The following is a 259,189-nucleotide window of genomic DNA, read 5'->3' as shown; positions in this document are numbered from 1 at the left end:
CACACATTTGGGGTGCGATTCTATAGGTACTGATAAGATGATCTTTGAATGTCCTAAGAGATGGGATCAGGTCTGATGTGAACCGCTGTGGCGTTCTCAGCACCTGGGATTCCCGGCTTCGCTTGTCCATCAATGACCACCGTTCAAAGCTGGAAAGCTTTGTGTTAGCTGGGCATCTCTCAACTATTGTAAATAAACCCACAAACCATAAGCAGTGTTTCAGCCTTCGATCCGCCTTGCAATTCCCTCACGGAGGTGGCACGATGGCAGCGGGGACACAGAGCGATCACTAAGCTGACAATGGGGCAGAGACCGAAGCCCTACCCCACATCCCTCAAGAAATCGGGAAGGATCTGTCCGACAGAAGACTTGCAAGTGTAAGCAATTCAGAAAACAGGAATTCCTAGATGCATGGTTTCAGTACTGATAGAGATTTTCTGTTTCACGCTCCTGACACCATTTGTATTCTCCAATCCTCCCCGATTTAAGGAAGTGCAGAGCAGGACCTTCGGGCTGCCTTTTTCCTGGACGCTGCGGTTCTCAGGCACGGACTCAGGGTGTCACTGTTGGCCAAGGCGGAGGAGATGCTCAGCCGTCGGCTCCTCCCCGGCGCCCGCGTAGCTCTGTTCTAGAGCAGAGAGAAAAGCAGGAACCGCTCGACTCAGCTCGTCCTCCGACCGGCAACAGTGATTTCATATATTTATTTATCTTGGATACCGGTTCAGCTACGCCGAAAACCTAATTTTAAACCGTCCGCAGAATACCCTGCAGGAAAGCAGGGAATGGAGGTCAGATCGGCAGCGCAGGGCTGGGCAGGTGCTGGGCGGGTCGCTTTGCTGGGTGCGGTGCTGCTGTGCGTGTGGTGGCGGGCGGCGGCCGAGCGGGTCCGCTACACCATCGCCGAGGAGCTGGGCAGAGGCTCGCTCGTGGGGCCGCTGGCGCGGGACCTGGGGCTCAGCGCGGACGAGCTGCCGGCGCGCAATCTGCGGCTGAGCGAGGAGAAGCAATACTTCACGGTGAATGAGGAGAACGGGAACCTGTATGTGAACGAGAGGCTGGACCGGGAGGAGATGTGTGGCGAGTCGGCGACCTGTTCTGTCAGCTTCGAGGTGCTGGTGCACAACCCGCTGAACGTTTTCCGCGTCGAGGTGGAGATCCAGGACGTGAATGACAATGCACCGCGCTTTCTGCGAAACAAATTTCAGCTGGAGGTCAACGAATTTACTTCTCCCGGTGCTCGGTTTTACTTAGGCACGGCCGAGGATCCAGACGTGGGCAGTAACTCGCTGCAGGGCTACGCGCTGGAGGCCAACGGGCACTTCACAGTCGAGGTGAAAGAGAGCCAAGATGGCAGCAAATCCGCGGAGTTGGTTTTGCGCCATTCATTGGACCGAGAGAACGAGCCGAGCCTGCAGTTGATACTGACTGCGATGGATGGCGGAAACCCGCCCCGGACCGGCACCGCCCAGCTCTGGATCAACGTCACCGACGCCAATGACAACCCACCCGTGTTCGCGCAGGACCGGTACCACGTCAGCCTGCGCGAGGACGCTGCCCCGGGATCGACGGTGCTGAAGGTCTCTGCCTCCGATGCTGACGCCGGCACCAACGCCCACATCACCTACGGATTCGGGGAAATGCCGGCCAAGGTACTTCAGAAGTTCATGGTGGATGCCCAGAGAGGGACGATAACGCTACAAGAAGCAATGGACTTCGAGGAAACCCGGGCGTTCAGCCTGGCTGTGGAGGCGACGGATGGCGGAGGTTTGGTGGCACACTGCAAGGTGGAGGTGGAGGTGCTGGACGTGAATGACAATCCTCCTGAGATCACAGTTCTGTCGCTCTCGAGCCCGGTGCCCGAGGATGCGCCGGTCGGCACTGTGGTGGCCCTGCTGAAAGTTCGGGACAGAGACTCCGACGAGAACGGTCAGGTGTCATGCGAGCTGTCAGGCGAGGCGCCGCTATCGATCGTGGCGTCGCCGGGCGGCTCGTACAAGGTGGTGACGGCGAGCGCGCTGGACCGCGAGCAGGCGTCCGAGCACCGCGTGACGGTGGTGGCCCGGGACCGGGGCCGGCCGGCACTGTCGAGCAGCACGGAGCTTGTGCTGGAGGTGTCGGACGTGAACGACAACGCGCCGGTGTTCGAGGAGGCGGCGTACAGCGCGTACGTGGCGGAGAACAACGCGGCGGGAGCGCTGGTGCTGCGCGTGCAGGCGCGGGACGCGGACGCGGGCGCCAACGGGCGCGTGAGCTACTGGCTGGCGGGCGGCAGCGCGGGCGCGGCGGGCGCGGCGCCGCTGGTGTCGGTGGAGGCGCGGAGCGGCGCGCTGTACGCGCAGCGCTCCTTGGACTACGAGCAGTGCCGCGAGTTCTCGGTGGAGGTGCGGGCGCAGGACGGCGGCGCGCCGGCGCGCAGCTCCACGGCCACGGTGCGCGTCTTCGTGCTGGACCGCAACGACAACGCGCCGCGGGTGCTGTGGCCGGCGGCGGTGGCGGCGCCGGCAGAGGCTGCGGCAGTGGCGCCGTTCGAGGTGGTGCCGCGCTCGGCCGAGGCCGGCTACCTGGTGGCCAAGGTGGTGGCGGTGGACGCGGACGCGGGGCGCAACGCGTGGCTGTCGTACGAGCTGGTGCAGGCGTCGGAGCCGGCGCTGTTCCGCGTGGGGCTGCACAGCGGCGAGGTGCGCACGGCGCGCGCCGTGTCCGAGCGGGACGCGGCCAAGCAGCGGCTGGTGGCCGTGGTGAAGGACCACGGGCAGCCGGCGCTGTCGGCCACGGCCACGCTGCACGTGGTGCTGGCCGAGAGCTTGCAGGAGGCGCTGCCGGAGCTGAGCGAGCGGGCGGCGCGCGCCGAGGCAGCGGCGGCGGCGGCCGAGCTGCAGTTCTACCTGGTGCTGGCGCTGGCGCTGCTGTCGGCGCTGTTCGTGCTGAGCGTGGCGCTGGCCGTGCTGGCGCGGCTGCGCCGGGCCGGGCCGCCCGCCGTGCTGCGCTGCCTGGGCGCGCAGCGCTTCTCGGTGGCCGGCGCCGCCTTCCCGGCCGACTTCTGCGAGGGCACCTTGCCCTACTCCTACAACCTGTGCGTGGCGGCGCCGGCCCGCGCCGTGCCCGAGGCCGCCTGGCCGCCACCGCCGGTGCCCGTGCTGTCGGCGGAGGAGCTTCTGGGTGCCGATTCCTGCGACAAGTCGAGCTCGAACAGCAGCGCCGTAGAGGGAGAGCCGCCCGCCGACCTGGCCGCATCGCAGGTCCGTAAATCTGATATTCCTTTTGTTCTCCTTGTGCCTTTGTGAGGTATGGTCCCCTTTCTCCTTCGGTTTTTCGGCCTGGTGCTGATCGGTTTGTGTTTCAGTCGTATAAGTTGTGTAGCACTGTATTCGCCTTCCACTTTCAGGAAGCCGCCAGCCGTTGCGTTTGGTTATTTGGTGCTAATACCGGAGAGGAATTGGGCAGAGCTTTTGTTTGAAGTCCTGAACTTGGTAATTTAGTGATCGTGCATTACAAAATCTTAGGGAGATGCTTCGTGTTTGAAATATTTTTCCTAATCCCCTTTTCCCCAAACTCGTGTACTTGGACTCGTTTCACAGCTGAACAAATGCTTGGCCCATGATTTTGTGCTGTTAGAAGTTACACAATCCCTATCAAAACTCTACGGTGTACTGTCCCATGTTTTTCTGGAAAGCTGACGCAGAAATGGTAGCACTAGGCTGTTTTCTTCCATGCATTGTTTCTCTAATGCAAAAGAGCTGGTATCAAATTGCTCCACATTTTAATATTGAACACTAATTCTTATTCTGTATGCGATGATGCGATGATTTTGAATGACAGAATAGGGAAAACGGAATTGATGCTCAGTGCCAGGATTTTTTTGTTTTGATTTTTTTGTTGTTGTTGTTTGTTTGTTTGTTTTATTATTTCCGTGAAGTTCACGACAGGGAAGTTATTGGTCTTTCCTCCCTTCTGAATGAGATGAATGTAGACTATGTTTTAAGATAAGGTGTCTGCAAGAATTGCAGACAACAGAAGACTGGTTAGTTATCCCAGGCAGTCTTTTTAATCTGAAGTGGTTTGGTTGGATTTTTTTTTTGTTTCGTTTGAAGCCACAATAGTGGGATAGAAGCGAATTACTTAAAACAATTCGTATCAAGTGCTTAAGACATTTAAAGCAAATGTGTTAATGAGCCTGGTATCTGTAGTTCTCCGAGGAGGGTCTGAATACCACGTTTCCTACTTCAGAGCCCGTTTCTTTGCTGTGTTAAATAATGGTTGCTCTAAAATTTCGTAATGGAGATTGTACTTACGGAGAAATAACACAAGATTTATAATACCATTCGCGTCATATTATGGAAATGTATTTACTTAAGACATATCCACCTAAGTGATTTTTCCCGAGCGGTAGAAATAGCATAACCACGGGGGATATTTTTCTCTGTGATGATCAATTAAGACTTAGGGATAGCCTGGAGAAAAGCCGAAGCAGGGTCGATGTCTCCGTGGCGAATGTCGCGTCCCGCGAGCTGCCCGTAGGCGAAGGAAGGCCACATTGCTCGGTGCTGCAGTGCTGGGAGGAGGCTGCGGGCGCCGCTGTTGACCAAGAGGAGCGAGAGGAAGATCGGAGCGCTGCAGCCCCGCCCGCTGCGGACCCGCTTGCTCACGCGATCGCTGGATTCACGGGTCGGCAGCCCAGCGGTCTGCGATCGTCCTCACGGCGCGGACGGATGCAGACGGGAGGCAAAAGAGGCTGCGATAGAGGCCGGTGAGAGGAGAGTCCACCGCGAAAATTCAGCAAGCGCTGGTATCTGTGCAGCAGGCGGGGCAGGGCAGCTGCCGCTGCGGAGATGTGCGCGGCGGGGAGGCGCTGGGGCCGGCGGCAGCGAGCTCTGCTCTGGGCCGTCCTGCTGGCGGCGTGGGAGGCGGCGTGGGGGCAGCTGCGCTACTCGGTGCCCGAGGAGATGCCCAAGGGCTCGTTCGTGGGCGACGTGGCCAAGGACCTGGGGCTGCAGCTGCCGACGCTCCGAGACCGAGGAATCCGCATTGTTTCTGAAGGTAGTACTCAGTATTTCGCTCTGCATGGGAAGACGGGACATTTAGTGACGGCGGAGAGGATCGACAGAGAGCAGCTTTGCCGGCTGGTGGAGAAATGCGTGCTGCGCTGTGAGCTAATAGTGGAGGGACAGATGCAGGTTTATCGAATCGAAGTACAGATTACGGACATTAACGACAACACGCCCAGTTTTCGACAGGCAGAAAAAGAATTGAGACTGAGTGAGATGACAGCACCGGGAGCGAGGTTTCCCCTGGCCCAGGCTCACGACCCGGATACGGGCCGAAATTCGCTGCAGAGATACGAGCTGAGCGGTGACGAGCACTTCTCGCTGGCCGTGCAGGCGGGCCCCGGCGGCGATCAGCGTCCCGAGCTGGTGCTGGCCAAGGCGCTGGACCGGGAGGAGGCGGCGTTTCACGAGCTGGTGCTGAGGGCGAGTGACGGCGGCGATCCGGCACGGACAGGCACGGCTCGGATCCGAGTGACGGTGGTGGATGCGAACGACAACGCGCCTGTGTTCAGCCAGGCGGAGTACATGGTGCGTGTGCCCGAGGACGTGCCCGCAGGCTCCACCCTCGTCGCGGTAACGGCGACGGACGACGACGAGGGAGTGAACGGGCAGGTGAAATACAGCTTCCATAAAATTTCGGACCGAGACTCAGAACTTTTTTATCTGGATTCTGAGACAGGGGAAATAACTGTAAAGGACGACTTGGATTTCGAGGAAATCTCTTCCCACGAATTGGAGGTTCAGGCACACGACGGAGGAGAGCTCTCTGACACGGCAAATGTGGTGATCGCCGTGATAGACATCAACGACAATGTGCCCAAGATATCGGTGAGGTCGGCTGTAAACGAGATCTCAGAGGACGCCCCTCCAGAAACTGTTGTAGCCCTGTTGCACATGCAGGACCAGGACTCGGGGGCCAACGGCAAGGTGCACTGCTCTCTCGAAGGGGACGTTCCGTTCCGGTTGGAGAAATCTTTTGAGGACTACTACCGTGTCGTGACAGCCAGAGAGCTGGACCGAGAACAGGTGTCGGAGTACAACGTGACGGTGCGGGCGGCCGACGGCGGGTCGCCGGCACTGCAGAGCAGCGCGGTGCTTTATCTGCGGGTGCTGGACGTGAACGACAACGCGCCGGTGTTCATGGAGGAGCGCTACAGCGCGCGTGTGGCGGAGAACAACGCGGCGGGCGCGCTGGTGCTGACGGTGCGCGCGACGGACGCGGACTGGGGGCAGAACGCGCGCGTGCGGTACCGGCTGGGCGAGGGGCGGGTGCGGGGCGCGCCGCTGTCGTCGTACGTGTCGGTGCAGGCGGAGACGGGCGCGCTGTACGCGCTGCGCTCCTTGGACTACGAGCAGGTGCGCGAGCTGCGGCTGTGGGTGTGTGCGGAGGACGGCGGCGCGCCGGCGCTGAGCAGCAACGTGTCGGTGCTGGTGCAGATCGTGGACGAGAACGACAACGCGCCGCAGGTGCTGTACCCGGCGCCGGCGGCTGCGCTGGGCTCGGGCTCGGGCGGGGCGTGGTCGGGCGTGGAGCTGGCGCCGCGCTGGTCGGAGCCGGGCGCGCTGGTGGCCAAGGTGGTGGCGGTGGACGCGGACGCGGGCCAGAACGCGTGGCTGTCGTACGAGCTGGCCAAGGCGACGGAGCCGGGGCTGTTCCGCGTGGGGCTGCACAGCGGCGAGGTGCGCACGGCGCGCTCGCCGCTGGCCCGCGACGCGGCGCGGCAGAGCCTGGTGGTGGTGGTGAAGGACCACGGGCGGCCGGCGCTGTCGGCCACGGCCACGCTGAGCGTCGTGCTGGCCGAGAGCGTGGCCGAGCTGCTGGCCGAGCTGGGCAGCGCGGCCGACGAGGCGGCGGCGCCGGGCGAGCCGGGTGGGAGCCTGACGCGCTGGCTCGTGCTGGCCGTGGCCGCCGTGTCCTGCCTCTTCCTCGCCTTCCTGCTGCTGCTGCTGGCGCTGCGCCTGCGCCGCTGGCACCGCCAGCAGCTGCTGCCGCCCGCCAGCGGCGCCTTGCGCGGCGTGCCCGTGTCGCACTTCGCGGGCATCGACGGCGTGCGCGCCTTCCTGCAGTCCTACTCGCACGACGTGTCGCTCACGGCCGACTCGCGCAAGAGCCAGCTGCGCTTCTCGGCCAGCGCCAGCTGCTGCGACACCCTCCCGGCCCGGCCACTGCCCGACGAGCCCGCGCCGCTGCTCGGCGACGAGGACCCTGCCGGCGCCATCCCCGTGGATCCCGTCACTCCCTCGGTGAGTTTCTCTGCCTATATTTTCTCCACGGCACTTTCTTCTGATTGTCCTCTTCCCTCTTCCCCGGTCCTGATATTTGGCTTGCATAGGAGCTTTTGCTTAAAAGCCTGGTAAAGTTTCATTCGGTAACATTGTGAAGGCTGATGCCCCTTACTGCCGTTCTGTGAAGGGGTCAGTCCGCGGCCTTGCAGTTAGTAAAGAGGGAGGGAGAAGGCTGCTGTTGGCAAGGTCTTTGTTAGTTCGGAAATTTGGGCATTGCTCAGCTTCCAGGTATTCTTCTTCTATGTCACATGCGCTCTGTAGAATCTGTGTTCCTGTTTGTATTAAATCTTCTGAACTGATGTATCACGTTATTAAGGAATTCACCATTTTATCAGATTCATGTGTCTTCTCAAGAGCACATGTGCTTGAGTAGGTTGAATGTGTCAAACAAAATGCTGATGGCTTAGCGTGGAACTTCTGTGCGCATTGTTCTAGGCCTTTATCCTTCTGCATGATACATAGTGGAGGTCAGCAGGAAAAGTCATTGCGTCATCCATGTTTGATTTTGTCCCCAACAGAGGATTTGGACCAAGTGGTCCTTGATGATGTCTGTGTGCCTGTTTTGAAGATGAGGGATCCTCTTGAAGATGTGACTTTTTGGAAAGCCTCTATGTGGCTGCATGTGGAGGAGAAAATGCTAGAACTGCTTTTTCTTTTTATTGTTTTTAAGGTAGAGCTATGTCAGAGGGAGCTGGATGTGCCTTGTCTATAAAATATTTAGCATGGCAAGAGAATTGCTTGGATGAGGAGAGACTCAGAGTGCAGCAGGGGATATAAGGTGGGATTAATTCCCCCAGTGCAAGTATTCCCTGACTCAGTTTCTCTTGGAAGACTGCTCAGCTTTTCCTTTCAGACCTATGAAATCCCTTCAGAGAATTTCAGGGAGCAGGCAAATGTAGCTTCAATGGTACAGAGATGTAAAAATATCTGTGTGGAATTGGTGGTGGGAAGAAAAATGGTCTGGGAAACTGGGCCTCTGCTGTCACAGGGTTTTGGATGTATGGGTGAAAGAACACCAGGGATGATGTAAAGGGTTGGAAATGTGTCTCCTGTGACCTGTGTGTGAATTTCTGCTGAAAGACTCAAGGAAATGTTTTCCTCCATTCCCTGTCCAGTTCCTATCTTGAGTATGAAGCAATGCGTGGTTTTTCTTCCCAAAGTAATTGTCTAGAAGATATGTATTCCAGCAGCATGGAGCACCCTGGGAGGTTGTTACTAGGTATTTGCATGCCATCATAATTGTGTAACTTAACAGTTTAATTCTGTACTTATGAAAGATGTATTATGGGAAGAGCAAGTTTTGTTTCGAGCGCCTATAAACAACGCTATCAGTCATCTACTCTGAGTTCTACATCCCAGAAGAGTGTTGTGAGCTCTTCAATTCTGCAGATGTGAGCTTTCTGCCTCACTCTTCTGATGATCTCAGTAGGATTCTTTCCTGTTTGTAGGTGAAAAGAGAGAGACTGTCATAGATACGTTTAAAATGTCTCTGTAACAAATGCTTTTTCTTGTCATATCACTAGGGCGAGGAATCAAATATTATCCATGGTAAGGAGATACTGTCTGAGGAGCTTTGCTTTCGGTGGAGTCTCTCTAAATTCTGAAGATCTGGGATAAGCATGTGAGCTGTGAAGAGTTAGGAGAGAGTGTTGGGATTGTGATGTGTGAGGAACTACTGGTGGAGACCTGGCATGTGTTTTGTTGGTCCTCAGGGCTATTGCTGGCCTTATGAAAACGAGTCAGGAGGAGTCTCATGATCTTTGATTTTCTATTGTGTGATTTGGACTCAAATGACCTAGTTTGGGTTCCATATTGTTTTGCATCAAGAGTGGTGGTCACACATCTTGTGAGGAGTCCATATGCTGAAGAATGGGGATGTTGCCTTTGAGCTGATGCTTGGATGGCTGGGTTTTGGACAGAGCTGGTAATAATTTATGTGCTATCAAACATTTTGCACTTGTTGAAATAATGTGGAGGAATAGAATATTCTTAGTTGTGATGCTTGGGATCTGAGAAGCTGCCCACATAGCTTTTCTTCTGATGATGTCTGTATGCAAAATTTGCTTTCCTGTTATGTTTGGACAGAGAGAAGAAGTCTGTGTATGCAGAGGGAGGGCCAGTGCTGGAGTTCACTGTGATACAGCTCTGAATGAATGAATGAATTTTGTCTGTTTGTGCCAGTAGTTAGATGAGGCCCACAGCTGTGGTTCCAAGCTTTTTCTTTATCTTACTGTGCAAGGCAATGACTGTGTAGGGTCTGTGTAGTGAGCTCCTGTGTGTGGCCTCCTATGTATCAGTTATAATCGAGTTTCCTGTGTTGTGTGTACACTGCAGATGGCACAATCTGAAACGTGAGGCCGTGATTGATGCTCTTCTGATGCTTTCCCATTGTTGACTGGGTTGATAATTTTTTTTTTTTTAGGTTTGCTTTTGGTAGGGTTGTTTGCTTCTTTCTTTGCCCGTTTTTTTTGTCGAGGAGTGAAGTTGATCCTCACTGTGCCTGGCAATACTGCAAGCTCCAAAACATGTAATTATCCAGTAGGGAGAAAATCTTTCATCCATGCCTTGAAGCTGTGCATATAGTGATAGAATGATAGAAACACAGAATCTTGGAATGGTTTGTGTTGAAAAGGACCTGATACTTTGAAGACTGGGTCTTTGCTTTGCTGATCACTTCTGCGCTTTACAACATTTTAGATTTGTTCAGAGACATTGGTTGTGTAGGTAATCTCTGCATGCATCCTCGGATCTGAGAAGTCTTGTGTGCAACTCATCTTTTAATGGCTTCTATCTGCCAAGTTTTCCCAATTTGTGATGTCAATACAGGGAGAAGTGTTCTGTCTGTCCAGAAACTGGGTGGGTGGAAGAGATGATTGTGGTACCATTTGAAATGGCTTTAAAAAGCGAGTAAATATTTCATTTGTCCTAGATGTTAAAAGAGGCCTACAATTCAGCTTCCAAGTGTTTTCCTGGTATCATTTTCCAAAGACATCAGTACTGCATTATCCTCTCATGATAAGTTTTTCCAATTAGGAACAATTCATAACGGTCATAATGGACAAATATTTCTTCAGCAATGTATTGTGTGTTAGTGCCACCTGCTCACATTCAGCAGTTGTGAGAGACAGGAGATGTGAGAATTCTGCTGCTTCTCTTCATAATCTTGCTCTGCACGTACACGTAGGTCTGTTATTGGTGTGATCAAACTGCAATGTCCTCCATATAGTTTTCCAAATGATGAGAAGGTCAAAAGTGAATCTGCCACGTCTGTACGTTTGGTGACAGGGTCAGAAGAATCTAGCATTTAACTCAATGGAGAACAATGCAACTTGAGGAGCTTCTGCTCGATAAGATTTACCTAGGAAATGTCATTGCAACTGACCCATACATTTCTGTTGGTTCTAATTCCTATGCTGCTTCTTGTCATGAGCTACCTTGTTTTGTCTGACCTTTTGTGGAAGGTCAGATCTGTTCCAATTGTCCAAGAACAAGTGAAGTTGTCACAGACACCTGCGATATTTAGAGCTGAAAATGTGAAGGGTTTCCTCGGCATATGCGGGCTCACTGAGCCAAATGTTTATAGTGTAAAAATGCAAAACCATCTGCTAATGTACGCCTTTAAACGCAGCCCATAGCACATTGGTGGACTTAATGATTTATGGGCGTCCATTAGCCAACAAGCGGCTTTTAGTTCCAATTAAATCTCAATTTGACTTTGCGATTTGCCATTTCCAACCCTTCAGATATGGAGATGCGAAAGAAGGAAATAATGTGGCTAGAAACAAAAAAGCAAATCTGATTTTTCTCTCTTAGCATAAACCGATAAATCTTTGCTTTAGCTTGACTTATTTGTCAGGTTAACTAGTGGCAGGTAAGTGCACACCAAGCCAGTACTTCTGCCCATTCTGTTCGCAGTCGGGGAGAGCCCCCTGAGCCGGTTCTGGCTCTGAGCCCCGCCCAAAGCCGGGCCCCCTTGAGCGCGGCCATGCGGCGGCTGCAGTGTCGCGGCGGCGCCTCCGGGTGTCGCTGTTGGCCGCCGCCGAGCGGCGCTGGAGCCGCCGCCGCCGCAGCGTCCTGCCCCCGCAGGCTGCTCGCTCGCCCGGCGCCGGCCAGAGCGGCAGCGGCACCGCCAGCAGCAGCAGCAGCGGCGGCGGAAAGAGGCGGTGAGAGGCGGCTCGCTGACCTCACTGAGTTTCAGCGGTATCTGTTCTCTCTGGCGAGAGCGGCTGGAAGGGAAGCAGGACAGCGGCAGGAGGCAGGAGCGCGGCGAGCTGTGTCGGCGGCAGAGAATGGCGGTGAGGCGGCGGCAGAGGCTGGGGCCGGGCGGCGGGCGAGCGCTGCTGGGCGCGGTGCTGCTGTGCGTGTGGTGGCGGGCGGCGGCCGAGCGGGTCCGCTACACCATCGCCGAGGAGCTGGGCAGAGGCTCGCTCGTGGGGCCACTGGCGCGGGACCTGGGGCTGAGCGCGGACGAGCTGCCGGCGCGCAAGCTGCAGGTGGCGTCTGCCGGCAAGAAGCAGCTGAACTACTTCACTGTGAATGAGGAGAACGGGAACCTGTATGTGAACGAGAGGCTAGACCGGGAGGAGATGTGCGGCGCTTCGGCGACCTGCTCGATCAGCTTCGAGGCTTTGGTGCACAACCCGCTGAACATTTTCCGCGTCGAGGTGGCCATCGAGGACGTGAATGACAACTCCCCAGTCTTCAGCAACGCTGCTCTCGAACTTGATATAGGGGAATGGACTCACCCCGGGGCTCGGTTTCCGTTGGAGATGGCCCAAGACGCTGATGTGGGAAAGAATTCGCTGCTAATTTATCGACTCACCAGCAACCCATCTTTCTCTCTGATCACAAAGGAGAGCCCTGACGGAAGTAATCAGCCGGAATTAGTGCTGGAGAGTGCGTTGGACAGGGAGAAGCAGAGCTTTTTTGAGCTGGTTCTAACAGCGATGGATGGCGGGGATCCAGTTAGATCCGGAGCCATCAAGATTCGGGTCACTGTGACAGACGCCAATGACAACCCACCAGTGTTCGGGCAGGACCAGTACCGTGCGAGATTGCGCGAGGACGCTGCCACGGGATCGAGAGTGTTAAACGTCTCCGCCTCCGACGCCGACACTGGCAACAATGCTCGTATCACTTACAGCTTCGGGAAAATGTCTGCCAAGGTACTTCAGAAGTTCATGATGGACGCGGAGAGTGGAATGATTACGCTGAAAGAGGCTTTGGACTTCGAGGACACGAGAGGCTACACATTATTTGTGGAGGCGAGGGATGGTGGCGGTCTTGTGGCGCAGTGCAAGGTGGTGGTGGAGGTAATGGACGTGAATGACAACGCGCCCGAGATCACAATTCTGACACTGTCGAGTCCCGTGTCCGAGGACGCCCCGGCTGGCACTGTGGTAGCTCTGCTAAATGTGAACGATCCAGACTCGGGTGAGAACGGTCAGGTGTCGTGCGAGCTGTCGGACGAGGCGCCGCTGTCGATCGTGGCGTCGCCGGGCGGCTCGTACAAAGTGGTGACGGCGAACGGGCTGGACCGCGAGCAGGCGTCCGAGCACCGCGTGACGGTGGTGGCCCGGGACCGGGGCAGGCCGGCACTGTCGAGCAGCACGGAGCTGGTGCTGGAGGTGTCGGACGTGAACGACAACGCGCCGGTGTTCGAGGAGGCGGCGTACAGCGCGTACGTGGCAGAGAACAACGCGGCGGGCGCGCTGTTGCTGCGCGTGCAGGCGCGGGACGCGGACGCGGGCGCCAACGGGCGCGTGAGCTACTGGCTGGCGGGCGGCAGCGCGGGCGCGGCGGGCGCGGCGCCGCTGGTGTCGGTGGAGGCGCGGAGCGGCGCGCTGTACGCGCAGCGCTCCTTGGACTACGAGCAGTGCCGCGAGTTCTCGGTGGCGGTGCGGGCGCAGGACGGCGGCGCGCCGGCGCGCAGCTCCACGGCCACGGTGCGCGTCTTCGTGCTGGACCGCAACGACAACGCGCCGCGGGTGCTGTGGCCGGCGGCGGTGGCAGCGCCGGCAGAGGCTGCGGCAGTGGCGCCGTTCGAGGTGGTGCCGCGCTCGGCCGAGGCCGGCTACCTGGTGGCCAAGGTGGTGGCGGTGGACGCGGACGCGGGGCGCAACGCGTGGCTGTCGTACGAGCTGGTGCAGGCGTCGGAGCCGGCGCTGTTCCGCGTGGGGCTGCACAGCGGCGAGGTGCGCACGGCGCGCGCCGTGTCCGAGCGGGACGCGGCCAAGCAGCGGCTGGTGGCCGTGGTGAAGGACCACGGGCAGCCGGCGCTGTCGGCCACGGCCACGCTGCACGTGGTGCTGGCCGAGAGCTTGCAAGAGGCGCTGCCGGAGCTGAGCGAGCGGGCGGCGGGCGCCGAGGCAGCGGCGGCGGCGGCCGAGCTGCAGTTCTACCTGGTGCTGGCGCTGGCGCTGCTGTCGGCGCTGTTCGTGCTGAGTGTGGCGCTGGCCGTGCTGGCGCGGCTGCGCCGGGCCGGGCCGCCCGCCGTGCTGCGCTGCCTGGGTGCGCAGCGCTTCTCGGTGGCCGGCGCCGCCTTCCCGGCCGACTTTTGCGAGGGCACCTTGCCCTACTCCTACAACCTGTGCGTGGCGGCGCCGGCCCGCGCCGTGCCCGAGGCCGCTTGGCCGCCACCGCCAGTGCCCGTGCTGTCGGCGGAGGAGCTTCTGGGAGGCGATTCCTGCGAGAAGCCGAACCCGAGTAGCAGTGCCGTGACGGGAGAGGTACCCGCCGACCCCGACGCTCCGCAGGTTTGTAAAGCCGAAAGTTCTTTTTACTCTTCTTCAACATTGCCCCTGGATTTCATGGGGAAGTGTGAGTCGGAAAGGCTGGTCCATGCCTCCAAGAAGGAATTAAAGAACGAGCTGTTTTCTTTTTCTGAGTACTGTCAATTAGCTATAGCACTTGGTTCTGAAGTGGTCATAGTTTTAGATTCATGTAATAGGTTTTAGGTTCATATTCTCAGTTGGCTGAAATCATATTAATTAGGAACTGCGATGGGAAATCATAACTGTGCAGGATATTCGTCGTTTCTTCATGTAGGAGTCGGGAAAATAATGCAGATACTAGCTGTTGCAGATTTTACCCTGGTGATCGGTTTATCCCTAACCTGTATTCTGGGACCTCGTTAAAAGCTGGCCATATATTCCTTGTTTTACGCTTTCTCGGTCTGGGGCTCCAAAAAGACTCCTTTCTCATGGATAGAAAAGCATCTCCTTCCAGAGTAAGAGATGAGACTTGCTCATCTTTTGCGTGAACGCTCTTGTAGAAATGGCAGGAATGGTACTATCAGCGGGACAAGTTAATTCTGCTAATTTCAGTTTTCTGTCCTGGTTGATAGTTCCTTTTTTTTTTTTTTTTTTTTTACCATTCCGAATATTTCTTTCGTACACTGGTGTAGATAAAGACTGAGATCTCAAAAAGGGGGGAAAATCGCATTTTTTGTTCAAGAGCCTTTTTATATTTTTTTAAATAACAAAGGGAGATGTTTGGATCCTGTATAGAGAATTAGTTCTTTCAGATTTGTGGTTTTCTTTTGTTTGTTTGCTTGCTTGCTTGCTTGCTTTCCGGTTGGTTCCCCCTCCCCCGTATTTCTTATAAAACTCTGTTTAAAATTATAAGGTTCTAAGATCCAAATATATTTATGAAATGTGAAGGAGATTCGCCAAAGAATAGTTTAGGCACTTGAATCAGATATACTTGAAATCTTATCAAGGACCACCGGAGTTAAAGGTGTGCAGCTATACTTCCCTTTTCCCACTACCTTGAAGTATTTTGTTGAAAGTGTGCCATAGCTACATGAATAGACAATAATTAGAACAAGGTTTTGTTAACGAGGGCCAGCGATTTACAGCCTAATTTCTGAGAAAAGAAAAGCCTCTTCCTGGCATTATAGAAGTACTTGATTGAATATAACTATCGGTAAACAGGAGAGATTCATTACAGGAGCTTTCCTGCCTCCTGGGCAGTTGTAGATACATTCGGCATAGTGTGATGAAGTTACCTACTGCTGTACATTAAAGACGGTTATCTTTTGCTACGCTTGCGCTGGTCATTCAATCATGACTTCTACAAATACTTGTGATGAAAGTTCTGCTTTTGTACTACTGTGTTAGGACTCGTAATACACGGTCGAACTAAAAAAACTACATTGTATTGCACTGCGTGCAGTGCCGGGAGGAGGCTGCGGGCGCCGCTGTTGACCGAGGGGAGCGAGAGGAAGCTCGGGGCGCTGCAGCCCCGCCCGCTGCGGAACGGCTCTCTCGCTCTCCCGGTGTGTGAGTCGGCGGCGGAGCGGTATGCGATCGTCCCGTAGTGCGGAGACGTGTTGAAGGGCGTCGGAAGAGTCTGGAAACAGCGAACGGGAGCAGAGAGCCGGAGCTGCACCGTGAGCCACATCGGTGAGTCGCAGCGGAGAGCTCCTGAAGGTGTTGCGGTTCCCGGGCTGAGATGTGCGCGGCAGGGAGGCGCTGGGGCCGGCGGCAGCGAGCTCTGCTCTGGGCCATCCTGCTGGCGGCGTGGGAGGCGGCGTGGGGGCAGCTGCGCTACTCGGTGCCCGAGGAGATGCCCAAGGGCTCGTTCGTGGGCGACGTGGCCAAAGACCTGGGGCTGCAGCTGCCAGAGAAGCGCGATAATGCCGCCCGCGTTGTTTCCAAGGGTAGGACACAGTATTTCTCTCTGCACGAGAAGACGGGACATTTAGTGACGGCGCAGAGGATCGACAGAGAGCAACTGTGCGAGCGTGTGCAGCAATGCGTGCTGCGCTGTGAGCTGATAGTGGAGGGAGAAATGAAGTTTTATGAAATCGAAGTGGAAATCACGGACATTAACGACAACGCCCCCACTTTCAGAGAGGTGCAAAAAGAATTGAGAGTGAGCGAGATGACTGCTCCAGGGGCGCGATTTCCCCTCCGAGAAGCACAAGATACAGATTCTGGCCGGAATTCGCTGCAGAGATACGAGCTGAGTGGTGACGAGCACTTCTCGCTGGCCGTGCAGGCGGGCCCCGGTGGCGATCAGCGTCCCGAGCTGGTGCTGGCCAAGGCGCTGGACCGGGAGGAGGCGGCGTTTCACGAGCTGGTGCTGAGGGCGAGTGACGGCGGCGATCCGGCACGGACGGGCACGGCTCGGATCCGCGTGACGGTGGTGGATGCGAACGACAACGCGCCCGTGTTCAGCCAGGCGGAGTACACGGTGCGTGTGCCCGAGGACGTGCCCGTGGGCTCCACCCTCGTCACCGTCACGGCCACTGACGCCGATGAGGGAGTGAACGGGGAGGTGAAATACAGCTTCCATAAAATTTCGGACCGGGCTTCGGAACTTTTCAATCTGAACACAGAGTCAGGGAAAATAACCGTTAAATATGGTTTGGACTTCGAGGAAATCTCATCCCATGAACTTGAAATGCAGGCACATGACGGAGGAGAGCTCTTTGACACGGCAAAAGTTACTGTCATAGTGACAGACGTCAATGACAATGCGCCCGAGATTTCGGTACGATCAGCACTTACTGAAATTTCCGAAGACTCTGTGCCGGGGACTGTAGTGGCCCTATTGTATGTTCAGGATCTGGACTCGGGGGCGAACGGCGAGGTGCGCTGCTCGCTCGAAGGGGACGTCCCTTTCCGGCTGCAGAGCTCCCACGGCAGCTACTACAGCGTGGTAACAGCGCGAGAGCTGGACCGAGAACAGGTGTCGGAGTACAACGTGACTGTGCGGGCGGCCGACGGCGGGTCGCCGGCACTGCAGAGCAGCGCGGTGCTTCGGCTGCGGGTGCTGGACGTGAACGACAACGCGCCGGTGTTCGCGGAGGAGCGCTACAGCGCGCGTGTGGCGGAGAACAACGCGGCGGGCGCGCTGGTGCTGACGGTGCGCGCGACGGACGCGGACTGGGGGCAGAACGCGCGCGTGCGGTACCGGCTGGGCGAGGGGCGGGTGCGGGGCGCGCCGCTGTCGTCGTACGTGTCGGTGCAGGCGGAGACGGGCGCGCTGTACGCGCTGCGCTCCTTGGACTACGAGCAGGTGCGCGAGCTGCGGCTGTGGGTGCTGGCGGAGGACGGCGGCGCGCCGGCGCTGAGCAGCAACGTGTCGGTGCTGGTGCAGATCGTGGACGAGAACGACAACGCGCCGCAGGTGCTGTACCCGGCGCCGGCGGCTGCGCTGGGCTCGGGCTCGGGCGGGGCGTGGTCGGGCGTGGAGCTGGCGCCGCGCTGGTCGGAGCCGGGCGCGCTGGTGGCCAAGGTGGTGGCGGTGGACGCGGACGCGGGCCAGAACGCGTGGCTGTCGTACGAGCTGGCCAAGGCGACGGAGCCGGGGCTGTTCCGCGTGGGGCTGCACAGCGGCGAGGTGCGCACGGCGCGCTCGCCGCTGGCCCGCGACGCGGCGCGGCAGAGCCTGGTGGTGGTGGTGAAGGACCACGGGCGGCCGGCGCTGTCGGCCACGGCCACGCTGAGCGTCGTGCTGGCCGAGAGCGTGGCCGAGCTGCTGGCCGAGCTGGGCAGCGCGGCCGACGAGGCGGCGGCGCCGGGCGAGCCGGGTGGGAGCCTGACGCGCTGGCTCGTGCTGGCCGTGGCCGCCGTGTCCTGCCTCTTCCTCGCCTTCCTGCTGCTGCTGCTGGCGCTGCGCCTGCGCCGCTGGCACCGCCAGCAGCTGCTGCCGCCCGCCAGCGGCGCCTTGCGCGGCGTGCCCGTGTCGCACTTCGCGGGCATCGACGGCGTGCGCGCCTTCCTGCAGTCCTACTCGCACGACGTGTCGCTCACGGCCGACTCGCGCAAGAGCCAGCTGCGCTTCTCGGCCAGCGCCAGCTGCTGCGACACCCTCCCGGCCCGGCCACTGCCCGACGAGCCCGCGCCGCTGCTCGGCGACGAGGACCCTGCCGGCGCCATCCCCGTGGATCACACCACTCCCTCGGTGAGTTTCTCTGACCCGATTTTCTCTACGGCACTTTCCTCTGATTGTTCTCTTCCCTCTTCTCTGGTCCTGATATTTGGCTTGCATAGGACATTTTGCTTAAAAGCCTGGTAAAGTTTCATTCGGTAACGTTGTGAAGGCTGGTGCCCCTTACTGCCGTTCTGTGAAGGGGTCAATCCTCGGCCTTGCAGTTAGTAAAGAAGGTGGGAGAAGGCTGCTGTTGGAAAGGACTTTGTTCGTTCGGAAATTTGGATATTGGTCAGCTTCCAGGTATTCTTTTATGTCACCTGTGCTCTGTAGAGTCTGTGTTCCTGTTTGTATTAAATCTTCTGAACTGATGTATCAGGTTATTAAGCAATTCACCAGTTTAGCAGACTCATGTGTCTTCTCAACAGCACATGTGCTTGAATAGGTTAAATGTGTCAAACAAAATGCTCATGGCTTTGCGTGGAACTTCTGTGCGCATTGTTCTAGGCCTTTATCCTTCTGCATGATACATAGTGGAGGTCAGCAGGAAAAGTCATTGCGTCATCCATGTTTGATTTTGTCCCCAACAGAGGATTTGGACCAAGTGGTCCTTGATGATGTCTATGTCCTGATGTGATGATGAAGGAACCTCCTGAAGATGTGACTCTTTGGACTGCCTGTGGTTGGCTGCATGTGGAGGAGGAAATGGCAGAACTGCTTTTTCTTTTTCTTTTTTTATAGTAGAGCTCTGTTAGAGGGAGCTGGATGAGCCTTGGCTATAAAATATTTAGCATGGCAAGAGAATTGCCTGGATGAGAAGGGAGAGATTCAGGGTGCCGCAGGAGATTTAAGCTGAGCTTAATTCCAGCAGTGCAGGGATTCCCTGACTCAGTTGCTCTTGGAAGCCTGTTGGGATTTTCCTTTTGGACCAATGAAGTTCCTTCAGAGAATTTCAGGGAGCAGGCAAATGTAGCTTCCAATGTACAGAGATGTAAAGATATCTATGTGGAATTGGTGGTGAGAAGAAATATGGTCTGGAGAACTGGAGCTCCACTATCACAAATTTTTAGGACATATGGATGAAGCAACACCATGGATGATGTGAAGGGTTGGAAATGCGAGTCCTGTGAGCTGTGTGTGAATGTCTGCTGAAAGCCTCAAGGGAATGTTTTCCTCCATTCCCTGTCCAGTTCCTATCTTGAGTATGAAGCAATGCGTGGTTTTTCTTCCCAAAGTAATTGTCTAGAAGATAAGTATTCCAGCAGCATGGAGAACCCTGGATGGTTCTTACTAAGTATTTGCATGCCACCATAATTGTGTAACTTAAAAGTTTGATTTTGTACTTATGAATGATGCCATATGGGAAGAGCAGGTGTTGTATTCGGTGCCTATAAAAACGTTATTAATCATCTACTCTGAGTGCTATATCCCAGAAGAGTGTTGTGAGATCTTCAATTCTGCAGATGTGAACTTTCTGCCTCGCTCTTCCGATGATCTGAAGATGGTTCTTTCCTGTTTGTAGGTGAAAAAAGAGAGACTGTCATAGACACGTTTAAAATGTCTCTGTAACAAATGCTTTTTCTTGTCATATCACTAGGGCAAGGAATCAAATATTATCCATGGTAAGGAGATACTGTCTGAGGAGCTTTGCTTTTGGTGGAGTCTCTCTAAATTCTGAAGATCTGGGATAAGAATGTGAGCTGTGAAGAGTTAGGAGAGAGTGTTGGGATTGTGATGTGTGAGGAGCTACTGATGGAGACCTGGCATGTGTTTTGTTGATCCTCTGGGCTATTCCTGGCCTTATCAAGATGAGTCAGGAAGAGTCTCATGATTTTCTATTGTGTGGTATGGACTCAAATGACCTAGTTTGGGTTCCATATTGTTTTGCATCAAGAGTGATGGTCACACATCTTGTGAGGAGTGCTCCATGTGCTGAAGAATGGGGATGTTGCCTTTGAGCTGATGCTTTGCTGGCTGGGTCTGGACCGAGCTGGTAATAATTTATGGCCTATCAATGATTTTGCATTTCTTCGAATAATGGGGAGGAACAGAATAATCTTAGTTGTGATGCTTGGGATCTGAGATGCTGTGCACAGAGCTTTTCTTCTGATGATGTCTGTATGCAAAATTTGCTTTCCTGTTATGTTTGGACAGAGAGAAGAAGTCTGTGTATGCAGAGGGAGGGCCAGTGCTGGAGTTCACTGTGATACAGCTCTGAATGAATGAATGAATTTTGTCTGTTTGTGCCAGTAGTTAGATGAGGCCCACAGCTGTGGTTCCAAGCTTTTTCTTTATCTTACTGTGCAAGGCAATGACTGTGTGGGGTCTGTGTAGTGAGCTTCTGTGTGAGGCCTCCTGTGTATCAGTTACAATCGAGTTTCCTGTGCTGTTTGTACACTGCAGTTGGCACAATCTGAAATGAGGCCATGATTGATACTCTTCTGATGTTTTCCCAGTCTTTGTGGGGTTGAATAACGTTTTTTGGAGATTTTCTTTGGTTTGGGTTGGGTATTTTGTTTGCTATTTTTTTTTTTTTGTTTGTGTGGGGAATGAGAAGAATAGGAAGCAGAAGCCGAGAATCTTGTGTAATTTATCAGAAGATTTAACTTCAGAAATAGGTCGATTAGAAAAAGACGGTTTCATAATTGTGCAGGTTGAGTGGTGAGCAGGCCATGCATTAGAAACAGTTGCTGAGGAGAGGAGTAATTCTTCAAATGAGACCCCCTATTTCATTTTCAGGTGTAAGTCTTAAGGCCTCCTTTGCATCTTGAGACTTTAGTGACTTCCAGGTGTTCTCAGGGATGAATTTTAAGGCCTCAGCTCATGGGCTAGAAGATTTCACTGTGAGCATCTCTGACAACTTGTTCTAATGCTTCCTTGCCTTGTGTGATGCATGTTTTGGGTTTCCTGCAGGTATTTTTTCTGTTTTCTTTTTCTGCCACTTCCTCTGCATGTGAGCATATTTACTATTATCAACTACCTATCATTTTTCAGGTCTTTGTGTTGTATTATTGTCTCTTGTTCCAGTGGGAGTGGAAGGCAGGACATATTGGAGTGACTTTGTGTTCTGTTGCTGGAGAAATAGATGTAAATACGACTTTAGTAGACAGTACTTCTTCGTGGATAAGAGCGTGTGATAAATAGAGGGAGGAGATTCCCATTAAACCGATGATTTGATGAGCTATTCTCTGTTGGATGACTCCTCATCTTTAATATGGTTCTTTAAAATTTGTGTGCTTTAGAATCCTTCAGTTCCTTGTTACAATGGTGGCAAGGAAATGCATCTCCCTTCTCGATGTGTCTGTAGTGCATTATCATCTCATGATAAATGTGACCACTGAGGAGACACTAGTAAAACTTTCCAGTTGCTTGGCGTAGGAGAAAAAGAAGACTGGGGAGCTCTGTGTGTGACGCTGGAGAAGAATTCGGTAATGCAGATGAATTAAATTTAATGAGTCAGAAAAAAAATTAAAAAAGCGTAAATGTTATTCTGCTAAGTTGGGGCTGATTGCATGGCTTTAGGCTGATATATATATCAAATTAATTCAACCTAGATAGTAAAAGGACAATTCAAGACATGGGATAAAGGGCGAGAAAACTCTTGAAGTCTTGCCTTTATTATCGTTTATTGCTGCTGTAGATGTGCAGTGATTTTATGAAGAGCAGCTGAATTCCATTCTCCACTACCCTGCTGTGAATATTTGTGGTTGTTCAATGTGACTCAAAAGACTGACCGAAAAGCATCTTACTGCATATCTTAGACAGAAACGCCTTGGAGTCGAATTAAGCCAGGGCCCTTGCTGTTTGTGGTCGGGGAGAGCCCCCTGAGCCGGTTCTGGCTCTGAGCCCCGCCCAAAGCCGGGCCCCCTTGAGCGCGGCCATGCGGCGGCTGCAGTGTCGCGGCGGCGCCTCCGGGTGTCGCTGTTGGCCGCCGCCGAGCGGCGCTGGAGCCGCCGCCGCCGCAGCGTCCTGCGCCCGCAGGCTGCTCGCTCGCCCGGCGCCGGCCAGAGCGGCAGCGGCACCGCCAGCAGCAGCGAGAGGCGGCGGAAAGAGGCGGTGAGAGGCGGCGAGCCGACCTTGCTGGCTTTCAGCGGTCTCTTTTCTTGCCGGCGAGAGCTGCTGGAAGGGAGGCAAGGCAGCGGCAGGAGGCAGGAGCGCGGCGAGCTGTGGCGGCGGCAGAGAATGGCGGTGAGGCGGCGGCAGAGGCTGGGGCAGGGCGGCGGGCGAGCGCTGCTGGGCGCGGTGCTGCTGTGCGTGTGGTGGCGGGCGGCGGCCGAGCGGGTCCGCTACACCATCGCCGAGGAGCTGGGCAGAGGCTCGCTCGTGGGGCCACTGGCGCGGGACCTGGGGCTGAGCGCGGACGAGCTGCCGGCGCGCAAGCTGCAGGTGGCGTCTGCCGGCAAGAAGCAGCTGAACTACTTCACGGTGAATGAGGAGAACGGGAACCTGTACGTGAACGAGAGGGTGGACCGGGAGGAGATGTGCGGGTCTTCGGCGACCTGCTCGATCAGCTTCGAGGCTTTGGTGCACAACCCGCTGAACATTTTCCACGTCGAGGTGGCGATCGAAGACGTGAACGACAATTCCCCAGTCTTCAGCAAGGCTGTTCTGGACCTCGACATTGGAGAGTGGACGCTTCCCGGTGCTCGTTTTCCCCTGGAGATGGCTCGAGATACCGACATAGGAAGGAATTCGCTACTGTCTTACAAACTCACCAGCGACCCGTCATTTTCACTCTCCATGAAAGAAAAGCCAGGTGGAAAAAAGCAGCCGGAATTAGTGCTAGAGAGAACCTTGGACCGAGAGAAGCAGAGCTCCTTTGAGTTGGTGCTGACAGCAGTGGACGGCGGGGACCCCGCGAGGACCGGGACTGTCCAGGTTCTCATCAACGTGACGGATGCAAATGACAACCCACCCGTGTTCAATAAAGGCGTCTACGAAGCGCGAGTCGCGGAGAATCTTCCTGCAGGGTCCTTGGTGCTGCAGGTGCGGGCCACAGATGCCGACGCGGGTGCCAACGGGCGAGTCTCCTACTCCTTCGGCAATGTCCCAGATGGAGTCCATTCGTTGTTCGCTGTCGACAGCGAGAATGGCGAGATCAGGACTGTAATTGCACTCGATTTCGAGGAGGAAAATAAATACATTTTTGGCTTAGAGGCTACAGACGGCGGCGGGCTCACCGATCACTGCGAAGTGCAGATAGACATCATGGACGAGAATGACAACGCGCCCGAGATCACAATTTTATCCCTGTCAAACCCCGTGCCCGAGGACGCGCCGATGGGCACTGTGGTGGCCCTGTTGAATGTGAACGACCCGGACTCGGGCGAGAATGGTCAGGTGTCGTGCGAGCTGTCGGGCGAGGCGCCGCTGTCGATCGTGGCGTCGCCGGGCGGCTCGTACAAGGTGGTGACGGCGAGCGCGCTGGACCGCGAGCAGGCGTCCGAGCACCGCGTGACGGTGGTGGCCCGGGACCGGGGCAGGCCGGCACTGTCGAGCAGCACGGAGCTGGTGCTGGAGGTGTCGGACGTGAACGACAACGCGCCGGTGTTCGAGGAGGCGGCGTACAGCGCGTACGTGGCGGAGAACAACGCGGCGGGCGCGCTGTTGCTGCGCGTGCAGGCGCGGGACGCGGACGCGGGCGCCAACGGGCGCGTGAGCTACTGGCTGGCGGGCGGCAGCGCGGGCGCGGCGGGCGCGGCGCCGCTGGTGTCGGTGGAGGCGCGGAGCGGCGCGCTGTACGCGCAGCGCTCCTTGGACTACGAGCAGTGCCGCGAGTTCTCGGTGGAGGTGCGGGCGCAGGACGGCGGCGCGCCGGCGCGCAGCTCCACGGCCACGGTGCGCATCTTCGTGCTGGACCGCAACGACAACGCGCCGCGGGTGCTGTGGCCGGCGGCGGTGGCGGCGCCGGCAGAGGCTGCGGCAGTGGCGCCGTTCGAGGTGGTGCCGCGCTCGGCCGAGGCCGGCTACCTGGTGGCCAAGGTGGTGGCGGTGGACGCGGACGCGGGGCGCAACGCGTGGCTGTCGTACGAGCTGGTGCAGGCGTCGGAGCCGGCGCTGTTCCGCGTGGGGCTGCACAGCGGCGAGGTGCGCACGGCGCGCGCCGTGTCCGAGCGGGACGCGGCCAAGCAGCGGCTGGTGGCCGTGGTGAAGGACCACGGGCAGCCGGCGCTGTCGGCCACGGCCACGCTGCACGTGGTGCTGGCCGAGAGCTTGCAGGAGGCGCTGCCGGAGCTGAGCGAGCGGGCGGCGGGCGCCGAGGCAGCGGCGGCGGCCGAGCTGCAGTTCTACCTGGTGCTGGCGCTGGCGCTGCTGTCGGCGCTGTTCGTGCTGAGCGTGGCGCTGGCCGTGCTGGCGCGGCTGCGCCGGGCCGGGCCGCCCGCCGTGCTGCGCTGCCTGGGCGCGCAGCGCTTCTCGGTGGCCGGCGCCGCCTTCCCGGCCGACTTCTGCGAGGGCACCTTGCCCTACTCCTACAACCTGTGCGTGGCGGCGTCGGCCCGCGCCGTGCCCGAGGCCGCTTGGCCGCCGCCGCCGGTGCCCGTGCTGTCGGCGGAGGAGCTTCTGGGCGCCGATTCCTGCGAGAAGACGAACCTGAGTAATAGTGCCGTTGAGGGAGAGCACCCCGGCGACCCCGACGCTTCGCAGGTTTGTAAAGCTTGAGCTCCTTCTATTTCTGCGTCCTTGCGGAAGGTTGTCCCTTCAGCCCCTGTTATCTCTGGTTGGTGTCACTTCGTGTTCTCATCTGTGTCTCCACTTAGCCTCGGCAATTTTTAATTTCGCCATCGTAACTGATTCTGATGAGACGCTTTGAATGTAACTCCTCTTTGAGGTAGTAGCCCTGCTTTTCTAAGTTTCCCGGGGTCTTGTGTTTCAGAGTTTGACTTTTCTGTGTCCGTGGTGGATTGAAGTAATGAGGGGACTGTCCCGCCTACATGTAGGGCTGGATGGACTTGGTCCCTCCTTGGTTGAAAATTCTTATTGAGCAGAGAGTTTTTCTTTTCAACAATTGAGTGTATACCTTAGAGTGTGTTTGCAATATTGAAAGCAGATGCGTATTCTGTGGAGGGACAATGGCTGATTATGCCTGACGGAGTCGAGGGAAAAAAGAGAGGGCACTGATTCTTGGTGTTGGCGCTTTTATCCTTCCTGACTGATTTGTTCAGAAAGGGTGTGCTTGGAACTTGTGAATTGATTCAGGCAAACCTGTTAATTAAACTTTTTTTTGTCCGTGTTAGATTGAGAAAGGAAACGAATGTGGAAAGTTCGGTTCTCCATACTTAGAGAACAAAGAGATTGCTTCCCATTTTGTGGGGTAATACAGTAGTGGGACTAGATGGCGGCCTTCATGCTGGCAGTTCGCTCTGTTTCGCCCTTCATGATCTTTATTTCATAAACTGGTGAGAGTGTTCAATGATCTGCGCTTCAGAGAATTTTTTTCTATTTTCATTACAATGAGTGTTTGGTGCGTTGAGAGATCTCGGGTATATGGAGAACAGCAAATTTTGCCTACTCTGTTTGCTCGGATGGACAACTCAGATACGAAGGGATCACATATCAGGGAGATTGGGCAGACGACGATTTATGCACCGGAATCAAGCTCATTTGTACATTGATTGGTGGTCAGCACAGTTTCGAGAGTGCAGCTGTACTTTAGTTCTAAGGAGCTGTGATTCTTTTATTGGAAACTTATCGTACCATCGCGATTAATAAGTAATTAGGTGAATAGTTTACTTACGATCATCAAAGCTTTACGCATTGATTTAAGAAAAAAGAAGACCTAGAATGATTTGATTAAATGTAAATCTGTCTAAATAAAGAAACACAAGGTTTATCTTACGAAGTGATATTAAATTTAGATTTGGAGCCTTAAACTTTCCTTTTAGAGATTTAGGTGCATCTTTATTTGTACGTGTAATTCAATCCTGTAAAATTAGATTCCTGACTTCAGGAGTCATGCAATTTCTCTCGTAAGGCTTGTCCCCTGGACGTAGCAAGGCAGGGCGGGCAGCGCTCGGTGCTGCAGTGCCGAAAGGAGGCTGCGGGCGCCGCTGTTGACCGAGAGGAGAGAGAGGAAGCTCGTAGAGCTGCAGCCCCGCCCGCTGCGGAACGGCTCGCTCGCTTTATCGCTCCCTATCCGACCCTGCGGCCCGATCGTCCCCGTGGTGCCGATCCATTCTGCAGCAGCCTGGCGGAGGAACCGGCGGCTGAACAGGGTGCAGAAGCTGAGAGAATTGAGTGAGAGTGGGGGTTGGATAGTCGGAGTTGCAGTGCCGGCGGCGCCGCGGCGGGGATGTGCTCGGCAGGGAGGCGCTGGGGCCGGCGGCAGCGAGCTCTGCTCTGGGCCGTCCTGCTGGCGGCGTGGGAGGCGGCGTGGGGGCAGCTGCGCTACTCGGTGCCCGAGGAGATGCCCAAGGGCTCGTTCGTGGGCGACGTGGCCAAGGACCTGGGCCTGCAGCTGCCGGCGCTCCGAGACCACGGTGTTCACATCTTGGACAAAGGTAGGACGCAGTATTTCTCTCTGCATGGGAAGACGGGACATTTAGTGACGGCGGAGAGGATCGACAGAGAGCAGCTGTGCGATCGTGTGCAGCAATGTGTGCTGCGCTGTGAGCTGATAGTGGAGGGACAGATGCAGGTTTACGGAATTCAGGTGGAAATCACGGATATTAATGACAACGCCCCGAGCTTCCGAGAGGCAGAAAAAGAATTGAAAATGAGCGAGACTACAGCCCCAGGGTCTCGGTTCACCCTGGCACAGGCCGAAGACCCGGACTCGGGCCGGAACTCCCTGCAGAGCTACGAGCTGAGCGGTGACGAGCACTTCTCGCTGGCCATGCAGACGGGCCCCGGTGGCGATCAGCGTCCCGAGCTGGTGCTGGCCAAGGCACTGGACCGGGAGGAGGCGGCGTTTCACGAGCTGGTGCTGAGGGCGAGTGACGGCGGCGATCCGGCACGGACGGGCACGGCTCGGATCCGCGTGACGGTGCTGGATGCGAACGACAACGCTCCCGTGTTCACCCAGGCGGAGCACACGGTGAGTGTGCCCGAGGACGTGCCCGTGGGCTCCACTCTCGTCACCGTCACGGCCGTGGACGCAGACGAAGGGTTGTACGGACAGGTGAAATATTCGATTCAGAAAATTACAGGGAAAGCATCGCAGATTTTCGAGTTGCACGGCGACACGGGTGTAATCTCCCTGATACGCAGCCTGGACTACGAGGAAGGGAATTCGTACGAACTGGAGGTGCAGGCACATGATGGGGGAGGCCTTTCTGATACTTCCAAAGTTGTGGTTACCGTAACGGATGTCAACGACAACGTCCCCGAACTCATAGTGTCGTCGGCTCTGACCGAGATCTCTGAGGATGCACCGTCGGGAACTGTCGTGGCCCTGCTGCACGTCCAGGACCGGGACTCGGGAGTAAATGGCGAGGTGCGCTGCTCGCTCGACAGGGAGGTCCCATTCCGGCTGGAGAAGTCCAATGAGGATTACTATCGCCTAATAACTGCGAGAGAGCTGGACCGAGAGCAGGTGTCGGGGTACAACGTGACGGTGCGGGCGGCCGACGGCGGCTCGCCGTCGCTGCAGAGCAGCGCGGTGCTTTGTCTGCGGGTGCTGGACGTGAACGACAACGCACCGGTGTTCGCGGAGGAGCGCTACAGCGCGCGTGTGGCGGAGAACAACGCGGCGGGCGCGCTGGTGCTGACGGTGCGCGCGACGGACGCGGACTGGGGGCAGAACGCGCGCGTGCGGTACCGGCTGGGCGAGGGGCGGGTGCGGGGCGCGCCGCTGTCGTCGTACGTGTCGGTGCAGGCGGAGACGGGCGCGCTGTACGCGCTGCGCTCCTTGGACTACGAGCAGGTGCGCGAGCTGCGGCTGTGGGTGCTGGCGGAGGACGGCGGCGCGCCGGCGCTGAGCAGCAACGTGTCGGTGCTGGTGCAGATCGTGGACGAGAACGACAACGCGCCGCAGGTGCTGTACCCGGCGCCGGCGGCTGCGCTGGGCTCGGGCTCGGGCGGGGCGTGGTCGGGCGTGGAGCTGGCGCCGCGCTGGTCGGAGCCGGGCGCGCTGGTGGCCAAGGTGGTGGCGGTGGACGCAGACGCGGGCCAGAACGCGTGGCTGTCGTACGAGCTGGCCAAGGCGACGGAGCCGGGGCTGTTCCGCGTGGGGCTGCACAGCGGCGAGGTGCGCACGGCGCGCTCGCCGCTGGCCCGCGACGCGGCGCGGCAGAGCCTGGTGGTGGTGGTGAAGGACCACGGGCGGCCGGCGCTGTCGGCCACGGCCACGCTGAGCGTGGTGCTGGCCGAGAGCGTGGCCGAGCTGCTGGCCGAGCTGGGCAGCGCGGCCGACGAGGCGGCGGCGCCGGGCGAGCCGGCCGGGAGCCTGACGCGCTGGCTCGTGCTGGCCGTGGCCGCCGTGTCCTGCCTCTTCCTCGCCTTCCTGCTGCTGCTGCTGGCGCTGCGCCTGCGCCGCTGGCACCGCCAGCAGCTGCTGCCGCCCGCCAGCGGCGCCTTGCGCGGCGTGCCCGTGTCGCAGTTCGTGGGCATCGACGGCGTGCGCGCCTTCCTGCAGTCCTACTCGCACGACGTGTCGCTCACGGCCGATTCGCGCAAGAGCCAGCTGCGCTTCTCGACCAGCGCCAGCTGCTGCGACACCCTCCCGGCCCGGCCACTGCCCGACGAGCCCGCGCCGCTGCTCGGCGACGAGGACCCTGCCGGCGGCATTGCCGTGGATCCCACTGCTCCCTCGGTGAGTTCCTGGGTCCCGATTTTTCTTCACGACTCCTTCTCCTGATACTGCCCTACCCTTTCCCCGCCGTGTTCTCTGGCTTGCATAGGAGATTTTGCTTAAAAGCAATGTAACGTTTCCTTCGGTGACGTTCTGAAGGCTTTTGACCTTTGCTGTCGTTCTCTGATCCTGGGGTCGGTTCTCAGCCATGCAGTTATTGAAGAACGAAAGAGTGAGAAAACTGCTGTTGGCAGGCTCTCCGTTAGGTGGGAAGTTTGGGTATTGATCATGTCTCCGATATTCTTCCCCTATGTCATCTATGCTGTATACAGTCTGTGTTCCTTTTAGTATGAGATCTTCTGATTTGATGTTTTGCGTTGTTAAGGAATTCACCATTTTATCAGTCTCATGTGTCTTTCCAACACACATGTGCTTAAATAGGTTGAGTGTTTCGAACAAAATGCTGATGACTTTGCGTTGAACTTGACCCCACCTTCTTCTCAGCATTTATCGTTCTGCATGATACATAGTGGAGGTCAGCAGGAAAAATCTTTGTGTCTTCAATGCTTTGATCTTTCTCCCCAGCAGAGGATTGACCCAGGACCAAGTGGTCCTTGATAATGTCTGTCTGCCTGTTGTGAAGATGAGGGATCCTCATGAAGTTGCGCCTCTTTGGGAAGCCTGTGAGTGGCTGCACGTGCATGAGGAAATGCTGGAGGAAATAGTAGAACTGCTTTGTATTTTTCTGGTTTTTTGTGGGTTTTTTTGTGGTTTTTTTGTTTTTATTTTTTTTTAATGAAGAGCTCTTTTAGACAGAGCTGGATGAGCCTTGGCTATAAAATATTTAGCATGGGAAGAGAATTGCCTGGATGAGATGGGAGAGATTAAAGATGCAGAGGGAAATATAAATTTGTCTTAATTCCCCCACTACAAATATTCCCTGACTCAGTCTCTCTTGGAAGACTGCTCAGCTGTTCTTTTCAGACCTATGAATTCCCTTCAGAGAATTTCAGTGAGCAGTCAAATGTAGCTTCCAATGTACAGAGATGTAAAAATATCTGTGTGGAATTGGTGGTGGGATGAAAAATGGTCTGGGGAACTGGGCCTCCACTGTCACAAGTACTTAGGATCTATGGGTGAAAGAATACCAGGGATGATGTGAAGGTTTGGAAATGTGAGTCCTGTGAGCTGCGTGTGAATGTCTGCTGACAGCCCCAGGAAAATGTTTTCCTCCATTCCCTGTCCAGTTCCTACCTTTAGTATGAAGCAATGAGATGTTTTTCTTCCTATGTGAGCTGCAAGGGTTTGTGGGGAGTGTTGGGGGTGTGGTGTGTGAGGAGGTAGTGGTGGAGATGTGGCATGTGTTTTGTTGATCCTCGGGGCTATTGCTGGCCTTGTGAAGATTAATTAGGAGAGGTTTCATGATTTAAATTGTGTGGTTTGGACTCAAACGTCCTAGTTTGGGTTCCATATTCTTTTGTGTCAAGAGTGGCAGTCACACATCTTTTGAGGAGTCCATGTGCTGAAGAATGGGGATGTTGCCTTTGAACTGAGGCTTGGATGGCTGGATCTTGGACAGAGCTGGTAATAATTTATGAAAGATTTTGCACTTGTTCAAATAGTGGGGAGGAACAGAATAATAGTAGTTGCGATGCTTGGGATCTGAGAATCTTTACACACAGCTTTTCTTTTAATAATGTCTGTATGCAAAATTTTCTTTCCTGTTATGTTTGGACAGAGAGAAGAAGTCTGTCTATGCAGAGGCAGGGCCTGTGCTGGTGATCACTGTTATACAGCTCTGAATGAATGAATGAATTGTGTCTGTGCCAGTAGTCAGACAAGGCCCACATCTGTGGTTCCAAGCTTGTTCTTTATATTACTGTGCAAGGCAATGACTGTGTGGGGTCTGTGTAGTGAGCTCCTGTGTGAGGCCTCCTGTGTATCAGTTACAATCGAGTGTGCTGAGTTGTGTGTACACCATAGTCAGCACAATCTGCAGTGTGAGGCCATAATTGATATTCTTCTGGTGTTTTCCCATTCTTGACTGGTTTGATTAAGTTTTTTTTTTTTTTTTGAGGTTTCGTTTTGGTTGGGTTGTTCATTTGCTTCTTTGCCTGTTTTTTTGTCATTGAGTGAAGTTGTTTCTCCTATTTCCTGGCAATCCTGCAATCTCCAAAACATGTCATTATCCAGTAGGGAGAGAGTCTCTCATCCATACCTTGAAGCTGTACATGTAGTCATAGAATTATAGCAACACAGAATCATAGAATGGTTTGTGTTGAAAAGGGCCTTAAAGATCATCTCATTTCAATTGCTCTGCCATGGGCAGGGCCATCTTTCACCAGACCAGGTTGCTCAGAGCCCCACCCAGCCTGACTGAATATTTCATTGAAGAAATAGCACGTCATAATATATGAAGGTTTTTTTTTCTCTTTGGCCAACATATAACCACACTTTTGGTATACAGTGATGGTGAAACTACAGTCTGTGAAAGCTGAGTGAGCTGGGTGAGAACTAAATTTTGTGTCAGGAAAGTTGGTGAATCGGCGTGGGTTTGGCTGAGAAATGGTCTGATTTCAAGCTTGGTGCCACAGCCAGTGCGATTTCTGTTCTGTTCTGATCCTGGTTTCTCTGTCATGAAAGACAATGACAGTTCTCCGACAATAACAGTTCTCACAGTAACTGTTCATGTAGAACCACAGTTCTTGTCTAGGAACAGCTAATTAATCCTGTGTGAAACTCCATTATCCATCTGTACCTCCATGCAACATTGTGATGTTGAGTTTCTTCATGGTTGTAATTCCTCTTTCACTGAGGGCTTTGTTTCCAGGAATGTTGCAACTCCTTTTCACAATTCTGGTCAGTATATTTAAATTTGAAACACTGTGGTTTTTCAGGAAATCCTTTTGGATCCACCTGGGAAGAATTGAGTGTGTGGGGAATAGGAAGACTAGGAAGCAGAAGTACTAAGAGAATCTGGTGTGCTTTTTCAGACCATTGATTTATCTTGAGAAAGAGGCCGATGAGCAATTGTTTGAAATGATGGTTTAATAATGGTGTAAGTTCAGAAGGCTAAGCAGATAAAAATGTTGCTGAGCAGAGGAGTAATTCTTCAAATGAGCCCCCTATCCTATTCTCCAGAGTAAATCTTTAGGGCCTCCCTTACAGCTTGAGACCTCAGTGTCTTCCAGGTGTTCTCTGGGATGAATTTTAAGGCCTGAACTCATGGGCTAGAAGACTTCACTGTGAGCATCTGTGACAACTTGTTCTAATGCTTCCTTGGCTTGTCTGCTTCAAGTTCTGGGTTTTTCTGCAGGTATTTTTTCTGTTTTCTTTTTCCTTCACTTACTTTGTATGCGGATATATTTACTATTATCAACAACCTTTTTTCAGCGTAGTTCAGTGGGTTATTATCTCTTGCTCTCGTTCCAGCGGGAGTGGAAGGCAGGAGATATGAGAGTGACTCTGTGTTCTGTTGCTGTTGGAAGAAATAGATGGAAATACGGCTTGAGTAGCCATTGCATCTTTGTGGAAAAGAGCATGTGATGAAGAGAGGGAGTAGATTCCCATTAAGCCAATGGTTTAATGAGCCATTCTCCATTGGATGAGCGCTGATCTTTAGTATGGTTGTTTATCATTTGTGTGCTTTGGAATCCTTCAGTTCCTTGTTATAATGGTGCTGAGCAAATGCACCTCTCTTCTGTGTGTTCCTGTAGTGCATTATCATCTCATGGTAAATGTGTCCAATGAGGAGATACAAGCAGAACTTTCAGGTCGCATGGTGTTGGAGAAAAAGAAGGCTGGGGAGCTCTGTGTGTGAGGCTAGAGAAGAACACGTTCATGCAGATGAAAAAAAGTTTAATAAGTCAGAAACAAAGGACTAAAGGTTATTCTGCTGCGTTGACATAGGGGTTGATTGCATTGCTTTAGGCTTATCTATGTCTCAAATTTATTCATCCCAGATAATAAAAGGACAATTCAAGACATGTGACAAAGTACGAGGAAGCTTTGTAAGTCTTCCCTATATTATCGTTTATTGTTGCTGTAGGTCTGCAGTGATTATGTGAAGAGCAGATGAATTCAGTTCTTCCCTCCCCTGCCATTCAGATTTGCTTGTGACTCTTGACTGTGACTTAAAGGAATGCCTTAAAAGCATCAGACTGCACATCTCCGATAGAAACGCCTTGGAGTCGAATTAATCAAGAGCTTCTGCCTTTGTTGTTTGCAGTCGTGGAGAACCCCTTGAGCCGGTTCTGGCTCTGAGCCCCGCCCAAAGCCGGGCCCCCTTGAGCGCGGCCATGCGGCGGCTGCAGTGTCGCGGCGGCGCCTCCGGGTGTCGCTGTTGGCCGCCGCCGAGCGGCGCTGGAGCCGCCGCCGCCGCAGCGTCCTGCGCCCGCAGGCTGCTCGCTCGCCCGGCGCCGGCCAGAGCGGCAGCGGCACCGCCAGCAGCAGCGGCGGCGGAAAGAGGCGGTGAGAGGCGGAGAGAGGCGGCTCGCCGACCTCGCTGACTTTCAGCGGTCTCTTTTATTCTCGGCGACAGTGGCTGAAAGGGAAGCAGGGTAGCGGCAGGAGGCAGGAGCGCGGCGAGCTGTGTCGGCGGCAGAGAATGGCGGTGAGGCGGCGGCAGAGGCTGGGGCCGGGCGGCGGGCGAGCGCTGCTGGGCGCGGTGCTGCTGTGCGTGTGGTGGCGGGCGGCGGCCGAGCGGGTCCGCTACACCATCGCCGAGGAGCTGGGCAGAGGCTCGCTCGTGGGGCCGCTGGCGCGGGACCTGGGGCTGAGCGCGGACGAGCTGCCGGCGCGCAAGCTGCGGCTGAGCGAGGAGAAGGAATACTTCACGGTGAATGAGGAGAACGGGAACCTGTACGTGAACGAGAGGCTGGACCGGGAGGAGATGTGCGGCGCTTCGGCGACGTGTTCTGTCAGCTTCGAGGTGCTGGTGCAGAACCCGCTGAACATTTTCCACGTCGAAGTGGCCATCGAGGACGTGAATGACAACTCCCCAGTCTTCAGCAAGGCTGTTCTTAACCTCGAGATTGGTGAATGGACAGTTCCCGGTGCTCGTTTTCCCCTGGATATGGCTCGAGATATGGACGTGGGAAGCAACTCCCTTCTGATTTATCGGCTCACAGGCAACCCGTCCTTCACTTTGGCCATGAAGGAGAGCTCGGGGGGCACCAAGCAGCCGGAATTAGTACTTGAGAGAGCCTTGGACCGGGAGAAACAGAGTTCCTTTGATCTTGTGCTGACAGCAGAAGACAGTGGGGAGCCCTCAAGGTCTGGGACTATCCAGGTTCTCATCAATGTGATGGACTTAAATGACAACTCGCCAGTTTTTAGCAAAAGCCTCTACGAGACGCGGGTGGCGGAGAATCTGCCGGTGAGGTCCCTCGTGCTGCAGGTGCGGGCCACAGATGCGGATGCAGGCTCCAACGGGCAGGTCTCCTACTCCTTTGCCAACGTCCCAGAAAGCGTCCGCACGTTTTTCACTATTGATAGTGAGAGTGGCGAAGTCAGGACCGCGAGTCCCCTCGATTACGAGGGACAGAGTAAATACATCTTCCGCCTGGAGGGGAGAGACGGTGGTGGGCTTACCAGTCACTGCGAAGTGCAGATCGACATCACGGACGAGAACGACAATGCACCCGAAATTACGATTCTATCCGTGTCGAGTCCCGTGCCCGAGGACGCGCCGGTCAGTACCGTGGTGGCCCTGCTGAAAGTGCGGGACCGGGACTCGGGCGAGAACGGTCAGGTGTCGTGCGAGCTGTCGGGCGAGGCGCCGCTGTCGATCGTGGCGTCGCCGGGCGGCTCGTACAAGGTGGTGACGGCGAGCGCGCTGGACCGCGAGCAGGCGTCCGAGCACCGCGTGACGGTGGTGGCCCGGGACCGGGGCAGGCCGGCACTGTCGAGCAGCACGGAGCTGGTGCTGGAGGTGTCGGACGTGAACGACAACGCGCCGGTGTTCGAGGAGGCGGCGTACAGCGCGTACGTGGCGGAGAACAACGCGGCGGGCGCGCTGTTGCTGCGCGTGCAGGCGCGGGACGCGGACGCGGGCGCCAACGGGCGCGTGAGCTACTGGCTGGCGGGCGGCAGCGCGGGCGCGGCGGGCGCGGCGCCGCTGGTGTCGGTGGAGGCGCGGAGCGGCGCGCTGTACGCGCAGCGCTCCTTGGACTACGAGCAGTGCCGCGAGTTCTCGGTGGAGGTGCGGGCGCAGGACGGCGGCGCGCCGGCGCGCAGCTCCACGGCCACGGTGCGCGTCTTCGTGCTGGACCGCAACGACAACGCGCCGCGGGTGCTGTGGCCGGCGGCGGTGGCGGCGCCGGGAGAGGCTGGGGCAGTGGCGCCGTTCGAGGTGGTGCCGCGCTCGGCCGAGGCCGGCTACCTGGTGGCCAAGGTGGTGGCGGTGGACGCAGACGCGGGGCGCAACGCGTGGCTGTCGTACGAGCTGGTGCAGGCGTCGGAGCCGGCGCTGTTCCGCGTGGGGCTGCACAGCGGCGAGGTGCGCACGGCGCGCGCCGTGTCCGAGCGGGACGCGGCCAAGCAGCGGCTGGTGGCCGTGGTGAAGGACCACGGGCAGCCGGCGCTGTCGGCCACGGCCACGCTGCACGTGGTGCTGGCCGAGAGCTTGCAGGAGGCGCTGCCGGAGCTGAGCGAGCGGGCGGCGGGCGCCGAGGCGGCGGCGGCGGCGGCCGAGCTGCAGTTCTACCTGGTGCTGGCTCTGGCGCTGCTGTCGGCGCTGTTCGTGCTGAGCGTGGCGCTGGCCGTGCTGGCGCGGCTGCGCCGGGCCGGGCCGCCCGCCGTGCTGCGCTGCCTGGGCGCGCAGCGCTTCTCGGTGGCCGGCGCCGCCTTCCCGGCCGACTTCTGCGAGGGCACCTTGCCCTACTCCTACAACCTGTGCGTGGCGGCGCCGGCCCGCGCCGTGCCCGAGGCCGCTTGGCCGCCGCCGCCGGTGCCCGTGCTGTCGGCGGAGGAGCTTCTGGGCGCCGATTCCTGCGACAAACCGAGCTCGAAGAGCAGCGGCCTGGCGGGTGAAGTGCCCGATGACCCCGGTCCACCGCAGGTCTGTAAAGCATGAGCTCCTTCTGTATTTGCGGCTTTCCGGGTGTTTTACCCTTTAGCCCTGGTTTTCTCAGGGCACTCCTCATCTGTTTTTCCAGTTAGCCACGGAAATTTTTGATTTCTCCTTGGTGAGCCCTTCAATTGAGTTGCTTTGAGTAGATTTTCATTTTGCGATTGTAGCCGTGCTTTTTCCATGTTTCCCGGTGACTTGTGTCTGTGATTTGAACTTTCTTGTCTCTGTGGTAGATGGAAATTAGGAAGCGTCTATCCGGTCTCCATGGAGAGGTGAATAGACTTGGTACCTCATTGGTCATAGGTTTGACTTCTGCAGAGACTTTTTGTCTCATTTGTCTTCAGTTGAACTATATAAAGGTGAATGTTTTCGTAATACTTAAAGCAGATTCGTATTCTGTGGAAGGAGAACGGCTGATTCTGCATGACGGAATCGAGGAGAAAATAGAAATCACTGATGCTTGATGTTGGAGCTTTTTTCCTTACAGACCGATTTGTTCAGAAAATATGTGCTTGGAACTCGTGTATACTTTTATACAAACCCGTTCGTTAAACTTTGTTTCCTTCCTATTAGATTTAGAAAGGAAACGAATGTGGAAAGTTCCGTTCTCCATACTTAGAGAAAATAAGATATTTTTGTGGGATTACAGTAGTGGTACTAGATGGCTTCCTTCATGCGCCCTAGCTGGCAGTTCGCATTATCTTGCTCTTCGTTTCCTTTGTTTTGTACTGTGGTGCGAATGATTTCGGTTTCTGAGATTTTTTTTCTATCCACTTTACGTAGAGAGTTTGGGGAATTTAGAAGGGCTCGAGTATATTGAGAACAGCAAATACTTGCAATTATGTTTGCTCGGATGGAGAACTGAGATAGGAAGGGATCACATGTGTGGGAGACTGGGCAGACGACGATTTATGCGCTCTAATCAAGCCCATTTGCAGATTGATTAGTGGTCAGCACAGTTTCGAGAGAGCAGCTATTCTTTAGTTCTACGTTTCTATAATTATTTTCTTGAAAATTTATCGTACCAACGAGATTAAGAAATACTTCGATGAATATTTCACTAACGAGATTAAGTGCTTTTCACATTGATTCCAGAAAAAAGGAAACCTTGATTAAATGTAAATCTGTATAAACTAAAGAAACACTGGGTTTATCTTAGGAGGTGATAAAAAATAGTTGAAGTCCTGAAACTTTACTCTGAGAGTTTTAGGTGAATCTTTGTGTGTAAATCAATCCTGCAGCAATTAGCTTCCTGACAATTAGACGCATGCAATTGTTCACGTCCCGCTTGTGTTAATGAAGCTGACAGTTCTGTTTTTTCGAGATGCGGTATCTTCCCTTTTTCTCATGGATATCCTCTTGTTGAAGATGGTTTTAAACAAAAAGGATAAGACTAACATTAAAGTATATGGTAAAATACTGCTGCTGAGCCACCCCAGCGAGATGCCCGTGGACACGGCAGTGCTCAGCAGCGCTCGATGCTGCAGTGCCGAAAGGAGGCTGCGGGCGCCGCTGTTGACCGAGAGGAGCGAGAGGAAGCTCGGAGCGCTGCAGCCCCGCCCGCTGCGGAACGGCTCGCTCGCTTTATCGCTCCCTGTCCGACCCTGCGGCCCGATCGTCCCCGCGGTGCTGATCCATTCTGCAGCCAAGCGGAGGGGTCGGGGGCTACGCACGGTACAGAAGCTGAGAGAATTGAGTGGCAGCGGGACTTGAATCGGCGGTGTTGCGGTGCCGGCAGTGTTGCAGTGCCGTCCGTGCCGCGGCGGAGATGTGCGCGGCGGGGAGGCGCTGGGGCCGACGGCAGCGAGCTCTGCTCTGGGCCGTCCTACTGGCGGCGTGGGAGGCGGCGTGGGGGCAGCTGCGCTACTCGGTGCCCGAGGAGATGCCCAAGGGCTCGTTCGTGGGCGACGTGGCCAAGGACCTGGGGCTGCAGCTGCCAGGGTTAGGAGACCGAGGAATACGCATTGTCTCTGGAGGTAGGACGCAGTATTTCTCTCTGCACGGGAAGACGGGACATTTAGTGACGGCGGAGAGGATCGACAGAGAGCAGCTTTGCCGGCTGTTGGAGAAATGCGTGCTACGCTGTGAGCTGATAGTGGAGGGAGAAATGAAGTTTTATGAAATAGAAGTGGAAATCACGGACATAAACGATAACGCCCCCAGCTTCCAAGAGGCAGAAACCGAGCTTAGAATGAGCGAGGCGACAGCTCCAGGGGCGAGATTTCCCCTTGCTGATGCTCACGACCCAGACTCAGGTCGGAATTCCCTGCAGAGCTACGAGCTGAGCGGCGACGAGCACTTCTCTCTGGCCGTGCAGGCGGGCCCCGGTGGCGATCAGCGTCCCGAGCTGGTGCTAACCACTGCGCTGGACCGAGAGGAGTCGGCATTTCACGAGCTGGTGCTGAGGGCGAGTGACGGCGGCGATCCGGCACGGACGGGCACGGCTCGGATCCGCGTGACGGTGCTGGATGCGAACGACAACGCGCCCGTGTTCAGCCAGGCGGAGTACACGGTGCGTGTTCCCGAGGACGTGCCCGTGGGCTCCACCCTCGTCACCGTCACGGCCTCTGACGCGGACGAGGCACTGAACGGGCAGGTGAAATACTCCTTGAAAAAAGTGTCTGACATTTTCCGTCTGAATTATGAGACTGGAGAGATCACGCTATTGAGAAGCCTGGATTTCGAGGAAGGCAACTCTTACGAACTGGAGGTAAAGGCACATGATGGAGGAGCCCTTTTTAATACAACCAAAGTTACGATCTCCGTCAAAGACGTAAACGACAACGTGCCAGAAATTTCGGTGAGGTCGGCGATTAGCGAAATATCCGAGGATGCTCCGTCGGGGACCGTGGTGGCGCTCCTGCACGTGCATGATCGCGATTCGGGGGTCAACGGCGAGGTGCGCTGCTCGCTCGAGGGGGACGTACCGTTCCAGCTGCAGAGCTCCCACGGCAGCTACTACCGTGTGGTGACAGCGAGAGAGCTGGACCGAGAGCAGGTGTCGGAGTACAATGTGACGGTGCGGGCGGCCGACTGCGGGTCACCGGCGCTGCAGAGTAGCGCGCTGCTTTCTCTGCGGGTGCTGGACGTGAACGACAACGCGCCGGTGTTCGCGGAGGAGCGCTACAGCGCGCGTGTGGCGGAGAACAACGCGGCGGGCGCGCTGGTGCTGACGGTGCGCGCGACGGACGCGGACTGGGGGCAGAACGCGCGCGTGCGGTACCGGCTGGGCGAGGGGCGGGTGCGGGGCGCGCCGCTGTCGTCGTACGTGTCGGTGCAGGCGGAGACGGGCGCGCTGTACGCGCTGCGCTCCTTGGACTACGAGCAGGTGCGCGAGCTGCGGCTGTGGGTGCTGGCGGAGGACGGCGGCGCGCCGGCGCTGAGCAGCAACGTGTCGGTGCTGGTGCAGATCGTGGACGAGAACGACAACGCACCGCAGGTGCTGTACCCGGCGCCGGCGGCTGCGCTGGGCTCGGGCTCGGGCGGGGCGTGGTCGGGCGTGGAGCTGGCGCCGCGCTGGTCGGAGCCGGGCGCGCTGGTGGCTAAGGTGGTGGCGGTGGACGCGGACGCGGGCCAGAACGCGTGGCTATCGTACGAGCTGGCCAAGGCGACGGAGCCGGGGCTGTTCCGCGTGGGGCTGCACAGCGGCGAGGTGCGCACGGCGCGCTCGCCGCTGGCCCGCGACGCGGCGCGGCAGAGCCTGGTGGTGGTGGTGAAGGACCACGGGCGGCCGGCGCTGTCGGCCACGGCCACGCTGAGCGTGGTGCTGGCCGAGAGCGTGGCCGAGCTGCTGGCCGAGCTGGGCAGCGCGGCCGACGAGGCGGCGGCGGCGGGCGAGCCGGGCGGGAGCCTGACGCGCTGGCTCGTGCTGGCCGTGGCCGCCGTGTCCTGCCTCTTCCTCGCCTTCCTGCTGCTGCTGCTGGCGCTGCGCCTGCGCCGCTGGCACCGCCAGCAGCTGGTGCCGCCCGCCAGCGGCGCCTTGCGCGGCGTGCCCGTGTCGCACTTCGTGGGCATCGACGGCGTACGCGCCTTCCTGCAGTCCTACTCGCACGACGTGTCGCTCACGGCCGACTCGCGCAAGAGCCAGCTGCGCTTCTCGGCCAGCGCCAGCTGCTGCGACACCCTCCCGGCCCGGCCACTGCCAGACGAGCCCGCGCCGCTGCTCAGCGACGAGCACCCTGCCGATACCATCCCCGTGGATCCCACTGCTCCCTCGGTGAGTTTCTGTGTCCACATTTTCTTCACGACGCTTTGTCTTGATGCTGCCCTGCCGTTTCCCCCCCCGTGTTCTCTGTCTTGCATAGGAGATTTTGCTTGAAAGCAAAAGTTTCCTTCGATGATTTTCTGATGTACTGCTGCCCCTTTCTGTCGTTCTGTAAATATGGGGTCGGTCCTCGCCTTTTCATTTAGTGAAGAAAGAAGGAGGGAAAAGGCTACTCTTGGCAGGCTTTTCCCTTATGTTCGCAGTTTGGGTATTGAGCAGGTTCCAGGTATTTTTCCGGTATTTCATCTGTGCTGTGTAAAATGTGTGTTCCTGTTATTATTAGATCTTTATGCTTGATGTGTCACGTTTTTAAGAAACTCACCATTTTAGCAGCCTCATTTGTCTTCTCTAGAGCACATGGGATTGAATAAGTTGAGTGTCTCAAACAAAATGCTGATGGCTTTGCATGGAACTTCTCTGCACCGTCTTCTCTGCATTTATCTTTCTGCATCATACATAGTGGGGGTCGGCAGGAAAAGTCTATGCGTCATCCATACTTTGATCTTTGTCCCCTAGAGAGGATAATGCCGGGACCAAGTGGTCCTTGATGATGTCTGTGTGACTGTTGTGAAGATGAGTGATCCTCTTGAAGTTGTGGCACTTTAGAAAGCCTCTGAGTGGCTGCATGTGGATGAGGAAATGCAGTAGGAAATAGTAGAACTGCTTTGTTTTTTCGTTCTTTTATGGTAGAGGTATGGGAAATGGAGCTGGATGAGCCTTGACTATAAAATATTTAGCACGGCAAGGGAATCACCTAGATGGGAAGGCGGAGATTGAAGGTGCAGAAGGAGATATACATTGGGCTTAATTCCCCCAGTGCAGATATTCCCTGACTCAGTCTCTCTTGGAAGACTGCTCAGGTTTTTCCTTTCAGACCTATGAAGTCCCTTCAGAGAATTTCAGGGAGCAGGCAAATGTAGCTTCCAATGTACAGAGATTAAAGATATCTGTGTGGAATTGGTGGTGGGAAGAAAAATGGTCTGGGGAACTGGGCCTCCACTGTCACACGTTTTTCGGATATATAGGTGAAAGAACACCAAGGATGGTGTGAAGTGTTGGAAATGTGAGTCCTGTGAGCTGTGTCTGAAGGTCTACTGAAAGCCGCAAGGGAATGTTTTCCTCCATTCCCTGTCCAGTTCTTATCTCTAGTATGAAACAATGTTTTTCTTGTCATGTAGCTGTGAAGGGCTATCGGGGAGTGTTGGGGGTGTGTTGTGTGAGGAGGTGCTGGTGGAGATGTGGCATGTGTTTTGTTGATCCTCGGGGCTATTGTTGGCCTTATGAAGATTAATTAGGAGGTATTTTATGATTTTAAATTGTGTGATTTGGACTCAAATGGCCTAGTTTGGTTCCATATTGTTTCACATCAAGAGTGGCAGTCACACATCTTGTGAGGAGTCCATGTGCTGAAGAATGGGGATGCTGCCTTTGAGCTGAGGCTTGGATGGCCGGATCATGGACTGAGCTGGTAATAACATATGGCCTATCAAACATTTTGCACTTGTTGAAATAATGGGGAGGAACAGAATAATCTTAGTTGTGATGCTTGGGATTTGAGAAACTGTGCTCACCACTTTTCTTCTAATGATGTCAGTATGCAAAATTTTCTTTCCTGTTATGTTTGGACAGAGAGAAGAAGTCTGTCTATGCAGAGGCAGGGCCTGTACTGGAGTTCACAGTGATACAGCTCCAAATGAATGAATGAATTTTGTCTGTTTGTGCCAGTAGTTAGATGAGGCCCACAGCTGTGGTTCCAAGGTTGTTCTTTATCTTACTGTGCAAGGCAATGACTGTGTGGGGTATGTGTAGTGAGCTTCTGTGTGAGGCTTCCTGTGTATCAGTTCCAACTGAGTACACTACAGTTGGCACAGTCTGAAATGTGAGGCCTTGATTGATACTCTTCTGGTGCTTTCCCATTGTTGGCTGTGTTAATTAAGATTTTCTTGGAGGTTTCTGTTTGGTTCGGGTTGGATTTTGTTAGCTTGTTTTTCTTTGTGTGGGGGATAAGAAGAACAGGAAGCAGAAGCAATCAGATAATCTTGTATAATTTATCAGAATATTGAAGTTGAGAAAGAGGCAGATGAGAAGCTGTTTAAAATAGTTCTGCAAGCTGAGCAGGCCCCACAGCAGTAAAAGTTGCTGAGGAGAAGAGTAATTCTTCAAGTGAGCCCCCCAGTCCTATTCTCCAGTGTAAATCTTTAGGGCCACCTCCACAGCTTGAGACCTCAGTGATTTCCAGGTGCTGTCAGGGATGAATTGTAAGGCCTGAAATCAAGGCCTAGAAGATTTCACTGTGAACATCTCTGTCAACTTGTTCTAATGCTTCCTTGCCTTGTCTGATTAATGTTTTTCGGCAGGTTTTTTCTTCTGTTTTGTTTTTCCTTGATTTGCTGTGTATGTGGGTATTATTGCTTATATCAACGACCTATCTTTTTTCAGAAATGTTTGGTGTGCTATTGGCTCTTGTTGTCATTCCAGGGGGAGTGGAAGGCAGGAGATATGAGAGTGACTCTGTGTTCTGTTACTTTAAGAGAAAAAGATTCAAATATGTCTTTAGTAGCCACTGCATCTCTGTGGAAAAGGGCATGGGCTAAAGACAGGGAGGAGATTCCGTTTAAGCCAATGGTTTGACGAGCCATTCTCCATTGGATGAGTGTTCATCTTTCAGTACGGTTGTTTATCATTTGTGTGCTTTAGAATCCTTCATTTCCTTCTCATAATGGTGGTGAGCAAATGCACCTCCCTTGTGGGTGGGTGTGTAGTGCATATTCGTCTCATAGTAAATGTGACCAGGGAGGAGACACAAGCAAGTGTTGCATGCCAATTTCATGGCATAGAAGAAACAGAAGGCAGGGGAGCTCTGTGTGTGGGGCTGGAGAACTCCTTCATTCCCTTGCATGTTATATCTCATGGATAACACAAGCCTGTGCCTGATGGAGTACAGTGTGGGTTGAGTTGCCTCTGTAGAGCAAGTGAGACCTACAGGATGTTATTGCTTCTGTTAATTTCTATCTGTTTCTAACTCTTGCATTGCTTGTTGTCATAAGCTCAAGCTCAGCTTGTCTGATCTTATGTTGAAGGTCTCTTCTGTCCCTATTATCCGAGTGCAGGAGGAGTTCCCACACACCCCTGTGATATTTACAGCTGTAAAGGGGAAGGGTTCATAAGCACATGTGTGCTCACTCTGGAACATTTTGTGTGTAGTGTAATAGTGCAGAAGCATCTCTGCTGAAGTGCTGAAAGTGTAGAGCAGCCACCCAGTCCAGCCAAGGCTTCCATTAACAGATCAGGGTCTAGTGGGAGAAGGTGTGCAAGTGTCCCCCACATCATCGCCCAGAAGAACATTCTGGACAATCATCAGGAGTAACGACTGCAGGAGTTTTGGTCTTCAGGCTTGGAGAATAGATATCCATGTGTAGACTTTTCAAAGGGTTTTTGCTATTTCAATTCACTGATAAGCTTATAGGAAATATGGACAGAACTGTTTTTACCAGGCTGAGGGGTCGTAGAACAGCAGACAAGTGTATTCCACTAAATGAAGGGAGGTTTTGATTAGGAGAATAATTTACAGTGTGGTCTGTGAGAAAATGGGACATATTGCCTTTAGCAGTTTTGGATATGGCTCCAGCGTTCAAGTCTAATAGAAAGTGTTCCTGATTCTGACAGAGTTTTGGATTAAATGATCTTTAAAGAAAAGTTTAAGTTGGAAACTGAAAAGGATGTATAGCTCTATGAAGGAGTCAGCAATGCTGTGAACTTTCCATGGTCAGGAACTCAGTTATGGAGAGGCAGATGAAACAACTTTAATGACTCAGAAACAGAAGAGTAAATGTTATCTGCTATCTTGGCACAGGGGTTTGTTGCATTGCTTTAAGATTATCACTATCCCAAATTAGTTCATCCAGATAATGAAAGGATAATATGATAAAGTGCACAAAAACTCTGGAATTCTTCCCTATATTATAATTTATTGCTGCTGTAGATGTGCAGTGATTTTATAACGAGCAAATGGATTCCATCCTTTACTGCCCTGCCGTATATATATTTGGGTGTGACTGTTAATTGTGACTATAAAGAATGCTCTAAAAGCATCCGACTGCGCATCTCAGATAGAAACGCCTTGGAGTCGAATTAAGCAAGAGCTTCTGCCCTTGCTGTTTGCAGTCGGGGAGAGCCCCCCGATCCGGTTCTAGCTCTGAGCCCCGCCCAAAGCCGGGCCCCCTTGAGCGCGGCCATGCAGCGGCTGCAGTGTCGCGGCGGCGCCTCCGGGTGTCGCTGTTGGCCGCCGCCGAGCGGCGCTGGAGCCGCCGCCGCCGCAGCGTCCTGCCCCCGCAGGCTGCTCGCTCGCCCGGCGCCGGCCAGAGCGGCAGCGGCTCCGCCAGCAGCAGCAGCAGCGCGACGGAAAGAGGCGGTGAGAGGCGGCTCGCCGTCCTCGATCACTTTCAGCGGTCTCTTTCTTCCCGGCGAGAGCGGCTGGAAGGGAGGCAGGGTAGCGGCAAAGGAGGCAGGAGCGCGGCGAGCTGTGTCGGCGGCAGAGATGGCGGTGAGGCAGCGGCAGAGGCTGGGGCCGGGCGGCGGGCGAGCGCTGCTGGGCGCGGTGCTGCTGTGCGTGTGGTGGCGGGCGGCGGCCGAGCGGGTCCGCTACACCATCGCCGAGGAGCTGGCAGAGGCTCGCTCGTGGGGCCGCTGGCGCGGGACCTGGGGCTGAGCGCGACGAGCTGCCGGCGCGCAAGCTGCAGGTGGCGTCTGCCGGCAAGAAAGCAGCTGAAGTACTTCACGGTTAATGAGGAGAACGGGAACCTGTATGTGAATGAGAGGCTGGACCGGGAGGCGATGTGCGGTGCCTCTGCGACCTGTCCTGTCAGCTTCGAGGGTGGTTCACAACCCGCTGAACATTTTCCATGTCGAAGTGTCGATCGAGGATGTGAATGACAACTCCCCGGTCTTCAGCAAGGCTGTTCTGGATCTCGAGATTGGAGAATGGACACTTCCCGGTGCTCATTTTCCGCTGGAGATGGCCCGAGATGAGGACGAAGGAAGCAACTCGCTGCTGACTTACCATCTCACCAGCGACCCGTCATTCACACTGGCCGTGACAGAGAATCCCGACGAAAGCAAGCAGCCGGAATTGGTCCTGGAGAGAGCTTTAGACCGGGAGAAGCAGGGTTCTTTTCAGCTGGTGTTGACGGCAGTGGATGGCGGGGACCCCGCTAGATCTGGGACTGTCCAGGTTCGCATCAACGTTACTGACGCCAACGACAACCCGCCCGTGTTCAGCAAAAAAGTCTACGAGGCGAGAGTAGCGGAGAATCTTCCGGCGGGATCACTGGTACTGGAAGTGCAGACGACAGATGCAGACACAGGCTCCAACGGGCGAGTCTCCTACGCCTTCGGCAACGTCCCAGACGGCATTCACACTTTGTTCACTGTTGACATCAACAGCGGCGAAGTCCGGACGGTCGGTCCCCTCGATTTCGAAGAGAAGAATAAATACATATTCGGTCTGGAAGCAAGGGACGGAGGCGGTCTGGTGGCGCATTGTAAAGTGGAGGTGCAGGTGGTGGACGTTAACGACAAACCCACCAGAGATTATGGTACTGTCATTGTCGAATCCAGTGCCTGAGGACGCGCCGGTGGGAACCGTGCTGGCTCTGCTGAACGTGAACGATCCGGACTCGGGCGAGAACGGTCAGGTGTCGTGCGAGCTGTCAGGCGAGGCGCCGCTGTCGATCGTGGCGTCGCCGGGCGGCTCGTACAAGGTGGTGACGGTGAGCGCGCTGGACCGCGAGCAGGCGTCCGAGCACCGCGTGACGGTGGTGGCCCGGGACCGGGGCCGGCCGGCGCTGTCGAGCAGCACGGAGCTGGTGCTGGAGGTGTCGGACGTGAACGACAACGCGCCGGTGTTCGAGGAGGCGGCGTACAGCGCGTACGTGGCGGAGAACAACGCGGCGGGAGCGCTGTTGCTGCGCGTGCAGGCGCGGGACTCGGACGCGGGCGCCAACGGGCGCGTGAGCTACTGGCTGGCGGGCGGCAGCGCGGGCGCGGCGGGCGCGGCGCCGCTGGTGTCGGTGGAGGCGCGGAGCGGCGCGCTGTACGCGCAGCGCTCCTTGGACTACGAGCAGTGCCGCGAGTTCTCGGTGGAGGTGCGGGCGCAGGACGGCGGCGCGCCGGCGCGCAGCTCCACGGCCACGGTGCGCGTCTTCGTGCTGGACCGCAACGACAACGCGCCGCGGGTGCTGTGGCCGGCGGCGGTGGCGGCCGCGGCAGAGGCTGCGGCAGTGGCGCCGTTCGAGGTGGTGCCGCGCTCGGCCGAGGCCGGCTACCTGGTGGCCAAGGTGGTGGCGGTGGACGCGGACGCGGGGCGCAACGCGTGGCTGTCGTACGAGCTGGTGCAGGCGTCGGAGCCGGCGCTGTTCCGCGTGGGGCTGCACAGCGGCGAGGTGCGCACGGCGCGCGCCGTGTCCGAGCGGGACGCGGCCGAGCAGCGGCTGGTGGCCGTGGTGAAGGACCACGGGCAGCCGGCGCTGTCGGCCACGGCCACGCTGCACGTGGTGCTGGCCGAGAGCTTGCAGGAGGCGCTGCCGGAGCTGAGCGAGCGGGCGGCGGGCGCCGAGGCGGCGGCGGCGGCGGCCGAGCTGCAGTTCTACCTGGTGCTGGCGCTGGCGCTGCTGTCGGCGCTGTTCGTGCTGAGTGTGGCGCTGGCCGTGCTGGCGCGGCTGCGCCGGGCCGGGCCACCCGCCGTGCTGCGCTGCCTGGGCGCTCAGCGCTTCTCGGTGGCCGGCGCCGCCTTCCCGGCCGACTTCTGCGAGGGCACCTTGCCCTACTCCTACAACCTGTGCGTGGCGGCGCCGGCCCGCGCCGTGCCCGAGGCCACTTGGCCGCCACCGCCGGTGCCCGTGCTGTCGGCGGAGGAGCTTCTGGGCGCCGAGTCCTGCGAGAATCCGAGCTCGAAGAGCAGCGCCGTGACCGGAGAGGTGCCTACCAATCCCTCCGACTCGCAGGTCTGTACTTCTGCGCCCTTTTACTCTCTAATGCTTTCCCCAAAGGCGTGGTAGGGGCTGTACGCTCATGAGAGTTTCTTTTTTTTTCCGGGTCTTTGCGCTTTCCATAAACGCATTTTAGAGATCCATCTTCTGTATTTTTGTTTTCTTCTACCCTTTACTAATGGCAGTTGCAGCCAAATCAGCTTTGGGACATGTATGGTCTTTGGGAATTTCTTTCCTTTGTATTTCTGGTGCAGAGAATGTATGTAAAACTTTGAAACTTTTCTCATTCGTCTCGCGTTCTAACTCAGATTTATGACTTCCCGTAGGGATACAATGCTCTTTGAATTGCATTGCGGTAATAAGACGAGGATCCTTATTATGCAGAATGAAATGTAGATGAGGAGCTTGGATTTGAGAGCTTTCCTTCCGGATGTTTTTTCGTAGATCCGTTTTTTGACTTTTAGTTGGTGGAGAAAACTCCGCAGATAATTCTTGTTACGGTGTATGCCTCCCACGGGAAAATTGCATGTGGATCCATGAATATGGAAGTTCCACCTCTGTGTGTTTATTCCCATCTTTTGAGTGATGGCTGCTGTAGAAAAGCTTATTCTTCCGAGTTGGGTGAAATTAGAATCCCAAAAATCCAGTATGACTGAATCGTCAGGGTAAGGTTCTGTGTCGGTTCACCACCGGTACTGTGCAAAGTAAGCTTGTAACGAAACATTCCGAAATCGTAGCCAGACAATGGGAGCAATGTAAACTTTGTTATGTTAGTCGGATGTGAGGGTGCAAAGTAAGGACCTGCAGTGTGGGATTCGGGGAATGCGGCTGTTCATCTGTAGGTTTCCTGGACCGTAACACTGTTTGAGTCGTGGAATGGCTAAGGAAACGGTTCATGAAACACGAGTAGTACAAAAACTTTAGGGGAGAACTTCTGTTTCCGGAGTTATGCAATACAAGTGATGGTTTTACAAACGTAATGTTAAGATAGATTTATTTCTTGGTGATATCGCCAAAATAAAAGCAATTTCCCTTATGCTGGAAATAACGAAATCACGGGCGGCGTATTGCTTCTACCTGCTCGTCATCAGATGGAGGATCAAGCAGTGATCAACAGGAGAAAATCAAAGTGTGTCTGGCTACTGTGCTAACCGACCCAGTTGCCCGTGAACAAGATACCGCCCGGTGCTGCAGTGCCGGGACGAGGCTGCAGGCGCCGCTGTTGACCGAGAGGAGCGAGAGAAAGCTCGGAGAGCTGCAACCCCGCCCGCTGCGGACGGACTCGATCTGCGCGGTGCCTGACAGGATCAGCGGCGGGCAGTCTGCGATCCTAGTCGCTCTGCGGAACCGAACTGAGGGAGGCGGAGGGGACGGCAGAAGCAACTCCGAGCAGGAACTCGGATCGCTAGTTGGTGGTGGGGAGCTGTTCGCGCTGTTGCGGTGCCGCGGCGGAGATGTGCGCGGCGGGGAGGCGCTGGGGCCGGCGGCAGCGAGCTCTGCTCTGGGCCGTCCTGCTGGCGGCGTGGGAGGCGGCGTGGGGGCAGCTGCACTACTCGGTACCCGAGGAGATGCCCAGGGGCTCGTTCGTGGGTGGCGTGGCCAAGGACCTGGGGCTGCAGCTGCCGGAGCTCAGCGATCGCGGTGTCCGTATTGTCTCCGAAGGTAGTACTCAGTACTTCGATCTGCACGGGAAGACGGGCCATTTAGTGACTGCGGAGAGGATCGACAGAGAGCAGCTGTGCGAGCGTGTGCAGCAATGCGTGCTGCGCTGTGAGCTGATAGTGGAGGGAGAAATGAAGTTTTACGAAATCGAAGTGGAAATCACGGACATAAACGACAACGCCCCCAGTTTTAAGGAAATTGAGCTGCAGGAGGGAATAAGCGAGATGACAGCTCCAGGTTCACGTTTTCCCCTGGGTGAAGCTCACGACCCGGATTCGGGCCGGAATTCCCTGCAGAGCTACGAGCTGAGCGGTGACGAGCACTTCTCGCTGGCCGTGCAGGCGGGCCCCGGCGGCGATCAGCGTCCCGAGCTGGTGCTGGCCAAGGCGCTGGACCGGGAGGAGGCGGCGTTTCACGAGCTGGTGCTGAGGGCGAGTGACGGCGGCGATCCGGCACGGACGGGCACGGCTCGGATCCGAGTGACGGTGCTGGATGCGAACGACAACGCGCCCGTGTTCAGCCAGGCGGAGTACACGGTGCGTGTGCCCGAGGACGTGCCCGTGGGCTACACTGTCGTCACCGTCATGGCCACGGACGCTGACGAGGGTCTGAACGGGCAGGTGAAATACTTGTTAAAGAAAATAACACAAAGAGGTTCGAAGATATTCCATCTGGACTCTGATATGGGGGCGATCACTCTACTGCAAAGCTTGGACTTCGAGGAGAGCAGATCTTATCAACTGGAGGTGCAGGCACGGGACGGAGGACAGCTGTTCGACACTGCCAAAGTCACGATCACCATCACAGACATAAATGATAACACACCAATGATTTCCGTGCGGTCAGCGCTGAGTGAGATTTCTGAGGACGCCGCGGCGGGGACTGTGGTGGCCCTGCTGCACGTGCAGGATCGCGACTCGGGGGTCAACGGCGAGGTGAGCTGTTCGCTTGACCGGGATGTCCCGTTCCGGCTGCAGAGCTCCCACGGCAGCTACTACACCGTGGTGACAGCGAGAGAGCTGGACAGAGAGCAAGTGTCGGAGTACAACGTGACGGTGCGGGCGGCCGACGGCGGGTCACCGGTGCTGCAGAGCAGCGCAGTGCTTTGTCTGCGGGTGCTGGACGTGAACGACAACGCGCCGGTGTTCGCGGAGGAGCGCTACAGCGCGCGTGTGGCGGAGAACAACGCGGCGGGCGCGCTGGTGCTGACGGTGCGCGCGACGGACGCGGACTGGGGGCAGAACGCGCGCGTGCGGTACCGGCTGGGCGAGGGGCGGGTGCGGGGCGCGCCGCTGTCGTCGTACGTGTCGGTGCAGGCGGAGACGGGCGCGCTGTACGCGCTGCGCTCCTTGGACTACGAGCAGGTGCGCGAGCTGCGGCTGTGGGTGCTGGCGGAGGACGGCGGCGCGCCGGCGCTGAGCAGCAACGTGTCGGTGCTGGTGCAGATCGTGGACGAGAACGACAACGCGCCGCAGGTGCTGTACCCGGCGCCGGCGGCTGCGCTGGGCTCGGGCTCGGGCGGGGCGTGGTCGGGCGTGGAGCTGGCGCCGCGCTGGTCGGAGCCGGGCGCGCTGGTGGCCAAGGTGGTGGCGGTGGACGCGGACGCGGGCCAGAACGCGTGGCTATCGTACGAGCTGGCCAAGGCGACGGACCCGGGGCTGTTCCGCGTGGGGCTGCACAGCGGCGAGGTGCGCAAGGCGCGCTCGCCGCTGGCCCGCGACGCGGCGCGGCAGAGCCTGGTGGTGGTGGTGAAGGACCACGGGCGGCCGGCGCTGTCGGCCACGGCCACGCTGAGCGTGGTGCTGGCCGAGAGCGTGGCCGAGCTGCTGGCCGAGCTGGGCAGCGCGGCCGACGAGCGGCGCGGCGGGCGAGCCGGCGGGAGCCTGACGCGCTGGCTCGTGCTGGCCGTGGCCGCCGTGTCCTGCCTCTTCCTCGCCTTCCTGCTGCTGCTGCTGGCGCTGCGCCTGCGCCGCTGGCACCGCCAGCAGCTGCTGCCGCCCGCCAGCGGCGCCTTGCGCGGCGTGCCCGTGTCGCACTTCGTGGGCATCGACGGCGTGCGCGCCTTCCTGCAGTCCTACTCGCACGACGTGTCGCTCACGGCCGATTCGCGCAAGAGCCAGCTGCGCTTGTCGGCCAGCGCCAGCTGCTGCGACACCCTCCCGGCCCGCCACTGCCCGACGAGCCCGCGCCGCTGCTCGGCGACGAGGACCCTGCCGCGGCATCCCCGTGGATCCCACTGCCCTCGGTGAGTTTCTGTGTCCACATTTTCTTCACGACGCTTTGTCTTGATGCTGCCCTGCCATTTCTCCACAGTGTTATCTGGCTTGCATTGGAGATTTTGCTTGAAAGCAATGTAAAGTTTCTTCGCTGACGTTCTGAAGACTACTTTCCTTTGCTGTCGTTCTCTGATCCTGGGGTCGATCCTCAACATTCCAGTTATTAAAGAAGGAAGGAGTGTGAAGGCTGCTCTTGGCAGGCTCTCCGTTAGGTCAGCAGTTTGGGTATTGATCAGGTTTCAGGTTCTTCCCATATGTCACCTGTGCTGTGTAGAATCTGTGCTCCTTTTAGTATTAGATCTTCTGATGTGATGTATTGCGTTGTTAAGGAATTCACCATTTTATCAGTCTCATGTGTCTTCCCCACGGCACATGTGCTTAAATAGGTTGAGCGTTTCGAACACAATGCTGATGGCTTTGTGAAGAAATCCTCCGCACTTTCTTTTTCAGCATTTATCGTTCTGCTTGGTACATAGTGGAGGTCACTGGAAAAGTCTTTGTGTCTTCAATACCTTTCTTTTCCCCAGCAGAGGATTGGCCCGGGACCAAGTGGTCCTTGATGATGTCTGTGTGCCTGTTGAGAAGATGAGGGATCCTCTTGAAGTTGCGCCTCTTTGGGAAGCCTGTGAGTGGCTGCATGTGGAGGAGGAAATGCAGGAGGAAATGGCAGAACTGCTTTGTCTTTTTCTGTTTTTTTTAATGGTAGAGCTCTTTTAGACCGAGCTGGATGAGCCTTGGCTATAAAATATTAGCATGGGGCGAGAATTGCCTGGATGAGAGAGATATTCAAGATGCAGAGGGAAATATAAGTTTGGTTTATTCCCTCATTCAGAGATTCCCTCACTCAGTCTCTCTTGGAAGTCTGCTCAGGTTTTCCTTTCAGACTTATGAAATCCCTTCAGAGAATTTCAGGGAGCAGGCAAATGTAGCTTCCAATGTACAGAGATGTAAAAATATATGTGTACCATTGGTGGTGGGATGAAAAATGGCCCCAGTGGAACTGAGCTTCCACTCTCACAGGTGTTTTGGATCTATGGGTGAAAGAACACCAGGAGTGGTGTGAAGGGTTGGAAATGCAAGTCCTATGAGCTTTGTGTGAATGTCAGCTGAAAGCCTGAAGGGAATATTTTCCTCCATCCCCTGTCCAGTTCCTATCTCTAGTATGAAGCAATGTGATGTTTTTCTTCCCATGTGAGCTCTGAAGGGTTGGAGGGAGTGTTGGGGGTAGTGGTGGAGACCTGGCATGTGTTTTGTTGATCCTTTGGGCTATTCTTATGAAGATTAATTAGGAGGAGTTTTATGATTTTAAATTGTGTGGTTTGGACTCAAATGGCCTAGTTTTGTTCCATACTGTTTTGCATCAAGAGTGGCAGTTACACAAGTTGTGAGGAGTCCATGTGCTGAAGAATGGGGATGTTGCCTTTGAGCTGAGGCGTGGCTGGCTGGATCTTGGACAGAGCTGGTAATAATTTATGGCCTATCAAACATTTTGCAGTCCTTGAAATAATGGGGAGGAACAGAGTAGTCATAGTTGTGATGCTTGGGATCTGAGAAACTGTGCACACAGCTTTTCTTCTAATGATGTCAGTATGTAAAATTTGCTTTCCTGTTATGTTTGGACAGAGAGAAGAAGTCTGTGTATGCAGAGGCAGGGCCTGTGCTGGTGTTCACTGTGATACAGCTCCAAATGAATGAATGAATGTGGTCTGTTTATGCCCGTAGTTAGGCAAGGCCCACAGCTGTTGTTCAAAGCTTTTTCTTTATCTTACTGTGCAAGGCAGTGACTGTGTAGCGTCTGTGTAGTGAGCTCCTGTGTGAGGCCTCCCGTATATCAGTTAGAATTGAGTTTCCTGTGTTGTGTGTACACTACAGTTGGCACAATCTGAAAAGTGAGGCCTTGATTGATACTCTTCTGATGTTTTCCCAGGCTTTGCTGTGTTGATTATGGAGGTTTTATTTGAGGGTTTTTTTTTTAGTTTGGGTTGGCCGGCTTTATTTGCCCGATTTTTTGTCAGGGAGTGAAGTTGATCCTCATTGTGCCTGGCAGTCCTGCAAATTCCAAATCATATCATTATCCAGTGGGGAGAGAATCTCTCATCCATGCATTGAAGCTGCACATGTAATCATAGAATCATGGAAACACAGAATCATGGAATGATTTATGTTGAAAAGGACCTTAAAGATCATCTCATTCTGACTGCTCTGCCATGGGCAGAGACATCTTCCACCAAACCAGGTTGCTCAAAGCCCCACCCAGACTGACCTTTAATGTTTCATTCCACAAACACTGCTTCATAAATACATGTTTCCCCAAGGTGTTGTTTTCTGTGTGGCCAATGTATAACCAAACATTTGGTATATATTAATGGTGAAACTAAAGGCTGTGAATGCAGGGGAGGGTGAGAGCTGAGTCCTGTGCCTGGAAAATCGGTGAATCAGTGTGGGTTTGGCTGAGAAATGGTTTGATTCCATGCCTGAGAAAGAGGCTGATGAGAAGCTGTTTAAAACGATGTTTAATAATAGTGCAAGGTGAGCCGGCCACGCAGTAGAAAAGTTACTGAGGAGAAGAGTCATTCTTCAAATGAGCTCCCCTGCACTGTTGTTTAGTGTAAGACATAAGGGTCTTCCTTGGAGCATGAAACCTCAGTGGCTTCCAGGTTCTCTCAGGGATGAATTTACCATGGCAAGAGAATTGCCTGGATGGAAAAGGAGAGATTGAAGGTGCAGGAAGAGATATAAGTTGGGCTTAATTCCCCTAGTGCAGATATTCCCTGACTCAGTCTTTTTTGGAAGACTGCTCAGTTTTTTGTTTCAGACCTATGAAGTCCTTTCACAGAATCTGAGTGAGCAGGCAAATATAGTTTCCAATGTACAGAGATTTAAAGATATCTGTGTGGAATTGGTGGTGGGAAGAAAAATGGTCTGGGGAACTGGGCCTCCACTGTCACATGTTTTTAGGATCTATGGGTGAAAGAACAACATGGATGATGTGAAGGGTTAGAAATGTGATTCCTGTGAGCTGTGTGTGAATGTCTGCTGAAAGCCTCAAGGGAATGTTTTCCTCCATTCCCTGTCCAGTTCCTATCTCTAGTATGAAGCAATGCGATGTTTTTCTTCCCATGTGAGCTCTGAAGGGTTGGGGGGTGTGTTGTGGGTGGAGGTAGTGGTGGAGACCTGGCATGTGTTTTGTTAGTCCTCAGGGCTATTCCTGGCCTTATGAAAACGAACCAGGAGGAGTCTCATGATTTCAAATGGTGGGGTTTGGACTCAAATGGCCTAGTTTGGGTTCCATATTGTTTTGCATCAAGAGTGGCAGTTACACATCTTGTGAGGAATCCATATGCTGAAGAATGGTAATGTTGCCTTTGAGCTGATGCGTGGGTAGCTGGGTCTGGACAGAGCTGGTAATAATTTATGAAACATTTTGCACTTGTTGAAATAATGAGGCGGAACAGAATAATCTTAGTTGAGATGCTTGGGATCTGAGAAGGTGAGCACACAACTTTTCTTTTAATTATATCTCTACGCAAAATTGTCTTTTATGTTATGTTTGGACAGAGAGAAGAAGTCTGTCCATGCAGAGGGAGGGCCAGTGCTGGTGTTCACTGTGATACAGCTCCAAATGAACGAATGAAATGTGTCTGTTTGTGCCAGCAGATGGACGAGGTCCACAGCTGTGGTTCCAAGCGTTTTCTTTATATTACTGTGCAAGGCAATGACTGTGTGGGGTATGTGTACTGAGCTCCTGTGTGAGGCTTCCTGTGTAGTAGTTAGAATTGAGTGTCCTGTGTTGTGTGTACACTACAGTTGGCACAGTCTGAAAAGTGAGGCCATGTTTGATACTCTTCTGGTGTTTTCCTATTCTTGATTGGTTTGATTAAGGTTTTTTTTTAGAGGATTTGTTTTTGTTGGGTTGTTGGTTTGTTTCTTTTCCCGTTTTTTTGTCATGGAGTGAAGTTGTTCCTCCTTTTTCCTGGCAATCTTGCAAACTCCAAAACATGTCATTATCCAGTAGAGAGAGAGTCTCTCATACATACCTTGAAGCTGTGCATGTAATCATAGAATCATAGAAACACAGAATCATGGAATGGTTTGTGTTGAAAAGGGCCTTAAAGTTCATCTCATTCTGATGGCTCTGCATAAACAGTACATCTTCCACCAGACCAGGTTGCTCAGAGCCCCACCCAGACTGACTTTGAATATTTCATTGAAGAAATACCACGTCACAATATATGAAGGGGTTTTTTTTCTCTTTGGCCAACATATAACCCACTTTTGGTATACAGTGATGGTGAAACTACAGTCTGTGAAAGCTGAGTGAGCAGGGTGAGAACTCAATTTTCTTGTCAGGAAAGTCGGTGAATTGATGTGGGTTTGGCTGAGAAATGGTCTGATTTCAAGCTTGATGCCACAGCCAGTGCGATTTTTGTTCTGTTCTGATCCTGGTTACTCTGTCCTGAAAGACAGTGACAGTTCTCCACAGTAACTGTTCATATAGAACCACAGTTCTTGTCTAGGAACAGCTAATTAATCCTGCGTGAAACTCCATTATCCATCTGTACCTCGATGCAACATTGTGATGTAGAGTTTCTTCAGGGTTGTAATTCCTCTTTCACTGAGGTCTTTGTTTCCAGGAACGTTGCAGCTCCTTTTCACTGTTCTGGTCAGTATATTTAAATTTGAAACACTGTGTTTTTTCAGGAAATCCGTTTGGATCCACCTGGGAAGAACTGAGTGTGTAGGGAATAGGAAGACACGGAAGCAGAAGCAATAAGATAATCTGGTGTGATTTATCAGAAGATTGATTTATCTTGAGAAAGAGGCCGATGAGAACTTGTTTGAAATGATGGTTTAATAATGGTGCAAGGTGAGAAGGCTAAGAAGTTAAAAATGTTGCTGAGGAGAGGAGTAATTCTTCAAATGAGCCCCCTATCCTATTCTCCAGAGTAAATCTTTAGGGCCTCCCTTACAGCTTGAGACCTCATTGTCGTCCAGGTGTTCTCTGGGATGAATTTTAAGGCCTGAACTCATGGGCTAGAAGACTTCACTGTGAGCATCTGTGACTAATGCTTCCTTGCCTTGTCTGCTTCAAGTTCTGGGTTTTTCTGCAGGTATTTTTTCTGTTTTCTTTTTCCTTCATTTACTCTGTATGCAGGCATATTTACTATTATCAACAACCCGTCTTATTTCAGCGAAGTTCGGTGTGTTATTGTCTCTTGCTCTCGTTCCAGCGGGAGTGGAAGGCAGGAGATACGAGAGTGACTCTGTGTTCTGTTGCTGTTGGGAGAAATAGATGGAAATACGGCTTGAGTAGCCATTGCATTTTGTGGAAAAGAGCATGTGATGAAGAGAGGGAGTAGATTCCCATTAGCCAATGGTTTAATGAGCCATTCTCCATTGGATGAGCGCTGATCTTTAGTATGGTTGTTTATCATTGTGTGCTTTGGAATCCTTCAGTTCCTTGTTATAATGGTGCTGAGCAAATGCACCTCTTGTGTGTTCCTGTAGTGCATTATCATCTCATGGTAAATGTGACCAGGGAGGAGACACAAGCAAGTGTTGGATGCCACTTGCATGGCATAAAAGAAACAGAAGGCAGGGGAGCTCTGTGTGTGAGGCAGGAGAAGAACTCGTTCACGCAGATGAAACAATTTTAAGGAGTCAGAAACAAAGGAGTAAAGGTATTTCTGCTACGTTGGCATTGGGGTAGATTGCATGGTTTTAGGCTGATCTATATCCCAAATTAATTCACCCCAGGTAATGAAAGGACAATTCAAGACGTCATGAACGGCGAGAAAACTCTTGAAGCATTCCCTATGTTATCGTTTGCTGCTGCTTTAGATGCGCAATAATTTTATAAAGAGCAGTCCAATTCCATTCTTCACTGCCCTGCCCTTCACATTTGCTTGTGATTCTTGATTGTGCCTTAAAAGAATGCCTTAAAAGCATCCGACTGCATATCTCAGATAGAAACGCCTTGGACTCGAATTAAGTAAGAGCTTGTGCCCTTTCTGTTTGCGGTCGGGAGAACCGCTTGAGCCGATGCAGGCTCTGAGCCCCGCCCAAAGCCGGGCCCCCTTGAGCGCGGCCATGCGGCGGCTGCAGTGTCGCGGCGGCGCCTCCGGGTGTCGCTGTTGGCCGCCGCCGAGCGGCGCTGGAGCCGCCGCCGCCGCAGCGTCCTGCCCCCGCAGGCTGCTCGCTCGCCCGGCGCCGGCCAGAGCGGCAGCGGCACCGCCAGCAGCAGCGAGAGGCGGCGGAAAGAGGCGGTGAGAGGCGGCTCACTGACCTCGCTGCTTTCAGCGGTGTCTGTTCTCTCTGGCGAGAGTGGCTGAAAGGGAAGCAGGGCAGCGGCAGGAGCGCGGCGAGCTGTGTCGGCGGCAGAGAATGGCGGTGAGGCGGCGGCAGAGGCTGGGGCCGGGCGGCGGGCGAGCGCTGCTGGGCGCGGTGCTGCTGTGCGTGTGGTGGCGGGCGGCGGCCGAGCGGGTCCGCTACACCATCGCCGAGGAGCTGGGCAGAGGCTCGCTCGTGGGGCCGCTGGCGCGGGACCTGGGGCTGAGCGCGGACGAGCTGCCGGCGCGCAAGCTGCAGGTGGCGTCTGCCGGCAAGAAGCAGCTGAAATACTTCATGGTTAATGAGGAGAACGGGAATCTGTACATTAACGAGAGGCTGGACCGGGAGGAGATGTGTGGCGAGTCGGCGACGTGTTCTGTCAGCTTCGAGGTGCTGGTGCAGAACCCGCTGAACGTTTTCCGCGTCGATGTGTCCATTGAGGACGTGAATGACAACTCCCCGACTTTCAGCAGAGCATTTCTGGACCTCGACATCAGTGAATTAATTCCTCCCGGTGCTCGTTTCCCCTGGAGATGGCACGAGATGCTGACGTAGGAAGGAACTCACTACTGACTTACAACTATCCCGCAACCCGTCTTTCTCACTGTCCATGAAGGAAAAGGCAGGTGGAAAACAGCAGCCGGAATTGGTACTAGAGAGAGTTCTGGATCGAGAGGAGGAGAGCTCCTATGAGTTAGTACTGACGGCAGCTGACGGCGGGGACCCCGTGAGGTCCGGGAGTGTCCAGATTCGGGTCAATGTGACAGACGCAAACGACAACCGCCCGTGTTCAGCAAAAGCGTCTACGAGGCTCGAGTGGCAGAGAATCTGCCTGCAGGTTCGCTGGTGCTGCGGGTGGTGGCCACAGATGAGGATGCAGGCTCCAACGGTCAAGTCTCCTACTCATTCAGCACCGTCCCGGTCTCCATTAAGGCGTTGTTCGCTGTGGACAGTGAGAGCGGGGAGGTCAGGACCGCTGGTCCTCTCGATTTCGAGCAGAAGAATGAATACATCCTCGGCTTGGAGGCAATAGATGGCGGCGGGCTCACCGATCACTGTGAGCTGCATATCGACGTCACGGATGAGAATGACAACGCACCTGAGATCACGATTTTATCCTTGTCGAGTCCCGTGCCCGAGGACTCTCCAGCAGGCACCGTGGTGGCCCTGCTGAACGTGGACGATCCTGATTCGGGCGAGAACGGTCAGGTGTCGTGCGAGCTGTCGGGCGAGGCGCCGCTGTCGATCGTGGCGTCGCCGGGCGGCTCGTACAAGGTGGTGACGACGAGCGCTCTGGACCGCGAGCAGGCGTCCGAGCACCGCGCGACGGTGGTGGCCCGGGACCGGGGCGGCCGGCGCTGTCGAGCAGCACGGAGCTGGTGCTGGAGGTGTCGGACGTGAACGACAACGCGCCGGTGTTCGAGGAGGCGGCGTACAGCGCGTACGTGGCGGAGAACAACGCGGCGGGTGCGCTGTTGCTGCGCGTGCAGGCGCGGGACGCGGACGCGGGCGCCAACGGGCGCGTGAGCTACTTGCTAGCGGGCGGCAGCGCGGGCGCGGCGGGCGCGGCGCCGCTGGTGTCGGTGGAGGCGCGGAGCGGCGCGCTGTACGCGCAGCGCTCCTTGGACTACGAGCAGTGCCGCGAGTTCTCGGTGGAGGTGCGGGCGCAGGACGGCGGCGCGCCGGCGCGCAGCTCCACGGCCACGGTGCGCGTCTTCGTGCTGGACCGCAACGACAACGCGCCGCGGGTGCTGTGGCCGGCGGCGGTGGCGCCGGCAGAGGCTGCGGCAGTGGCGCCGTTCGAGGTGGTGCCGCGCTCGGCCGAGGCCGGCTACCTGGTGGCCAAGGTGGTGGCGGTGGACGCGGACGCGGGGCGCAACGCGTGGCTGTCGTACGAGCTGGTGCAGGCGTCGGAGCCGGCGCTGTTCCGCGTGGGGCTGCACAGCGGCGAGGTGCGCATGGCGCGCGCCGTGTCCGAGCGGGACGCGGCCAAGCAGCGGCTGGTGGCCGTGGTGAAGGACCACGGGCAGCCGGCGCTGTCGCCACGGCCACGCTGCACGTGGTGCTGGCCGAGAGCTTGCAGGAGGCGCTGCCGGAGCTGAGCGAGCGGGCGGCGGGCGCCGAGGCAGCGGCGGCGGCGGCCGAGCTGCAGTTCTACCTGTGCTGGCGCTGGCGCTGCTGTCGGCGCTGTTCGTGCTGAGCGTGGCGCTGGCCGTGCTGGCGCGGCTGCGCCGGGCCGGGCCGCCCGCCGTGCTGCGCTGCCTGGGCGCGCAGCGCTTCTCGGTGGCCGGCGCCGCCTTCCCGGCCGACTTCTGCGAGGGCACCTTGCCTACTCCTACAACCTGTGCGTGGCGGCGCCGGCCCGCGCCGTGCCCGAGGCCGCTTGGCCGCCGCCGCCGGTGCCCGTGCTGTCGGCGGAGGAGCTTCTGGGAGGCGATTCCTGCGACAAGCCGAGCCCCAACAGCAGGGCCCTTCTGGGAGAGCATCCTGCCGACCTGGACGCAGCTCAGGTCTGTAAGTCTGCGCACTTTTACTCTCTGATCCTTTTCGCAAAGGCGTCGTAGAGGGAGTACGCTCATGAGTGTTGCTTTTTATTTCCTGGGTATAATATATTAAATAGAGCCTTCTCTAGTATTTTGTTTTTTCTTCTAACCTTCACAAATCAGCTTTTAAGGCATATATGGTCATTGGGAAGTTCTTTCCTTTCTATTTCTGTTGCATAGAATCTTTGTAGAGCTTTGGAACTTTTCTCATTCAACTCATATTCTGGCTCAGGTTAATGACTTTCCGTAGGGAAACAATGTTCTTTGAATTGCTTTGTGGTACTAATAGTCGGATCCTTATTGTATAGAATGAGACGTAGATGAGGAGCTTGGATTTGAGAGCTTTCCTTCCCCAAAGTTTTTTCGTAGCTGCGTTTTTTACTTTTAGTCGGTGGCGAAAACCCCGCTGGTAAATGTTATGATGTAGGACTACCAAGGGAAAATTGCATGTGGCTCCATGAATATCGAAGTTCCACCTCTGTGTGTTTGTTCTCGTCTTTTGAGTGATGGCTGCCGTAGAAGAGCTTATTCTTCCGTATTCGATAAAATTGGAATCTCCGAAATCCTCTATGCCTGAGTCGTCAGAGTAAGGTTCTGTGCTAAGGAAGGTTATACGGTAAAATTCCGAAATTACAGGCAGACAATGGAGAGCAATGCAAACTTTGTTATGTTAGTCAGATGTACTGGTGCAAAGTAAGGACCTGCAGATTCAGGCATTGTGATTGTTCACATGTAGTTTTCCTAGACCTTAACTGTGTTTGTTCCTCGGATAGGCTAAGGGAAAATTTGATCAAACCTGAGGGGGATTTGTGCTTACGTATTCATGCAATAGAATTGATGGTTTTCCAAACTTACTATTAAAAGAGTTTTATAACGGTGTGATGTCACCACGATAAAAACACTTTCAATTGTGGTGGGAAAAAAAAACCACGGGAGGCATATTGCTTCTGCCTGCTCGTCAACAGCTGTAGGATGAAGTAGTAATCAGCAGAAGAAAAGCAAAGTGTGTCTGGCTACTGAGCCACCCCAGCGAGCTGCCCGTGAACAAGGCAGAGTACTCAGCAGCGCTCGGTGCTGCAGTGCCAGGAGGAGGCTGCGGGCGCCACTGTTGACCGAGAGGAGCGAGAGGAAGCTCGGAGCGCTGCAACCCCGCCCGCTGCGGATTCGTTCGATCGGTCGTGCCCTGTTAGGCTCGGCGGCGGGCGGTCTGCGAGTATCCCCGCGGTGCAAACCGTTATACAACGAGACAGAACGACCGGTGGCAGAAGCCGGGAGCGCGGAGCCGGGACCTGAATTGAAGAAGGAGGTGGATCGGTTAACAGAGGCGGAAAGAACCGGCCGAGGTGTTGTGTCGCAAGGATGTGCGCGGCGGGGGAGACTCTGGGACCGGCGGCAGCGAGCTCTGCTCTGGGCCGTCCTGCTGGCAGCGTGGGAGGCGGCGTGGGGGCAGCTGCGCTACTCGGTGCCCGAGGAGATGCCCAAGGGCTCGTTCGTGGGCGACGTGGCCAAGGACCTGGGGCTGCAGCTGCCAGGGTTAGGAGACCGCGGAGTTCACGTCATAGATAGAGGTAGGACTCAATACTTCTCTCTGCACGGGAAGACGGGACACTTAGTGACGGCGGAGAGGATCGACAGAGAGCAGCTTGCCGGCTAGTAGAGAAATGCGTGCTGCGCTGTGAGCTGATAGTGGAGGGACAGATGCAGGTTTACGGAATCGAAGTGGAAATCACAGACATAAACGACAATGCTCCCAGCTTCAGAGAGGCAGAAATAGAACTAAGAATGAGCGAGACGACAGCTCCAGGGTCACGGTTTCCCTGGCCGACGCTCGCGACCCGGACAAGGGCAGGAATTCCCTGCAGATCTACGAGCTGAGCGGTGACGAGCACTTCTCGCTGGCCGTGCAGGCGGGCCCCGGCGGCGATCAGCGTCCCGAGCTGGTGCTGGCCAAGGCGCTGGACCGGGAGGAGGCGGCGTTTCACGAGCTGGTGCTGAGGGCGAGTGACGGCGGCGATCCGGCACGGACGGGCACGGCTCGGATCCGCGTGACGGTGGTGGATGCGAACGACAACGCTCCCGTGTTCAGCCAGGCGGAGTACACGGTGCGTGTGCCCGAGGACGTGCCCGGGCTCCGTTCTCGTCACCGTCACGGCGAAGGATGCTGACGAGGGCTGTATGGGCTCGTGAAATACTCTATAAAGAAAGCGACCGACATGGCATCGGATATTTTCCATCTGGATACTGAAACTGGAGCGATCAAGCTGATCAGGATCCTGGATTACGAGGAAGGCGACTCTTACGAACTGGAGGTGCAGGCATATGATGGGGGTGGCCTTTTTGACACGACGAAAGTCACCATGTCTGTGACAGACGTGAACGACAATGCGCCCGAACTAACAATATCATCAAAGCTGAACGAGATCTCGGAAGACGCCCAGACGGGAACTGTTGTGGCACTATTGCACGTGCAGGACCGGGACTCGGGGGTCAACAGCGAGGTGCGCTGCTCGCTCGACGGGGGCGTCCCGTTCAGCCTGGAGAAGTCTGTTAACGACTACTATCGTGTAGTGACAGCGAAAGAGCTGGACCGAGAGCAAGTGTCGGAGTACAACGTGACGGTGCGGGCGGCCGACGGCGGGTCGCCGTCGCTGCAGAGCAGCGCGGTGCTTTATCTGCGGGTGCTGGACGTGAACGACAACGCGCCGGTGTTCACGGAGGAGCGCTACAGCGCGCGTGTGGCGGAGAACAACGCGGCGGGCGCGCTGGTGCTGACGGTGCGCGCGACGGACGCGGACTGGGGGCAGAACGCGCGCGTGCGGTACCGGCTGGGCGAGGGGCGGGTGCGGGGCGCGCCGCTGTCGTCGTACGTGTCGGTGCAGGCGGAGACGGGCGCGCTGTACGCGCTGCGCTCCTTGGACTACGAGCAGGTGCGCGAGCTGCGGCTGTGGGTGTGTGCGGAGGACGGCGGCGCCGGCGCTGAGCAGCAACGTGTCGGTGTGGTGCAGATCGTGGACGAGAACGACAACGCGCCGCAGGTGCTGTACCCGGCGCCGGCGGCTGCGCTGGGCTCGGGCGGGGCGTGGTCGGGCGTGGAGCTGGCGCCGCGCTGGTCGGAGCCGGGCGCGCTGGTGGCCAAGGTGGTGGCGGTGGACGCGGACGCGGGCCAGAACGCGTGGCTGTCGTACGAGCTGGCCAAGGCGACGGAGCCGGGGCTGTTCCGCGTGGGGCTGCACAGCGGCGAGGTGCGCACGGCGCGCTCGCCGCTGGCCCGCGACGCGGCGCGGCAGAGCCTGGTGGTGGTGGTGAAGGACCACGGGCGGCCGGCGCTGTCGGCCACGGCCACGCTGAGCGTGGTGCTGGCCGAGAGCGTGGCCGAGCTGCTGGCCGAGCTGGGCAGCGCGGCCGACGAGGCAGCGGCGCGGGCGAGCCGGCGGGAGCCTGACGCGCTGGCTCGTGCTGGCCGTGGCCGCCGTGTCCTGCCTCTTCCTCGCCTTCCTGCTGCTGCTGCTGGCGCTGCGCCTGCGCCGCTGGCACCGCCAGCAGCTGCTGCCGCCCGCCAGCGGCGCCTTGCGCGGCGTGCCCGTGTCGCACTTCGTGGGCATCGACGGCGTGCGCGCCTTCCTGCAGTCCTACTCGCACGACGTGTCGCTCACGGCCGACTCGCGCAAGAGCCAGCTGCGCTTGTCGGCCAGCGCCAGCTGCTGCGACACCCTCCCGGCCCGGCCACTGCCCGACGAGCCCGCGCCGCTGCTCGGCGACGAGGACCCTACCGGCGGCGTTCACGTGGATCCCGCCGCTCCCTTGGTGAGTTCCTCGGAGAGGACAGTCTCCTCAACGTTTCCTTCTTTTGCTCTCCTGCTCTTTTTCGCCGTGTTCTGTGTCCTGTGCAGGGAGTCTTCCTGACAAGTGTAGCAATGCTTCTCTCGTTGACACCTTCTCTTCTTGTGTCTCTTCCTACGGGGAGGTGAAGAAAGGGTCGGTGTTCTTCTTCACGAAACGTTGGGCTGGTAGCAGTAGTGAGGCTGATGGTGGTTAGAAGTTCCTGTGAGTCTTTGTGGTTTCATCAGGCAGCAAGTAGTTTGTGCGTCGTTACATGTGTAATATCCATGACCATTGCAGTACTCTGAATGGATTGGTTGTATAAGTAGAAAGATGTAGTTTTGGATCTTCCCCAGTTTAGGTGTCTTCCCAAGCCTACATGTGCTTGATTGTGGTGAGAGTCTCTATAGTAATCCTGACACCTCTGAGTGTAACTTCGCTGCTCCTGGTTTGTACTCTTCTCAGCTTTTATGTGTAAATGAAGGTATGAAATATCTTTGTCTAACCTTGCAGAAGAATGGGCCTGATATAGCTGCTCCCTTGATGATGTCTGGGGACTGTTAGGAAGGTGAAGGATCCTGTTGAAAGCCACCCACGGGCAGGTGGCTCTATGTGGAGGAGGAAATAATAGAGACAGAGACAGCAGAGGCGCTTTGTTGGTTTCTGTCTTTAAGGCTGAGCTATGTCAAGTTGAGCTGGGTGTGCCTTGGCTGTGAAATACAGGTCATGGCATGAGCCTTGGTGGGACTGAGAAGGGAGGGATTCAAGGTGCAGCGTTGAGCATAAGGAGAGAATGATTGACCCTATACAGACATTCACTGGTCCTGGCTCTCCTGGAGCACGTTCCTCTTTTCCCTTTAGAAGTCTGGGCTTCTTCACAAAAGAGCAGTGAGCAGAGTAATGCTGCTTCCTTTATACAGAGATGTGAAGGTATCTGTGTGAAGTTGATGGTATGAAAAGAAGTTGTCTGGGAAACTGGGCCTTATATGTCATGTGCATGTAAATTAGATGGGTTAGAGACTAACCTGGGCGATGTGAAGGATTGGAGATTTGAGTCCTGTAGTCTACATGAGGATCTGTTGAAGGACAGAAAGGAATGCTTTTCTCGTTGATCTTTTCATTACCCACCATAATATCATTCATTGTGATGTCCTCCTTCCCTGAATATTTGGTAAAAAGACTTGTAATTCATATGAAATGTCCTGGTAATATTTGTGTGTGTTGTGGGTGGTCATTATTGTGTAATTTAATAGATTACTTATGTGCTCATGACCAAGGTGATGTGGGAGCTTTGGGAAGAGCAGTCGGTGCATTCAGTGCTTAGTAAACACCTGTATTGATTACCTACTCTTAGTTACATGATCAAGAAGAGTGTGTCGCAATCTCTTCCTTTCTGTAGCTGTGGTTTCCTTCCTTGCTCTTTGATGATCTGAAGACGGTTTTTTCTCTCTCCAAGTGAGTGGAAGATCGGGTCTGTTGTATTAGCCTGGCTGTTCTATACATGCCTTTCATGTCTGGAGCTGTAAAATGACTATTATAGAATTTTCTTTGACATGTTTCTGTAATAAATGCTCTTGCTTGTGCATGCACCAGCTAAACAGTCAAATATTAGCCAAATATTAGCCAGGTAAGGAGACTTTTAAGTAGCTTTACTTTTGGTGGAGTCTCTCTGCCAGTTTTAACCATGGGGGAATTTCTGGGAGTGCTCTGTGTGAGGAAGTACTGGTGGAAACGTAGCATATGCTCTGCCAATTCCTATGATTTAAACCTGACTTTCAGAAAATAATTCTGGAGGAGAATTTTTTTTTTTTTTTTAACATGGAGTGGTTTGGTCTCAAATGGCCTAGGCGTGGGTACAGCATTATTTTGTATTAAGGGAGATGAAGTCTCACAGCCTTCAGAGAGCTGACGTGTGATGTTTCCTTTGACTGATACTCTGATGTGTGGATCTTTATTAGACTGGTAATAACTTACGGTCTTTATAGCATTTTACATTTCTTTAAAGTACTGAGAGGAACAGAATAGTCTTTGTGGCGATTTGGGATCTGAGAAGTGTGTACAGCTTTTCTTTCAACAGCATTTGTCCCAGATTTAACTTTCCTTTTGTGTGATGTTTGGAGTGGGGAAAGAGATTCATCTGTGCAGAGACAGGGCCTGTGCAGGAGAGCAAAGTGTCTCAAAGAAAGGTGTAAAAGTCCAGTTTGTCCCACTGGAGGGCCACAGGTGTGGCTGTAAGCTCTTTTGTTTTCAAGGTCTAAGATAACTGCATCTGGGTTGTATGGTGTGAGCATCCTCAATACTTCTTACAAACTCATTTCCTTTGTGTACCTCAGACTGCTGCCATGTGAAATGTGAATCTATGGTTCATGCTCTTCTGGTGGTTTCTTGATCTTTTCATCTTCTGTTTGTTTGTTTCTTGTGAAGGAGTAAAACTGGACCTCATCGTGCCTGGCAATCCTGCAACCAAATAAAAGTTGGTGAAGCTTGTGAGGAGAGCAGGAGTTGTTTAGTCTTGAACAAGAGGAGGCTCCGGCAGAATCTCATTGCTCTCTGTAACTTCTCTAATGGAGGTTGGAGTGGAGGTGGGGGTTGGTCTTCTTTCATAGCTAAAGTTAAAGGCCTAAGGGCAATGGCCTTTATTTGTGCCAGGGGAGGTTCAGATCAGATTTGATGATTTTCTCTGAAAGAATGTCAGGCACTGGAGTAACTTGCCAGAGAGGTGGTGGAGTCAGTGTGGAAGTGTTGGAGAGGCTCCGAATATACTCCTTGGAGATTTTGCTCAAGGGTGATTATGGCATTCTGCACTAGATGACTTTGAAGGTCTCTTCCAACTCTGATGATTCTGTGATTGTGTGAAACACAAAACATGCCTTATAATTATCAGGATAGGAGAGCAGTTCTCATCCATTCCTTGAAGGTGGACATCAGCTAAATGTATGTTTCCTTCAAATGGGACTGAATAAAATGGACTTTTCCCTGTGGATGATATGTGGTTAGAAAGCTGGATGTTGTCCACAATGCCAAGCAAAAGCTGTGAATGCAGAGCCAGGAGGCCAAGAAACTGGATTTGAATGAGAAAATCGATGGCTTGGTGTGACTTTGGCTGGAAAAGGGTTTTGTTTCAAGCCTCATGCCAAGGTCAATGCGAACTCTATGCTGTTTTCAGTAATCCTGGTATCCGTGTCCTGAAAGGCAATGCCAGTCCTCCAGCAGTAAAGTATTTTCTGGAAAACTGTGAAGGTAGAGCCATGATGCTTGTGTATAGAATGTCTTATAATTCCCATATAAAAATGTCATTATTCAATGGTGAGTCCCAGGAACATAGTGATGTAATGTGCCTTCATAGCTGCAATTAGACGTTCAGGTCTTGGCCTCATTACCCATTTTTGGTCAGTGCTTCTTTTGAAATTATCACTCTGGTTTGGCAACCAATACCTAATTCAAGCAGCAAGGACAGAAATTAGTGTGAGAGGAATACAAAGGAAAAGGAAAAAAGTGAATCTGTTAGAGTTGCCTAGAAGGCTGAAGTTGAGAAAGAGGCCTCAGATATTTCATGTCTTTGGGAGGTCACGTAATAGAATTGCTGAGAGCTGAGGGCTTCACTTGCCCCTGGTGGCCTCAGTGACTTCCAGGTGTTCACAGAGATGAACTGCAATGCCCACAGTGAAAACCAAGAAGATTTCCTGGTGAATTTCTCTAACTGCTCCTTGGCTTCTAATGCTTCGTTGCCTTGCTTGTTTGATGTATGTTTTGGTTTTTTAAATCTGGGCTTTCTTTCTGTGAAGGTTTCCTTGAAATTATCAGCCTTGCTTCATTCAGCAATGCATCCTGTATTAGTGCCTCTTGTTCGTACTCAACAGGTGTGACAGGCAGGAGAGCTGAGGGTACCTTTGAGTTCTGCTACTGTCTGGGAGAAGGGAGGTAAAGATCACCTAAGCAGTATCTCTATGGAACACTGTGTGTGATAATAGAGGGCAGGAGATTTCCTGTGAGCCTTTATTTAGATAAGGCATTCTCTCTTGGATGACTGCTAATCTTTTAGTTTAGTTGTTTATCATTCCTATATTTTAGAATCCTTCCATTTTTTTCTCAGAATACTGGCAAGCAGATAAATTTATGTCCCGTCTAGATGTGAGAATGGTTATTTATTCCTTATTATAATCTTTCCCAGTGTGTTAAGGGGCAGTAGCAAACAAAGAGCTGTGCAGCAACGGAGAGAGGAGAGGATACCTCTCTATGTGCGAATACAGAACAGATGGTAATTTGCCTTTCTTGTTGTAGGTCATACAGAACATATGCTTGTGCCTGATGGAGTGCCACGCAATTGGAATGCTTTTGCACGAGAAATGAGGCCTAGAAAATGTTGTAGTACCTGATCTGTACATTTCCATACATTTCTAACTCTCGTCCATTCTCATAAGCTCAGTCTCACAGTGTCTGATCTTATGTGGTAATATTCATTGTCCCTCAAAAAGATAACCGCAATCACTAAAGAGCGCACCTAAGATTTAAAAGCATTTGAAATAATGTACAGCCGCTGAGCCCCGCCCAAAGCCGGGCCCCCTTGAGTGCGGCCATGCGGCGGCTGCAGTGTCGCGGCGGCGCCTCCGGGTGTCGCTGTTGGCCGCCGCCGAGCGGCGCTGGAGCCGCCGCCGCCGCAGCGTCCTGCCCCCGCAGGCTGCTCGCTCGCCCGGCGCCGGCCAGAGCGGCAGCGGCACCGCCAGTAGCAGCGAGAGGCGGCGGAAAGAGGCGGTGAGAGGCGGAGAGAGGCGGCTCGCCGACCTCACTGATTTCAGCGTCTCTTTTATTCTCGGCGACTGTGGCTGAAAGGGAAGCAGGGTAGCGACAGGAGGCAGGAGCGCGGCGAGCTGTGTCGGCGGCAGAGAATGGCGGTGAGGCGGCGGCAGAGGCTGGGGCCGGGCGGCGGGCGAGCGCTGCTGGGCGCGGTGTTGCTGTGCGTGTGGTGGCGGGCGGCGGCCGAGCGGGTCCGCTACACCATCGCCGAGGAGCTGGGCAGAGGCTCGCTCGTGGGGCCGCTGGCGCGGGACCTGGGGCTGAGCGCGGACGAGCTGCCGGCGCGCAAGCTGCGGCTGAGCGGGAGAAGCATACTTTCACGGTGAATGAGGAGAACGGGAATCTGTACGTGAACGAGAGGCTGGACCGGGAGGAGATGTGCGGCACATCTGAGATCTGTTCTGTCAGCTTCGAGGTGCTGGTGCACAACCCGCTGAACGTTTTCCATGTCGAAGTGGGCATCCAGGACGTGAACGATAATTCTCCGCGTTTTCGGAGAGATAAATTTGAGCTGGAGGTCAACGAGTTGACTTCTCCCGGGGCCCATTTTTCCGTGGGCATGGCTGACGATGCGGACGTGGGAAGTAACTCACTGCAAGGCTACGAGCTGGAGACCAACAAGTATTTTGTTTTGGACGTGAAGGAGAGCCAAGATGGCAGCAAGTTCGCAGAGCTGGTTTTGCGACACAATCTGGACGAGAGAGCGAGCCGAGCTCCAGCTGCTGCTGACAGCGCTGGACGGTGGAGACCCGCCCCGGTCTGGTACCACGCAGCTCTGGATCAACGTCACCGACGCCAATGACAACCCACCCGTGTTCGCAGAGGACCGGTACCGTGTCAGCCTGCGCGAGGACGCTGCCCCGGGGTCGACGTTGCTGAATGTCTCTGCCTCCGATGCTGACACCGGCACCAACGCCCGCATCACCTATGGCTTCGGGAAATGCCGGCCGAGTTCACCAGAAATTCATTATGGATGCTGAGACTGGGAGGATGTCGCTGAAAGAGTCACTGGATTTCGAAGACACGCGAGGTTACACGCTGTTAGTGGAGGCAAGGGATGGTGGCGGTCTGGTGGCGCATTGCAAGGTGGAGGTACAGGTTCTGGACGTGAACGACAACCCTCCAGAGATTACGGTATTGTCGTTGTCGAACCCAGTGCCTGAGGACGCGCCGATGGGCACCGTGGTGGCCGTGCTGAATGCAAAGGACCCAGACTCGGGCGAGAACGGTCAGGTGTCGTGCGAGCTGTCGGGCGAGGCGCCGCTGTCGATCGTGGCGTCGCCGGGCGGCTCGTACAAGGTGGTGACGGCGCGCGCTGGACCGCGAGCAGGCGTCCGAGCACCGCGTGACGGTGGTGGCCCGGGACCGGGGCGGCCGGTGCTGTCGAGCAGCACGGAGCTGGTGCTGGAGGTGTCGGACGTGAACGACAACGCGCCGGTGTTCGAGGAGGCGGCGTACAGCGCGTACGTGGCGGAGAACAACGCGGCGGGCGCGCTGTTGCTGCGCGTGCAGGCGCGGGACGCGGACGCGGGCGCCAACGGGCGCGTGAGCTACTGGCTGGCGGGCGGCAGCGCGGGCGCGGCGGGCGCGGCGCCGCTGGTGTCGGTGGAGGCGCGGAGCGGCGCGCTGTACGCGCAGCGCTCCTTGGACTACGAGCAGTGCCGCGAGTTCTCGGTGGAGGTGCGGGCGCAGGACGGCGGCGCGCCGGCGCGCAGCTCCACGGCCACGGTGCGCGTCTTCGTGCTGGACCGCAACGACAACGCGCCGCGGGTGCTGTGGCCGGCGGCGGTGGCGGCGCCGGCAGAGGCTGCGGCAGTGGCGCCGTTCGAGGTGGTGCCGCGCTCGGCCGAGGCCGGCTACCTGGTGGCCAAGGTGGTGGCGCGGTGGACGCGGACGCGGGGCGCAACGCGTGGCTGTCGTACGAGCTGGTGCAGGCGTCGGAGCCGGCGCTGTTCCGCGTGGGGCTGCACAGCGGCGAGGTGCGCACGGCGCGCGCCGTGTCCGAGCGGGACGCGGCCAAGCAGCGGTGGTGGCCGTGGTGAAGGACCACGGGCAGCCGGCGCTGTCGGCCACGGCCACGCTGCACGTGGTGCTGGCCGAGAGCTTGCAGGAGGCGCTGCCGGAGCTGAGCGAGCGGGCGGCGGGCGCCGAGGCAGCGGCGGCGGCGGCCGAGCTGCAGTTCTACCTGGTGCTGGCGCTGGCGCTGCTGTCGGCGCTGTTCGTGCTGAGTGTGGCGCTGGCCGTGCTGGCGCGGCTGCGCCGGGCCGGGCCGCCCGCCGTGCTGCGCTGCCTGGGCGCGCAGCGCTTCTCGGTGGCCGGCGCCGCCTTCCCGGCCGACTTCTGCGAGGGCACCTTGCCCTACTCCTACAACCTGTGCGTGACGGCGCCGGCCCGCGCCGTGCCCGAGGCCTCTTGGCCGCCGGTGCCCGTGCTGTCGGCGGAGGAGCTTCTGGGCGCCGATTCCTGCGCGAGGCCGGACCCGAACAGCATCTCCGCAGAGGGAGACGTGCTCGCTGGCCCGGATGCACCGCAGGTCTGTAAAGCGTGACGTCTTTTTCCGGCTTTCCGGAAGGTTGTCCATTTAGCCCTGGTTTATACTTGGTGCTCTCACTCTGGAGTCCTCATCTGTGTCTCTGTGTAGTGGGTTAAATTTTTTGATTTCTGATTGGTCGGAACTTCAGCTGAGTTGCTTTGCGTATAATTTCCTTTTGAGGTAGTAGCCGTGCTTTTTCCATGTTTCCCGGTGTCTGTGTTTGTGAGTGCACTTCCTGTTTTCGTGGTGGATGGAAATGAGGAAAGGTGTATCCTGCCTTCATGAAGAGGTGAATGCACTTGGTTCCTCATTGGTCATAGTTCAACTTCAGCAGAGACGTTTTGTCTTCAACACTTGAATTCTATTAGTTAGATTATGTTTGCAGAATTGGAAGCAGATGGGTACTCTGTGGAAGGAGAACGGCTTATTCTGCATGACGGTGTCGAGCAAAAAAAAGAGGGCACTGATACTTAGTGTTGGACCTTTATCCTTCCTGACTGCTTTTTTCAGAAAGGGTGTGCTTGGAACTCGTGTATAGCTTTACACAAACCCATTCGTTAAACTTCCTTTTGTCCTTATGTAATTGAGTTGGAAATGAATGTGGAAAGTTCCGTTCTCCATACTTAGAGAAGGAAAGATGTTGTTGCCCATGTTTTGGGGCAATAGAGTTGTGGTAGTAAATGGCTTCGTTTATACGTTTTATCTGACAGTTCGCTCTATCTTTGTCTTCATGGCCTTTATTTTTTACGCAAGGGATAGTGGTGAATGACTAGTGTTTGAGAGAATTTTTTTCTATGCTCTTTACATAGAGAATTTGGGGGATTTAGGAGGGCTCGAGTATATCGAGAACAGCAATTTTTTGCAATTCTGTTTACTCGGATGGGCTACTGAGATACGAAGGAATCATATATCAGGGAGATTCGCTAGACGGCGGTTTATGCGCTCGAATCAAGCCCATTTGCAGATTGATTAGTGGTCAGCACAGTTTCGAGAGGGCAGCTGTACTTTAGTTCTACGTTTCTATGAATCTTTTATTCAAAAAATATCTTATCAACCTCATTAAGAAATACGTAGGTGAATAGTTCACTAACAAACTTCAATGCTTTACACATTCCTTTCAGAAAAAACAAGGAAACCTAGAATTACTTGATTGAATGTAAATCTATCCAGTCTAAGGAAACATTAGGTTTATCTTAGGAAGAGCTATCAAAGATTTGGAGCCTAAAAGTTTGAGGGTTTAAGCTGCATCTTTGCACGTGTAATTCAGTCCTGTAACAATTAGCTCCCTTACTTCAATGAGCATGCGATTCTTCTCGTCCCTCTTGCGTTACTGAAGCTAACAGCTCTTTTATCGGGATACGGTATCTTCCCATTTTCTCGGTGCGATCCTGTTCTTGAAGACGGTTTTGAACAAAAAGGAAAAGACTAACAATAAGGTACAGGGTAAAATACGAAAAATGTTTTTTAATTTACATATAATGGCATTAGTTTTCCGTATGGTTAAAGAACCACTCCCAGGGAATGCCTCTGCCTTCCCCTCGATCGCGATGCTCTGGAGGATCAAAATAGAAATGGGCGCTGGACGAGAAGCGACGTCGCCGTGGCGACTTTCCCAGGATATAGCAAGGCAGTGCTAAGCAGCGCTCGTGCTGCAGTGCCGAAAGGAGGCTGCGGGCGCCGCTGTTGACCGAGAAGAGCGAGAGGAAACTCGGAGCGCTGCAGCCCCGCCCGCTGCGGAACGGCTCGCTCGCTTTATCGCTCCTTGTCGGACCCTGCGGCCCGATCGTCCCTGCAGTGCTGATTCATTCTACAAGAGTCTGGCAGAGGGACCGGCGGCTGAAAACGGTGCAGAAGCTGATAGAATTGAGTGGCGGTGGGAGTTGGATTGACGGTGTTGCGGTGCTGCGGCGGAGATGTGCGCGGCTGGGAGGCGCTGGGGCCGGCGGCAGCGAGCTCTGCTCTGGGCCGTCCTGCTGGCGGCGTGGGAGGCGGCGTGGGGGCAGCTGCGCTACTCGGTGCCCGAGGAGATGCCCAAGGGCTCGTTCGTGGGCGACGTGGCCAAGGATCTGGGGCTGCAGCTGCCGGAGCTCAGCGATCACGGCTTTCGCTTAATTGAAAGAGGTAAGACGCAATATTTCGTTCTGCACGAGAAAACGGGACATTTAGTGACGGCGGAGAGGATCGACAGAGAGCAGCTGTGCGAGCGTGTGCAGCAATGCGTGCTGCGCTGTGAGCTGATAGTGGAGGGGGAAATGAAATTGTATGAAATCGAAGTGGAAATCACGGACATTAACGATAATGTGCCCAGATTCCGAGAGACAGATAGAGAGCTCACAATGATCGAGACGGACAGCCCGGGGTCTCGATTCTCCCTGCCCGGCGCTCATGATCCAGATTCTGGACGGAATTCCCTGCAGAGCTACGATGAGCGGTGACGAGCACTTCTCGCTGGCCGTGCAGGCGGGCCCCGGCGGCGATCAGCGTCCCGAGCTGGTGCTGGCCAAGGCACTGGACCGGGAGGAGGCGGCGTTTCACGAGCTGGTGCTGGGGCGAGTGACGGCGGCGATCCGGCACGGACGGGCACGGCTCGGATCCACGTGACGGTGGTGGATGCGAACGACAACGCGCCCGTGTTCAGCCAGGCGGAGTACACGGTGCGTGTGCCCGAGGACGTGCCCGTGGGCTCCACTCTCGTCACCGTCACGGCCGTGGACGCTGATGAGGGCCCGAATGGGCAATTGAAATACTCCTGGAACAAAATAACAGAGAAAGCATCAAAGAAATTCGCTCTAGACTCTGAGACTGCAGCGATCAGTCTGTTACGGAGCCTGGACTTCGAGGAAGGCGACGCCTATGAACTGGAGGTGCAGGCACAGGATGCTGGAACACTTTTCGACACGGCGAAACTTACGATAACTGTGACAGATGTGAACGACAACGCACCTGAACTGACAATATCGTCAGCGCTTACTGAGATCTCTGAGGATGCCCCACCCGGGACCGTGGTAGCCCTGCTTCACGTGCAGGACCGCGATTCGGGAGTGAATGGCGAGGTGCGCTGCTCTCTTGAAGGAGATGTCCCGTTCCGTCTCCAGAGCTCCCACGGCAGCTACTACAGGGTAGTAACAGCGAGAGAGCTGGACCGAGAACAGGTGTCGGAGTACAACGTGACGGCGCGGGCGGCCGACGGCGGGTCACCGGTGCTGCAGAGCAGTGCGGTGCTTTGTCTGCGGGTGCTGGACGTGAACGACAACGCGCCGGTGTTCGCGGAGGAGCGCTACAGCGCGCGTGTGGCGGAGAACAACGCGGCGGGCGCGCTGGTGCTGACGGTGCGCGCGACGGACGCGGACTGGGGGCAGAACGCGCGCGTGCGGTACCGGCTGGGCGAGGGGCGGGTGCGGGGCGCGCCGCTGTCGTCGTACGTGTCGGTGCAGGCGGAGACGGGCGCGCTGTACGCGCTGCGCTCCTTGGACTACGAGCAGGTGCGCGAGCTGCGGCTGTGGGTGCTGGCGGAGGACGGCGGCGCGCCGGCGCTGAGCAGCAACGTGTCGGTGCTGGTGCAGATCGTGGACGAGAACGACAACGCGCCGCAGGTGCTGTACCCGGCGCCGGCGGCTGCGCTGGGCTCGGGCTCGGGCGGGGCGTGGTCGGGCGTGGAGCTGGCGCCGCGCTGGTCGGAGCCGGGCGCGCTGGTGGCCAAGGTGGTGGCGGTGGACGCGGACGCGGGCCAGAACGCGTGGCTGTCGTACGAGCTGGCCAAGGCGACGGAGCCGGGGCTGTTCCGCGTGGGGCTGCACAGCGGCGAGGTGCGCACGGCGCGCTCGCCGCTGGCCCGCGACGCGGCGCGGCAGAGCCTGGTGGTGGTGGTGAAGGACCACGGGCGGCCGGCGCTGTCGGCCACGGCCACGCTGAGCGTGGTGCTGGCCGAGAGCGTGGCCGAGCTGCTGGCCGAGATGGGCAGCGCGGCCGACGAGGCGGCGGCGGCGGGCGAGCCGGCGGGAGCCTGACGCGCTGGCTCGTGCTGGCCGTGGCCGCCGTGTCCTGCCTCTTCCTCGCCTTCCTGCTGCTGCTGCTGGCGCTGCGCCTTCGCCGCTGGCACCGCCAGCAGCTGCTGCCGCCCGCCAGCGGCGCCTTGCGCGGCGTGCCCGTGTCGCACTTCGTGGGCATCGACGGCGTGCGCGCCTTCCTGCAGTCCTACTCGCACGACGTGTCGCTCACGGCCGACTCGCGCAAGAGCCAGCTGCGCTTGTCGGCCAGCGCCAGCTGCTGCGACACCCTCCCGGCCCGGCCACTGCCCGACGAGCCCGCGCCACTGCTTGGAGACGAGGACCCTGCCGGCGGCATTCCCGTGGATCCCACCGCTCCCTCGGTGAGTTCTCAGAGAGGACAGCCTCCGCGACTTTCCCTCCTTTGCTCTCGTTTTCTTTCTCCCCGTGTTCTGTGTCATTTGTAAGGAGGTTTACTGACAGGGTAGCAGCGCTTCGCTTATTGATGCGTTCTGTTATAATGTCTCTGCTGTGGGGAAGTGGAGGAAGGGTCGGAGGTCTTCTTTCCGGGTAGTTGGGCTGGTAGCAGCAGTGAGGCTGATGGTTGTTAGAAGTTCCTGTGAGTCTTTGTGGTTCCATCGTGGACCAGGTATTTTCTGTGTCATTACATGTGTAATACCCACAATCACTTCAGTGTTAGATATTCTGAATGGATTGGTTGCATAAGTATCAGGATGTAGTTTTGGATCTTCCCTGGTTTCAGGTGTCTCCCAAGCCTACATGTGCTTGATTGTGGTGAGAATCTCTGTATAGTAATCCTGAGACATCTGAGTGTAACTTCGCTGCTCCTGGTTTGTACTCTTCTCAGTTTTTATGTGTAAATGAAGGTATGAAATATCTTGCAGGAGAATTGGCCTGATATAGGTGCTCCCTTGATGATGTCTGTGCAACTGTTAGGAAGGTGAAGGATCCTGTTGAAAGCCACCCACGGGCAGGTGGGTGTATGTGGAGGAGGAAATAATAGAGACAGAGACAGCAGAGGCGCTTTGGTGATTTCTGTCTTCAGAGGCTGAGCTATGTCAAGTTGAGCTGGGTGTGCCTTGGCTGTGAAATACAGGTCATGGCATGAGCCTTGGTGGGACTGAGAAGGGAGGGATTCAAGGTGCAGCGTTGAGCATAAGGAAAGAATGATTGACCCTATACAGACATTCACTGGTCCTGGCTCTCTTGGAGCACAGTTCCTCTTTTCCTTTTAGGAGTCTGAGGCTTCTTCACAAAAGAGCAGTGAGCAGAGTAATGCTGCTTCCTTTATACAGAGATGTGAAGGTATCTGTGTGAAGTTGATGGTATGAAAAGAAGTTGTCTGGGAAACTGGGCCTTATATGTCATGTGCATGTAAATTAGATGGGTTAGAGACTAACCTAGGCGATGTGAAGGATTGGAGATTTGAGTCCTGTAGTGCTACATGAGGATCTGTTGAAGGACAGAAAGGAATGCTTTTCTCGTTGATCTTTTCATTACCCACCCATAATATCATTCATTGTGATGTCCTCCTTCCCTGAATATTTGGTAAAAAGACTTGTAATTCATATGAAATGTCCTGGTAATATTTGTGTGTGTTGGTGGGTGGTCATTATTCTGTAATTTAATAGATTACTTATGTGCTCATGACCAAGGTGATGTGGGAGCTTTGGGAAGAGCAGTCGGTGCATTCAGTGCTTAGTAAACACCTGTATTGATTACCTACTCTTAGTTACATGATCAAGAAGAGTGTGTCGCAATCTCTTCCTTTCTGTAGCTGTAGGTTTCCTTCCTTGCTCTTTGATGATCTGAAGACGGTTTTTTCTCTCTCCAAGTGAGTGGAAGATCGGGTCTGTTGTATTAGCCTGGCTGTTCTATACATGCCTTTCATGTCTGGAGCTGTAAAATGACTATTATAGAATTTTCTTTGACATGTTTCTGTAATAAATGCTCTTGCTTGTGCATGCACCAGCTAAACAGTCAAATATTAGCCAAATATTAGCCAGGTAAGGAGACTTTTAAGTAGCTTTACTTTTGGTGGAGTCTCTCTGCCAGTTTTAACCATGGGGGAATTTCTGGGAGTGCTCTGTGTGAGGAAGTACTGGTGGAAACGTAGCATATGCTCTGCCAATTCCTATGATTTAAACCTGGCTTTTTGAAAATAATTCTGAAGGATAGTGTTTTGTTTTTTGGTTTTTTTTAACATGTAGTGGTTTGATCTAAAATGGCCTAGGCGTGGGTACAGCATTATTTTGTATTAAGGGAGATGAAGTCTCACAGCCTTCAGAGAGCTGACGTGTGATGTTTCCTTTGAGCTCATACTCTGATGTGTGGATCTTTATTAGAACTGGTAATAACTTACAGTCTTTATAGCATTTTACATTTCTTTAAAGTACTGAGAGGAACAGAATAGTCTTTGTGGCGATGCTTGGGATCTGAGAAGTGTGTGCAGCTTTTCTTTCAACAGCATTTGTCCACAGATTTAACTTTCCTTTTATGTGATGTTTGGAGTGGGGAAAGAGATTCATCTGTGCAGAGAAAGGGCCTGTGCAGGAGAGCAAAGTGTCTTAAAGAAAGGTGTGAAAGTCCAGTTTGTCCCACTGGAGGGCCACAGGTGTGGCTGTAAGCTCTTTTGTTTTCAAGGTCTAAGATATAACTGCATCTGGGTTGTATGGTGTGAGCATCCTCAATACTTCTTACAAACTCATTTCCTTTGTGTACCTAAGACAGCTGCCACGATCTGACATGTGAATCTATGGTTCATGCTCTTCTGGTGGTTTCTCGATCTTTTCATCTTCTGTTTGTTTGTTTCTGGTGAAGGAGTAAAACTGGACCTCATCGTGCCTGGCAATCCTGCAACCAAATAAAAGTTGGTGAAGCTTGTGAGGAGAGCAGGAGTTGTTTAGTCTTGAACAAGAGGAGGCTCCGGCAGAACCTCATTGCTCTCTGTAACTGCTTTAATGGAGGTTGGAGTGAGGTGGGGGTTGGTCTTCTTTCATAGCTAAAGTTAAAGGCCAAGAGGCAATGGCCTTTATTTATGCCAGGGGAGGTTCAGATCAGATGTTTGAATATTTTTCTCTGAAAGAATGGTCAGGCACTGGAGTAACTTGCCCAGAGAGGTGGTGGAGTCAGTGTGGAAGTGTTGGAGAGGCTCCTGGATGTGCTGCGTGGAGATATCGCTGAAGGGTGATTATGGGAGTCTGCACTAGATGACTTTGAAGGTCTCTTCCAACTCTGATGATTCTGTGATTGTGTGAAACACAAAACATGCCTTATAATTATCAGGATGGGAGAGCAGTTCTCATCCATTCCTTGAAGATGGACATCAGCTAAATGTATATTTCCCTCAAATGGGACTGAATAAAATGGACTTTTCCCTGTGGATGATATGTGGTTAGCAGCTGGATGTTGTCCACAATGAAAAAAAAAATAAAAACCAAAAAAACCCAAACAACTGTGAATGCAGAGCCTGGATGGGTAAGTGTGACTTTGGCTGGAAAAGATTTTGGTTTCAAGCCTCATGCCAAGGTCAATGCGAACTCTACGCTGTTTTCAGTGATCCTGGTGTCCGTGTCCTGAAAGCCAATGCCAGTCCTCCAGCAATAAAGTATTTCCTGTAAAGCTGTGAAGGTAGAGTCATGATGCTTGTGTAGACTGCCCTATAATTCCCATATAAAAATGTCATTATTCAATGGTAACTCCCAGGATAATAGTGTTATAAAGTGCCTTCATAGCCACAATTAGACTTCCAGCTCCTTGGTCTTTTTACCTGTGTCTGGTCAGTGCTTCTTCATTTGAAATTATCACTCTGGTTTGGCAGCAAATACCTAATTCAAGCAGCAAGGACAGAAGTTAGTGTGAGAGGAATAGAAGGAAAAGTAAAAAAAAGTGAATCTGTTGGAGTTGCCTAGAAGGCTGAAGTTGAGAAAGAGGCCTCAGATATTTCATGTCTTTGGGAGGTCACATAATAGAATTGCTGAGAGCTGAGGGCTTCACTTGCCCCTGGTGGCCTCAGTGACTTCCAGGTGTTCACAGAGATGAACTGCAATGCCCACAGTGAAGACCAAGAAGATTTCCTGGTGAATTTCTCTAACTGCTCCTTGGCTTCTAATGCTTCGTTGCCTTGCTTGTTTAATGTATGTTTTGCTTTTTTAAATCTGGGCTTTCTTTCTGTGAAGGTCTCCTTGAAAGTATCAGCCTTCATTCAGCAATGCATCCTGTATTAGTGCCTCTTGTTCGTACTCAACAGGTGTGACAGGCAGGAGAGTTGAGGGTACCTTTGAGTTCTGTTACTGTCTGGGAAAAGGGAGGTAAAAATCACCTAAGCAATATCTCCATGGAACATTGTGTGTGATAATAGAGGGCAGGAGATTTCCTGTGAACCTTTATTTAGATAAGCCATTCTCTCTTGGATGACTGCTAATATTTTAGTTTAGTTGTTTATCATTCATGCATTTTAGAATCCTTCCGTTTTTTCTCAGAATACTGGCAAGCAGATAAATTTATGTCCCGTCTAGATGTGATCATGGTGCTTTATTCCCTTATTATAATCTTTCCCAGTGATGTTAAGGGGCAGTAGCAAACAAAGAGCTGTGCAGCAATGGAGAGAAGAGGGGAGACCTGTGTATGTGAGAGTATAGAACAGATGGTCATTTGCCTTGCTTGTTGTACGTCGTAGAGAACACATGCTTGTGCCTGATGGAGTGCCTCGGAATTGGAATGCTTTTGCTTAAGAATTGTGGGTAGAAAGTGTTGTAGTATCTGATCTGTACATTTCCATACGTTTCTAACTCTCGTCTATTCTCATAAGCTCAATCTCAGAGTGTCTGATCTGTGTGGTAATAGTCATTGTCCCTGAAAAAGATAACCGCAAGTAATTAAACAGCACAGCTAAGATTTAAAAGCATTTGAAATCATGTACAGCCGCTGAGCCCCGCCCAAAGCCGGGCCCCCTTGAGCGCGGCCATGCGGCGGCTGCAGTGTCGCGGCGGCGCCTCCGGGTGTCGCTGTTGGCCGCCGCCGAGCGGCGCTGGAGCCGCCGCCGCCGCAGCGTCCTGCCCCCGCAGGCTGCTCGCTCGCCCGGCGCCGGCCAGAGCGGCAGCGGCACCGCCAGCAGCAGCAGCAGCGGCGGCGGAAAGAGGCGGTGAGAGGAAGAGAGAGGCGTCTCGCTGACTTTCAACGTTCTCTTTTATTCCCGGCGAGAGCTGCTGGAACGGAGGCGGTGCAGCGGCTGGAGACGGGAGCGCGGCGAGCTGCGGCGGCGGCAGAGAATGGCGGTGAGGCGGCGGCAGAGGCTGGGGCCGGGCGGCGGGCGAGCGCTGCTGGGCGCGGTGCTGCTGTGCGTGTGGTGGCGGGCGGCGGCCGAGCGGGTCCGCTACACCATCGCCGAGGAGCTGGGCAGAGGCTCGCTCGTGGGGCCGCTGGCGCGGGACCTGGGGCTGAGCGCGGACGAGCTGCCGGCGCGCAAGCTGCGGCTGAGCGAGGAGAAGCAATACTTCACGGTGAATGAGGAGAACGGGAACCTGTACGTGAACGGGAGACTGGACCGGGAGGAGATGTGTGGCGAGTCGGCGACCTGTTCTGTCAGCTTCGAGGTGCTGGTGCACAACCCGCTGAACGTTTTCCACGTTGAAGTGGCTATTGAGGACGTGAATGACAACTTCCCCGTCTTCAGCAGGCCCTCTCTGAACCTCGAAATTGGAGAATGGATCCCTCCTGGTGCTCGTTTTCCGCTGGAGATGGCTCATGATGCAGACTCAGGAAGCAATTCGCTGCTGACTTACCGACTAACCAGCAACCCGTCCTTCTCACTATCCATGAAGGAAAAGCCGGGTGGAAAGAAGCAGCCCGAATTAGTACTGGAGAGAGTGTTGGACAGGGAGAAGCAGAGCTCCTTTGAGTTAGTGCTGATGGCGGTGGACGGGGGGGACCCCGCGAGGTCCGGGACTGTCCAGGTTCTCATCAACGTGACGGATTTAAATGACAACCCGCCCGTGTTCAGCAAAGGCGTCTACGAGGCGAGAGTGGCAGAGAATCTTCCAGTGGAGTCACTGGTGCTGCAGGTGCGGGCCACGGATGCGGACGCAGGCTCCAACGGGCGAGTTTCCTACTCTTTTGGTAGCGTCCCGGACACCATCAGGGCATTGTTCGCTATCGACAGTGAGAACGGAGAAGTTAGGACAGCGGGACACCTCGATTTCGAGGAAAGGAATAAATACATCTTCGGCCTGGAGGCAACAGACCCTGGTGGGCTCACCGACCACTGCGAAGTGCAGATCGACATCACCGACGAGAATGACAACGCGCCCGAGATCACGATTCTGTCGCTGTCGAGTCCCGTACCCGAGGATGCACCGGTCGGTACTGTGGTGACTGTGCTGAAAGTTCGGGACAGAGACTCGGGCGAGAACGGTCAGGTGTCGTGCGAGCTGTCGGGCGAAGGGCCACTGTCGATCGTGGCGTCGCCGGGCGGCTCGTACAAGGTGGTGACGGTGAGCGCGCTGGACCGCGAGCAGGCGTCCGAGCACCGCGTGACGGTGGTGGCCCGGGACCGGGGTCGGCCGGTGTTGTCGAGCAGCACGGAGATGGTGCTGGAAGTGTCGGACGTGAACGACAACGCGCCGGTGTTCGAGGAGGCGGCGTACAGCGCGTACGTGGCGGAGAACAACGCGGCGGGCGCGCTGTTGCTGCGCGTGCAGGCGCGGGACGCGGACGCGGGCGCCAACGGGCGCGTGAGCTACTGGCTGGCGGGCAGCAGCGCGGGCGCGGCGCCGCTGGTGTCGGTGGAGGCGCGGAGCGGCGCGCTGTACGCGCAGCGCTCCTTGGACTACGAGCAGTGCCGCGAGTTCTCGGTGGAGGTGCGGGCGCAGGACGGCGGCGCGCCGGCGCGCAGCTCCACGGCCACGGTGCGCGTCTTCGTGCTGGACCGCAACGACAACGCGCCGCGGGTGCTGTGGCCGGCGGCGGTGGCGGCGCCGGCAGAGGCTGCGGCAGTGGCGCCGTTCGAGGTGGTGCCGCGCTCGGCCGAGGCCGGCTACCTGGTGGCCAAGGTGGTGGCGGTGGACGCGGACGCGGGGCGCAACGCGTGGCTGTCGTACGAGCTGGTGCAGGCGTCGGAGCCGGCGCTGTTCCGCGTGGGGCTGCACAGCGGCGAGGTGCGCACGGCGCGCGCCGTGTCCGAGCGGGATGCGGCCAAGCAGCGGCTGGTGGCCGTGGTGAAGGACCACGGGCAGCCGGCGCTGTCGGCCACGGCCACGCTGCACGTGGTGCTGGCCGAGAGCTTGCAGGAGGCGCTGCCGGAGCTGAGCGAGCGGGCGGCGGGCGCCGAGGCGGCGGCGGCCGAGCTGCAGTTCTACCTGGTGCTGGCGCTGGCGCTGCTGTCGGCGCTGTTCGTGCTGAGCGTGGCGCTGGCCGTGCTGGCGCGGCTGCGCCGGGCCGGGCCGCCCGCCGTGCTGCGCTGCCTGGGCGCGCAGCGCTTCTCGGTGGCCGGCGCCGCCTTCCCGGCCGACTTCTGCGAGGGCACCTTGCCCTACTCCTACAACCTGTGCGTGGCGGCGCCGGCCCGCGCCGTGCCCGAGGCCGCTTGGCCGCCGCTGCCGGTGCCCGTGCTGTCGGCGGAGGAGCTTCTGGGAGGCGATTCCTGCGACAAGCCGAGTCCGAATAGTAGTGCTGTCGAGGGAGATGTGCCTGCCAATCCCGACGCACTGCAGGTCTGTAAACCTGATATTCCTTTTGTTCTTCTTGTTCTTTTCTGCGGCATGGCCCCCTCTGTCCTTTGGTTTTCTGGTCTGGTTTTGATCGGTTTTTTTATCATTCCTAGGAGGAGTGCATTGTTGTATTCTCTTTCCACTTTCAGGAAGTTGCCAGCCATTGCATTTGGTTATTTGGTGCTAATACTCGAGAGGAACTGGACAGAGACTTCGTTTTGAATCCTGAGCCTTGTAATTTAGTAATCTTCCATTATATAATCTTAGAGAGATGCTTCGTGTTTGAAATATTTTGTTCGAGGTCCCTTTTCCACGAACTCGTGTACTTGGACCTGTTCCACAGCTGAGGAAATGCTGGCCAAACTTTCGTGCTGTTGGAAGTTGCACGATCTTTATCAAAGCTCTACGGAGTGTTGTCTCATGTTTCCTGGATAGCGGACGCAGAAATTTTAGCGATACTGTTTTTTTCCAGACATTGTTTCTCTAATGTAAAAGAGCTGGTTTTGCTGTTTTCCAAAGGAATATTACAGGTTGGTCCTTCCTAGACAATGTTCCCTTGGTCCGCTTTGTGTCTTCCGTTGTTTTGCACAAGGCTGCTACATAGATGGCAGCATTAATAGGATGGATAGTTTTTATTTACACGAATTTTCGTGGCTCTTCAAACAGCTCCTCATTTTAATATTGAACACTAATTCTTATTCTGTATGATCAAATACAATGATTTTGGAATGACAGAATAGGGAAACCGGAATTGATGCTTTTGCTGGATTTTTTTCCCTTCGTAACGTTTACGTGTTCACGACATGGATCTTATTGGTCTTTCCTCCCTTCTGCAAGAGGAGAATGTAGGTCATGCTTTAATATAATGTGTCTGCAGGAGCTGTAGCCCAGAGAAGACTGGTTAGTTGTCGCAGGCATTCTTTTTAATCTCAGTATTTTCGTAGGGTTTTTTAAATTTGGGTTCCCTGGAACCATAAGTGTGGGATATAAACTAAGTACTTAAAGCAATCCCTGTTAAGTGCTTTACGCAAATATGTGTTAACAAGCCTGGTGGTGTAGCTCTCGGGGGTAGGGTCGGAATATCAAGCTTCCTAATTTAGAACACGTTTCTTTGCGGGATTCAATAATGGTTGCTCCAAAAATTCGTGATGGAGATTGTATTTATGGAGTAGTAACATAAGATTGATAATACCATGTGGAACATATTATGGAAATATTTTTCACTTAAGACACATCCACACAATTGATTTTTCCCGAGCGGTAGAAATAGCGTAACCACAGAGGGACTCTACATTTTTCTCTGTGATGGTCAGTGAAATTTCGGGGATCGGGTGGAGAAAAGCCGGAGAAGAATCGATGTCTCTTTGGCGAAAGACCCGTCCCGCGAGCTGCCCGTGGTCAGGGCACGGCCACATTGCTCGGGGCTGCAGTGCCGGGAGGAGGCTGCGGGCGCCGCTGTTGACCGAGAGGAGCGAGAGGAAACTCATAGCGCTGCAGCCCCGCCCGATCACCCGATCGCTGGATTCTTGTCACGGATGCCGAGCGCTCTGCGATCGTTCCGGCGGCGCGGAACCGAGCTACGGACAAGCGGAGGAAGCGGCGGATACGGCTGAAAGTAGAAGGATCACCGGTAATAGGCAGCACCGGGGAGCTGCCGCTGCGGAGATGTGCTCGGCGGGGAGGCGCTGGGGCCGGCGGCAGCGAGCTCTGCTCTGGGCCGTCCTACTGGCGGCGTGGGAGGCGGCGTGGGGGCAGCTGCGCTACTCGGTGCCCGAGGAGATGCCCAAGGGCTCGTTCGTGGGCGACGTGGCCAAGGACCTGGGGCTGCAGCTGCCGGCGCTCCGAGATCCTGGTGTTCGCTTAATAGAAAGAGGTAGGAGGCAGTATTTCTCTCTGCATGAAAAGACGGGCTATTTGGTGACGGCGGAGAGGATCGACAGAGAGCATCTGTGTGAGCGTGTGCAGCAATGCGTGCTGCGTTGTGAGCTGATAGTGGAGGGGGAAATGAAGTTTTATGAAATCGAAGTGGAAATCACGGACACTAACGATAATGAGCCCAGATTCCGAGAGGCAGAAATAGAGCTCCAGATGAGTGAGATGACAGCCCCGGGGTCGCGGATTCCTCTGGCGGAGGCTCACGACCCAGACTCAGGTCGGAATTCCCTGCAGAGCTACGAGCTGAGCGGTGACGAGCACTTCTCGCTGGCCGTGCAGGCGGGCCCCGGCGGCGATCAGCGTCCCGAGTTGGTGCTGGCCAAGGCGCTGGACCGGGAGGAGGCGGCGTTTCACGAGCTGGTGCTGAGGGCGAGTGACGGCGGCGATCCGGCACGGACAGGCACGACTCGGATCCGCGTGACGGTGGTGGATGCGAACGACAACGCTCCCGTGTTCAGCCAGGCGGAGTACACGGTGCGTGTGCCCGAGGACGTACCCGTGGGCTCCACTCTTGTCACCGTCATGGCCACGGACGCTGACGAGGGTCTGAACGGACAGGTGAAATACTCGTTAAAAAAATAACTGAAAAAGTCTCGCAGATATACAACCTGGACGTCAGCAAAGGAGCGATCACACTATTGCGGAACTTGGATTTCGAGGAAGACGACTTCTACGAATTAGAGGTGCAGGCACATGATGCTGGAGCTCTTTTCGACACGGCAAAAATCACCATAACCGTAACAGACGTCAATGACAACGCACCTGAACTGACAGTATCGTCAGCTCTGACTGAGATCTCTGAGGATGCCCCGTCCGGGACGGTGATAGCCCTCCTGCACGTGCTTGACCGGGACTCGGGGTCCAACGGCGAGGTGCGCTGCATGATCGAAGGGGACGTCCCGTTTCGGCTGCAGAGCTCTCACGGCAGTTACTACAGCGTGGTGACAGCGAGAGAGCTGGACCGAGAGGAGGTGTCGGAGTACAACGTGACGGTGCGGGCGGCCGACGGCGGGTCGCCGGCGTTGCAGAGCAGCACGGTGCTTTGTCTGCGGGTGCTGGACGTGAACGACAACGCGCCGGTGTTCGCGGAGGAGCGCTACAGCGCGCGTGTGGCGGAGAACAACGCGGCGGGCGCGCTGGTGCTGACGGTGCGCGCGACGGACGCGGACTGGGGGCAGAACGCGCGCGTTCGGTACCGGCTGGGCGAGGGGCGGGTGCGGGGCGCGCCGCTGTCGTCGTACGTGTCGGTGCAGGCGGAGACGGGCGCGCTGTACGCGCTGCTCCTTGGACTACGAGCAGGTGCGCGAGCTGCGGCTGTGGGTGCTGGCGGAGGACGGCGGCGCGCCGGCGCTGAGCAGCAACGTGTCGGTGCTGGTGCAGATCGTGGACGAGAACGACAACGCGCCGCAGGTGCTGTACCCGGCGCCGGCGGCTGCGCTGGGCTCGGGCTCGGGCGGGGCGTGGTCGGGCGTGGAGCTGGCGCCGCGCTGGTCGGAGCCGGGCGCGCTGGTGGCCAAGGTGGTGGCGGTGGACGCGGACGCGGGCCAGAACGCGTGGCTGTCGTACGAGCTGGCCAAGGCGACGGAGCCGGGGCTGTTCCGCGTGGGGCTGCACAGCGGCGAGGTGCGCACGGCGCGCTCGCCGCAGACCCGCGACGCGGCACGGCAGAGCCTGGTGGTGGTGGTGAAAGACCACGGGCGGCCGGCGCTGTCGGCCACGGCCACGCTGAGCGTGGTGCTGGCCGAGAGCGTGGCCGAGCTGCTGGCCGAGCTGGGCAGCGCGGCCGACGAGGCGGCGGCGCCGGGCGAGCCGGGTGGGAGCCTGACGCGCTGGCTCGTGCTGGCCGTGGCCGCCGTGTCCTGCCTCTTCCTCGCCTTCCTGCTGCTGCTGCTGGCGCTGCGCCTGCGCCGCTGGCACCGCCAGCAGCTGCTGCCGCCCGCCAGCGGCGCCTTGCGCGGCGTGCCCGTGTCGCACTTCGTAGGCATCGACGGCGTGCGCGCCTTCCTGCAGTCCTACTCGCACGACGTGTCGCTCACGGCCGACTCGCGCAAGAGCCAGCTGCGCTTCTCGGCCAGCGCCAGCTGCTGCGACACCCTCCCGGCCCGGCCACTGCCCGACGAGCCCGCGCCGCTGCTCGGCGACGAGGACACTGCCGGCGCCATTCCCGTGGATCCTGTCGCTCCCTCGGTGAGTTTCTGGGTCCATATTTTCTCCACGGCGCTTTCTTCAGATGCTCCTCTTCTCTTTTTCCGGCTATGAACTCTGGCTTGTATAGGAGATTTTGCTTAAAAGCCTGGTAAAGTTTCTTTTGGTGACGTTTTGAAGGCTGATGCCCCTTTCTGTCGTTCTTTGAAAGGTTCGGTCTTCGGCCTTGCAGTTAGTGTAGAAGGAGGGAGAAGTCTGCTGTTGGTAAGGGATTTGTTAGTTCCGAAATTTGGGTATTGCTCAACTTCCCGGTATTCTTCTGTGTCACGTGTGCTGTGTAGAATCTGTATTCCTGTTTTCATTAAATCTTCTGAACTGATGTATCACATTTTTAAGGAATTCACCATTTTAGCAGACTCATGTGTCTTCTCAAGAGCACATGTGCTTGAATAGGTTGAACGTGTGGAACAAAATGCTGATGGCTTTGCGTGGAACTTCTGTGCACGTTGTTCTGAGCCTTTCTGCTTCTGCATGATGCATAGTGGAGGTCAGCAGGAAAAGTCTTTGCGTCATCCATGCTTTGATCTTTGTCACCAAGAGAGGATTGGGCCGGGACCAAGTGGTCCTTGCTGATGTCTGTGTGCCTCTTGTGAAGATGAGGGATCCTCCTGAAGTTGTCACTCTTTGGAAAAGATGTGGTACGCTGCATGTGGAGTATGAAATGGCAGAACTACTTTGTCTTTTTGTTTTTTGTGGTAGAGCTCTTTTAGAGGGAGCTGGATGAGCCTTGGCTATAAAATATATAGCATGGGAAGAGAATTGCCTGGATGAGAAGGGAGAGATTCAGTCTGCCGCAGGAGATTTAAGTTGGGCTTAATTCCCCCAGTGCAGAGATTCCCTGACTCAGTCTCTCTTGGAAGACTGCTTAGCTTTTCCTTTCAGACCTATGAACTCCCTTCACGGAATTTCAGTGAGCAGGCAAATGTAGCTTCCATGGTACAGAGATGTAAAGATATCTGTGTGGAATTGGTGGTGGGATGAAACATGGTCTGGGGATTTGGGCCTCCACTGTAACAGGGTTTTAGGATATATGGGTGAAAGAACACCAGGGATGATATGAGGTGTGGAAATGCAAGTCTTATGAGCTTTGTGTGAATGTCAGCTGAAAGCCTCAAGGGAATGTTTTTCTCCATTCCCTGTCCAGTTCCTATCTCTAGTATCAAGCAATGTGCTGTATTTCTTCCCATGTTAGCTGTGAAGGGTTGCGGGGAGTGTTGAGGGTGTGGTGTGTGAGGAGGTACTGGTGGAGACCTGGCATGTGTTTTGTTGGTCCCCACGGCTGTCGCTGTCCTTATGAAAATGAGTCAGGAGGAGTCTCATGAATTCATATGGTGGGGTTTGGATTCAAATTGCCTAGTTTGGGTTCCATATGCTTTTGTGTCAAGATTGGCAGTCATATATCGTTTGAGGAATCCATGTGCTGAATAATGAGGATGTTGCCTTTGAGCTGATGCTTGGCTAGCTGAGTCTTGCACAGAGGTGGTAATAATTTATGGCCTATCAAACATTTTGACAAGATGTGCACACAGCTTTTCTTTTAATGATTTCTGTATGCAAAATTTGCTTTCCGTTATGTTTGGACAGAGAGAAGAAGTCTGTCAATGTGGAGGCAGGGCCTGTGCTAGAGTTCATTGTGATACAACTCCAAATGAATGAATGAATTGTGTCTGTTTGTGCCAGTAGTTAGATGAGGCCCACAGCTGTGGTTCCAAGCTTTATCTTACTGTGCAAGGCAGTGACTGTGTGAGGTCTGTGTATTGAGCTCCTGTGTGAGGCCTCCTGTGTATCCGTTACAATTGAGTTTCCTGTGTTCACTACCGTTGGCACAATCTGAAATGTGAGGCCATGGTTGATACTCTTCTGGTGTTTTCCTATTTTTGACTGGGTTGATTAGGGGTTTTTTGGAGGTTCTGTTTGGTTCGGGTTTGGTTTTTCATTTGCTTGGTTTTTTTCTATGTGTGGGGAATAAGAAGAATTGGAAGCAGAAGCAATCAGTGTACCTTTGTAATTTATCAGAAGATTGAACTTGAGAAAGAGGCCGATGGAAACTGCTTAAAATTATGATTTAATAGATGTGCAAGGTGAGCAGGCCATACAGCAGAAAAAGTTGCAGTGGAGAAGAGTAATTCTTCATGTGAGCCCTCCAGTCCTATTCTCCACTGTAAATTTTTAGGGCCTCCCTTGCATCATGAGACCTCAGTGACTTCCAGGTGCTGTCAGGGATGAATTGTAAGGCCTGAACACAAGGCCTCAAAGACTTTATCTGTGACAACTTGTTGTAGTTCTTCCTTGCCTTGTCTGATTAATGTTTTTCGGCAGGTTTTTTCTTCTGTTTTGTTTTTCCTTTAGTTACTGTGTATGTGGGTATTATTGCTATTATCAATGACCTATCTTTTTTCAGAAATGTTTGGTGTGCTATGGTCTCTTGCTCTTGTTCCAGCGGGAGTGGAAGGCAGGAGATATGAGAGTGACTCTGTGTTCTATTACTGTTGGGAGAAACAGATGCAAATATATATGTTTAGTAGCCATTGCATCTCTGTGGAAAAGGGCATGTGCTGAAAACAGGGAGGAGGTTCCCTTTAAGCCAATGGTGTGATGAGCCATTCTCCATTGGATGAGTGTTCATCTTTCAGTACGGTTGTTTATCATTTGTGTGCTTTAGAATCCTGAATTTCCTTCTCATAATGGTGGGGAGCAAATACACCTTCCTTCTGAGTGCGTCTGTAGTGCATTTTCATCTCATGCTAAATGTGACCAGGGAGGAGACACAAGCAAGTGTTGCATGCCACTTGCATGGCATAGAAGAAAAAGAAGGCAGGGGAGCTCTGTGTGTGAGGCATGTTATATCTCATGGTTAACACAAGCCTGTGCCTGATGGAGTACAGTGTGGGTTGAGTTGCCTCTGCAGAGCCAGTGAGACCTACAGGATGTTATTGCATCTGTTAATTTCTATCTGTTTCTAACTTGCATTGCTTGTTGTCATGAGCTCAAGCTCAGCTTGTCTGATCTTATGTGGAAAGTCTCTTCTGTCGCTATTATCCGAGTGCAGGAGGAGTTCCCACACACCCCTGTGATGTTTACAGCTGTAAAGAGGAAGGGTTTGTAAGCACATGTGTGCTCACCCTGGAACTTTTTGTGTGTAGTGTAATAGTGCAGAAGCATCTCTGCTGAAGTGCTCAAAGTGCAGAGAGGTCACCCGGACCACCCAAGGTTTCCATGAGCAGATCAGAGTCCAGTGGGAGAAGGTGTGCAAGTGTCCCCCCACGTCATCACCCAGAAGAAGATTCTGGACAATCATCAGGAGGAACGAATGAACGAGTTTCAGTCTTCAAGCATGGAGAAGATATATCCTTGTTTAGACTTTTAAAATTTTTTTTGCTGTTTCAATTCACTAATAAGCTTATAGGAAATATGGACAGAGCTGTTTTTACCAGGGCGAGTGGTCATAGGACAACAGACAAGTGTTTTTGACTAAACGAAGGGAGGTTTTGATTAGGAGAATGCTTTACAGTGTGGGTTGTGAGAAAATGGGACATATTGCCCTGAGCAGTTTTGCATATGCCTCCAACGTTCAAGTCTAGCAGAAAGTCTTCCTACATATGGCAGAGTTGTGGATTAAGGAACCATTAAAGTTAAGTTGGAAGCTGAAAATATTGTTTAGCTGTATGGAGGACTCAGTGTTGCTCTGCACTTTCCATTGTCAGGAACTCAGATATGGAGATGAAAATGAAAAAAGCTACATGAGTCAGGAACAGAAGACTAAATGGTATTCTGTTATGTTGACACAGGGATTTCTGTCATTGCTTTAGGCTTAGCTATATCCCAAATTAATTCACCCCAGATAATGAAAGGACAATTCAAGACATGTGATAAAGTGCGAGAAAACTCTTGAGGTCTTCCCTATATTGTCGTTTATTGCTGTTGTAGATGTGCAGTGATTTTATAAAGAGCAGCAGAATTCCATTCTTTAGTGCAATTCCAGGAATATTTTCTTACGGTTGTTCAATTTGACTCAAAAGAATGCCGACTAAAAGCATCCGACTGCGCATGTCAAATAGAAACGCCTTGGAATCGTATTAAGCCAGGGCTTCTGCCCTTATTGTTTGCAGTTGGGGAGAGCCCCCTGAGCCGATGCAGGCTCTGAGCCCCGCCCAAAGCCGGGCCCCCTTGAGCGCGGCCATGCGGCGGCTGCAGCGTCGCGGCGGCGCCTCCGGGTGTCGCTGTTGGCCGCCGCCGAGCGGCGCTGGAGCCGCCGCCGCCGCAGCGTCCTGCCCCCGCAGGCTGCTCGCTCGCCCGGCGCCGGCCAGAGCGGCAGCGGCACCGCCAGCAGCAGCGAGAGGCGGCGGAAAGAGGCGGTGAGAGGCGGCTCGCTAACCTTGCTGCCTTTCAGCGGTCTCTGTTCTTCCCGGCGAGAGCGGCTGAAAGGGAAGCAGGGTAGCGCAGGAGGCAGGAGCGCGGCGAGCTGTGTCGGCGGCAGAGAATGGGGTGAGGCGGCGGCAGAGGCTGGGGCCGGGTGGCGGGCGAGCGCTGCTGGGCGCGGTGCTGCTGTGCGTGTGGTGGCGGGCGGCGGCCGAGCGGGTCCGCTACACCATCGCCGAGGAGCTGGGCAGAGGCTCGCTCGTGGGGCCGCTGGCGCGGGACCTGGGGCTGAGCGCGGACGAGCTACCGGCGCGCAAGCTGCAGGTGGCGTCTACCGGCAAGAAGCAGCTGAAATACTTCACGGTGAATGAGGAGAACGGGAACCTGTATGTGAACGAGAGGCTAGACCGGGAGGAGATGTGCGGCGCTTCGGCGACCTGCTCGATCAGCTTCGAGGCGCTGGTGCACAACCCGCTGAACATTTTCCGCGTCGAGGTGTCCATCGAAGACGTGAACGACAATTCCCCAGTCTTCAGCAAGGCTATTCTGGACCTGGAGATTGGAGAGTGGACGCTTCCCGGTGCTCATTTTCCCCTGGAGATGGCTCGAGATACCGACATAGGAAGGAATTCGCTGCTGACTTACCAACTCACAAGCGACCCGTCATTTTCACTGTCCATGAAAGAAAAGCCAGGTGGGAAAAAGCAGCCGGAATTAGTGCTAGAGAGAGCCTTGGACCGAGAGAAGCAGAGTTCCTTCGAGTTGGTGCTGACAGCAGTAGACGGCGGGGACCCTGCGAGGTCCGGGACAGTTCAGGTTCACATCAACGTGACGGATTTAAATGACAACCCGCCCCTGTTCAGCAAAGGCGTCTACGAGGCGCGAGTGGGGGAGAATCTGCCGGCGGGGTCGCTGGTGCTGCAGGTGCGGGCCACAGATGCCGACGCAGGCACCAACGGGCGCGTCTCCTACTCCTTCGGCAATGTCCCAGATGGAGTCCGCTTGTTGTTCACTGTCGACAGCGAGAGTGGCGAAGTCAGGACTGTGGGTCCACTGGATTTTGAGGAGGAAAAGAAATACGTCTTTGGCTTAGAGGCTACAGACGGCGGTGGGCTCACCGATCACTGCGAAGTGCAAATCGACATCATGGACGAGAATGACAACGCGCCCGAGATCACAATTTTATCCCTGTCAGGCCCGGTTCCCGAGGACGCGCCTGTGGGCACCGTGGTGGCCCTGTTGAACGTGAACGACCCAGACTCGGGCGAGAACGGTCAGGTGTCGTGCGAGCTGTCGGGCGAGGCGCCACTGTCGATCGTGGCGTCGCCGGGCGGCTCGTACAAGGTGGTGACGGCGAGCGCGCTAGACCGCGAGCAGGCGTCCGAGCACCGCGTGACGGTGGTGGCCCGGGACCGCGGCCGGCCGGTGTTGTCGAGCAGCGCGGAGCTGGTGCTGGAGGTGTCGGACGTGAACGACAACGCGCCGGTGTTCGAGGAGGCGGTGTACAGCGCGTACGTGGCGGAGAACAACGCGGCGGGAGCGCTGTTGCTGCGCGTGCAGGCGCGGGACGCGGACGCGGGCGCCAACGGGCGCGTGAGCTACTGGCTGGCGGGCGGCAGCGCGGGCGCGGCGGGCGCGGCGCCGCTGGTGTCGGTGGAGGCGCGGAGCGGCGCGCTGTACGCGCAGCGCTCCTTGGACTACGAGCAGTGCCGCGAGTTCTCGGTGGAGGTGCGGGCGCAGGACGGCGGCGCGCCGGCGCGCAGCTCCACGGCCACGGTGCGCGTCTTCGTGCTGGACCGCAACGACAACGCGCCGCGGGTGCTGTGGCCGGCGGCGGTGGCGGCGCCGGCAGAGGCTGCGGCAGTGGCGCCGTTCGAGGTGGTGCCGCGCTCGGCCGAGGCCGGCTACCTGGTGGCCAAGGTGGTGGCGGTGGACGCGGACGCGGGGCGCAACGCGTGGTTGTCGTACGAGCTGGTGCAGGCGTCGGAGCCGGCGCTGTTCCGCGTGGGGCTGCACAGCGGCGAGGTGCGCACGGCGCGCGCCGTGTCCGAGCGGGACGCGGCCAAGCAGCGGCTGGTGGCCGTGGTGAAGGACCACGGGCAGCCGGCGCTGTCGGCCACGGCCACGCTGCACGTGGTGCTGGCCGAGAGCTTGCAGGAGGCGCTGCCGGAGCTGAGCGAGCGGGCGGCGGGCGCCGAGGCAGCGGCGGCGGCGGCCGAGCTGCAGTTCTACCTGGTGCTGGCTCTGGCGCTGCTGTCGGCGCTGTTCGTGCTGAGTGTGGCGCTGGCCGTGCTGGCGCGGCTGCGCCGGGCCGGGCCGCCCGCCGTGCTGCGCTGCCTGGGCGCGCAGCGCTTCTCGGTGGCCGGCGCCGCCTTCCCGGCCGACTTCTGCGAGGGCACCTTGCCCTATTCCTACAACCTGTGCGTGGCGGCGCCGGCCCGCGCCGTGCCCGAGGCCGCTTGGCCTCCGCCGCCGGTGCCCGTGCTGTCGGCGGAGGAGCTTCTGGGCGCCGATTCCTGCGAGAAGCCGAGCTCGAACAGCAGCGCAGTTGTGGGAGTAGTGTCCGCAAATCCCGACGCACCGCAGGTCTGTAAAGCCTGAGCTCATTGTCTTTTTGCGGCTTTTCTGAAGGTTGTCCCTTCAGCTGGTATGTCACTTGTTGTCCTCATCTGTGACTCCGCTTAGCCTCGCCATGGCAAAACCTTCTGCTGAGATGGTTTGAATATAACTCCCTTTGAGGTAGTAGCCGTGCTTTTCCTTGTTTCCCTGTGTCTTGTGTTTGTGAGTTTGACTTTCCTGTGTCCATGGTGGATTGAAATGATGAAGGGATTATCTCGCCTCCATGGAGGGCTGGGCGGACTTGGTGCCTCCTTGGTAGAAGGTTCGTCTCTAGCAGAGAGGTTTTCTCTTCAACAATTGAGCTCTATACATTAGGATGTGTTTACAGTATTGAAACCAGATGCGTATTCTGTGGTGGGTGAATAGCTGTTCTTTACGGAGTCGAGGAAAAAAAAGAGGGCACTGAGAATTGGTGTTGGAGCTTTATCCTTCCTGACTGACTTTTCTAGAAGGGTGTGCTTGGAACTCGTGTGTAGCTTTAGTCCCGTTCTTTAAACATTGTTTTGTCCGTATTAGATTGAGAAAGCAAACGAATGTGGAAAGTTCCGTTCTCCATACTTAGAAAAAAAGGAAGAGGTTGTTGCCCATATAGTCTAGTCGGGGAATAGATTCCTGGGACTAGTTCGCTCTCTGTTGCTCTTCATGATCTCTGCTTCGTACACTGGTGACAGTGTTGATTGATTTCTGTTTCACAGACTTTTTTTCTATCCTCTTTACATAGAGAATTTGGGGGATATAGGAGGGCTCGGGTATATCGAGAACAAAAAGGTTTACAATTCTGGTTACTAGGATGGACAACATATGAGGGAGATAGGGAAGACGACGGTTTAGGCACTTCAATCAAGCCCGTTTGCACATTAGTGGGCAGCACGGTTTCGAGAGGGCAGCTGTACTTTACTTCTACGTTATATAATTCTTGTCTTGAAAACTTATTGTACCAGCGCGATTAAGAAATACTTAGATGAATAATTTACTTACGAGCTTAAATGCTTTACACATTGATGTATGAAAAAAGGAAATCTAGAATGACTAGATTAAATGTAAATCTATATGAACTAGGGAAACACCAGGTTTATCTTAGGAAGTGGTATCAAAGATTTACAGCTATAAACTTTCCTTTGAGAGTTTTAGCTGCATCTTTATTTGCACCTGTAATTCAACCCTGTAAGAATTAGGTCCGTGACTTTTAGAGGCACACAATTGGCCCCGTCCCGCTGGTGTTAATGAAGCTGAAAGCTGCATTTTGTCGTGATGAGATATCTTCACGTTTTCTCGCTGAGAGCCTCTTGATGAAGATTGTTTTAGACGAAACGGATAAGACTAACAATAAGGTACGGGGTAGAACACGAAACAAGTGTTTTAATTTACATATAATGATATTTGTAAGTGATTCGTTTCCCGTGTGGTTAAAGAGCCACGGCCACGGAATGCCTTTGCCTTCCACTCGATCGTGAAGCCCTGAAGGATCAAAGCACAGATCGGCTGGAGAAATGAGGAGGCAGGAGAGCGGCGCTGGACGGAAAGCAACGTCTCCTCGCTCGGTGCTGCAGTGCCGGGAGGAGGCTGCGGGCGCCGCTGTTGACCGAGAAGAGCGAGAGGAAGCTCGGAGCGCTGCAGCCCCGCCCGCTGCGGAACGGCTTGCTTGCATTATCGCTCCTTGTCCGACCCTGCGGCCCGATCGTCCCTGCAGTGCTGATTCATTCTACAAGAGTCTGGCAGAGGGACCGGCGGCTGAAAACGGTGCAGAAGCTGAGAGAATTGAGTGGCGGTGGGAGTTGGATTGACGGTGTTGCGGTGCTGCGGCGGAGATGTGCGCGGCTGGGAGGCGCTGGGGCCGGCGGCAGCGAGCTCTGCTCTGGGCCGTCCTGCTGGCGGCGTGGGAGGCGGCGTGGGGGCAGCTGCGCTACTCGGTGCCCGAGGAGATGCCCAAGGGCTCGTTCGTGGGCGACGTGGCCACGGACCTGGGGCTGCAGCTGCCAGCCCTCAGCGATCGCGGTGTCCGCGTTGTCTCTGAAGGTAGGACGCAATATTTCTCTCTGCACGGGAAGACGGGACATTTAGTGACGGCGGAGAGGATCGACAGAGAGCAGCTTTGCCGTCTGGTGGAGAAATGCGTGCTGCGTTGTGAGCTGATAGTGGAGGGAGAAATGAAGGTTTATGGAATCGAAGTGGAAATCACAGACATTAACGACAACACGCCCAGCTTTAAGGACAGTGACGTTGAGGAGAGGATTGGCGAGACGACAGCTCCAGGTTCACGGTTCCCCCTGGCCAGGGCTTACGACTCTGACTCAGGCCGGAATTCCCTGCAGAGCTACGAGCTGAGTGGTGACGAGCACTTCTCGCTGGCCGTGCAGGCGGGCCCCGGCGGCGATCAGCGTCCCGAGCTGGTGCTGGCCAAGGCGCTGGACCGGGAGGAGGCGGCGTTTCACGAGCTGGTGCTGAGGGCGAGTGACGGCGGCGATCCGGCACGGACGGGCACGGCTCGGATCCGCGTGACGGTGCTGGATGCGAACGACAACGCGCCCGTGTTCAGCCAGGCGGAGTACACGGTGCGTGTGCCCGAGGACGTGCCCGTGGGCTCCACCCTCGTCACCGTCACAGCCACGGATGCTGACGATGGGCTGAACGGGGAAATTAAATACTCTTTGAAGAAAGAGGCGGACCCAGGTATTTTCTCTCTGGACTATGAGGCGGGAGCGATCATTCTGTTGCAGAGTCTGGACTTCGAGGAAGGCTACTCCTACGAGCTGGAGGTGCAGGCAAGGGATGGAGGAGGCCTTTTCGACACTGCTAAAGTTGCCATCAGCATCACAGACATCAACGATAACACACCAGTGATTTCTGTGCGGTCTGCGTTAAGTGAGATTTCTGAAGACGCAAAAGCTGGCACGGTAGTGGCTCTGCTGCACGTGCAGGACCGGGACTCGGGGGCCAACGGCGAGGTGCGCTGCTCGATCGAAGGGGACGTCCCGTTCCACCTGGAGAAGTCTTTTAACGATTACTACCGTGTGGTGACAGCGAGAGAGCTGGACCGAGAGCAGGTGGCGGAGTACAACGTGACGGTGCGGGCGGCCGACGGCGGGTCGCCGGCACTGCAGAGCAGCGCGGTGCTTTTGTCTGCGGGTGCTGGACGTGAACGACAACGCGCCGGTGTTCACGGAGGAGCGCTACAGCGCGCGTGTGGCGGAGAACAACGCGGCGGGCGCGCTGGTGCTGACGTGCGCGCGACGGACGCGGACTGGGGTCAGAACGCGCGGGTGCGGTACCGGCTGGGCGAGGGGCGGGTGCGGGGCGCGCCGCTGTCGTCGTACGTGTCGGTGCAGGCGGAGGACGGGCGCGCTGTACGCGCTGCGCTCCTTGGACTACGAGCAGGTGCGCGAGCTGCGGCTGTGGGTGTGTGCGGAGGACGGCGGCGCGCCGGCGCTGAGCAGCAACGTGTCGGTGGTGGTGCAGATCGTGGACGAGAACGACAACGCGCCGCAGGTGCTGTACCCGCGCCGGCGGCTGCGCTGGGCTCGGGCTCGGGCGGGGCGTGGTCGGCGTGGAGCTGGCGCCGCGCGCTGGTCGGAGCCGGGCGCGCTGGTGGCCAAGGTGGTGGCGGTGGACGCGGACGCGGGCCAGAACGCGTGGCTGTCGTACGAGCTGGCCAAGGCGACGGAGCCGGGGCTGTTCCGCGTGGGGCTGCACAGCGGCGAGGTGCGCACGGCGCGCTCGCCGCTGGCCCGCGACGCGGCGCGGCAGAGCCTGGTGGTGGTGGTGAAGGACCACGGGCGGCCGGCGCTGTCGGCCACGGCCACGCTGAGCGTGGTGCTGGCCGAGAGCGTGGCCGAGCTGCTGGCCGAGCTGGGCAGCGCGGCCGACGAGGCAGCGGCGGCGCCGGGCGAGCCGGCCGGGAGCCTGACGCGCTGGCTCGTGCTGGCCGTGGCCGCCGTGTCCTGCCTCTTCCTCGCCTTCCTGCTGCTGCTGCTGGCGCTGCGCCTGCGCCGCTGGCACCGCCAGCAGCTGCTGCCGCCCGCCAGCGGCGCCTTGCGCGGCGTGCCCGTGTCGCACTTCGTGGGCATCGACGGCGTGCGCGCCTTCCTGCAGTCCTACTCGCACGACGTGTCGCTCACGGCCGACTCGCGCAAGAGCCAGCTGCGCTTCTCGGCCAGCGCCAGCTGCTGCGACACCCTCCCGGCCCGGCCACTGCCCGACGAGCCCGCGCCGCTGCTCGGCGACGAGGACCCTGCCGGCGCCATCCCCGTGGATCACACCGCTCCCTCGGTGAGTTCCTGGGTCCCGATTTTTCTCCACGACTCCTCCTCCTGATACTGCCCTACCCTTTCCCCGCCGTGTTCTCAGGCTTGCATAGGAGATTTTGCTTAAAACCAATGTAAAGTTTCCTTCGGTGGCGTTCTGAATGCCATTGTCCTTTGCTGTCGTTCTCTGATCCTGTGGTCGGTCCTCAGCCTTCCAGTTATTGGAGAAGAAAGGAGTGAGAAAGCTTCTCTTAGCAGACTCTCCGTTAGGTGAGAAGTTTGGGTATTGATCATGTTTCAGGTAGTCTTCCCCTATGTCACCTGTGCTGTGTAGAATCCGTGTTCCTTTTAGTTTTAGTTCTTCTGATTTGATGTATTGCGTTGTTAAGGAATTCACCATTTTATCAGTCTCATGTGTCTTCCCGACAGCATATGTGGTTTAATGGGTTGAGCGTTTCGAATAATATGCTGATGGCTTTGCGTGGAACTTTTCCACACCTTCTTCTTAGCATTTATCGTTTTGCCTGATACATAGTGGAGGTCAGCGGGAAAAGTCTTTACGTCATCCATGCTTAAACTTTGTCCCAAGCAGAGGATTGGGCCGGGACCAAGTGGTCCTTGATGATGTCTGTCTGCGTGTTGTAAAGATGAGCTATCCTCCTGAAGTTATGCCGCTTTGGGAAGCCTGTGAGTGGCTGCACGTGGATGAGAAAACGCAGGAGGAAATGGTAGAACTGCTTTTTCTTTTTCTGTTTTTTTTTTTTTTTTTATGGTAGAGCTCTGTTAGAGGGAGCTGGATGAGCCTTGGCTATAAAATATTTAGCGTGGGAAGAGAATTACCTGGATGAGAAGGAGAGATTGAAGATGCAGAGGGAAATATAAGTTCAGCTTAATTCCCTCAATTCAGAGATTCCCTGACTCACTCTCTCTTGGAAGACTGCTCAGGTTTTCCTTTCAGGCTTATGAAGTCCCTTCAGAGAATTTCAGGGAGCAGGCAAATGTAGCTTCCAATGTACACAGATGTAAAATAACTGTTTGGAATTATTGGTGGGATGCAAAATGGTCTGGGGAACTGGGCTTCCACTGTCACCGATTTTTAGGATATATGGGTGCAAGAACACCAAGGATGGTGTGAAGGGTTGGAAATGTGGTTCCTGTGAGCTGTGTGTGAATGTCAGCTGAAAGCCTCAAGGGAATGTTTTCCTCCATTCCCTGTCCAGTTCCTATCTCTAGTATGAAGCAATGCGTGGTTTTTCTTCCCAAAGTAATTGTCTAGAAGATATGTATTCCAGCAGCATGGAGAATCCTGAGAAGTTCTTACTAAGTATTTGCATGCCATCATAATTGTGTAACTTAAAAGTTTAATTTTGTACTTATGAATGATGCCATATGGGAAGAGCAGGTATTGTATTCAGTACCTATAAAAAACGTTATTAATAATCTACTCTGAGTTCTATAGCCCAGAAGAGCTCTTCACTTCTGCAGGTGTGAACTTTCTGCCTCACTCTTCTGATGATCTGAAGATGACTCTTTCCTGTTTAGAGGTTAAAAGAGACTGTTATAGACACGTTTCTTTAAAATACCCAAATAATAAATGCTTTTTCTTGTCTGATAGCTAGGGCAAGATATCGAATATTATCCATGGTAAGGAGATACTGTCTGGGAAACTTTGCCTTTGCTGGAGTCTCTCTAAATTCTGAAGACAATGGGATAACCATGTGAGCTGTGAAGGGTTAGGAGGGGATGTTTATGGTGTGGTTTGTGAGGAGCTACTGGTGGAGACCTGGCATGTGTTTTGTTGTTCCTCAGGGCTATTGCTGGCCTTATGAAAATACATCTGGAAGAGGCTTATTATTTTCTATTGTGTGGTTTGGACTCAAATGGCCTAGTTTGGGTTCCATATTCTTTTGCATCAAGAGTGGCAGTCATACATCTTGTGAGGAGTCCATGTGCTGAAGAATGGGGATGTTGCCTTTGAGCTGAGGTTTGGATGGCTGGGTTTTGGACAGAGCTGGTAATAATTTATGTGCTATCAAACATTTTGCACTTGTTGAAGTAATGGGGAGGAACAGGGTAGTCATAGTTGTAATGCTTGGGATCTGAGAATCTTTACACACAGCTTTTCTTCTGATGATGTCTGTATGCAAAATCTGCTTTCCTGTGTATGTTTGGACAGAGAGAAGAAGTCTCGCTATGCAGAGGCAGGGACAGTGCTGGTGTTCACTGTGTTACAACTCCAAATGAATGAATGAATGGTGTCTGTTTGTGCCAGTAGTTAGATGGGGCCCACAGCTGTGGTTCCAAGCGTTTTCTTTGTCTTTATCTTTATCTTACTGTGCAAGTCAATGACTGTGTGGGGTCTGTGTAATGAGCTCCTGTGTGAGGCCTCCTGTCTATCAGTTGCAATCGAGTGTCCTGTGTTGTGTGTACACTGCAGTTGCACAATCTGCAATATGAGGCCGTGATTGATACTCTTCTGGTGTTTTCCCATTGTTGAGTGGATTGATTAAGGATTTTTTAGATGTTTTGTCTTGTTTCGTTAGGTTGTTTGTTTGGTTGGTTATTTTGTCAAGGAGTAAAGTTGATTGTCACTGTGCCTGGCAATCCTGCAAATTCCAAATCACAATTATCCAGTAGGGTGAGAATCTCTCATTCATGAATTGAAGGTGTACATGCAATCAAAGAATCAGAGAAACACAGAATCATGGAATGGATTGTGTTGAAAAGGTCCTTAAAGATCATCTTTTTCCAACTACTCTGCCGTGGGATTCCCTGTGAGCATCTATGTTGTTCTAATGCTTCTTTGCGCTATCTGATTCATGGTTGATTTTTTTGCCTTTGTTTTGTTTTTCTTTTATTTACTATGTATGTGGGTATATTTGGTATTATCCACGACCTTTTTTTTTTTTTTTCCATTACATGTTGTGTTATTGTCTCTTGCTCTCGTTCCAGCGGGAGTGGAAGGCAGGAGACATGAGAGTGACTCTGTGTTCTGTTACTGTTGGGACAAATAGATGTAAATATTACTTCAGTAGCCCTTGCATCTCTGTGGAAAAGAGCATGTGATAAAGACAAGGAGGAGATTCCCTTTAAGCCAATGTTTTGATGAACCATTCCCTGTTGGATGACTGCTGATCTTTTAGTATGGTTGTTTATCATTTGTGTGTTTTAGAATCCTTCAGTTCTTTATCATGATTGTCGTGAGCAAATGCAGCTTCCTTGTGGTGTGCCTGTAGTGCATTATCATCTCATAGATGTGACCAGGGAGGAGACACAAGCAAATGTTGCATGCCGCTTGCATGGCATAGAAGAAACAGAAGGTAGGGGAGCTCTGTGTGTGGGGCTGGAGAAGAACTCGTTCGTTCCCTTGCATGTTATATCTCATGGATAACACAAGCCTGTGCCTGATGGAGTACAGTGTGGGTTGAGTTGCCTCTGTAGAGCCAGTGAGACCTACAGAATGTTTTTGCTTCTGTTAATTTCTATCTGTTTCTAACTGGTGCATTGCTTGTTGTCATGAGCTCAAGCTCAGCTTGTCTGATCTTATGTTGAAGGTCTCTTCTGTCCCTATTATCCGAGTGCAGGAGGAGTTCCCACACACCCCTGTGATGTTTACAGCTGTAAAGAGGAAGGGTCCATAAGCACATGTGTGCTCACTCCGGAACATTTTGTGTGTAGTGTAATAGTGCAGAAGCATCTCTGCTGCAGAGCTCAAAGTGCAGAACGGCCACCCAGACCAGCCAAGGTTTCCATGGGCAGATCAGGGTCCAGTGGGAGAAGGTGTGCAAGTGTCCCCCACGTCATCACCCAGAAGAACATTCTGGGGAATCATCAGGAGGAACGAATGAAGGAGTTTCAGTCTTCAAGCATGGAGAAGATATATTCGTGTTAAGAGTTTTTAACTTTTTTTTTGCTGTTTCAATTCACTAATAAGCTTATAGGAAATATGGACAGAGCTGTTTTTACCAGGGTGAGTGGTCATAGGACAGCAGACAAGCGTTTTCCGCTAAACAAAGGGAGGTTTTGATTAGGAGACTGCTTTACAGTGTGGGTTGTGAGAAAATCGGATATATTGCCCTGGGCAGTTTTGCCTATGCCTCCAACGTTCAAGTCTAGCAGAAAGTCTTCCTGCATATGGCAGAGTTGTGGATTAAGGAACCATTAAATTTAAGTTGGAAGCTGAAAATATTGTTTAGCTGTATGGAGGACTCAGTGTTGCTTTTCACTTACCGTTGTCAGGAACTCAGATGTGGAGAGGAAAAAGAAATAAGTTACATGAGTCAGAAACAGAAGACTAAATGGTATTCTGTTATGTTGACACAGGCATTTCTATCATTGCTTTAGGATGATCTATTACCAAGATTAATTCACACCAGATAATGAAAGGACAATTCAAGACATGTGATAAAGTGCGAGAAAACTCTTGAGGTCTTCCCTTTATTGTCGTTTATTGCTGCTGTAGATCTGCAGTGATTTTATAAAGAGCAGCAGAATTCCATTCTTTAGTGCAATTCCAGGAATATTTTGTTGCGGTTGTTCAATTTGACTCAAAAGAATGCCGACTAAAAGCATCCGACTGCGCATGTCAAATAGAAACGCCTTGGAATCGTATTAAGCCAGGGCTTCTGCCCTTGTTGTTTGCAGTTGGGGAGAGCCCCCTGATCCGGTTCTGGCTCTGAGCCCCGCCCAAAGCCGGGCCCCCTTGGGGCGCGGCCATGCGGCGGCTGCAGCGTCGCGGCGGCGCCTCCGGGTGTCGCTGTTGGCCGCCGCCGAGCGGCGCTGGAGCCGCCGCCGCCGCAGCGTCCTGCCCCCGCAGGCTGCTCGCTCGCCCGGCGCCGGCCAGAGCGGCAGCGGCACCGCCAGCAGCAGCAGCAGCGGCGGCGGAAAGAGGCGGTGAGAGGCGGCGCGCTGATTTCGCTGCCATTCAGCGGTTTCTGTTCTTCCCGGCGAGAGTGGCTGAAAGGGAAGCAGGGCAGCGGCAGGAGGCAGGAGCGCGGCGAGCTGTGTCGGCGGCAGAGAATGGCGGTGAGGCGGCGGCAGAGGCTGGGGCCGGGTGGCGGGCGAGCGCTGCTGGGCGCGGTGCTGCTGTGCGTGTGGTGGCGGGCGGCGGCCGAGCGGGTCCGCTACACCATCGCCGAGGAGCTGGGCAGAGGCTCGCTCGTGGGGCCGCTGGCGCGGGACCTGGGGCTGAGCGCGGACGAGCTGCCGGCGCGCAAGCTGCAGATGGCGTCTGCCGGCAAGAAGCAGCTAAAATACTTCACGGTGAATGAGGAGAACGGGAACCTGTATGTGAACGAGAGGCTGGACCGGGAGGAGATGTGCGGCGAGTCTGCGACCTGTTCTGTCAGCTTCGAGGTGCTGGTGCATAACCCGCTCAGCGTTTTCTACGTCGAAGTGGCGATCCAGGACGTGAATGACAACGCGCCGCGCTTTCTGCAAAACAAATTTCAGCTGGAGATCAACGAGTTGACTTCTCCCGGTGCCCGGTTTTACTTGGGCATGGCAGAGGATCCGGACGTGGGCAGTAACTCGCTGCAGGGCTACGAGCTGGAGGCCAACGGGCACTTCACAGTGGAGGTGAAAGCGAGCGAAGACGGCAGCAAATCCGCGGAGTTGGTTTTGCGCCACTCATTAGACCGGGAGAATGAACCGAACCTTCAACTGATACTGACGGCACTGGATGGCGGAGACCCGCGCCGGACTGGCACTGCCCAGCTCTGGATCAACGTCACCGACGCCAATGACAACCCACCCGTGTTCGCGCAGGACCGGTACCGCGTCAGCCTGCGCGAGGACGCTGCCCCGGGATCGACGGTGCTGAACGTCTCTGCCTCCGACGCCGATGCCGGCAACAACGCCCACATTACCTACGGCTTCGGGAAAATGCCGGCCAAGGTGTTTAAGAAGTTCACTGTGGATGCCCAGAGAGGGACAATAACACTGCAGGAGGCGCTGGATTTTGAGGAGACTCGCGCGTTCAGCCTGGCTGTGGAGGCGACGGATGGCGGTGGTTTGGTGGCGCACTGCAAAGTGGAGGTGGAGGTCCTGGATGTGAATGATAATCCTCCTGAGATCACAGTCCTGTCGCTCTCGAGCCCCGTGCCCGAGGACGCACCTGCCGGTACTATGGTGGCTCTCTTAAACGTAAATGACCCAGATTCCGGCGAAAACGGTCAGGTGTCGTGCGAGCTGTCAGGCGAGGCTCCGCTGTCGATCGTGGCCGCTCCGGGCGGCTCGTACAAGGTGGTGACGGCGAGCGCGCTGGACCGCGAGCAGGCGTCCGAGCACCGCGTGACGGTGGTGGCCCGGGACCGGGGCCGGCCGGCGCTGTCTAGCAGCGCGGAGCTGGTGCTGGAGGTGTCGGACGTGAACGACAACGCGCCGGTGTTCGAGGAGGCGGCGTACAGCGCGTACGTGGCGGAGAACAACGCGGCGGGAGCGCTGTTGCTGCGCGTGCAGGCGCGGGACGCGGACGCGGGCGCCAACGGGCGCGTGAGCTACTGGCTGGCGGGCGGCAGCGCGGGCGCGGCGGGCGCGGCGCCGCTGGTGTCGGTGGAGGCGCGGAGCGGCGCGCTGTACGCGCAGCGCTCCTTGGACTACGAGCAGTGCCGCGAGTTCTCGGTGGAGGTGCGGGCGCAGGACGGCGGCGCGCCGGCGCGCAGCTCCACGGCCACGGTGCGCGTCTTCGTGCTGGACCGCAACGACAACGCGCCGCGGGTGCTGTGGCCGGCGGCGGTGGCGGCGCCGGCAGAGGCTGCGGCAGTGGCGCCGTTCGAGGTGGTGCCGCGCTCGGCCGAGGCCGGCTACCTGGTGGCCAAGGTGCTGGCGGTGGACGCGGACGCGGGGCGCAACGCGTGGCTGTCGTACGAGCTGGTGCAGGCGTCGGAGCCGGCGCTGTTCCGCGTGGGGCTGCACAGCGGCGAGGTGCGCACGGCGCGCGCCGTGTCCGAGCGGGACGCGGCCAAGCAGCGGCTGGTGGCCGTGGTGAAGGACCACGGGCAGCCGGCGCTGTCGGCCACGGCCACGCTGCACGTGGTGCTGGCCGAGAGCTTGCAGGAGGCGCTGCCGGAGCTGAGCGAGCGGGCGGCGGGCGCCGAGGCGGCGGCGGCCGAGCTGCAGTTCTACCTGGTGCTGGCTCTGGCGCTGCTGTCGGCGCTGTTCGTGCTGAGCGTGGCGCTGGCCGTGTTGGCGCGGCTGCGCCGGGCCGGGCCGCCCGCCGTGCTGCGCTGCCTGGGCGCGCAGCGCTTCTCGGTGGCCGGCGCCGCCTTCCCGGCCGACTTCTGCGAGGGCACCTTGCCCTACTCCTACAACCTGTGCGTGGCGGCGCCGGCCCGCGCCGTGCCCGAGGCCGCTTGGCCGCCGCCGCCGGTGCCTGTGCTGTCGGCGGAGGAGCTTCTAGGTGGCGATTCCTGCGAGAAGCCAAGTCCGAAGAGCATCGCCGTGATGGAAGACGTGTCCGTAAATCACGACGCACCGCAGGTCTTTGAAGCGTTAGCTCCTTCTCTATATTCGGCTGTGCCGGGTTGTTGACCCTTTAGCCCTCATTTGCTCTATCTGGTGTCAATTGGGACTACTCATCTGTGTGTGCACTTAGCCGCGGAAATTTTTGGTTTCTCCTTGGTATGTGCTTCAGCTGAGTTGCTTTGAGTATAACCTCCTTTTGAAGGAGTAGCCGTGCTTTTCCTTGTTTCCCGGTGTGTGGTATTTGAGTTGCACTTTCCTGTCTCTGTGGCGGATGGAAATGAGGAAAGGTGTATCCTGGCTCCATGAAGATGTGAATGGACTTGGTCCCTCATTAGTCATAGGTTCAACTTCAGCAGAGACGTTTTGTCTTAATCGCTTGAGCTCTGTAAAGTAGAATGTGTTTGCAATATTGAAAACAGATTCTTAATTTATGGAAGGAGAACGACTGATTCTGCATTACGCACGGAATCGAGGAGAAAATAGAGTACTGATACTTGATGATGGTGCTTTTTTCCTTCCTGCTTGATTTGTTCAGAAAGGGTGTGCTTGGATCTCGTGTATAGCTTTACTCAAGGCCGTTCGTTAAACTTTGTTTTCTTCCTACTCGATTTAGAAAGCAAACTAATGTGGAAAGTTCCCTTCTCCATACTTAGGGAAGAGATTGTTGCCCATTTTGTGCAGAAGTACTATAGTGACGCTAGATGGCTTCCTTTATGAGCCCTAGCTGGCAGTTTCGCTTTGTCTTGCTCTTAGTTATCTTTATTTTGTAAGGCGGTGACAATGATTTCGGTTTCTGAGATTTTTTTTTGCTGTCCACTTGACATAGAGAGTTTGGCGAATTTAGAAGGGTTCGAGTATATCGAGAACAGCAAAGTTCTGAATTCCGTTTACTAGGATGTGCAACTGAGATATTAAGGCATCACATATCAGGGACATTGGCCAGACGACAATTTAAGCGCTCGAATCAAACCCATTTGCAGATTAGTTAGTGGTCAGCACGGTTTAGAGAGAGCAGTTGTACTTTAGTTCTCCGTTTCTATAATTCTTTTATGGAAATTTATGGTACCAACGCGATTAAGAAATACTTAGATGAATAATTCAGTAATGAGATTCAGTGCTTTACACATTGATTTCACAAAAAAATGAAACCTCGAATTACTTGATGAAATGCAAATCTGTATGAACTAAGGAAACACTGAGTTTATCTTAAGAAAGGATATCAAATATTTGAAGGCCTAAAACTTTCCTTTGAAAGTATTAGGTGCATATTTATTTAAGCGTGTAATCAATCCTGCAACAATTAGCTCCCTGACTCTTAGACGCATGCAATTGTTCTCGTCCCGTTTGTGTTAATAAAGCTGATAGTTCTGTTTTTTCGGGATGCGGTATCTTCCCGTTCTCTCGTAGCGAGCCTCTTGTTGAAGATGATTTTATAGAAAAAGAATGAGAGTATCTACAACGTACGGGGTAAAATACGAAATATTTGTTTTAAATTAAATAGAACGGCCATAGTATGTGATCCATTTTCCGTGTGGTTAAAGAACCACGGCTACGGAAGGCCTGTACCTTCCTCCCGATCGTGATGCCCTGGAGGATCAAAGCACCGATCGGCTGGAGAAATGCGGAGGCAGGAGAGCAGCGCTGGACGGAAAGCGACGTCTCCGTGGCGATTTTCCCCTGGATGTGGCAAGGCAGGACCACAGCGCTCGGTGCTGCAGTGCCGGGCGGAGGCTGCGGGCGCCGCTGTTGACCGAGAGGAGTGAGAGGAAGCTCGGAGCGCTGCAGCCCCGCCCGCTGCAGAACGGCTCGCTCAATTTATCGCTCCCTGTCCGACCCTGCGGCCCGATCGTCCCCGCGGTGCTGATCCATTCTGCAGTCAGGCGGAGGGATCGGCGGCTGCTTCCGCTGCAGAAGCTGAGAGAATTGAGTGGCTGTGTGAGTTGGATTGCGGTGTTGCGGTGCCGGCGGTGCCGCGGCGGAGATGTGCGCGGCGGGGAGGCGCTGGGGCCGGCAGCAGCGAGCTCTGCTCTGGGCCGTCCTGCTGGCGGCGTGGGAGGCGGCGTGGGGGCAGCTGCGCTACTCGGTGCCCGAGGAGATGCCCAAGGGCTCGTTCGTGGGCGACGTGGCCAAGGACCTGGGGCTGCAGCTGCCGGCGCTACGAGACGGAAGAATCCGCATTGTCTCTGAAGGTAGTACGCAGTATTTTGCACTGCAGGGGAAGACGGGACATTTAGTGACGGCGGAGAGGATCGACAGAGAGCAGCTGTGCGAGCGTGTGCAGCAGTGCGTGCTGCGCTGTGAGCTGATAGTGGAGGGGGAAATGAAGGTTTATCGAATCCAGGTGGAAATCACGGACATAAATGACAACGCACCCAGCTTTCGAGAGACAGAAAAAGAATTGAGAATGAGCGAGATGACAGCGCCGGGGTCGCGGTTCCCCCTGGCCCAGGCCCACGACCCTGACTTGGGTCGGAATTCCATATTGAGCTACGAGCTGAGCGGTGACGAGCACTTCTCGCTGGCCGTGCAGGCGGGCCCCGGCGGCGATCAGCGTCCCGAGCTGGTGCTGGCCAAGGCGCTGGACCGAGAGGAGGCGGCGTTTCACGAGCTGGTGCTGAGGGCGAGTGACGGCGGCGATCCGGCACGGACGGGCACGGCTCGGATCCGCGTGACGGTGGTGGATGCGAACGACAACGCGCCCGTGTTCAGCCAGGCGGAGTACACGGTGCATGTGCCCGAGGACGTGGCTGTCGGCTCCACCATCCTCACTGCCACGGCGGAGGACGCTGACGAGGGTCAGAATGGGCAGCTGAAATACAGCTTCCATAAAATTTCTTACCGAGACTCAAAACTTTTTTATCTGGACTCGGACACAGGAGAAATAACTGTTAGAGGAGAGTTGGACTTCGAGAAAATCTCCTCCCACGAACTGGAAGTGCAGGCACATGACGGAGGAGAGCTTTTTGACACGGCGAAAGTTATTATCACAGTGACAGACGTCAACGACAATGTGCCAAAGATTTCAGTGAGGTCGGCTATTAACGAGATCTCGGAGGACACCGCGCTAGATACTGTTGTAGCCCTGTTGCATGTGCAGGACCGGGACTCGGGGGCCAACGGCGAGGTGCACTGCACGATCGAAGGGAACATCCCATTCCGACTGGAGAAATCCCTTGATGATTATTACCGTGTAGTAACAGCGAGAGAGCTGGACCGAGAGCAGGTGTCGGAGTACAACGTGACGGTGCGAGCGGCCGACGGCGGGTCGCCGGCACTGCAGAGCAGAGCCGTGCTTTGTCTGCGGGTGCTGGACGTGAACGACAATGCACCGGTGTTCGCGGAGGAGCGCTACAGCGCGCGTGTGGCGGAGAACAACGCGGCGGGCGCGCTGGTGCTGACGGTGCGCGCGACGGACGCGGACTGGGGGCAGAACGCGCGCGTGCGGTACCGGCTGGGCGAGGGGCGGGTGCGGGGCGCGCCGCTGTCGTCGTACGTGTCGGTGCAGGCGGAGACGGGCGCGCTGTACGCGCTGCGCTCCTTGGACTACGAGCAGGTGCGCGAGCTGCGGCTGTGGGTGTGTGCGGAGGACGGCGGCGCGCCGGCGCTGAGCAGCAACGTGTCGGTGGTGGTGCAGATCGTGGACGAGAACGACAACGCGCCGCAGGTGCTGTACCCGGCGCCGGCGGCTGCGCTGGGCTCGGGCTCGGGCGGGGCGTGGTCGGGCGTGGAGCTGGCGCCGCGCTGGTCGGAGCCGGGCGCGCTGGTGGCCAAGGTGGTGGCGGTGGACGCGGACGCGGGCCAGAACGCGTGGCTGTCGTACGAGCTGGCCAAGGCGACGGAGCCGGGGCTGTTCCGCGTGGGGCTGCACAGCGGCGAGGTGCGCACGGCGCGCTCGCCGCTGGCCCGCGACGCGGCGCGGCAGAGCCTGGTGGTGGTGGTGAAGGACCACGGGCGGCCGGCGCTGTCGGCCACGGCCACGCTGAGCGTGGTGCTGGCCGAGAGCGTGGCCGAGCTGCTGGCCGAGCTGAGCAGCGCGACCGACGAGGCGGCGGAGCCGGGCGAACCAGCCGGGAGCCTGACGCGCTGGCTCGTGCTGGCCGTGGCCGCCGTGTCCTGCCTCTTCCTCGCCTTCCTGCTGCTGCTGCTGGCGCTGCGCCTGCGCCGCTGGCACCGCCAGCAGCTGCTGCCGCCCGCCAGCGGCGCCTTGCGCGGCGTGCCCGTGTCGCACTTCGTGGGCATCGACGGCGTGCGCGCCTTCCTGCAGTCCTACTCGCACGACGTGTCGCTCACGGCTGACTCGCGCAAGAGCCAGCTGCGCTTCTCGGCCAGCGCCAGCTGCTGCGACACCCTCCCTGCCCGGCCACTGCCCGACGAGCCCGCGCCGCTGCTCGGCGACGAGGACCCTGCCGGCGCCCTCCCCGTGGATGCCACCGCACTCTCGGTGAGTTTCTGTCTCCAAATTCTTAGAGCGGCGCTTCCCTTTACTGCTGCCCTCTCATTTCTTCCCTTGGTCCGGTTATTGCGTTGAAAGATTTGCAGAGGTGAAAGGCCAAGCCCTGTTCATCGGCACGCTATGTTCTGATGCTTCTCGCTGCGGGTATGTGGACGTGTGGTCCGTGTTCAGCTTTAGATTTGGTGGTCACCATAGTCCAAGGGAGGCTGCTTTTGGATGGAGGTTGGTTCTTTGTTTTTTTATTAAGTTGCTTTTGATTTCTCATCTTTTTTTTCTCCCCTGAGTCGTGCAATCTCTTGTAGCACTCCATATTCTCACAGGATGTGATGCATTATGTACAAGGGGAATTTCCTTTGTTTGCATGGTCTGCTGTTTCCCTGACAGCACACTTGCATGACCAGATTGAAACTCTTTTGAAACTAACTTAGTGCCCGTGTGTAACGTCAATTTAAAGTTTGAGAATCAACTGCCTACGACGGTAGGCATGTGTTGCATTTGGATGAGCAGTTACTGTGGTGAGTGGGTCCTTGTTAGAGATGTGTATCGCTTATATACTTGGAAATGTTTTATTTTAGTTTCTTGCACTCGCTTCCTTTGGGTATCAGTGACATCTCTCAGGCAGTGCGAGGTTGTGTGTGCTGCTTTTCTCTCAAAGGAGACTGACCGCAGATGTGGCTTTCGTGTTGCATAGTTTTTGGGCAGGGTAAAAAATCTCTTTTTGCAGATACAGGGCACACTAAAAATTTGCTGCGATTTTTTTTTTTTTTTAATTCGAGAAGATGTAAAGGTGGTGTAGATATTCCGATTGTTCTGGTTATTATATGGGACCCGCAGTTCCGGTTCCTAGCATATTTTTCTTTTATGCTGTACAAAAAAATTTCATTGAGGACCCGTGTGCGTGGCTGTTGCTGTGCGTGTTTGTGTGACTGTTTTGTGGGCATTTTACTCCCTTGATACCCTTCTCTCATACCTACTACTGTTGGTTTACTCTGAAATGTCAGGCTATTGAACCCTGCAGAGAAATCGAACTCCCCTTCCCGGTAAATGTACATGGGTTGGTGGTGGTGGATGTTAAAGATATTTTATCTGGGGTTTGCTTACGAGTTCTTGCAGATAATGAGGGTCTGAGAATGCTGTGCAATTGTGCAGAGCTGGAGACAAGAGCTCTGTGGCCTGAGTGTGGAGGTTTGTTGAAACAGGAGATTTGTATTTCTCCTTGTTCAGTGCTCAGTCCTATTCTGTGCAATGTGATTTTCTTCTACCATTATAAGTTTGTCCTAACAGATCTTAGTTCAATTTTGTGGGGAACCCTGGGATCTTCCTCCTGTGTGTTTGCCGGTTATTGTGTTTTTTAAATGAATGGTTTAATTAGGTTCTTATGCAAGTGGATGAGGGAATTTTGGGTGAAGCCAATTCTGTATTCATCATTAAGTACCTGAACTCTGTGCCTGACCTTAGTGCCATCATCACCCAGAGTCTGTGTCGATCCCCTCCTTTCTGCAGATGTGAACCTCTTGCATCGCTCCTTTTAATAGCAGTGGTTTTTAATGTGTTACTGAATGGAATTCTCCTGATTGTCACATACTCGTCTGAGAAGTGAAATATTATCCACGGCAATGGAAGGCTGTGTAGGGAACTTTTGCTTTGGTGGCGCATCTCCACCAAAAGAAGGGATTGAGGAGAGACTTGTTTGTGAGGAGGTAATGTTGGAGACAAGGCCTGTGTTTTTTTGTCTAAAGTTGTCTTCATTTTTTGATAATCCATTGCTTCATCTCAAACCAGTGTGTGCATGCAACATTTCAGTTTTCTGTGAATAGTTATTTTTGGGCACAGATGGAACCCTTGCATTCAGAGCAGGAGAGGGACACACTCTCCAAAGAACCCATACGCTGGAGAAAGATGATGTTACCTTTGAGTGATACTTTGGTGACTGGATAAGGAATTGACTTACCGATGCCTTACAGCCTTTACAACATTTCAGAATAGTTGAAATTATTGTGATGAGCAGAAAATCCGCTGTGCATGAATTCTTGTTGTGATCCTTGGGATGTGAGAAGCTGTGAGAGCAACTCTTAATAGTGACTGTCTCCAAAATTTGCTTTCATGTTGTGTGATGAAAGAGAGAACTCTGGCTATACAGAGATAGGGCCGGTGTAGGAGTTCATCGTGGAATGGTTTGAAATGGATAAAAGAGATATACTAAGTTCCATTTGTTCTGGTATTTAGATGAGGCTCTCACCTGTGGTTCCAAGGAGTTTCCTTTTTTCTTGTCCAAGGAAATGACTATGGCTGGGGTGTGTGCTTTCAGATCATGTGTACTTGGTACACGACAGTTTCCTTTGTTGTGTAGCTACTACAAGTGATAGAATAACAAACATGAATTTATACACTATGGTGGTTTCAGGAGTGTTGTCAAAATACTCAGACCTAGCTGGGTGTGTCTGAAGTCTTGCAGTTCGAGTAAGTTGAGAGACTGGCTTTGATGCAGGAAATGGTATGCCAAAAGGGTTCTGTTTGGAAAATAGTTTGATTGCATCTCTGGGGTCAAGGCCTGTGCCAGTTTTCCCCTGTGATTCCATTGCTGAAAGTACATGTTAGTGATCTAGTAATAATGAACCATGTTGGTAGGATAGAATGTTTTACAATTTCAATGCGAAACATCTTTTATTTGGTTCTGTGGGAAACTCAGAAATGGCTTTGCACACTTTCACTGTAAGGTTCTCAATTATGGATATACAAAAGAAGAAATTTCATTATTCAGAAAAGACAAAGTAAGTACACTTCATTCTTAGCATAGAACTCTAAACTTTGCTTTAAGCTGATCTCTTTCTCAATTTAATCTGTCCCATGTAATGGAAGCAGAATTCAAGATATGTGTCAGAGACGTGAAAGGCCCCAAAGTCATCTCTTTCTATAATATCATAGTACCTGGGTCTCACGGCTATAACACGTTTTTTTAAGTAACAGCTGAGTTCCATTCCTTATTGCTGTACCATAGATTCATAAATCTTAGGATTCAGTGTGACTAAAGGAGATGAACTGAATGCAGCCACAAGCACATCTTACTTTATAACGATTTTAGAGCCGCACCGAGCCAGAGCTTCTGCCCTTGCTGTTTGCAGTCGGGGAGAGCCCCCTGAGCCGGTTCTGGCTCTGAGCCCCACCCAAAGCCGGGCCCCCTTGAGCGCGGCCATGCGGCGGCTGCAGTGTCGCGGCGGCGCCTCCGGGTGTCGCTGTTGGCCGCCGCCGAGCGGCGCTGGAGCCGCCGCCGCCGCCGCAGCGTCCTGCCCCCGCAGGCTGCTCGCTCGCCCGGCGCCGGCCAGAGCGGCAGCGGCTCCGCCAGCAGCAGCAGCGGCGGCGGAAAGAGGCGGTGAGAGGCGGAGAGAGGCGGAGAGAGGCGGCTCGCCGACCTCACTGACTTTCACCGTTCTCTTTTCTTCCCGACGAGAGTGGCTGAAAGGGAAGCAGGGCAGCGGCAGGAGGCAGGAGCGCGGCGAGCTGCGGCACCGGCAGAGAATGGCGGTGAGGCGGCGGCAGAGGCTGGGGCCGGGCGGCGGGCGAGCGCTGCTGGGCGCGGTGCTGCTGTGCGTGTGGTGGCGGGCGGCGGCCGAGCGGGTCCGCTACACCATCGCCGAGGAGCTGGGCAGAGGCTCGCTCGTGGGGCCGCTGGCGCGGGACCTGGGGCTGAGCGCGGACGAGCTGCCGGCGCGCAAGCTGCGGCTGAGCGAGGAGAAGCAATACTTCACGGTGAATGAGGAGAACGGGAACCTGTACGTGAACGAGAGGCTGGACCGGGAGGAGATGTGCGGCGAGTCGGCGACCTGTTCTGTCAGCTTCGAGGTGCTGGTTCACAACCCACTGAATGTTTTCTACGTAGAGGTGGCGATCGAGGACGTGAATGACAATTCCCCAACCTTCAGCAAGGCAGTTCTGGATCTCGAGATCGATGAATGGACGCTTCCCGGTGCTCGTTTTCCACTGGACATGGCCCGAGACTCGGATGCGGGAAGTAACTCCCAGCTGACTTACCAGCTCGCCAGCAATCCGTCCTTCTCTCTCATCTTGGACGAAAACCCAGGTGGAAAGAAGCAGCCAGAATTAGTGCTGGAGAGAGCTTTGGACCGGGAGAAGCAGAGTTCCTTTGAGTTGGTGCTGACAGCAGTGGACGGTGGGGAACCTGCGAGGTCTGGGACTCTGCAGGTTCTCATAAACGTGACAGATGCAAATGATAACAAGCCCGTGTTCAGTAAAAGAGTGTATGAAGCGCGAGTGGCAGAGAATCTGCCGGCGGGGTCGCTGGTGCTGCGGGTGGTGGCCACTGATGCGGACGCGGGCTCCAACGGGCGAGTCTCCTACTCCTTTGGCAACGTCCCAGATGGAGTCCGCTTGATGTTTACTGTCGACAGCGGGAGTGGTGAGGTCAGAACTGTGGGTTCCCTCGATTTCGAAGAGAAGAGTAAGTACAGCTTTAGTCTAGAGGCAAGGGACGGTGGTGGGCTCACCAGTCACTGCGAAGTGCAGATAGACATCACGGATGAGAATGACAATGCGCCCGAAATAACGATTCTTTCTCTATCGAGCCCCGCGCCCGAGGACGCTCCGGTGGGCACCGTGGTGGCCTTACTGAAAGTGCGGGACAGAGACTCCGGCGAGAACGGTCAGGTGTCGTGCGAGCTGACGGGCGAGGCGCCGCTGTCGATCGTGGCGTCGCCGGGCGGCTCGTACAAGGTGGTGACGGCGAGCGCGCTGGACCGCGAGCAGGCGTCCGAGCACCGAGTGACGGTGGTGGCCCGGGACCGGGGCAGGCCGGCGCTATCGAGCAGCGCGGAGCTGGTGCTGGAGGTGTCGGACGTGAACGACAACGCGCCGGTGTTCGAGGAGGCGGCGTACAGCGCGTACGTGGCGGAGAACAACGCGGCGGGCGCGCTGTTGCTGCGCGTGCAGGCGCGGGACGCGGACGCGGGCGCCAACGGGCGCGTGAGCTACTGGCTGGCGGGCGGCAGCGCGGGCGCGGCGGAGAACAACGCGGCGGGCGCGCTGTTGCTGCGCGTGCAGGCGCGGGACGCGGACGCGGGCGCCAACGGGCGCGTGAGCTACTGGCTGGCGGGCGGCAGCGCGGGCGCGGCGGGCGCGGCGCCGCTGGTGTCGGTGGAGGCGCGGAGCGGCGCGCTGTACGCGCAGCGCTCCTTGGACTACGAGCAGTGCCGCGAGTTCTCGGTGGAGGTGCGGGCGCAGGACGGCGGCGCGCCGGCGCGCAGCTCCACGGCCACGGTGCGCGTCTTCGTGCTGGACCGCAACGACAACGCGCCGCGGGTGCTGTGGCCGGCGGCGGTGGCGGTGCCGGCAGAGGCTGCGGCAGTGGCGCCGTTCGAGGTGGTGCCGCGCTCGGCCGAGGCCGGCTACCTGGTGGCCAAGGTGGTGGCGGTGGACGCGGACGCGGGGCGCAACGCGTGGCTGTCGTACGAGCTGGTGCAGGCGTCGGAGCCGGCGCTGTTCCGCGTGGGGCTGCACAGCGGCGAGGTGCGCACGGCGCGCGCCGTGTCCGAGCGGGACGCGGCCAAGCAGCGGCTGGTGGCCGTGGTGAAGGACCACGGGCAGCCGGCGCTGTCGGCCACGGCCACGCTGCACGTGGTGCTGGCCGAGAGCTTGCAGGAGGCGCTGCCGGAGCTGAGCGAGCGGGCGGCGGGCGCCGAGGCAGCGGCGGCGGCCGAGCTGCAGTTCTACCTGGTGCTGGCGCTGGCGCTGCTGTCGGCGCTGTTCGTGCTGAGCGTGGCGCTGGCCGTGCTGGCGCGGCTGCGCCGGGCCGGGCCACCCGCCGTGCTGCGCTGCCTGGGCGCGCAGCGCTTCTCAGTGGCTGGCGCCGCCTTCCCAGCCGACTTTTGCGAGGGCACCTTGCCCTACTCCTACAACCTGTGCGTGGCGGCGCCGGCCCGCGCCGTGCCCGAGGCCGCTTGGCCGCCGCCGCCGGTGCCCGTGCTGTCGGCGGAGGAGCTTCTGGGCGCCGATTCCTGCGAGAAGCCGAGCTCGAACAGCAGCGCCATTACGGGAGATGTGACCAGTGAGCCCGACGCACTGCAGGTCTGTAAGTTTGCGCCCTTTTCCTTTCTTATCTTTTCCCAGTGGCGTGGTAGAGGCAGTACTCTCATGAATTTTACTTTTTTTTCTCTGAGTGTTTAAGTGCCATGTTGCGCTTTCCATAAACACATTAAATAGATCCATCACTGGTATTTTTGTTTTCTTCTTGACTTTACAAATGGCATTTACAGCCACATAGGTTTTTTGACATATGTGGCCATTGGGAAGTTCTTTCTTTTTTATTTCTGTTGCATAGAATATATGTAGTACTTTGAACCTCTTCTCATTCAAATCGTATTCTGGCTCAGTTTACTGACTTTCGTCGGAAACCATGTTCGTTGAATTTCTTTGTGGTATTAAGAGGCCTATCCTTGTTGTGTGACTTGAAACGTAGACGAGGAGCGTGGATTTGAGAGCTTTCCTTCCCGATAGTTTTTTCGTAGCTACGTTGTTTGACTTTTAGTTGGTGGAGAAAACCACGCTGGTAAATCTTATTACAGTGCCTGACTCCCAAGGGAAAATTGCCTGTGGCTCCATGAGTTAGGGCTTTCCACCTCTGTGTGTTTAATCCCGTCTTCTGAGTGATGGCTGCTGTAGAAAAGCTTCTTCTACTGAGTTGGGTGAATTTAGATTCTCAGAAATTTTGTAGGACTGAGTAAGGTTCTGTGTCGGTTCACTGTTGGTTCTGTGCTAAGTAAGTTCGTAACGAAACATTCCGAAATCGTAGCCAGAGAACTGGGAGCAATGCATACTTTTTAATGGTATTTGGATGTGCGGGTGCAAAGTAAAGACCTGCAGTGTGGGATTCGGGGATTGCGGCTGTTCACGTGTAGTTTCCCTAGACCATAACAATGTTTTGATCCTTGGAAAGGCTAAAGAAAGAGTTCATCATACACGAGTAGTATAAAAGCTTTGTGGGGGAATTTGTGTTTCTGGAGCTATGCAATAGAAGTGATAGGTTTCCAAACAAAATTTTAAGAGAGATTTATATCCTGGTGATGTCACCACGATGAAAACACTTCCTGTTGTGGAGGAAATAAAACCACGGTAGGCATATTGCTTCTACCTGTTCGTCATCAGCTGGAGGATCACGCAGTGATGAGCAGGAGAAAAGAAAAGTATATCTGGCTACTGAGCCACCTCAGCGAGCTGCCCGTGGACAAGGCAGTGCTCAGCAGCACTCGGTGCTGCAGTGCCGGGAGGAGGCTGCGGGCGCCGCTGTTGACCGAGAGGAGCGAGAGGAAGCTCGGAGAGCTGCAGCCCCGCCCGCTGCGAACCCGCCCGATCGGTCGTTCCCCGTCAGGCTCGGCGGCGGGGGGTTTGTGAGCATCCGGCGGTGCGAACCCGTTCTACAGCAAGACAGAAGGACCGCCGGCAGAAGCCGGGAGAGCTGATCCCGGACCTGAGTTGAAGAAGGAGGCGGATCGGTAATCGGAAGTGGGAAGAACCGTAAGTGGGGCGGTGTCGTGGCGGAGATGTGTGCGGCGGGGAGGCGCTGGGGCCGGCGGCAGCGAGCTCTGCTCTGGGCCGTCCTGCTGGCGGCGTGGGAAGCGGCGTGGGGGCAGCTGCGCTACTCGGTGCCCGAGGAGATGCCCAAGGGCTCGTTCGTGGGCGACGTGGCCAAGGACCTGGGGCTGCAGCTGCCGGCGCTCCGAGACCGAGGCGTCCGCATTGTCTCCGAAGGTAGCACACAGTATTTCTCTCTGCACGGGAAGACGGGACATTTAGTGACTGCGGAGAGGATCGACAGAGAGCAGCTGTGTGAGAGTGTGCAGCAATGCGTGCTGCGCTGTGAGCTGATAGTGGAAGGACAGATGCAGGTTTACCGAATAGAAGTGGAAATCACAGACATTAACGATAACACACCCAGCTTCAAGGAAGTTGTGATGGAAGAGAGAATAAGCGAGATGACAGCGCCAGGTTCGCGGTTTCCCCTGGCTGAGGCTCACGACCTGGACTCGGGCGGGAATTCCATATTGAGCTACGATCTGAGCGGTGACGAGCACTTCTCGCTGGCCGTGCAGGCGGGCCCCGGCGGCGATCAGCGTCCCGAGCTGGTGCTGGCCAAGGCGCTGGACCGGGAGGAGGCGGCGTTTCACGAGCTGGTGCTGAGGGCGAGTGACGGCGGCGATCCGGCACGGACAGGCACGGCTCGGATCCGCGTGACGGTGGTGGATGCGAACGACAACGCACCCGTGTTCAGCCAGGCGGAGTACACGGTGCGTGTGCCCGAGGACGTGCCCGTGGGCTCCACCCTCGTCACAGTCACTGCCAATGACGCCGATGAGGGAGTGAACGGGCAGGTGAAATACTCTTTGAAGAAAAGCCCAGGAAAAGCATTGAAAATACTCCAGCTGGACTCAGAGACGGGTGAAATCACTCTTTTACAGAGTCTGGACTTCGAGGAAGGCAACTCCTACGAGCTGGAGGTACAGGGACGGGACGGCAGCGGCCTTTCTGACACGACAAAGGTCACGATCTCCGTCACAGATATAAATGACAACGCACCCAAAATTTCGATGCGGTCGGCACTAAGTGAGATTTCTGAGGATGTCCCGTCCGGGACTATTGTCGCCCTCTTGCACGTATATGATCGAGATTCGGGGGCCAACGGCGAGGTGCTCTGCTCGCTGGACGGGGACGTCCCGTTTCGACTGGAGAAATCCCTTGATGATTATTACCGTGTAGTAACAGCGAGAGAGCTGGATCGAGAGCAGGTGTCGGAGTACAACGTGACAGTGCGGGCGGCCGACGGCGGGTCGCCGGCACTGCAGAGCAGCGCGGTGCTTTGTCTGCGGGTGCTGGACGTGAACGACAACGCGCCGGTGTTCGCGGAGGAGGGCTACAGCGCGCGTGTGGCGGAGAACAACGCGGCGGGCGCGCTGGTGCTGACGGTGCGCGCGACGGACGCGGACTGGGGTCAGAACGCGCGCGTGCGGTACCGGCTGGGCGAGGGGCGGGTGCGGGGCGCGCCGCTGTCGTCGTACGTGTCGGTGCAGGCGGAGACGGGCGCGCTGTACGCGCTGCGCTCCTTGGACTACGAGCAGGTGCGCGAGCTGCGGCTGTGGGTGCTGGCGGAGGACGGCGGCGCGCCGGCGCTGAGCAGCAACGTGTCGGTGCTGGTGCAGATCGTGGACGAGAACGACAACGCGCCGCAGGTGCTGTACCCGGCGCCGGCGGCTGCGCTGGGCTCGGGCGGGGCGTGGTCGGGCGTGGAGCTGGCGCCGCGCTGGTCGGAGCCGGGCGCGCTGGTGGCCAAGGTGGTGGCGGTGGACGCGGACGCGGGCCAGAACGCGTGGCTGTCGTACGAGCTGGCCAAGGCGACGGAGCCGGGGCTGTTCCGCGTGGGGCTGCACAGCGGCGAGGTGCGCACGGCGCGCTCGCCGCTGGCCCGCGACGCGGCGCGGCAGAGCCTGGTGGTGGTGGTGAAGGACCACGGGCGGCCGGCGCTGTCGGCCACGGCCACGCTGAGCGTGGTGCTGGCCAAGAGCGTGGCCGAGCTGCTGGCCGAGCTGGGCAGCGCGGCCGACGAGGCAGCGGCGGCGGCGGGCGAGCCGGCCGGGAGCCTGACGCGCTGGCTCGTGCTGGCCGTGGCCGCCGTGTCCTGCCTCTTCCTCGCCTTCCTGCTGCTGCTGCTGGCGCTGCGCCTTCGCCGCTGGCACCGCCAGCAGCTGCTGCCGCCCGCCAGCGGCGCCTTGCGCGGCGTGCCCGTGTCGCACTTCGTGGGCATCGACGGCGTGCGCGCCTTCCTGCAGTCCTACTCGCACGACGTGTCGCTCACGGCCGACTCGCGCAAGAGCCAGCTGCGCTTCTCGGCCAGCGCCAGCTGCTGCGACACCCTCCCGGCCCGGCCACTGCCTGATGAGCCGGCGCCACTACTCGGTGACGAGGACACCGCCGGCGCCATTCCTGGGGATCCTGTCCCTTCCTCGGTGAGTTTCTGGGTCCAAATTCTTTTTGAGAAGCTTCCCTGTTCTTCTGTTCCTGTGTTCTGTGTCTTGCGTAGGAAGATTTGCAGACAAGATGATAAGGCACCGTTCTTTGGCAAGCTGTTTTCTGGTCTTTCTTGGTCTGGGCAGGTGGACTTGTGATCATTGTTCCGCCTTCACTTGGGTGGGTTGGGAGAAGAGAAGTTGCTCTTGGCTGGAGATTAATTATTTGTGATTTTTATCGAGATGATTTTCTTTTCTTCTCCTGACGTGTGCAATTCCTCTTAGCATTCAGTATTCTCCCTGGATATGTTGCATTATATGCAAGGGGAATTTCCATTGTTTTCAGGGTCAGCTGTTTTCCTGACAGCACATGTGCATGGGTAGATTGAAGTTCTTTTGAAACCACACTTAGTGCCCCTGTGTGGAACATCACTTTAGACTTTGAGAATCGTGTACCTTCCAAGCTATCCATGTGCTGAAGTAGGATGGCTAGTTACTGTGACGACTGGGTCCTTGTTAGATATGCATATCGCTTATATGCTTGAGAGTGTTGTATTTTTGTCAGTAGCGCTCATTTCCTTTGGTTACCGGTTATCGTACTCAGACAGTGAGAGGCTGTGTGTACTGATTTGCTCTTTAAGGAGGCTGACTGCAGACGGAGCTTTCGTATTGGGTAATGTTTTGGCAGGGTGAAAAAATCTCTTTTTGCTGGTACAGGGCAGAATAAAGGTTTACTGTGAGTTTTGTCTCATGTGTATTCCCAACAACAAATGTGCTTGAATAAGTGGAGTGTGTCGTACGAGATGCTGATGGCTTTGCTTGGAACTTCTGTGTACGTTGTTCTTAGCCTTTATCCTTTTGCGTGATGCATAGTGGAGTTCAGGAGGAAAAGTCTTTGCGTCATCCATGGTTTTGACTTTGTCCCCAAGAGAGGATTTGGCCGGGCGACAAGTGGTCCTTGATGGTGTGTGTGTGCCTGTTGTGAAGATGAGGGATCCTCTTGAATTTGTGAATCTTTAAAAACCCTGTGGTTACTGCAGATGGAGGAGGAAATGCAGGAGGAAATGATGGAAATTATTTGCTTTTTTTTGTTTGTTTTCCAAGGGCGAGCTATGTCGGAGGAAGCTAGATGAGCCTTGGCTACAAAATATTTAGCATGGGAAGAGAATTTCCTGGATGGGGAGAGACTCAGGGTGCTGTGGGAGATATAAGGTGGGATTAATTCCCCCAGTGCAGCTATTCCGTGACTCAGTCGCTCTTGGAAGCCTGCTGAGCTTTCCCTTCAGACCTATGAAATCACCTTCACAGAATCTCAGTGAGAAGGCAAATGTAGTTTCTATGGTACAGAGATGTAAAGAAATCTGTGTGGAATTGGTGGTGGGAAGAGAAATGGGAACTGGGCCTCGACTGTCACAGGTTTTTAGGATGTATGAGTGAAAGAACAACATGGATGGTGTGAAGGGTTGTAAATGTGAGTCCTGTGAGCTGTGTGTGAAAGTCTACTGAAAGACTCCAGGGAATGTTTTCCTCCATTCTCTGTCCACTTCCTATCTCGAGTAAGAAGCAATGAGAGGTTTTTCTTCCCAAAGTAATTGTCTAGGAGATAAGTATTCCAGCAGGCATGGAGAACCCTGGGAGATTGTTACTGAGTATTTGCATGCCATAATAATTGTGTAACTTCAAATTTTAAATCTGTACTTTTGAAAGATGCCATTTGGGAAGAACAAGTGTTGTATTCAGTGCCTATAAAAAACGTTATTGATCATCTACTCTGAGTTCTATAACCCACAAGATTGTTCTGAGATCTTTAATAACACAGATGTGAACTTCCTCTCTTGCTGTTCTGATGATATGAAGTTGGCTTTTTCCTGTTTGTAGGTGAAAACAGAGAGACTTTCACACACACGTTGTTTTCAAATGTCTCCATAAAAATGATGTTTTCTTGTCCCATTGCTAGGGCGAGGAATGAAATATTATATCCATAAATATGTTGGTAAGGAGATACTGTCTGAGCAACTTTGCTTTTGGTGGAGTCTGTCTAAATTCTTAAGACCTGTGATAACCATGTGAGCGGTGAAGGGTTAGGAGGGAGTGTTGGGGGTGTGGTGAGTGAGGAGGTACTGATGAAGACTTGGCATGTGTTTTGTAGATCCCCAGGGCTATTGCTGACCTTTTGACAATGAGTGAGGAGCAGTGTCCTGATTTTCTATTGTGTGGTTTGGATTCAAATGGCCTAGTTTCGGTTCCATTTTATTTTGTGTCAAGAGTGGCAGTCACACATCTTGTGAGGAGTCCATGTGCTGAAGAATGGGGATGTTGCCTTTGAGCTGATGCTTGAATGGCTGGGTTTTGGACAGAGCTGGTTAATAATTCATGGTCTATCAAACATTTTGAACTTGTTGAAATAATGGGGAAGAACAGAATAATCTTAGTTGTGATGCTTGGGATCTGAGGTGCTGTGCACACAGCTTTTCTTCTAATGATGTCTGTATTCAAAATTTGCTTTCCTGTTATGTTTGGACAGAGAGAAGTCTGTCTATGCAGTGGCAGGGCCAGTGCTGGAGTTCTCTGTGATACAGCTCCAAATGAATGAATGAATTGTGTCTGTTTGTGCCAGTAGTCAGACGAGGCCCACAGCTGTGGTTCCAAGCTTTTTCTTTATCTTACTGTGCAAGGCAATGACTGTGTGAGGTCTGTGTAGTGAGCTCCTGTATGAGGCCTCCTGCATATCAGTTACAATCGAGTGTCCTGTGTTATGTGTACGCTACGGTTGGCACAATCTGCAATGTGAGGCCATGATTGATACTCTTCTGGTTTTCCTGTTCTTGACTGGGTTGATTAAGGTTTTTTTGAGGTTTGCTTTGTTTGGCTTGGGTTGTTTGTTTGCTTCTTTCTTTGTGTGTGTAGAATAGGAAGCAGAAGCAGTCAGAGAATCTGGTGTTTAACTTGTGAAATAAGCCTATGAGAAGCTGCATAAAGTGATGTTTTAATTGTGCAAGGTGGGCAAGCCACACAGTAGAGAAAGTTGCTGAGGAGAGGAGTAATTCTTCGAATGAGCCCTCCTATCCTATTATCCAGTGTAAATCTTTAGAGCCTCCCTTAAGAGCTTGAGACCCCAGCGCCTGCCAGAGGCTGTCAGGAATGAATTTTAAGACCTAAAATCAAGGTCAGAAGACTGCACTGTGAGCATCTCTAACAACTTGTTCTAATGCTTCCTTGGCTTATCTGATTAATGTTTTTGGGTTTTCTGCAGATATTTTCCTTCGTTATGTTTTTCCTTGAATTACTCTGTATGTGAATATTTTTGCTATTATCAACAATCAATCTCTTTCCAACAATATGTGATGTTCTTATTGCAGTGGGAGTGGGAGGCAGGAGATACAAGAGTCACTTTGTGTTCTATTACTCTTGAGAGAAATTCATGTAAATACTACTTGAGTAGCCATTGCATCTTTTTTGAAAAGAGCATGTGATAAAGACAGGGAGGAGATTCCCATTAAGCCAATGGTTTGATGAGCCTTTTTCCGTTGGATGGCTGCTTATCTTTATTATTGTTTTTTTTCGTTGTGTGCTTTAGAATCCTTCAGTTGTTTATCATAGCGGTGGTGAGCAAATGTACCTCCCTTGTGGGTGTGCCTGTAGTGCATTATCATCTCATGGTAAATGTGACCAGTGAGGAGACACAAGTAACACCTTCCAGCTGCATGGCGTAGAAGAAAAAGGATGCAGATGAGCTCTGTGTGTGAGGCTGGAGATGAACTCATTCATGGAGACGAAACAGTTTTAAGGAGTCAGAGACAAAGGAGTAAAGGTTATTCTGCTTTATTGGCGTAGGGGTTCATTGCATCGGTTTAGGCTTATCTATATCCCAAATTAATTCATCCCAGATAATGAAAGGAAAATACAAGAGCTTTGACAAAGTGCGAAAAAGCTCTTGAAGCGTTCCCTATATTATCGTTTATTGCTGCTTTAGATATGCAGTGATTTTTTAAAGAGCAGTTGAATTATATTCTTCACTGTCCTGCTATTCACATTTGCTTTTGGCTATTCAGTGTGACTCAAAAAAAAGCCCTAAAAACATCGACTGCACATATCATATAGAAACGCCATGGATCGAATTAAGCAAGAACTTCTGCCCTTGCTGTTTGCAGTCGGGGAGAGCCCCCTGAGCCGGTTCTGGCTCTGAGCCCCGCCCAAAGCCGGGCCCCCTTGAGCGCGGCCATGCGGCGGCTGCAGTGTCGCGGCGGCGCCTCCGGGTGTCGCTGTTGGCCGCCGCCGAGCGGCGCTGGAGCCGCCGCCGCCGCAGCGTCCTGCCCCCGCAGGCTGCTCGCTCGCCCGGCGCCGGCCAGAGCGGCAGCGGCACCGCCAGCAGCAGCAGCGGCGGCGGCGGTGAGAGGCGGCTCGCCGACCTCACTGACATTCACCGTTCTCTTTTATTCTCGGCGACAGTGGCTGAAAGGGAAGCAGGGTAGCGGCAGGAGGCAGGAGCGCGGCGAGCTGTGGCGGCGGCAGAGAATGGCGGTGAGGCGGCGGCAGAGGCTGGGGCCGGGCGGCGGGCGAGCGCTGCTGGGCGCGGTGCTGCTGTGCGTGTGGTGGCGGGCGGCGGCCGAGCGGGTCCGCTACACCATCGCCGAGGAGCTGGGCAGAGGCTCGCTCGTGGGGCCGCTGGCGCGGGACCTGGGGCTGAGCGCGGACGAGCTGCCGGCGCGCAAGCTGCGGCTGAGCGGGGAGAAGCAATACTTCACGGTGAATGAGGAGAACGGGAACCTGTACGTGAACGAGAGGCTGGACCGGGAGGAGATGTGCGGCGAGTCGGCGACCTGTTCTGTCAGCTTCGAGGTGCTGGTGCAGAACCCCTTGAACATTTTCCACGTGGAAGTGGCCATCGAGGACGTGAATGACAACTCCCCGGCGTTTAGCAAGGCTGCACTGTACCTCGAAATTGGAGAATTAATACCTCCCGGTGCTCATTTTCCACTAGAGATGGCCCGTGATGCAGACGTGGGCAGCAATTCACTACTGACTTACGAACTCACCAGCAACCCGTCCTTCGCTTTGGCCATAAAGGACAGTCCGGACGGAAGCAAACCGGAATTGGTTCTGGAGAGAGCGTTGGACCGAGAGAAGCAGAGCTCCTTTGAGCTGGTGCTGACGGCGGTTGATGCCGGGGACCCCGTGCGGACCGGGACTGTCCAGATTCGGGTCAATGTGACAGACGCCAACGACAACCCACCCGTATTTGCGCAGGACCGCTACCGCGTGAGCCTGCGCGAGGACGCGCCGCCGGGTTCTGAGGTACTAAAACTGTCAGCCTCAGATGCCGACGCCGGAACGAACGCCCGCATCACCTACGGCTTCGGGATAATGCCGTTCAAGGCACTTGAGAAGTTCGCGGTCGATTCAGAGACGGGGTCTATCAAGCTGCAGGAGGCTTTGGACTTTGAGGAGGCGCGAACATTTAGCCTGGATGTGGAGGCGAAAGACGGAGGGGGTTTGGTGGCGCACTGCAAGGTAGAGGTGGAGGTGCTGGATGTGAACGACAACCCACCCGAGATCACGATTCTGTCGCACTGGAACCCAGTGCCCGAGGACACACCCGTGGGCACTGTGGTGGCCCTGCTGAAAGTTCGGGACAGAGACTCGGGCGAGAACGGTCAGGTGTCGTGCGAGCTGTCGGGCGAGGCGCCGCTGTCGATTGTGGCGTCGTCGAGCGGCTCGTACAAGGTGATGACGGCGAGCGCTCTGGACCGCGAGCAGGCGTCCGAGCACCGCGTGACGGTGGTGGCCCGGGACCGGGGCCGGCCGGCGCTGTCGAGCAGCGCGGAGCTTGTGCTGGAGGTGTCGGACGTGAACGACAACGCACCGGTGTTCGAGGAGGCGGCGTACAGCGCGTACGTGGCGGAGAACAACGCGGCGGGCGCGCTGTTGCTGCGCGTGCAGGCGCGGGACGCGGACGCGGGCGCCAACGGGCGCGTGAGCTACTGGCTGGCGGGCGGCAGCGCGGGCGCGGCGGGCGCGGCGCCGCTGGTGTCGGTGGAGGCGCGGAGCGGCGCGCTGTACGCGCAGCGCTCCTTGGACTACGAGCAGTGCCGCGAGTTCTCGGTGGAGGTGCGAGCGCAGGACGGCGGCGCGCCGGCGCGCAGCTCCACGGCCACGGTGCGCGTCTTCGTGCTGGACCGCAACGACAACGCGCCGCGGGTGCTGTGGCCGGCGGCGGTGGCGGCGCCGGCAGAGGCTGCGGCAGTGGCGCCGTTCGAGGTGGTGCCGCGCTCGGCCGAGGCCGGCTACCTGGTGGCCAAGGTGGTGGCGGTGGACGCGGACGCGGGGCGCAACGCGTGGCTGTCGTACGAGCTGGTGCAGGCGTCGGAGCCGGCGCTGTTCCGCGTGGGGCTGCACAGCGGCGAGGTGCGCACGGCGCGCGCCGTGTCCGAGCGGGACGCGGCCAAGCAGCGGCTGGTGGCCGTGGTGAAGGACCACGGGCAGCCGGCGCTGTCGGCCACGGCCACGCTGCACGTGGTGCTGGCCGAGAGCTTGCAGGAGGCGCTGCCGGAGCTGAGCGAGCGGGCGGCGGGCGCCGAGGCAGCGGCGGCGGCCGAGCTGCAGTTCTACCTGGTGCTGGCGCTGGCGCTGCTGTCGGCGCTGTTCGTGCTGAGCGTGGCGCTGGCCGTGCTGGCGCGGCTGCGCCGGGCCGGGCCGCCCGCCGTGCTGCGCTGCCTGGGCGCTCAGCGCTTCTCGGTGGCCGGCGCCGCCTTCCCGGCCGACTTCTGCGAGGGCACCTTGCCCTACTCCTACAACCTGTGCGTGGCGGCGCCGGCCCGCGCCGTGCCCGAGGCCGCTTGGCCGCCGCCGCCGGTGCCCGTGCTGTCGGCGGAGGAGCTTCTGGGCGGCGATTCCTGCGAGAAGGCGAACCTGAGTAGTAGCGCCGTGTCGGGAGCTGTGCCCGCCGATCCCGACGCACTGCAGGTCTGTACAGCGAATTCCTTCCTTCTGCGCATTTAAGTCACGCTGGTGGCACCGAGCTCCTGTGGTTATTCTTCGCTCTCTCTGTTGGTGGTTATATTTTTTTCTATGAAGTGAAATAATCGCTTCTCGTGTGTCTTTTTGCATCGAGTGCTGCGAACGGGGGATTGTTGCCTCATCAGCTGTAAGATTGGTAGGCTCAGTGCGAGGTTTTTACCGTTCAATCACTTTAAAGTATATTTGATTCGTGATGCATTCGGGCTCACCTGAAGGATTTTGTTTTGGAAAATTATGTCTTCCTAATTGTTACTTTTTATTAACAAAAGAGGCGGATTTTTATTGTGCAGGATGTGGTGTAATTGGCAGGCTTGTTGTGGAGAGTTTCCCTTCCCGGTAGTTTTTTGTCGAAGTTATGTATTTGGACTAAACCCTTTCTTTTGGTGAAGGCTGCTGTAGGAATTCTTATACTACTGTCTCGGATTAATTTAGGATTTTAAAAAATACTTTGTGGGAGTTCTAAATTATCAGAGTGAGAACAGTCATGCATATTTTGAGTAAAATTGTAATTTAAAAAATGGGAAGTCGTGATTGGAGAACGGGAGAATGCTAACATAATCAGTGTAGTGTTTGACGTGCAGCTGCAAAATTGCAACGACCGCCCCTGCAGTGCTGGATTCGGTGACCATTGTGAACACGGGGACTGTTCATGAGTAGTTTTTCTGTTCTATTACACTATTTTGATCTGCTGAAAGGATGTTCTTCACGCACGAGTCGTGTAGAAACTGTAACGGGTGGTGGAGCTTGCGCTTTCGGATGTATGCAGTAAAACTCGTGATACCCCAGACGTTATATTGAAAGATGGTTCCATCTCTGTTGTATGTTCATGGTAAAGACATTTTCCCGGACGGTAGAAATAGCATAATCACAGGAGGCGTGTTACCTTTGTCCGCTTGTAATCGGTGTAGGATGAAACCAGAGCTCAGGCGATCCAAAGCCAAAGCGGGAGGTCCGCGCTGGACGAAAAGCGATTTCTTGTTAGCGGTTATGTCCCGTCCCGCGAGCTGCCCGTGGGCGAGGCAGGACCAGAGCGCTCGGTGCTGCAGTGCCGGGAGGAGGCTGCGGGCGCCGCTGTTGACCGAGAGGAGCGAGAGGATGCTCGGAGAGCTGCAGCCCCGCCCTCTGCGGACCCGCTCGATCATTCGCTCGCTCGGTGTCTGGTTCGGCCGCCGGGAGGGCCGCGAGCGTGTCCGCGGTGCGGAGCGGTTCTGTAGCAAGACAGAGGAGCCGCTGAATGAAATAACGTGCGGAAGCTGGGAGCAGATTCGGAGCCGGAGCTGTCTGGGCTGGCGGCGAGGAGCTACAGAGGGAGGAGCGGTGCCGCGGCGGAGATGTGCGGGGCGGGGAGGTGCTGGGGCCGGCGGCAGCGAGCTCTGCTCTGGGCCGTCCTGCTGGCGGCGTGGGAGGCGGCGTGGGGGCAGCTGCGCTACTCGGTGCCCGAGGAGATGCCCAAGGGCTCGTTCGTGGGCGACGTGGCCAAGGACCTGGGGCTGCAGCTGCCGGCGCTCCGAGATCGCGGCGTTCGTGTTGTCTCCGAAGGTAGCACACAGTATTTCTCTCTGCACGAGAAGACGGGACATTTAGTGACGGCAGAGAGGATCGACAGAGAGCAGCTGTGCGAGCGTGTGCACCAATGCGTGATGCGCTGTGAGCTTATAGTGGAGGGGGAAATGCAGGTTTACCGAATCGAAGTGGAAATCATTGACATAAACGACAACGCGCCCAGCTTCAAGGAAATTGAGCTGGAAGAGAGGATGAGCGAGGCGACAGCTCCGGGGGCGCGATTTCCACTGGCCGAGGCTCACGACCGGGACTCGGGCAGGAATTCTATCTTAAGATACGAGCTGAGCGGTGACGAGCACTTCTCACTGGCCGTGCAGGCGGGCCCCGGCGGCGATCAGCGTCCCGAGCTGGTGCTGGCCAAGGCGCTGGACCGAGAGGAGGCGGCGTTTCACGAGCTGGTGCTGAGGGCGAGTGACGGCGGCGATCCAACACAGACGGGCACGGCTCGGATCCGCGTGACGGTGCTGGATGCGAACGACAACGCTCCCGTGTTCAGCCAGGCGGAGTACACGGTGCGTGTGTCCGAGGACGTGCCCGTGGGCTCTACCCTCGTCACCGTCATTGCCACAGACGCCGACGAGGGAGTGAACGGGGAAATTAAATATTCGTTTAAGAAAATAACAGAAAGAGCCTCGGAGATATTCCACCTAGACTCTGAAACGGGTGCAATCACTCTGTTGCAGAGCCTGGACTTCGAGGAAGGTGACTCTTACGAACTGCAGATCCAGACTCGGGACGGCGGCGGCCTTTTCGACACTGCCGAAGTAGCGATCACCATCACGGACATAAACGATAACACACCAGTGATTTCTGTGCGGTCAGCGCTAAGTGAGATTTCTGAAGATGCTAAATCGGGCACGGTAGTGGCTCTGCTCCACGTGCAGGACCGAGACTCGGGTGCCAATAGCGAGGTGCGCTGCTCGCTCGACGGGGACGTCCCGTTCCGGCTGGAGAAATCCCTTGATGGTTATTACTACCGTGTGGTGACAGCAAGAGAACTGGACCGAGAGCAGGTGTCGGAGTACAACGTGACGGTGCGGGCGGCCGACGGCGGCTCGCCGGCGCTGCAGAGCAGCACGGTGCTTTGTCTGCGGGTGCTGGACGTGAACGACAACGCGCCGGTGTTCGCGGAGGAGCGCTACAGCGCGCGTGTGGCGGAGAACAACGCGGCGGGCGCGCTGGTGCTGACGGTGCGCGCGACGGACGCGGACTGGGGGCAGAACGCGCGCGTGCGGTACCGGCTGGGCGAGGGGCGGGTGCGGGGCGCGCCGCTGTCGTCGTACGTGTCGGTGCAGGCGGAGACGGGCGCGCTGTACGCGCTGCGCTCCTTGGACTACGAGCAGGTGCGCGAGCTGCGGCTGTGGGTGCTGGCGGAGGACGGCGGCGCGCCGGCACTGAGCAGCAACGTGTCGGTGGAGGTGCAGATCGTGGACGAGAACGACAACGCGCCGCAGGTGCTGTACCCGGCGCCGGCGGCTGCGCTGGGCTCGGGCTCGGGCGGGGCGTGGTCGGGCGTGGAGCTGGCGCCGCGCTGGTCGGAGCCGGGCGCGCTGGTGGCCAAGGTGGTGGCGGTGGACGCGGACGCGGGCCAGAACGCGTGGCTGTCGTACGAGCTGGCCAAGGCGACGGAGCCGGGGCTGTTCCGCGTGGGGCTGCACAGCGGCGAAGTGCGCACGGCGCGCTCGCCGCTGGCCCGCGACGCGGCGCGGCAGAGCCTGGTGGTGGTGGTGAAGGACCACGGGCGGCCGGCGCTGTCGGCCACGGCCACGCTGAGCGTGGTGCTGGCCGAGAGCGTGGCCGAGCTGCTGGCCGAGCTGAGCAGCGCGGCCGACGAGGCGGCGGCGCCGGGCGAGCCGGCCGGGAGCCTGACGCGCTGGCTCGTGCTGGCCGTGGCCGCCGTGTCCTGCCTCTTCCTCGCCTTCCTGCTGCTGCTGCTGGCGCTGCGCCTTCGCCGCTGGCACCGCCAGCAGCTGCTGCCGCCCGCCAGCGGCGCCTTGCGCGGCGTGCCCGTGTCGCACTTCGTGGGCATCGACGGCGTGCGCGCCTTCCTGCAGTCCTACTCGCACGACGTGTCGCTCACGGCCGACTCGCGCAAGAGCCAGCTGCGCTTCTCGGCCAGCGCCAGCTGCTGCGACACCCTCCCGGCCCGGCCACTGCCCGACGAGCCCGCGCCGCTGCTCGGCGACGAGGACTCTGCCAGCGCCCTTCCGGTGGATCCCGTCGCTCCCTCGGTGAGTTTCTGGGTCCTAATTCTTTTTGAGAAACTTCCCTTTTCTTCTGTTCCTGTGTTCTGTGTCTTGCGTAGGAAGATTTGCAGACAAGATGATAAGGCACCGTTCGTTGGCAAGCTGTTTTCTGGTCTTTCTTGGTCTGGGCAGGCAGACGTGTGAGCGTTGTTCCACCTTTACTTGGTTGTGTTGGGAGAAGGGATGTTACTCTAGACTGGAGATTAGTTTTTTGTGATTTTTGTCGAGATGATTTTCTTTTCTTCTCCTGTCGTGTGCAATTCCTCTTAGCATTCCGTATTCTCAGGGGATATGTTGCATTATATGCAAGGGGAATTTTGATTGTTTGCAGAGTCAGCTGTTTCCCTGACAGCACATGTGCATGGGTAGATTGTAGTTCTTTTGAAACCACACTTAGTTCCCCTGTGTGGATCATCACTTCAAAATTTGAGAATCGTGTACCTTCCAAGCTATCCATGTGCTGAAGTAGGATGGCTAGTTACTGTGACGACTGGGTCCTTGTTAGATATGCATATCGCTTATATGCTTGAGAGTGTTGTATTTTTGTCAGTAGCGCTCATTTCCTTTGGTTACCGGTTATCGTACTCAGACAGTGAGAGGCTGTGTGTACTGATTTGCTCTTTAAGGAGGCTGACTGCAGACGGAGCTTTCGTATTGGGTAATGTTTTGGCAGGGTGAAAAAATCTCCTTTTGCTGGTACAGGGCAGAATAAAGGTTTACTGTGAGTTTTGTCTCATGTGTATTCCCAACAACAAATGTGCTTGAATAAGTGGAGTGTGTCGTACGAAATGCTGATGGCTTTGCTTGGAACTTCTGTGTACGTTGTTCTTAGCCTTTATCCTTTTGCGTGATGCATAGTGGAGTTCAGGAGGAAAAGTCTTTGCATCATCCATGCTTTTGACTTTGTCCCCAAGAGAGGATTGGGCTGGGCGACAAGTGGTCCTTGATGGTGTGTGTGTGCCTGTTGTGAAGATGAGGGATCCTCTTGAACTTGTGAATCTTTGAAAACCCTGTGGTTGCTGCAGATGGAGGAGGAAATGCAGGAGGAAATGATGGAAATTATTTACTTTTTTTTTTTCCAAGGGTGAACTATGTCGGAGGGAGCTGGATGAGCCTTGGCTACAAAATATTTAGCATGGGAAGAGAATTTCCTGGATGGGGAGAGACTCAGGGTGCTGTGGGAGATATAAGGTGGGATTAATTCCCCCAGTGCAGCTATTCCGTGACTCAGTCTCTCTTGGAAGCCTGCTGAGCTTTCCCTTCAGACCTATGAAATCACCTTCACAGAATCTCAATGAGAAGGCAAATGTAGTTTCCATGGTACAGAGATGTAAAGAAATCTGTGTGGAATTGGTGGTGGGAAGAGAAATGGACTGGGGAACTGGGCCTCGACTGTCACAGGTTTTTAGGATGTATGAGTGAAAGAACAACATGGATGGTGTGAAGGGTTGTAAATGTGAGTCCTGTGAGCTGTGTGTGAAAGTCTACTGAAAGACTCCAGGGAATGTTTTCCTCCATTCTCTGTCCACTTCCTATCTCGAGTATGAAGCAATGAGAGGTTTTTCTTCCCAAAGTAATTGTCTAGGAGATAAGTATTCCAGCAGCCATGGAGAACCCTGGGAGATTGTTACTGAGTATTTGCATGCCATAATAATTGTGTAACTTCAAATTTTAAATCTGTACTTCTAAAAGATGCCATTTGGGAAGAACAAGTGTTGTATTCAGTGCCTATAAAAAACGTTATTGATCATCTACTCTGAGTTCTATAACCCACAAGAGTGTTGTGAGATCTTTTAATAACGCAGATGTGAACTTCCTCTCTTGCTCTTCTGATGATATGAAGATGGCTTTTTCCTGTTTGTAGGTGAAAACAGAGAGCCTTTCATAGAGACGTTGCTTTCAAATGTCTCTGAAAAAAATGCTTTTTCTTGTCCCATTACTAGGGCGAGGAATGAAATGTTATATCCATAAATAGGTTTGTAAGGAGATACTGTCTGAGCAACTTTGCTTTTGGTGGAGTCTGTCTAAATTCTGAAAACCTGTGATAACCATGTGAGCTGTGAAGGGTTAGGAGGGAGTGTCGGGGGTGTGGCGTGTGAGGAGGTACTGATGAAGACTTGGCATGTGTTTTGTAGATCCCCAGGGCTATTACTGGCCTTTTGAAAACGAGTCAGGAGGAGTGTCCTGATTTTCTGTTGTGTGGTTTGGACTCAAACGGCCTAGTTCGGGTTCCATTTTATTTTGTGTCAAGAGTGGCAGTCACACATCTTGTGAGGAGTCCATGTGCTGAAGAATGGGGATGTTGCCTTTGAGCTGATGCTTGAATGGCTGGGTTTTGGACAGAGCTGGTTAATAATTCATGGTCTGTCAAACATTTTGCACTTGTTGAAATAATGGGGAAGAACAGAATAATCTTAGTTGTGATGCTTGGGATCTGAGGAGCTGTGCACACAGCTTTTTTTCTAATGATGTCTGTATTCAAAATTTGCTTTCAGGTTATGTTTGTACAGAGAGAAGAAGTTTGTCCATGCAGAGGCAGGGCCTGTGCTGGAGTTCTCTGTGATGCAGCTGCAAATGAATGAATTAATTGTGTCTGTGCCTGTAGATACACGAGGCCCACAGCTGTGGTTCCAAGCTTTTTCTTTATCTTACTGTGCAAGGCAATGACTGTGTGGGGTCTGTGTAGTGAGCTCCTGTGTGAGGCCTCCTGCATATCAGTTACAATCGAGTGTCCTGTGTTGTGTGTACACTGCAGATGGCACAATCTGAAATGTGAGGCCGTGATTGATACTCTTCTGGTTTTCCCATTCTTGACTGGGTTGATTAAGGTTTTTTTGAGGTTTGCTTTGGTTTGGGTTGTTTGTTTGCTTCTTTCTTTGTGTGTGTAGAATAGGAAGCAGAAGCAGTCAGAGAATCTGGTGTTTAACTTGTGAAATAAGCCTATGAGAAGCTGCATAAAGTGATGTTTTAATTGTGCAAGGTGAGCAGGCCACACAGTAGAGAAAGTTGCTGAGGAGAGGAGTAATTCTTTGAATGAGCCCTCCTATCCTATTATCCAGTGTAAATCTTTAGAGCCTCCCTTAAGAGCTTGAGACCCCAGCGCCTGCCAGAGGCTGTCAGGAATGAATTTTCAGACCTAAAATCAAGGCCAGAAGATTGCAGTGTGAGCATCTCTAACAACTAGTTCTAATGCTTCCTTGCTTTATCTGATTAATGTTTTTGGGTTTTCTGCAGATATTTTCCTTCATTATGTTTTTCCTTGATTTTCTCTGTATTTGGATATATTTACTATTATCAACAATCAATCTCTTTCCAACAATATGTGATGTTCTTATTGCAGTGGGAGTGGGAGGCAGGAGATACAAGAGTCACTTTGTGTTCTATTACTCTTGAGAGAAATTCATGTAAATACGACTTTAGTAGCCATCTTTTTTGAAAAGAGTATGTGATAAAGACAGGGAGGAGATTCCCATTAAGCCAATGGTTTGATGAGCGATTCTCCGTTGGATGACTGCTGATCTTTAGTATGGTTGTTTTTCATTGTGTACTTTAGAATCCTTCCGTTGTTTATCATAATGGTGGTGAGCAAATGCACCTCCCTTGTGGGTGTGCCTGTAGTGCATTATCATGTCATGATAAATGTGACCAGTGTGGAGACACGAGTAAAACCTTTAAGCTGCATGGCGTAGAAGAAAAAGGATGCAGGGGAGCTCTGTGTGTGAGGCTGGAGATTAACTCATTCATGGAGACGAAACAGTTTTAAGGAGTCAGAGACAAAGGAGTAAAGGTTATTCTGCTGTATTGGCGTAGGGGTTCATTGCATCGGTTTAGGCTTATCTATATCCCAAATTAATTCATCCCAGATAATGAAAGGAAAATACAAGAGCTTTGACAAAGTGCGAGAAAGCTCTTGAAGCGTTCCCTATATTATCGTTTATTGCTGCTTTAGATGTGCAGTGATTTTTTAAAGAGCAGTTGAATTGTATTCTTCACTGCCCTGCTATTCACATTTGGTTTTGGCTATTCAGTGTGACTCAAAAAAAAGCCCTAAAAGCATCCGACTACACATCTCAGATAGAAACACCATGGACTCGAATTAAGCAAGAGCTTCTGCGCTTGCTGTTTGCAGTCGGGGAGAGCCCCCTGAGCCGGTTCTGGCTCTGAGCCCCGCCCAAAGCCGGGCCCCCTTGAGCGCGGCCATGCGGCGGCTGCAGTGTCGCGGCGGCGCCTCCGGGTGCCGCTGTTGGCCGCCGCCGAGCGGCGCTGGAGCCGCCGCCGCCGCAGCGTCCTGCCCCCGCAGGCTGCTCGCTCGCCCGGCGCCGGCCAGAGCGGCAGCGGCACCGCCAGCAGCAGCAGCGGCGGAAAGAGGCGGTGAGAGGCAGAGAGAGGCGGCGAGAGGCGGCTCACCGACCTCACTGACTTTCACCGTTCTCTTTTCTTCTCGGCGACAGTGGCTGAAAGGGTAGCAGGGTAGCGGCAGGAGGCAGGAGCGCGGCGAGCTGTGGCGGCGGCAGAGAATGGCGGTGAGGCGGCGGCAGAGGCTGGGGCCGGGCGGCGGGCGAGCGCTGCTGGGCGCGGTGCTGCTGTGCGTGTGGTGGCGGGCGGCGGCCGAGCGGGTCCGCTACACCATCGCCGAGGAGCTGGGCAGAGGCTCGCTCGTGGGGCCGCTGGCGCGGGACCTGGGGCTGAGCGCGGACGAGCTGCCGGCGCGCAAGCTGAGGCTGAGCGAGGAGAAGCAATACTTCACGGTGAATGAGGAGAACGGGAACCTGTACGTGAACGAGAGGCTGGACCGGGAGGAGATGTGCGGCGAGTCGGCGACCTGTTCTGTCAGCTTCGAGGTGCTGGTGCACAACCCACTGAACGTTTTCAACGTCGAGGTAGCCATCGAGGACGTGAATGACAACTCCCCGACCTTCAGCAAGTCTGTTTTGGACCTCGACATTGATGAAAGTATCCCTCCTGGTTCTCGTTTTCCTCTGGAGATAGCTCATGATGCTGACGCCGGAAGAAACTCGCTGCTGATTTATCAGCTCACCAACGATCCTTCATTTACACTGGCCGTGACTGAGAACCCCGACGGAAGCAAGCAGCCGGAATTAGTGCTAGAGAGAGCCCTGGACCGAGAGAAGCAGAACTCCTTTGAGTTGGTGCTGATGGCAGTGGATGGCGGGGACCCTGCGAGATCTGGGACTGTCCAGGTTCGCATCAACGTTACTGATGCCAACGACAACCCGCCCGTGTTCAGCAAAAAAGTCTACGAGGCGAGAGTAGCGGAGAATCTTCCGGCGGGATCTCTGGTGCTGGAAGTGCGTGCCACAGATGCCGACACGGGCTCCAACGGGCGAGTCTCCTACGCCTTCGGCAGCATCCCAGAAAGCATTCGCGCTTTGTTCACTGTCGACAGAAACAGCGGCGAAGTCAGAACGGTTGGTCAGCTCGATTTCGAGGAGAAGAATAAGTACATATTCGGTCTGGAGGCGACGGACGGAGGCGGGTTAACGGCTCACTGCAAGGCTCAAATAGATATCACGGACGAGAACGACAACGCACCCGAAATCACCATTCTATCTCTGTCGAGCCCCGTGCCCGAGGATGCCGCGACTGGCACAGTGGTTGCCGTGTTGAAAGTGCGGGACAGAGACTCGGGCGAGAATGGTCAGGTGTCGTGCGAGCTGTCGGGCGAGGCCCCGCTGTCGATCGTGGCGTCGCCGGGCGGCTCGTACAAGGTGGTGACGGCGAGCGCGCTGGACCGCGAGCAGGCGTCCGAGCACCGCGTGACGGTGGTGGCCCGGGACCGGGGCCGGCCGGTGCTGTCGAGCAGCACGGAGCTGGTGCTGGAGGTGTCGGACGTGAACGACAACGCACCGGTGTTCGAGGAGGCGGCGTACAGCGCGTACGTGGCGGAGAACAACGCGGCGGGCGCGCTGTTGCTGCGCGTGCAGGCGCGGGACGCGGACGCGGGCGCCAACGGGCGCGTGAGCTACTGGCTGGCGGGCGGCAGCGCGGGCGCGGCGGGCGCGGCGCCGCTGGTGTCGGTGGAGGCGCGGAGCGGCGCGCTGTACGCGCAGCGCTCCTTGGACTACGAGCAGTGCCGCGAGTTCTCGGTGGAGGTGCGGGCGCAGGACGGCGGCGCGCCGGCGCGCAGCTCCACGGCCACGGTGCGCGTCTTCGTGCTGGACCGCAACGACAACGCGCCGCGGGTGCTGTGGCCGGCGGCGGTGGCGGCGCCGGCAGAGGCTGCGGCAGTGGCGCCGTTCGAGGTGGTGCCGCGCTCGGCCGAGGCCGGCTACCTGGTGGCCAAGGTGGTGGCGGTGGACGCGGACGCGGGGCGCAACGCGTGGCTGTCGTACGAGCTGGTGCAGGCGTCGGAGCCGGCGCTGTTCCGCGTGGGGCTGCACAGCGGCGAGGTGCGCACGGCGCGCGCCGTGTCCGAGCGGGACGCGGCCAAGCAGCGGCTGGTGGCCGTGGTGAAGGACCACGGGCAGCCGGCGCTGTCGGCCACGGCCACGCTGCACGTGGTGCTGGCCGAGAGCTTGCAGGAGGCGCTGCCGGAGCTGAGCGAGCGGGCGGCGGGCGCCGAGGCAGCGGCGGCGGCGGCCGAGCTGCAGTTCTACCTGGTGCTGGCGCTGGCGCTGCTGTCGGCGCTGTTCGTGCTGAGCGTGGCGCTGGCCGTGCTGGCGCGGCTGCGCCGGGCCGGGCCGCCCGCCGTGCTGCGCTGCCTGGGCGCGCAGCGCTTCTCGGTGGCCGGCGCCGCCTTCCCGGCCGACTTCTGCGAGGGCACCTTGCCCTACTCCTACAACCTGTGCGTGGCGGCGCCGGCCCGCGCCGTGCCCGAGGCCGCTTGGCCGCCGGTGCCCGTGCTGTCGGCGGAGGAGCTTTTGGGCTGCGATTCCTGCGACAAGCCGAACCCCAACAGTAGCGCCGTTGTGGGCGTTATGTCCGCAAATCCCGACGCACCGCAGGTCTGTAAAGCGTGAGCTCATTCTCTTTTTGCGACCTTTCGGAAAGTTGTCCCTTCAGCTGGTTGATGTCACTTGTTGTCCTTGTGTGTGTCTCCACTTAGCCTCGGAAATGTTTTACTTTGCCATGGCAAAACCTTCTGCTGAGATGGTTTGAATATAACTCCCTTTGAGGTAGTAGCCGTGCTTTTCCTTGTTTCCCGGTGTCTCGTGTTTTTGAGTTTGACTTTCCTGTGTCCGTGGTGGATTGAAATGATGAAGGGATTATCTCTCCTCCATGGAAGGCTGGATGGACTTGGTGCCTCCTTGGTAGAAGTTTCGTCTCTAGCAGAGAGGTTTTCTCTTCAACAATTGAGCTCTATACATTAGGATGTGTTTACATTATTGAAACCAGATGCGTATTCTATGGTGGGTGAATAGCTGATTGTGCTTTACGGAGTCGAGGAAAAAAAAGAGGGCACTGAGAATTGGTGTTGGAGCTTTATCCTTCTTGACTGACTTTTCCAGAAGGGTGTGCTTGGAACTCGTGTGTAGCTTTAGTCCCGTTCTTTAAACATTGTTTTGTCCGTATTAGATTGAGAAAGGAAACGAATGTGGAAAGTTCCGTTCTCCATACTTAGAAAAAAAGGAAGAGGTTGTTTCCCATATAGTCGGGCAATATATTAGTGAGACTAGATGGCTTCATTTATGCTGGCAGTTCGCTCTCTTTTGCTCTTCATGATCTCTGCTTCATACACTGGTGAGAGTGTTGATTGATTTCTGTTTCAGCGACTTCTTTCTATCCTCTTTACATAGAGAATTTGGCGATTTTAGGAGGGTTCGGGTATATCGAGAACAAAAAGGTTTACAATGCTGGTTACTAGTATGGTCGACATATGAGGGAGATAGGGAACAAGAAGATTTAGGCACTTCAATCAAGCCTATTTGCACATTAGTGGGCAGCACGGTTTCGAGAGGGCAGCTGTACTTTACTTCTACATTATATAATTCTTGTCTTGAAAACTTATCATACCAGCGTGATTAAGAAATATTTAGATGAATAGTTTACTTACGAGCTTAAATGCTTTACACATTGATTTAAGAAAAAAGGATATCTAGAATGATTTGATTAAATGTAAATCCATATGAACTAAGGAAACACCAGGTTTATCTTAGGAGGTGTTTTCAAAGACTTACAGCCTTAAACTTTCCTTTGTGGGTTTTAGCTGCATCCTTATTTGTACGTGTAATTCAATCCTGTAACAACTAGGTCCATGGAGGCACAAAACTGGTCCCGTCCCGCTCGTGTTAATGAAGCTGACAGCTCTGTTTTATCGGGCTGCAATGTCTTCCCGTTTTCTCGCTGAGAGCCTCTTGATGAAGATAGTTTTAAACGGAAAGGAAAGGAAAAGAATAACAATAAGGTACAGGGTAGAACACGAAACAAGTATTTTAATTTACATATATTGACATTTGTAAGTGATTCGTTTCCCGTGTGGTTAAAGAGCCACGGCCACGGAATGTCTCTGCCTTCCGCCCGATCGTGATGCCTTGGAGGATCAAAGCAGAGATCGGCTGGAGAAATGCGGAGGCAGGAGGTCGGCGCTGGACGGAAAGCGACGTCTCCGTGGCGACTTTCCCCTGGCTGTAGCAAGGCAGGACCAGAGCGCTCGGTGTTGCAGTGCCCAAAGGAGGCTGCGGGCGCCGCTGTTGACCGAGAGGAGCGAAAGGAAGCTCGGAGCGCTGCAGCCCCGCCCGCTGCGGAACGGCTCGCTCGGTTTATCGCTCCCTGTCCGACCCTGCGGCCCGATCGTCCCCGCGGTGTAGATCCATTCTGCAGCAGCCTGGCAGAGGGACCAGCGGCTAAACACGGTGCAGAAGCTGAGAGAATTGAGTGGCAGTAGGAGTTGGATCGGCGGTGTTGCGGTGCCGCGGCGGAGATGTGCGCGGCAGGGAGGCGCTGGGGCCGGCGGCAGCGAGCTCTGCTCTGGGCCGTCCTGCTGGCGGCGTGGGAGGCGGCGTGGGGGCAGCTGCGCTACTCGGTGCCCGAGGAGATGCCCAAGGGCTCGTTCGTGGGCGACGTGGCCAAGGACCTGGGGCTGCAGCTGCCGGAGCTCAGTGATCGCGGCGTCCATATTTTGGACAAAGGTAGTACTCAGTATTTTGCATTGCACGGGAAGACGGGACATTTAGTGACGGCAGAGAGGATCGACAGAGAGCAGCTGTGCGAGCGTGTGCAGCAATGTGTGCTGCGCTGTGAGCTGATAGTGGAGGGACAGATGCAGGTTTACGGAATACAAGTGGAAATCACGGACATAAATGACAACGCACCAAGCTTCCGAGAAACAGAAATTGAATTGAGAGTAAGCGAGGTGACTGCTCCAGGGTCACGGTTTCCCCTGGCCGAGGCTCACGACCCGGACTCGGGTCGGAATTCCCTGAAGAGCTACGAGCTGAGCGGTGACGAGCACTTCTCGCTGGCCGTGCAGGCGGGCCCCGGCGGCGATCAGCGTCCCGAGCTGGTGCTGGCCAAGGCGCTGGACCGGGAGGAGGCGGCGTTTCACGAGCTGGTGCTGAGGGCGAGTGACGGCGGCGATCCGGCACGGACGGGCACGGCTCGGATCCGCGTGACAGTGGTGGACGCGAACGACAACGCTCCCGTGTTCAGCCAGACGGAGTACACGGTGCGTGTGCCCGAGGACGTGCCGGTGGGCTCTACCCTCGTCACCGTCACAGCCACGGACGCTGACGACGGTCTGAACGGACAGATGAAATACTCTTTTAAGAAAATCACAGAGAAGGCCTCGCAGATTTTCCACCTGGATGCCGACAAAGGAGCGGTCAGCCTGTTACGTAGCTTGGACTTCGAGGAAGGCACTTCCTACGAAATGGACGTGCAGGCACATGATGGGGGAGGCCTTTCCGATACTGCCAAAGTTGTGGTTACCGTAACAGATGTGAACGACAACGCCCCCGTACTTACAGTGTCATCGGCGCTAAGCGAGATTTCTGAGGACGCCCCGTCAGGGACAGTAGTCGCTCTGTTGCATGCACAGGACCAGGACTCGGGGGCCAACGGGGAGGTGCGCTGCTCACTTGACAAGGACGTCCCATTCCGGCTGGAGAAGTCTTACGAGGACTACTATCGTGTGGTGACAGCGAGAGAGCTGGATCGAGAGCAGGTGTCGGAGTACAACGTGACGGTGCGGGCGGCCGACGGCGGGTCACCGGCGCTGCAGAGCAGCGCGTTGCTTTGTCTGCGGGTGCTGGACGTGAACGACAACGCGCCGGTGTTCGCGGAGGAGCGCTACAGCGCGCGTGTGGCGGAGAACAACGCGGCGGGCGCGCTGGTGCTGACGGTGCGCGCGACGGACGCGGACTGGGGGCAGAACGCGCGCGTGCGGTACCGGCTGGGCGAGGGGCGGGTGCGGGGCGCGCCGCTGTCGTCGTACGTGTCGGTGCAGGCGGAGACGGGCGCGCTGTACGCGCTGCGCTCCTTGGACTACGAGCAGGTGCGCGAGCTGCGGCTGTGGGTGCTGGCGGAGGACGGCGGCGCGCCGGCGCTGAGCAGCAACGTGTCGGTGGAGGTGCAGATCGTGGACGAGAACGACAACGCGCCGCAGGTGCTGTACCCGGCGCCGGCGGCTGCGCTGGGCTCGGGCTCGGGCGGGGCGTGGTCGGGCGTGGAGCTGGCGCCGCGCTGGTCGGAGCCGGGCGCGCTGGTGGCCAAGGTGGTGGCGGTGGACGCGGACGCGGGCCAGAACGCGTGGCTGTCGTACGAGCTGGCCAAGGCGACGGAGCCGGGGCTGTTCCGCGTGGGGCTGCACAGCGGCGAGGTGCGCACGGCGCGCTCGCCGCTGGCCCGCGACGCGGCGCGGCAGAGCCTGGTGGTGGTGGTGAAGGACCACGGGCGGCCGGCGCTGTCGGCCACGGCCACGCTGAGCGTGGTGCTGGCCGAGAGCGTGGCCGAGCTGCTGGCCGAGCTGAGCAGCGCGGCCGACGAGGCGGCGGCGCCGGGCGAGCCGGCCGGGAGCCTGACGCGCTGGCTCGTGCTGGCCGTGGCCGCCGTGTCCTGCCTCTTCCTCGCCTTCCTGCTGCTGCTGCTGGCGCTGCGCCTGCGCCGCTGGCACCGCCAGCAGCTGCTGCCGCCCGCCAGCGGCGCCTTGCGCGGCGTGCCCGTGTCGCACTTCGTGGGCATCGACGGCGTGCGCGCCTTCCTGCAGTCCTACTCGCACGACGTGTCGCTCACGGCCGACTCGCGCAAGAGCCAGCTGCGCTTCTCGGCCAGCGCCAGCTGCTGCGACACCCTCCCGGCCCGGCCACTGCCCGACGAGCCCGCGCCGCTGCTCGGCGACGAGGACCCTGCCGGCGCCGTCCCAGTGGATCCCGTTGCTCCCTCGGTGAGTTTTTGGGACCAATTTTTTTTGTAAGGCTCTTTCTTCTCCTATTCCTTTTGTCTGTATGTTGCGTGTAACATTTGCAGACATTCAAGGCAATGCACTGTTTGTGGGCACGCTCTGTTCCGGTGCTTATTGTTGCGAGTAGGTAGATGCAGGGTCCGCGTTCAGCCTTACGTTGGGAATGGTAGCATAAGGACGGTTGCTCTTGGCTGGAGGTAGGTTCTTTGTGTGTTTATCATGTTGCTTTTAATTTCTTCTCCTGACGTGGGTAATCCTTCTTAGCATTTGGTATTCTCACGGGATGTGTTGCAAGTATATGCAGTGGAATTTCCATTGTTTGCAGGGTCAGGTGTTTCCTCGACAGCACATGTACATGAGCTTATTGGAGTTCTTTTGAAACACCTCGTGGCCCCGTGTAGAAAATCACTTTAAACTTTGAGAATCACCTATCTTTCAAGTTTGCCATGTACAGAAATAGGATGAGTGCTTATTATGGTGACTGGGTGGGTCCTTGTGAGAGACACCTATCTCTTGCGCACTTGAGAGTATTTTATTTTACTTAATAGGGCTCATTTCCTTTGGGTCTCAGTGCTGAGATTGTTCTCAGACAGTGAGAGGTTGTGTGTGCCACTTTTGTTTCACTGGTGACTGGGTGCAGTTCTAGCTGTCTTCTGTATAACGTTGGGGCAGGGTAAAATAAAATTTTTATAGATACACCACTGATAAAAGTCTTCCGTGGTTAAATTCTAAAAGCCAAAAAGATGTAATTACAGTGTAGAAATTGTTTGTCCTGGTTGTTACATGAGACCCACAGCCATGGTTCTTTTCCTTTTCCCTTGTTTACTGTATAAGGAAATTTCATTGAAGAACTGTGGCCATGGGCTTTACTGTGAGCTCTTTTGTGAATTGTGGGGACGTTTTACTCCCCAGAAACCCTTCTTATGTTTCTACTGCCATTGAGAAAATCTTAAACGTCAGGTTATTAAACCTTAGAAGGAAATGCAACACTTCTTCCTAGTAAACGTGCATGGTCTGATGGTGATGGATGTGAAAGATGTTTTGGCCAGGCAGCTGGGGTTTGATTATTTATTCTTGGCAATTAAAAGGGTTAGAGATTAACATGCACGTTTTGAGGGGGAGAGACAAGAGTACTGTGGCCTGAGTGTGGAGGTCTGTTGAAACAGGAGAAACATGATTTGTTCGTTTCACTGTTCAGTGTTCAGCTCTATTGACGTGTAACGTGATTTCCTTCTTCACTGGCAAGTCTGCCGTAATAGGTCTTACTCCAGGCGTGTAGGGAACCCTGGGAGCTTCCGTCTGCGCGTTTGGAGGTCGTTGTTTTTCTTAGGTACATATGGCAAGCGCCGTAAGGGTAATTTTGGGTGGAACCAGCTGTGTATTCATCACCTACTAAGGAGCTGAACTCTGTGCCTGACCTTAGTGCCATCGTCATCAAGAGTCTGTGTTGATCCCCTCTTTTCTGCAGATGTCATCTTATGTCTGGCTCGTTTTAATAAGAAATGGTTTCTAAAGTGTTACTTGAATTCTCATCCTTGTAACGTACACAGGTTGAGAAATGAAATATTTTCCACGGCAATGGTAATCTGTGTGAGGAACTTTTCTTTTGGTGGAGTCTCTTTGGACTAAGGAGAGACTTGTTTGTGAGAAGGTATGTCGGAGACAAAGCCTGTGTGTTTTTGATTCATGGGTTTATTCACGACCTTCTGAAAGATTTCTAAAGGTGTCTTCAATATTTGATATTCCATAAATTGGACTCCAAGGACCAGTTTGTGTGTTCAACATTTCGGTTTTCTGTTTGATGATGTTTTCTATGAATGGTAATTCTCGGGCACAGATGGAAACCTTGCATTCGGAGTAGGAGAGGGACACACTCTTCAAAGAACACATGTGCTGGAGAAAGATGATGTTATCTTTGAGTGATACTTTGATGACTGGTTAAAAGCTGACTGCTGATGTCATTAGCCTTTACAACATTTTAGAATAGGTGAAATTGTTGTGATGAGTGGAAAAATCCGTGTTGTGATCCTTGAGATGTGAGAAGTTGTGAGAAGAACTTTTAATCGTGTCTGTCTCCAAAATTTGCTTTCGTTTTGTGTAATGAGAGAGAGAACTCTGTCTATGGAGCGACAGGGCCAACGACGGAGTTTACTGTGGTATAGTTTGAAACGGATAAAAGAGATGTATAATATTTTTTTTTCCTGGTGGTTAGATGAGGCCTTCACTTGTGTTTTAAAGTTTTCTCCTTTTTTCATGGTCCATAGAACTGACTGTGGCTGGGGTGTGTGGTTTGAAGTTCTGTGTGACCCTCCTGTGTACTCAGTAAAAGACTATTTTATATCTTGTATCTACTACAACTGATAGAATAGCAAATACAGACCTATTCATTGTGGTGGTTTCTAGGAGTGTTTTCTAAAAACCCGACCCAAGCTGAATGCGTCTGAAGCGTTGGAGTGCATTGGGAGTAGGTGGAGAGATTGGCTTTGATCCAGGGAAATGGGTGTGCAAAAGAGGTTTTTTGATAAGTTGTAAGATTTTATGCCTGGTGTCCAGGCCTGTGCCATTTCTCCTCTGTGATCATAGTTTCCCTTTGCTGAAAGTAAATTACCGTCGTCCAGCAATAATGAGCTATACTGCTGGAATAGAGCAGTTTATAATTGCAATGTGAAACATCTCATGACTGGTTCTATGAAAGACACAAAAATGACTTTTCATTTTCCCACTGTCAGGTTCTCCAATATGGAGGCACAAAATAGGGAACGTACATGAATCAGAAAAAAATTATGAGTGTTATTCTGTCTTAGAAGAGAGCTCTAAACATTGCTTTAAGCCGATCCATTTTTCAGATTAATCTATCCCATGTAACGAAAGCAGAATTAGAGACACATGACGATTAAAAGCTTCAGAATAAGTTTTGAATAATACAGTTTATTGCTCTTACATAAGTATTTTAGTAAAAGCAGCTGAGATCCATCCCGTATTGCTCTTCCACGAATACTTAATTATGACTACTCAATGTGATGAAGATCACGACCTAAAATCGCTCGACAGAGAACCTCAGTTAAAAAAGCCTTTGGAATCACAGCAAGTCCCTGCGTCTCCGCTCGCGATTTGGTATCGTGGAGAGCCCCCTGAGCCGGTTCTGGCTCTGAGCCCCGCCCAAAGCCGGGCCCCCTTGAGCGCGGCCATGCGGCGCTGCAGTGTCGCGGCGGCGCCTCCGGGTGTCGCTGTTGGCCGCCGCCGAGCGGCGCTGGAGCCGCCGCCGCCGCAGCGTCCTGCCCCCGCAGGCTGCTCGCTCGCCCGGCGCCGGCCAGAGCGGCAGCGGCACCGCCAGCAGCAGCAGCAGCGGCGGCGGAAAGAGGCGGTGAGAGGCGGCTTGCCGACCTCGCTGAATTTCAGCGGTCTCTTTTATTCTCGGCGACAGTGGCTGAAAGGGAAGCAGGGTAGCGGCAGGAGGCAGGAGCGCGGCGAGCTGTGTCGGCGGCAGAGAATGGCGGTGAGGCGGCGGCAGAGGCTGGGGCCGGGCGGCGGGCGAGCGCTGCTGGGCGCGGTGCTGCTGTGCGTGTGGTGGCGGGCGGCGGCCGAGCGGGTCCGCTACACCATCGCCGAGGAGCTGGGCAGAGGCTCGCTCGTGGGGCCGCTGGCGCGGGACCTGGGGCTGAGCGCGGACGAACTGCCGGCGCGCAAGCTGCGGCTGAGCGAGGAGAAGCAATACTTCACGGTGAATGAGGAGAACGGGAACCTGTACGTGAACGAGAGGCTGGACCGGGAGGAGATGTGCGGGGAGTCGGCGACTTGCTCCGTGAGCTTCGAGGCGCTGGTGCACAATCCCCTGAACGTCTTTCTTGTCACCGTGGCGATCGAGGACGTGAATGACAACGCGCCGCGCTTCCTGCAAGACCAGTTCCAGCTAGAGATCAACGAGTTGACTGCTCCCGGCGCCCGATTTTATTTGGGCATTGCAGAGGACGCGGACGTGGGCAGTAACTCGCTGCAAGGCTATGAGCTGGGGACCAACGAGAACTTCGCGGTGGAGGTGAAGGAGAGTCAGGACGGCAGCAAGTTCGCGGAGCTGGTGTTGCGCCGGGCGTTGGACCGGGAGATAGAGCAGAGTTTTAATCTGGTGCTGACGGCCCTGGATGGCGGAGACCCGCCCCGGACTGGCACCGCCCAGCTCCGGATCAACGTCACCGACGCCAATGATAACCCACCCGTGTTCGCGCAGGACCGGTACCGCGTCAGCCTGCGCGAGGACGCTGCCCCGGGATCGACGGTGCTGAACGTCCTTGCCTCCGATGCTGACGCCGGCACCAACGCCCGCATCACCTATGGCTTCGGGAAAATGCCGGCCAAAGTGATTCAGAAGTTTTTGGTCGACGCAGAGAGGGGAAAAATCACACTGCAGGAGGCTTTGGACTTCGAAGATACACGAACATTCAGCCTCGCTGTGGAGGCGAGGGACGGGGGCGGACTGGTGGCACATTGCAAAGTAGAAGTAGAAGTAGAGGACGTGAATGACAATGCACCAGAGGTGACACTTACATCCGTGTCGAGCCCCCTGCCTGAAGACGCGCCGGTGGGCACTGTGGTGGCTCTCCTGAAAGTTCGGGACAGAGATTCGGGCGAGAACGGTCAGGTGTCGTGCGAGCTGTCGGGCGAGACGCCGCTGTCGATCGTGGCGTTAGCGGGCGGCTCGTACAAGGTGGTGACGGCGAGCGCGCTGGACCGCGAGCAGGCGTCCGAGCACCGCGTGACGGTGGTGGCCCGGGACCGGGGCCGGCCGGTGCTGTCGAGCAGCACGGAGCTGGTGCTGGAGGTGTCGGACGTGAACGACAACGCGCCGGTGTTCGAGGAGGCGGCGTACAGCGCGTACGTGGCGGAGAACAACGCGGCGGGCGCGCTGGTGCTGCGCGTGCAGGCGCGGGACGCGGACGCGGGCGCCAACGGGCGCGTGAGCTACTGGCTGGCGGGCGGCAGCGCGGGCGCGGCGGGCGCGGCGCCGCTGGTGTCGGTGGAGGCGCGGAGCGGCGCGCTGTACGCGCAGCGCTCCTTGGACTACGAGCAGTGCCGCGAGTTCTCGGTGGAGGTGCGGGCGCAGGACGGCGGCGCGCCGGCGCGCAGCTCCACGGCCACGGTGCGCGTCTTCGTGCTGGACCGCAACGACAACGCGCCGCGGGTGCTGTGGCCGGCGGCGGTGGCGGCGCCGGCAGAGGCTGCGGCAGTGGCGCCGTTCGAGGTGGTGCCGCGCTCGGCCGAGGCCGGCTACCTGGTGGCCAAGGTGGTGGCGGTGGACGCGGACGCGGGGCGCAACGCGTGGCTGTCGTACGAGCTGGTGCAGGCGTCGGAGCCGGCGCTGTTCCGCGTGGGGCTGCACAGCGGCGAGGTGCGCACGGCGCGCGCCGTGTCCGAGCGGGACGCGGCCAAGCAGCGGCTGGTGGCCGTGGTGAAGGACCACGGGCAGCCGGCGCTGTCGGCCACGGCCACGCTGCACGTGGTGCTGGCCGAGAGCTTGCAGGAGGCGCTGCCGGAGCTGAGCGAGCGGGCGGCGGGCGCCGAGGCAGCGGCGGCGGCGGCCGAGCTGCAGTTCTACCTGGTGCTGGCGCTGGCGCTGCTGTCGGCGCTGTTCGTGCTGAGCGTGGCGCTGGCCGTGCTGGCGCGGCTGCGCCGGGCCGGGCCGCCCGCCGTGCTGCGCTGCCTGGGCGCGCAGCGCTTCTCGGTGGCCGGCGCCGCCTTCCCGGCCGACTTCTGCGAGGGCACCTTGCCCTACTCCTACAACCTGTGCGTGGCGGCGCCGGCCCGCGCCGTGCCCGAGGCCGCTTGGCCGCCGCCGCCGGTGCCCGTGCTGTCGGCGGAGGAGCTTCTGGGCGCCGATTCCTGCGAGAAGCCGAGTCCGAAGAGCATCGCCGTGATGGAAGACGTGTCCGTAAATCACGACGCACCGCAGGTCTGTGAAGCGTTAGCTCCTTCTCTATATTCGGCTGTGCCGGGTTGTTGACCCTTTAGCCCTCATTTGCTCTATCTGGTGTCAATTGGGACTACTCATCTGTGTGTGCACTTAGCCGCGGTAATTTTTGGTTTCTCCTTGGTATGTGCTTCAGCTGAGTTCCTTTGAGTATAACTTCCTTTTGAAGGAGTAGCCGTGCTTTTCCTTGTTTCCCGGTGTGTGGTAATTGAGTTGCACTTTCCTGTCTCTGTGGCGGATGGAAATGAGGAAAGGTGTATCCTGGCTCCATGAAGATGTGAATGGACTTGGTGCCTCATTAGTCATAGGTTCAACTTCAGCAGAGACGTTTTGTCTTAATCAGTTGAACTCTGTAAAGTAGAATGTGTTTGCAATATTGAAAGCAGATTCTTACTTTAGGGAAGAAGAATGGCTGATTCTGCATTACGCACGGAATTGAGGAGAAAATAGAGAGTACTGATACTTGATGATGGTGCTTTTTTCATTCCAGGTTGATTTGTTCAGAAAGGATGTGCTTGGATCTCTCAAGGCCGTTCGTTAAACTTTGTTTTCTTCCTACTCGATTTAGAAAGCAAACTAATGTGGAAAGTTCCCTTCTCCATACTTAGGGAAGAGATTGTTGCCCATTTTGTGCAGAGGTACTGTAGTGACGCTAGCTGGCTTCCTTTATGAGCCCTAGCTGGCAGTTTCTCTTTGTCTTGCTCTTAGTGATCTTTATTTTGTAAGTCGGTGACAATGATTTCTGTTTTCTGAGATTTTTTTTTCTGTCCACTTGACATAGAGAGTTTGGCGAATTTAGAAGGGTTCGAGTATATCGAGAACAGCAAAGTTTTGCAATTCCGTTTACTAGGATGTGCAACTGAGATACGAAGGGATCACATATCAGGGAGATTGGCCAGACGACGATTTAGGCACTCGAATCAAGTCAGTTTGGACATTAATTTGTGGTCAGCACGGTTTCGAGAGAGCAGCTGTATTATAGTTCTACGGTTCTATAATTCTCTTCTTGAAAACTTATCGTACCATCGCGATTAAGAAATACTTACATTAATATTTCAGTAACGAGATTCAGCGCTTTACACATTGATTTCACCAAAAAATGAAACCTCGAATTACTTGATTAAATGCAAATCTGTATGAACTAAGGAAACACTGAGTTTATCTTAAGAAGGGATATCAAATATTTGAAGGTCTGAAACATTCCTTTGAAAGTATTAGGTGCATCTTTATTTGTTCCTGTAATCAATCCTGCAACAATTAGCCCCCTGAATCTTAGACGCATGCAGTTGTTCTCGTCCCGCTTGTGTAAATGAAGCTGATAGTTCTGTTTTTTCGGGATGCGGTATCTTCACTTTTTCTCGCGTAGAGTCTCTTGTTGGAGATGGTTATAAATAAAAAGGATAAGTACAGGGTAAAATACTTCTACTGTACCACCCCAGCGAGATGCCCATGGACAAGGCATTTCTCAGCACCGCTCGGTGCTGCAGTGCCGAAAGGAGGCTGCGGGCGCCGCTGTTGACCGAGAGGAGCGAGAGGAAGCTCGGAGCGCTGCAGCCCCGCCCGCTGCGGAACGGCTCGATCGGTTTATCGCTCCCTGTCCGACCCTGCGGCCCGATCGTCCCCGCGGTGCTGATCCATTCTTTAGTCAACGGAGGGACCGGCGGCTCCTTCCGCTGCAGAAGCTGAGAGAATTGAGTGGCAGTGGGAGTTGCATCGGCGGTGTTGCGGTGCCGGCGGTGCCGCTGCGGAGATGTGCGCGGCTGGGAGGCGCTGGGGCCGGCGGCAGCGAGCTCTGCTCTGGGCCGTCCTGCTGGCGGCGTGGGAGGCGGCGTGGGGGCAGCTGCGCTACTCGGTGCCCGAGGAGATGCCCAAGGGCTCGTTCGTGGGCGACGTGGCCAAGGACCTGGGCCTGCAGCTGCTGGCGCTACGAGACGGAAGAATCCGCATTGTCTCTGAAGGTAGCACTCAGTATTTCGCTCTGCACGGGAAGACGGGACATTTAGTGACGGCAGAGAGGATCGACAGAGAGCAGCTGTGCGAGCGTGTGCAGCAATGCGTGCTGCGCTGTGAGCTGATAGTGGAAGGACAGATGCAGGTTTACGGAATCCAGGTGGAAATCACAGACATTAACGACAACGCGCCCAGCTTCCGCGAGACTGAAACAAAGGTGAAAATTATCGAAACAACAGCCCCGGGGTCGCGGTTTCCCCTACCAGATGCTCATGACCCTGACTTGGGACGGAATTCCCTGCAGAGCTACGAGCTGAGCGGTGACGAGCACTTCTCGCTGGCCGTGCAGGCGGGCCCCGGCGGCGATCAGCGTCCCGAGCTGGTGCTGGCCAAGGCGCTGGACCGGGAGGAGGCGGCGTTTCACGAGCTGGTGCTGAGGGCGAGTGACGGCGGCGATCCGGCACGGACGGGCACGGCTCGGATCCGCGTGACGGTGCTGGATGCGAACGACAACGCGCCCGTGTTCAGCCAGGCGGAGTACACGGTGCGTCTGCCCGAGGACGTGCCTGTAGGCTCAACTCTTACGACGGTCAGGGCCACGGACGCCGATGAGGGGCTATACGGGGAAATTAAGTATTCATTTAAGAAAATCACGGAGAAATCCTCTCAGACTTTCCGGCTGGACAGCGACACCGGAGCGATCAGTCTATTGCGGAGTCTCGACTTCGAGAAAAGTGACTCTTACGAACTAGAGGTGCAAGCAGATGATGGGGGAGGCCTTTTTCACACAGCGAAAGTTGTGGTCACTGTGACAGACGTCAACGACAACGTGCCAGAAATTTCGGTGAGGTCGGCATTGAGTGAGATCTCGGAAGATGCCCCATCGGGTACTATAGTAGCCCTGCTGCACGTGAGGGACAAGGACTCCGAGCCTAACGGCAAGGTGCGCTGCTCGATCGACGGGGATGTCCCGTTCCGTCTGGAGAAGTCCTATGAAGACTACTACCGTGTGGTGACAGCGAGAGAGCTGGACCGAGAACAGGTGTCGGAGTACAACGTGACAGTACGGGCGGCCGACGGCGGGTCGCCGGCGCTGCAGAGCAGCGCGGTGCTTTGTCTGCGGGTGCTGGACGTGAACGACAACGCGCCGGTGTTCGCGGAGGAGCGCTACAGCGCGCGTGTGGCGGAGAACAACGCGGCGGGCGCGCTGGTGCTGACGGTGCGCGCGACGGACGCGGACTGGGGTCAGAACGCGCGCGTGCGGTACCGGCTGGGCGAGGGGCGGGTGCGGGGCGCGCCGCTGTCGTCGTACGTGTCGGTGCAGGCGGAGACGGGCGCGCTGTACGCGCTGCGCTCCTTGGACTACGAGCAGGTGCGCGAGCTGCGGCTGTGGGTGGTGGCGGAGGACGGCGGCGCGCCGGCGCTGAGCAGCAACGTGTCGGTGGAGGTGCAGATCGTGGACGAGAACGACAACGCGCCGCAGGTGCTGTACCCGGCGCCGGCGGCTGCGCTGGGCTCGGGCTCGGGCGGGGCGTGGTCGGGCGTGGAGCTGGCGCCGCGCTGGTCGGAGCCGGGCGCGCTGGTGGCCAAGGTGGTGGCGGTGGACGCGGACGCGGGCCAGAACGCGTGGCTGTCGTACGAGCTGGCCAAGGCGACGGAGCCGGGGCTGTTCCGCGTGGGGCTGCACAGCGGCGAGGTGCGCACGGCGCGCTCGCCGCTGGCCCGCGACGCGGCGCGGCAGAGCCTGGTGGTGGTGGTGAAGGACCACGGGCGGCCGGCGCTGTCGGCCACGGCCACGCTGAGCGTGGTGCTGGCCGAGAGCGTGGCCGAGCTGCTGGCCGAGATGGGCAGCGCGGCCGACGAGGCAGCGGCGGCGGCGGGCGAGCCGGCCGGGAGCCTGACGCGCTGGCTCGTGCTGGCCGTGGCCGCCGTGTCCTGCCTCTTCCTCGCCTTCCTGCTGCTGCTGCTGGCGCTGCGCCTTCGCCGCTGGCACCGCCAGCAGCTGCTGCCGCCCGCCAGCGGCGCCTTGCGCGGCGTGCCCGTGTCGCACTTCGTGGGCATCGACGGCGTGCGCGCCTTCCTGCAGTCCTACTCGCACGACGTGTCGCTCACGGCCGACTCGCGCAAGAGCCAGCTGCGCTTGTCGGCCAGCGCCAGCTGCTGCGACACCCTCCCGGCCCGGCCACTGCCCGACGAGCCCGCGCCGCTGCTCGGCGACGAGGACCCTGCCGGCGCCAGTCCCGTCGCTCCCACTACTCCCTCGGTGAGTTTCTCCGTCCAGATTTTCTCCACTGCACTTTCTCCTGGTTCTCCTCTTCGCTTTTCTCCGCCGTGATCTCTGACTTGCACAGGAGATTTTCCTTAAAAGCAAGCTTAAGTTTCTTTTGGCGACGTTCTGGAGGGTGCTGCCCCTTTCTGTCGTTCTGTGAAGGGGTCGTTCCTCGGCCTTGTAGTTAGTGAAGAAGGAGGGAGAAGGCTGCTTTTGGGAAGGTCTTTGTTAGTTCGGAAATTTGGGTATCGCTCATCTTCCAGGTAGTCTTCTTCTGTGTCACCTGTGCTGTGTAGAGTCTGTGTTCCTGTTTTTATTAAATCTTGTGAACTGATCTATCAGGTTATTAAGGAATTCACCATTTTAGCAGACTCATGTGTCGTCTCAAGAGCACATGTGCTTGAGTAGGTTGAATGTGTCAAAGAAAATGCTAATGGCTTTGTGTGGAACTTCTGTGCACATTGTTCTGAGCCTTTATCCTTCTGCATGATACATAGTGGTGGTCAGCAGGAAAAGTCATTGCGTCATCCATGCTTTGATCTTTGTCCCCAGGAGATGATTGGGCCGGAACCAAGTGGTCCTTGATGATGTCTGTGTGCCTGTTGTGAAGGTGAGGGATCCTCCTGAAGATGTGACTCTTTGAAAAACCTGTGGTTGTCTGCATGTGGATGAGGAAATGCAGGAAGCAATGGCAGAACTGTTTTTCTTTTTTTTTTTTTTTTTTTTTTTATGGTAGAGCAATATCAGAGGGAGCTGAATGAGCCTTGGCTATAAAATTTTTAGCATGGGAAGAGAATAGCCTGGATGAGAAGGGAGAGATTCAGGGTGCAGCAGGAGATTTAAGTGGCGCTTAGTTCTACCAGTGCCACGATTCCCTGACTCAGTCTCTCTTGGAAGCCTGCTGGGATTTTCCTTTTGGACCTATGAAGTCCCTTCAGAGAATTTCAGGGAACAGGCAAATGTAGCTTCCAGTTTACAGAGAAGTAAAGGTATCTGTGTAGAATTGGTGGTGGGATGAAAAATGATCTGAGGAAGTGGGCCTCCACTGTCACAGGTTTTGTGAATCTATGGGTGAAAGAATACCAGGGATGCTGTGAAGGTTTGGAAATGTGAGTCCTGTGAGTTGTGTGTGAAGGTCTACTGAAAGACTCAGTACGGAAAGACTCCTTCCCCTGTCCAGTTCCTATCTCTAGTATGAAGCAATGTGATGTTCCCAAGTGAGCTGTGAAGGGTTGGGGGGAGTGTTGGGAATGTGGTGTGTGAGGAGGTACTGGTGGAGACCTGGCATGTGTTTTGTTGGTCCTCAGGGCTTTTGCTGGCCTTAGGAAAATGAGTCAGGAGGAGTGTCCTGATTCTTTATTGTGTGGTTTCTCCTCAAATGGCCTAGTTTGGTTCCATATTCATTGCATCAAGAGTGGCAGTCACATATCTTGTGGGAAATCCGTGTACTGAAGAATGGGGATGTTGCCTTTGAGCTGAGGTTTAGATGACTGGGTCTTGGACCGAGCTGGTAATAATTTATGGGTTATCAAACATTTTGCACTTGTTGAAGTAATGGGGAGGAACAGAATAATCTTAGTTGTGATGCTTGGGATCTGAGGAGCTGTGCACACAGCTGTTCTTCTAATCATGTCTGTATGCAAAATTTGCTTTCAGGTTATGTTTGGACAGAGAGAAGTCTGTCTATGCAGAGGGAGGGCCTGTGCTGGAGTTCACTGTGATACAGCTCCGAATGAATGAATGGTGTCTGTTTGTGCCAGTAGTTAGATGAGGCCCACAGCTGTGGTTCCAAGCTTGTTCTTTATCTTACTGTGCAAGGCAATGACTGTGTGGGGTCTGTGTAGTGAACTCCTGTGTATCAATTACAATCGAGTTTTCCGTGTTGTGTGTACACTGCAGTTGCAAAATCTGAAATGTGAGGCCATGATTGATACTCTTCTGATGTTTTCCCAGTCTTGTCTGTGTTGATTATGAGGGTTTTATTTGAGGTTTTTTTTTTTTTTTTTTAAATTTGTTTCGGGTAGCTTTCTTCGCCCGTTTTTTTTGTCGAGGAGTGAAGTTGATCCTCATTGTGCCTGGCAATCCTGCAAATTCCAAATCATATCATTATCCAGGAGGGAGAGAATCTCTCATCCATACCTTGAAGCTGTACATGTAATCATAGAATCATAGAAACACAGAAACATAGAATGATTTGTATTGAAAAGGACCTTAAAGATCATCTCATTCCAATTCCTCTGCCATGGGCAGGGACATCTTCCACCAGACCAGGTTGCTCAGAGCCCCACCCACACTGACCCTGAATTTTTCATTCAACAAATACTATTTCATAAATACATGTTTCCCCAAGGTGTTGTTTTCTGTGTGGCCAATGTATAACCAAACATTTGGTATATGTTAATGGTGAAACTAAAGGCTGTGAATGCAGAGGAGGGTGAGAGCTGAGTTCTGTGCCTGGAAAATCAGTGAATCAGTGTGGGTTTGGCTGAGAAATGGTTTGATTTCATGCTTGAGAAAGAGGCTGATGAGAAGCTGATTAAAACGATGTTTAATAATGGTGCAAGGTGAGCCGGCCACGCAGTAGAAAAGTTGCTGAGGAGGGGAGTCATTCTTCAAATGAGCCCCCCTGTCCTATTCTTTAGTGTAAGACATGAGGCTTCCTTGGAGCATGAGACCTCAGTGACTTCCAGATTCTCTCAGGGATGAATTTTAAGGTCTGAATCAAGGCTTAGAAGACATCACTGCGAGCATCTCTAATGCTTCCTTGCCTTGTCTGATTCATGTGTTGGGTTTTTTGGCAGTTTTTTTCTTTGTTTTCCTTTTCCTTGATTGACTGTGCGTGTGGGTATATTTACTATTATCAACAATCTCTCATTTTCCAGCAATGTCTGGTGGTATTCTCTCTTGTTCCAGTGGGAGTGGAAGGCGGGAGATATGAGAGTGACTCTGTGTTCGGTTGCTGTTGGTAGAAATAGATGGAAATACGACTTCAGCAGATGTTGCATATTTGTGGAAATGAGCCTTTGATAAAGACAGGGAAGAGATTCTCTTTAAGCCAATGGTTTGATGAGCCATTCGCAAGTGGATGACTGCTCATCTTTAGCGTTGTTGTTTATCATTAGTGTGCTTTAGAATCCTTCAGTTCCTTGTTATAATGGTGGTGAGCAAAAGCACCTCACTTGTGGGTGTGGCTGTAGTGCATTATCATCTCATGATAAATGTGACCAATGAGGAGACACAAGCAAAACCTTCCAGTTGCATGACGTAGAAGAAAAAGAAGGCATTGGAGCTCTGTATGTGAGGCTAGAGAAGGACTCGTGCACGCAGCTGAAACAACTTGAATGAGTCAGAAAAGAAAGAGTAGGTTATTTTACTATGTTGGCATAGGGGCTGATTGCATTGCTTTAGGCTTATCTATACCCCAAATTAATTCATCCCAGATAATAAAAGGACAATTCAAGACATGTGACAAAGTACGAGAAAGCTGTGTAAGTCTTCCCTATATTATCGTTTATTGCTGCTGTAGATGTACACTGATTTAGTAAACAGCAGTTAAATTCAATTCTTCAATGCCCTGCCATTGTAATTTGTTTGTGACTCTTGATTGTGCCTTAAAGGAATGCCTTAAAGCATTCGACTGCACATCTCAGATAGAAACACCTTGGAGTCGCATTAAGCCAGGGCTTCTGCCCTCGCTGTTTGCAGTCGGGGAGAGCCCCCTGAGGCGGTGCAGGCGCTGAGCCCCGCCCAAAGCCGGGCCCCCTTGAGCGCGGCCATGCGGCGGCTGCAGTGTCGCGGCGGCGCCTCCGGGTGTCGCTGTTGGCCGCCGCCGAGCGGCGCTGGAGCCGCCGCCGCCGCAGCGTCCTGCCCCCGCAGGCTGCTCGCTCGCCCGGCGCCGGCCAGAGCGGCAGCGGCACCACCAGCAGCAGCAGCGGCGGCGGAAAGAGGCGGTGAGAGGCAGAGAGAGGCGGCTCGCTGACCTCGCTGCCTTTCAGCGGTATCTGTTTTCTCTTGCGAGAGCGGCTGGAAGGGAGGCAGGGCAGCGGCAGGAGGCAGGAGCGCGGCGAGCTGTGTCGGCGGCGGAGAATGGCGGTGAGGCGGCGGCAGAGGCTGGGGCCGGGCGGCGGGCGAGCGCTGCTGGGCGCGGTGCTGCTGTGCGTGTGGTGGCGGGCGGCGGCCGAGCGGGTCCGCTACACCATCGCCGAGGAGCTGGGCAGAGGCTCGCTCGTGGGGCCGCTGGCGCGGGACCTGGGGCTCAGCGCGGACGAGCTGCCGGCGCGCAAGCTGCGACTGAGCGAGGAGAAGCAATACTTCACTGTGAATGAGGAGAACGGGAACCTGTACGTGAACGAGAGGCTGGACCGGGAGGAGATGTGCGGCGCCACTGCGACGTGTTCTGTCAGCTTCGAGGTGCTGGTGCACAACCCACTGAACGTTTTCAACGTCGAGGTAGCCATCGAGGACGTGAATGACAACTCCCCGATCTTTAGGAAGTCCTTTTTGGACCTCGACATTGATGAAATGATCCCTCCTGGTTCTCGTTTCCCTCTGGAGATAGCTCATGATGCTGACGCCGGAAGAAACTCGCTGCTGATTTATCAGCTCACCAACGATCCTTCATTTACACTGGCCGTGACAGAGAACCCCGACGGAAGCAAGCAGCCGGAATTAGTGCTAGAGAGAGCCCTGGACCGAGAGAAGCAGAGCTCCTTTGAGCTGGTGCTGATGGCAGTGGATGGCGGGGACCCCGCGAGATCTGGGACTGTCCAGGTTCGCATTAACGTTACTGATGCCAACGACAACCCGCCCGTGTTCAGCAAAAAAGTCTACGAGGCGAGAGTAGCGGAGAATCTTCCGGCGGGATCTCTGGTGCTGGAAGTGCGTGCCACAGATGCCGACACGGGCTCCAACGGGCGAGTCTCCTACGCCTTCGGCAGCATCCCAGAAAGCATTCGCGCTTTGTTCACTGTCGACAGAAACAGCGGCGAGGTGAGGACGGTTGGTCCGCTCGATTTCGAGGAGAAGAATAAATACGTATTCGGTCTGGAGGCGACGGACGGAGGCGGGTTAACGGCTCACTGCAAGGCTCAAATAGATATCACGGACGAGAACGACAACGTGCCCGAAATTACCATTCTTTCTCTGTCGAGCCCAGTGCCCGAGGATGCCGCGACTGGCACAGTGGTTGCCGTGTTGAAAGTGCGGGACAGAGACTCCGGCGAGAACGGTCAGGTGTCGTGCGAGCTGTCGGGCGAGGCGCCGCTGTCGATTGTGGCGTCGCCGGGCGGCTCGTACAAGGTGGTGACGGCGAGCGCGCTGGACCGCGAGCAGGCGTCCGAGCACCGCGTGACGGTGGTGGCCCGGGACCGGGGCCGGCCGGTGTTGTCGAGCAGCACGGAGCTGGTGCTGGAGGTGTCGGACGTGAACGACAACGCGCCGGTGTTCGAGGAGGCGGCGTACAGCGCGTACGTGGCGGAGAACAACGCGGCGGGCGCGCTGTTGCTGCGCGTGCAGGCGCGGGACGCGGACGCGGGCGCCAACGGGCGCGTGAGCTACTGGCTGGCGGGCGGCAGCGCGGGCGCGGCGGGCGCGGCGCCGCTGGTGTCGGTGGAGGCGCGGAGCGGCGCGCTGTACGCGCAGCGCTCCTTGGACTACGAGCAGTGCCGCGAGTTCTCGGTGGAGGTGCGGGCGCAGGACGGCGGCGCGCCGGCGCGCAGCTCCACGGCCACGGTGCGCGTCTTCGTGCTGGACCGCAACGACAACGCGCCGCGGGTGCTGTGGCCGGCGGCAGTGGCGGCGCCGGGAGAGGCTGCGGCAGTGGCGCCGTTCGAGGTGGTGCCGCGCTCGGCCGAGGCCGGCTACCTGGTGGCCAAGGTGGTGGCGGTGGACGCGGACGCGGGGCGCAACGCGTGGCTGTCGTACGAGCTGGTACAGGCGTCGGAGCCGGCGCTGTTCCGCGTGGGGCTGCACAGCGGCGAGGTGCGCACGGCGCGCGCCGTGTCCGAGCGGGACGCGGCCAAGCAGCGGCTGGTGGCCGTGGTGAAGGACCACGGGCAGCCGGCGCTGTCGGCCACGGCCACGCTGCACGTGGTGCTGGCCGAGAGCTTGCAGGAGGCGCTGCCGGAGCTGAGCGAGCGGGCGGCGGGCGCCGAGGCAGCGGCGGCGGCGGCCGAGCTTCAGTTCTACCTGGTGCTGGCGCTGGCGCTGCTGTCGGCGCTATTCGTGCTGAGCGTGGCGCTGGCCGTGCTGGCGCGTCTGCGCCGGGCCGGGCCACCCGCCGTGCTGCGCTGCCTGGGCGCGCAGCGCTTCTCGGTGGCCGGCGCCGCCTTCCCGGCCGACTTCTGCGAGGGCACCTTGCCCTACTCCTACAACCTGTGCGTGCCGGCGCCGGCCCGCGCCGTGCCCGACGCCGCTTGGCCTCCGCCGCCGGTGCCCGTGCTGTCGGCGGAGGAGCTTCTGGGCGCCGATTCCTGTGAGAAGGCGAACCTGAATACTAGCGCCGTGACGGGAGATGTGCCCGCCGATCCCGACGCACTGCAGGTCTGTAAAGCGAAATCCTTCATTCTGCGCATTTAAGTCACACTGGTGGCACCGAGCTCTTGTGATTTTTCTCTCTCTGTCTGTTGGTAGTTATATTTTTTTGCATGAAGTGAAATATCGCTTCACGTGTGTGTTTTTGCATCAAGTGTTGCGAACGGGCGATTGCTGCCTAATCAGCTGTAAGATTCGTAGGCTCAATGCGAGGTCTTTACCGTTCAACCACTTTATAGTATATTTGATTAATGACAAATTCGGGCTCATCTGAAGGATTTTGTTTTGGAAAATTATGTTTTCCTAATTGTTACTTGCTATTAACGACAGAGGCGGATCTTTATTGTGTAGGATGTGGTGTAATTGGCAGGCTTGGAGAGTTTTCCTTCCCGGTAGTTTTTTATCTAAGGGATGTATTTGGACTAAACACGTTTTTTAGGTGAAGGCTGCTGTAAGAATGCTTAAACTGCTGTCTCGGATTAATTTAGGATTTATAAAAAACACTTTGTGGGAGTTCTAAAGTATCAGAGTGAGTGCAGTTATCCGTATATTGAGTAAAATTGTAATGAAAAAAATGGGAAGTCGTGATTGGAGAACGGGGAGTAATGCAGACATAATCAGAATAGTGTTTAATGTGCAGGTGCAAAATTGCAACGACCGTCCCTGCAGTGCTGGATTCGGTGACCATTGTGAACACGGTGACTGTTCATGAGTAGTTTTTCTATTCTATTACACTATTTTGATCTGCTGAAAGGATGTTCTTCACGCACGAGTCGTGTAGAAACTGTAACGGGTGGTAGAGCTTGTGCTTTCCGACGTAGGCAGTAAAACTCATGATACCCCCGACGAGCTGCCCGTGTGCGAGGCAGGACCAGAGCGCTCGGTGCTGCAGTGCCGGGAGGAGGCTGCAGGCGCCGCTGTTGACCGAGAGGAGCGAGAGGAAGCTCGGAGCGCTGCAGCCCCGCCCGCTGCGGACCCGCTCGATCAATCTCTCGCTCTGTGTCTCGCTCGGCCGCCGGGGGGTCGTGTCCGCGGAGCGGTTCTGTAGCAAGACAGAGGAGCCGGTGGCTGAAATACAGTGCGGAAGCTGGGATCAGAATCGGAACCGGATCTGTCCTGGTAGGCGGCGAGGAGCTGCAAAGGGAGGAGCGGTGCCGCTGCGGAGATGTGCGCGGCAGGGAGGCGCTGGGGCCGGCGGCAGCGAGCTCTGCTCTGGGCCGTCCTGCTGGCGGCGTGGGAGGCGGCGTGCGGGCAGCTGCGCTACTCGGTGCCCGAGGAGATGCCCAAGGGCTCGTTCGTGGGCGACGTGGCCAAGGACCTGGGGCTGCAGCTGCCGGAGCTCAGTGATCGCGGTGTCCGTATTGTCTCTCAAGGTAGGACGCAGTATTTCGCTGTGCACGGGAAGACGGGACATTTAGTGACGGCGGAGAGGATCGACAGAGAGCAGCTGTGCGAGCGTGTGCAGCAATGCGTGCTGCGCTGTGAGCTGATAGTGGAGGGGGAAATGCAGGTTTACCGAATCGAAGTGGAAATCGCGGACGTAAACGACAACGCGCCCAGCTTTAAGGAAATTGAGCTGGAAGAGAGGATGAGCGAGGCGACAGCTCCAGGGGCGCGATTTCCCCTGGCCGAGGCTCACGACCGGGACTCGGGCAGGAATTCTATCTTAAGATACGAGCTGAGCGGTGACGAGCACTTCTCGCTGGCCGTGCAGGCGGGCCCCGGCGGTGATCAGCGTCCCAAGCTGGTGCTGGCCAAGGCGCTGGACCGGGAGGAGGCGGCGTTTCACGAGCTGGTGCTGAGGGCGAGTGACGGCGGCGATCCGGCACGGACAGGCACGGCTCGGATCCGAGTGACGGTGGTGGATGCGAACGACAACGCGCCCGTGTTCAGCCAGGCGGAGTACATGGTGCGTGCGCCCGAGGACGTGCCCGTGGGCTCCACCCTCGTCACCGTCACGGCCACGGACGCCGACGAGGGGGTAAACGGGGAAATTAAGTATGCGTTTAAGAAAATAACAGAAAGAGCCTCGAAGATATTCCACCTAGACTCTGAAACGGGTGCGGTCACTCTGTTGCAGAGCCTGGACTTCGAGGAAGGTGACTCTTACGAACTGCAGATCCAGAGTCGGGACGGCGGCGGCCTTTTCGACACTGCCGAAGTAGCAATCACCATCACAGATATAAACGATAACGCACCAGTGATTTCTGTGCGGTCAGCGTTAAGTGAGATTTCTGAAGACGCTAAATCAGGCACGGTAGTGGCTCTGCTGCAAGTGCAGGACCAGGACTCGGGGCCCAATGGCGAGGTGCGCTGCTCGATCGACGGGGACGTCCCGTTCCGGCTGGAGAAATCTCTTGATGATTACTACCGTGTGGTGACAGCAAGAGAGCTGGACCGAGAACAGGTGTCCGAATACAACGTGACGGTGCGGGCGGCCGACGGCGGGTCGCCGTCGCTGCAGAGCAGCGCGGTGCTTTGTCTGCGGGTGCTGGACGTGAACGACAACGCGCCGGTGTTCGCGGAGGAGCGCTACAGCGCGCGTGTGGCGGAGAACAACGCGGCGGGCGCGCTGGTGCTGACGGTGCGCGCGACGGACGCGGACTGGGGTCAGAACGCGCGCGTGCGGTACCGGCTGGGCGAGGGGCGGGTGCGGGGCGCGCCGCTGTCGTCGTACGTGTCGGTGCAGGCGGAGACGGGCGCGCTTTACGCGCTACGCTCCTTGGACTACGAGCAGGTGCGCGAGCTGCGGCTGTGGGTGGTGGCGGAGGACGGCGGCGCGCCGGCGCTGAGCAGCAACGTGTCGGTGGAGGTGCAGATCGTGGACGAGAACGACAACGCGCCGCAGGTGCTGTACCCGGCGCCGGCGGCTGCGCTGGGCTCGGGCTCGGGCGGGGCGTGGTCGGGCGTGGAGCTGGCGCCGCGCTGGTCGGAGCCGGGCGCGCTGGTGGCCAAGGTGGTGGCGGTGGACGCGGACGCGGGCCAGAACGCGTGGCTGTCGTACGAGCTGGCCAAGGCGACGGAGCCGGCGCTGTTCCGCGTGGGGCTGCACAGCGGCGAGGTGCGCACGGCGCGCTCGCCGCTGGCCCGCGACGCGGCGCGGCAGAGCCTGGTGGTGGTGGTGAAGGACCACGGGCGGCCGGCGCTGTCGGCCACGGCCACGCTGAGCGTGGTGCTGGCCGAGAGCGTGGCCGAGCTGCTGGCCGAGATGGGCAGCGCGGCCGACGAGGCAGCGGCGGCGGCGGGCGAGCCGGCCGGGAGCCTGACGCGCTGGCTCGTGCTGGCCGTGGCCGCCGTGTCCTGCCTCTTCCTCGCCTTCCTGCTGCTGCTGCTGGCGCTGCGCCTGCGCCGCTGGCACCGCCAGCAGCTGCTGCCGCCCGCCAGCGGCGCCTTGCGCGGCGTGCCCGTGTCGCACTTCGTGGGCATCGACGGCGTGCGCGCCTTCCTGCAGTCCTACTCGCACGACGTGTCGCTCACGGCCGACTCGCGCAAGAGCCAGCTGCGCTTCTCGGCCAGCGCCAGCTGCTGCGACACCCTCCCGGCCCGGCCACTGCCCGACGAGCCCGCGCCGCTGCTCGGCGACGAGGACACTGCGGGCAGCATTGCCGTGGATCCCGCAGCTCGCTCGGTGAGTTTCTGTGTCCACATTCTTTTTAAGAATCTTCCCTCTTCTGCTGTTCCTGTCGTCTGTGTATTTCGTAGGAATATTTGTAGAGATGCAAGGCAAGGTCCCGTTCATCGGCACTCTGTTCTCGTGGTTCGTGCTGCGAGGAGGTGGACGTGGGCTCCGTGTTCAGCCTTAACTTGGGCGGGGTAGGAGAATGGAGGTTTCTCTTGGTTGGAGATTAATTCTTTGTGCTTTTTTTCTCAAACTGGTTTTCATTTCTTGTTTACTTCTCCTGTCGCGTGTAGTTCCTCTCAGCGTTACGTATTCTCATTGGAAGTGTTGCATTATATATCAGTGGAATTTCCATTTTTTGCCGGGTCTGCTGTTTCCCTGATAGCACATGTGCATGAGCAGATTGAAGTTCTTTTGGAACAACACTTAGTGGCCCCTTGTGGAACATCATTTTAAAATTTAAGCTTTGAGAATCATGTACCTTCCCATTTAGCCATGTGCTGAATTAGGATGCACAGTTACTGTGGTCACTGAGTTCTATTTGAGATGCATATCGCTTATATACTTGGGAGTATTTTATTTTAGCTAGCGGCGCATATTTCCTTTGGCTATCAGTGATCGTTCCCAGAGAGTGAGAGGTTTTGTGCACCGCTTCTTCTTCACTAAGGACAGACTGTAGATGTGGATTTCGTGTTGTGTAATATTTGGGCAGGATGAAAAATCTCTTGTCGCAGATGCAGGGCAGACTAAAAACTTCCCACCATATTTTGAAAATTCGAAAAGGTGTAAAGGTAGTGTAGAAATTCAGTGTGTCCTGGTTGTTCTATGGGTTCCTCAGTTGTAGTTCCTCGAATTTTCCTTCTTACTCTACGAAGGAATTACACTGATGATCTGTGGGCGGGGCCATTCCTGTGAATTCTTGTCTGAGTGTTTTGTGGGCGTTTAACTCCGTAGATACCCTTGTCTTTTACCTGCTACTGTTGTGATAATCTGGAATGTCAGACTGTTGAACCCTGCAGAGAAATCGAACTCCCCTCCCTGGTAAATGTACACGACCTGATTGTGTGGATGTTCAAGATGTTTTTTCTGGGGTTTGTTTCCATGTTCTTACAGATTATGAGGGTCAGAGAATACCGTGAAATTGTGCAGGGCTGCAGACAAGAGCTCTGTGGCCTGAGGGTGGAGGTCTGTTGAAACAGGAGAGACAGTGTTTGTGCTTTTCCTTGTTCAGTGTTCAGCCCTATTCTGTGCCATGTGATTTTCTCCTACCATGCTAAGTTTATCCTAAGAGATCTTAGTTTAGTTCTGTGGGTAGCCCTGAGAGCTTCCTCCTGTACGTTTAGAAGTTATTGTGATCGTTAAATTAATGGTTTAATTAGGTTCTTATGCAAGCGGATAAGGGAATGTCGGCTGAAGCCAACTCTGTGTTCATCATTAAGTACCTGAACTCTGTGCCTGACCTTAGTGCCATCATCATCCAGAGTCTGTGTTGATCCCGTCCTTTCTGCAGAGGGAAACCTCTCGCCTCGCTCCTTTTAATTGAACTGGTTTATAAAATGTTACTGGAAGAAATTCTCATCCTTGTCACACACACAGACTGAGAAGTGAAATACTATCCGCGGCAATGGGAAGCTGTGTTAGGATCCATTCCTTTTGTGGAGCCTCTTTCGGGTGGGGAAAGACTTGTTTGTGAAAAGGTGATGTTGGTGACAAGGTCTGTGTTTTTTTGATTCATGTATTTATTCGTGACCTTCTGAAGACTGTCTTGAAGTGTCTTCTTTTATTGATATTCCATCGTTTGGTCTCAAAGGGGCAGTTTTTTTCCCCACCATTTCGGATTTCTCTGAATGATGATTCTTGGGCACAGATGGAACCCTTGCATTCAGAGTAGGAGAGGGACACACTCTCCAAAGAACCCATGTGCTGGAGAAAGATGATGTTACCGTTGAGTGATATTTTGGTGACTGGATCAGGAATTGCGTTCCCAATGTCTTTAGCCTTTAACACATTTCATAATAGTTGAAATTATTGTGATGAGCAAAAAAACCGCTGTGCATGAATTCGTGTTGTGATCCTTGGGATGTGAGAAGTTGTGAGAGCAACTTTTAATAGTGTCTGTCTCCAAAATTTGCCTTCGTGTTGTGTGATGAAAGAGAGAACTCTGGCTATGCAGGGACAGGGCCGGTGTAGGAGTTCATTGTGGTATGGTTTGGAATGGATAAAAGAGACGTATAAAGTTCCATTTGTCCTGATATTTAGATGAGGGCGTCCTCTTTGGTTCCCAGAAGTTTCCTTCTTTAATGGTCCAAGGCAATGACTGTGGCTGGGGTGTGTGGTTTGGGGTCCTCTGTACTTGGTACAAGAGAGTTTTATTTGTTGTGTAGCTACGACAAGTGACAGAATAACAAACATGAATTTATACATTGTGGTTTCAGAAGAATTGTCTGAACATGCAGAACAAGTTGGGTGTGTCTGAAGGCTTAGAATGCAATTCGAGTACGATGTGAGACTGGCTTTGATGCAGGAAATTGGTGTGCCAAAAAGGTTTTTTTTGGAAAATCATTAGATTTCATGTCTGGTGTCTAGGCCTCTGCCTTGTGTTCTGTGTGATCCCTTGGCAGAAAGTAAATGACAGTCATCCAGCAATAAGGAAGCACGATGGCCAGATATAATGGTTTATAATTCCAGTGTGAAACATTTTTTTATTTGTTATTGTGAAAGAGTCAGAAATGGCCTTGCACTTTTTGACTGTAACGCTCTTCAGTGTGGAGACACAAAAGAAGAAATTTCATGATTAAGGAAAAAACAGTAAGTGTACTTCATTCCTAGCTTAGAACTCTATATTTTTCTTTAGGCTGATCTATTTCTCAGGTTAATTTTCCCATGTGAGGGAAGGAGAATTCAAGATACATGATGGAGACTGAACGGCTCTCAAAGATATCTCTTTCTATAACATCACAGAACCCTGACTGTAATAGATGTACCACTATTTTTTAAAGAGAAGGTGACTTCCTTTCCGTATTGCTCTGCCACAAATTCGTAAGTTTTAGGATTGAGTGGGATTAAAGTAGATGATCTGAATGCACGCAAAATCTCAGCTCACTTAATAACGTTTCTGCAGTCGCATTAAATATCTGCTTCTGCACTCGCCGTTTGTGACGGAGGAGATCCCCTGATCCGGTTCTGGCTCTGAGCCCCGCCCAAAGCCGGGCCCCCTTGAGCGCGGCCATGCGGCGGCTGCAGTGTCGCGGCGGCGCCTCCGGGTGTCGCTGTTGGCCGCCGCCGAGCGGCGCTGGAGCCGCCGCCGCCGCAGCGTCCTGCCCCCGCAGGCTGCTCGCTCGCCCGGCGCCGGCCAGAGCGGCAGCGGCACCGCCAGCAGCAGCAGCGGCGGCGGCGGAAAGAGGCGGTGAGAGGCGGCTCGCTGACCGTGCTGCCTTTCAGCGGTGTCTGTTTTCGCTGGCGACAGCGGCTGGAAGGGAGGCAGGGCAGCGGCAGGAGGCAGGAGTCCGGCGAGCTGTGTCGGCGGCAGAGAATGGCGGTGAGGCGGCGGCAGAGGCTGGGGCCGGGCGGCGGGCGAGCGCTGCTGGGCGCGGTGCTGCTGTGCGTGTGGTGGCGGGCGGCGGCCGAGCGGGTCCGCTACACCATCGCCGAGGAGCTGGGCAGAGGCTCGCTCGTGGGGCCGCTGGCGCGGGACCTGGGGCTCAGCGCGGACGAGCTGCCGGCGCGCAAGCTGCGGCTGAGCGGGGAGAAGCAATACTTCACGGTGAATGAGGAGAACGGGAACCTGTACGTGAACGAGAGGCTGGACCGGGAGGAGATGTGCGGCGAGTCGGCGACCTGTTCTGTCAGCTTCGAGGCTCTGGTGCACAACCCGCTGAACATTTTCCACGTCACGGTGGCCATCGAGGACGTGAATGACAACTCCCCGACCTTCAGGAAGGCAGTTCTGGATCTCGAGATAGGCGAATTGATCCCTCCTGGTACTCGTTTTCCGTTGGAGACGGCTCATGATGCGGACGAAGGAAGTAACTCCTTCCTGACTTACCACCTCACCAGCAACCCGTCCTTCTCACTATCCATGAAGGAAAAGCCGGGTGGAAAGAAGCACCCCGAATTAGTCTTGGAGAAGGCATTGGACCGAGAGAAGCAGAGTTCATTTGAGCTGGTGCTGACAGCTGTGGATAGTGGAGACCCCGCGAGGTCCGGGACTGCCCAGGTTCGGATCAACGTGACAGATGCCAACGACAACCCGCCCGTGTTTAGCAAAAGCGTCTACGAGGCGAGAGTTGCGGAGAATCTTGCAGTGGAGTCGCTGGTGCTGAGGGTACGAGCGACGGATGCAGATTCAGGCTCGAATGGACGAGTGTCCTACTCCTTTGGCAGCGTCCCGGATGCCATCAGCGCGTTGTTCGCTATCGACAGTGAGAGCGGAGAAGTTAGGACAGCGGGACACCTCGATTTCGAGGAGAAGAGTAAATACATCTTCAGCCTGGAGGCAACCGACGGTGGTGGACTCACCGATCACTGTGAGATACAGATCGACATCACCGACGAGAATGACAACGTGCCCGAGATCACGGTTTTATCCCTGTCGATTCCAGTGCCCGAGGATGTCCCGATCGGCACTGTGGTGGCCCTGCTGAAAGTGAACGATCCGGACTCGGGCGAGAACGGTCAGGTGTCGTGCGAGCTGTCGGGCGAGGCGCCGCTGTCGATTGTGGCGTCGCCGGGCGGCTCGTACAAGGTGGTGACGGCGAGCGCGCTGGACCGCGAGCAGGCGTCCGAGCACCGCGTGACGGTGGTGGCCCGGGACCGGGGCCGGCCGGTGTTGTCGAGCAGCACGGAGCTGGTGCTGGAGGTGTCGGACGTGAACGACAACGCGCCGGTGTTCGAGGAGGCGGTGTACAGCGCGTACGTGGCGGAGAACAACGCGGCGGGCGCGCTGTTGCTGCGCGTGCAGGCGCGGGACGCGGACGCGGGCGCCAACGGGCGCGTGAGCTACTGGCTGGCGGGCGGCAGCGCGGGCGCGGCGGGCGCGGCGCCGCTGGTGTCGGTGGAGGCGCGGAGCGGCGCGCTGTACGCGCAGCGCTCCTTGGACTACGAGCAGTGCCGCGAGTTCTCGGTGGAGGTGCGGGCGCAGGACGGCGGCGCGCCGGCGCGCAGCTCCACGGCCACGGTGCGCGTCTTCGTGCTGGACCGCAACGACAACGTGCCGCGGGTGCTGTGGCCGGCGGCAGTGGCGGCGCCGGGAGAGGCTGCGGCAGTGGCGCCGTTCGAGGTGGTGCCGCGCTCGGCCGAGGCCGGCTACCTGGTGGCCAAGGTGGTGGCGGTGGACGCGGACGCGGGGCGCAACGCGTGGCTGTCGTACGAGCTGGTGCAGGCGTCGGAGCCGGCGCTGTTCCGCGTGGGGCTGCACAGCGGCGAGGTGCGCACGGCGCGCGCCGTGTCCGAGCGGGACGCGGCCAAGCAGCGGCTGGTGGCCGTGGTGAAGGACCATGGGCAGCCGGCGCTGTCGGCCACGGCCACGCTGCACGTGGTGCTGGCCGAGAGCTTGCAGGAGGCGCTGCCGGAGCTGAGCGAGCGGGCGGCGGGCGCCGAGGCGGCGGCGGCGGCCGAGCTGCAGTTCTACCTGGTGCTGGCGCTGGCGCTGCTGTCGGCGCTGTTCGTGCTGAGCGTGGCGCTGGCCGTGCTGGCGCGGCTGCGCCGGGCCGGGCCGCCCGCCGTGCTGCGCTGCCTGGGCGCGCAGCGCTTCTCGGTGGCCGGCGCCGCCTTCCCGGCCGACTTCTGCGAGGGCACCTTGCCCTACTCCTACAACCTGTGCGTGGCGGCGCCGGCCCGCGCCGTGCCCGAGGCCGCTTGGCCGCCACCGCCGGTGCCCGTGCTGTCGGCGGAGGAGCTTCTGGGCGCCGATTCCTGCGAGAGACCGAACCCGAATAGTAGCGCCGTGACTGGGGAGGTGTCCGCCGAGCCAGACGCAGCTCAGGTCTGTGAAGCGAATTCCTTCCTTCTGCGCATTTAAGTCACGCTGGTGATAGCGAGCTTTTACGGTTTTTGCTCTCTCGGTCTGTTGGTCGTTATATTTTTTTCCATGAAGTGAAATATCGCTTCTTCTCGTGTGGCTTTTTGCATCAAGTGTTGCGAACGGGCGATTGCTGCCTCATCAGCTGTAAGATTGGTAGGCTCAGTGCGAGGTTCTTACCGTTCAACCGCTTTGAAGCACATATGATTCGTGACACATTCGGGCTACTCTGAAACATTTTCTTTAGGAAAATTATGTTTTTCAATTTGTTACTTCGTATTAACGAAAGAGTCAGACCTTTTTTGTGTAGTATGAAGTGTACACGACAGGCTTGGTATGGAGGGTTTTCCTTCCGGATAGTTTCGGTCAAAGTTATGTATTTGGACCAAACCCCTTCTTTTTGTTAAAGCTGCTGTAGGAATGCTTATACTACAGACTCGAATTAATTTTGGACTGAAAAAATGTCTTTGTGGGAGTCCTAAGCCATCAGCGTGAGCAATGTCAGGCAAATGTTAAGTACAATTTTAATGAAAAAAAGTGAAGTCGTGATTGGAGAACAGGGTGTAATACAGACATAATCAGAGTAGTGTTTAACGTGCAGGTGCAAAATTGCAATGAACACCCCTGCAGTGCTGGATTCGGGAACCATTGTGAACACGGTGACTTTTAGATTTCCTATTGCAAAACACTATTTTGGTCATGTGAAACGCTGTTCTTCGTGCACAAGTCGTGTGAAAAGTGGAACTGGTGGTGGAGTTTGCGCTTCCGGACCCATGCAGTAAAACTCGTGATACCCCAGACGTTATATTGAAAGACGGTTCCATCCCTGTTACGGATGATGATAGACATTTTCCCGGGCGGTAGAAATAGCATAATGACAGGAGACGTGTTACCTCTCTGTCCGTTCGTAATGGGTGTAGGATGAAACCAGAGCTCAGGTGGTCCAAAGCCAAAGCGGGAGGTCCGCGCTGGACGAAAAGCGATTTCTTGTTAGCGGTTATGTCCCGTCCCGCTAGCTGTCCGTGGGCGAGGCAGGACCAGAGCGCTCGGTGCTGCAGTGCCGGGTGGAGGCTGCAGGCGCCGCTGTTGACCGAGAGGAGCGAGAGGAAGCTCGGAGCGCTGCAGCCCCGCCCGCTGCGGACCCGCTCGATCAATCTCTCGCTCCGTGTCTCGCTCGGCCGCCGGGGGGTCCGCGAGCGTGTCCGCGGTGCGGAGCGGTTCTGTAGCAAGACAGAGGAGCCGGTGGCTGAAATACAGTGCGGAAGCTGGGAGCAGAATCGGAGCCGGATCTGTCTGGGTTGGCGGCGAGGAGCTGCAAAGGGAGGAGCGGTGCCGCTGCGGAGATGTGCGCGGCAGGGAGGCGCTGGGGCCGGCGGCAGCGAGCTCTGCTCTGGGCCGTCCTGCTGGCGGCGTGGGAGGCGGCGTGGGGGCAGCTGCGCTACTCGGTGCCCGAGGAGATGCCCAAGGGCTCGTTCGTGGGCGACGTGGCCAAGGACCTGGGGCTGCAGCTGCTGGAGCTCAGCAATCGCGGTGTCCGTATTGTCTCTCAAGGTAGGACGCAGTATTTCACTCTGCACGGGAAGACGGGACATTTAGTGACGGCGGAGAGGATCGACAGAGAGCAGCTGTGCGAGCGTGTGCAGCAATGCGTGCTGCGCTGTGAGCTGATAGTGGAGGGGCAGATGCAGATTTATCGAATCGAAGTGGAAATCACGGACATTAACGATAACACGCCCAGCTTTAAGGAAAGTGACATAGAGGAGACGATAAGCGAGACGACATCTCCAGGTTCACGATTCCCTCTGGCCAGGGCTCACGACCCGGACTCAGGCCGGAATTCCCTGAAGAGCTACGAGCTGAGCGGTGACGAGCACTTCTCGCTGGCCGTGCAGGCGGGCCCCGGCGGCGATCAGCGTCCCGAGCTGGTGCTGGCCAAGGCGCTGGACCGGGAGGAGGCGGCGTTTCACGAGCTGGTGCTGAGGGCGAGTGACGGCGGCGATCCGGCACGGACGGGCACGGCTCGGATCCGAGTGACGGTGCTGGATGCGAACGACAACGCGCCCGTGTTCAGCCAGGCCGAGTACACAGTGCGTGTCCCCGAGGACGTGCCCGTGGGCTCCACCCTCGTCACCGTCACGGCCACGGATACTGACGATGGGTTGAACGGGAAAATTAAGTACTCGTTGAAGAAAGAGGCGGACACGGCTATTTTCCATCTAGACGCGGAGACTGGAGCGATCACTCTGTTGCGAAGCCTGGATTTCGAGGAGGGTGACTCCTACGAGCTGGAGGTGCAGGCCAGGGATGGCGGAGGTCTTTTCGACACTGCCAAAGTCGCGGCCACCGTGACAGACATAAACGATAATGTACCCGAGATTTCTGTGAGGTCAGCCCTGAGTGAGATTTCTGAGGACACCCCGTCAGGGACTGTGGTCGCCCTGCTCCACGTGCAGGACCGCGACACGGGACCGAACGGTGCCGTGCGCTGCTCGCTAGATGGGAACGTCCCATTCCGCCTGGAGAAATCTTTTAATGATTACTATAGAGTAGTGACAGCGAGAGAACTGGACCGAGAGCAGGTGTCGGAGTACAACGTGACGGTGCGGGCGGCCGACGGCGGGTCGCCGGCGCTGCAGAGCAGCGCGGTGCTTTGTCTGCGGGTGCTGGACGTGAACGACAACGCGCCGGTGTTCGCGGAGGAGCGCTACAGCGCGCGTGTGGCGGAGAACAACGCGGCGGGCGCGCTGGTGCTGACGGTGCGCGCGACGGACGCGGACTGGGGGCAGAACGCGCGCGTGCGGTACCGGCTGGGCGAGGGGCGGGTGCGGGGCGCGCCGCTGTCGTCGTACGTGTCGGTGCAGGCGGAGACGGGCGCGCTGTACGCGCTGCGCTCCTTGGACTACGAGCAGGTGCGCGAGCTGCGGCTGTGGGTGCTGGCGGAGGACGGCGGCGCGCCGGCGCTGAGCAGCAACGTGTCGGTGGAGGTGCAGATCGTGGACGAGAACGACAACGCGCCGCAGGTGCTGTACCCGGCGCCGGCGGCTGCGCTGGGCTCGGGCTCGGGCGGGGCGTGGTCGGGCGTGGAGCTGGCGCCGCGCTGGTCGGAGCCGGGCGCGCTGGTGGCCAAGGTGGTGGCGGTGGACGCGGACGCGGGCCAGAACGCGTGGCTGTCGTACGAGCTGGCCAAGGCGACGGAGCCGGGGCTGTTCCGCGTGGGGCTGCACAGCGGCGAGGTGCGCACGGCGCGCTCGCCGCTGGCCCGCGACGCGGCGCGGCAGAGCCTGGTGGTGGTGGTGAAGGACCACGGGCGGCCGGCGCTGTCGGCCACGGCCACGCTGAGCGTGGTGCTGGCCGAGAGCGTGGCCGAGCTGCTGGCCGAGATGGGCAGCGCGGCCGACGAGGCAGCGGCGGCGGCGGGCGAGCCGGCCGGGAGCCTGACGCGCTGGCTCGTGCTGGCCGTGGCCGCCGTGTCCTGCCTCTTCCTCGCCTTCCTGCTGCTGCTGCTGGCGCTGCGCCTGCGCCGCTGGCACCGCCAGCAGCTGCTGCCGCCCGCCAGCGGCGCCTTGCGCGGCGTGCCCGTGTCGCACTTCGTGGGCATCGACGGCGTGCGCGCCTTCCTGCAGTCCTACTCGCACGACGTGTCGCTCACGGCCGACTCGCGCAAGAGCCAGCTGCGCTTGTCGGCCAGCGCCAGCTGCTGCGACACCCTCCCGGCCCGGCCACTGCCCGACGAGCCCGCGCCGCTGCTCGGCGACGAGGACACTGCCGGCGGCATTGCCGTGGATGCCGCCGCTCCCTCGGTGAGTTTCTGTGTCCAAATTGTTTGTGCGGCGCTTCCCTTTACTTCTTCTCTCTCGTGTATTCCTTTGGTCCGTGTATTACGTAGGAAGATTTGCAGAGATGGAAGGCAAGGCACCGTTCATGTGTACGCTGTGTTCTGGTGCTTCTTACTGCGAGGAGGTGGACGTGGGCTCCATGTTCCGGCTTGGATTTGGTGGTCGCGGTCGAAGAAGTGAGGTTGCGCTTGGGTGGAGATTGGTTCTCTGTGTTTGTATGAAATTGCTTTTCGTTCCTCCTTTTCTTTCACCTGAGATATGCATGTCCTCTTAGCATTCCGTATTCTCACAGGATGTGTTGCATTATATGCCAGTGGAATTTCCATTGTTTGCAGGGTCAACTGTTTCCGTGACAGCACATGTGCTTGAGCAGACTGAAGTTCTTCTGAAACCACACTTAGTGCCCGTGTGTAACTTCAATTTAAAGTCTGATAATCTAGTATTTACGAAGTTGTCCATGTGCTGAAGTAGGATGAGTAGTTACTGTGGTGCCTCGGTCCTTGTTAGAGATGCGTATCGCTTTTACACTTGAGAGTGTTTTGGTTTAATTAGTAGCGCTCATTTCCTTTGGGTATCAGTGATCATTCTCAGACAGCGAGAGGTTGTACATACTGCTTTTCTCTCAAAGGAGACTGATTGCAAATACAGATTTCGTGTTGCATAATGTTTGTTCAGGGTCAAAAATCTTTTTTTTTTGCAGATACAGTGGCGACTAAGATTGTGTTGCAATTTTTTTCTCTCCAAAATTCTAGGAGATATGAAGATGGCGTAGAAATTAAGTTTTTCGTGGTTGATTTTAGATCACTGTTGTGCTTCCAGGCATTTTTTCCTTTTATACTGTACGAAGAAATTTCAGTGACAACGTGTGGGCGTGACCATTGCTATGAGTTCCTATGTGAGATTTGTGTGAGCATTTTTCTCCCCAAATAAATTTCTTTTGTACCGACTACTGTCGGGACAATTCTAATTTTCACGCTATTGAACCTTGCAGAGAAATCGAACTTCCCTTTCTTGTAAATGGAAACGGCCTGATTGTGTGGATGTTAAAGATATTTTATCTGGGGTTTGATTCCATGTTCTTACAGATTATGAGGGTCAGAGAATACCGTGGAATTGTGCAGGGCTGCAGACAAGAGCTCTGTGGCCTGAGTGTGGAGGTTTGTTGAAACAGGAGAGACAGTGTTTGTGCTTTTCCTTGTTCAGTGTTCAGCCCTATTCTGTGCCATGTGATTTTCTCCTACCATGCTAAGTTTATCCTAAGAGATCTTAGTTTAGTTCTGTGGGTAGCCCTGAGAGCTTCCTCCTGTATGTTTAGAGGTTATTGTGATTGTTAAATTAATGGTTTAATTAGGTTCTTATGCAAGCGGATAAGGGAATGTCGGCTGAAGCCAACTCTGTGTTCATCATTAAGTATCTGAACTCTGTGCCTGACCTTAGTGCCATCATCATCCAGAGTCTGTGTTGATCCCGTCCTTTCTGCAGAGGGAAACCTCTCGCCTCGCTCCTTTTAATTGAACTGGTTTATATAATGTTACTGGAAGAAATTCTCATCCTTGTCACATACTCAAACTGAGAAGTGAAATATTATCCGCGGCAATGGGAAACTGAGTTAGGATCCATTCCTTTTGTGGAGCCTCTTTCGGGTGGGGAAAGACTTGTTTGTGAGAAGGTGATGTTGGTGACAAGGTCTGTGTTTTTTTGATTCATGTATTTATTCGTGACCTTCTGAAGACTGTCTGAAGGTTTCTTCTTTTATTGATATTCCATCGTTTGGTCTCAAAGGGGCAGTTTGTTTCCCCACCATTTCGGTTTTCTCTGAATGATGATTCTTGGGCACAGATGGAACCCTTGCATTCAGAGTAGGAGAGGGACACACTCTCCAAAGAACCCAGGTGCTGGAGAAAGATGATGCTACCGTTGAGTGATATTTTGGTGACTGGATCAGAAATTGCGTTCCCAATGTCTTTAGCTTTTAACACATTTCATAATAGTTGAAATTATTGTGATGAGCAAAAAACCCGCTGTGCATGAATTCGTGTTGTGATCCTTGGGATGTGAGAAGTTGTGAGAGCAACTTTTAACGGTGTCTGTCTCCAAAATTTGCTTTCGTGTTGTGTGATGAAAGAGAGAACTCTGGCTATGCAGAGACAGGGCCGGTGTAGGAGTTCATTGTGGTATGGTTTGGAATGGATAAAAGAGACGGATGAAGTTCCATTTGTCCTGATATTTAGATGAGGGCGTCATCTTTGGTTCCAAGAAGTTTCCTTTTTTAACGGTCCAAGGCAATGACTGTGGCTGGGGTGTGTGGTTTGGGGTCCTTTGTACTTGGTACAAGACAGTTTTATTTGTTGTGTAGCTACTACAAGTGACAGAATAGGAAACATGAATTTATACACTGTGGTTTCAGAAGAATTGTCTGAACATCCAGACCAAGTTGGGTGTGTCTGAAGGCTTAGAATGCAATTCGAGTACGATGAGAGACTGGCTTTGATGCAGGAAATTGGTGTGCCAAAAAGGTTTTGTTTGGAAAATCATTAGATTTCATGTCTGGGGTCTAGGCCTCTGCCTTGTGTTCTGTGTGATCCCTTGGCAGAAAGTAAATGACAGTCATCCAGCAATAAGGAAGCATGATGGTCGGATATAATGGTTTATAATTCCAGTGTGAAACATTTTTTATTTGTTACTGTGAAAGAGTCAGAAATGGCCTTGCACTTTTTGACTGTAACGCTCTTCAGTGTGGAGACACAAAAGAAGAAATTTCATGATTAAGGAAAAAACAGTAAGTGTACTTCATTCCTAGCTTAGGGCTCTATATTTTTCTTTAGGCTGATCTATTTCTCAGGTTAATTTTCCCATGAGAGGGAAGCAGAATTCAAGATACATGATGGAGACTGAACGGCTCTCAAAGATATCTCTTTCTATAATATCACAGAACCCTGAATGTAATAGATGTACCACTATTTTTTAAAGAGAAGGTGACTTCCTTTCCGTATTGCTCTGCCACAAATTCGTAAATTTTAGGATTGAGTGGGATTAAAGTAGATGATCTGAATGCACGCAAAATCGCAGCTCACTTAATAACGTTTCTGCAGTCGCATTAAATACCTGCTTCTGCACTCGCCGTTTGTAACGGAGGAGAGCCCCTGATCCGGTTCTGGCTCTGAGCCCCGCCCAAAGCCGGGCCCCCTTGAGCGCGGCCATGCGGCGGCTGCAGTGTCGCGGCGGCGCCTCCGGGTGTCGCTGTTGGCCGCCGCCGAGCGGCGCTGGAGCCGCCGCCGCCGCAGCGTCCTGCCCCCGCAGGCTGCTCGCTCGCCCGGCGCCGGCCAGAGCGGCAGCGGCACCGCCAGCAGCAGCAGCGGCGGCGGAAAGAGGCGGTGAGAGGTGGCTCGCCGACCCTGCTGTCTTTCAGCGGTTTCTGTTCTCGCTGGCGAGAGCGGCTGGGAGGGAGGCAGGGCAGCGGCAGGAGGCAGGAGTCCGGCGAGCTGTGTCGGCGGCAGAGAATGGCGGTGAGGCGGCGGCAGAGGCTGGGGCCGGGCGGCGGGCGAGCGCTGCTGGGCGCGGTGCTGCTGTGCGTGTGGTGGCGGGCGGCGGCCGAGCGGGTCCGCTACACCATCGCCGAGGAGCTGGGCAGAGGCTCGCTCGTGGGGCCGCTGGCGCGGGACCTGGGGCTCAGCGCGGACGAGCTGCCGGCGCGCAAGCTGCGGCTGAGCGAGGAGAAGCAATACTTCACTGTGGATGAGGAGAACGGGAACCTGTACGTGAACGAGAGGCTGGACCGGGAGGAGATGTGCGGGGAGTCGACGACCTGCTCTGTCAGCTTCGAGGTGCTGGTGCACAACCCGCTGAACATTTTCCACGTGGAAGTGGCCATAGAAGACTTGAATGACAACTCCCCGGCGTTTAGCAAGGCTTTTCTGGACATCGAGATAGGTGAATGGACACTTCCTGGTGCGCGTTTTCCGCTGGAGATTGCCCGAGATGAGGACGCAGGAAGCAACTCGCTACTGACTTATAAACTCATCAGCGACCCGTCATTCACACTGGCCGTGACAGAGAACCCCGACGGAAGCAAGCAGCCGGAATTGGTGCTAGAGAGAGCCCTGGACCGAGAGAAGCAGAGCTCCTTTGAGTTGGTGCTGATGGCAGTGGATGGTGGGGATCCCGCGAGATCTGGGACTGTCCAGGTTCGCATCAACGTTACTGACGCCAACGACAACCCGCCTGTGTTCAGCAAAAAAGTCTACGAGGCGAGAGTAGCGGAGAATCTGCCGGCGCGATCGCTGGTACTGCAGGTGCGGGCCACAGATTCGGACACAGGTTCTAACGGGCGGGTTTCGTACTCCTTTGGCAGTGTCCCGGAAAGCATCCGCACTTTGTTCACTGTCGATAGCAACAGCGGCGAGGTCCGAACGGTTGTTCCCCTCGATTTCGAGGAGAAGAATAAGTACGTATTCGGTTTGGAGGCGACGGATGGAGGCGGGTTAACGGCTCACTGCAAGGCTCAAATAGATATCATGGACGAGAATGACAACGCCCCGGAAATCACGGTGCTCTCGCTGTCGAGCCCCGTGCCCGAGGATGCCAACACCGGCACCGTAGTGGCCCTGCTGAAAGTGCGGGACAGAGACTCCGGCGAGAACGGTCAGGTGTCATGCGAGCTGTCAGGCGAGGCGCCGCTGTCGATCGTAGCGTCGCCGGGCGGCTCGTACAAGGTGGTGACAGCCAGCGCGCTGGACCGCGAACAGGCGTCCGAGCACCGCGTGGCGGTGGTGGCCCGGGACCGGGGCCGGCCGGCGCTTTCGAGCAGCGCGGAGCTGGTGCTGGAGGTGTCGGACGTGAACGACAACGCGCCGGTGTTCGAGGAGGCGGTGTACAGCGCGTACGTGGCGGAGAACAACGCGGCGGGCGCGCTGTTGCTGCGCGTGCAGGCGCGGGACGCGGACGCGGGCGCCAACGGGCGCGTGAGCTACTGGCTGGCGGGCGGCAGCGCGGGCGCGGCGGGCGCGGCGCCGCTGGTGTCGGTGGAGGCGCGGAGCGGCGCGCTGTACGCGCAGCGCTCCTTGGACTACGAGCAGTGCCGCGAGTTCTCGGTGGAGGTGCGGGCGCAGGACGGCGGCGCGCCGGCGCGCAGCTCCACGGCCACGGTGCGCGTCTTCGTGCTGGACCGCAACGACAACGCGCCGCGGGTGCTGTGGCCGGCGGCGGTGGCGGCGCCGGCAGAGGCTGCTGCAGTGGCGCCGTTCGAGGTGGTGCCGCGCTCGGCCGAGGCCGGCTACCTGGTGGCCAAGGTGGTGGCGGTGGACGCGGACGCGGGGCGCAACGCGTGGCTGTCGTACGAGCTGGTGCAGGCGTCGGAGCCGGCGCTGTTCCGCGTGGGGCTGCACAGCGGCGAGGTGCGCACGGCGCGCGCCGTGTCCGAGCGAGACGCGGCCAAGCAGCGGCTGGTGGCCGTGGTGAAGGACCACGGGCAGCCGGCGCTGTCGGCCACGGCCACGCTGCACGTGGTGCTGGCCGAGAGCTTGCAGGAGGCGCTGCCGGAGCTGAGCGAGCGGGCGGCGGGCGCCGAGGCAGCGGCGGCGGCGGCCGAGCTGCAGTTCTACCTGGTGCTGGCGCTGGCGCTGCTGTCGGCGCTGTTCGTGCTGAGCGTGGCGCTGGCCGTGCTGGCGCGGCTGCGCCGGGCCGGGCCGCCCGCCGTGCTGCGCTGCCTGGGCGCGCAGCGCTTCTCTGTGGCCGGCGCCGCCTTCCCGGCCGACTTCTGCGAGGGCACCTTGCCCTACTCCTACAACCTGTGCGTGGCGGCGCCGGCCCGCGCCGTGTCCGAGGCGGCTTGGCCGCCGCCGCCGGTGCCCGTGCTGTCGGCGGAGGAGCTTCTGGGCGCCGATTCCTGCGAGAAACCGAACCTGAGTTATGGCGCCGTGACGGGACAGGTTTCTGCCGACCCGGACGCAACTCAGGTCTGTAAAGCGAATTCTTTCCTTCTGCGCATTTAAGTCACGCCGGTGGTAGCGAGCTTTTACGGTTTTTGGTCTCTCAGTCTGTTGGTGGTTATTTTTTTTTTTCCATGAAGTGAAATATCGCTTCTTCTCGTGTGTCTTTTTGCATTAAGTGTGGCGAACGGGCGATTGCTGCCTCATCAGCTGTAAGATTGGTAGGCTCAGTGCGAGGTTCTTACCGTTCAACCGCTTTGAAGCGCATATGATTCGTGACACATTCGGGCTCATCTGAAAGATTTTCTTTAGGAAAAATATATTTTCCGTTTTGTTACTTCGTATTAACGAAAGAGTCAAATCTTTATTGTGTAGGATGAAGTGTACATGACAGGCTTGGTGTGGAGGGTTTTCCTTCCGGATAGTTTTGGTCAAAGTTATGTATTTGAACCAAACCCCTTCCTTTTGTTAAAGCTGCTGTAGGAATGCTTATACTACAGACTCGGATTAATTTTGGACTTAAAAGAGATATGTGTGGGGGTCCTAAGCCATCAGCGTGAGCAATGTCAGGCAAATACTAAGTACAATTTTAATGAAAAATTGAAGTCGTGATTGGAGAACAGCGTGTAATACAGACATAATCAGAGTAGTGTTTGAAGTGCAGGTGCAAAATTGCAATGACCACCCCTGCAGTGCTGGATTCGGTGACCATTGTAAACACGGTGACTTTTAGATTTCCTATTCCATAACAGTATTTTGGTAATGTGAAACGCTGTTCTTCATGCACGAGACGTGTGAAAATTGGAACTGGTGGTGGAGTTTGCGCTTCCGGACCCATGCAGTAAAACTCGTGATACCCCAGACGTTATATTGAAAGACGGTTCCATCCCTGTTACGCGATGATGATAGACATTTTCCCGGGCGGTAGAAATAGCATAATCACAGGAGACGTGTTACCTCTCTGTCCGTTCGTAATGGGTGTAGGATGAAACCAGAGCTTAGATCCAAAACCAAAGCGGGAGGTCCAGGCTGGACGAAAAGCGATTTCTTGTTAGCGGTTACGTCCCGTCCCGCGAGCTGCCCGTGGGCGAGGCAGGACCAGAGCGCTCGGTGCTGCAGTGCCGGGAGAAGGCTGCGGGCGCCGCTGTTGACCGAGAGGAGCGAGAGGAAGCTCGGAGCGCTGCAGCCCCGCCCTCTGCGGACCCGCTCGTTCACTCGCTCGTTCTGTGTCTTGGTTGGCCGCCGGGAGGTCCGCGAGCGTGTCCGCGGTGCGGAGCGGTTCTGTAGCAAGACAGAGGAGCCGGTGGCTGAAATACAGTGCGGACGCTGGGAGCAGAATCGGAGCCGGATCTGTCTGGGTTGGCGGCGAGGAGCTGCAAAGGGAGGAGCGGTGCCGCTGCGGAGATGTGCGCGGCGGGGAGGCGCTGGGGCCGGCGGCAGCGAGCTCTGCTCTGGGCCGTCCTGCTGGCGGCGTGGGAGGCGGCGTGGGGGCAGCTGCGCTACTCGGTGCCCGAGGAGATGCCCAAGGGCTCCTTCGTGGGCGACGTGGCCAAGGACCTGGGGCTGCAGCTGCTGGAGCTCAGTGATCGCGGTGTCCGTGTTGTCTCTCAAGGTAGGACGCAGTATTTCGCTGTGCACGGGAAGACGGGACATTTAGTGACGGCGGAGAGGATCGACAGAGAACAGCTTTGCCGTCTGGCGGAGAAATGCGTGCTGCGTTGTGAGCTGATAGTGGAGGGACAGATGCAGATTTATCGAATCGAAGTGGAAATCACGGATATTAACGACAACGCGCCCAGCTTTAAGGAAATTGAGCTGGAAGAGAGGATGAGCGAGACGACTGCCCCGGGGGCGCGATTTCCACTGGCCGAGGCTCACGACCCAGACTCGGGCCGTAATTCTCTGCAGAGCTACGAGCTGAGCGGTGACGAGCACTTCTCGCTGGCCGTGCAGGCGGGCCCCGGCGGCGATCAGCGTCCCGAGCTGGTGCTGGCCAAGGCGCTGGACCGGGAGGAGGCGGCGTTTCACGAGCTGGTGCTGAGGGCGAGTGACGGCGGCGATCCGGCACGGACGGGCACGGCTCGGATCCGCGTGACGGTGCTGGACGCGAACGACAACGCGCCCGTGTTCAGCCAGGCGGAGTACACGGTGCGTGTGCCCGAGGACGTGCCCGTGGGCTCCACCCTCGTCACCGTCACGGCCACGGACGCTGACGACGGTCTCAACGGACACGTGAAATACTCGTTGAAAAAAGTGTCCGACATGGCATCGGATATATTCCATCTGGACACTGAGACTGGAGACATCAGTCTGTTGCAGAGCCTAGACTTCGAGGAAGGTGGCTCATACGAACTTGAGGTGCAGGCACATGACGGTGGAAGCCTTTTCGACAATGCCAAAGTCAAGATCACTGTTACAGACATAAACGATAACGCGCCAATGATTTCTGTGCGGTCAGCCCTGAATGAGATTTCTGAGGACACCCCGTCAGGGACTGTGGTCGCCCTGCTGCACGTGCAGGACCGCGATTCGGGACCGAACGGTGCCGTGCGCTGCTCGCTCGATGGGAACGTCCCATTCCGCCTGGAGAAATCTTTTGATGATTACTATAGAGTAGTGACAGCGAGAGAGCTGGACCGAGAGCAGGTGTCGGAGTACAACGTGACGGTGCGGGTGGCCGACGGCGGGTCGCCGGCGCTGCAGAGCAGCGCGGTGCTTTATCTGCGGGTGCTGGACGTGAACGACAACGCGCCGGTGTTCGCGGAGGAGGGCTACAGCGCGCGTGTGGCGGAGAACAACGCGGCGGGCGCGCTGGTGCTGACGGTGCGCGCGACGGACGCGGACTGGGGGCAGAACGCGCGCGTGCGGTACCGGCTGGGCGAGGGGCGGGTGCGGGGCGCGCCGCTGTCGTCGTACGTGTCGGTGCAGGCGGAGACGGGCGCGCTGTACGCGCTGCGCTCCTTGGACTACGAGCAGGTGCGCGAGCTGCGGCTGTGGGTGCTGGCGGAGGACGGCGGCGCGCCGGCGCTGAGCAGCAACGTGTCGGTGCTGGTGCAGATCGTGGACGAGAACGACAACGCGCCGCAGGTGCTGTACCCGGCGCCGGCGGCTGCGCTGGGCTCGGGCTCGGGCGGGGCGTGGTCGGGCGTGGAGCTGGCGCCGCGCTGGTCGGAGCCGGGCGCGCTGGTGGCCAAGGTGGTGGCGGTGGACGCGGACGCGGGCCAGAACGCGTGGCTGTCGTACGAGCTGGCCAAGGCGACGGAGCCGGGGCTGTTCCGCGTGGGGCTGCACAGCGGCGAGGTGCGCACGGCGCGCTCGCCGCTGGCCCGCGACGCGGCGCGGCAGAGCCTGGTGGTGGTGGTGAAGGACCACGGGCGGCCGGCGCTGTCGGCCACGGCCACGCTGAGCGTGGTGCTGGCCGAGAGCGTGGCCGAGCTGCTGGCCGAGCTGGGCAGCGCGGCCGACGAGGCGGCGGCGCCGGGCGAGCCGGCCGGGAGCCTGACGCGCTGGCTCGTGCTGGCCGTGGCCGCCGTGTCCTGCCTCTTCCTCGCCTTCCTGCTGCTGCTGCTGGCGCTGCGCCTTCGCCGCTGGCACCGCCAGCAGCTGCTGCCGCCCGCCAGCGGCGCCTTGCGCGGCGTGCCCGTGTCGCACTTCGTGGGCATCGACGGCGTGCGCGCCTTCCTGCAGTCCTACTCGCACGACGTGTCGCTCACGGCCGATTCGCGCAAGAACCAGCTGCGCTTGTCGGCCAGCGCCAGCTGCTGCGACACCCTCCCGGCCCGGCCACTGCCCGACGAGCCCGCGCCGCTGCTCGGCGACGAGGACACTGCCGGCGGCATTCCCGTGGATCACACCGCTCCCTCGGTGAGTTCCTGGGGCATCACTCCATTCGCGGTGCTTTCTTCTTCTGCCTCCCTGTCCTTTTACCCGTTGGTCTCTGTCCTGAGTAGGGAAATATTCTCACACGGAAGGCAAAGGCTCGGTGATCAGTGCGCTTCTGCCTCTTGCTGCAGGAAGGTTGATGTAGGAGTCGGATCTCAGTTTTACGGTGTGTGAGGCCTTTAGCTGAATTCAGGCTCTTCTTTACTGGAGATTCTGTGGTTGAGACTTTGTCCAGGTTGTTTTATTCCGCTTATCTCGCCAGTATGAGGTCTGGTATTCTGTTGTATTTATTGCGTTGTGAAGAAGTGGAATTTTGCGTTCTTACAAGTGTCAGGTGTTGCTCGACAGTACATGTGCTTGAGTTGTGTGACAGAGTATTTGTGTTTCCCCATAGAAATTTTAATTTCGCGGTATTATTTTTAGCTTTGTACACAGTGCTATGGCTTTTTTTTTTTTTTTTCCTTTCAACCCCGTACCGTCGCATCATTATTTGCTCGTGGGTAGAGTGCCTCTTGATTTTATGGTATTTTATTAATTATCGTTGAAAATAGAATATGAAGTACACTGTAGTATGAATTTTTAACATAGGCCCTTTTCTCAAGTCTGTCTTTGGTTTACTTAATTATCACTCTCTCCATATTCCTTCCCTTTAAATATATTTAGGAGAAATGTAAGCCACTGTTTGAAATTGAACGTGGACCCGTGTTTGCCTGCTTTATTTTGGATTTGTTACATTTTTTCTTTGGAAATGCCCTCATCCAGCGTGTTCCTCATCCAGTAGTTCAGCAATGTCAACTTTGTGTAACATTCTGTGTTTTCCCGGAGTGCATTCCCTATCATTCTTCGAGTTTGCGTGCGGGAATTTCTTTGGTTGAGTAAACAGTGAGCGTCACACTCGGGAGTATGTGGTGGAAGAGTAGGGCAATTGATTTTTGCTGATGTTGTTAAATTTATGTGTTAGCACAAGTTTGTCATCTTGGTGGTGCATCATTGCTGTGCTCCTGCAGACAGAGTGAAAGAACTGGGTATTCCCAGTCAGAAGATTCAGATTAGAGAACATACACCTCTTTTTATGCCTTCAAACTATGGGTAATATCTTGAAATGAGATCGCATTGTCGCGATTTCTGCTGAGATTCATTATAGGTGATCCGGCACTCCAAGGAAAGTCGTGATAGACTTTGTATAAAGGGTTGTTAGTTTGTGTTTTTTTCGTCGACTTAAATCTTGTTTTGCATTTTCTCTCACGTAGCAGCGCTCGATCTTTCCATGCCAAGCGTTTAAAATCGATGCAACGCTTGAGGAAGAGAGTAATGTACATTATTAATGCATCGCTGGTTAGAAATGTTGCTTTTCCTTTGCGCTCCTTACCCGCCGCTGAACACAATCCAGAGTTACTGCAAGCACAGTGGTTTTGTCAGAACGACCTGATTGCTCACGAGAAGCCTCTTTGCCAAACAAAAGTTGATTTCTGAAGGACTGTTGGTGTTCTATGCACAATTTTTGTCTATTTTATTCTTCACGATTGTGCCTTTTTCAGAGAGATGTAAATACAGGTGGTGCTGTAGCCGAGGGTGTAGCAACAATAGGTGCTAATGTGCCTAAAGTTCATTTTTCAATGTTCATTTCTGAACACAGCTTTGCTCACCGGTTTGGACTCTTAGACATAGATGGGTGTTTTCATTGTGAACTGTTTATTGATTGACGGTTTTTTCCCAAAGTTAGTAATCCATTTTTGTATTTATCTCGGTTGTCGTACAACACAGAGTTTTCAATTAATTTAATTATTTGATAGCAGTGTCTAATTGATGTACTACAACAAAGGGTGAGAAAGGACGAGCTACTACTTAAATATTTTCTCAGTATTCTCTCTCTGAAGCCAGAGTGGTTGCTCTCACAGCAATGTTGAGGCTGAATGATCGTTTCCTAAAAACTATGAGATAAAAATTCAATCTTGCACTTTCCATTTTTGTTTCTTTCGAGATAGTGGCAAGAGTGGCAGAACTGGGAACCAAGTTATCATTAGGTCCCTGTGAATGAGCACAGTAATAGTTCATGGAGTTATTTCTTGAGGCATAGGAATGTTGGGAAAACCTGCTGTAGCCGTAATTTCGCAAAACCTGTTTTGTGCAGTGCTTGGAATGGTTCAGCTGATCGTAACGTGTCCTGCTCTCTACAAGGTCATGAAACAAGAGCTGTTGGTCTGTGGAGAGTCTTTATTTCGTTATTTCCTTTGGTTGTTGCAGAGAGGTGGATCAAATGTTTTTTTTTTTTTTTTTTTTTTTTTTTTTTTTCATAGACGTTGCTTCCAAGAGTGTTTTATCATTTCTGTTTTCTGACCATCCCGCGCCGGGTTCAGTGTTTTATCGTAGTGAAGGACACGTCAGTGCGCTTGAGCCATGGGTAAACTGCCTTCTCTAGTTGTGCCCTTCTAAGATTCCTTTTTGTGACTTTTTTTGGTCGTCTTTTTATCTCGAAGTGTCTGTCCTGGGAAAGATAGCTGACATTTCATGTATGCCTCGGGCATCACCACAGAGGAATAATAACCTTCTGTGTTTAAAATAGTTAGAGAATTTTTTTATTCTGAAGTATGAGCAGGAACACTTTTTCAGTCTGTGCACATTCTTAGATCTACTTAAGCTTTTTGAAGAAATGCTTGAGGAGGTGATTCTTCCCAGTTCTAGGACAAGAAGCTGTGGTAATCTTCATGATTTGTAAAACTGGGAACATATAAGGACAATCTGTTCTAGAGAATTAGATTTGCCGTTTTCTCTCAGTCACAGTTACTGTGAGAGGGATATAAAATAAAAGGAATATAAACAAGAATCTCTGGAAAGAAAATGTTGCTTCTGGTGCTTCTTTTCTACAAAGGCTTCTCGTCCCAAGTATTTTGTAGACGTTGTTGCACAGAGATGGTAGAAATGAAATAAAAGAGCTGGGTAAAGAGAGCCCACAGCAGTAATAAAAGGGAGAAGAATCTGAAAGGCATTTCATGCACAGTGTAACTGCTTATACTTACTTGTACTCAACTGTGCTCCCATGTACGAAGTCTGCGTGATCCTCCACTCCTCCGCTACACGTTCCCCAGCCAGACTCCGCCTTTCTGCTTCTGAACAGACCTCCTCGAGTCTCCTTTCCGCGGGTTTGAAAAACCTCGCCAAAATGAACTGTGCCTCGCGCTTTTCTGTCCCTGATGGATCTGAGCTGCCAGCCGGGGGAGACCCCGGGGGCGCGGCCATGCAGCGGCTGCAGTGTCGCGGCGGCGCCTCCGGGTGTCGCTGTTGGCCGCCGCCGAGCGGCGCTGGAGCCGCCGCCGCCGCAGCGTCCTGCGCCCGCAGGCTGCTCGCTCGCCCGGCGCCGGCCAGAGCGGCAGCGGCACCGCCAGCAGCAGCGAGAGGCGGCGCGCTGATCTCGCTGCCTTTCAGCGGTGTCTGTTCTCCCTGGTGAGAGCGGCTGAAAGGGAAGCAGGGTAGCGGCAGGAGGCAGGAGCGCGGCGAGCTGTGTCGGCGGCAGAGAATGGCGGTGAGGCGGCGGCAGAGGCTGGGGCCGGGCGGCGGGCGAGCGCTGCTGGGCGCGGTGCTGCTGTGCGTGTGGTGGCGGGCGGCGGCCGAGCGGGTCCGCTACACCATCGCCGAGGAGCTGGGCAGAGGCTCGCTCGTGGGGCCGCTGGCGCGGGACCTGGGGCTGAGCGCGGACGAGCTGCCGGCGCGCAAGCTGCAGGTGGCGTCTGCTGGCAAGAAGCAGCTGAAATACTTCACTGTGAATGAGGAGAACGGAAACCTGTACGTGAACGAGAGGCTGGACCGGGAGGAGATGTGCAGCGAATCGTTGTCCTGCTCTGTCAGCTTCGATGCGCTGGTGCACAACCCGCTGAACATTTTCCACGTCGAGGTGGCGATCGAGGACGTGAATGACAACGCGCCGCGCTTTCCTAAGGAAAATATCCACTTCGAAATCGTTGAGTCTACACCTCCTGGCGCCCGCTTTTCCGTGGATGTGGCCGAAGATCCGGACGTGGGCAGTAACTCGCTGCAGGGCTACGAGCTGGAGGCCAATAGGTACTTCGCTGTGGAGGTGAAGGACAGCCAGGATGGCAGCAAGTTCGTGGAGCTGGTGCTGCGACGCGCGCTGGATCGGGAGAACGAGAGCAGTCTGCGTCTGATGCTGACGGCGCTAGATGGCGGAGATCCGCCCCGGACTGGCACCGCCCAGCTCTGGATCAACGTCACCGACGCCAATGACAACCCGCCCGTGTTCGCGCAGGACCGGTACCGCGTCAGCCTGAGAGAGGACGCTGCCGCGGGATCGACGGTGCTGAACGTCTCTGCCTCCGATGCCGACGTCGGCACCAACGCCCGCATAGCCTATGGCTTCGGGAAGACGCCCGCCAAGGTACGCCAGAAATTTGTGGTGGATGCAGAGACCGGGACGATCAGTCTGCAGGAGCAGCTGGATTTTGAGGACACGCGAGGCTATATGTTGCTGGTGGAGGCGAGAGACGGAGGCGGTTTAGTGGCGCACTGCAAGGTGGAGGTGGAGGTGCTGGACGTGAATGACAACGCGCCCGAGATCACGATTCTGTCGCTCACGAGCCCCGTGCCCGAGGATTCGCCGACCGGGACTGTAGTGGCCCTGCTGAATGTGAACGACCCAGACTCGGGCGAGAACGGTCAGGTGTCGTGCGAGCTGTCGGGCGAGGCGCCGCTGTCGATCGTGGCGTCGCCGGGCGGCTCGTACAAGGTGGTGACGGCGAGCACGCTGGACCGCGAGCAGGCGTCCGAGCACCGCGTGACGGTGGTGGCCCGGGACCGCGGCCGGCCGGTGTTGTCGAGCAGCGCGGAGCTGGTGCTGGAGTTGTCGGACGTGAACGACAACGCGCCGGTGTTCGAGGAGGCGGCGTACAGCGCGTACGTGGCGGAGAACAACGCGGCGGGCGCGCTGTTGCTGCGCGTGCAGGCGCGGGACGCGGACGCGGGCACCAACGGGCGCGTGAGCTACTGGCTGGCGGGCGGCAGCGCGGGCGCGGCGGGCGCGGCGCCGCTGGTGTCGGTGGAGGCGCGGAGCGGCGCGCTGTACGCGCAGCGCTCCTTGGACTACGAGCAGTGCCGCGAGTTCTCGGTGGAGGTGCGGGCGCAGGACGGCGGCGCGCCGGCGCGCAGCTCCACGGCCACGGTGCGCGTCTTCGTGCTGGACCGCAACGACAACGCGCCGCGGGTGCTGTGGCCGGCGGCGGTGGCGGCGCCGGCAGAGGCTGCGGCAGTGGCGCCGTTCGAGGTGGTGCCGCGCTCGGCCGAGGCCGGCTACCTGGTGGCCAAGGTGGTGGCGGTGGACGCGGACGCGGGGCGCAACGCGTGGCTGTCGTACGAACTGGTGCAGGCGTCGGAGCCGGCGCTGTTCCGCGTGGGGCTGCACAGCGGCGAGGTGCGCACGGCGCGCGCCGTGTCGGAGCGGGACGCGGCCAAGCAGCGGCTGGTGGCCGTGGTGAAGGACCACGGGCAGCCGACGCTGTCGGCCACGGCCACACTTCACCTTGTATTGGCCGAGAGCTTGCAGGAGGCGCTGCCGGAGCTGAGCGACAGAGATGCTGTGTCCGAGCTGATGTCTGATCTGAACCTCATTCTTGTTGTGTCGCTCTCCATCGTGTCCTTATTATTCGTTTCCACGGTCATTTTTGTTTTTTTCTTTAAATGTCGACAGTCGAGGAACCCTCCTATTTTTATAACTTCTGATAAGGAACTATATTCCACCTTGGGCTCTAAAGCACCGTACAACTATTGCAGCAGCACGCTGCCTTTGCCCTGTTCCTACGAGGTGTGTTTGGCCTCCGAGTCGGGGCAGAAAGACTTCACATTCCTGAGACCAGGGGCAGCAGCCTTGCCTGCCCGTGTCCCGTCCGCTGATCCCGGCTCAGGCACTCATTCTGTGAAGGACCTTCCTAGCCCCGGGAGCTCGGCACAGGTGAGCTTCTGTCCTACGGTACCTCTCTGTGAGGTTTTGTGAATGTTTTTTTTCCTCCGTTCTGCTGTTGGTGATCAGTGGGGAACCGTCCGGTCTGAACGTGCCGGCGCAATGATTAATAGCTCCGGGGCGTGGGGATGTGAGTGAGTGGGTGTGGATGTGAGATCCCGACTCATCCCTTTGACCTGCCAAGCCTTATCCCTAAATTGCTGATTTTTCCCGAGGAGCGACGCAAATACCGTCAGTATTTCCGTCTGTCCTGGAGAACGACAGACAGGTGCGACTTTCACCGAACTGGAATGGTGAGGTGGACTCGGGGTGGGCCGGGAACTTAACTGTCGTGGAGTCTTGAAGCTGAGACAACCCTTTCACCTTGGTCTAGTGATATCTAATTGTGTGAGCCACATTTAGGCGCTTTCATGTGATAATGATGTGTGAGCTATCCCGACTTTTTTACTCAGCGGGCGCAGCCAGGCTCTAGCTCTCTCCTTTTCTGGCAAGCTCGGTTCTTTAGCGCTCTAAACTCATTTAAAAGGAGTTGTGTACACCCGTAACTCAACTTTTCCCCTCCGTCTGTAGAGCCGGAGCTGGTGCTTCCGCGTAGCTCCAAGCCTGGCAAGGAGAAGAAAGAGCTTTTTTGTTCCCTGCTGCCACCGGCTTCTCTGGAGCCTCAGTGGAGTCGGGGAAAATGCCGAAATGAGCGGCTCGGGCTGGGATTTGGCTTGAATCCGTCCCCGAAGGAATTCCTGGTGTAGGGGAAGGTATCTTTCCCCTTAGGTGTTGAACTTTTCCACTCGTCTCCCTCAAAACGGCGCTTTCAGGCGCTCTGAAGCAATATTCAGGCTTCCCATGAAGGTGGAGATGTAAAGTTCCCAGATTAATCGGGACACGGTAGATGGAGCTGTTCTGTTTCCATGCCTTTCTCGAGATCTCTTTTCCACTCATGTCTCCGTTGCTTGGCCATCCCACTACTGCTGGCATTAAACGGAGAAGGTACTCTGGTACCGATGGTGTGTGCATTCATAGGAAAGGAAATTACTTGAGAAATGCGGTCCCCACTTTCGAGAAATTGTGTGGTAAATGGCGTGTAGGAAAAACCTGAAATGGGCAGTGGCTGGAAAAGGATTCAGAGTATACAGTGATTGGAAAAAGGATTCAAAGTTTATTTCAGATATAAGTCGCTATTTCAAGATTTGGGGGGAAGAGAGCTGTGGATTTTTATAGTGGATTTTATTTTAGATTATATGTAAGAAAGAAAATTGGGGCTTGGTTTTCTGTGCGAAAAGAAGTGCTTTGGGAACGTTAGAAGACTAATATTGGGTTTTATCTATGTGAAACCCTATCCCTTGTGAATGCTATGTGAACTTTTATCACATTCTGTGGACAGGTGATAAGAATGATAAATAGCGCTGATAAAGTTTATGTTTTGACAGCGATTAATTAGGAGAAAAGGAAATAGCTGAGCATGTAGACAGGACAGATTGCGCCGATTCTTTCGATATTGCCGACTCTTCATGTAAGCGCAGAACTGCGTCTCTGGGTGGATCCCGTGTGCTTGCGGCAGCTTTTAGGATTGTGCAGGGCGAGGACACGCAGAGTCGAGATCCCTCTCGTTCTGGCGAATGTCACTGTCCAGCACTGTGCGGGTGGTTTGCAGCCCCTACGAGCTCAGCAACCACGATTTGGGAGTAACAAAAAACCCACCGCAAGTTTCCGAGCTTTGAGAGCCTCCACAAGAGAATGAAGGCGTGGGCGCTGATTTCCAGTCCGGTTTTTGCCGGACATCACCGTCCTTTCCTTATCAGTGTCGGCTGTCGGACGACACCTGGGCGCTGTGTCACAGCTGGATTTTCACAGGGTTCCCGGCGCTCCCTTATCAAGCTTTCTCGTCCTCTTTTCATTATCCCGTGACAGCCGAGCCGTTCTGCGGGTGACGAATGCCGGAATTTTGGTCATTTTATCTTAATGCGTGTGTGAAAAGTCGGAAAACCCGACACAGCACGAGTTGTTGATGGCAGCAACAACCCAAGGGCAGCTTTTCGACCAGGCACTGCTGGTGCTGTGACCTGCCAGGCTGTTGCTGCGCAGGAACAGGATCCGTTCCCACCCCGGTGAACCCGTACCGCAGGTCGCAGAGCGCGATTTCCCTTAGCCTGCCTGGTGGAAAAAAGTATCAGGGAACAACCCTGGAGATGGCGAGAGTAGGAGGGTGTATTAAACCGAGATTTGTCGGGGAAGACGCCTGCTGGGGTAGTGGTGGCGGTGGGGATCCCGCAGGAGGGGCGATGCTCCTGGAAATCTGGCGGCGGGAGCCGCCCCGCGGCGAGACTCTGTGTTGCGGCCGGAGGAGCTGCTCCTAATTCGGCAGCACAGAATCGGTGTCACTTTGCAGGCTACGCTGCTTTGGTAGAGCAGCGTCGTCGTGGCGCCTTGAAAGGGACTTCCCAGGAAGCATTTGGGTAGGAGGACCGACATCCGAAAGGTCCTGAGAAACACGGAGCTGGCGCATCGTGCCGGTGCTGGTTCTCCCTGGCACCCTGCGTACCCCTGAGGATCCTCCCCACTCATCCTCCCGCTCTCTCCACTTTCCCTTCCTATTCCTGCCGCCTCAATCCAGCCAGGTGTTCCCAGGACACGCACCCCAAACACTCCACGTCTCCGTGTCGCCCCTTTTGGCGTCGCTATCTCTGCCAAATTTTACACCTCCTGCCCGCACACGCAGTCTCTATTCCTGATTTACCCTGCCTGTATCAGCGCTCCCCCCTCGCGGCTGTTGTTATATCGGCGGGCTGCGCTCTCCCTTCGGGTTCTGCCCGCTCGAGCCCCGCTGTCCTCGGGCCGAGATGGCCGCGCTCCCTCCGGCGGGGCTCGGTGGCGGCGGGGCTCGGTGGCGCTGCGCTCTGTGCAGTTATTGGACGGGACTCTGTGTGCCGCTGTCGGCCAATGATGGAGCGGGGGGGAACTGGCGGCCCGGCCCCGCTCGGAGCCGGGATGAGGCGCAGACGGTCTCACAGAGACTCTGCGAGTGAGTCACCGCCGAGCCCGCCGAGCAATGCCCGGCTCCCCGCCGCCGCCGCCGCTTCCCGGGGCCGCTGGGCAGCGGAATGACGGGGCGAGCTGAGAGTTTCTAGCCGGGGCGGGGGGGCGAAGCGGAGAGCGCGGCCGTCCTGTGCGATGAACGGCGTTGCTGTAAGGAGCCGCGGGGTGACGACGGGGCAGGTACTGAGCCTCTTGCTTTTGTTCGTCGTTTCCGACTGGGTTTCCGCCGCGATTCGCTATGCGATCCCCGAGGAGGCGCGGAGAGGCTCCGCGGTGGGGAATGTTGTAGCCGACCTGGCGCTGGACCTCGGGCGGCTGCCGGGGCGCCGATTGCGGGTGGTGTCCGGCGGCAACAAGAAGTACTTCGGGGTGGATCTGACGAGCGGGGCGCTGCTGGTGAACGAGAGGATAGACCGGGAGGAGCTTTGCGGCGCGCTCTCTCCCTGCTCCCTGAGTTTTGAGATCGTGGTGGAAAACCCGCTCGAGCTGTATAGCGGCACCGTAGAGATCCAGGACATCAATGACAACGACCCGGTTTTTCCCAGCAGCCAGGCGAGGCTGGAAATCAGTGAGTCGGTGACTGCCGGAGCGCGCTTCCCGCTAGAGAGCGCGCAAGATCCCGATGTGGGAATTAACTCTTTGCAGACCTACCAGCTCAGTGCCAACCCGAACTTTGCACTCGACGTGCAGACGAGGGTGGATGGCAGCAAGTACGCAGAGCTGGTGTTAGAGAAACAGCTGGACAGGGAGGAGCAAAGGGAGCTGAATTTGGTCTTGACTGCGCTGGATGGAGGCAGCCCGCCACGGTCGGCTCACGTGCAGATCCACATTGACGTTGTAGATGCCAACGATAATGCCCCGGTCTTCAACCAATCCACTTATAAGGCGAGGGTGAGGGAGAACACTCCCAGTGGTACTCTGGTCGCCAGGATCAGTGCGTACGATCTGGATGATGGCCCCAATGGAGACATCGTCTACTCCTTCAGCAGCCACACCCCCGCCAAGGTACGAGAACTTTTTTCTCTGGACTCAGCCACAGGGGAGTTGAGGGTCAAGGGACAGCTGGACTATGAAGAAGCAAAGTTGTACGAGATTTACTTACAGGCTAAAGACAAGGGAGTCGTTCCTGGTGTGGCTCATTGCAAAGTGCTGGTGGAAGTCGTGGATGTGAATGACAATGCTCCAGAGGTGACAGTGACTTCTGTGTACAGCCCCGTGCCTGAAGACGCAGCCCCAGGGACAGTCGTAGCTCTGCTGAGTGTAACAGACTTGGACTCCCATGACAACGGCCTGGTGAACTGCTTTATTTCCCCTGGGATCCCGTTCATGCTCAGCTCCTCCCTCAAAAATTACTACACATTGAAAACAGAAGGAACCCTGGACCGGGAAAAGGCAGCAGAGTACAACATCACAATCACAGCCAAGGACTCAGGCTCACCACCCTTGTCTGCAGTGAAACACATCCTGGTGCAGGTGTCAGATGTCAATGACAACGCGCCCAGGTTGTCCCAGGACTCCTACGATGTCTATGTTCCAGAGAACAACGTGCCCGGCATCCCCATCCTGAACGTGAGCGCCACAGATCCAGACCTTGGGCGCAACGCCCACCTCTCCTACACCCTTTTGCAGGGTGACACCACTTTTGGCCACCTCTTCTCCATCAACAGGGAGAATGGCACCCTCTACCTGCTCACCTCCCTGGACCACGAGGACCAGGTGGAGTTCAGCATGATGGTGCAAGTCCAGGACGGCGGCTCTCCGCCTCTGGACACTAACGTCTCAGTCAGTGTGTTTGTCACTGACCTCAATGACAACGCCCCAACGGTGCTGTACCCTCACCCCAACACCACCACCACCACCTACACGGATGTGGTGGCACCAGGTACTCCTGCCGGGCACATGGTCACCAAGGTGGTGGCGGTGGATGCGGATGCAGGGTACAATGCCTGGATCTCCTACACCCTGTTGCAGGCCACTGACCCCAGCCTCTTCTCAGTGGGGCTGCACAACGGGGAGATCTTCACAGCCCGCCAGCTCCGTGAGGATGACGCTCCTGAGCACACCTTAATCATCCTGCTGAAAGACCATGGGGAGCCTGTGCTGTCCACCAGTGCCACCATCTCCATCTCTGTGGCTGAGATGGTCAAGGAGGTGCTCACTGACCTCACTGATGTGGCCCCTGCCAGTGATCCCAGGAGACATGTGACTTTCTATCTCATCCTGGCTGTGATTTTGGTGTCAGCAGCCTTCTTCATCACCATGCTGTCCGTGGGCATCTTCAAGTGCTACAAGTGGAGGAAGTCAAAAGAGCTGTACAACAGCTCCAGGAGTACCACATACAGGACACCAGGGCCCTTCCAGCACATCGATGCCGTGCGGGGCGGCTTCACACCACCCAGCTTCTACCACCAGGTCTATCTCACCACAGACTCTCGCCAGAGTGACCTCCTGTGTAAAAAGCCCTTCACTTCCAGCCCCTTGGGAAGCCGCCAGGGCACCATCAGGAATGGTGAGCCAGGGCTGTACCACCAGATTGTGGGCACTGCCAGCCGGCTCCCCACACCTGCTGAGGTAATGTAGCTCCGTCCTTGGCATGTCCCAGCGCTGGGCAGAGCCACGGTTCGTTCGTGCCGTACGCGTGCGGTTGCGTGTTGGGGTAGGGAGGGGTATCCAGTCGTGCCATGCCCCTGAAGAGTTCAGCTCTAGCTGAACAGGTGTTCTTTGGAGTCAGATGAGCCATCCTGAGAGCTGGTGACTTTTGCACTGTGATGAGCAGGATCAAGTGAGTCAGTTCATGTTGTCAGTGATGCGTCTTTTGGATGCAGTTGTGGGTACGCCTTGCATGAGTAACCGGTGGAGGCTGAGGTCAGCTTGAAACCACTTGTTAATCCTTGGCACAAAGTTTGTTGTTCATGGTATTTCCTTCTCTTAGCAAAAGGAGAGCCCAGGGGAGCACTTGCACTGCGGGGGAACATAATCTCTGTGTGTCGTGACTTGGTGGGGGCTGGAGAGGTGGTGGTGCGGATGGGGCTGGAGCTGGGGATCAGTGTCGCCTCTCACAGTGCAGCACACAAAGCTGAGGATGCTGCTGGTTCCTCTGACAGACAGACCGTGGTCACAGAGCAGTCCCACCCATCTGTGCTGCTCCTGGTGTTTGACTCCTGAATGGTTCTGGTTTTATTTCCATGGAAGTTCTGTGCTGAGGTTCGCTTTGGGGGAGGGGGTGGGATTGCAGACTGCCTCAGTTGCTTGCAGGGCTCTGCTGAGCTGGACTTTGGCTCTGAGCAGGGTGGTGAGTCCTCCACTCTGGTGTTGTTCAAAAACCCTATTACAAGCTCTGCATGATTTGTATTATGCTCTCTGGGTGATGTCTGATGTCCTGACCGAACAAACTGCAGGCTGGAAGGCGTTTGCGCATGGCAGCAGCTTCTGTGCTTCTCCCCCGATGCGAATTGTGCTGCTTAATTTGAAAGCTTTCAATTACAGGAATGCTTCAGTCTTCAGAGGTGAGGGCAGGTAGTGGATCCAGTGGAGGGGGAGCGTGGATCTGGTGGATTTCCAAGGTCATTGGTGCTGCTAATTTGTCCTTCCTGGGAGGCAGTGGGTAGGAGCGACCGGTTCCTCAGAGCAGAAGGAAGTGAGGTGCAGCGGAAACTGTTCATGGTTGTGAGGCTGCGTGTGCTGCCTGCTCAGAGTGGCCAAATCACAGATGGAGGCAGAAACCTCTCAGAATTATTTTATGCTTTTCTTCTTCTTCTTTTTTTTTTTTTCCCCTGCTTGCGTCACTGCTCAGACTCAGCATTTCTGATTTGTGGCAGGTGAGAATGGCTGCAGCAGCTGCGGGAGCAAGTGTTCCTCTGCATCATTGTGTGGGCTGTGCTAAGGCTGGGGACAAGGATGTCCCCTCCACCACAACGTCCTGGCAGGATGTCTCTGGTGGTGAGGGCAATAAATTATTTGAGAGTGGGAGTAGAAGGAGGGCAGCAAGCCTGAGCTCCAGCCATGACTCCCTCCTACTCCCCAGTACTGAACTAGAAAGGTGCTGGCAGTGAGAAAACCGCAGGGCTGGCTCTGGGCACTGGGTTTTCAGTCTTTGTGGTGATAACTGTGTCAAGCCTGCAAAGGCTTTACACCTCCTTGCTCTGCAGGGCACAGCCAGCCCTCACAAGTGGTGCAGTGGGAACGGTGTTGGCCCTGTCTGTAGCAGGTGACACGTCCTGCCATGAAGGATCCTACCCTGCAGGATTTTCAGTGATCCCTGGGTTGTCTGGCTTGGTGCCTTTCCACAGAGTGAGCTCTGACCCTGTGGAATAAGGAACATCTCCATCCTAGACACCCAAAACCCTTCCTGCCTTGTCACGCTGTCCCCATCCCAGGCTCTGACAGACCCAAACAGCAGCAGGATTCCCATGTAAAGCCCTTGCTCCTGCTCCTTGGAGGCTGAGCCATCTCAGGCCACTGAGTGGATTCTCCCAGGCTGTGTGGGCTTTGCAGGGGATTTGTGCTGAGGCACTGCAGCAGCACCAAACCCACTCCCAGGGGTGCAGCACCCTGTAGTGCCAGTGGAAAGCTCTGTCACTCAGCTGTACTGTCCAGGCCTGGCCTAGGATGGGGACAAGGCACATTCCAGAGCCAAGGTTACTGTGACAGTTTCCTGCTGGTGGCACCGTCCGGAGCCCTGGGGGAATGAGTACAAGAAGGAATTTGGTCTCTGTGTCTGAGGAATCCCTTGCCCAGTGTTTTTCTGCATTGTCTCTTTAAGGACGCCTTCTCCCCTCCTCCGGAGCCGGCAGTAGGTGGGACCTGGGCAGTGTTCACACCATTCCTAAGGTTCTTCCCGGTGTCTCTCCCTGACTGGCAGCAGGGTGGTCCCGCCTCACGGCTCTCAGAATAGGCAGCGAGGTGCTGCAGACAGGAGGGAGGACCCTCGACTGCAGCACCTTCGCTATCCCTGTCCTTGCCATAAGGATGCTGTCCCTGTCACCATTCACCGTGCTGGGCATCAGCATCTCTCACCTATCCCCCAGGTCCCTCTGGTGCCCAGGTGGTGGGGACAGGCAGGATCCCAGGCAGGATCCCAGGCTCTGGGTCCCCTGTCTGCCTCACCCCTGCAGCTCCCAGCCCCCAGGGTCTGTGTGCACCCAGGGGAGGGCCAGGGTGGCCTTCAGTGCACCGAGGGGACAGAAAGGGACTTTTTCAACAGCATGTAGTGACGGGAAAAGAGGGAGTGGTTTTAAACTGACAGAAGGTTTAGGTTAGATAACAGATATAAAAATTCTTCCCTGTGAGGGTGGTGAGGCACAGGTTGCCTAGAGAAGCTGTGGCTGCCGCATCCCTGGAAGTGTTCAAGGCTGGGCTGGATTGAGCTCTGAGCAACCTGGTCTAGTGGAAGGGGTCCCTGTCCATGGCAGGAGGTCAGAATGAGGTGATCTATAAGGTGTCTTCTAATCCAGGCCATTCTGTGACTCTGTGACTGCACAAGGCTTCTGCAGGGATGTGAACTGAAGTGAAAGTCTGCAGCTTGCCAGTATCATCTGGGACAGGCAGAGCAGGAAATGATTGTGCTCCCCCCGGGGCGGGTAAGAGCCCTGCTCCTGCCCTCAGGAGCCTGACTGCAAAGCTGGACCTGCCACAGAGTACTGAAGTGTGTGTGTGTGTCTGCCAGGTGGGAGGTTTGGGTTTCCTTCCCTCTGCCATCCTGACCTGGTGGTGTGATCCTGTGGTGATCTAGTGCTCTTATTGTCTGTCTCTGTGTGTTTGCAGTGATTTGGGTACTGTGAAGTCTGACCTCTTTCTCACCCCAGGGTGAGGAAGTGGTTTCCAGTGAGGTGTGCATTGGGAACAATTGTATTTTGGCTTTGAATGGCTCACCTGCTTTTGCTTTTCCACCTTCAGCCTCCCACATCCACGGTGGGCTGGCAGGGGTGGCATTCCTGTGTCAGTGCAAGGTCTCCTGGCCAGTGGTGGTACTGGTGGCAGTGATGCCTCACTCAGAGAGGCAATCATGGGGTGCAGGCAGCAGCCAAAGCAGTAGCTGAGGGGGAGAAGAGGGGTGAGAGAAGAGCCCCTGGCACCTCGGGGCTCTAACAAACACCTTTTCATCGGGCATGAAAAGTCCTTTGGCCTGCGTTCATGACAGCTGCCCTTTGTCTGTGGGCACGATGTGAAGCCACCATTGTGGAGGGGGAGCACACAGGGAGGGCTTGTACCTTGCTTCCAGGCTGCCAGGACGTGCAGTTTCCCTGTGAACGCAAAGCGAGCTGTCGGAGCAAGTGAGTCAGGCTGGCAGAGGGGAGGCCGGGGGTGGCAGCCCCGCTGTTGCCGGCTCAGGCCCCTGCTTCCCGCACCTCCGGAGCCACTGCTGGCCGAGAGGGGATGGAGCTCTCGGCCAATTGGGCGCCGATCTGAAGCGAGGGGGGGAAATCGGCTTCTTCTTTCCCCCCCCCCTCCCACCTCCGCGCTGGGGCTGTGATTCAGTTCCCCTCCCCCAGCCCACCCCCTCTGCTTGGAGGCTGACAGTTGGAGCCGCAGCCTGCCGGAGCCCCGGAGCTGTTTTCTAAGCCGTGGAAGAGAGACCCAGGGATTTATTCGCAGTTCCTCAGTGCCTGCTGTGTCCCGGGCCGGATGCGCACGGACATGGAGAGTGTCAGCCTCCAGCGATCCGCCTGGAAATGGCAAGTACTGAGTTTGTTTTTGCTCTGCGGCTGGGGCTGGGTCTCCGGGCAGATCCACTACTCGGTGGTTGAGGAGTCAGAGTTGGGAACCGTGGTAGGGAACGTGGCCCGGGACCTGGGCTTGAAGGTGGAGGAGCTGCCAGGTCGCAGGCTGCGCCTGGGCTCGGAGGAGAGCTTGCGCTACTTCGCGGTGCGCCTGGACAGCGGCACGCTGGTGGTGAGCCAGCGGCTGGACCGCGAGCGTCTGTGCGGAGCAGCTGCCAGCTGCCTGCTGTCGGTGCAGGTGGTGACAGAGAACCCCCTGCAGCTCTTCCGCCTGGAAGTGGAGATCCTGGATGTGAATGACAACTCCCCGAGCTTCCCCACCGCTCACCGCACCTTGCGCATCGCCGAGTCTGCCACGGTGGCTGCGCGCTTCCCCCTGGAGAGCGCGCAGGACCCCGACGTGGGCAGCAATGCTGTGAGCTCCTACCGGCTGAGCCCCAACTCCCACTTCTCTCTGGACGTCAAGCAGCAGCCGGATGGCAAACTCTTCCCGGAGCTAGTGCTGGAGCGTGCCCTGGACCGGGAAGAGCAGCCAGAAGTGCAGCTGGTGCTGACAGCTGTGGACGGGGGAAGCCCCGCACGCTCGGGCACGGCGCAGATAACGATCCAGGTGCTGGATGTCAATGACAACGCGCCCACCTTTGACCGCACCACATACAAGGTGAAAGTCCCGGAAAACACCCCCGTGGGGGCTGTGCTCCTCCGGGTCAATGCGTCTGACCCCGACGAGGGTCCCAATGGGGAGACACAGTACTCCTTCGGGGTTCACACCTCCGACTCGGTGCGGAGGCTCTTCACCCTGGATCCCCGCTCCGGCGAGGTCCGGGTGAGCGGGGCCCTGGACTTTGAGGAATCGCGTTTCTACGAGATCTACGTGCGAGCCCACGATGGAGGGGTCCCAGAGATGGAGGGCAATTGCGTGCTGCAGGTGCAAGTGGAGGATGCCAATGACAACCCCCCGGAGGTGCTGCTCACCTCCCTGTTGAATCCGGTGCCAGAAGACACCCCACCGGAGACTGTGGTGGGGCTCTTCAATGTACGGGACCGGGACTCAGGGGCCAACGGGGATGTGAGCCTGGAGATCTCCCCCGATGTGCCTTTTGCCATCAGGTCCCTTCAGAACCACTTCTCCCTGGTCACCCAGAAGAGCTTGGACCGAGAGTCTACCTCACAGTACGCAGTGGAGCTGATCGCCCAGGATGGTGGCTCTCCTGCCCTCACCACCACCCTCACGCTGCTCCTCAATATATCTGATGTGAATGACAACCCCCCACGCTTCTCGCAGCCCTCCTACGACGCCTTTCTCCAGGAGAACAACCCGCCTGGCTCCCTGCTGTGCACCGTCTCTGCCTCGGATCCTGACGACGGGGATAATTCCCGGCTTGTTTACTCCATAGAAAGTGGCCAAGTGCAGGATGCCCCCATCTCTTCCTTCGTCCACATCAACCCTGACAATGGTAATCTCTATGCTCAGCGCACCTTCGACTTCGAGCTGCTGCAGGTTCTGCCGGTGTCCGTGGTCGTGAGGGACTCGGGGTCCCCCCCTCTCTATGCCAATGTTACCGTCTACATCTTTGTGCTGGACCAGAATGACCATCCCCCCACCATCCTGCACCCCGCCGGTGACAGCGATGTGCTGGCACCCCAGAGGGTCCCGCTGTCTGCCCCACCGGGCTACCTGGTGGCCAAGGTGACAGCAGTGGATGCAGATGCTGGGCACAACGCCTGGCTCTCGTACCGGCTGTTGCCACAGTCCACTGACCCCTCCTTGTTCCATGTGTCGCTGTACACAGGGGAGGTGAGGACGGCTCGTGCCTTCCAGGACAGCGACATGGCAGTGCAGCAGCTCGTTGTCCTGGTGACGGACAACGGTGACCCCCCGCTCTCTACCACTGCCACCATCACCGTGGCCCTGGAGGAGGCAGCCCTGGAGGAGAGCTTCAAGCCTCAGGATTTCCTGGCTGGTGCCAAGGAGAAGCCGGACCTGACCTTCTACCTGATCATCGCGCTGGCAGCCGTTAGCACGGTGGCACTGGCCACTGTCACCCTCCTGGCCGCCCGGTGCCTCCGGCGCAGGGGCCGCGCCGCCGTCTCACCCTACTGCTGCTGCTGGCTCAGCGAGTCGCCCTCCCGGGACTTCTGCAAACACTCCAGCCCCAAACTGCAGCTCAGCTCCGACGGCACCCTTAAGTACATGGAGGTCACGCTGCGACCCACCGAGTCCCCATCCCAGCGCTACAGCACCTGCTACTCCCCCGGCTCCGTGCGGAGCGACTTCACCTTCCTGCGGCCCTGCCCAACCCCCGCCACGCTGCCCAGGGAGAGCGGGGCTTTCCTGCCCGCCGCCGGCACGCTGCGGGACCGCGGCCAGGTGAGCGGCACAGCCGGGGCGGGGTCCGGCGGCGCGGGCCCCGCGGGGGGCGCGGAGCGGCCGCTCCGGTTCGCGGCGCGCGGCGCCGGTGCGCGGGCCGTGATTGGCGCCGGTGTTGCTGTCCTGGGGAAGGAGCGCGGCGATTGGAGCGGCGCCGCCGCGCCCGCGGCCAATGGCGGCGCGGCTGCGCGGCCGCGCTCCCCCCGCCCCGTCGAGCCGCGTCCGCCCCAAACAATGAATGGGAGCGGCGAGCGCTGAGCGCGGCCCCCGGCGCCGAGGGCATCGCTCCCCGGCCGGCCACCCGGCAAGGATGCCGAGGGTAGGGCAGGCGCGCCGGTCCCTGGGGCTGCCGCGTGTCTTCTCCTTCTGCTTGTTCTTGCACAGCTCATCTGCTCAGATCCGATACAGCATCCCGGAGGAGCTCACACGGGGTGCCTTTGTGGGCAATATCGCCAAGGACCTGGGCACGGATGTTGCTAAACTGGCGGCAGCTAACCTGCAGGTGCTGTCGGATTCGGATTCCCAGTACTTCTCCGTCAATGTGAATACCGGGGTTATTATGGTCAGTGAGAGGATAGACCGGGAGCAGCTCTGCGGGCAGAACCCACGCTGCTTCCTCCACTTGAAACTTGCCATCGAGAACCCAGTGGAGTTTTACCGGATCGAGGTGGAGATCCTGGATATCAATGACAACCCCCCGGAGTTCCCCAGCGATGAGGTTTCCTTGCGCATCTACGAGCTGGCGTCTCTGGGTGCCCGCTTCCCTATCCAGCCAGCCCAGGACCCCGACGTGGGCACCAACACCCTGCAGACCTATCACCTGAGTGCCAATGACAACTTCAACCTCAACGTCAAGGCCCGCACTGATGGTGGGAAGTTCCCTGAGCTGGTGCTGGAGCGGGCTCTGGACCGGGAATTCAGAGCTTTCCACTACTTGGTGCTGACCGCTGAAGATGGGGGCTCTCCCCCACAGTCCAGCAAGATACGCATCACTATCCAGGTCCTGGATGCCAATGACAACCACCCTGTCTTTGACAGACCATCCTATGGAGCACGCTTGGTGGAGAACTCGCCGCTGGGCACCCTCGTGGTGAAGTTAAATGCCACTGATGTGGATGAAGGACCCAATGGAGACATCCGCTACTCCCTCAGCAGCCACAACTCCGCTGCCTTACGCCAGATCTTTGCCATCGATGAGCAAACTGGGGAGATTCGAGTCCAGGGCAACCTGGACTTTGAGGAGGCGACCGTGTATGAGATCGAAGTGGAGGCCAAGGACATGGGGTCGCCCACGATGGAGGAGCACTGCAGCGTGGTGGTGGAAATCACCGACGTCAATGACAACGCCCCCGAGGTCATTCTTACCTCCTTCTCCAGCACCCTGAGTGAGGATGCGCTGCCGGGCACGGTGGTGGCCGTGATACACGTCAGAGACAGGGACTCTGGCGAGCAGGGCAAGGTCCTGTGCCACGTGTCACCAGATCTTCCCTTCCAGCTGCGCAAGGACTACGAACACCAGTACTCGCTGCTCACCAGCACCCGTTTGGACCGGGAGCGTGTTGCCTACTACAATGTCACCGTCTCTGCCTCGGACCTGGGCAATCCCCCACTCTCCCGCCACACCATCTTGCCAATCACCCTGATAGACGTCAATGACAACGCTCCCCAGTTTGAGCAAGCGTCCTATGAAGTGCTGGTGGCAGAAAACAATCCAGTGGGCAGCGTGCTGGTTACGGTCTCTGCTGCCGACCCCGACTCGGAGCAGAATTCCCGCCTGTCCTACTCCATCCTGCGAGCTGGTGGGACAGACCCAGGCCTGGATCCTACTCGCTACCTCTCGATACATCCCACGAATGGGCAGGTCACTGCCAAATTCCCCTTTGACTATGAACAAACCACCTATCTCCAGTTCCACGTGGAGGTCTCTGATGGTGGCTCCCCGGCCCTGAGGAACAGAACACTGGTTCATGTTTTTGTGGTGGACCAGAACGACAACGCCCCACGGGTGCATTTCCCCAGGGCTGGGGAGGACTCTGCTACTCAGTTCCGAATTTCCCCCTCCATCGTCCCTCCTGCCCTCATCACCAAGGTGGTGGCAATAGATGCGGACTCGGGGCGCAATGCCTGGCTGTCCTACCACCTCGTGGAAGCCACAGACCTGGGGCTTTTCAGCGTGGCCCTGCGTTCCGGGGAGGTCCGGATCACGCGGGCTCTGCAGGAGACGGACGCCTCCGAGCACGAACTGCTGGTGGTGGTCCGGGATGCCGGGGAGCCCCCGCTCTCCACAGCGGTCACACTGGTGGTGCTGGTGGAGGAGAAGGGTCCAGAGGCCCTGCAGGGCTCCGAGGCTCGGGCCGCTGATGGTGGGGGCTTGCCCAGTATTACGCTTTATCTGATTGTATCCCTAGTGCTCATCTCCGCCGTCTCGCTGGTGGGACTGGCAGCGCTGGGCATTCGGTGCCTCCGGCGGGGCTCAGCACCTGCCAACCAGGGCTGCTGCGTGGAGAGCGTGAACACGCTGCAGCCTCCTCCCAGCCACATCTTTGGGCACTTGCACTATGAGCCTAAGAAGGGGGACACTGTGATGGGCGTGCAGGTGACAGCAACGGCACCCCCCGCCCCTCGTTACCGCTCCTGCTTTTCGCCTGTCTCGGATATCAGCGAGTTCATGTTTGTGAAACCCTCCGCGGATCCCACCCTGTGCAGCGAGGTGAGCTCGGGAGTGCGGTCTGCAGCCTGATCGCAACGCCGGTGCTCGCGGGGCTCGGCACCGAACCGACCGGCTTTGGGGAGGGGGTGTCCGCCCGGTAGGTGCCCGGTGCCAGCAGCCGGGCGGGGCGGAGCGGGGTTCCCGCTGCCGGGAGTCCCCGGCGCCCTCCCGGCGCTGCGGGGGCGGAGTGGCGGCAGCGGGGGAAGGGGGGGAGCTACGCCGTGCGTATTTTGGGGAAGGCGGTGAGATGGAGAAGGGGAGGAGGAGGGAGAGAAAAAGGAGGAGGAGGAGGAGGAGGGGGCTGTGGAGAGACGTAAAACTGTCACTCGGTCCATCCCCTCCGCTCGCCGACTTTGTGTGTCTTTGCGTATCGAGAAGCGGTTCAGCCGGCCGGGCTGCGCTCGCCCCCTCCCCCGCCTCTTCCATCCCTCCCTGTCCGGCTCCGGCGGCTCCGGCGGCGGCTTCCTCCCTGCACAACCCGCTCGGACCCCCCCGGTTCCCGCAGGGGTTCCGGCTGCCGGGGCCGGCTGCGGGGGCGGGGAGGAGGGGAGGGGGAGGCAGCGCGGAGCCGCCGCCGCTCCTCTCCGCGCTGCTCCGTCCGCACACCCGGCACGGGATGCTGGCGGGACAGAGTTTGCCATGGCAGCTCCCGCTGCTGCTCGTAGCTCTCTCCTGCCTGCCGGCTCCCAGCTGCGCCCAGCTCCACTACTCCGTGCCCGAGGATCGCGAGCCGGGCTTCTCTGTGGGCGACCTGGCCAAGGACTTAGGGGTGGAGGTGCGGAGCCTGGCCGCCCGCAACCTGCGCCTGGTGAGCGAGGGTGGGCAGCGGCACTTCCAGGTGGACCTGGCGGCAGGTGTGCTGCTGCTGGACAGCAGGCTGGACCGGGAGGCACTGTGTGGGCAGAGCCCCACGTGCTCTCTGCACCTCCAGCTCGTCATGGAGAATCCCCTCCAGCTTCACCGTGTTGAGGTGGACGTCCTCGACGTGAACGACAACGCGCCCCAGTTCCCCAAGCCAGAGGTGGTGCTGGAGATCACTGAGGTTGCCAACCCTGGGACTCGGCTGCCCTTGGAGGTAGCAGAAGACCCGGACATGGGCTCCAACTCCATCTCCACCTACGAGCTCAGCCCCAGCAAGCATTTTGCCCTGAGCATCAACGTGAGAGGAGATGGTGTTAAAATGCCTGAGATCGTACTTGAAAAAGCCCTGGATAGAGAGAAAGTGCCTGTTCATCATCTGACACTGACAGCCCTGGATGGAGGGAATCCTGTGAAGTCTGGCACTGCTAGGGTTACCATCCATGTCTTGGATGCAAATGACAACCCTCCTGTGTGTGACCCACCCATATCCAAGGTACTTCTGGAGGAGAATGTGCCAGTGGGCACTCTGGTCACCAAGCTGAATGTCACCGACCTGGATGAAGGTCCCAACGGGGACGTGGAATATTCTTTCAAAACCAGCAATAATGCACCAGGTAAATTCACCAAACTGTTCTCCTTAGATGCCCGTACAGGGGAGATCAGAACCAAAGCCCCTCTGGATTATGAGGAATCCAGTGCTTATGAGATTGCAGTTCGAGCCAGGGACAAGGGGTCCCCAGCCATGGAAGGCCACTGTCACCTGCGAGTGGAATTAATTGATATCAATGATAACAGCCCAGAGATCCTGCTGACCTCTGTCTCCAGCCCAGTGCAGGAGGATGCAGCCCCGGGCACGGTGATCGCCCTCATCGGTGTGAAGGACAGCGATTCCGGTGACAACGGGCAGGTCCGTCTGCAGATAGCCAAAGAGCTCCCGTTCAAACTGGTGTCGTCCTTTAAAGAGCATTTCTCACTGGTCACCAGCGCTCCCCTGGACCGGGAGAAAGCCAGTGGCTACAACATCACAGTGAGGGCTGTGGATTCGGGGTCCCCCCAGAGGGCCACACAAAAAACCTTTTATCTCCGCATCGCTGACGTGAATGATAACGCGCCGAATTTCTCCAGCCCTTTTGATACAGCTCATGTGCAGGAAAACTCCCTCCCTGGAACTTCTGTCTTTTCAGTGTCAGCATCAGACCCCGATGAGGGCAGCAATGCCAAGCTGTCTTACTCCATCCTGGACAATGGGATGCAGGATGTACCCATCTCAACCTACTTCCGAATAGACCAGGACAACGGCACCATCTACACCGTGCGAGCTCTGGATTACGAGCAGGACAAGGTGTTCCAGGTGCCTGTGGAGGTGAAGGATGCTGGATCTCCTGCTCTGAGCAGCACTGCTGTGGTCCATGTGTTTGTCCTGGATGAGAATGACAATGCTCCCAACATTGTCTACCCGTCTGTCCCCAAGGGCTCTGCCTTCCACCAAGCCATCCCAGCCTTGGCAGAGCCTGGCTATCTGGTAACTAAAATTGTAGCAGTTGATGCTGACAGTGGCCACAATGCCTGGCTGTCCTACCAGCTGCAGGAGTCTGCTGAGGCTTTGCCTTTCCAAGTGGAACGCCGCTCTGGAGAGATAAGGCTTGCACAGGCTCTCAGGGAGTCAGAAGATTCCCACAGGCTGGTGGTGGAAGTGAGGGACAATGGCACGCCGTCCCTCTCAGCCTCTGTGGTAATAGTCATTTCTCCGGAGGAAAACAGCGTGCAGGACTTCTCCAAGTCCTTGGACCTCCCCCAGTCTTCTCCTGAGGAAACCAACCTAACTCTTTACCTCATCATCTCCTTGGTGTCCATCTCCCTGGTGTCCTGTGTGATGTTCGGGCTGGCGGCTGCCCGGTGTCTCAAGGCTGGCAGTGCCAGCTGGACCTTGGCGGGTTGCTGCCGAGGGAATGGCCGCAAGCCCGCCTCCCATTTCCGAGGGCAGATGAAGCCAGATGGCTTCATCAAGTACCTGGACGTGGGAGGAGCAGGCTTGACCTCCCAGGCACAGAATTACACCTCTTGTTTCTCACCCATGTCTGAACAGAGCGATTTCCTCTTTGTAAAGCCCTTCAGCCATTCCAGCACTGCAGAGACCATGGCTGCCTATGAGCAGGTGACCAGCACCTTAGCGAGTCCCTGTGATGGGGTAAGAGTTTCTTACTGTCCTCTCTGCTGAGTGCAACAGTTTGTGATATCCAGGCCAGCTGGCTCCTCTCCGTCTGTCCTTCCTCCTAGGATGGTGGCCTCAGGGAACTCGTGTCACTGTCATCTCCTGGGAGGTGGCAGGTGAAAGTTTTGGCTCGGCTTAGTGGAGGTGGGGGAAGGGACTGGCCGGAGCTATGGAATCAAAGACTCTGTGTTTGTAGCAGTGGAGAGCTTTCCCTTCTCCCCGCTCGTACTTGCTTCTGTTTAAAGTGATTCTTCAGGTTTTTTGGGGGTTTAAGTTCTTGGTTCTGTTTAACTCCTTTTTCCTACATGGTACACGAAGAGGTTATCTGGAAGGAAAGTCTGCATGTGTCTCTTTTGCTCAGTTTTGGAGGTGCTTTGTAGAAATGTCTCATTTCTCAAAGCCCAAGTGTTATTAATTACTGACTGTGCCTTGGCAAGGGATCATTTTCAGCTTGATCATGTTGAGTGAGGAGCTGAATTCCATATTCAGCACTAAAATACTGAAATGTCAGGAGTGACATTATTCACAAGGATCCTGGTGACCTTATGTGCCCTTGGGCTTGCAGAAGCTCAGGAGCAGCAAGCTTTGAAAACTTGAGCTGTTTGTACTCAGATGCCTAAATATAGATGTAGGTGACTGTGTTTAGCTGGAGCTTTTATAACTTTGGGATATAAAAAGTAAAGCAATTTTGTGTCACAAATGCGTGCCCTAAATTTGAAAAATGGTAATTACAACAGGAATTCAAAAAATGGAAGGGCTATTCAAAATGTTGGGAAGGGTTTATCTAGTGCAGCATTGTGTGTCAGCGTGTGGAAAAATGCATATCTGAAATCTGGAGGGCAAGTCTTGAAACAGCTTCATTTGCATGCAGCATGGGGACCAGTGGGGCATCTATTTTAGGGGAGTAATTTATTCTAATATCTTCTTTCATGAGCATCATCAAAGCTGCAGAGAAATTAGTGAGAGCACATCGACTAAATAAAAATCTAGGTCAGCTCTACTCGTCTTCACTTTTCCTTAGTAATTGCATGTACAAGCAGAATAATCCTATAAAACTGATGTTCCACTATGAGCTGCTCCTTCCTAAAATAGCTGAGGGAAGTGTTGTCCTTTCCAGGTACTTTGTCACCGCTCTGGAGTTAATTAAGATGATCATGATTTTTCGGAAGTGTGTGTGTTTTCCTGACAGAAACAGTTGTGCTCTTTTAGTGCTTTCCACAAAGGCATGATTCAAACAGGAATATCCAAGCTTGCTCCATGTCCTTCCTTCCTTACAAAATGTGCATTGTCTGCTTGTAAAACAACACGGGGGCTTATTAATGAGCTTCCAAAGAGTGCTGCTGTGGCTGAAGGTTATTGTGTCTCCAAAACAAATGATGCTTTTTCCTCTTGCTGTCGGAAGTTTATTCTTTTCTCTGTGGACAGAAAAAATATTGTAGTGCTCCAAGGCCACAGCAGCTACGAAAAGTCATTCAGCTACAAAGCATGAGAGAACAAGATCTCAGGCAGGCCTTTTTAAGGACAGAAGGAGGAGAGATTAGGAAGATCTGTTACCATTTTACCTTGGAGTGTTAAAAGCATCTTCCTCAGTATCAATTAACTCTGCCACCCCCTCACACCCCCCTTCCTCCTCCAAGCTCATTACTGTGGTACCACTGCTCCTGCTGAATTTGTGCCCTTATCAGTTTATTTCATGCTTCATTTCTTTCACAGCCTGGTTTCCTGAGCTGCTTTTGGAAGATTATTCTCTGAACAGTTTTTGTCATGCTTTTTGGTATTCATGCTGCTTCAGAAATGCTCAAGAAAAAGGGGGAGGGGGGAGCTTTCTCTTTGTTCTAATTGATTTGCTTCACTTGGACAGAACATGCTGATATTCCAGACTGAAATAATCCAGGATCATTTTCAAAGGCAAGAATGGAGGTATTAAAACTCTCCTTTTTCTTTGCAGCAAGCTCAACCTAACACAGATTGGCGCTTCTCTCAGACCCAGAGACCTGGAACAAGTGGGTAAGTGGCTCTTTCTTCATTTATTTGTGGGATGAAGCTTTCTTTTCTTGGTGTGCCACTTTCAGTGCTGGAAAGTCCAAGAGTGGCAGCTCTGGCAGTGTCCTTGTCATTGATGGAGTCAGAAATGGAGTCAGAAATAGAGTCAGAAATAGGGCTGCTCCTGTGTCAGCTGTGTTTGGTGGGGGTGGGACAGCTGCTGTTGGCTGTGGTGTGTCTGGGTTTGGTGTCTGCACCTCAGGAACTGAGGAAAGAACTCCAGGTGAAGTCAGGAGATGGTTGAAGGATTGGGCACTGGGTTTCATAGAGAAAAGCCTCTTTGCTAAAGCAGATTCTGAGTATATAAATTCCTTCCTGAGTCAAAAATCTTAATTCCTCTTCTTTCATGGAGGCCACTGGAAATCAATCCCTTTTTACCAGTCATGGCACCTTGAGCTCTGTGCTGCTGAGGTGACACAGACCCACAGGATGGGTCAGGGAACCTCAGAGCTTCCCCTGGTGCCCCCTCCCTGCTCAGCAGGGTCATCCCAGAGCACCCAGCTGTGTCCAGGTGTTGGATCCCTGAAGCCTGGGAGTTTTGAGCTTTCTGTGCTTTCTGACACTGACCCCCAGGAGAACACTGCTTTACACCTGAGGCCTTGGACAAGGCTCCCAAAATTGAGTGATGGAGTTAGAATTACTGGTGTGTAGTTAGAATAGAGGTGTGTAATATCACATGGTGAAAAGTTTTGAAATTGGGTTTTAGAATATAGTAATAGCCAAGGGAAAAGGTGAAAGTTCTTGGGTGTTGTCTCTTTCTGTCTTCTTCCTTCTTCATGATTTTAGGTAGTTTTTGGTTGGACAGTCAGTGCTGCTCTGTGGGTCACAGGAGTTTGGTTATTGGGTCGAAAACATAAATAGTATAGGTGTTAGCTCTTTATTGGAATGTTTAGCTTTAAAAAACTTTGTAACTAGCTAAATTCGCTTCAATTTTGCCCACTTAGCTGGTGGCCAGAAGTGTTGCAGAACTCTCTGTACTTTAGATAAGATTTAATAAACAACCAAGAAATTAATCTCCTTTATGTTTTTAATCCTGACTCTGAGTAAAGAAAGAAAAACAACAACAAAAACAAGCCACTAATAAGGTGGTGCAGTTAACCCATTTACATCCAGGCAGTTCTGGGATATCCCAGAGGGAGAGGATGTTTGTGAGGGGTGGGTGAGGTCAGACAAGAAGCCCCAGCAGCAGAGCAGAGACCTCCCAAGTGAGTGTCCTGCTCTTGGGACTCTCTTGCCTCTGGCCCACCAAGATTTGCTTGTCTTGGTCCACAGTGAGACAACAGACAACAAAATGTTGTTCTTTGCCTCTCCCGTATTTTCTTGTGAGCAGGGACAGAGATCCCTTTGAAAGAGAGAACTTTCATTGAATTCCACCTTTCTCTGTGGATAGCCCAACCAGAGATTGCTGTGTATGAGGAGACTGGCTCCAGGATAACTTATATGTGAAAAGATTGTATCTTTTTATTCAGGGGTTATACTCCCTGAATAATCAGGAGTAAATTTGGGTGATGTGTTTCCTCATCTGGCTGGCTCAGGCTCTGTATTTCTGTGCTTTGTGATTCCACTTGGGCAGCTCCTGTGGGGGTTAAAATGGTAACATGGGAGTATTGGGTGCTGGATTTTGGTGTCAGAGCTTGCAATTAAACATCTGCAGCAGCTGCCTGTGCCTGACTCTTTCCTTGGGTCTGGCTCAATAATTCATCTTATCAGAAAATTAAGAGATTGCTATGGCCAACTTGTTGAAGTGATCAAACTTCGCTATTCCAGCTGATAAAGCTAAAATGGAGTGGGGGTTTGATGTAATTAGATAAAGTGTTCACAGTAGAAGCTGGCCTTGGACTTTAAAACAAAGCTATAGCTGCAATAGTTTTCTCAGAGGTCGGTTGAGTTCCCCATCCCTGACAACATTTTAATCAAGGAAAATCTTTCTAAGCATTTCCGCTCCAGTTCAAATGACAATTAACAAAGCCCTGCTAATGCAGAAGTGCTCTGCAGCTGCTGGAGTTGTGCTGCTGTGAGGAGGCAGCAAATGAGCCCCATCAGAGCAGGCTCTGCTGCTCCCTCTTCCAGCATCGTGCTGGGGCTCTGCAGGGCACAGAGCTGATGCAGTCCAGACCCCCTCAGCTCAGTGACAGGGACTTTTCCCGGGTCATGGGACAGTGACACTCAGCCCAGCTCCCAGCCACTGCCTGGATCTCTTCACAAACCCCATCCCCTTCCCAGTGCCTGAGACAGCAGCAGCTTGTGGCGTGGGAAGAGAAAGGGCAAGAGGAAAGGCAGCCCCAGCCTGTTTGTGGGGAGCTTGAAGGAGTGTGATATGTTAGATGGGCCATGTCACTGCTGAGGATGTGGGACCTGAGTGCCCAGGACAGCCCCTGGAACAGCTGCTCTTCCATCATAGCATGGTTTGGGTTGGAAGCTCATCCAATTCCACCCCTCTGCAAGGGGCAGGGACACCTTCCCCTGGACCAGGCTGCTCTGAGCCAGGGCTGAGCCCTGACTTTGGGAAGAGACTTTGCCCAAGCTCAGGCTGCTGCTGAAATAACTGGGAAAACTCAGTGGATTTTAATCCCTGCTGGTTTTTCCCACTTGCCCGTGTCCACATTTACAACAAAACGGCTCTTGCAGATTTTTTTCCCTGTTCCTTTCATCCCGTTTTAAGTTAAATGGAGGGGGATGTTTTTAATGCAAACTATTAAAGGATGGAAATAGAAAGTGCTCTCATATGTTCAGTGCCCAGCCCTGACATCTCCCTGCTGATCAAACAGGCAGCTCCTGGAACGCAGCCCACTCCCCATTGTGCTGTTCCCGTGCTCTTCCCAGCGTTTTGATGCCTGGTGTGAGAATTCCCCAGGCACTGCTCGCTAGCACAGGCATTAAAGAGGGGGCAAGAGCAGCTGCCTGAGCCCGGCTCGCTGTTCTCTCCCCGCTGTTCAACCTGTACAAATGTGTCTCCTGCTGGCAGGTGAAGCTCTGCAGCACCACGAGCTCTCTGAACTGCAGGGCTCTGCTTGGTACTAGGGGAGCACAGCCCTCCTTTTAGCTGAAAATAAAAAAAAAGTGCTCAAACGTGGTCAAACTCTGTTTGACCCAAATTAAAGAGTAATAAAGACACAGCAGCTTAGGACAAGTGTTTGGATGGAGCGTGGGGGGAGCCTGGCACTGACCTTAAACCAGAAAAAAGCCCAAACCCATGCTGGGATTTCTTCCTTGCTGTCTCCATGGGAGCTGGGGAAGAAACAATCCTGTCTTTTCTCACATAGCCCAGCCCATCACAACAAATCCCACATGGCTCTGGGCACCTGGAGCCAGGCAGAACAGGGCAGGGAGCAGCTCTTGATCTCATACATCACTGCTGCTCCAGGACAACAAAGGGAATCTGCTCTTTGTTCTGGGAGCTCTGGTGCACATGCTCAGCAGAGAGGAGCTCAGACAATATGCTCTGAAAATGTGGTAGCGAGGCAGACCTGAGCAAAACCAGAATTAATCTTGTTTGGGAGAAATAGGAGGATAGGATGATTAATTCAATGATGTGTTTTGTTTGTCTTATAAAAAATCACCAACAACAAAAACCCCCACACCCATGCTGTCGCTGGGCAAATGTAAATGAACCCAGACTGATTCCGAGCAGCAGATGCCATTCCCAGATAAATCAGATCAGTGGCTGTAGCTGAGATTATGGTGATGAATTGGCCAAAGTGGAGTAAATGAATGGTCCAGCAGCATCTCGGGAGATCCCTGCGGGATCATCCCTGTGGGGTTTCCCTGTGGGAGGAGGCTGGAGGTGTTTGGGAGGAGAGTACAGGGTCTGGAGTTGGAGAAAAGGACCCATCTTGTTGTTCTGGTTTGTTTTATTGTTCCCTGCATCTTCGTGGTGCTGCCTGAGCCTGGCTGCTCTTTGTTTTGGTGTCCGTGTGATGATTTACTCAGGAAAACACCGGGCTGGAGTCAGGAGTTCCTTCCCGGAGGATGGGGAGAGCTCTGTGTTGCTCACAGGTGGGCGTGAGAGGGTGAGACAGGCCCGGGAGGCTTCTCCTGGCAGCACTGAGGACGATTTTGGGCTTTGTGGATGGGCTGGGAGGAGATGGCAGGCAGGAGAAACACCCCAGAGACAGCGGCAGGGGACTCACAGGGATGTAGGAGCAGTGTGAGAATCCATGGCAACTCCAGGGGGGAGGAGCAAAGCACGGAGAGAAGATGCAGAATTTCCATTTCACACCCCCCTCTTCCATTTATTTTCTCCAATCCTAAATCCCCCTTTGTTAATGCTTCCCGAAGCTGTTGCTAGCCAGGTTTCCCCTCCCCGGCTGAGCACAGCCAATGGTGATGTTCACTTTGCTTCCCCTGTTTATCAAACAGCATCACAGCTGCCCTGTGTGGCCCCAGCCTTCATCCCCCCTCCCACAGCACCAGGGGCTTGGGGCTGCCACTGGAGATGCTGCAGCAAGAGACAGCCAGGAAGGAAAAAAGGGATTTTATTTTTTTTCCCCCCATTTCTTGTTTTATTTTCATGCAAGAACTTTGAGAGTTGGGCTATCAACAGGCTGCCTGTGTGTGCTGGGGGCTGGGGAGAGGAATAAAGAACAAGATTTAAGCTCTCAAAGGGTGTTCTTGTGGGTCAAAGCACGCATGTATTACCAAGGAGGGGCTTGTGGTGTGTTTTTGGGGTGCATGACTGTTGGAACCCTGAAATTTTTGAACTTCTGATCCCAAGGGAGTACTACTTTTGGCTTGAGGCCTTGGAGAAGGCTCCCAAAATGGAATAATAGAACTGAGATCACTGGTGTGTGCTTTGAATAGAGGTGTGTGATATCACATGGTGAAGGGTTTGGAGTTTGAGGTTTTAAAATGTAGAGATAGCTATGGGACAAGATGGAGGATTTTTCTTTCTTGTTCTTCCTTTTCTTAGATTTGGGTAGCAGTTTTTAATTGGGTAGAAAATGCCACACTGCAGGTCACAGGTGTTTGGTCACTGGGTCAAAAGTATAAATAATCTAGGTGTTAGCTTTTAATTGGACAATTAGGCCTTAAAAGACCTTGAAACCACTGAAATACATCACCCTTTCCTCCTTTTTAGCTTGTTAGCTAAAAGTGCTCTGGCACTCACTGTACTACAGATAAAAATTAATAAACAACTGAGTCTTAACATGAAAATCCATCTCTCCTGTTTTAATCCCAACTCTGACAGAAGAGGAAAGAAGATGAAAATTAATACAGGACAGTGTGCCAGGACAGTGCCCCAACCTGTGTGGCTGGGGGGGACATTCCAGAGCAGCAGAGAGGGAAACACAAACATTCCTGGGGGTGGATACCAGCAGAAGGACAACTGGCCACAGCTGCAGGCTTTGCCCACATCCTTCCTAAAAATAAATCATGGCAGAGCCAGGAGCCACAGGGGTGTCTGTGGGCGTTGCAAACGCTGAGGAATTTACTCTGTGAGTTTGTGTCGTGTTGTAGTGGATGCAACAGCAGGTGCTAGCAAGCACCAGTGGGGCTGTGCAGATAAACACTGATGGATTCTCTGCTCATCCACGGAAAATGTGGAAATGCCAGGCAGGGCTGCAGCTTCTCACTGACAGGAGCAAGAGGAACAGCATAGGGAAGTGCCACTGTGGGAAGATTAGGAATTAATTACAATTCTCACTCCCACTGCCATCCCAAATGCACCCCAGGGTGAAGCCAGCAGTAGTATTTGCTTTGCCAGGTGTGGCTCCACACTTTTTGCAGGTGAATTATAAAGTTGTAGCAGTCTCTGGGATAAAATTCCTGCTTTTTCTGACTGGGTTGTATTTGTTTGCCTGTTCAGTATTGAGTAGTAGTGAATCCTCCACAACTCCTGCAGCATGTGGAGGGTGGAGCTGATCTCAGCTGCCTCCCCAAGGCCTGGGGAAGGTGTGAGTGGAGTCCTGCAGCCTGAAAAACCACAGCAGCCTCTGGAAATCTATTGGAGGGCATCACTTTGAAGAACAGCCATAATCTAAGTGACAGTGTTCTAAGAGTGGGCTGTGAATCTCTGAGTGCAGGAGGAGTTGTGCCAGTGTTTCTCACAGAATTTCTCCCTGCCAAACCCTGGGGTTAAACAGCTCAAATCCCCAACTTGTGCCATATCCTGGGGAGCCTGGGAGAGATGTTGCCTTTTTGGGGAGTATTTGGGGTGGTTGTTTGTGTCCAGTGATGAACTCCACACCAGTCCCCAGCCTGCTTGTGTGGCTTTGGCTCAGCAAACACCTTGCAGGGAGCCACAGAAGCTCAGCAAGGGCCAGATTGTTTTATCTGTCAGGTTTGACCAGGGGGTTGTGAAACAGAAAAGGTTGAAGACAATTTAGAGCCTCATGGCTTGGAGGGGCTGGAGCATGTCCAGGGAAGGGAACAGAGCTGGGAAGCGACTGGAGCCCCAGGAGAGGCTGAGGGAGCTGGGAAAGGGGCTCAGCCTGGAGAAAAGGAGGATCAGGGGGTGTGGCTCTGCACAACTCCCTGACAGGAGGGGACACCTGGGAGATTTGAGATCTGCTCAGGGAACAGGAACAGGAGGAGGAACAGTCTCAGATTGCACCAGGGAAGGTTTGGATTGAATATTAGGGACAATTTCTTCTCTGAAAGGGTGCTCAGGTGTTGGAACAGACTGCCAGCAGTGATGGAGTCTCTGTCCCTGAAGGGATTTAAAAGTTGTGCAGATGTGGCACCTGGGTCTTGTCTTTGTGCTGCAGTTGTTAGTGCTGGGTTCATGGCTGGACTTGATCTCAGAGGACTTTTCCAACCTAGCAATTCTGTGATTTAATTACTGGGGTTTCCTATCAAGCCTGCAGACAAAACACTGCTTTTAGAGGACTGTGAGGCTGCTCAGAGCTTGGCTTTGCTCTGAGCACAGGCTGCAGCCTCATGGTGTAGTTCTGGAGTGGATTTGGGTTGCTGAGGCAGGCAGGAGCTGTTTTGATGCTGAGAACAGGACTTGTCCCTGGATAACTCCTCTCCCTCTTCCTGCAGAGCTGATCTGATCAAGGGATTGGAAGCTGAAGGTTTTTGTAGAGATGTGTCCTGTCCCAGCCCACCTCCCCTTCCACAGTCAGGGGACCACATCCTTTCAGGGTCCACCCTTTTGTCATAACAGCCCAAATCTCAGCAGATTTTGGGCTTCATTCTACCTCACCCTTTTAAAAACTATTTCCTTCCCTTATGGGCCATTCTGGGCCAATAATCCCTTTATCTGCATTTGTCATGGCCCTTGAAGTCTGAACCCTCCAGATCCTGCCAAGTGGGACAAAAGCTGTAAAAAGAAAAGGAAATATCCAGGTGATGGGATGTGTTTCTTATTGTGGAGAGCCCCCAAGAATATCAGGGGTTTCATCACTGGTTTTATGTATAGAAAAGCTATTTTAGGTAATTTAACAGGTGCTATGTGTATTAGTTTAATTTTTCTCTCTCCATCTGCTTCCTGCACAGCTGAGCACGTGCCATGGCTGGCTGCAGAGATGGATCTGAAAAATAGGCACAACAACCTTTCCAAAGAATTTCTCAAAATATCCTTCCTGGCATGGCTGGGACACCGGTGGTGGCAGGATGGCCTGGGGGAAATAATCACTGGTCTGGGCTCTGTGTCCTTCAGGAGCTCCAGGGAAGGAAACACTGCCCTGACCCCACTTTTAGGAACATTGTGGGTTTTTTTGTTCTGCCTTTTTCCAGCAGAGCAGCAATCCAGCAGCTCCACAGGCTGGGAGTAAAGGCTCTGCAGTGCTTCGGGAGGCTGGGAATCTCCCCCCACTCACACTTCCTCGCTAACATTTCCAATTGAGTCTTTGCAAAGTCACGATCTTCGAGCTGGGCTTCATCCAGGCTCCCTCCAGGCTTCGGAATTGCATTACAGAAGTGGCCGGGAATGTGAGGAGCCGAGGAGGGGCGGGGGAAGGGCGGCAGGGAAATGGTGGCAATTCTGGAGCTGAGCCCGGTTTGGGTTTTTTTGGGAGGCTGGGGGAGGGTGGTGGGAGGCTGGGGGCTGGCGTGGGAAGTAGGACAGAGGGGTGCTCGCCCTGGGATGTGTCCCCAAGGCTCAGGGCTGTGTCCCCAGTCACGGGGCTGTGTCCCCAATCATGGAGCTGTGTCCCCAAGCACGGGGCTGTGTCCCCAAGGCTGGGGGCTGTGTCCCCAAGCACGGGGCTGTGTCCCCAAGGCTGGGGGCTGTGTCCCCAAGCACGGGACTGTGTCCCCAAGGCTGGGGGCTGTGTCCCCAAGCACAGGACTGTGTCCCCAATAATGGAACTGTGTCCCCAGGGCTGGGGGCTGTGTCCCCAGGGCTCGGGGCTGTCCCTAAGCACAGGGCTGTGTCCCCAAGGCTGGGGGTTATGTCCCCAATCACGGGGCTGTGTCCCCAAGCACAGGGATGTGTCCCCAAGGCTGGGGGTTATGTCCCCAATCACGGGGCTGTGTCCCCAAGCACAGGGATGTGTCCCCAAGGCTGGGGGCTGTGACCCCAAGCACACGGCTGTGTCCCCAGGGCTGGGGGCTGTGTCCCCAGTCACGAGGCTGTGTCCCCGCACGCCTCGAGCAGAGCACCGGCAGGGACCGATCTGCTCCCTCCCACTTTGTCACTTCGCCAGCCTGGGAATGTTCGGGCTGAGATTTTGCTGCTGCTGCTGCCTCCGGCTGGAGCCGAGTGTGGGAGGCAGCGGGGGGGATGGGGAGGAAGGAGAAGTGCAGGGGGGAGCCTGAGGGAATGGAGCTGGAGGAATGGGCTTGAAAATGCCCGTTCTGGGTGGGGAGGGAAGGGCTGGGTGATGCCCGGGAAATTGGAACAGCATCCGGAGCTGGCGAGTAAATGGGGGTGAAAAGAGAATTAAATCCCAGTCACATCCCCTTGCCCCGAGTGGGGAAGCCTGGGAGCAGCCAGGGGGCTGCCATAGGAGCCAGAAAGCCCCAAATAAGAGAGGAGAGAGGATGCTGAGGGTGTCTCGGGAAAATCCCCAGCCCGAGCCCTGCCACAGCCCTGCCAGGCGCAGGTCTCGTCTTTGGGCTCTGAGCTGCCCTCTCCATCCCCCGGGGCTCTGACAGCGCTGCTCTGGCACGGATGAACTTCCCCAGCTTGTTGTGGCGCTGCTGTGACTCGTGTTTCCAGCTGCAGAGCAAGGAAAACAATTTTCCAGGAATCCATCGGGCGATTGTGCGAATAAATGTTTGCGAGGCCCTTGGCTGCCATAGCGACGAGCTCCATGGCAACCCCGCAAGGAAATGAATAATTCTGTGCTCGAAGTGGAATAATTTTGTGCTGGAAGTGGAAGATGAGCAGGGACCTGATGGCTGAGTGTGCTGCAAATTAGCTGATGAGCAAAGCAGCCAAGTGCCCCCCCGGTGTGGGTGCTGTGGAAGCGCTCGGTAATGGGGCAGGGTTATATGCAGTGGGGCTGCCAGAAAGGCTTTTTGTCTGGTTATTCCATCATTTCCATGTTTCCAGGTCGTGCAGAGGCTCTACCTGCCTCTCCTGAGCCAGCACCTGGCCTGTGCTCCGTGTCCACCACACCCCAAACATGCTGCACCTCTGGGTTTGTCTCAAATGTGGCTTTGATTCCTTCTCTCCACTTCTAGCTACGCTGGAAGCATTCCCAAAAATGAAAGCCAGCTCTTTTCTGAGCTTTGAAGTGTGGAGTAGAACTGAACAGAGAGAGAGAAAAAAAAAATCTCTCTTATGGGGGATGGGTTTTTAGAAAAACACCCAATTGAATCAACAGGATCTGTATTAAAACCAGCTTGGAGTATTTCCATAGGATCCAACCCTCCCATTCTGGGCAGGCTCGTGCAGCAGCATCCAGAGCTGGGGACGAGTGGGGAGCAGTGGAAGGGGGGTTCAGAGGGATTCAGGGGGTTCAGGGCTGTGCCCACCCCGGGCAGGGAAGGCTGCTCATTGTTGAGTCAGTGATTCAGAGCTGTGACTCACAGCCCCATCCTATGGGCGTGGAAGGCAGCCAGGTCTGGCCATCAGCTGTGAGCATTCTCCGCTGTGAGAAGTTATTTTTGGATGTTTTTAGATTACAGCCCTCGGGTTTTTGGCCTTTTTTTTTTTTTTTTTTTTCCTGTGCCTCTGAATTCTGGATGATTGCGCTGCAAGTAATTGAGACACTTGAATTTCCTGCTTAGAGAAGTGAGTTCAATACCTTTTTTTTTTTTTTTTTTTTGCAATGCTAAGGCATTTCTGAAATAGCTTTTCAACGTGGCATCATGAGGAGCAGGCACGCAGCTTTGTGCAAAATTCGGGAATGCTGGGTGCAGTAAGGATGAAAAAAAGGACATGGGGGGGTCAGGTTGAACATGAATCACCAGTGCACCCCTGCTGTGATGGAGACTGACTGGTTTTACTGGTCAGCTTGTAGCCAGCAGGACAAGAACTTGCCTTCAATTCCTCTGTGGCACTCACAGATCCACACCTGGAGCACTGTGTCCAGTTTTGGGCTCCTCACTGCAATAAAAGCAGGGCCATATGAGAGCCACCAAGGCAAGGTGGGAGAGGCTGAGACAACTCCTTCTGCTTGGGAGTGTGGGGCTTAGGAGCACTGCAGGACCCAGCCCAAACCACTGTAGGATTCCATGATTCATGCCCCTCTTCCAGTCTGATTTTGTCATCTCACAGGGAATTAAGGGTTTTTTGTGCCCCAGACAGTGGGGTCGTGGAGGAGCTGGTGAGGCTCATGCCAGGAGTTCACATGTTCATCCCTCACTAAGACCACAAGGAACAAAAAGGGGCTGAAATTCCACCCAGACCCTTCATCCCTCCCTTTCCAACCCATTCCTGGCCAAGTCTGGTGCCCAGTGGTGCCACCTCTCCTGTCTGTGCCTTCACAGCCCTGGGGCTATTGGGGTGGTGAGGGAGCTTGGTGGGGTCACGAGTCCTGGTTTCCTGAGCACAGGGTGAGGAATTTCCCTCTGTGCATTCCCATTTTCACAGGACACAGAGGCTGTGACAGGAGGTAGAAGAAATTTCTGAAGGAGTTGCCTGAAGGAGTTGCCTGAAGGAGGAAAGAGTCTTTTGGGAGGTGGAAAATGTGATGCTGGCACTGCCACATCAAAAAGGGAGTTGAACCCGAGCCTCTGATTTCAAAACAGAGTTCAAACCACTGGAATATTACAATTTAAAAAAAACACCCAAAATGTCTTGGGCACTTTCTTGTGCTTTCCCTTCCCCCATCTCTGGGTGCCACCATCATGTCAGGGCAGCTCCCAGCGCCAGGATCAGCGGCTGGGAGGCTCGGGGATGTTTCTGAGCAGCTTTCCCGAAGCCCTGAAAAACCTGGGAACCTCATCTTCCAGCTGGGGGTGGGGCAGGAGCTGCTGGGGTTAACGGTGGCTGAACGGGTTGTGGTTTGCAGTGGGGTTTAGGTTCCTAAGTCCTTTATTGGATCTAGCCTGGGGCTCTATTCCCAGCCCTGGCTGTGACATTAACAGGTCACTGGGCTGTCCCCACCTTGTCCTGCCGCGGCACCGAGGAGTGTCGGCACAAACATCGCGGGGGAATCAATCTGGGAGGCGAGCACGCCTCATTTCTGGATTTTTTTGAAGCCGTGCCATCACGGAGGGCGGGCGAGAGGGCTGGAAATAGTGCCCAGGGTGCCCTGGCATGGACAGAATTTCAGTATTTCATTATTTCATTGTTTCAGTATTATTTCAGGATGCTGCCGGCAGGGTCGTGGGGGGCAGCTTCGGCTCCATTCGTGGTTATTTGCATCCTCTAAAGATTAACTGGTGTGAGAGCAGCGCCCTGTGCGCGGCTGGGGATGGAGCAGGCACGGGGACAGAAGGGGAGGGATGGTCCCCTGCTCCTGGATCAGGTCCTGCACGTCTTTGGACAAGTTGGTAAAGACCAGATTTTCTGCAGAGCACCTGGGAATGTCTGCACAGCGTCCTTACAGTCAGATATTGTGTTTCAAAGGGAGTTTGGATGTATGCTCAGAATGGTTCGGGTTGGAAATGATCTCACAGATCATCTCGTTCCACCCCCTGCAATGGGCAGGGACAGGGGCTGAGCAGGAATTCAGGGGCTGAGCAGGAATTCAGGGACTGAGCAGGAATTCTGGGTCTGAGCAGGAATTCAGGGGCTGAGCAGAAATTCAGGGATTGAGCAGGAATTCAGGGGCTGAGCAGGAATTCTGGGTCTGAACAGGGTTTTGGGATCTGAGCAGGGCATCAAGATCTGAGCAGGATGTTGAGGTCTGAGCAGGGTTTGGGGTCTCAGCAGGGTTTTGGGGTCTGAGTGGGTGTTGGGGTCTGAGCAGGGTGTTGGGGTCTGAGCAGGGTGTTGGGGTCTGGCAGCTCCTGGGTTTAAGGGCTGGGACCACACCTCCGTGCCTTGAACACTTTCCTGGGAAATGGGGTAAGGTCTCTTCATGGGAAGGGTTTCCAACCCCTCATCCTCCCCTGTCTCACTTCAGGGGAGCTCCCAGCTGCAAGAACAGCCTCATCCCAAGGGTGAGCACACTGCCAAGGGGTAAATCCTGGAATTCCCATGGATGGAAAGGGCTGTGTGTGGTCAGAGCAGGGACTGGGAGAGGAGACAGCAGTGATCTGAGCAGTGAGGTCATTCAGGGACAGAGCAGAGGGGACCCCAGGATGCTGCTGAGATGTTTAGGAAGTGTGGAGGCTCTGGAGGGGCTCTTGGAGCACAGCCCTGAGCAGTGAGGGGTGGCTGAGCACAGCTGACACCTGGCAGACATGAAAGCAGGGCTTGTTACCCTGCACAGAGTGCTGATTGTAGCCTCGGCCACAAAACCTCCTCAGCCAAAGCCTGTCAGCATCCCCCGAGTTTTCCCAGGCAGATCTGTGGTGCTCAGCACCCCCAGCAGCCAAGGGGGAGATGCCCAGATGCTCCCTGCTCTCCTCTCCCTGCTGCTCCAGCCTCCCCAGGACTGATCTTGGACTCTTTTCAGAGCAAATTAATCCCAAATCTCACCACACCCTGGGGTTTTCTCACCCTCCATCACATGAATGAAGCTGCAGAACGGAGTTGTAAGCTGAAAGGACACAGGATCTGGTGCATCTGCACCTCTGGGGCTTCAGGACTGCAGTTTTTATGATATTACATCATAATGTTGGCAATGCATTACATGATATCCCATGGCAGGGGGTTGGAAATAGATGATCTTCACGTTCTCTTCTGACCCAAACCATTCTGTGACTCCACATTGGTGGGATTTGAGGAGATGAGATGCTTGGCTGTAGCCTCTGAAGGCAGCAGGAGTTGGGAAGGTGCTGCTGGAAGCACCACTGAGTCCCCAAGTGCTTTGGTGGTTTTTCTTCAAGAGCCTGGTGAGGGATGGACACCTCTGAAAGGCTCTTGGCTCCTGAGTGCTGTTTAGGAGGATTTCAAGCATGCACTGGTCCAGCCCACTCCTCCTGACTGAACTGGAGTAACTTATGTTTGTTTTCTTTTCCCACAGCTCCCAGAATGGAGAGGAAGCTGGAGCCTGGCCCAACAACCAGTTTGACACAGAGATGCTCCAAGCCATGATCCTGGCTTCAGCCAATGGTTGGTGTCCATCAGTGCTGGGAAAACCCTGATCCTGCCTCTGGGGCCATCTCGGGGTCGTGCTGATAGGCAGGATGCTGTGGGACTGATTTATCTGGGTTAGCTGGGCTGGCTGCAAAAGTTCTGCTTGCACAGATCCCAGAGCTGGTGGAAAAACACTGAGAGGGGTCAGGAAGGATCCAGGCAGAGGAGACACCTGGTTCCTGTGGGCAGGGACACCTCTTGCACCCAAACTCAGTTTGTTTTGTACTGAAACACCACCTGGCTCTGCTGTGCTTGTGTTACATGAAAGAGCCAGTCTGGACATGATGTTTTATAAACTACTCAGTTCCAGAAAGTCACAGTAAATTGAACTTGCTGGAAGGTGAGGAGGAAGGAAGGCTGGAAGTTTGTGTGTGGCTGGAGGCTGGAGCAGGGGAACAATGAATGCCTGACTCAGTATTCCCAAAAATCCCTGTGTGCAGAGCCCCTCTGCTGGACTCACCAAGGTTTCTCCCACTGGCTGCTGCTGCCTCCCTGCAGTTGTATTTGCAGGAGGGTGGTCTGGGGTCATTTTGGGTTGGTTTGTTCTGGTTTATGGCTGTGCAGAAGCCTGGGGCAGGGAGGGATGTTCCCACACACCCCCAGTCTCGGTGGCTCTGCCTGAAACAAAGACAATTCTCTGTGCTGCACTATGGATAAAGAGCCTGGTTTTCATAGAGCCTTTATTTATAAATACCTCCAAGTCTTTCCCCCCTTGATTTAAAAATAGAAGCACAGCCATAAAACCCCGTGCAAAATGCTTGGGATGTTTCCTTTGAGGAGTCTGAGGGAGGAGGAATGGCTTTGGTGTTGCTTTCTTGGAAAGCTGCTGCAGCTGAACTTTGCTGCTCTGCAGACACCAGGAGACAGCTGCTGGGGAGGGGGACCAAGGTCTGGGCCCAGGGAGTTGTTTACACTCAGAAGAAAGAAACAATGTGAAAATGTGGCTTTGCTCTGCAAAACGACCATGGAAAAACAGCCCTTGGGGTTGCACGTGGTTATCATCACCCAGTGTCTCCAGATCCGGTTCCCTTGCTGGTAAATAAAGCTGTTTTTCTGGCTGCTGCTCCAGCAATCCCCAGGATCAGAGCTAAGAGGGTCCCTTCCAGTTTAAGCACCGACTCTGATGGAGCACCGGGCCCTAGTGCAGCAAATCTGCCCCAATCCCCGAGCCTTGCACCCTCCCAACCCCTCCCAGGAGGGTGATGTAAATCAAATCCCTCCTAGAGATAATGGCTTTCCCTTTTCCATCCTCTTCGGGCCCTTTCTGTGCTGGATGTGTGCATGGGGACACAGCACAAGTTTTTTTTTTCCTTTTTTGTGTCACCCTCACTCTCTGTTCCTGTTTCTGCTCTCTCTTTGAGCCAATAGTGTTGATTGGAGCAGGCTTTGATTAGGGGCAGCGCTAATTGTTCATTAAGCTTTGTGCTGCCCATCCCTGGGTGTGATTTCCTGGCCATTTAAATAATCCTCAGCTTTCACTGTCACCCTCTGAGCTCTGTTTGAGCTCTGGGATGGACACAGTGGCACAGGTGATGCCTTGGGTGCATCCTTACCCTGGGCCAGGGGTTTTCCTTGGCTTCAGCAGGAGGCAGTGCCAGGCCAAGCCTGCACCATCCAGTTCTTTGAGAATTAAATCCTTTTCCCAATGGTTAAATCACCATCGCAAATCAGAATATCTGGGGACCTGATTTTCCACCCAGGGCTACTTTGCTGTAGGGTTCTGTCTCCCTTCCCAGCCTCCCTTCCTCTGGGTCAGCCTTGCAGCTGGCAGCAATATAAAAATCAGTTTGGAGCGATCTGAAAGGGCAGAGGCAGCTGCTGGGACAGCCCAAGGAGCACAGATGCTCCAGGACACCAGACACAAGGGCAGACATCCTGTCCTTAAAATACTCTGGCTCCCAGCGAGAATTTAGAGAGGTGCCACGGGGCGGTGGGAGGCAGCCCGGGGAGGTCCTTGTCCCCCCGGGCAGGGACACTCACGCTATTTTGGGTGCCCTAAAAGCCCCTCCAGCAGCTGCAGCAACACGTGCTCTGGGGCTGCCCCCGACCTCCCCTCTGCCCATGGGGCGATGGAGCCACTCGCTGGTTATTTTTGCCAATGCCCAAATTCTTGTTTTCCTCCTCAGGACCGTTTGGGATAATGACAGGCTGCTGGTAGAGAGAGGCTGAGCTTGACCTTTGTAGCAACAAGAGCTCAAGTGCTTTGCTTGGCAAGAGCACCTCGGTGCCCATTTAGAACCCTCTATTGTTCCTGTTCTCTTTTCTTTTCAGCCTTAATGTCAGTGTTACCTAGAAACAGCCGGGCGCCCTTACCCGGGACTGCCTGCCAGGCTGAGAGCTTCACCAGTGCCTTTTTCTCCTTTTTTTCCCTCCTTTTTCTCCTTTTTCTCCCTGGTGGAAGCTGTGCTGAGACTGCAAATTAATTTATGGGGACTTGGGTGCTGCCCCCATCCCCTCACTGCTCAGAGCCCAGGGCAGCAATACCCAGGGAAGAGAAGGTGCCCAAGTCCACCCAGCCTCTCACTGGGCTGAAGCAATCCAGAAATAACAATTTTCCCGTGGCTGGAGGCTGTAGTCCACCTGTGAGATGTTCCCTGCACATCTCCAGTTTTCCCATCCCATGGGGATAATTTTTAACACCTCCATGGGTGTGGGCTTGGGTTGGTTGCTAATGAAATAAGCTGCTGCTCAGTGGAGTGAGGATTAGCAATAAATATCACCAATTACAGCCACATCTCCCCAGCACAAGGTCCTCCAAAGCCCTGCTAGGTCTGGAACCCATTTCATGGAGACTCTGGAAGAATTCTCCTGTGGTAGATGCTTCCAGAGAGGGAAGTGAAAGGCATTTCCCCACGCTGGGTCGCCGTGTTTGTTCACCCCCACCCCGGTGTTTTTGGCCTCGCTGTGTTTTCCTCCCCTCCCGCTCCAACAGAGCAGCTGCAACTTTTCAAAGCTGCAGTTGCTTCATCCTTCCGACCCCTGCAAAGGAAATGTGCGCACAGCCATAATTCAGGGCGATGGTGGGATGTAGTCCAGCTTTTTGTCCAGATTTCTGGCCGGCTTAGCCACCTCCATCTGCTGAGGGAAAAGCAAAAGCAACACAGAGGCGTGCACAGAGCTGGTCTGGAGTGAGGGGAAAGGCGAGGGGACCCAGCCCACTACGGCTGCTCGGGGTTTTTCTTTGTTCCCCCAATCCCTCTGCCCGTTCAAGGAGGGAGCAGCACCCCTGGGTGTCCCCATCCTCCAGGAGACCCTGAGCAGCTAAAGGCTGAGATGAGAGCCACGGTCTCTCAAACAAAGGCTGAGTTTCAGCAAACCATTTCAGAGCAGGGCTGTGCGAGGATGTCCCAGTCTTTGGGTGTCCCCATCTTTGGGTGTCCCCATCCTCCAGGAGACCCTGAGCAGCTAAAGGCTGAGATGGAAGCCACGGTCTCTCATACAAAGGCTGAGTTTCAGCAAACCATTTCTGAGCAGGGCTGTGCGAGGATCCAGCTGCACTGGAGCAGAGCGAGCTCTTGGCAACAGCATCACTCGAGCCCTGCCATCCCCCCGTGCTCATTTCTCCCCCTGCCTCCCTGCACCCCCCCGTCTCCATCTGCTCTCCAGCACCCAGCAGAGCCCCAGCATTCCGGGGGGAGCCTGTGCCCCTCCTCGCTCCGTGCTGGAGCTTTGCATAGCGACAGGAATGAATTTGCCTTCCCCTCCCCCTGCTCGAGATCTGGACCATCAGACGCGCTCTGGCATTGATTTCCTTCGTGCTCGGCTTCCTAGAGCCATTTTGTGGTATTGCAGGGGAGGAGTTTTTCTTTCTCCTGTGTCCCGCTCCCTGAATAAACCTGGCTGGAGAAAAAAATACCGCGGGCAGGGTTTTAAACGCGGCGGAAAAATTAATAAATATTGGATTTCCTTTAATGCATCACTAATGGTGACTGCACAATATGTTTGGAAAGGGCACTTTGGGGGGAGTCTGTGCAGCACAGCCCTGTGGGGAGCTGAAGGGTGATGGTTTGGGTTTGACACTCTGTGGGGCTGCTGGGGGTCTCTAGCTGCCTTTAACATCCTGCCCTTCTCTTTGCTTTTTTCCCCCCGGCGTTCCCCACAGAAGCTGCTGATGGTAACTCGACCCTGGGCGGTGGCAATGGCACCATGGGGCTGAGTGCCCGCTACGGGCCCCAGTTCACCCTGCAGCACGTCCCCGACTACCGGCAGAACGTCTACATCCCGGGCAGCAACGCCACCCTCACCAACGCCAACGGCAAGCGCGACGCCAAGAACGCCGCCCCCGCCGCGGGCAACAAGAAAAAATCCGGCAAAAAAGAGAAGAAGTAGTGAAGAAGAAAAAGGAGACCTTAGAGCTACAGGGCAGCCGGCTCCAGCACTCCCCCCAAAACCACAGCCCAGGCCGGAGGACGAATGTGAAATTTTTTAATTTTTTTTTTTTTGGTGGTGCAAAAGTAGGAAATGCTGCGAATGTATCTCGTCATCATCAGAGCTGAGAGCAGGGGCTCGCTGCTCTCAGGTCTCGTGATGGAAAGCAATCCGGAATCTAAAGCGAACGCAAACAAGTGCCCTGTGAATAATGTTTTCTACAATCCCTCGGGTATTCCAATATGCAAGGGCGGAAGCTCTTTTGCCGTGTCTTTGGATCTAATTTGCTCCGAGCAAAGGCACGAGGCTTCGCTCGGCTTTGCCCAGTGTAAATAATTTTAATGTGGATCTTTTAATTTATAGCCCTTCAGCTATTTTTTGGAAAGGGAAAGGAAGTTCTTAGCTTAGAGCCCACGCTCCAGTTCTTTACTCTTAAATTTTCCATTCGTAAAATTCACCCCCAGTCAATGCTAGCGATGGATTTTGGAATTTGGAAGTTGGTAGGGAGTGCTTCAGTTCCTGCTTACCTGTCATCTGGGAAAAACAAAATTGTTTATATTGCATGAGTCAAAGGGAATATGGCAAAGCTGCATCCTAAACATTTCTTTTTTTAAAAATTTTGTTTGTTTTTTTCAAGTGTAACCACTAATGGCCTGAAATAAGATAAGGAAAAAGCCCTCCTGCTGTGTGAGGGGCAGGGAATTCCATGAGGAGCACGCCGAGGTGCGCGGCAGCTGCCCCGGCGGTTCTAGGGGTCTCCGAAGAGCAGACACATCTCAAACCTTCTTTTTGCAGTAAATATTTATATGTACAGTCGATGTTCTTATGGAATTAAGGCTAAGAGAGCCTCGCTCCCCCCACGGCCAGGCCTGGCCGGGTCCCCCTCGCCGGGGGGACACGGGGACGACGCTTCACTGTCTGCACACGGTGTCTGCATGCACGTCCCTCACCTCACACCTGCACTAGCGCCGTAGCTCCACGGACCCGCACAAATCCTCGCATGCCCACGTGGCGTGAACGCGCCGGCAGGCCCGAGCTCCGTGCCGGGGCTGCCCTGGGGAAGGGGTGGGAGGGGGTGGGATGGCTCAGGAGAGCTGGGGGGAACTCATTATTGCTTCTAGTTGGGACCCCAAAGGTTGTTTGGGGTGGTGGGGCGGTTCTGCCAGGCGGCTCTTGGGGTGGGACGCGCGGAGCTGCGGGTGCATGGCTTTGGGGAGGGTTGGTGGATGAGTAAGTGATGGTTGCTTTGGTGGCGTTTGGGGACCAGATCCGGACGAGGGAGCCAAGAGTTGCAAAATGCGGGGCAATAATTGGGGAAGTGTCACATGGGACCATGCAGGGCCAGCCTGGGGGAGGGGATGATCCCGCTGGCTTTGGGGTTTGTACCCTGTGGGGAGAATTGGAGGATGAGGATTAGAGTTTCTCCATGTGTCCATCACCAAAGCACCAGGCCAGCTTCCCCTAGCAAAGCAGCTCTGAGCCCCCGGGAGAGGCACATGGGGGTTTGTGTCGCCAGAGCCAGGAGAGGAGCTCTGGGGTGGCCAGGAAGGATCCACACCGAGTTTCCCATGGGGGTGTGTGTGTTTTTTTTTTCTTTTTTTAATCACTAACACGTAACTCACCCGAGCAGATCCAGGCTCTCCCCACCCCTGCCCCCTCCCCAGCCCCAGGGCAGCAGGAGCATCCTCCGTGTTCCATCTGGATCCTGCCACCTCCGGGTGCGGCTCCCACCCTGTCCCCTGCAGCTGCCACCTGCCCCTCCTCTAGAAACGCTGTAGCTGAATCGTAGTCTTTATATTTTTCTTTTTAATCTGCAATCTGAGGTAGCGTAGTGAGTGTCGTGTATTTAGTGGCGTGTTATTTTTAATCGCGGTAACTAACTTGTGGACATCAGTATTTTCAATTTTCTCTGTATCTTCTTTCCATGTGCTCTGTGCTCCGAGTGTACGTGAAATGAAACACGTTTGCCCTTTCAATGTGTCTAATATTGAATTATACTTATATATTATATATATGCTTATATCCTTCTTATATCCATATAGACCAACGTCGATGTGTTACACGCAAGTTTTATACTCTAATATTTATATTGCTTTTTTTCTTTGGGAAAAAAAAATAATAAAATGGTTTCTTCTGAATGAGTGGTGTTTATTCTGATGGGAAAAGGGAGGCACAGATGGGGTACTGCTGACAGGGGTTGCTCTTGGGTGCACCCCCAATCTCGTGTTTGTTCTGGTGGCACCTCCGTGTTCTGGTCACCCAGGCCTTTGAGCCGAGGGTGACACGGTTGTGGGTCATGACTGAGGGCGTGATGGGGTCGGCAGCTACAGCCCCAAGACGATCCAGCTGCCCCTCTCCATCCCTGGCAGGGTTCTGGTCACTTTTTCCCAGTCCTGGAGGATCTGAAGAAGCAGATCCAGCTGGGATTCCATCACCAGCAGGAATCCACTCTCCCCTCTCCAACCCTGATCTGCTTTCCGTGGTGTCCCCTCTCTGCGCTTGGGGACAGTGGGTGGGACATTCAGACATTGTGACTGAAGATCCCTGGCCAAGACAATCCTCCCACCCTCTCCCTGCGGGGGTCCAACACAGCGGAGGAAAAACATCCCGTGGTTCAGGGTGTCGCAACCCTGGAGGAAAAAAATCAGCTGCTGCTGGCCAGATGTGAGGGGGAGGGTGGAGGAGGCGGGGGCAGAGCAGTCCTGGAGACAGACAGACAGACAGAGCCTGGGATTGGGTGTTGGGGCTGGTCCCCTCTGTTAGTAGGAGGCTCCAGGAGTCCAGGTTCGGCTCTGTGGCCTCCATCCTCTGCCCCCCGAACCCCCCTGGTTTTGCCCTCACATGCAGAGAGCGCCCCCTGAGCCCCCCTTGCACTTCCCAAATCCCCCAGTGCCCCACAGAGACACCAAACCCCCGTCCTGTTGCACAGAGACTCCTGAAAATCCTCATGCACTTCTCAGAGGAACATCCCTCTCCCCAAATTCTCTTTCATCCCACAGATCCTGCTCTTCCTCCTCCCCGTCTCTCATGGGGACAGCCTTGGTCACATGGCTGGTCACACACACACGTGGGGGGCTCTAAACAGAGCATCCTCCTTTGGGACAGGCCACAGGGGACACCACGGGGGTCAGGGCAGTGCCAGGGCAGGGATTTGCTGCTCTGGGGTCCCTGTGACACCGTGTCCTCTGTCCCCAGCCCCGGAGCTGATGTCCTTCCCGTGCTGGATCACCTGGAGTGCAGCAGGGACAGCTCCAGGGGGTTGGTGGGGATCAATCCCATCGACCCTCAGCTAATGGAGAGCAGGGCTGAGCACGTCCAGGTGCCACCCGCGGGCTGTCCCCAGCGTCTGTCCTGGCTGGGGTGGCTTCATGGCAGGGCGTCCAGCATCACTGCCCGCTTGGCTGGTGATGTGTGGCCACTCTGTGCCTGTGATACCTTGGGTTTTAGCTTTTATATTTTTCAGAATCTCTGCTGCTTGGTCTGTAACTCTGAAACTTCATATTAGATGTTAGTGAGCTCTCTTCACAGGGGAGTCAGACAAAACAATTCCTTTCTAGTTGGAGAATCAAGGTAAACTGGACTGAAAAATTAGAAACAACAACGAGGGAAAGGGGGCAAAGCCAGGGGCTAAGACTTCATAGCCTGGGGCTGTGCTTGGAGAATTGACCCCAATGTGGAGATGAACCCAAACTTCTAAAAGTGTAAAACTCGTGCCCAGGATCCATCTGGGATTTGATTTGGGTGCAGCCCAAAGGCTCTTGCAGTGCCCAAGGTGGATCCTTTCAATAAATCCCGATTTTATTCCTTTTGCTCTGGCTGCTCTCTGCTCCAGCTCAGCCTTTCCAGGCTGGAGCTGAACGCTGAGGGTGAATGGACAACATGAGGGTCCCCAGGTGGGTGACAGTCACCGCTGGTGGTGAGCAAAGAGGCTTTGCAGAACTCCAGGGGTGGGTTTGGCTCGAGGAGCCACAGCCTCGCTGGTCACACCCGCGGTGTCCCCGCGTCCCAGCTGCGGGTGTTGGTGTCAGGATGTGCACAGTGCGAGGGGGCACATCGAGTTCCATCTCATTTCTCTTCTCTCTTGCACTGCAATCACCCCCGGGCGCGGCGAGAGCCAGGAAGGGGAAGCCGCGAACCTGGCCAATTAGCGCTGATGAAGGAAACTCGGTCAGCCGCGCTAATTAGCGGGGACAGGCGGGAGCGGGGACGTGTTCAGCGCAGCGTGGCGAGCTGGGGGAATTCCCGAGCTGAGGCGGTGACACGGGGGAGGGATGGAACAGGAGCAGAGCCAGAGTCACAGTGGTGACAAAAGGGACACAAGGAGCGCGGCAGGACAGAGCCCCCGGCAGGCGCTGGGGACATCGCGGGGTTTGTGGCACCGCTCCCGGGAAGGGACTTGGCCTTGGGAAGGAGCTCCTGGGATGGCAGCGAGGGAGAGGTGCGGGAGCTTTTTCACTCTCAGAGTGGTGGGAGTTAGTGAGTTAGGAGTTTCTCTGAATTTTTTGGGGAGAAATTAGGGTGCAGGACTTTTACTGTCATGCCTTCTTTCAACAAAATACCCAAGCACCTTTCACCTTTCTGAAGATCAGGCAAAGGCAATTGTAAGTGCCTGTCCTGACTGTCAGTTGTCAGGACGATTGCAAAGCCTTGAGTTATAACCCAACAAAGTCAGTGCCTGGAGCATGGGAAATGTAACCCCACAAGGGTGACTCTAGGGAGGGGCTGTGGGTTGGAGCCTCTGTGGAGCTGAGTGCCCGTGTCCCCCTCAGAGCAGGTGGGGATTCACCGGCAAACTCTGAGGTGCCCAGGCAGTCCCAGATGTTTCAGATGCTGGGGTGCTCTGAACATCCTTCTGATTTACCAAAATATGAGTATTGGTCTAAAACCGATACTCAGTTGTGATGGACAAAAGACTCTCTAACAATTTAAAGTTAGAAAGTGTTTATTTATTCAGCGCTGGGCAACAGTGTGCACTGCAAAATCACAGGTGGTCACAGAGTCTATTTATTGACAAAAGGTTCAAACTAATACATATTCAAATACCAGCCCCTCCCATCCCCTGTGTCCTATGGTAATTAGTTTGAATATCTATTAAGCAGCGTGGTTGGCTTCTTGAATTAAGTGTGGGGTCGTTTTTGTGGGGAGGGGTCTTAAAAGGAGGAAATAAGGTGAGTCTTCCTTGCCTTGAACTCTCAACCTTTTGGGGCAACTCCAATCTTTCAAAGAATGAGTTTCTGTTTGCAATTGTTTGTGTTCTTTGGACCTACCTACCAGTTTCATCCTTTCCCATTGCAAGCACAGCTGGGCAAACATAAAATGACAGGCAATCAATTATTTAAGGTTTCAGGTAACTGTTTCAAGCCCAGTTTCTTCTAACTTTTAACTAAAATCCTAATTTCTTTAAGATTAGTATTTCACTTCAACAGTCAGGAAGGGCTTGGGTTTTTCTCCATCCTGGTTCCCTCCTGCTGCTGCTCCTCCCTTTTCTCCATCTCCTTTCCCCAGCGCTGGGATTAGCTCAGCACCTCTCCCTCCCCTCCCTGTCATTGTCCTGGGTACAATCACTGCGTGGGACCTTCAGGGAATTCAGGGAACCTTCAGACTCCACACGCAGCAGGGCTGGAAGCTCTGGGTGGTACAGGAACAAATCCCAGAGTGGTGGAGACCTCTTTGTTCCCCCTCTGGGATGTGTTCCTAACTCACTTCCAGCTCCTGGCAGAGCTGGAGCATCCACATGCCACAGGTAATGCTGGTCCCACACCACCAACTTCTGGAGCCCTTGTTTGCAGCAGGTTTGTTTTGTTTTGTTTTCCCCCAATTGACCTTGAAAATCAAACCAAAACACAACAGAAAATTAAAAAAAAAAAAAAAAATTGAGCCAAGCCAGTTTTCCACTGGATCTGTGAGCTGAGCAGAGCTGTCACTCGGCCCAGGGAGGGCTGGATGGGGAGCTGGAATCTCCATCAGTCCCATCAGCAGCTCCTCCAGTCATGACTTCACTCAGCAAAGCAGGGGGGAGGGTGGAAATCACCAAAGAATCCGAGTTTTCATGCAGCTCTCTCTCAGCCCTTCCAAAGGCACCGGGGAGGTCACCCTGGGTGTGACACAGGCTCTGGGAGCCTGCCCAGAGCAGAGCCACCCCTGGGAGCTGCTGGCAGCAGGGGCCTCTCCTCCCATAAATACCCCAGCAGGGAGGGCAGCCAATGCCAGCAAAAAGCAACTGGAAATCGCAGTACTTGGGATATAAAACATCCAAAAGGGATCCAGGGGGGTGCGAGGTGAGGAGAGGGGGTATCCACAGCGGGGGATGGGGTGGGAAAGCCCCTCCAGCCCCCCGTGACATCCCCTGGGATTTTGGGATTTTAGGACTTTATTTCCCCTCACACAGCTGGTTCCTCTCACATCTCACATTCCTGGATGGGGGGAGAGGTGTTTCACCATCCTCCACATCCCTTCCTGCTCCATCAATCCACTTCCCGCTGCTGTGATTCATTATTATTTATAACAACAATAAAGCGTGCGTAGATGGAATAAAATCTGCCTTTTGCGGGCTGCAACCTCGTGACCGCGGGCAAGGAGAGGGCGGAGGGAGGGCCCTGCTGGCCCTGGGCTGCTCCCCCCGGGGCTCGGGGGCTGCCAAAGGCTCCTCCAGCACGTGGAGGAACAGGATCAACCCTCAGCCACTCTCTGGACAAAACAGGACGTGGTGGGATTTTGCCCTTTTGCAGCCTGTGTGACTTTGTGGTGACCTGCTGGGAGAACACTCTGTCTGTCTGTCTGTCTGTCTGTCCCCCTTTGTCCCAGCCATGCCGAGATCAATGTCAGGGAAGCAGCCAGAACCTGAGGTCATGGAAGAAGGGAGGGCAGGGAGGAGAGGCAGGGCAGCAGAGCCATGCTGAGGGATGAGGGCAAACCAAAGGTTCTGGGCACTGCTGTCAGGACAGAGCGGCTGGGAGGGCTCAGCTCCAGGGGACACCCCTGTAAGGGCCAAAAGGAGGGATGAGCGACTCCAGACTGGCTCTTTAAGATGCTGTTCATTGTATCCAGAGGACAAAGCAGTTTATTTATTATTTAAAATGCTGTTTATTGTATCCAGATATACAGCAATTCACGGGTCATGGGTGACAAGAGCCAAGCCCAGAGCTTTTTCAGCATCAGCTGTGGGTTTGTCTGAACCCCTCTAATTCTGGTTACAATGCATTAAATACTTTTATTTGCTAGTGCATAACAACCAATCAATACTTTTACTATTACCTATAGCCTATCACAACTACTAACATGACCATATTCGTGTTGCTGTTTTCCAATCACAAAAAGTTAGTGTGTCACAGTTTAAGCTAGAAGTTGTTTTTCAGTTTCTTTTGCAGTGGAAAATTTTGAGATTTTTTTTCTCTACTTGCAACATTGGCTTTATTGTTTGCTTGTGCAATCTTTTTCCTTGGTAAAAACATCTTTTGTTTGAAGTGGGTTTATCATTTGTTCTGGGCCATAAAACCCCTTCCAGCTCACTTTACCCTTTGCTTTCTAGTTATCCAGTAAGACTGGCTCAGCAATTCTTTTCTTCTATATCAAAACTTGCTTTCATTTCTATTCCTTCTTCAGATTCTACATTCAAAGATCTTTCTGTTACACACACATATCTGTGAGACCTTCCTGTCAAATCCTTATCCTTCCCAACACATCCCTGTGTGTATCCCCCTTCTCCTGGGCCCCCCACACTCTGCTGGAACTCGCTGTGGCCCCTGCAGTGCTGTGGGTGGCACTTGCCAGGGTTGCTGTCACCGAGCCAGCCCATGTACCGGGTCTCAGGGTCTGCTGCTGCCTCTTGTCCTGGTTTGGAGGACAGGAGTTTGTTAAGAAAGACAGGAGCCTCTCTTTGAAATAGAGAATGCAAACCCCCTCTCTCCAAATTATTATAATTTTGAAATTAAGGGGCTCTCAGGCAAAGATATGGAAATAGGAATAATAGTTCTTTACTAGGAAAGTGAAAATAGAAATACAGTACTACAAAGAACAATCCCAAACCCTGCCAGAGCCAGAATCCAAGCTGGCACCCGTCAGTCAGGCAGGGTGGTGGCAGCAGTCCCATTCCATGGTGGCTGCATCCTCCTGCAGTGACAGATGTGGCTCAGTTGGAGCAGTGCTCCTGTACAAGGTGCAGTTTCCCTCCCAAGGTGCAGTGATGATGTGGAAGGGTCTGGTTTTCCTCTGGGATCCAGTGAAAAAGGCTGCTCTGATGTTCCAAATCTCAGATTTTATCTGGGTGGGAAATGTTTGGCTCCTCCCCTGGGTGGAGCATCTCCCCATGGGATGATGGAATTTTATCAGCCATGCCCTGGAACTCAGTGGCCATGAACAGGAGAGATCTCCTGGAGGGAGGATGGGTTGTGGAAGGATAAAGGACACTGCCCCAGCTGATTTAACAAATGATCCATTAACAGGAGATATCCCCACAGAGATCAGGATCACTGCCCCACCTGGTATCAACAGATGGTTACAGAATTCACACTTTTGGTCACATTCTATATTGCAACCTAAGACACCTCTGCAGGCAGGAACATCCCTCTGCTCCCCCAGAGCCCAGGGCTGCCCCCCCAAACTCTGCCCCAGGCTCTGGGGAGCTGCTGGAAGCACAGAACCAGGCAGGGTTAATTCCCTCACAGACACCTCCAGCCTCCATTAACCACAGGGATTTGGGGCAAAGGCAGAGCTTTGCAAACCACCCCCACCAAAAAAAAGAAGGCCAAGAAAAGCCAAAATGCTCCTCTGGCAAGGTGCAGGTTCTGCCATGCCCAGTGCTGCCTGCCTGACCCTTCTCCCTGTGGCACAAAAAATGCTCAGTTGGGGAAGGGGGTTTTTGGCCCCCTCAGATGCACCCTGGTCTTTTCTTCTTTTCTTCTTTTCTTCTTTTCTTCTTTTCTTCTTTTCTTCTTTTCTTCTTTTCTTCTTTTCTTCTTTTCTTCTTTTCTTCTTTTCTTCTTTTCTTCTTTTCTTCTTCTTCCTCTTCTTCATGTGGTGGTAGTGATGATGATGATGGTGGAGGAAGAGAGAGGAAGAGAGGAGGGTGTCTCTTCCCAATGCAGGATTCCTGTTTACAAATTTTTACTAAAAACACGATTCTGAAGCATTTCTTCTTAACCTATTAGAATTCTAGTTTTTTAGTACGAAAGTTTACATATAATCTACACATATCTGTTTTGTATGAAAAATGTAAGCAAAAAAATAATATTTTTACTGTATTTTTATATTATTTTACCACATTTTTATATTATTTTAGCACATTTTTATATTCTTTTACCATATTTTTATTATGTCTAAAACCATGTTTTTAAGCTCTCACTGAGACTTGGTTTTGCTTTTCCAGGGTCTCTGGGAGCAGGAAAGGGAAGGGATCCTGCAGTGTTGGGGTGTGTTCCTGTCATGGGGGACAGGGATGTGTGTGCCACAGAGCCCAGCACATCCTGCTGGCCAAGCTTTGGGAGCCACTGCAGGTTTTGGTTCCCAGACACATCCTGGACACCTCCTCTCCTGCCCCACAGGGTGGGATTTGATTTGGGATTTCAGAAGAGCCCTCCTGGGTGAGCTCCAGGTGACACAGACTGGGCACAGGGAAGGGAGAGCAGCCAAGGGGTGCAGGAGGAAAAGAACCCCCCAAAACTCCAGAGATGGGGGAGGAGGAGGAGGAGGAGGAAGAGGAGGAGGGAGAATGGGGAAGGGTCTCTGGGTGCCAGGGGAGAGGGCCAGCCTGGTTCCCTTCAACCCAGTGCAAGAGATAATCCACAAGAGTGCAGGAAGAAAATGTGTTTTGTGCCATTAATAGCTTCAAAAATATTTTAAAATGGTGTTTTTTTTAATCTCTCCCCCATCCTTTTTTACCTCGTGTTTTAGCTTGTGCTTTAAAGTGTGCTTGCTAGCCCAGCAGTACGTGTAGGGAATTTATAAATCAATGGATATATTGGGGGGATGTGGGATTAAAATATGTGGAGCCTGGAGCTCTACACAGTGCTGGGGGGTGCCTGATGTTGTCAGAGACTGAGAATCCTCCCCCAGTGCTGCAGCACCCCAGGGTGATGAGGCTCAGGGGTCCCTCCCAGCCCCTGCAGAGATTTGGGGTGTCCCCACCCCCGAGGTCTCTCTGAGGCCACCCCAGCCTGGCTTCCCTCCATCCCCCTGGTCCCTGCAGTCAGGCCTAGTGCCAGGTTTAAACAATTATTTTTATCCTGGCTTTTTTTCCCTCTCTTCTTTTCACAGGGCACTGTGGGCCTCCCACTCCTCAATTAGCAACTTGTCATTGACAAGCTCATCAAAAGGCTGCTAAAAAAACCCAAACTGAGATTTGATGCAAACTAGGGCAATAATCAGGTCTGTGCCCTGGTTTTTAAATTATCCCTGCGTGTCCATGCCTGGGGACTCACTCCTGAAAGCCTCAGGGAGCCAGTGCTGCTCAGCTGGCTCCATCCCACACCTCTGCAGAACGGGGACTCTCGGGTGGGAGAGGGGCTGGGGAAGAGGCAGGGACATTTTGGGACACAGACCTGGCTGGTGGCCACTCTGGTGACCCCCACCTCAGTGAGGAGCCCTGCCTGGGTAGGAGAGGGTGGGGTTGGCCTCAAGGAGGGATTGGACACCCCTTGGAGCGCCCAAGGTGAGGTGCCAGCAGGATTTGGGCAGCAAAACTGAGAACTCAGCCCCAGAGCAGGAGCACAGCCCAAGCTGGGATCTCCCTGTGCTGCCCTGAGCTCAGAACCAGTCCCAAGGACAAACCCCTCCCGTGCCACCAAGCCAGGGCCACCTGGAGCAGCGTTTGTCCAGCCAAAGTGGCCATCTGGGAGAAGGTGTCCTTCATCCCAGCAGGGCAGCAGGGAGCTGCAGCCTGGCCCAGTTCTGGCTGGTTTGACCTCTAAACTCAGTCAGGGCTGGGCTGCTGCTCCTGTGTGACTGTAAGGACAGGGGGACACTCTGGGGGTCCCCAGGAGGGACACTGCTGTCCCAGAGCTGTCCCAGAGCTGTTCCAGAGCTGTCACACCCTCGGGGGCACAAAGGCTTTGCTGTGGCCAGGGCTCTGCTTGCTGCTTTGTCCCTGGGCAATGACAACTGGCAGGACAGCAAGGGTGGCTCCTGTCCTCCCCACTTGCCACCCACCTGGCTTTCAGCCCTGGTGACACCTCCATCCCCCAGAGGCTCTGAGACAGCACACCTGCCGTGCCAGGGTGGATTTCTGGGGCAGGGAGCAGCATTTCCAGCCTTGTGCAGGGATGTGGTGGCAGTGCCCAGCCCAACCCAGCTGTGATGCTGCTCCAGCTGCCCCCTCCAGCCTGGATGGGACCCCTGCAGCTCAGTGCCACGAGGCTCTGGGTTCAGCTCTGTACCAGCTAAGTTATGATATGGAGACAAAAATCACATTTTTGTACCCAAAATCATGTTTATTTCGCCATCTTTTTAACATGAAAGCTCTCACCCTGCTCTCAGAGCATTCCTTCCCCACAGCTGCAAAGCCATGAGAAAAAGGGAACTGGTACAAGGAAATAAAAATGCCAGGCAGGGCTCCAGGCTGGCCCGGATTCAGCTCACATTTCCCAATTTCTGTCTCATTTTAAAGCTTTCCAGGGCATTTGGCAGCTCCTGCCTGCCCTGAGCAGCCCTGGCACCTCGCCGTGAGGGTGGCACAGCTCTTGGCCCCAGCAGGAACTCTCTCACACCCCTGGTGCTGGGAAGGCAGCGGGACCAGTGCTTTAATTGTCCAGCCCCGTGCATCCTGTGCATTCCCAGTTCATCCTGTGCATTCCCTGTGCATTCCCTGTGCATTCTCTGTGCATTCCCTGTGCATTCCCTATACATTCCCTGTGCATCCCCTGTGCATTCCCAGTTCATCCTGTGCATTCCCTGTGCATTCCCTGTGCATTCCCTATACATTCCCTGTGCATTCCCTGTGCATTCCCTGTGCATTCCCTATACATTCCCTGTGCATCCCCTGTGCATTCCCAGTTCATCCTGTGCATTCCCTGTGCATTCCCTGTGCATTCCCTGTGCATCCCTTGTGCATCCCAAACATTCCCTGTGCATTTCTTGTGCATTCCCAGTGCATCCTGTGCATTCCCTGTGCATTCCCTGTGCATTCCCTGAACATCCTGTGCATCCCCTGTGCATTCCTTGTGCATTTCATGCATTTCCTGTGCATCTCATGCACTCTCTGTGCATCCCATTCATTCCTTGTGCACCCCACGCACTCCCTGTGCATTCCCTGTGCATCTCCTGCACTTCTTGCCCCCGTCACCCCTTCCTGAAGGGATGGGGAGGGCTCAAACCCTGTGTCCAGTGCTCCATTCAACACCCCTGCAGCAACAGGGGAGCTGTGGCTCACTCAGCTTTCAGCGGGGAGTCCCTGCACAGTAAATTCTTCTAAATCCAAAATTTCTCTCCCTTTTCCAGCACGGGAACGTCCCCACCTCCTCCCGAGGGCTCATCCCCGCTCGCTGCTCGGGCTCCGCTGGATCCGCAGCCCCTGGGATGGCAGAGGGAGCGCGTTGGGAGCATCGTGCCCTGCACAAAGAGCATCTCCGAGCGCTGTCACTGCCGGGAGGGGACCGGTGGCACTGCCACGTGCGGGGAGGGGCGCAGGGGACACGCTGTGCTCGGCTCGCTCAGCTTTGTGTTCGAGCTTCCGACCCGCCGTGTGATAACGAGCCCCAGACACGCCCCAAATGCTATGAAAAAATGGAATTATTATTGCTACTGAGATGTTGAATGAATATAAAAGCTCGGAGCAGTCTGCCCCAGTGGAAGGTGTCCCTGCCCATGGAGGGGGGTGGGGACAAGGTGAGCTTTAAGGTTCCCCCCAAACCCCAAACCTTTCTGGGTCATAGTGCTGCCCGTTGAGAGCTCTGGGGTTCTGTGGGGTTGGGGTGAAAACAGGGGGATGCCTGAACCCTGAACGTGCAGGTCTGACCCCGTGGTGGGAGTGTCTGCACTGCCCGGTGTCCCCAGTGTCCCCAGTGTCCTCAGTGTCCCCAGGGTCCCCAGTGTCTTCAGTGTCCTCAGTGTCCCCAGGGTCCCCAGTGTCCCCAGCGTCCCCAGAGCTCTCAACGGGCTTCTCCCCCTGCTTTTCCCATCACCTCGTTTTCAGAAGGAGGTGACAAGAATTGGAGCATCCTTGGACACTGAAAAAGGCAGAAAGCTGCTGCACCCAAACGAGCTTTCAGTAAATAAAATAGTTGCACTCTGGGACCTGTGCATGGTTGGGAAGGGTGGTTTGCTCCCCTCCTGGCTCTTGGGGATGTTTGTGGCAGGGTTTGGGCTGTTTTAGCTCTCCTGTCTCACCTTGGGTCTGTCCCTGCTGACAGCTGGAGGGTCAAAGGCTTCAGGCAAGGGGAGAGAAACCATCTGTGGTTCTGGGCAGAAAGGCAGGGACAGGGTAAAGCCACATCACTCAGTGCTGGGGTGACAGCTGGGGACCCCAGGTCTGATCTTGCAGGGTTCTGGCTCCTGGTGGAGTTAACAGTGAACAGCTCTGCCACAGCTTGTGCCTTACATATTTTAAGTTCTTTTCTTGTTCTAATTTAATATATTTATAACCATGAGGTAATGGAGAGATCCACAACAGCCCAGCTTCACCTGGGGCCGGCACAGAGCCTGGCTGCTGTCACATCCCTGATGTGAAAAAGAGCTGGGGAGGTGGAGAAGGGAATAGGACTGGAGAGAAGGCATTGGCACCCTCTGCTCTGGGAGAGTGAGAGTGGTTAGGTTTTTTTTTTTTAAATTGTTTGGACTTGGTTGTTTATAAAATCTCATTTAAAGTACAGAGAGCTTTTCAGCACTTTTAGCTGTCAAGCCAAAAGTGAGAAAATGGAGATGTATCTAGGTAGTTGTAAGGTCTTTTGAAGCTTAACTATTCAATTAAAAGCTGACATCTGTATTGTTTATATTTTTGACTCAATAATCAAACACCTGTGACCCTTACTGCAGTACTTTCCATCCAACCAAAAAATACTGCCTGAAATCATGAAGAAGAAGGAATTAAAAGGAAGAGACAGTGCTTAAGAACATCCATCTTGTCCTGTACCTATTACTGTATTCTAAACCCCCAAATTCCAAACCCTTCCCCATGTGAAATCACACTTCTATCCAAACCACACACCAGTGATTTTCACTCCATCACTCACATTTGGAAGCCTTCAAGACCAAAGCAGTGTTCTCCAGGGTCAGTGCCAGAAAGCACAGAAAGTGTAAAACTCCCAGGCTTTAGGGTGTCAACAGGAGAGTCCCCAGTGCATCCTGTGCATTCCCTGAGCATGTCCTGCATTCCCAGTGCATCCTGTGCATCCTCAGTGCATCTTGTGCATTCTGTGCCTTCCCTGTGCATCTCATGCACTCCCTGTGCATTCCCAGTGCATTCCCAGTGCATCCCATGCATCTCCAGTGCATCTTGTGCATCCTGTGCATTCCCTGTGCATCCCCTGTGCATCCTGTCTATTCCCTGTGCATTTTCTGTGCATTCTGTGCATGTCCTGTGCATTCCCAGTGCATCCTGTGCCTTCCCTGTGCATTCCCTGTGCACTCCCTGTGCATCCTGTACATTCCATGTGCATCCTGTGCATTCCCTATGCATGTCCTGCATTCCCTATGCACCCTGTGCCTTCCCTGTGCATTCCCTGTGCATCCCGTGCAATCCCAGTTCATCCTGTGCATTCCCAGTTCATCCCGTGCATTCCCAATGCATTCCCAGTTCATCCCGTGCATTCCCAATGCATTCCCAGTTCATCCCGTGCATTCCCAGTGCATTCCCAGTTCATCCTGTACATTCCCAGTTCATCCCATGCATTCCCAGTGCCTCCTGTGCATTCCCAGTGCATCTCGTGCATTCCCAGTACATCCCGTGCATTCCCAGTGCATTCCCTGTACATTCCCAGTACATTCCCAGTTCATCCCGGCCCGGCCCAGCGCTATGCTGGCAGATGCTGCCCCCAGGCTCTCACAGGGCTGTACCAGCACAGCCCCCCCAGCTCCCCCCACTCTTCTCCATTATCCCGCTAAGCCCAGCCTGGCCTGCCGGCGCTGTGTCCCAATAACCAGACCCAGACAGGGGTTTTTCCCCTTAAGAAGCCTTTGTGGCTTAAAGCCTGAGCTCATCCAGCTCATGACGCCACGGCCGAGGCAGGAACCCCGAATTAGAGCAGCTCGGGGCACGGGGGGAGAGGGCACGGGGTGACAGTGGCACTGCCCCGCCACCTCGGGAGATGCATTTTTACACCTGGGAGGAGGCGACCTGCTCAGGGATATGAAGCAGCAGCTGAATTATTGCCCAGGCGGTGCAGGCGAGAGGATTTAACTCTTTCAGGGCTGAAAATCTTCCCGTACTGCTTTCCCCAGCTCCTGAGGCACGTGAAACCGTGCAGGAGGAAGCTGTGGGATTGAAAAGTCTTTTGGGGACTGTAAATACCAACCACAAACCGAGCACCGCTCTCTCACCATCACCCCTGAAAATCCCCCCTCGTCCCTCCTTGCTGATTTGCCTCCTCTGCGAACGGGGGAGGATGGAACTGTGCCACAGGGGACAGGAGATGTCACTTCTGGCCCTAAAAATCAGCAAAGCAAGAGAACCGTGGGGTGTGCGCGGAGGTGGCTCTGCCAGGACCGTCACACGCAGGTCACACAGAGAGCCCCCAACCTGGGCATCTCCCTCCCCTTCCCAGACGTCCCCTGCTCCCGTGTTATTTTTTTTTTTTGGCTCAGTGTGGGTCGCAGCCCCTGGGGCGCTGGCAGCAGCAGAGATGAAGCATTTGGTGAGCGCAGACAACACAGGGAGCATTCAGAGCTGCCAGGCTTTGTGCGCTGAGCCCCCGGGGCTGCAGGAAGGGGGGTGAGGGGTCCCCCCAGCTGCCAGCTGGGCTGGGGCAGAGCTGGACAGGGCTCAAAGGAAGCAGGAGCCTCAGTCAATGCTCCGCTTGTCCTCCTGCCTCTGCAAAGCTTCCTCTGAGCCAGCGGCCCCTTCTCCCCTCCGGGCTTTGCTCTCCCACGGTCCCAATCCTCATCCCTGCAATTGCAGAGAGAGCTTCTCGCTCCTCCGGGCAGAGCCATCCTCCTCCCACAGCCCGGCTGACCCTCCCCAGCACGGCATGAACCCGGCAGGCTGCTCCTTCCTCCTTCTCTCCTTCCCTCCTTCCCTTCTCCCTCCTTCCCTTCTCCCTCCTTCCCTTCTCCCTCCTTCCCTCCTCCCTCGTTTCCTTCCTTCCCTCCTCCCTCCTTTCCTCCTTCCCTCCCTCCTCCTTCCTTTCCTCCTTCCCTTCTCCCTCCTTTTTTCCTCCCTCCTTCCATCCTTTCTTCCTTCCCTCCCCCTCCCTCCTTTCCTCCTCCCTCCTTCCATCCTTTCTTCCTTTCTTCCTTCCCTCCCTCCCTTCTCCCTTCCTCCTTCCCTCCTCCCTCCCCTCCGCTCCCTGCAGCTCCCAATTACTCCCTCACGCCCCCGCCGTCGCTCTCATCTTTCCCAACCTCTGAATTTTCTCACATCCTCCCACCCTTTTATTCCATAAATGGATCCCATTGCTTTTTTTAACCCGGACAAACCGTGAGGATCCGCCACATCCTGTGCAGGGGAGGGCTGGGAAGAGACAGCTCGGCTTTTAAACCTGCCCCTCCCAGCTCCATTCAACTCTTACTTCTACCGGGGACACGAACACCTCCAGTTGATGGTTTCACATGCCTCCTCCATTCCCCTTCCCTGAATTAAGCAGCTCCAGGGCTGTCCCGTTCCCTTTGCTGCCTCCCTCTGCGCCTGATCTGGCTCATGAGGTCCCTCCTCAGGCAGCAGAGCCAGAGCTGCAGGCAGCTCAGCTAAATTAAAACAAAGGGGAAAAAAAAATAAAAGCCACTGCTGTGGTTGTTTTTCCTTCCCCTCTTTCCTTCCCCAGGGATTTCTGGATCTCAAGGGGGCTTTGAGGTTTTAGCTGCTGCAGACTTTACATGGAAACCCAACACATCCACGTTTTGCTCCAACTGGAAATCAGCTTGGAGCATCCCTCTGCTCGTGGAGTTAAACGGGAAAAGGATCCAGGGCAGGAAAATCCTTTTGAGATCATCAAATCCCAGAATGGTGAAAGGAACATTACCAATCATCTCATTTCAACCCCTGCCATGGGCAGAGACCCTTCCCCAGCCCCAGGCTGCTCCAAGCCCTGCCCAGCCTGGCCTGGGACACTCCCAGGGATGGGACAGCCCCAGCTGCTCTGGGCACCCTGTGCCAGCCCTGCCCAATTCCTGCCCAAAATCCCATCCAGCCGTGCCATCCCCTATGTCCTGCCCCTCCATCCCTTGTCCCCAGCCCCTCTCCAGCTCTCCTGGAGCCCTTTGAGCACTGGAAGGGGCTCTAAATTCTCCCTGGAGCTTCTCCTCCCCAGCACTCCCAGCCCCCAGAGCCACCAAGCATCCAGGTGAGATCCCTCTGCATCCCTTCACTCTCAGTCTTTTGTTTTTCCCTACTGAAATATTGTCAGAAATATTCCTACCACTCTCAGCCTGCCTGATGTAATTTGTTTCCTGCCTTTTAACCAATTAACAACCGGGTTGAAGCCATGTAGGAACCTCCCCTCTCCTCCCACAGGGGCTCAGCTTCTTCAAGATCCCCCTTTGGAACTCCAGGTGGGTTTTGTCAACATGCCATCATCAGCAGGACAGGAAAACAGCAGACAACTTTAATAGCATTTTAAAAATGTTGTTTTATTACTTTAATAGCATTTAAAAAAAGAATATTTATGGCCTGAGCAAGGGATTGCTGGGCTGGAACCCCTTGCCCAATGATGCTGGGGTTTTTTTTCATCCCCAGCAGATCTGCTCGGAGATTGCAGTGGTTTTGGACAGGATTGACAAAACATTTCAGGAAACTCAGAACTTTCTGCATCTACCTACAGCACAAAGATTTCTGTCCCAGTGTGATTTTGTCACTGTCACCACAACCTGTGGCTGTGTTTGGGGTTAGAGATGAACATCACCAACTTCTGTCCCACAAAGCAGGGACTTTGGGGTGAGGGGAAATGTGTCTGATCTCTGCACCAGTGTGTGGTTTGAGGAATCAGAGTCCCCCCACACCCAGCTCCTGCTCCCCCCCTGGGCTGCCACTGATGGATTTGGGATCTCAGAATCCCCCACACTCACACCCAGCCCCTGCTCCCTCCCTGGGCTGCCCTGATGGATTTGGGATCTCAGAATCCCCACACCCAGCCCCTGCTCCCTCCCTGAGCTGGCACTGATGGATTTGGGATCGATTTTCTGCCTTCACTTCCCCGTGTGAGCAGAGGGCAGAGCTGTGGCGTGGAGGGGACAGGGAAGGACACAGGTTGAGTCACTGGAAGCACGGAGTAGCTCTGGGGGGAGGACAAGCACTGAGCCAGGCCAGGACACTGAGCCCCTGTGTGGTCCTGGCAGCCACTGGGGTTTTTGGGGGTCTCACACAGTGTGTGTGGGCTTTGGGAGCTGGGAAGGGTCTCTGAGGATGCTCCCAGTGAGAACTTTGGGATGAACTCATTCCAAGGCACTCCAGGGGTGTGGGAGGCTGAGGAAGGATGTTGTGACCTGGATCCTCACCTCTGTGCTTCATGCACTCCCCTCCAGCTTTCCTGCATTCTAGATTTCTAAAAACTCCTCCCTCGATGATGCTGCAGCTTTTCCCTCTCCCTGACCTCCCTCCCCCACAAAGGCTCCTCCAAGCAGCAGCCCCAGGGCTTTTCCCATCCCCTCCCAGGCTGGGGATGGAGCTGCTGGATGGGCACAGAGCCTGGGCAGGCTGGGAATGGAGATCAGAGCTGAGCTCCTCAGCAGCCGTGAGGAACAGCCACTAAAAATGGAGCCCTGTCTCTCTCTGCCCAATTAAGAAATGCCTAAATCAGTTTTATAATTTAGGCAATTATAATTTATAATATTTTTATAATTTAGACTTAAAATACCTAAATTATTTTTACTTTTAACCCAATAACCAACCACCCATGACCCAAAATGCAGATTTTTCTATTCAATCACACAAGATCCCTCAAACACATGAAGAGAAAGGTGAAGAAGGACAAAACCTCCACCCTAAAACCTCCACCTTGCTTTACATACTATATTCTAAAACCTTAAACTAAGTTTTCCTGTTGGAGCCCAGAAAATCTGGGATTTTTGAGCTTTCTGTGCTGTCTGACACAGTGTTTCAGGAGAACACTGAAGACTTCAAATTTGAGTGATGGAGTTAAAATCACAGGTGTGTAGTTAAACAGAACTGTGTGATTTCACATGGGGAAGGGTTTTAAATTTAAGGTTTTTAGAATTTAGTTATAGGTATGGGACTAGATGGAAATTTGGGTGTTTCTTTCTGTCTTCTTCCTTCTCCTTCATGATTTCAGGCAGTAATTTTTGGTTGGACAGTCAGTGCTGCACTGAGGGTCACAGGAGTTTGGTTATTAGGTCAAAAGCATAAATAATACAGGTGTTAGCTCTTTATTAGGCTGTTTGGATTTAAAAGACCTTGTAACCAGTTGGATTCAGCTCCATTTTGCTCACTTTTAGCTGGTAGCCAGAAGTGTTGCAGAACTCTCTGTACTTGAGATAAGATTTAATAAACAACCAAGTCCAAACACAAAAAATTCATCTCCTTTGTGTGTTTAATCCTGACTCTGAGTGAAGACAGAAGAAAATGAAGACAGTGCATTAATTAAATGGTGCAGATACCACCTCTACAAGTGTGTGAGGAAGAAAAAATACCTGTTAAGGCTCAAGGTCTTTACATTTTCGCCATGGGACATTACACACTTCTATCCAAACTCCACAGCCACAATCCCAGTTCCATCACTCCATTTTGGCAGCTTTCTCCACAGCCTCAGGTCAGATGCAGAGTTCTCCTGGGGGTCAGTGCCTGCCAGTACAGGAAGTTGAAAATTCTCAGTGGCAGGGTTGGGTCAGCAAGGCTGGGCTAAGCACAGAGCCCACCCAGGCCAAGATGCAGAAGAGCTCTTGCAGTCATGGAATTATTGAGGTTGGAAAAGCCTCTGAGACCATCGAGTGCAACCATGGCCTGGGCACTGAGCCATGTCCCCAGGGCCACATCCCTGTGGCTTTTGGACACTTCCAGAGATGGTGACGCCAGCCCTGGGCAGTTCCAGGGTTTCACCAATCTTTCAGAGAAGAAATTGTCCCTAATATTCAATCCAAACATCCCCTGGTGCAATCTGAGGCTGTTCCTCCTCCTGTCCCTGTTCCAGGAGCAGATCCCAAATCCCCCCGGTGTCCCCTCCTGGCAGGGACTTGTGCAGAGCCAGAAAATCCCCCTGAGCCTCCTTTTCTCCAGGCTGAGGCCCCCCAGCTCCCTCAGGGATTCTCCAGCCCCTTCCCAGCTCCCTCAGGGATTCTCCAGCCCCTTCCCAGCTCCATTCCCTTCCCTCAATGTTATTTTAAATCCCTGTTCTTTTCTGCATGTAACAGATGAGCAAAAATCCCACTACCAGCACAGGCTGTGGAAACTTTGGAGATTTCTCCTCATGCTTCTCCTGGCTTTTCTCCTTCTCCTGATCTTTCTCCTCTTCCTGTGTGAGAAATAGAAAAGTTGTAGCATCATCCCTTCTACCTCTCTGCTCTGATTTTCTTCTTCCAAATGCCTGGCTGAGAGATCTTCCTCTCTCACTCTTTTTACCCTGGTAGAAGGTGGTTGAGGCTGGAACCAGATGACCTTTAAATGTCCCTTTCAATCCCAACTCTTCAGTGTTTTTATGATTCCAAGAAAAACTTGGGCCTCATTCCTGGGCAGGAAAACAGAGGAGGGCACAGTGGAAGGTGCTCAGGGGTGGAGAAGCTATTTTGGATCTGGATTAAAAGGCTAGAACACGTCAGCAACCACAAAAATCCCAGCTGGCACTGTGGCCCATGCCATGGTTTCCTTGACAGCTGAGAGGAAGAACAAACACTGCACAATAAGAGCAGGTACTGCTTTGGTTTTTTATTTTTATTTTTTTTTCCATCCCTTCCTGTTGGAACCCAGAAAACCTGGAATTTTTGAGCTTTCTGTGCTTTCTGGCACTCACCCTCAAAAGAACACAGCTTTGGACTTGAGGCCTTGGAGAAGGCTCCCAAAATTGAGTGATAGAGTTAAAATCACTGGTATTTAGTTAAAATAGAAGTGTGTGATTTCACATGGTGAAGGGTTTGGAATTTGGGTTTTAGAATACAGTAATAGGTGCTGTATCCTAAACCCCCAAATGGAGGTTCCTGGGCAGTGGCTTCTTCTTCCTTTTTATTCTTTCTTCTTCTTAATTTCAGGTTATAGTTTTTAATTAGATAGTTCAGCCTTAAAACCTTGTAAAACGAGCAAAATCTAGCTCCACTTTCTTGCTTTTAGCATTTTAGCTGAAAGTGCTGCAGAACTCACTGTGCTAGAGACAAAAATTAATCAACAACTGAGTCCAAACACGAAAATTCCATCTCTGGTGCTTCAATCCTCACTCAGTGCAGGCAGAGGAAAAAGAAGCCACTGATGTGTGGTGCCAACAATCCCTTCCAGCCCAGGCAAGGAAAACACAGAGCCCATGCAGAGGTTTAGTTGCACTACTTAATTTTTTTCTTTTTTTTTTTTTCCTTTTTTTTTCTTTTTTTTTTTGTTTTCACTCAGAGTTAAAATTGAAAACACAAAGGAGCCGAAGTTCTTGTTCAGACTTGGTTGTTTATTAAATCTTATTTAAAGTACAGAGAGCTTTGCAACACTTTTAGCTACCAGTTAAATGCCAGTAAAACAGAAGTGAATTTAACTCATTACAAGGTCTTTTAAAGCTAAACAGTTTAATAAAGAGCTAACACTTATTTATATTTTTGACATAAGAGCTAAACACTTGTGACTTGCAGTGTAGAGCTATTTAACCAACAATTATCTACCTGAAACTAGGAAGAAGAAGGGAAAAGGAGGAACAAGGAAAGGAAGATGGGGTGATGCCCAAGAATTTCCCGCTTGCTCCATACCTATTACTATATTCTAAAACCCTCAAATTCCAAACCCTTCACCATGTGAACTCACACACTTCTATTTAATTACACACCAGTGATTTTAACTCCATCACTCAAATTTGGAGCCTTTCACCAAAGCCTCAATCCAAAACAGTTCTTTTGGGGGTCAGTGTCAAAAAGCACAAAAAATTCCAAACTCCCAAATTTCTGGATTCCAACAGATGTGTGAGAGCAGCGTGGCAGGAGCAGGGGTTGGATCCCAACCTCTGGAATTCCTCAGGGAACCTTTGTGAGCAGCAGCCTCTGCTCTGCTCCAGAAAATGCCGTTTTTTTCCTATTCCACAATAAACAGCAAATATTCCACGTCCAGGCACAGGGTGAAGTCCAGTGGGGGGATGGAAACACATCCAGCTCCCCCCTTTGGGTGGGAGGGAATGGATTAAAGCCCAGACTGCCCGGCAGCACCTTCCTCTTGGGGAACAGGAGCTGGGGGACGCTCCACGAGATTTTTGGGCATTTTCCTAAATCCTTTCCCTTCCTCAGAGCCCCCAGCTGGTTTTGGCTACCCACTCCCGCCGCTCCTCTCATCTCCCCCAGGGTTTTGTCCCTCTCTGCTCAGCCCAGTTGTCCCCTGGAGCTTCTCCCACCCCCTCTAATCCCCCTTTCACTCCCGTGCTGCCGCCCCGGCCCTAAGCAGATTAACCCGGGCGCAGCTGCTCGTCCTGCCCGGTGTCCCCACGTGCGGGGGGGACACATGCACGGCCACCACCCCAGTGCCAGCGCAGCTCTGGTGCCCTCTCCCGTCCAGCCCCAGCCCCGGAGGAGCTCCCCAACAGGGTGGGATGTGCTGGGAGCAGGCATTAGTAGGGTATTAGTAGGGTATTAGTAAGGTAGTAGTAGGATATTTCTCCCCCACACCAGGTAGCCAACCTCACCTACTGGTCCGGTTTGGTTTTTTTTTCTGTGTGGGAACCTCCCAAATTTGAAGACATCCCTCGTGGAGCAGCAACGAGGCAGATTTTCAAAGGCGATTAGAGCCCCAATCCTAAATATTCTAAATAAAATCCTGAAGAGAACGGCGGACCCCACAAAGCCAGGCGGGGTTTGGGAGCTCCGGGCACGGAGCGCTCCCCTCCGTGCATCCTCTCCGGCACCGAGGGGGTTAAGGCCGGGCTCTCCGGATCTCCGTTTCCGTGACAACATCTCCCGATGAACCCCAGAGCTCTGAAATCCCATTAAACATCTGCGAGAGGCTGTCCGTGCCGCCTGCCCAGGCTGCCACCTGCCGGCACCCCCGGCCCCACGGAAAAACCCCAAAACCACAGCTCGGGGACAGCACCGGCGAGGGGGTGGCTACCAGAGCCGGATTTGGGGCTACTGAAAGGGCTGAGAGTGCTGCTCCCAGCCCCGACCCCCCTGAAGCTTTGGGGTGCGCTGGGAAGGAGCCGGAGCCCAGGATTTGGGGTTTGGGGGTTTGGGGTTTGGGGTTTGGGGTGGCAGGGACGCAGCAAATCAGCCCAAATTCACCCCCGGGGGTGGGATCAAAGTTCTGAGGGCAGGTTTGGGTGGCTGGGATGCACCCTCGGGGTTTTTGGGGGTCTCACACTGCGATGAGGGTTTGGGGCGCTGGGAAGGGTCTCTGAGGATGTTCCCAGTGGGAACTTTGGGATGAACTCATTCCAAGGCACTCCAGGGGTGGGGAAGGCTGAGGAAGGATGTTGTGACCTGGATCCTCACCTCTGTGCTTCACACACTTCCCTCCAGCTTTCCTGCACTCCAGGATTTTTAAACCTTTTATAAAAATCCCTTTATATTTGATTTCAGGAATTCGGATTTTTCCTTCTCCGTGCTTCCACCGCTGCCTGCAACAGAAGGTGAGGAGGAATTTTGGGGGGTGCCCCACATTCCAGGGCATCACAGAGTCGTTGATTTTGGGAGAGACCTTTAATATCATCAAATTCACAGCACCACTGTGGTCGCCTCTAAAGCACCTCCACACTTTTTGAACCCTTCCAGGGATGGTGGTAACTCTGTCCATGATGCTCCTGCTCAACCAATGTGTTCCTGCTGTGGGCAGGATAATCGGAAAACAGGATTATTATCATACAGTTTATTACACAATATATTAAAAATTCATATATATATGTGATATATAAATCTAATTATACAATAGGGCTGTTCAGCTGTTGATATTGTTCTCCCCAGCTGCACCCCAAACTTTTAGAGCTTTTCCTGCCATTCCCAAATGCTGCTGAGTCGTTTTTATCCTGGGAAAAATCCTCTCCTGAGCTGAGGAAGAAACACGGAGCCAGCAGTGCCTTCTTCACCCCCCTCCCCATCACACACGGCTGGGATGGGAGGGAAAAGTCCCAGGGAATTGTAGCAGCAGGGGCCCTGGAAACTTTGGCACCAGGGGAATGCAGAGGGGCCACGGATGAAAGCTGACACAGAAAGAAAATGCTTTTTGGAGCTACAATTGCTGGCACAGCTGCTGGCCAGACCCCCTCCCAAAACCTGAAACGTGCCAGCGAGGGGATGGGAAGCATTAACTGGTTCGTTTGTGGGGTTTAACCCTTTCCATCCCCCAAACAAACCCAGATTCTTCAGGATTTGCAGCACCCTGGGGCTCCCCAACAGCAGCAGGACCTCACCCCTCCTCAGAAAGCTCTGAGAGGCAGAAACCACGGGCACATGGCTTTTCTGCAGGGGTAAATGTCCGGGAAAGAGGCCAAACAGCAGCCAGGGCAAACCCAGAGAGGTTTGATGCTCCTTGCAAAGGGCAGAGGCTCGGAAAGCCGCCGGCCTCGGCAATAAAAGAAAACGGAGCTTGGCAAATGGAGCAGCTGGGGGATGGATGAGGGGGGAGGGTGGGGTGTTGGGAGAGATGAATCAGGAAAACCTTATAAATAAAACCTTATAAATAAGATTGCCTCGCAAAATATTCTGAAAATATGGAAACCATAAGGGAGATTGAAATGAAAGCCATCTTTGAGATAGCAAACCTTAGTTACTAAATAACTCGAAGACAATAAAATGACCAGCCAAAAGTAATCCCCTCTTTGATAAAACAATGCCTTCTGCTGGAGAGCAAGTACAGAAGTCAGAGATGACCCTGCTAGCCTGGCAGAAGGGGTCCAAAGAGTAGTTTAAAGTGTAACACAGCATGGTAATGTAATGATTCTTATAGGCTGTATGCAAATGCTGTAGGAATGTATCTTGTATTAAAGTAATTAGTAAAAATTAAAATATTCAACACCAAAAAAAAAATTTATTGTATTATAACAAAAACTTCGCTCTCTTAGTTCTTGCTTTTACTCTCTTAGCTCCTACAAAGAACAGCATCCAATCTAAGTGAAAAGTTCCAAGGTGAAGTGACCAATTACACAAACTAATTTCTAACCAATTATCTTTCAAGGTGTTAGAGAGCAACCAAATTCTTAAGGAATTTGGCTCAGCCTTGGTGTCTAGGAGACCTTATCTATTACAGTAAGTTCCAGGGGCCAGAGGAAGATGGCTGTGGAGGAATTGTATCATCTACACCCTGGTTAGAGGCAGCAAAGCAGGGCAGGGAGGGAGGGAGGAATGTGAGAGCTCCCAGAGCATCTCCCTGCAGGAGCTGGAGCTGCCAGGAGCAGGGGATGAGTTTCAGCAAAGCCAGGAAATCAAGGCACAGGGACACTAATTGAGGCCATATGTTGGGAGCAAGGAATGCATCTGGTAGCAGCCACGCTGTGGGGACAGAGGGGACATGAAAAGTGACATTAACTCCTGGGACAAGCAGCAGGTTGGGTTCAGACCGACCAAAAATGCTGGGAGAGGTCACTGCTGCAGGTCTGTGGCTGCAGTGAGAGGAATGAGGGATTTGTCTTCACAATTAATAGATAAAACCAGCTCTGAGAGGTAAAAGAAGCAATGGGAAGGATTCCTCTGATTGATGAATGGAAAAAAAATATTTGTCTTTACAAACAAACTGCAGGTTTGCTGAGAAATGAAATTGGGTATTGAAAGATGAAAGAAACAATGGGGGGAAACCATGAATTCTGTAAGAATTAAAAATGAAAAGGGAGGGTTGTACATCAGAGGGGAATCTCAGGTATCAGTGTTTGGGAAGTCTGAGCCTCTCAAGTACCTCAGCAATGGGGAAAGAGAGGGAAATTGGGATAAAAAGGAGGCTGAGTCCTCCAAAAATCTGAGAGATCCCAGGGGATGCCCCATGGCCTCTCCCTTTATTGGGATAAAGCAAAAAGGACTCCTCTGTCTCCTTTTTGGACACAAACCTCTGGTGTTTGTGGGTTAATTTTCCTGACAGTTTCCAAACTTACACTCAGTAACATCTGAATTTCATGGGGAATGTTGCAAAAAGGTGAAGGAAATGGCAGCTTTATTACAGAACAACAAGGTTTGTTCTGACCCATGTCCCTGAGCTTGCACTGAGCCGGGCAGGAAAGTGGAAATATGAAAATATGGGCAGTGCCAGGAGTGAGGCCAGGTCCTCCCTGCTCCCCAGAAATTTGCCTGCCAGGGGAGGATTTACTCACAGACACATTTGGGGTGAGGAAAGAGCCACCTGGGGCTGCAAATTTCTGATTTTTGATTTCTGATTTCTGATTTTGCATGTCTGATTTCGGATTTCTGTCCAAAAAAGCCACCCCACTCCTTTAGATATTCCCAGGTTCAGGCAACAGCACTGGGAAAAGAATATTTCTGGCCTGTCCCCCTCCTCCTTTTTAAACCACACTTGAGTGAAATATGAGATGTGTGGCTGGAGCAGAGGATTCTGGCACAGCATCACGGCTTGGGAGGAGGGAAAAGAGTTCTGGTGCTGACACCCACTGAGCTTCCCAGGAAATCCAGGAGAGATGGAGAGCAGCAGTGCAGCTCTGAGGCTTTGGGGGGATGCAAATTGCTGAGTTTTGTATGGCCAAAAAGGCTTTGAGGGGGTTCTCTGTGTTAGTGGCTCCACATATTAATGGCTGTGTTATTTTTTTTCTTTTATTTTTCTTTTGCCTTCACTCAGAGTCAGGATTGAGGCACAAGAGATGGATTTTCAGGTTTGGACTTGGTTGTTTGTGAATTCTTATCTATAGTACAGAGAGTTCTGCAGCACTTCTAGCTAACAAGCTGAAAATATTGGTGGATCTCACTAGTTCCAAGGTCTTTTAAAGGCAAACAGTCCAATTAAAAAAACTAACATCTATATTGTTTATACTTTTGACCCAATGACCAAACACCTGTCACCTGCAGTGCAGCACTTTCTATCCAACTAAAAACTGCCTAAAACTAAGAAGAAGGAACAAGAAGGAAGAAAAACACAACACCCAAGAACCTCCATCTTGTCCCATACCTGTTTCTATATCCCAAAACCCCAAATTCCAAACTCTCTGTGAAATCACACACTTCTATCCAAACCCACACACCAGTGATTTTAACTCCATCACTCAATTCTGGAAGCTTTTTTTCCAAGGCCTCAGATGAAAAACAGTGTTCTTTTGGGGGTCAGAAAGCACAGAAAGTTCAGAACTCATCAGGGTTTCACATCTCTGGGGCTCAGTGAATTTTGCACATCACTGAGGGAGGTTCTCAGATAAAGATGGAGCTCTGCAAACCCAAAAATTGCTGCTCTCAGGACTTCTCCTCTCAGTAAAATCCCCTTTGTGCTGTCCTGAGGGAATCCAGCTCCAGAGTATCTCTCTCCTTGTCTGGAGCTCTCTTTCCATCTAGTCCTGCTGCCCTGTCCTAGTTTGGAGGACAGGTGTCTGTTAAGAAAGGCAGGAGTCTCTTTTGTTTAAATGGAGAATGTAAACTTTTTTCCTCTAAATTATTATAATTTTGAAATTAAGGGGTTTTTAGGCAAAGATAAGGGAATTAGGAATAACAGTCCTTTACTAGGGAAATTAAAATAGAAATACAGCACTACAAAGAAACAAACCCCAAACCCTGCCAGAGTCAGAATCCAAGCTGACACCTGTCAGTCAGGCAGGGTGTTGGCAGCAGTCCCATTCCATGGTGGCTGCATCCTCCTGCAGTGACAGATGTGGCTCAGTTGGAGCAGTGCTCCTGTACAAGGTGCAGTTTCCCTCCGGAGCTCCAGTGGTGATGTGGAGAAATCCGGTTTTCCTCTGGAGTCCAGTGGAGAAAGGGGCTCCCTTAGTGTCCCAAAACCTCTGTTTTATCTTGGTAAGAAATGTTGGGCTCTTCCCCCTGGCTGGAGCAACTCCCAATGGGATGCAGTAATTTTATCAGTCCCACAGTGGGACTCAATGGCCATGAGCAGAAAATGACTGGCTGGAGGAAGGATGGGTTGTGAAAAGATAAAGAACAATGCCCTAGCTGGTTTATAAAACACGGCCCATTAACAGGAGATATCTCATGTAGCTAAAGAACAATGTCCTGCCTGGTTTCAATGGATGGTCCATTAACAGAATATCTCCCACAGAGATAAGGATCACTGCCCCCAGTCTGAACAGATGTTGATAGAATAGATACCTTTGATCACACCCTGTATTGTAACTCCAGACATGCCCCAATCCCCACTTGCATCCCACCCCTGCCCAGTTGTTCCCTGCTGCTTCTCCTCCCTCCCCAGCCTTGTGTGGTTTCACCTCCTGCAGGACAGAAGAGACAGCTGGGAGGGGGAAAACCACACAAAAAGGGTTAAATCCTCTTTGGATTGGGGAGGGAGGAGAGTGGCAGAGCTGGTCAATGGGGTTCTGAGAAATCTGCTTCCTCAAGGTGCTGCTGGACGTGGATTTTCAGAAGAAATTCTTCCCTGGGAGGGCGGTGAGGGCCTGGCACAGCTGCCCAGAGAAGCTCAAGGTCACTCAGAGATGAGCCCAGAATCTGCTCAGTGCTGGGGTGACATTTGCACCTCCTGAGGGAAGGGTGGACAAGGAGAAATTGCCTCCTTTTGTCACAGCTCACATCCTCTTTGAAACCTTTTTCTCCCTAAAAGCAAAAGGATATTGCCAATTTTCCCCCATGGATTTGTCACTCTTATCTGTGTCAGCTGGGAAGTTCAGAATATTCCACTGTGCAGTCAAAATCCGTCCTCTTGTCCAGTTTGAGCTTTTCTTCAAGTCCTCAGCAGACACTGAACTAAAAAAAAAAATAAAAAAACAAGACATAAAAATAGAGAAGGACATTCCTAAAATATTTGCTGGAATCAGGATCAGTTTCAATCCCACAGCCATCAGGGCTCCAGATGTTCCCTCTGAGAATCCCTCTGACCTCCCTGCCAGGAGTGAGGCTCAAACAACCCCCTAAAAAGATAATTTACTCCTTCAGGCAATTTCTCAGCTGCAGATGTCCTGGAAATGTGGAAAGGAAAATGTCCCTTCCTGGCCTGGCTGTGCTCAGAGCACGGGCAAAGCTCAGCTCACTGATGCTCCTGCGCAGATTTCTGCAGCATCAATACACATCAAACTCTCCCCACGCTTCTTTTACAATGTTTTGGTCTGGGACACTCACACCAGAAATGATCTGAATGTTTTACCAGCCTCCAAGGTGAGGAAAAAAAGGGAATTCCTTTGGATTTGCTTGAAGTTGTTCAAGACTGAGCAGTAGAAAGATTCTGGGGAGTGAGAGCCCAGCTCCAGGTCAGCCTGGGAAGGGAGGGCTGGGATTTACTGATGGTTGTTGTGTTTTAGGAGAAGATTTGGAGCTGAATGTTGATATTAGAGAAGGTAAAGCCCAGAAGAGCTCTGGGGGCACAGGCAGGGGCTCAGCAGAGTTTTCAGGATGCAGCTGCGCTCGTATCCTGCTCCTGCTTTCCTTCCTCCCTCCCTGCCCTGACTCAGCCTCACATCCCCAGAACAATTTGTGTCCTTCCTCCCAGCCCTCACATCCGCCCATTGCATCCATCCATCATCCATCCATCATCCATCCATCATCCATCCATCCATCCATCATCCATCCATCATCCATCCATCCATCCATCATCCATCCATCCATCCATCACATCATCATCCATCCATCATCCATCCATCATCCATCCATCCATCCATCATCCATCCATCATCCATCCATCATCCATCCATCCATCCATCCATCCATCCATCCATCCATCCATCCATCCATCATCCATCCATCATCCATCCATCATCCATCCATCCATCATCCATCCATCCATCCATCCATTCCTGCTGGAGTAACTGAGACAAGGGCCTGCCTGAATCCTCCAGGCACTACCAGAGTGCAGGGATTGAATTAAAGTCCTTGGATGGATTGAAACATCAAACAACCCACACACAGAATGGCAGTTTAAGTAGAAGAATAAGTCTGAATATAAGTTTAGATGTAAGTTTGAGTTTTAGGATAAATAAATGAGTCAGTAAGTAAGTTTTAGTGTGAGCTGCAGTGTTTTTAGTAAGTAAAAGGTGCAGATGCCAGAGTAGAAGAACAAGTTCTAGTGAAGGTTAACAAACACACTGATGATTTCAGTGCAGGCTCCAGAAGCTCCTTCTCAGACACTACTGAGACAAAATAGAACTCCAGTGAGAATATTGCTGACACTTTTCAGCTGGAACAAGACTGATTGTATCTGTTGTTCATACGTATCCTAGCGTGTTAAGGAATTAGAATTCTCATAGGTTGAGAGGAAGTGCTTTGAATTTTCATGTTAGCTTGTTGGAAAAATCTTATACGAGATTATGTATTGGGGGTAGTTGGTGCTTTTTGCTTTTTGTTTTTTTGCTTTTTTTGTTTGTTTTTTGCTTTTGTTCAGGACTTTATGCTAAAACTTACCCTGGACTTTAACATCTAGGACTGTGCCTTTGGAGACTGATGTGTTTTTACAATAAATAACCTTTTTAGCAACTCCTAGCTGCTGTAATCCTTTAGAGATAACCCAGCACGAAGGGTTATTCCCTCCCTGAGCAGCCCAGCACAGCCACAGCTTCCTGAGGAAAAACTTTTCCACTCAAATAAAACATCTCAGTTTTGCAGACTCAGCAAGGAGCTAAAATTATCTTTACTTGGAGCTGCCAGGATCCAGCTCCCTGCTCCCCATCCCCAGGAAATGCTTTGCCTTCCCTGGGATCACCTCTGATGTGTTATTTTTTTTTTGTTTGGAGGTGGATGTGAGGAAATTCAGTCAGGAAAAAAAAATCAGGTCAGGAAAACAGGGCTGTGTGGGAAGTATTGGGAGCCTTGCCAGCCTGAAGGGTTTGCGGGAGCTGGAAATCCTCTGGGAATTCTTCCTGGGACCCCACCTGGAGCAGCCACGGCACAGGAAGGACCTGGAGGGGTCCAGAGGGGCAGGAAAAAGCTCCAGGGAGAGCTCAGAGCACTTCCAGAACCTACAGGGGCACCAGGAGAGCTGGAGAGGGACTGGGGACAAAGGGTTAGAGGGACAGGACACAGGGAATGGCTTCACTGCCACAGGGCAGGGATGGATATTGGGATCTTGGGCAGGAATTGTTCCCTGGGAGGTGCTGAGGCCCTGGCACAGGGTGCCCAGGTTAGAATTTAGGTAGATTAGGTTAGGTTTTAGGTGGGTTAATTGGATTCTAAGAAGCTTGGGTTAGATTTTAGGTAGATTATTTAGGCTTTAGGTAGGTAAGATTAGATTTTAGAAGGTTGGATTTGATTTTAGGAAGGTTAGAGTAGATTTTAGGAAGGTTATATTAGATTTAAGTAGGTTAAATTAGATTTTAGGAAGAAATCTAATCTAATCTAATCTAATCTAATCTAATCTAATCTAATCTAATCTAATCTAATCTAATCTAATCTAATCTCCTAAAAATTGAATCTAACCTTCCTAAAGTCTAATCTAACCTACCTAAAATCTAATCTAACCTTTTAAAAATCTAACCTAGCCTTCCTAAAATCTAAGTTAACCCTCCTAAAATCTAACCTAATTTACCTAAAATCTAATCTAATCTAATCTAATATTTTATCTAATCTCCTAAAATCTAATCTAACCTTCCTAAAATCTAGTCTAACCTTCCTAAAACCTAATTTAACCTTTTAAAAATCTAATATAGCCTTCCTAAAATCTAACCCAGCCTTGTAAAATCTAATGTTACTTACCTAAAATCTAAATAATCTACCTAAAATCTAACCCAACCTTCTTAAAGTTTAACCTAACCTTCCTAAAATCTAATCTAACCTATCTAAAATCTAGTCTAACCTTCCTAAAAGCTAACCCAACCCATTTAAATCTAACATAACCTTCCTAAAATCTAAGTTAACCTTCCTAAAATCTAACCTAATTTACCTAAAATCTAATCTAGCCTTCCTAAAGTCTAACCTAACCCACTTAAATCTAACCTAGCCTTCTTAAAATCTAATCCAACTTTCCTAAAATGGAACCCAGCCTCCCTACCCTTGTGTTGGGAGCAATATTTGGTTTATTTTCTCCTTTGAGGTCTCAGTTTAGGGAGCCCCAGCCCTGGGTCCTGCTCTCCCCATGCCCAGCTCATCCCCCATCATCCCCCAGCAAGGCTAAACAGGGCTGGGAAAACTGAAATACTCCTACAGGAGACTTTGGTTTAGTTCTGAAAATTTAGATTGAGATGGAGAAAAGGGAAAAAAAACCCCAAAAAACCACAATGAGATTTTCCTACTGACATTGCACAGCCAATTTTTTTTTTTTTAAATTTTTGGAATGAAATGTGTGCAGAGAAAATGACTTTTTCCCCACTGGAGGTTTTCCCATTTCAAACACCAGATTTCTGCAATGTGGACCAGCCAGGATTTCCATTAAAAAATTGAGATCCTCTGAGGATATTTTGGGAAGATAAATAGGGAGCTGTTAAATCTTCTTTCTTTCTTTTTTTTTTTTTCCCTGCCTTTAAAAAAAGCAGGATGGGGGTGTGAAGCCAAGCAACCACATTTCTGAACGAGATTTTTCTAGAACATATAGATTAAAAAAAAAAAAAAAAAAAGAAAGAAAGAAAGAAAGAAAGAAAAAAAGTTTGGATCTTCAAAATCCATCAAGTCCAAAATTCCCTCCCCATGTTGAAATGTGATGATGAAATTGCCTTCCCTATAGGAATGGAGTCAGTTTATCTGGAAATTTAATTTTGGGGGAAAAAAG

General features: G+C 54.8%; 17 protein-coding genes, 1 long non-coding RNA gene and 2 pseudogenes across 18 annotated transcripts; 18 read left to right on the top strand and 2 right to left on the bottom strand.

Annotated features, from left to right (window-relative positions):
* The first annotated feature begins 4,829 nt into the window (after nucleotides 1-4,829).
* LOC117003509 (protocadherin gamma-A10-like) lies at nucleotides 4,830-7,793 on the top strand. The gene is made up of 2 exons (XM_033073478.1): nucleotides 4,830-7,289; nucleotides 7,767-7,793. The coding sequence occupies exons 1-2, from the start codon at nucleotides 4,830-4,832 to the stop codon at nucleotides 7,791-7,793; spliced, it is 2,487 nt and encodes an 828-aa protein (XP_032929369.1).
* A 3,666-nt stretch (nucleotides 7,794-11,459) lies between these two features.
* On the top strand, nucleotides 11,460-14,287 carry LOC117003508 (protocadherin gamma-B5-like). The gene has a single exon (XM_033073477.1). It carries the CDS (start codon nucleotides 11,621-11,623, stop codon nucleotides 14,285-14,287), a length of 2,667 nt encoding a protein of 888 aa, XP_032929368.1. The 5' UTR covers nucleotides 11,460-11,620.
* A 1,332-nt stretch (nucleotides 14,288-15,619) lies between these two features.
* Nucleotides 15,620-19,758, top strand: LOC117003507 (protocadherin gamma-A10-like). The gene is made up of 2 exons (XM_033073476.1): nucleotides 15,620-18,245; nucleotides 19,735-19,758. Exons 1-2 carry the CDS (start codon nucleotides 15,786-15,788, stop codon nucleotides 19,756-19,758), a joined length of 2,484 nt encoding a protein of 827 aa, XP_032929367.1. The 5' UTR covers nucleotides 15,620-15,785.
* A 2,471-nt stretch (nucleotides 19,759-22,229) lies between these two features.
* Nucleotides 22,230-26,451, top strand: LOC117003506 (protocadherin gamma-B5-like). Its single transcript, XM_033073475.1, has 2 exons — nucleotides 22,230-24,857; nucleotides 26,185-26,451. The coding sequence occupies exons 1-2, from the start codon at nucleotides 22,395-22,397 to the stop codon at nucleotides 26,449-26,451; spliced, it is 2,730 nt and encodes a 909-aa protein (XP_032929366.1). The 5' UTR covers nucleotides 22,230-22,394.
* A 51-nt stretch (nucleotides 26,452-26,502) lies between these two features.
* On the top strand, nucleotides 26,503-33,415 carry LOC117003505 (protocadherin gamma-A2-like). The gene is made up of 2 exons (XM_033073474.1): nucleotides 26,503-28,962; nucleotides 33,218-33,415. The coding sequence occupies exons 1-2, from the start codon at nucleotides 26,503-26,505 to the stop codon at nucleotides 33,413-33,415; spliced, it is 2,658 nt and encodes an 885-aa protein (XP_032929365.1).
* On the top strand, nucleotides 33,398-36,016 carry LOC117003503 (protocadherin gamma-B5-like). The gene has a single exon (XM_033073471.1). The coding sequence runs from the start codon at nucleotides 33,548-33,550 to the stop codon at nucleotides 36,014-36,016; it is 2,469 nt and encodes an 822-aa protein (XP_032929362.1). The 5' UTR covers nucleotides 33,398-33,547.
* Nucleotides 36,017-48,569: 12,553 nt separating this feature from the next.
* LOC117003499 lies at nucleotides 48,570-57,533 on the top strand (annotated as a pseudogene).
* On the top strand, nucleotides 57,417-62,239 carry LOC117003498 (annotated as a pseudogene).
* Nucleotides 62,240-68,779: 6,540 nt separating this feature from the next.
* On the top strand, nucleotides 68,780-71,235 carry LOC117003497 (protocadherin gamma-B5-like). Its single transcript, XM_033073467.1, is given in 8 exon segments — nucleotides 68,780-68,984; nucleotides 68,987-69,384; nucleotides 69,386-69,627; nucleotides 69,629-69,994; nucleotides 69,996-70,051; nucleotides 70,054-70,565; nucleotides 70,568-70,712; nucleotides 70,715-71,235. Coding segments are annotated over 8 exon segments (2,445 nt in total).
* A 1,755-nt stretch (nucleotides 71,236-72,990) lies between these two features.
* LOC117003243 (protocadherin gamma-A8-like) lies at nucleotides 72,991-73,700 on the top strand. The gene has a single exon (XM_033073020.1). The coding sequence runs from the start codon at nucleotides 73,134-73,136 to the stop codon at nucleotides 73,653-73,655; it is 522 nt and encodes a 173-aa protein (XP_032928911.1). The 5' UTR covers nucleotides 72,991-73,133; the 3' UTR covers nucleotides 73,656-73,700.
* A 6,440-nt stretch (nucleotides 73,701-80,140) lies between these two features.
* On the bottom strand, nucleotides 80,141-81,064 carry LOC117003495 (transcription factor Sox-1-like). The gene has a single exon (XM_033073465.1). The coding sequence runs from the start codon at nucleotides 80,972-80,974 to the stop codon at nucleotides 80,141-80,143; it is 834 nt and encodes a 277-aa protein (XP_032929356.1). The 5' UTR covers nucleotides 80,975-81,064.
* On the top strand, nucleotides 81,044-84,546 carry LOC117003494 (protocadherin gamma-B5-like). Its single transcript, XM_033073464.1, has 2 exons — nucleotides 81,044-82,936; nucleotides 84,271-84,546. The coding sequence occupies exons 1-2, from the start codon at nucleotides 81,044-81,046 to the stop codon at nucleotides 84,544-84,546; spliced, it is 2,169 nt and encodes a 722-aa protein (XP_032929355.1).
* Nucleotides 84,441-228,338, top strand: LOC117003493. The gene is given in 8 exon segments (XM_033073463.2): nucleotides 84,441-85,445; nucleotides 85,448-86,147; nucleotides 86,149-87,055; nucleotides 91,231-91,428; nucleotides 91,499-94,018; nucleotides 208,213-208,271; nucleotides 221,720-221,808; nucleotides 225,935-228,338. Coding segments are annotated over 8 exon segments (5,547 nt in total). The 5' UTR covers nucleotides 84,441-84,598; the 3' UTR covers nucleotides 226,162-228,338.
* LOC117003490 (protocadherin gamma-B5-like) lies at nucleotides 103,139-105,822 on the top strand. The gene has a single exon (XM_033073459.1). The coding sequence runs from the start codon at nucleotides 103,312-103,314 to the stop codon at nucleotides 105,820-105,822; it is 2,511 nt and encodes an 836-aa protein (XP_032929350.1). The 5' UTR covers nucleotides 103,139-103,311.
* LOC117003489 (protocadherin gamma-B5-like) lies at nucleotides 113,726-117,610 on the top strand. Its single transcript, XM_033073458.1, has 3 exons — nucleotides 113,726-115,153; nucleotides 115,265-116,287; nucleotides 117,365-117,610. The coding sequence occupies exons 1-3, from the start codon at nucleotides 113,726-113,728 to the stop codon at nucleotides 117,608-117,610; spliced, it is 2,697 nt and encodes an 898-aa protein (XP_032929349.1).
* Nucleotides 149,870-156,536, top strand: LOC117003488 (protocadherin gamma-A10-like). The gene is made up of 2 exons (XM_033073457.1): nucleotides 149,870-152,576; nucleotides 156,336-156,536. The coding sequence occupies exons 1-2, from the start codon at nucleotides 150,114-150,116 to the stop codon at nucleotides 156,534-156,536; spliced, it is 2,664 nt and encodes an 887-aa protein (XP_032929348.1). The 5' UTR covers nucleotides 149,870-150,113.
* LOC117003487 (protocadherin gamma-B5-like) lies at nucleotides 156,489-159,158 on the top strand. Its single transcript, XM_033073456.1, has one exon. The coding sequence runs from the start codon at nucleotides 156,669-156,671 to the stop codon at nucleotides 159,156-159,158; it is 2,490 nt and encodes an 829-aa protein (XP_032929347.1). The 5' UTR covers nucleotides 156,489-156,668.
* LOC117003486 (protocadherin gamma-B5-like) lies at nucleotides 166,092-168,751 on the top strand. The gene has a single exon (XM_033073454.1). The coding sequence runs from the start codon at nucleotides 166,265-166,267 to the stop codon at nucleotides 168,749-168,751; it is 2,487 nt and encodes an 828-aa protein (XP_032929345.1). The 5' UTR covers nucleotides 166,092-166,264.
* LOC117003223 (protocadherin gamma-B5-like) lies at nucleotides 175,921-178,577 on the top strand. The gene has a single exon (XM_033072971.1). It carries the CDS (start codon nucleotides 176,088-176,090, stop codon nucleotides 178,575-178,577), a length of 2,490 nt encoding a protein of 829 aa, XP_032928862.1. The 5' UTR covers nucleotides 175,921-176,087.
* Nucleotides 228,339-240,254: 11,916 nt separating the features above from the next.
* On the bottom strand, nucleotides 240,255-243,026 carry LOC117003237. The gene is made up of 2 exons (XR_004419489.1): nucleotides 242,761-243,026; nucleotides 240,255-241,772 (listed from the first exon to the last, which is right to left on the bottom strand). It is a non-coding gene; the product is annotated as an uncharacterized LOC117003237 (long non-coding RNA).
* Nucleotides 243,027-259,189: the final 16,163 nt, after the last annotated feature.

Source organism: Catharus ustulatus, chromosome 15 (genome assembly GCF_009819885.2).
Source record: "Catharus ustulatus isolate bCatUst1 chromosome 15, bCatUst1.pri.v2, whole genome shotgun sequence".
In the NCBI taxonomy this organism is placed as follows: domain Eukaryota; kingdom Metazoa; phylum Chordata; class Aves; order Passeriformes; family Turdidae; genus Catharus; species Catharus ustulatus.
The sequence above is the reverse complement of the archived record's forward strand: the minus strand, read 5'-3'. Positions and strand labels throughout refer to the sequence as shown.

Coding starts and splice junctions, on each gene's coding strand:
- LOC117003490 (XM_033073459.1), top strand. CDS start 103,312: ATGGCGGTGAGGCGGCGGCAGAGGCTGGGGCCGGGTGGCGGGCGAGCG.
- LOC117003506 (XM_033073475.1), top strand. CDS start 22,395: ATGGCGGTGAGGCGGCGGCAGAGGCTGGGGCAGGGCGGCGGGCGAGCG. Junction 24,858..26,184: donor GCGACCCCGACGCTTCGCAG/GTTTGTAAAGCT, acceptor TTCTCTCGTAAG/GCTTGTCCCCTGGACGTAGC.
- LOC117003223 (XM_033072971.1), top strand. CDS start 176,088: ATGGCGGTGAGGCGGCGGCAGAGGCTGGGGCCGGGCGGCGGGCGAGCG.
- LOC117003507 (XM_033073476.1), top strand. CDS start 15,786: ATGTGCGCGGCAGGGAGGCGCTGGGGCCGGCGGCAGCGAGCTCTGCTC. Junction 18,246..19,734: donor TGGATCACACCACTCCCTCG/GTGAGTTTCTCT, acceptor TCCTGTTTGTAG/GTGAAAAAAGAGAGACTGTC.
- LOC117003488 (XM_033073457.1), top strand. CDS start 150,114: ATGTGCGCGGCTGGGAGGCGCTGGGGCCGGCGGCAGCGAGCTCTGCTC. Junction 152,577..156,335: donor TCGCTCCCACTACTCCCTCG/GTGAGTTTCTCC, acceptor CCCCGCCCAAAG/CCGGGCCCCCTTGAGCGCGG.
- LOC117003509 (XM_033073478.1), top strand. CDS start 4,830: ATGTGCGCGGCGGGGAGGCGCTGGGGCCGGCGGCAGCGAGCTCTGCTC. Junction 7,290..7,766: donor TGGATCCCGTCACTCCCTCG/GTGAGTTTCTCT, acceptor GCATTGTTCTAG/GCCTTTATCCTTCTGCATGA.
- LOC117003494 (XM_033073464.1), top strand. CDS start 81,044: ATGAAGGAAAAGCCGGGTGGAAAGAAGCAGCCCGAATTAGTACTGGAG. Junction 82,937..84,270: donor CCAATCCCGACGCACTGCAG/GTCTGTAAACCT, acceptor GATCGGGTGGAG/AAAAGCCGGAGAAGAATCGA.
- LOC117003508 (XM_033073477.1), top strand. CDS start 11,621: ATGGCGGTGAGGCGGCGGCAGAGGCTGGGGCCGGGCGGCGGGCGAGCG.
- LOC117003495 (XM_033073465.1), bottom strand. CDS start 80,974: ATGAGCCATCTCCAGCGGAAAACGAGCACCAGGAGGGATCCATTCTCC.
- LOC117003486 (XM_033073454.1), top strand. CDS start 166,265: ATGGCGGTGAGGCGGCGGCAGAGGCTGGGGCCGGGCGGCGGGCGAGCG.
- LOC117003505 (XM_033073474.1), top strand. CDS start 26,503: ATGTGCTCGGCAGGGAGGCGCTGGGGCCGGCGGCAGCGAGCTCTGCTC. Junction 28,963..33,217: donor TGGATCCCACTGCTCCCTCG/GTGAGTTCCTGG, acceptor CCCCGCCCAAAG/CCGGGCCCCCTTGAGCGCGG.
- LOC117003487 (XM_033073456.1), top strand. CDS start 156,669: ATGGCGGTGAGGCGGCGGCAGAGGCTGGGGCCGGGCGGCGGGCGAGCG.
- LOC117003243 (XM_033073020.1), top strand. CDS start 73,134: ATGTGCGCGGCTGGGAGGCGCTGGGGCCGGCGGCAGCGAGCTCTGCTC.
- LOC117003503 (XM_033073471.1), top strand. CDS start 33,548: ATGGCGGTGAGGCGGCGGCAGAGGCTGGGGCCGGGCGGCGGGCGAGCG.
- LOC117003489 (XM_033073458.1), top strand. CDS start 113,726: ATGGCGGTGAGGCGGCGGCAGAGGCTGGGGCCGGGCGGCGGGCGAGCG. Junction 115,154..115,264: donor CGCTGTTGCTGCGCGTGCAG/GCGCGGGACGCG, acceptor CTGCGCGTGCAG/GCGCGGGACGCGGACGCGGG. Junction 116,288..117,364: donor GTGAGCCCGACGCACTGCAG/GTCTGTAAGTTT, acceptor GTTCGTCATCAG/CTGGAGGATCACGCAGTGAT.